This window comes from Physella acuta, unplaced genomic scaffold (genome assembly GCF_028476545.2).
Source record: "Physella acuta isolate Inbredline_101_S28 unplaced genomic scaffold, ASM2847654v3 ptg000284l, whole genome shotgun sequence".
Classification (NCBI taxonomy): Eukaryota; Metazoa; Mollusca; class Gastropoda; family Physidae; genus Physella; species Physella acuta.
This window is the reverse complement of record NW_026731803.1, coordinates 849,036-1,137,393: the sequence shown is the minus strand read 5'-3', so window position 1 is coordinate 1,137,393 and position 288,358 is coordinate 849,036. Positions and strand designations below refer to the sequence as shown.

At 39.0% G+C, this 288,358-nt stretch overlaps 3 protein-coding genes and 1 long non-coding RNA gene across 6 annotated transcripts; 1 reads left to right on the top strand and 3 right to left on the bottom strand.

The window, feature by feature from the left end:
• Positions 1 to 1,828: 1,828 nt before the first annotated feature.
• Positions 1,829 to 3,096, bottom strand: LOC131939592 (uncharacterized). Its single transcript, XM_059297996.1, has 4 exons — positions 3,000 to 3,096; positions 2,514 to 2,690; positions 2,208 to 2,421; positions 1,829 to 2,019 (listed from the first exon to the last, which is right to left on the bottom strand). The coding sequence occupies exons 2-4, from the start codon at positions 2,631 to 2,633 to the stop codon at positions 1,868 to 1,870; spliced, it is 486 nt and encodes a 161-aa protein (XP_059153979.1). The 5' UTR covers positions 2,634 to 2,690; positions 3,000 to 3,096; the 3' UTR covers positions 1,829 to 1,867.
• A 2,127-nt stretch (positions 3,097 to 5,223) lies between these two features.
• On the bottom strand, positions 5,224 to 5,972 carry LOC131939594 (uncharacterized). The gene is made up of 3 exons (XR_009386442.1): positions 5,887 to 5,972; positions 5,580 to 5,698; positions 5,224 to 5,435 (listed from the first exon to the last, which is right to left on the bottom strand). It is a non-coding gene; the product is annotated as an uncharacterized LOC131939594 (long non-coding RNA).
• Positions 5,973 to 29,806: 23,834 nt separating this feature from the next.
• LOC131939608 (glutathionyl-hydroquinone reductase YqjG) lies at positions 29,807 to 45,529 on the top strand. 3 transcript variants are annotated; one of them, XM_059298015.1, is made up of 9 exons: positions 29,807 to 29,864; positions 35,776 to 35,922; positions 39,509 to 39,687; positions 40,041 to 40,113; positions 40,290 to 40,488; positions 41,034 to 41,127; positions 41,984 to 42,100; positions 42,987 to 43,103; positions 43,905 to 45,529. In XM_059298015.1, exons 2-9 carry the CDS (start codon positions 35,796 to 35,798, stop codon positions 43,992 to 43,994), a joined length of 996 nt encoding a protein of 331 aa, XP_059153998.1. In that variant the 5' UTR covers positions 29,807 to 29,864; positions 35,776 to 35,795; the 3' UTR covers positions 43,995 to 45,529. The 3 variants fall into 3 exon arrangements, with proteins under 3 accessions (XP_059153998.1, XP_059153999.1, XP_059154000.1); XM_059298016.1 differs by having other exon boundaries at positions 29,822 to 29,838; XM_059298017.1 differs by having other exon boundaries at positions 29,845 to 29,864; positions 35,780 to 35,922.
• Positions 45,530 to 50,750: 5,221 nt separating this feature from the next.
• Positions 50,751 to 207,493, bottom strand: LOC131939607 (suppressor of lurcher protein 1). Its single transcript, XM_059298014.1, has 15 exons — positions 207,384 to 207,493; positions 123,468 to 123,540; positions 116,913 to 116,993; positions 116,008 to 116,188; positions 106,140 to 106,360; positions 100,952 to 101,165; positions 100,501 to 100,515; positions 96,960 to 97,120; positions 95,883 to 95,963; positions 72,645 to 72,840; positions 56,883 to 57,076; positions 55,938 to 55,976; positions 54,352 to 54,523; positions 53,120 to 53,319; positions 50,751 to 51,952 (listed from the first exon to the last, which is right to left on the bottom strand). The coding sequence occupies exons 2-15, from the start codon at positions 123,538 to 123,540 to the stop codon at positions 51,798 to 51,800; spliced, it is 1,983 nt and encodes a 660-aa protein (XP_059153997.1). The 5' UTR covers positions 207,384 to 207,493; the 3' UTR covers positions 50,751 to 51,797.
• Between the last annotated feature and the right edge of the window lie 80,865 nt (positions 207,494 to 288,358).

Genomic DNA, 288,358 nt, shown 5'->3' with positions numbered 1-288,358 from the left:
TACAATCAAGGCTACCGTAGTCGACCCTCCACTTAACGCCGGGTCGACTTACATATTTTCCAATACAATGTTTTAAAACTGTTGAACCATACATAGAAAGCTCATCCGTCGCCGTCTCCCGCTCACAAACAAACCAGTATTTACAGTAGGCGTACAGACGTGTAGACGTGTAGACGTATAGCCATAGCCATAGCCATAGCCATAGTCATAGTCATAGTCATAGTCATAGTCATAGCCACAGCCGTAGCCATAGACATTGCACATTGGACATTAGGCATTAGGCAATAGGCATTAGGCATTAGGCATTAGGCATTAGGCATTAGGCATTAGGCATTAGGCATTAGGCATTAGGCATTAGGCATTAGACATTAGACATTAGACATTAGACTCAGACACAGACACAGACACAGACACAGACACAGACACAGGCACAGACACAGACACAGACACAGACACAGACGTAGACGTAGACGTAGACGTAGACGTAGACGTAGACGTAGACGTAGACGTAGACGTAGACGTAGACGTAGACGTAGACGTAGACGTAGACGTAGACGTAGACGTAGACGTAGACGTAGACGTAGACGTAGACGTAGACGTAGACGTAGACGTAGACGTAGACGTAGACGTAGACATAGACGTAGACGTAGACATAGACATAGACATAGACATAGACATAGACATAGACATAGACATAGACATAGACATAGACATAGACATAGACATAGACATAGACATAGACATAGACATAGACATAGACATAGACATAGACATAGACATAGACATAGACATAGACATAGACATAGACATAGACATAGACATAGACATAGACATAGACATAGACATAGACATAGACATAGACATAGACATAGACATAGTAGTAACTGAAGCAATGAACATGAAAGAGATTTTTTTTATTAACAAATACTTTATTTTTTAAAAAATGTGTTTCTCCAATTGAATTGAATAGAATGAGATCACATGATGTGGTAAATAACAATTGAGTTAACAATATCAGAATAAATGTATCACAAATGAACAGTCACAAAATATATTATGGGATGAATTACACAACTGTGGAGTTACAACTTCCAGGGATGATTATCATATTGCGAAATTTTAAAAATAAATATTTTATCACAGTTTGCTTATTATACGTAACAAAATAATAAAATCGTTCGGAACTGACTGCTGCGGAGCTCGAGGCTTTCAGGTTGTCGGTCAAGAGCTCCACTGTCTAGAGATGCCGTCATTGTTATAACACTAAAGGTTCAATAAATTAGCTGCTCTTACAATATTGGTATCGAACACCAGTTGTTTAAGATTAAATAAAGTAGAAAACAATAAAAATTCAATATAAGGGAAACAACCAATAGTTCATTCACAAGAAGTTACCAAGCTCCATCCACTCCACAACAAAGTTAGGTAACCCGTATTGCTGTTTTGAAATAAGTTCAAGTGATCACTGGATAGGCAAGAGGTGAGACGGATCACTATCAGCTGACCTTGGCGTCAGAAGTACGCGACATGCACACGACTTCGCGTTTATTCAGAACAATTTAACATCTCCGTTCAGTAATCGTTGGTGTAGCTATCAATTTCCCACCAAGGCGATCGTAAACACAGTTAGAAAATGTTAGCCAGAGTCAGCTCACCCATCAGCTAGACACTTGATGCAAGTGTTTTAGTGTAATTTTGGGATCTAAAATCAAACGATCAGTGGTAAACCTGAGTTAAATCTTTTCTCATTAACACACAACACGTATGTTTATTTACACATATGGAAGATGCTTATGTACTCAGCCTTCGAATTTAAACATCCCCTCCTTCTGGTCCTATATAGTATTCTGCCTATGAAGCTGCTATGTTAAGAAGTAACCCTTGTGCCATGAATGGCCTGCTGACATCTGGCACATTTTGTCATTAGCGGTTGGCAGTTGACACAGTTACACAGACAGTTGCAGGGCAGGTTGATAACCTGTATAGGTCTCTGCAGGCAGGTCAAGCATAGACCTCTCCCTGAAACCAAATGTTACATTAGATGTTACAATGATGAAAGAAACACCGTCGGCTCTATATTGTTGCTAGGCGCTGTACAATTACAAATTTATAAAAATGTAAGAACCAATAAATAAGTTTGCCATAGGATTTAAGAAAATGTCCCTATGTGAAAACACGTTATTTGCTGACTATAAATATAAATTTACCTGTCCATGAATATTCTGATCTGGCAGCGCCGCTGTCTCTGACAGCACTGACTCTCTCATTGACAAAAATGTCACCCTCATTAACAGCACGGCCAGTGTCACTGACAGCAGCACCATTGCCATCCCTGACACGTGCACTGCCATCTGTCACGTCGTACCGCATAGGTGGGCTGACACCAACACGTTGACCTGCATGACGTGTGACGCCCTGGGGCTGTTGGGTCAAGATAAGGCGAGCTTTAGTAGGTGATTCAGTTTTGTTAATTATAATTAACGTAATAATGATTGGACTCGGTGTAGTCATACCTGAAAGCTGGTAGCCATTTCTTCCTGTCTAATTCTCGCGATAGAATTGACTTTTTCTAGATGACTAGACGCGAAATGTCTGAGCATTTCACGTCTGTTTGTCACAGATTCAAGAGGCATATCTCGCTGTAGTAGGAAGCCAGGCAATCTATTGATTCTCAGCTAACACGCGGTAAACTACAATACAATTTGAAAACGGTGTTGCCATAAATAATTATATACATGCACACGTACATAGGTATGGATCAATGGAGATAGTAAAGACCACACACTCACTATGATTAGCATGAATTCTACTTATTAAATTGTTGCTATGGATACCTCAAATTCACTAGCAAACCACTATCAGATGTTCACATAACACGTTTATCCCATTTGCCGGTGTTACAGATACCGATTACCTATCTTTCACACCTAATGGAACACCTAATGAAAATGAAGTCCTACAAAACATATTTTAAAAGTATAAAACTAAGAATCACTCACCAAAGAAGATGGCAATCTGAAGTGACGAAAAGGCAATTTGAAGTCACGGAAACAATTTTTCTTTTAACTAAGAGCGGTCACTAACACGTCCAGCTTGCCAAGACTCCTTTATAGGCTTTGCTAATAAACATTTCCCTTTATATACAACTACAACTTCAGAGTTAGAATTCCCGAAAATGGGTTTTCCCCAGTTATGTTTTATTAAAACTAGTTCATCCTTTAACATTAGATAATAACTAGTTTGAGTGTATAATTGGCTTATAAATAGTTTGGGTGCATAACGTTCTAATAGGAATGTAACTTATAGATCCATGTTGAAAGTTTAAAAAAACTGGAAGTGTTAAACAATTTTTTAGAAAGTGTGTTTTTAATAGATCAAAAAAATATAGTAGGATCGGGAAATTTCGGAAAAAAAAAAACCCCAACAAAGATAGAAGGGAGACAACTAAAATAATAATCTAGTCGTCTTTTCTGCAAGTTATTTCCCTTACACCTGAAGAAGTAAATATGAAAGGACCGTAACTGACTTTCCTCGAGGTTATGAAATCAAATAAGAGTTAAATTTAGAATAAGATCTTGCTTATGAGTGTGGATTAGGATTTTCTATATTTTATATATATTTAAATTAGCATTGATGCCGCTTCAAGGATAACCACAGCTTTAGCCCGATCTGTTTAAAGCGTAAACTTTTATAACCGCACCCATATTTTTTGGACTTCTCTTAGCCTAGGTGAGTGCCGGAAAAAGATGGTTTCTTCTTGTCGAAGTGTTTGTTCAATTAAGCATCTTTAAATTATACCTGATGGATGTGGGCCGGCAATCACAGTTCCCAACTGGACTGGACTATTCTCTGAACCTTAGTATAGGCAAATCATTTGATTGAGTACAGTGGCGTCGCTAGGTCAGGTGTCTCTCACCCGATACGGCACTTCGTGGTTCCCCAAGAAACAATATATATATATATATATATATATATATATATATATATATATATATATATATATATATATATATATATATATATATATATATATATATATATATATATGTTTGTATGTGTGTGTGTGAGTGTGTCGACCTACAGAGGCCTATACTTTAAATATATGCCGCATACACATACATGTACGTGTATAACCTTTAATAACTGCAGACTTAAGAATAGTTAGCTTGTTTACGTCATGGTGTCACCCCTATTTGTAACCCGATTTGTACTTAATAGACCATTCATTTAACTTTCATCAATTATTAATGGAAGTGGCAAAAAGCATTGTTTTTCGGCACATTTTGCCATTTTTTGCCATGGTGTCACCCCTCTAAATGTTGTCACCCGGTGCGGTCTGCACCCCCGCCCCACCCTCGCTACGCCTCTGAGTGTTAGCCTCAAGTTTGCAATACAATATGGTAACACAATAACTTGAGAACCTTTTCAGTTTGCTTTGAGAACAGAAAGTAGTGCCTACTCTACTTCCGGTTTCTCAAAAGTCGATTATTTAAGTAACGTTGATGTAAGTTTGACAAAATTGAACACATAAATATTACATTGTATGCGCTGACGTTTACAAATTTGAATCTATTTTTGTAACTGGAACTGGTATTTCACTCTATGTACGTGGGAACGCTATAACGTGAGTCTTCTGTTTTAATTAGTGAGACGACATTTTATATATAAGTTCTTAGATCTTTACTTTGTGTGCTTTAAATTTTTGATTGACCGCCGATATCCAAAAGTGGTACTTTATTTCTGGTTTCTCGATAGGATCAATTATTTGATATTGCTACCGTACGTATAACTGCAGATATCAACTTTATCAGTTAAATGACTCCTAACAATAGCAAACATCATAATGTACTGTATTCATGGGCAGGGATGGGAACGTTGTGGATGTTGGCCAAGTATTTCGATGCACGTAGCTGGTGAAACTTCTGTCTTAAGAATTTGTTTAGATGCAGGAGATTTAATGCATGAATTACAGGTGAGATAATACGAGAAGGATACTGCAAAGTCCGCCATTCTGTTATGGAATATAAGGACGAACACAACTGTGATGGTAAGGAACATACCTGCGACAAGGAACATTGTGATGTGATAGGGTTATCGTGTTTCTATTTCGATTACTGAAGTCAGTATCGTTTCCTAACAATTAAATACATTTTTTTTAAACAAACACATTTTATAAACAATACGTTTTCATTTTAATTAAATATTTTAGTCAAACCACTCAATACTGATAGCAAACTACATACAGTTATAAACATAGTTATAAAAAACATATAAAAATTTAGCCCAACTATATTCATGTTGACAGGCTACTTATTTAAACAGCCGTACTAAACTTTAAAAAAAATACTTTAGTCTAGCTCTTCATGGACGTTGATGTCTGAGTGCAAAGGATAGGCGAGACTTTTCAGTTCTTTTCTTTCCGGGGGCACAAATATCTGTTTGATACATACAATATGTAACATTCAGATAAAATATATTTTTAGAATATTTTATAACAGATACGTAGTGGAGACCACACACAGTCAAAGACCTTAAAACAAAATGTAGCAAACGTTAAAAGCTGGTCACAGAGACCTTACCCTAAAGTTGATCCCGAGAAGGGGCGGACGTGGTTGCTTTGGAAAGGCATGTCTTGCACCATCTGCACTCATCTCTCGAAATTCAAAATGTGTTTTGTTTAGAAGGTCGCAAGGCGATACTTTAAAAGTAAAAAGATTTGAATTTTTTTAAACATGTACATTCCTATAAATAAGAGTGAATTTCCTAGCTTTAGCTCTGACTAACAGCTACTAGATAGTCACGGAAGACAAGATTTAGATATCAATTATTAATGTACAATTTGTACATATTGAAGGAAGTCCTACATTAAACGTAATAATTACTTACGAAGGATTTCGGCAATATAATGTTACGGAATCAAATTCGAAGAATGGCCACTGGCACGTAGGCTATAGCGTGACAATGCTGTGAAGTTTAGGAATGACATCAGCCGTTGGTTTGTAAAGTCCCGCTGATATTAAACCTATGATAAAATCTAAATCCGTCACACACGTGTTATTAAAATGTTTTCTAGCTCATACCTATATATATAATTCTCTTCTGGGAGACGCTAGAAAACAAGCTGTAAACGCGCTCCCTACCATCCCCACCCCTACATGGTCTTAGTGAGCTGTGGTTCACGCTATGTTTACCTTCGTGGAGTCGGGTTTAGTGACGGCTAATAGGGGCAGATAATTTAGTTTGAAACGATTTTAAACGTTGGGGTGGGGGGGAGGAAGGGGGGGGGGAAGGAAGGGGGGGGGGGGTATGGTCCTTAACGAGCTACTTATAGTGTTTTAAAGAAATATTTTCAGTGTCAGCGTTGGTACTGTCGTATTCACAAATTATGAATTTCTGAAAAGTAGAAAAAACAAGAACTAAATAGCGGCGTATGTTATGCCGCGGGCCGGCTCGTTTTATCTAATGCCCCTTTTTCCGGCTTGACCATATTTTTTGAATGACATTGAGTCACGCTACACTTACCACTTGACGACAGCGGGACAGAGGTGACAAACTGTCTACCCTCGGGTGGCTGTAGGCGACAGCATGGAGTGAGAGGCTTTAAGCCCTGAATCACTATGTCAAAATATGTCGAATTAAAAAAAAAACTACTAGAAGCCAGAACAACCCCGTCTCCTGGAATTATCAATACTTTTGACTACTTAATAGTAGTTTTCACTTCCGTGACCCTCTATCTTTTTTTCCGTGTACAAAGAAAGAATTGTGAACGAAAAATAGAAGGCAGAAAAATATAAATGCCAGCATTGAAATTCACGTATTTTAATTTTTAAAAATGTTGCTATTTCTGCTTCCAGATTGTCTATGTAATTAATTATTTTGTTTCTCTTTACTCAGTGCAGAATTTACGTATAAACTAGGCATGCTATAGCTTAAAGGCTATACTTTCTAGGGCTCATAGTCCAAGTGAGCAACGCCACTACATAATAAAATAAACTGCGATACTATTTTAACAAAGCCGAACATCCGGAACGGGCAAGCTGTTCGCCCAATTTTCCACAGCTTTTTTTGAGGAACCATAGACCATAGCGCTATTATGTTTAAAATCGCTACTAAAAATCGTGTTATCTTTGTATTTATTATGGAATACAATAAGATTAAGATTAACTTTTAATTATTAGTTTAACATTTAATTATGTTATAAATTTCAGTGTTGTCTTCAGAATCGAATGTAGATATAAATGGAGAGTTTGAGCAAATCGCTGCACAAGAAGTAGGTCAAAATGGAGTTTACAATTTGCCACAAACCCAAGGAAAGACAGACAGACAGACAGACAATATAAGCAAAACTAAAACTATAACATATTCATGTACAGACAATTTTTATTTAACCAGTAGCACTAAATCAAAGACAATATTATTTAAAAATACAAAACTCCAGTCAGGTCTATATTTTCTGGGGAAAATGATAATTTAAGCATTCTTCAAAGTTAGACAGTGCAATATTAGATTTAAAGCGCTCTATTATTGGAGATAATAGTAGAGAGGAGGATTCCTCGAAGCTATGCATTACAACCCTCATTTTATCTCCGGTTCGTTTTTTTGTTAGTGTTTTTTAGTAAGACACCGCCCCATATAAACTTCACGGCGCCATATACCAACCACAAACCGGTGGCTCTGTCAAACAAATACTGCACTGTCTGCCAATATGATGCACATCATTTGGCCCAAAAATTGTACATTTTTGTTATGAATGTTAATTACAAAAATAAAATACATGTCGATACACATATTTTAAACGAACAAGCCACATTATACTTTAACTCTTCATCGTATATCACAATTCACTTTATATACAAATCAAACAGCTAGTTGTTAGCAGTTGGGCCTACAGAAAAAAAACATCCTTTTTTTCAATAAATATCACGCTAAATTAAATAGGTTAAAAATAAGGTTAGGATCCAAATACTATCACAGTGAATGTTATTAATTATGAAGCAAAATATACAAACGTACTGTTTTTAATAAATTGTCGGCCTATATTTTTTGTAAAGACCTATTTGATTCTTACAAATGTGTTGCCTTTACAATAAAAATATTTATACAGTTACTTGCAATGCTTAAATTTATAAAACATGAAATTATCTTAATTATAAGTAGGCCTATCGACTCATATATAACGATCAAAACTGCTGGCTGTCTGCTTGTTGTGGACCTGTAGGTACAGTGACATAAAAATATTTAGTAGGTTAAGTAATTTATTTCGTAACGTTGTAAATATGGAAGCAAGAAAAATAATTTCATCAATAGTTTAAGCCGGCCTTAACAGAAAGCTTAAATAAAATCCCCAACTACTCCCAAACTCGCACTAAACATTAAAGTAGCCCATGTAGCTCTTTATCCATAATCTACGGCAAGCTCACCGTCACTAACCCGAGGTGAAATAAACTCACCAGCCTGACCTCGCCTCTGTTGGTGAAAGCCCCCGAGGTCTATGGGGATGTCGTGGACGTTGATGTCTGAGGGCAGTGGGTAGCCCAGGCCATCCGGATCTTTCTGTTCTCCCTGCTCATATATCTGTGTGGTTCAATGCAACAAATGACATTTGAATTTAAACTATTCAAGTTTATATTAGCGGTGTAGAGGAGACCACACGTGAGTAAACATTCTCAAATGACAACAATACAATAATACCAAGATTAACCCATTAGTCACAGTGATTTTACCCTTATGATAATCCCGAGGGCGTTCGGATTTGGTGCTCTGGGAGGTGCATTTTGTTCAACTTCTGCATTCATCTTTTGATACCGATGCTAAATATATAGAGATTGTATATACATGTAGGCTCATTTTGCTAATAATGTGGCAAGGCAGTAGCTTTAAAAAAAAAATTAAAAAACAAATCAGTAAAACTCGGTAAAACATGCTAAATTGACCAGTAGTAAGTGAAGTAATAGGCCTATTTCCCGACGACTAGTAAACATTTCCCGAATGCTAGTAAAAGGTGCAATGGCGCTGGTATTGAACACTACTTTCATGAGCTACTACTACCAATGGCTGGCTAGTAAAAAATGTTCAAGTTTTGCACTACTGCAGCAAATATGGCCAATACCGTTGTACCTTTTACGTTTTAGGCTAGATAGGTCGGCTACACAGACATATTCATGAATTCGTACATGACTTTCCATGGATTACAAAACCTCGCAATTTTATTTAATCATATGCTCTACTACACGTTTTACACCTAAATGAACAAATAGGTTTATAATAGTATTGACTGTAAGATCTGGTTAAATGGTGCGGGGTGAAAATTGCTGTGATCTGTTCTAGTTGTTTATGTATTTCCATTGAAGTACTAAATTAATGACACGTTTTGTGTGTTTTGATAAAAAAGTAATGATCGTAGAGTTCAGTCTCCCCAATCATTTCGTATTTCCTAAGGACCACACATATACGAATCTTCTAACGCTGACTAGGACGTGACTCATCAGTTCTATATTTAGAACAATAATTGTAATGGCTTACCAAGCAAAACAAAACAGTTTCCGTTACTATAAAGAGAAAAATTACGTGAAGTGCTAAATTTATCTTGAAAGCAGAGATATAAGTTTTAAACGACTTACTATCGGTTATTGTACTCCTGAGATAATTTAAAAGAACTACAACTGCTTAGTTAATGTAACTGTCATTTTATATTTTAACAGTAAACTGCGACTAATTTTTTTCGAAATGACAATTTACTAGGCTTATATTTAGATTTTAGATTACAATCATGTAAAAATAATGTAAACCTACGGGATAAGGCACTAATTTAGTAAGGTTCCACTTGAAATTGATTACTATTATGTAGTTCTAGTTAAAGAGGGGCCTACACATTTTGTAAGACTGATGTTTCGGTCTAATTTTTCACTCAGGATGTTGAAAAAATGTGCTGTTTACTAAATCAGTTCGTAAACATATAAATACATTTGGCTGGTCGATAAACAGTTGTTAAACACAAACAATGCTTATGTTATAATAAAAATAATTGTTTAAAGACATTTATCTCTTTAATTTCAACATGGATAAACACACAAAAGTTGTGTAATAATTCTTTGAGGTTGTGTGATATAAAAATACGATTTTATAATGATATATCTAAGATATTTAGCTGTTATTTTCTGTAAATTTATAACAAGTTAACATGTTTATAGCTCTGGATTATTTGCTGAAGTCTTTTTCATTAGCAAAGATATAATGTGGCAAAGTGATCGATTGTTTTTAATTTAGAAAAATCCAAGGTTTTTGTTATAATTTTGTCTATAATTTATGGAGAGTACGAGAACATGAAAGAACAGATACCCACGTGTGTGAGGGATATGTAATCTGTATACAAGATGAACATTACTAGATATAAGCTGAACAATATTAACAGACATTCTTCTTTGCAAGTCAATGAAAGGTAAAATATATAAGGGATGTAATCCGGAATGGTTTCTTTTGCAGAGCAATTTCGCGGTTACCTATTAATGGCAACTACCTCTAGTCTACCTGGGGTATCTAATAATGTGTTAACCGCTTTGAAATCTGCGTAAAACTATTTCAAGATAATCTACAATAAGAATTTGTAAATAGATTTCTTTTAATTGTGTAAAAAAAAACGGTTAGCTAGCTCCTAGATATTTTAAAATCTGACCGTTATTGGTTTGCGCAGTATTCAGCTAAAAATATACATTAAGAATAATATAGTGTAGGCCTACTTTGCGCTGCCTGGTTTTTGGGAATTTATTAAAATTTTTTATTAAACTTAATGGCATTCTTAGTGAACAAAAAAATGTTATTTTGATCATAATGATGGGAATACAATTTTACCTGATGTCGGACCATTTACATCATATGAAGAGTGACTGCTTTAATGTATACATCTCTAAACAAAATAATATACTGATCAAATTTCGGTTTAGAAAATTTACATTTCCCTCAATTATGTTTACGATTAAGTTTGCTTTTGTCTTTTCGATTCTGTTTGCATTTGTGATTGTATTTACGTTTGTGTTTGTGTTTCATTTTGTGTTTCCGTTTGCGTTTGGTTTTGCGTTTGTGTTTGTGTTTCTGTTTTTGTTTGTGTTTAAGTTTCTGTTTGCGTTTAGGTTGATGTTTGCATTTTTGTTGGCGTTACGTTAACGCTCAAATTTGAGTTACGTTTGTGTTTGGTTTTAGTTTTGGTTGGTTGTGGTTAGGGATACGTTTAGAGTTAGGCTTAAGGTTATGTGATTTTCACATCTGTCCATATTTGCTATTAGTCATTTAATTGGAAAAGTAATGTATTTCCTAAACCGGCCAATGCCGGGTATATGCATCTTAATTTACACACAAGTCACAGTCCTTTACGGATAGGTTTTCAACAGAGGCCAGTACACTGCCTGACCGGGAAGGTTAGTGTATATATAATATTATATATATATATATATATATATATATATATATATATATATATAAAATTTATATATATATATATATATATATATATATATATATATATATATATATATATATATATATATATATATATATATATATATATATATATATATATATAGGGGTCGTCCATAAAGGACGTCACACTTGTAGGGGAAGTTGGGGGACGGTGTGTGATGAGGCGGAGGGGGGGGGGGGGGGGTTCAGATGGTGCGACGTCACACTTTTGCATTATAAAAAAGCAATGTTAGAAAACGAATTTTAGACGTTATTTTGCGTTTTAGAAAACTGTTTTAATAAATTGTAATAGGAATTGCTTAAAATACTCTATTTTGACAGAGTTCAGACAAGATTTTGGAAAAATATCAATGTTTAGAAAAAAAAATCAACTGCAATTTCAACTGCAATTTTTGAGGGGGGTTGTAGGCTGAGGTGTGATGTCGTTTTGTCGTTTTAGGGGATGGGTCTGGCTTTTTGTGACGATGTGTGACGGAGAGGAGGGGGGGGGGGGTAAAAATCGTCCAAAAAAGCGTGACGTCATTTATGGATGACCCCATATAATATATATATATATATATATATATATATATATATATATATATATATATATATATATATATATACATATACATATATATATACATAGACACGGACATTTTTTGGTAGTCTTTGTTTCTCGAATATCGATTTGTAAGCGACTTCTAAACATTACAAAATAGCATAAAATGCATTAAGTAAAATAAAAATTACAAACTTGCATTATTTTTACAAACTTTTAGTTGTTAAAAAATTAAATATCTTATTATTAATTTTCAAACTTGATTTTAAAGCAAATTATTTTTCTCGAACTGGGGTATATTTATCCTTATTTTAAATATTAAATATCAATATTATAGTTCTTTCCATCTTTCTAAGCTTTCAATTATACTGAACAGCGTTATTCGTTTTTCGAAACAAAAAAAGGGTAAGTAATAAAGTAATCAGTGTTATCCGAATTTTTAAATAGCAACGTTTTGAAACAAACAGACACTTTTTATGTGTGTGTTTGTGTGTGTTTGTGTGTATCACGTGATTGAAGAGGAAGTGGCTCCTTTGGGCGACTTGTTTCGAGGAATCTATAATAATAGTTTCGCTGTCTGTGTATGTATCTATCTATCTGACAAGAACGCTCTGTCTGACAAGAACGCTCTAGAGAAAACATAAGAAAAAATTCTATCTGACAAGAACGCTCTAGAGAAAACACAAGCAATTTAAAAACTCTCACAGTGAAACGAAAGACGAAGTATGACGTCGACACATTTAGCATAGAGTAGAAAATAATCTCAAACCCAGAGAGTGCTCACAGTTATATGACGTCATTGATTTTCGCGTAAACATTGAATACAAAGGAAATGTTGTCTAATCTAAATGGTTTGCGTGAAGAGTTTCTTGCATACAATTCTTCGGGTAGGGGCGAAGCCCCACCCCACGCGTAAGAACGTCTGAGCCCCCACCCCCCCCCACCCCCCTCCCAAGCTCAAAAGAAATTTCTTCATCGATACTCTATAATAAAATTACCGCCTAATTAATGTGTCTAATCTAAAAAGTGGTTTTCTTGCAATTTCTTTAATGCAATTCTTCGGGTAGTGGCTAAGCGCGACACCAGTGTTTCTTTCAGACTTTTTCCTCCCCGGAGAGGGGTGGGGGTAATTGAAATTTTCGGGGACGGGGGTAGAATTTTCGGGAAGGGGGGCGGACACTGGAAAAAGTATATAATTATATTTCGTTGAATGGGACGGTAGACATGATTTTTTTGAGAGTGGGGGGTGGGGGGTGGCGGGGGTGGGTGGGGGGGGTGTGGGGGGGGGGGGTGTGGGGGGTGGGGGTGGTGGGGGTGGGTGGTGTGTGGAGGTGTGTGTGTGTGGGGGGGGGTGGGGTGGGGTGGTTTCCTCATCGATATTACTCTATAATAAAATTACCACCTAATTAATGTGTCTAATCTAAAAAGTGGTTTTCTCGCAATTTCTTTAATGCAATTCTTCGCGTAGTGGCTAAGCGCGACACCAGTGTTTCTTTCAGACTTTTTCCTCCCCGGAGAGGGGTGGGGGTACTTGAGGTTTTCGGGGGCGGGGGTAGAATTTTCGGGAAGGGGGCGGACACTGGAAAAAGTATATAATTATATTTCGTTGAATGGGACGGTAGACATGTTTTTTTGGGGGGTGGGGGTGGGTGGGTGGGGGTGGGTGGGGGGTGGTGTGTGGGGGGTGGGGGTGGTGTGTGTGGGGGTGGGGGTGGGTGGTGTGTGGGGGGTGGAGGTGTGTGGGGGTGGGGGGTGGGGGTGGTGGGGGTGGGGGGTGGGGGGTACTTGAGGTTTTCGGGGGCGGGGGTAGAATTTTCGGGAAGGGGGCGGACACTGGAAAAAGTATATAATTATATTTCGTTGAATGGGACGGTAGACATGTTTTTTTGGGGGGTGGGGGTGGGTGGGTGGGGGTGGGTGGGGGGTGGTGTGTGGGGGGGTGGGGGTGGTGTGTGTGGGGGTGGGGGTGGGTGGTGTGTGGGGGGTGGAGGTGTGTGGGGGTGGGGGGTGGGGGTGGTGGGGGTGGGGGGTGGGGGTACTTGAGGTTTTCGGGGGCGGGGGTAGAATTTTCGGGAAGGGGGCGGACACTGGAAAAAGTATATAATTATATTTCGTTGAATGGGACGGTAGACATGTTTTTTTGGGGGGTGGGGGTGGGTGGGTGGGGGTGGGGGGTGGTGTGTGGGGGGTGGGGGTGGTGTGTGTGGGGGTGGGGGTGGGTGGTGTGTGGGGGGGTGGAGGTGTGTGGGGGGTGGGGGGTGGGGGTGGTGGGGGTGGGGGGTGGGGGTGGGGGTGTGTGTGGGGGGGGGGTGGGATGGTATTAGTTTAGAGAAAAGAGACAGCACTATCAGCCTAGCGCCCGTTGTACCCTTCCTCAACGGGCCATTTATCTAGTTATCTATAATAATAGTTTCGCTGTCTCTCTATCTATCTATCTATCTATCTATCTATCTGTCTGACAAGAACGCTCTAGAGAAAACACAAGGAATTTAAAAACCTGCACAGTAATTCGAAAAACGAAATATGACGTCGACACATTTAGCGTAGAGTAGAACATAATCTCAAACCAGAGAGTGCACACAGTAATGTAATGACGTCATTGAAACATTGAAAAAAAGGAAATGTTGTCTAATCTAAATGGTTTGCGTGAAGAGTTTCTTGCATAGAATTCTTCGAGTAGGGGCGAAGCCCCACCCCCCGCGTAAGAACGTCTGAGCCCCCCCCCCCCCCCATCCCCAACTCAAAAGAAATTTCCTCATCGATACTCTATAATAAAATTACCGCCTAATTAATGTGTCTAATCTAAAAAGTGGTTTTCTCGCAATTTCTTTAATGCAATTCTTCGCGTAGTAGCTAAGCGCGACACCAGTGTTTCTTTCAGACTTTTTCCTCCCCGGAGAGGGGTGGGGGTACTTGAAATTTTCGGGGGCGGGGGTAGAATTTTCGGGGAGGGGGCGGACACTGGAAAAAGTATATAATTATATTTCGTTGAATGGGACGGTAGACATGTTTTTTTAGAGGGGGGGGGGGGGGGGTGGGGGGGGGGGGGGTAGGGGGGTGAGTGGGGGGGGGGGGGGTTAATTTAGACTTTTTCCTCCCCGGAGAGTGGTGGGGGGTACTTGAAATTTTCGGGGGTGGGGGTAGAATTTTCGGGGAGGGGGCGGACACTGGAAAAAGTATATAATTATATTTCGTTGAATGGGACGGTATACATGTTTTTCGGGGGGTGTGGGGTGATGGGGGGGGGGTGGTGTGGGGGGGGGTGTGGGGGGGTGTGGGGTGGGTGGGGGGTGTGGGGGGGTGGTGGTGTGTGTGGGGGGGGGGCTGGGGTGGTTTTAGTTTAGAGAAAAGAGACAGCACTATCAGCCTAGCGCCCGGTGTATCCTTCCTCAACGGGCCATTTTTCTCGTTAATTATAATATTTTCGATGTAGCAAGATAGGTGTTATGTTATAGTCTATTTATTTAAAGACATAATGATGTAAAACTTTTCAATAGTTGTAGCAATGAAGATTATAAGTTGGGCGATTTACAGCATAGTAAATTTTTTATTTAGATTACTAGGTTCAATATTAACATGTCAGTGTAGATTTTTATCTACAGACTACAGTGATCTATTTACGTCATTTTGTAGTTTTGAGGTAACGGGTTCTTCTTTGGGTTGGTCGATTGAATTTTAAATCTAAAACATTATTATAATACATTAATATGCACTTTAATAATTAAATTTGAACTAAAAACTCGTAGTGTTTCTTGAAAAAACTGCAATGGTTAAAGTTTAATGTCAATGAATTGATTCATATCACTAGAGCTAAAATTAGAAGCACGGAAACTTCTTTCGTTCTTTTTTTAGTTGAGGTGAGGAGAGGGGGATCTTTCAGTCAGATTGATATTGCCACGGTTTCCCAGTAGCCTATTTACACAAAAATGTTAAACTTTATCATTTAATTTAATACATCATTTACTTTGTTAATTTTATGTCATCCACGTAAAGGGTCACCTAATCATTTAAAAATATGTAGAACACTAGAAACTAGGGACGTAGACAGAGGCGTATCCAGGTTTTCGTTGTAGGGGGAGCGAAAAGAGCAAAAAAGGCGCCTAATTTTTAACACGTTCTATATACGTGTATTTTAAATATATATATATATATATATATATATATATATATATATATATATATATATATATATATATATATATATATATATATATATATATATATATATATATATATATATATACTAGCTGTATGTTATTACTTCGCTATGATGTAAAATAAACTGAAAGTAGCACTTTTAAGAAATAAGAAAAAACACACCATGTAGGCCGACAAAACAAAAATTGTATCAATCTGAACAAAAAAAATATACACACACTACAACCAAAAACAATGAACGTAACACAATCTATTTTGTAATTCTTGTAAAAAAATTTCTTACAAAATAATTCCTGGGAAATTATTCAAGACAAGTGAAATAGGGGAAATAATCACTCTCTTAGTATAAATATGTATATATCTACACATTTAATTATAAATTTCAAAACAAATAAATAGTTACTTTAGAATATAATCAAATTGTTTAACACTATTCGTGTTTACAATTTTTTTTGTCTATAATCAAAATTTAATATATCGTCATCATAAATGCTAAAGTATTACAGCATAATGAAAGTTTTTTTAAATCAGAGATTGTATAAAACCACGCTTTTCGTTATTATAGAAAAACTTTCGGAATAACAGTCTACATTTAACTAAATTTCGGTCTTTTAGTTCAGATCATATATTTTTAATTAACTACCGCTTCTTTGTGTTCTTTAAAGATCATTTTTTTAACATAGTGATAGGTATGGGTTAGATCACTGTATTGATCACACACCTTTTTACTGGTAATTACAAAAACAATATTCACAGAGTTTTACGTTTAAAAAGCTAATTTTCTGGCGGCATGGTACTTTGGTACATCATTACGCGTTTTTTTAATTGTACTTAACAGATCAGTTCGGGGGGGGGGGGGGGGGGGTGGGTTCAACTTCATTCACCACTGTCCGGTCACTTTAGGTCAATTATCCAACCCAGTGTATACCTAGGTGTGACATTAATGTTGCTCTACACAATTGTGGTGGTGAAGTGTGTGTGTGTGGGGGGGGGGGGGGGGAAGATAACCAACTCAGAGTGAATATAGCGTCAGTTTTTAGATGACTTTCCTAAACATACATATAGGCCTATACAGTGGCGTAGCGAGGTTGGGTGTTGTAAACGTAGACACTACTAGACTAGTACAATAATGCTTAATTGCTGCATGAAAAGAAAACTTGTGATTTACATAGATGTGCCGACAAAAAATATTTTTTTAACAAATATCGTTGTTTAAATCTTTGAGTTTAAAAAGTTTCCAAAAAGGCGCCACTTTGCTGAAAATGGCCAGAGGGGGAGCGGCCGCTCCCCCTGCTCCCCCCCTGCGTACGCTACTGGACGTAGATCTAAAAGCTATATACTATATATAGCACATTCCTCAAAAGCTGCGATATATATGAACTTCAAATTCAGTGCCTTCAATGCTTTCCATTTGTAAGTTTATAGTTTTAATTGGTTTGCTTTGATAAAATAAATCTGTATGAGGTAACGGCAGTCAAACAAATTTGGAAATATTTAGCAATAACTAACAATAGATAGATCTAGGGCCTAACAGTTTAAAATTTTAATAGTCTAGTGTAACGAAAGCCTTATTAATCATAATTGATATTTATTATTTCATATCTAAAAATATTCCAGGTAGGTCTATTGAGAATTGTTTCTACAAATGAATTTTTTGTCTGATCAATACTTTAATTTTACATTAAAAAACAATTTAAAAGTTAATGAAACCTACTTCAACAAAATCATGTCTCTCCCTGTGTCGGGCATACCTTAATTTAATGTTAGCAAACAAAATTACGTAGGCCTACGTGTGCGCATGTCTGTCTTGCGTATTCGAACATTCTCAACGTGCTGTTAACAACTATACAGGGTATTCCATTGAATTTTCATTCATATGTGATAAGCCTAAGTAGATCAGTCGCGAGGTCGGGTATCACCCGTTGCGGGACCTTATGCAGTAGCGTACGCAGGGGGAGGGGGGGGAGCAGGGCGCCTTTTTGAAAACTTTTTAAACTCAAAGTTTTAAACAATGATATTTGTTAAAACAATATTTTTGTTCGGCACATCTATGTAAATCACAAGATTTCTTTTCATGCAGCAATTAAGCATTATTGTACTAGTCTAGTAGTGTCTACGTTTACAACACGTATTAACAGCTGCAAGGTTTGCCATTCTAAAAATAACCATTATGATGGATTGCAATGTTTAAAAAACCTCTACGGGTAGTACCATTTGGCAAGAGGGGTGTTAAGTTTAAGGCAACTGTATAATGTATTTGCTTACGAATACTTGAATTAGAAAATGTTATACATAAAACTTCACACATAATTACTTTATATATACAGTTTGAATCGTGTGATTAATTTTTTAAAAGTTACAATACAGAAACAAATACAACTGATGTGGCACCTGTATTAAAATTTACTTATGAGCAAACTGCGTAGTGGTGGGGAAATTTTGACAAGGTCAACAACGTCATCACGATGGGCGATAGTGATTACGATTACAAATTATATGAAACCGTTACAACCCCCCCTCCCCCATGGACCCCTCTGTAAAAAAAAATATTGTCATAATACCACTGCTACTTATTTAAATCTATTTCTGTAATATATATTTGTATAATATATATTTGTGTAATATATATGTATGTTAAGAACAGTCATCTAAAAACTGACGCTATGTTCACTCTGAGTTGGTTATCTCCCCCCCCCCCCCCCCCACTCCTCACCACCACAATTGTGTAGAGCGACATTAATGTCACACCTAGGTATACACTGGGTTGGATAGTTGACCTAAAATAACCGGACAGTGGTGAATGAAGTTGAACACCCCCCCCCCCCCCCCCCAACCCACCCCGAACTGATCTGTTAAGTACATGTAGAAAAACGCGTAATGATGTACCAAAGTACCATGCCGCCAGAAAATTAGATTTTTAAACGTAAAACTCTGTCAATATTGTTTTTGCTATTACCAGTAAAAGGTGTGTGATCAATACAGTGATCTAACCCATACCTATCACTATGTTAAAAAATTATCTTTAAACAACACAAAGAAGCAGTAGTTAATTTAAAATATATGATCTGAACTAAAAGACCATTATTAATTTAAATGTAGGCTGTTATTCCGAGTGTTTTTCTATTATATCGAAAAGCGTGATTTTATACCAACTCTGATTTTAAAAACTTTCATTATGCTGTAATATTTTAGCATTTATGATGACGATATATTAAATTTTGAATGTAGACAAAACCATTTTGTAAACACGAATAGTGTTAAACAATTTCATTATATTCTAAAGTAATTATTTATTTGTTTTGACATTTATAATTAAATGTGTAGACATATTTATATGTATATAGATAGTGATTATTTCCCCTATTTCACTTGTCTAAAATAATTTCCCAGGAATTATTATTTTAAATTTATTTTTTTTACAGGAGTTACAAAACAGATTGTGTTGCCTTCATTGTTTTTGGTTGTAGTGTATATATATATATATATATATATATATATATATATATATATATATATATATATATATATATATATATATATATAATTTGTTTAGATTGATAAATTTTTGTTTTGTCGGCCTACATTGTGTGTTTTTTCTTATTTCTTTAGAGTGCTACTTTCAATTTATTTTACATCATAGCGAAGTAATGACATACAGCTAGTAATTATATATATATATATATATATATATATATATATATATATATATATATATATATATATATATGTATATATATATATATATGTATATAATACACGTATATAGAACGTGTTAAAATTCGGCGCCTTTTTTTTGAAAACCTGGATACGCCTCTGACCTTATGATACCATTCTCCCCCCCCCCCCCCAAAATATGTAATCTATCTATCTATCTATCTATCTATCTATCTATCTATCTATCTATCTATCTATCTATCTATCTATCTATCTATCTATCTATCTATCTATCTATCTATCTATCTATCTATCTATCTATCTATCTATCTATCTATCTATCTATCTATCTATCTATCTATCTATCTATCTATCTATCTATCTATCTATCTATCTATCTATCTATCTATCTATCTATCTATCTATCTATCTATCTATCTATCTATCTATCTATCTATCTATCTATCTATCTATCTATCTATCTATCTATCTATCTATCTATCTATCTATCTATCTATCTATCTATCTATCTATCTATCTATCTATCTATCTATCTATCTATCTATCTATCTATCTATCTATCTATCTATCTATCTATCTATCTATCTATCTATCTATCTATCTATCTATCTATCTATCTATCTATCTATCTATCTATCTATCTATCTATCTATCTATCTATCTATCTATCTATCTATCTATCTATCTATCTATCTATCTATCTATCTATCTATCTATCTATCTATCTATCTATCTATCTATCTATCTATCTATCTATCTATCTATCTATCTATCTATCTATCTATCTATCTATCTATCTATCTATCTATCTATCTATCTATCTATCTATCTATCTATCTATCTATCTATCTATCTATCTATCTATCTATCTATCTATCTATCTATCTATCTATCTATCTATCTATCTATCTATCTATCTATCTATCTATCTATCTATCTATCTATCTATCTATCTATCTATCTATCTATCTATCTATCTATCTATCTATCTATCTATCTATCTATCTATCTATCTAATCTAATATTATCGAATGTCTCTCTCTCTCTCTCTCTGTATATATATATATATATATATATATATATATATATATATATATATATATATATATATATATAAAGCAATGTATGTGTGTGTGTCTGTGTATCTGTTTTTTATGCGTTATTACACCTCTCATCACATTGCCGTGAAACTTCGGGAAGTTGTTGTGATTATTTCTGGGGGGCTTCTGCGAAAAAAAAATGCGCACGGGTGAGTGCGATTTTTCACTATATACGGTATATAAAAAATAAAAGTCGGTTGCAGTTTTACACCATTTATCCGATCGATATCAAACTTTGGGGAGCTGATTAGAACGCTCCAGGAAAGGGTTCTGCAAAAAATTCTTTTGTAATTTCGCAAGGGCGGCGCCCCGGGAGGGTTCGATTTTTCTCTATATACGGTATATAAAAAATGAAAAGTCAGACGGTTCGACACCTTTCATCCGTGTGCCACGAAACTTTGGGGAGTTGATGAGAATACTCGCGAGAATGTTTGTGTGAACAAAATAATGAAATTATGATGTGGGTGGCGCCTGCGAGGGTGCAATTTTCGTCAATACACAATTTGGCGTCCAGAGTTCCAGAGCGGCTACGTTAGCACGTGGCATCCGCTAATCGTGCGCCCTGCATAGCGAGTAAGGAGTAATACTATACTCAGCGTTAAAACTTCAAGAGGCGCAACCGTAAGCGCCCCGTAGATTGCACGACCCGAAGCGCTCCGGGCTCCCCTGCAAACACTATGGCGCCTACGCTCAACAGTGCGGTAGACAATGGATAAGATGGGCCGTTACAGTCGCTCACTAAATTGAATCAGGCGTCTCAGCAGGCGCCCTGGTAGGGTGTGATCTGGCTGCAAACAGAAAAATTCAGTTTCGGACCTCAAAGACTCACGCGGGCTGCTGAGGGTCCTGTAAAAATTTTTTTTTCTTAAATCAGGAAAATTAACCAATGTTAGATTATTAACACTGGGTTGTTTGCTTTTGTCCGTAAAAATAAAAAAATTCCAAGCCTACAGTTCTCAAAATAATGAAATATTTCCGTAAAAAAGTATGTTTAGAAGGGCAACTCAAATCAAAATTAAAAGTCACACTTCTAAAAATACTTTAGTAACGCGAGGGAATCCTTTTGTATAGTTTCGTTACTTTGCGAATGATGCAATTAGCATCTATTTTTAAACGATCCAATCAGAGCTTCTAATAATAATAATACACCATTAGTAACGCTATAAAAATTGCATTAGCCACAATGATGTTTATAACACGTCAAATATTCATTTTTCTACGTGTTAAAGAAAAATCCTGTTGATTTGTGTCACTTAAGCGATTGACGCAATCTGCATCATTGTTTCCGGATGCTATTTGGCGGTCTGTGTTATTCTGTGAGCACTTTGGCGCCTATGTTATTTGTAGCCAGGGGCCGTACGTGGCGCCTCTACGTTAGTGTAATCATGGGCTCTCGAGAGCGCCCATCTACGTTTTAGAAAACAAGGTCACGCGTCTAAGAATATAGGATTGGTAACGCATAGATTAAACCTTTCTTATATATTTCGTCGGACTTTCTTCTATTCCCGCGGCAACGCACGGGGACGGGTACGCTATTATATATATATATATATATATATATATATATATATATATATATATATATATATATATATATATATATATATATATATATATATATATATATATATATATATATGCTATATATATATAGGCTAAATATATAGGCTATATATATATATATATATATATATATATATATATATATAAAGCAATGTGTGTGTGTGTGCCTGTTAGTTTATTTGTTTGTCTGTCTTTTATGCATTACTACACCATTCATCACATCGCCGTGAAACTTTAGGAATTTGTTGACAATACTCCTGGGAAGGTTTCTGCGATTAAAAAATTTCAAATTCGCAGGAGGTGCCCCGGCAGGGCGCGATTTGTTTTTTCTTTATATACGGTATATAACAATAAATGAATTTTAAGTTTGAATGTCAGTTTTGTTTAATTAGTACACGTTATTAATGTAAATTTGAACGCTACTAGTCCACGGTTTTAGCGTGTGAACTACGCTTGTAAACAGGGTGTGTTTAGACGTGAAGCTATTTAATTCAGGACATTCTAGGGACTTGAAATATGGATGCACTTAACTATTAGATGCTAGTGTTTACTTATTCTTTAAAATCTATCGAATGGGATCAATGATAGGGTCGTATTACTACAGTTTATCTGGACTATCACGTCAAAATTATGAATCGACAAACTCAAAATGGCCACCAGACAATCCTGGTTACTATGTGGACGAACTCAATTATTTACAGGGAACGAAGGTTAAATACTTATAAAAAAATACTATACATTTTGATCAATTTATTTAAAACAAAAGACACTAAATTTTAAGGACTAATGTGATTAATTTTTTATTTTCTGGTGTGCACTCTGATTCTGATTCCTCTGCTGAATAATGTGAAATGGTCTGCGCCAGTCTCCTTAATAAAATGTACCAGATCATTTTTTAGATGGCGGTGCAATTTATTAAGATTGTACATGTCGTAACATGTTGTGACTTAGTTTTAAATGTTATATTAGTTGTAAGTGTAAGCAGTACTAGTAGTATTTCTCATTATTTATTTATTTTATATGCATATAGTAACAATGAACGACAGTTAAGTTGTCCTAGAGGATGTTGAGAACCACAGTATAGCACCTTCATCATTGGATATCTCAACCATTGTGGCACAAGCAACGAATATTTCATTCAATAGAATTACTATTAAAAATATACTATCAAGTAGGCCTATAAATTACTTTTAACAAAAAGGTCTTTTTTTCCAGGCTTTTTCATGTTTCCAGCTACAGTCATAGGCATAGGACAAATAGTTGGCCTACACAATAGGCTGGTAGTAAATTTAATTATATTTTATTAATCACTAAATAAATTATTTATTCCATAGCTGGAGACAATTATGGTGGCCTATCCAGAACTTTCCTTACAAGGGAAGGGAAGAAGGCCAAGCCCCCCCCCCCCCCCGCAAGTTCCCAAAACATATCACTTACTCTTGATGCTCCACAAGATCAAGGTTGAGGGAAACTAGACATACAAAGATGTGGAGTTGTCGTTTTAAAAACTGTTCCCCCAGCCCCAAAGCAGTTATCAACCCGATAGGTTTGAATGTAGCATCAACTGCTGCATCACTTGTAGGCATCGCGTCTTTATTAGATTAGATTACATTACTCCAGTACGTTTTGATTCTGTTTCTCCTGCACTAGATAACTGTGGCATTTTTTGAAAATAATATTTGAACTCATGTGATTTTTGAAAATAATGAACACATTCTTCCTGTTAATGTTACCAACACAATAGTTTTAGAGTTATTCTATGTCCAAAGCAAAAAAAAAATAAAAAATTAGATTTTTTTTTAATGAAAATAAAAGTGACCAAAACGCATTTTTGTCATTTTCAATTATTTTTTTTTTTACCTTAGAAAGACTCATTTTAGATGACTGAAAAAAATTGGGTATATATATTACAAACTTTGCAGTAACTTTTCTAATTTCTACACTTCTATGTTATTTAGTTTAGAAAATATGGGTTCTCAAAAAGGGCTCTTTTTGAAAATCAGTTTTTTACCAAATTTTACTTTTTTAAAAATCGCATAACTTTTTTATTTATTGAGATATTTTTATAAAATTTGTGGCATAGAGCTTACAATTAAAAGTTCTGCAATCAATAGTTCATTTCTGAGGTAGATTGAAACACTGACAATAGAAACCATGCTGTTTGTATATAGAACTTTATTGGGCCTCAGCCACCATGATGGAAACGGGAACAGGAAGTACGAGACAATAATACAAGGGCATCACTCAAAAACAACATTATAAATATAATACTAATACAAGAAGAGTGAGTTCCCTTGACTTCACAATTCTCAATATATTACATCCCTTTACCCTTAGTAAACACAACACATCTCTCAATAGAACAAATGATAGTATTCCAAAATCACCAATTATATTGTAACATGAACATTACATGATTTAAATCATTTGGTAGATTACATCCTTACAAACAATGCACAATATGTTACAACATAATTAAAATACAAAACAATGATGTCAAAGTCCTTTTGACCTTTAAAATCATAGGTCTAACTTATTTGGGACTTTGATTGTCCTGCTTGACCTTCTCAGTGGCTTTTGATTTGGTGACTCAAGATTCTGACCATCTGGATTCTCTATCTCAGGAGGTCTAGGATCTAAATCATTAATTCCAGAATTTACATTTTCTGACTCTAGACCACTTGGTTCACTCATATCAACAGAACTTGGTTGTGGAACAAACTGAGTTGGTGTGAACTGTTCAGATTTGGTGGGATTGACAGATTCACACTTATTATCTGCACAAGTTATTTTTACCTGGTCTGCGTGTCTACGGACAATAAGTCCATCATTTGTTTTTACTTTATAAGACACAGTTCCTGTACATTGAACAATTTGACCTGGCATCCATTTTTCCCCTTTCCCATAATTTCTCAGATACACATCATCATTTACTCCAAATTCTCTTTCAATGGATGTTTTGTCATGATTTAATGGAACTATTTTTGAATTGGCATCTGAAAGTATTATGCTATTATTCAGATCCTTAACTGACATAGATTTCTTTGATTGATCAATTTTCTCAGATAATCTGATAGTGCTTTTTGGTAACCAAAAATACTGTTTAAAAGTACTATCCTGGACCATATCAATTTGCAACTGTGATCCAGTATTTGAAGTGGGTGTATTAAATGGCAAAAATCTTTTTTTTCTTTTGATGTTACCCTTTTAGTTTCTGTAAGTGCTAATGATGTTAGCAAAGTTGTTTGATGATCACATTCCTTCTTACTAATGTATTCTCTTTAAAAGCATTTGAAATTGCCATATCACCATAATCATTTATTAAGTTACAAATAATTTGTTTAGGCAACTCTGACTGATAATGGACTGCATGTTCTCCATCTTTTAGACTTAATTCCATTTTTCTTTTTTTATATGGCCTTAAATCATCATTCACTGACTCTTCAGGCCAACCATTCTTACAGTACTCATATACTTTTATTAAGCACTCATCTTTTTGTGTTTCTCTCTTAACATCATTCACATTTATATTGGAGTTATCCATGATAGTGAAAAGAACAAATACATTCTCTGGTACATAACTAAGGCTTTGGTTTTTTAAAGGTAAATGACTAAGACTATCTGCACTATTCTCAGATCCAGGTTTGTATTTCAATTCATAATTGTATACGGCTAGTGTGATAGCCCAACTTTGAATCCTTGGTGCGGCATGCTCTGGCAGGGGTTTGTTTTCCCCAAACAAAGCTAGCAATGGTTTATGATCTGTAAAGATGGTGAACTCCCTACCAAATAGAAACTTGTGAAATTTCTTAACACCAAAAATGATGCCTAAGCCTTCCCTATCTAACTGAGAATAATTTTTCTCAGCCTGGTTCAAAGATCTACTGGCAAAAGCAATGGGTCTGTCACCATTTTCATCTATGTGGGATAAGACTGCTCCTACACCATCTGGTGAAGCATCACATGTTAAGATAAGTCTTTTCCCTGGGTCATAGTGAGTTAGTAAGGTGTCAGAAGACAAAGCTTCTTTTGCTGCATTAAAAGCAGCATCTTGTTGTTTACCCCAGTGCCAAGTTGCATTTTTCTGCAGCAGCTTGTACAGTGGTGATAGTTTACCAGACAGATTCCCTATGAACTTCGCATAGTAATTTATCAAGCCCAAAAAAGCTCTTAGTTGTTGGGTATTTTCAGGTTTGGGTGCTTCTTTAATGGCTTTTGTTTTTTCAGGTTGAGGTCTGATGCCTTGCTTGCTTAAAATATAACCAAGAAAACTAATATCTGTCAGCATGAATTGACGTTTATCTTTGTTTATCTTTAAACCCTTTTCACCAACTATTTTCAAGACTTTATCAAGTGTTTTAAGATGTTCAGTGTCATTCTTACCAGTTATGTACACATTGTCAAAGTAAACACAAACATTTGGAATATCCTTAAAAATACTGTCCATGACAGCTTGGAAAATTCCAGGGCTAGATGATATACCAAAACATAGTCTTTCATATTGGTAGAGTCCTTTATGTGTGTTTATTGTCGTATAGACTTTTGAATCTGGATGCAGTTCTAGTTGAGTGTAAGCATGACTAAAGTCTAATGCAGTGAATTTGTCCCCTCCTAGTAATGGTGGTCCATTTCCTTCAACCACAAAAAGAGGAAGTTTAACACTTTGACCATTATAGCTTACATGAACCATACACTCTCCTATCACTGGAACATTGTCACCTGTGTATGTTGTTAGGCACTTGTGACATGGTTGTAGAGGTACTGATCCTCCTGTGACAGCGTCAAAGTCTTTCTTTGCGATGACGGATAGAGATGCTCCAGTGTCAAGTTGGAAGATGATGCTCTTACCGTTGATATAAACTGGTAAATTGATGGGAGCATGACTTATTGATTTCACAGAGAACAGGTTGAAATCCGGCTGCGAATCAGTTTGAGCATTTTCACTGGTAGAGTGGTTCATTGGTTGGGTTAGGTAGTCTTGGTGAGAGTTAACATAGTGCTGCCTTTGGTTGCGGTACTGTCTTGACTGGCTAGATTTAGCAACAGACGAAGACTTTGCAAAGCAGGCCTTGGCAATGTGACCTTGCTTACTGCACTTATAACAAGTTGCTGACTTGAACTTGCATTGATGAGATGCATGGGGACCGTTGCATCGATGACATTTTTGATAATTATTACTAGATTTAGATCTAAGATTTGAACGTGCATGCTGTTTAGCATAAGTTGAAATGCTCTGATGGGGTTGGTGTTTATTGACTAACCTGCTGTCTACTGCATGGATCCCTGAAGGTGCTAGAGATCTCGCCGCCTCAGATGACTGCTGGAATGAAGTTGCAAGTTATATTGCCAATGTGAGATCTGACTCGAGAAGCAACTTTCTTTGAACATCAGGGCTGTTTACACCTGTTATAAACTTTTCACATAGTCTGTCAGACAGCGTGTCTCCGAATTCACAAAATTCACTTAGATGACGTAAAGCAGCAACATATTCTGATATTGATTCGTTTGGTTGACGAGTCCTACCGTCAAATCTGGCTCTACACAGGAACTTTGATGGCGCGGGCGCATGGTGGTCTGTTAGCAGTTTGCTCAGCTCGTTAAAGCTCTTGGTAGCTGGACTAGCTGGTGCGCATAAGTCCTTTAATAGCCTAAATTGTTGAGGCCCTATGACTGTTAACAAAACAGCTGTCTTTTTGGCTTCTATCGTCACCTCGTTAGCTTCAAGGTAAAAGCTTAACCTATCTAGATAATCATGAATGGTTTCATCATTTGAATCAAATTCTTTTATTTGGCCATACAGCGCCATTATCCTAGAAATACTTAGCCAATATGCTCTAGCAAACTTCTTTTTAAGTAAGCAGGTGCTCTTTCTAGTGGATTGATCCCATCCTCGTCGCCAATTGAGGTAGATTGAAACACTGACAATAGAAACCATGCTGTTTGTATATAGAACTTTATTGGGCCTCAGCCACCATGATGGAAACGGGAACAGGAAGTACGAGACAATAATACAAGGGCATCACTCAAAAACACATTATAAATATAATACTAATACAAGAAGAGTGAGTTCCCTTGACTTCACAATTCTTAATATATTACAATTTCAGTTTGGACTACCTATTTAAAATGTGATTATTAAAGTTGCCTATCTGAACTTGGCGGGACACAGGGCTGGTGAAGTAGAGTTCACCTGTTTCTTTATCCTCAGCATATGAAGGGATAATGTGGTCACAGACTTGCTCGGCCGGAATGGTTTTTTTTAACGATAAAAACATGTTGTCTGAAACTTGGCGAGACACTAGGCAGGTGAAATTGAGTTGAGTAGGTCACCTGTGATGTCAGTATATGAAGGGATAGTGTGGTCAGACTTATGCTGAGCCGAAACCGGTGTTTTTAAAAGATAAAAAAAAAACCGTCTTTTTGAGGTCTGGTTATTTTGTGTGACAGACGTGATGTCGTATATGGATGACCCCCGAAACCCACAGTTATCTAACTAGATAACGGGTAGTCTAGTAAAGTACTAATATTCCGAACTTTTATACATATATTGTTTGCCGTTCAATTGTTGCGCAATTATTTTTTTTTCTACGAGATTCTATTCTATTTTTTTAAGTTAAAGTAATTGAAAAGGCATTAAATTCATGACTTTCTCGCTCATGTTTTTTTTAAAAGAAACACGAAAATTTAAGGTTGCGGAAGAATTGCGACAACGATCTAAATCTAGATCTAGATTAGTAAAATACAATAGATCTACTAATGACGTAAGTAGGACTAAATCAGTGTTTCTTCCAGACTTTTTTCTCCGGGGGGGGGGGGGGGGCACTTGAAATTTTCGGGGGGGGGGGGGGGGGCGGGGGCGGTAAACTGTTAAAAGTATATATTTTCTATATAAATTATATAGCCCCCCCCCCCCGAAGAGATGCCTGAAAGAAACTCTGGACTAAATCTTGATCTAGCTAGATCTATTAAAATAAAATTAAAATAGATCTAGATCTAGAAAAGTAGTAAGAAGGACTAGATCTACTATCTAGAACTCTAGACTCTAGAACAATGTTTAGACTGTTTAGACTTAGTAGCAGCAATAATTAGCTCATACACTTAAAATAATTAGAAATACACAATTTTTAGCAAAACAATTTAAAATGCAACTAAAATCAATCTATGCACATTTTAAAATATTAATAATATTATGTGTATAGCGTCAAATTAAATATGGTTTACAGTACTTCCGGTAGTTTTCGGAAAGGCGCGACTGACTCAGCTATACTGTTTTTTTTTACTGCTAGGGCCTATACGATTCCGGAATAATAGTATAATAATAATAATATGGTGAGATTACCTTAATCTAGATCCAGGTAGGGTCTATATTAAATTATTAATAATTATAATATTAATGCATGGTAATCTATCGCTTTAGGTACGTTAACTAAAATCTGCAGAGGATAGATATTAACTAATAGATCTATATTAATTTTTTTATATTTAGAACTAGATCTAGAGGTAATCTATCGTTTTGGGTACGTAAAATCGCCCGCGTCTAGTAATGTGAAAAACAGGTGACTCCTTACATTTTAATAATTATTTCATATTTTGAGGAGGATTTATGTTTTGAAAAATACAAAAATGTTTCCTTGTTTCATTTATGTACCTGTTTTTAAACAATTGAATTAAAACTTTTCAGTAATAAATGAACACCAGCGATGTTTCCAACAGATGCAACCATGCTCATTTACTATACTACTATAGCAGCCATCTTGTTAAATTTTTATTTTTATAGACTTATAGTGCAAGATTCAGGCGGAAGTCACTCGATTTTACAAATGGCTGCTGTTTATATAGCAAATCTTGCTTGCAGACACTAATGTTTAAAGTTAATTTCTGGCCTATATCGATATATTTAGCCATTGATTTAGGTTCATTATTCATTTATCTATAATATTTGACACAAACATATCACAATATACTTCTATTACAGCCTTGACAATGAGGTAACGTTTTCGTACATTAATAGCCACGGGCAATTTTACGTACCCAAAACGATAGATTACCGAACTAGATCTACTACTAATCTAGGCCTAAATTATTAAAAATATTAGGCCCTATAGGTCAAGCAAGGCTATTCCCAGCTGTTTGGGAATAGCCCTAGATCTAATGGAGACAAGCGAGTTGACGAGATTCCTTCCTTAGTGTTGTTGACATGGAATAAAAACGTGCTTTTTAGATTTAGACCGTAAAAAAAAATAAAAACTTAAGCCTAAAATTAATTTAGAAATTTTATATTTTTAGAATAAATGCTATAAAAGTTGCAAATCCAGAGAACTTGAAAATAATTTGTTGAGTTTAAGGCTACATTTCTATTTATTTTCATCAAGCCTAAGTTATAACCGGATGTTTCACTTTCGTAAGACAAATATCGATTGGCTGTACAGTAACTTAGTGATCGATAACTATTTGTTTACAAAACTTTGCAGATCAAGTTTTTAAATAACAATGCAAATTTAAAACCCCATGACCTAGTTTTCTATTTTTAGCTTACAATGTGTACAATAAAATTCATGTTGGCCTATCCAATAGCAAGATGCCATTGTTTATGTCGCCATTACACGTGAAAACCAAATTGTTTTTGCTTTTTTTTTAATTTTTATTTAGTAACCGAAAATATTAAAAACATCAAATACGTCCAATCTTTAGTAAAGTCCGAAAAAAACCAGACAGACAGGATTTTATAACCATATTAATTGTAACTACGCCGTGCAAGATTTTAAAATTAATTTATGCACCTCTCAAATACCTTTGAGACTTTTCTCGCTTGTGTCCATTAGATTCTAATCCCAGCCGACTGTGAATAGCCCCAATACGGCTATTCACAGTCGGCTGTCATTTCATGCTAAATAGGACTGTGAATAATATCTAAATAATAAAAGCATTTTTTGTGACTGTGGAATGAGGTATAGATTAAGAGAGCAGTGCTTTTTTATTTTGTTATATTTTTTATAGTTATTTCGGCTAAATTAGTAAATTAGTAGGCCCTAACTGTTAAAGTTTAGCTTTTTTTTAGGCTCATATTATCAGACATATCTGCTACAGGTTACGTCTACGTAGGTCATAGAGGAATTTTTAAATAAATAATAGGGCCTACTAATAGTAATTAGGGCCTAAGCATGAGTTTAGTTGGTTGTTCACATTGCTATTCGACTATTAATTACCATTAAAATTCACATTATCACATAGAATAAATATCAGGTGAAATAGGATGTCCTTTTTCATCAACTATAATCATAATAATGGACACCAGCGAGACAAGTCTCAAATGTATTTGAGAGGTGCATAAATTAATTTTAAAATCTTGCACGGCGTAGTTACAATTAAAATGGTTATAAAATCCTGTCTTTCTGGTTTTTTTTCGGACTTTACTAAAGATTGGATGTATTTTATGTTTTTAATATTTTCGGTAACTAAATAAAAATTAAAAAAAAAAGCAAAAACAATTTGGTTTTCACATGTAATGGCGACATAAATAATGGCCGCCATAAATTTTATTGTACACATTGTAAGCTAAAAATTGAAAAATAGGTCATGGTGTTTAAATTTGCATAGTTATTTAAAAACTTGATCTGCAAAGTTTTGTAAACAAAATAACTATGATGTGGGGCTGTCAGAAATCGATCACGGAGTTCCTTTACAGCCAATCAATGTTTGTCTAACGAAAGTGAAACATCGGGTTATAACTTAGGCTTGATGAAAATAAATAGAAATGTAGCCTTAAACTCAACAAATTATTTTCAAGTTCTCTGGATCTGCAACTTGTATAGCATTTATTCTAAAAATATTAAATTTCTGAATTAATTTTAGGCTTAAGTTTTTAATAAAATTTTATCATTTAATATTTTTATGGTCCTAAATCTAAAAAAGCACATTTTTATTCCATGTCAACAACATTACGGAAGGAATCTCGTCAACTTGCTGGTGTCCATTCACAGCTACCATCACACTTTTGTGTTTTTTCTCTTAGCAAAAATCTACGGGACAGGTTTTTTTTTTTGCTGATATGCCAACAATTACATCACAAAAAAAAAAAAAAAATTAACAAAAATAACCCTTCCATGAGTAACTCAAGTAACTGGGACAACATATTTTGATAATAAGATTAAGAGTCATAGCAATAAGGCATCTGATAGATTTGAACCAGCATTTGAGCCACTCCCCATGACCACTCAACCACACATCTTCATGCCCAATTGGGTATTTTTAACATTAAGTTTAAAAAAAAACGGTCACGACTGTGAATAGACACTTTGATTATTATAAATAATTAAATAGTAATGTGAAAAAGCTGACTTATTAAATTTAAGGGTGAACTATAGTTTTAGTTTAGGTAATTGTAGTAGATTTAAGTAAAATCGTCAGAGACTAGTATATTTCTATATATATATATTTAGGCCTATATATATATATATATATATATATATATATATATATATTTAGGCCTATATATATATATATATATATATATATAAATATATATATATATATATATATATATATATATATATATATATATATATATATATATATATATATATATATATATATATATATATATATATATATATATATATATATATATATATATATATATATATATATATATATTTAGGCCTATATATATATATATATATATATATATATATATTTAGGCCTATATATATATATATATATATATGTATATATATATATATATATATATATATATATATATATATATATATATATATATATATATATATAATATACATATATATCTATCATAATATATGCAAACAATTTAGTCGGTCAACAGAATATAAACGTGAAAGCTTTGTATGTGTAATGGTTTCTCATGTTATGTTTATTTTATGTTTTTTTTTTGTATTTATAATATTAATTTTAAATACATTTCCTTTTTATACTATGTCATTCTTTAGTATGTATTTTTAAAAAAAAATAATAATTAAGAGAAGTAATTGCTTTTTAATTTGTGTTTAGAGTACAATTCTATTGAAAGGAGCTTATGAGCACCCCTATTTAATTATTTTAAAAAGGGAAATAAGTCATGGAACTGTTTTGAACGTTAGCCTATCTAAATCTTTCACACTACAGCTTATGGTTTAAAACAAATGGAAAAATAATATACAAGAGCGTGTGATGGTGTCTATAGAATAAATAAAAATCCAACCGCAGCTGTAGTACTCTTTTTACAAAAAATCCATCAAGTCAAAATGCAAGAGAATTATTTTTTTAACTATAAAAAATTGATTATGGTCGGCTGTGGGCCCCTAAATGACGTGAGCCCTCCGCATCGCTGGGTCTGGCGGCACTGTAGTTCCACCCCTGTGTTTAAAGTTAATTTCTGGCCTATTAATACAAAGTTTCGCTGTCTGTGTATGTATCTGTGTATCAATCTGACAAGAACGCTATAGAGAAATTACAAGCAAAATAAAAACTTTCAGAGTAATACGGAAACGAAATATGACGTCACATTTAGCATATAGTAAAAATAATCTCAAGCCGGAGAGTGCACACAGTAATATGACGTCATTGATTCTCAAGTAAACATTGAATCAAAAAGCCAATTTTGTCTAATCTTAATAGTGGTTTGCGTGAAGAGTTTCTTTCATAAAATTCTTCGGATAGGGGCGAAGCCCATCCCCCGCGTAAGAACGTCTAAGCCGGCCCCTCCCCCCCCCCAACTCAAAAACAATGTCGTCATCGATACTCTATAATAAAGCCTAATTCATGTGTCTAATCTAAAAAGTGGTTTGCGTGCAGAGTTTCTTTCATTCAATTCTTCGGGTAATGGCTAAGCGCGACACCAGTGTTTCTTTCAGACTTCTTCCTTCCCGGAGGGGGGAACTTTTTCTAATCTAAAAAGTGTTTAGCGTGCACAATTTTTTTCATGCATCTCTTCCGGTAGGGGCGAAGCCCCGCCCAGGTTCTTCCTTCAGTTTGTATGATCTACAAATGCGACCAGCGTTTCTTTCAGACTTTTTCCTCCCCAGCGAGGGGTGGGGGTACTTGAATTTTTTGGGGGGCGGGGGTAGAATTTTTGGGAGGGGGCGGACACTGGAATTCAAAAAGTATATAATTATATTTCATTGAATGGGACGGTAGACATGTTTTGGGGTGTGTGTGGGGGGGGGGGGGGGCGGGGCCCCCTACTCCCAAGTAGAGTTGCCTGAAAGAAACTCTAAATGCAACTTTTGTCATGAATGAGATTAGGTGCATGGTTTAGGGATATGCCTATGACTATATTTTGTTTAAAGTACCGATTCTGGATAAAAATCCGTTTTCAATATCATTTCTCGTTTCCGGTTAAATTAAATTGAGGTGGTGATTTTGTTTTGGTTTTAGTTTAGAGAAAATAGACAGCACTATCAACCTAGCGCCCATTGTATCCTTAACAGGCCATTTTCTTCGTATTGATATATTTAGCCTTTGATTTTGGTTTATTATTTAGTTATCTATAATATTTGACAAAAATATATCACTATGTACTTCTATTAAAGCCTTAACAATGTGGCAACTTTTACGTACCTAAAAGTTGATAGAATACCAATTTAAGTAATTATTTCACATTTTTACATTTTGAAAGTTACAAAAATCACATCAAAAATGTTATAAAATTTTATTCAATGATTCATGTAGGCCATTGTAGGCCTACCTGTTTTTAAACAATTGTATTAAAACTTTACAGTAGGCGAATAAATAAAGATTAGTGACATTTCCATCAGATTCAACCAAGCTCAAGATTTTTTGTTTTTGGTAACATTAATCAAATAAAAAATTCCAGATTCAGGGGTAACCACTTTAATTTACAGTTGGCCCTTGTGTATTTAACTAATGGATCTAGATCTATATAGCAAATCTTGCTCGCAAATACTTCTGTTTAAAGTTAATTTCTGGCCTATATCAGCCTATTGATATATTTAGATGTAAAACCTTAGTTTAGCGTCCTAAATTCGGCCAAAACTAGTAATGTGGGGGAGAGGGGATTGCCTAATGAATATGTCTGTAAATATGAGTATATTTTCGTATATTTAATATTTTAATAAAATATTTTATATAGCTCTAGGCCTAATTGAATAATAGATCACCATCCCCCAATGTAAAGGATGTCTGATGTCAAACTCTTGGGTTTGAGGTGATAAGTACAGATTATCATGGGAAGTTAGGATTAGAAATTGTATTTTTTATTTTTTATATCTTTATTTTGTAATTTATAATAAGAAAGGAAATACAAAACAGTCATGAGCTCAGTGGAAAAATCAGCTGATGTGGCAGATCAACAGGATGTCAAGCAATCCTGGCGCACTAGTGTTGACTCTAAAGGGGCTTTTGTCCGGAAGGAGTCTCAGTTCAGACATTGGATCACTGGTAATCTATTTCTTTCTTTTTGATGTGTGATCCATATATAAATTAATTGGCAGCACACTAAGTAGACATGATTTATAAACATCTGAGAAAATATTTGGGTTGAATTTGGAAAATTGGTCTTCTACTAATTTAACTTAATAATAATTCAGTTTTTGAAAAAAAGGATCATTCAGGATTTTTTAAATCTAAATATTAAGAAAAAAAAACCCAATTATTTTGTTACTAATAGGAATAGGCCAACAAGTACTATAATTTAATAGTTGAATTTGTTTTTTTATTCCTTTAAAATCTATGGAGCCTTTTTTTAGGAGAGCTACTTTAATACTGATTTCAATGGTCAAAACCATTTAGGAATAGTATAAATAGTTTCTGATGAGAGCAGTCTATAATGTTAACTATCCAAAATGTGATTCAGTGAACTTCTGTTTTTACAGTCTGGTATCTTTATTATAAATGTATAGTTGTAGAACTTTTAGATGACAATTTAAATAATTTTAAGCTAGATGTAAAAAATAATAAATGTCCTCAACAAATGCATAAATTACATGAATACATGATTATAAAAAAATTAAAATAATAAACTTGATATTTTATTCTCCCTCCTCTGTATTAAGCTTCAGCTAAAAAAAAATCTCAAGGTGCAATGCTACTCATGTAAATATACATATAATAAAAAGGAAGTCAATATAAACACACACACACATACATATATATATATATATATATATATATATATATATATATATATATATATATATATATATATATATGTTACGGTCAAAGCCCGTGCGCAATGTGCGCATTGGCTGGCTCTCTTGGCCAAAGCCCGAAAAGCTTAGCACTGAGAGAGTATTTCCTACATTAGCTGGCCAATGCGCACACTGGCTGGGACGTGATGGCCAAAGTCCAAAAAGTTTACAATTGACAAAGTAATTCATACATTGGCCAGCCAATGCACGCACTGGCCGGGATGTCTTATCTAGACTAAGTTGTCATCGCGTTTTCATTATTCTGAGTGACAGACATACCAGATGGCTGCCAAAATAAATAATCCAAATCCTAATGAAAGAGAATTTGTGAATCAAGTTATTTCTGAACTAAAGAACATGTGGACTGAACTTAAACTAGTTCACAGAAATCCAAGGCATAGCCAAAGCCAAGGTATAGTAGAACGTGCCAACCAAGATGTTCAAAACATGATGATGACATGGATACAGACAAATCAATCAGCTCATTGGGCTGAGAGTCTCAAATTTATTCAATTTTATGAAAAACTTGACAATAATATGTATAGCTTGTGAAAGATATTGTAGTGCAGCCCATTCTTGTGGATCCTGTGGCAACGATATCCATGCAATTTGCGGAGTAGCCAATGAAGAAGACGAAGGGTATGGAGGGAACATTACTTGCAGATTATGTCACAATAAACAAGAAATCACGGACAACAGGTCAGCATTTCATACTAGCTTACAAACTCAAGGTGCCAAGACGCTAAAAAAATCAGATAAAATTTTTAAACAAACTGAAGTGGGAGATAATGTTCGCATCCGTATACCAGATGTTGACAGAGGTCGCGGTGATCCCCAAAGCGTCATTGTAGTAGCCATGAGCGTCGAGGTGTTCTAAAACAACTGTACGCTAGAAGTGAGTTTTCAATTCTTCACAAAAAACTGCTCTCATTGTCGCCCTTTGGCACTAAGGAAAAATCACTACGAACCATCGCATCTTCACAATCACTGACCGGTGGCCAAGGCTACTTTTGCTGCAATTGCACAAGCTAATGCACAACAAATCGCTGCTAGTGTAAAAATAACAAGCTACTATATAAATCTAAATGCCATAAAAGTTCAACTTGTTGTAACAAGTGATAATATTGATTGAGACTATAGTACAATAATATAATTTGAATTTTTCTTTCATTTACTTTAATTAATAAATAATAAAGACTTAATTTCATGATACTTACGGTATAAAAAAGGCTAAATCTGCTCATGATCTTCTAATTCGAACATTGGCCGGTCGTCCCATACCAGATGATCTTCTAATTAGAATTTTGGCCAGTCCAAAGGCCGAAATCAAGAGCCATTTCAGACTTTGGCCAGTCCGCGGATTGGCCGGCCAAAGGCCAAAATCAAGTTAAGTTTCGGACTTTGACCGGTCAATGGGAGGCAATATTGGCCAATGCGCGCATTGGCCGGCCAATGCATGCTTTGGCCAACTTCTGGCTTTGACCGTAACATATATATATATATATATATATATATATATATATATATATATATATATATATATATATATATATATATATATATATATATAGGCTATGTATACTAGCCATCAATACCAGTGTTTCTTCCAGGCATCTCTTTGGGGGAGTCTACAGCCCCCCACCCCCCAAAAAATGGAAGTTAAATAGAAAATATATACTTTTAACAGTGTTTGCCTCCCCCCCAGAAATTCTGTAACTGTACCCATTACGCCCAACTTATAGGCCTATATATTTTTAATGTTATACTTGTTTTAGAAAAATAATTTATAACATAATTTATAAAATAATTACTAGTCAAAATGCAATGTGCTTTACCATGCCTTGAACAATAATAGTGTCTAAGCAAGGAATTAGCAAAAAATCTGAATCTCACACGTTTAAAATAATGTAGGCTACCAATACCTATTTGAAAAATTAAAACCAAATATATACATTATATGCACACACTGATTATGAGACCTAAATGATTCTGTTGAAAACCCGGCTGTTAAATGATATTTATGTAGTTTTTAAAGTAATTTTTATTAGTTTTGGCACAGTTATTAGTTTTTATAGCATACTTCTTCATAAGTAGATCTATAGATCTAAATCAAATTAGAGTGAAATAGTTTATTTCTTTATATTTTAAAATTGACAGATGTGGGAAGTGAATCTTATTGAAGATAATGTCATTAGTTTTGTGTGTCATTTACGACATTCAATGTTTAATTCTATTTTTATACTACATTCAATGACGCCAATAGTGTTGTGTACTTTCCATAGTTGTGACATGTGACAACGTTTTTCTGTTACTTGTATCTTCTCTAGAGCATTTTTGTCACCACCATTAACACTTTTCTGGTTGCTTAAAATGTTTCTACATATGAATATACCTTTATTTTTTTTCTTCCTTAAATAAAATTTAATAATACATATACTACATCCAACATATTATTTTCAACAAAAGTCTGTATCTTTAAGTTCTCCATATATCGCTGAAGATCCTGATCTCAAAGTCTAGGAAAATATGTATGTTGCAGATAGAGAGAGATAGAGTGCAGAGTTTAAATCACAACATATCATTTAATTACAACAATCAATTGAAAGGGTTTGGAAGCAGGCATTGTGCCAGAAATAGCAATATTAGAAATACGCTACAGTGCAATTTCCACTCCTTAACTAGACATAGTTATAGATAATAAAATGATTCCTGCACAGTAAAGACAAAGCCATTTAGCCAGATGGCATTCAAGGCCACCATATCTAGGCAGAATTGCCTCACCAGAAAGCACCAAGATGAGGTAGCTTCACCAAAATAAAAGCCTTATTAAATTACAGCTGATGGCTCTTCAGGGTTTCAAGCAGAAGCTAATCGTTACCACCTGTATGTATCACTGGCCTGTCCATGGGCACACAGGACACTGATACTGAGAGCACTGAAGGGACTAGAGGATAACATTTCTGTCACTGTGGTTGACTGGCTCCTAGGTCCAAACGGCTGGGCCTTTACTGACAAGGTCAGGTACATTCATGTCTTTGCTTATTTTTTTTTTTTTATTTATTTTACTTCAACATTTTAAAGTAGAATTATAAATATAATATTTGTCATTTCTATCATTCCTAACTACCACACCAGTAGCGCAGCATTACAGTAAAGGTTATTAATGGTTCAGGTTTGATCTGTATCCTTATATTAAATAAATAATACCACAGCTTTAGGGTTTTAAATTAGACTTTGTATGATTTCTTTCAGTAAGGAAAATATTGAAGTTTATCTCAGTAATCAACTTTTTACAAGATGAAATTAAATAAGTTAAATAGTTATTTTCTATTGTTCATTATTTTTTACAACCTACATTATTTGCAACAGAAGCCGAAGTGTAGTTTAGACACTGTGAACAACTGTAATTTTCTGAGAGAGGTGTATGCAAAAAGTGATCCTTGTAAGTTGATTTTCTTTTACTAAAAGTTTTAGGAACATTTGTCCTCAAACACTCAACATATTTGAAAAGATAGATAGAATCATACCCCATCAGCTGCTAAAGTTTGTTTACTTTGATTGTGTAAGTGTTGAGATAGAGCTTTGTTTCTGAAAGGGAAATGTTTGTATTTGCCCCAGCTTACAGTGGTAACATCACTGTGCCGTGTTTGTGGGACAAGTTAACAAACAAGGTAGTGAACAATGAATCAAGTGAAATCATCCGCATGTTGAACTCTGAGTTCCAGGCTTTCTGTAAAACACCGGAACAACTGGAGCTGAACTTGTATCCAGAACACTTGAAGGAGAAGATTGATGGGCTAAATGCTTGGATTTATCCGTAAGTTTTTTTTTTTTATATATTTATTTTCCTCCAATAAATATAATTTAAACTAATAGAATATTTATAGAATATTGACTTTGGTTATGTTAAATGCAAATTATTTAGCATCTGTAAGTCGTTAATTTTCTTTTTTAGCCAAAAAAGTTTTTCTGAAATAATTTATTAGTCTAATTATTAAATATTTTCTACCACATTACACACACAAATAAAAATTTGTTAGAAGTTCTCTACTCTTTCTGAATTCTTCATTCATCTCATTCTCCTTGACCAATCCTAACTTGAGTAAGTAAGAAAAATAAAGGATGTTGGGCACAAAACAGACAACCCTATCCAATGATATGAATAAGTCATAGAAACAGGTGAACTCTACTTCTTTTGCCCCATGGATCACCAGATCTTAAAGGATAACTCATTGAATGAAGATAATGATGTAGGTTTGTACAGGGATTTACTGTGGAATAAACTTAATGTAGAGCTTTTATTATTGTCTGCTGACACATTCTGCCTGCAGCTTTAAGACATTGTCTCTATCTCTGTACCAGGGAAATCAACAATGGGGTCTACAAATGTGGCTTTGCTAAATCACAAGAGGCTTATGATGAAGCAGTGGCTGGACTCTTCATTGCTCTAGATAAGGTGGGATTCCTTTCACATCAGCTGGTGTTTACATGTGTAACCCGCAGTCCCCACCCTACATGACCAGCTCCGCCCCCTACCAGACATGACCAGCTCTGCCCCCTACTAGACATGACCAGCTCTGCCCCCTACTAGACATGACCAGCTCTGCCCCCTACTAGACATGACCAGCTCCGCCCCCTACCAGACCTGACCAGCCCTGCCCCCCCTACTAGACATGACCAGCTCCGCCCCTACCAGACATGACCAGCTGACCAGCTCTATAAACATGTACTAGTTACACTCTGTAAAGGGTATCTTTAGTTTTTAAATCTGTGGACTTCAGTTATTTGGTGCACTATTACTATGATATAACTAAACAAACCTGCTATTTCTACTTAGAAATCTAAAATAAATGAATAATTGTCGTTCATTATCTATGAAACCTTCCTTATACTAAAACAGTGCTTTATCATGATATTTGTTTAATTAATTTAACTACGTTAATAATCATTTAATAAACAAGAATGATTTAACTATTTACAATACAATAAGAACTAATTATTACGTACTTACATCATAAGCTACTTTATTCATTCATGCCCATAACACTTAGGGTAGATCAAGTAGAGCTCTTCTGTTTTAATGACCTCAGAATACTAGGGGATAGTGTGGTCATCACTATGCCAGTTGCCTTAATTTTCTAATATGAATCAGTTACCCATCAGAGCTGGGTGGGCTCAGGGACGTCCGATATAATCAAGCCCGGGTTTCAAACTTCAGATTTTAGGGTTAGTAGGTGCAAGCACTACCTTTAGACCACAAAGTCCTTTATTTTATTTAGAAAAAGACGTAAATTGTTAGTATTATTTTTCAGGTAGAAGACTTGCTGTCCCACACAAGATATTTAACTGGACCAGATTTGACAGAGGCAGACATCAGACTTTTCACAACTTTGATCAGATTTGACACGGTCTACCATACTCACTTCAAGGTTTGATTTTTACATTTCCATCCCTGATGTTTTCAATCGGTCAAAACACGTAAACCACATATGCTTTAATGGTAACCTAATTTATATGTTAAACTTTGAAATTCATTTTTAAAATTTGTATTAAAATCCTCTCTACTAAAATTTTGATTGATATATGGGAGGATAATTTGAAAATGAGTTAGCCTAACCTTGCTATAATTTGTGTCTAAGTTAGCTTAACTTTGCTATGATCTGTGTGTGAGTTTGCCCAACTTAGTGCTGATCTGTGAGTGACTTTGCTATGATCTGTGTGTGAGTGAACCTAACTTTGCTATGATCTAAGTGTGAGTGAACCTAACTTTGCTATGATCTGTGTGTGAGTTAGACTAACCTTGCTATGATCTATGTGTGAGTGAACCTAACTTTGCTATGATCTATGTTTTAGTGAATCTAATCTTGCTATGATCTATGTGTGAGTGAACCTAACCTTGCTATGATCTATGTGTGAGTGAACCTAACCTTGCTATGATCTGTGTGTGAGTGAACCTAACCTTGCTATGATCTGTGAACCTAACTTAGCTATGATCTGTGTGTTAATTTAACTTTGCTATGATGTGTGTGTGAGTTTTCCTAACTTTGCTATGATCTGTGTGTGGGTTAGCCTAACTTTGCTATGATCTATGTGTGAGTGAACCTAACTTAGCTATGATCTGTGAGTGAGTCAGCCTAACTTAGCTATGATCTATGTGTGAGTGAACCTAACTTAGCTATGATCTATGTGTGAGTGAACCTAACCTTGCTATGATCTGTGTGTGAGTGAACCTAACCTTGCTATGATCTGTGTGTGAGTGAACCTAACCTTGCTATGATCTGTGTGTTAATTTAACCTTGCTATGATCTCTACCAGACCAACAAGAAAAGAATTGTGGACTATCCAAACCTGTGGGGTTTTGTCAGGGACATCTACCAGCTGCCTGGGGTCGCCGATACAGTGGACCAAGAACACATCATGAAACATTACTTTGTGAGTTCACATTTTCTCTCTTCTAGCCTTAACTGTGAGGTGTTTAAGTTTGTTACTTAAGTATTCTAATTTTAGGCACATTTACTTTTACCACTACAGGGGAGAACATCTTGAGTGTGTTAACTACATATCAAGTTATTTTTAGCTTTGTCTGTTATAGGGCCTACTTTTGTTTCGCCATTTGAGTTTTTTTTTATTTTTACTCTTTTTAATCCTTGCATAGTACAGTTAATTTGGGTTTATTAATTTGGGTTTGAAATTGAAATATATGTTTTTAGCAATTTTTTTTCTCTTAGGAAATGAAAGTATGCCAGTTTTCTCACTAAATGTATGGATTAGATTATAATTAGAACAAATATCTCCATTTGGTAAATTATTTTATGCACAATGTACCTGTTATTGAGTGACTGCTTAATGTGGTTCTGCTGTATAAAAGAGTTCTGGTTTTATTTTTCACAAGAATTTCAACAAAACTACATCAATAATCAATAATAAATTGAAACAGCTTAAAAATGGCCACTCGAGAGATATCAAGACCTTGGTGTACATTAAAAACTAAAATTTGGCAAAAAAAATAAAGTAAATAGACAAATAATTATCCAAAATTGAAAATGTCATTACTGTACCTGTACGCTTGTGGATTAAACAAAGTCAGCATTGTTTTTGCATTTCAGTATTGCATCCAAACATTAAAACTTTTCATTTAAAAACAATTAATTTTTGTTAAACTTGTATGAATTTTTGTATGCACACCAGTATACATTTAAAATGTCTCCCTAAACTTCCTGTGGCTATTTTCAGGCAAGTCATCTGACCATCAACCCTACTGGTATTGTACCTGTAGGACCTGAGCTAGACTTGATGTCACCCCATCACAGGGAGAAAATGTAGCTGTCAGATAGTTGATGTTCATTCAGCTTAAAGAACCACAATGTGTTATTCGTTATACAATTAATATTCAATTTAATAATTCAGAGTGTAAAAATAGTTATTTAAAAAAAACCACCATTGTTTGAGATATTCATTAGAACTAACAAAAAACAACAACCATGTTGATAGGCATAATTTTTATTGCAAATGTATGGTTTCAGTCTAATTTTTCACTGATTGTTCACTGATTCAAGTTTATACAGCTTATGTATTCGCTTTGAATTTCAATCGAATATCTCACTTATATTGATTTCATAACACTTCAATTGGTTGTGCTAATATTTTACTAGTAAAAATTTAATTTATTGTACTATGTAACCACTAAATATATAATTTTGCACCCCTAGCTATTTTTATATAAAACTGAAAATATTTACCAAGCTTATTTAGGATTTTAACTATATTTATTTTTTTAATGCAAGCCTGTATGATTTAAAATATATTTTGGTCGGTTTTAAAATGAATTTATTGTAATTTTAAAGTAGCAAATATATAAATGGTCATCTCATATCAGTTGTCTCTATCAGAGCTGACCTTTCATGTGTGGTCTCTAGACAAGATCACATTCTTATTTACAAAAACAAATGAGTCTTTTTGAGTCAGCAGCTTTCCGAAAGTTGTCAGGTGCATTATTCAAACTTTAACATCATGTTTTTAAAAAGAATTAATCAGTTTTTTCACATCCTGTTACATCAACTTTTCAAAGTTCTTTCAGGTGGGTTGTTTTTTCAAAGCAAACCAAGTCAGTTATTGACAAGAGCTATTGACAGTTTTTCATTTAAAGATCAGTAATAAACCTGAGTTGATTGTAAACAGCAATAGCTTATAATCTTTTTATTCGGCATTCAATTTAAGGATAATTAGCATAATTAATTAGGATTATAGAGATCAAATTCAACTTGTATGTATATTTGTCTGGTATTTAGTAATGAATTCACTTACCTTTGTGCCTTTTAACTTACACATTTTCAAAATAAAAAGTTGCATTCCAAGGGAGATAATTTAAAAAAAAAATGTATTTAATTTTCTACACCACTGTTCAAACAATAGAGCTCCACAGCAGAGTTGAAGGGTCAAGTACTTCATTGTATGGCATTACTCATCTCAGGTTATTTACATTTTTATAGTGATCCATTTATTTTATACAGGTTAATACCACTTTTTCCTCCTATTATTTCTTATCTCATTACATGTGTATTCAATTGCTGCTATTCTCATCTTAGCATTTATATTCAATCTTTGTTCCAACCTTTCCATTTATACTTAATTCATCAAAGCATTTATAATCAATTTTCTATTCACATGTTTCCTTTTATTATTTTTATACTTAGATTATAGCATTTATATACAATGTCATTCTCATCTTTTTATACACTTTTTATATTTGCTGTCACTTCTTTTCATTAGATCTACAATTTTTATGTAGATGATTTGCTTATTTCAGAATAGCAGTGTTTTTTTTTATGTAATATTTTTGAAAGGCTAATAAATAAATTATGTATCATCATTAAACCTTTTGTTGCATCACTGTTTTTCTAGTCAAGGTAAAAACATAGCAATTATAGCCAGGGCTCGTGCAGATATGATATATAATTATACAAGAACCACTTTACACAATTATAGTAACTGGGAGCATTACTGCATGACTATTAACATAATTCAGGTCTCTGTGGTTTTATAAGCCAACCTAAAAATTGTAAAATTCACTTGTGTTGGTATAAAAAGCAAACAGAAACTAAACGTATACTATTTCTATCCAAGTGTTTTGTTAAGTAGGTTCTGTATGGAGTGCTAGAAGGAAACTGTTGAAAGGTTTTGGTGTTTGGAATGAAGAAACAGTCACCAAATGTGACCTCAGCATATGAAGGGATTGTGTGCCCAGCCACCTTTACTTCCCTAATGTAAGTTAGGTACCCATCAGAGTTGGGTGGACACAGGGATGCGCTTTGACTCTAGCCAGGGATCCGAACTTTCGGGTTAGCAGTTGAGCACTTTATTGTTCAACCATGCTGTCCCATATTGCTAGGTAAAACACTTTAAATACAATTTTTCAACACTCCTAAAAAACATTTAAGAAAATTTTAGCTAAACACAACCGTAAGTTACAATACAAAACCTTAAAAGTGAAAATATTGTAATTTATTCATTAAAAATGAAATCACAATGATAAAATGAACAATGCAATTTAGCTGCTAGCTATGGTAATGATGAGTATAGGAATAGAGAAGAAATAAAATTGTAGAAACAATTTTGAATGAGTCTAGAAAGTATGGGCATGTACATCATTTCATTATCCAATGGGCTGTATCTGGTAATAAATAATTGCATTAGTTGTTGGGTTGTGCAATATTTACAGTCCTACTTGTATTCAAAACAAACTTTTCTAGAACTCAAAAGACCAAAACAAGTAGTTCACATCACTAACAGCTTCTCCTTTTGTTTTTGTTTGGTGATACTAATACATCTTACTGATAGCTCGAATTTATATGGTGACATTGTTACATTTTACAGATAGCTCAAATTTTTATGTGGTGACATTGTTACATGTTGCTGATAGCTTGAGCTCTTCTTCACACATTTTCAAATTTACCCATGGTTTAAATTTGTTAGTCTCATTTACCATCAACTTTGGAATGCATTCAAGCGCTACACAAAACATTACTAGTAGTATTTCTTTTCCTAAATAAACAAATATAAAACTTTACAAATTAATAAAGTTGAAAAATGTATTTCTTAGTTAAAAATTAAAAATTAAACAAGTAAGATCCCATCAAAATATTTAAAATTCCATTACAATATTCAATATCTTATTACAATGTTTAATATCCCATTAAAGTAATTAAGATCCTATTAAATATTTAATAACCTATTAAAATACTTAAAATCCCATTAAAAGATTTAAAATCCAATAAAAATATTCAATAACTTATTGTAATTTTTAATATCCCATTAAGGTCCTATTAAAATATTTAAGATCCTATTGAAATATTTAATAACCTATTAATATATTTAAGATCTTTTTAAAATATTTAACATTTTTTTTTAAAAATGTTGATTTACTTTAGCCTTTAGCCATTTTACGTTCAAACTTTTCTTACTTTTGGATTACCTGCAGTACAATATTTCAAGCAATTTTGGATAAGTTACTAAAATTATGTGTAAATTTACCTCTGGATGCAATGGTTGGGCTAATGATTTTTTAAACCCTGAATATTAATTAATTTAAAAAAAGATCATAAATAAATAAAAAATAAAAATATTAATCAACTTTATACAACTGAGGGGTATTTTTTTTAGTTTGGAGCATAACAAAAACCACATTTCATTTTTACTGATCGGACATGTTCAATAGTTTTGAATGAGGATATAAAAAAAAAAGAATGTATGACATTGCCCAGATCACTAACCTTTATGCAGTTAGATATGCAAACAGTAATTTAAAATAAGCCTTAAATATTTGTAATTAAAAGATGATTTTCTCAAAATAAATGTAAAATACATATTCTATTTGCTTTTTAAAATGTCTAATTACTCATTTTAAAAAACAAAAGCACTCTGTGAAATATTTCTATTCTGTTGTGCTGACACCTGCTTGGTTTAACCACACATGGTACAGGTTACATAAATCACATGATGAATAGCTATGCAGACTGAAGTAGAATACAGTGTCTTTTCCTTTACTAATCTTAACAGATTGATATCATTTTTGTTTTTCCTATGAAGTTTAATGTCTGTTTTAAATGTTAAACATATATATATATGGCACATTATATAGACACCTGATTTAATGGTAAAAGACAGACAACCCTCAGTTAATGGGCTGTCTTCAGGCTGCAGTATCAGCCTGTCTGCTTGCAGTGTGAACAACCTGTCATACTGCAGTAACAACCTGACTGCCTGCATTGTCCTGCTGCAGTAACAACCTGACTGCCTGCAGTAAAAACCTGATTGCCTGCAGTAACAACCTGACTGCCTGCAGTATCCTGCTGCTGTAACAACCTGTCTGCCTGCAGTGTCAGACTGCAGTAACAACCTGACTGCCTGCAGTGTCCTGCTGCAGTAACAACCTGACTGCCTGCAGTGTCCTGCTGCAGTAACAACCTGACTGCCTGCAGTGTCCTGCTGCAGTAACAACCTGACTGCCTGCAGTATCCTGCTGCTGTAAAAACCTGTCTGCCTGCAGTGTCAGACTGCAGTAACAACCTGACTGCCTGCAGTGTCCTGCTGCAGTAACAACCTGACTGCCTGCAGTATCCTGCTGCAGTAACAACCTGACTGCCTGCAGTGTCCTGCTGCAGTAACAACCTGACTGCCTGCAGTATCCTGCTGCTGTAACAACCTGTCTGCCTGCAGTGTCAGACTGCAGTAACAACCTGACTGCCTGCAGTGTCCTGCTGCAGTAACAACCTGACTGCCTGCAGTATCCTGCTGCAGTAACAACCTGACTGCCTGCAGTGTCCTGCTGCAGTAACAACCTGACTGCCTGACTGCCTGCAGTGTCCTGCTGCAGTAACAACCTGACTGCCTGACTGCCTGCAGTGTCCTGCTGCAGTAACAACCTGACTGCCTGCAGTGTCCTGCTGCAGTAACAACCTGACTGCCTGTGTGCCTGCAGTGTCTTGTTGCAGTAACATAGCCTGCATTCCATACTTTAAACAAGACATACAGGTTTGTAAATCTAATCAATGTTTAAACCAGCTATACACTAATAGCCCAATAAGTAGAATATGACAGCTATAAAAAAAACCACAATTGGGTTAATCATACTAAATTTAGTCCCTGGTATCAGCATAGAAACATGTTATACCTGCTCACCCAACAGTAACCCTATAGTGTGATACAACAAAATCAACAGCCTACAGTTACAACTTAAGTCTTACCACATAATGAAGTATCATGTTAAGACACATTTTCAAATTGATAAATATTTAGAGTCAATTTCTGTGAACTGTGTCATATTGCTGCAGCCTGTGTATGTGTGTCTACACACCTGATCTGTGTAGTATGAGAATCAACACACATATGTTGACCCAGCAGCATCACTAACACGATAGGCTACACAGTTATCAAAGGATATCAGATTTACCCAACAACATTCAGAGTTCAATTTCCAATAGACCATCCGCAAAAAATAGTATTAACAAACTTTAAAAATGTGTCGTACCAATTCTTAAATCATCAACCATTCTCTCATGAAAACAATGTAAAATGACATATTGGAAACATGTATAACAGGTATTTTGAAGGGTTATTTTACAAAAATGCCTAATTTAGATTAACGACTTAAGAATTTACAAGCTGAAGGTTTTGATGTATTATTCTTGTAGTTAATGAATAAATAATGGTAGACTCTAAAGGAGACAGATCATAATGTAATCAAATACCTACTCATATATTAAATAATGTTTTAGGCAAATGGTAAAAAATATAAGTGTGCATATGAACGGATTATAATTACATACTATTTGTTCTGATTATATATTTGCACTTTTCTTTTGTAAAACAAAAATTAAATATCATTCATTTTCAGTATTATAAAATTCCACAACATTTTTTTCAACTATTCTCTTAATGATTTTTTTTTAATGTCTCTTTTTGTTTGAAATATTACAGCCTATTAATGAAATTACACATGCCCATTTTATTACCAAAAATACAAAGCAATATTTAAGCATCAAATTTGTTAGTATATTTTTACAGCAATTTCCCTGTAAAATAGTAAAGTTTAAGCTTGAAAAAACAATCTTAACAAATATCATATTTAAAAACTTATTTAGAAATATAAATTTAATAACATGAATGATGAAAATATTTGTTCCAAGCTATTTCGTTTGTCCAGATAATTCAAAATTAATTCTCAAGATATTAGTTACAGTTGACAAATTAAAATGTTTTTTCTTAGTATTGCATATTCTTTAACTATCATAAATTATACATTTACATTTAATGACGCTAAGAGTGCAATGAAATATTTTAGTTATTAAAAAAATGAGCCAGGAACAGAAACTTTTGAATACACTTTGCAATGGCTAAAATCAATTCCTAGTTTTTCTTGATGTAACAATAAGTTAACTGGTGACACAGATACCCAAATATAACACAAAAATTCAGTCTTTTAAATGTTCAGCATTCATTACACGTTTGTATAGAGTGCAGTTTTTATTTTCAAATTCCAATAGGAATTAATGTTTTCATCACAGTGTGTGTGATATTTTTTATTCTACCTTGATACAAATCAACACATTTAAGTAATTCAAATACATATATTGGACAGTAGTGTGGTTAACTTGATTTCACAACTTTAAAGATGATTTTCATGTATATTAAAAGTATCATTTATACATTTAAAATAAAGTGGTTTAAAGGGAAGGAACTGATGGTATTTTGTTTCACTATGGCCTAGCACTCTTGTGAACATAACGGTAGTCATGTGATGGTGGTGGCAGTGGCGTAGCGAGGTTGGGTGTCACCCGGTGCGGCACTTAAGGGTGTCATCCCCCCAGAGGCGTAGCAACCCTTCCCGGGGACAAACTTTCAAAATTTTCGATTTGCACCACCCCTCAAACTTTCGATTTGCCCCCCCCCCCCCCCCCCCCCCTCAAGTTTTTCTCTATATATTTTGCTATTTTTTTGCCTTGGTGTCACCCCCCTAAATGGTGTCATCCGGTGCGGTCCGCCCCCCCCCCCCCCTCGCTACGCCCCTGGGTGGTGGTGATAAACATCTACAGACTGAAGAAAGTAAACAATTTAGGGCTAGTTTTAATCTTTTTCATAGAAAAGCATTTTTACATTGAGTGTGCTATATTAATTTTATACAATTTGATTTAAAGTTATTCAAAGATCCAAATAGTGGATCCCAAACTATCCCTACGTGGACCTGACTAGTGGATCCCAAATTATCCCTACGTGGCCCTGACCTTAGTGGATCCCAAACTATCCCAATGAGGCACTATAGCCTTAGAGTAGCCTACCTTAGGGGTTCAAAAGGAGGCATAAAACTACTTTTACATTTTGTTCCACATCCTTTGTGTCATGATAGCAGTAAAGAAAAAACATTAGAGCTCTTCTCTCTACACAAGCAGCTTCTATATCTATTTAGTTTTAGCTCATAGCTTCTACAACCTACAGGTTGAGAACCTCTGTTCTAGATGAAAAATCTAATACATTTAACATCTACCGGGATTCATCAATCAATTTTTGTTTCAATTTAGAAAACTGCCCAGGCTATTTACAAAATAAAATAAAAAAGATAAAATATTTTAACTCTCAACTTAGCATAGTTTCATTCTTTCAGCTCACTTGCAAGGCTTAAAATCTCTCAATAATAGTAGAACAGCCTGGACAGAGGTCTAAACAAAAGCACAATAAAATAAAATCTTTTGTTCCACAAATCATTTTCAACATGAAACAACAAAGTCTCAGTGTGAAGAACAAGGTTAGTATTTACCAGGGTTTTAGGCGTACATTTATTTACAGTTTCAGTTTGACATACACAAAAAGTTGGGGTAGAATCAATCACCCCAACTTGATTTGAGGACATTTCTTTCGATTCATGTGTGCATCTTCAGAAAAATTATTTAATTAATTAATTTAATAATTAACAAATATCACAATTGCAGTAATTTGTCATTCATTAATACATACTAATAAATAATTTTAGCAGTATAAAAATCGTGATTGCAGGAAAAAAATATTTTTAAAGTGCAGACATTTCTGAACATTCATGATATAAATATCATACTTAAAATTGAGATTAATTAATTACTATAATAATGATATCTGTTGAATCCAACACAACGATAAACAGGCCAGAATGAGGGAGGTAACCGGCATTGTGTGAGAGTAGCCTGCCCTGTCGCTATTGCCAACCGTTCTCTTCTGTTCAGGGTCCGGATTGCCTGGCTCTTCCACTTCTTCAGCTAAAAAATGAAAAAAACAGGGCTTTTTTTTTTTTAAACGCTTAAAAATTATTTTATTAAAAATAAGACTAACAGTCCCACTCCAGTTAAGGTTTGACTGGCTCAAAGAGCGTGCTACGATCACGTTTTTGTTAGTTATTTAGTTGAAGTAGTCCTACTCAGACTCAGAATCTTACGGGGTTCTTGTGGATTAAGATTGTAGAGAATAAAAAGTAAGTCAAATTAGTTTTTTTTTCGTCGTTAACATTTATATTCTACAATTAAACCACAGTCAGACAGGATCGTGAGACGCTAATGGACAGGATTTGGGAACTAAATCTTTAGCAAGCCTGAACATTGGAAGTGGGACGGCTTTTTGGTTTGTATGTGTTTTTGTCGATACCTTAGTCTACTTTTATTTACATATTTAAGTAAAAAAAATGTATGGTATATTAAAATAATATAGGCATATAGTAAATATAGCTACACCTTAGATCGTCACAGAAAGATATTTAAATAACTTTTTTTTCTCAAATATTTTGCGTTACAAAATTATTGTAACTTTTAGCCATCCAATAACATGAGGTGAAAAAAAAATCTGGCAAACTCCTGTTTGCAAAAAAGAAGATATCGATACGAAATAAAGACTGTTATCTTTCTAAATTCCCTTAGATGACTGTAGCCTTGCCAATGGCGTTTTTACATCGATAACCTTTTTTAGCAGTAGACAAATTATAACTCAATACCAGCTCTGATATTTGACAAAGCATTGCAAGGCCACCTCCCCCCACCCCTCGCCCAACCCCACGGGCAATTACAAACCCGTATCTTTGATCTCCGCCTCAGACAATATGACAATCGAAAATAATTGCAGCTTTTATCTTCTTCTCCGGGTCTTGTTGTTTTAAGTATAGAGCTCGCAAGGAAGGGGTTGGATATATTAGACTACGCGACATTTGAACATACAGAAATATATGTGTTAGGATTATGAATTCTTATGCTGTTTAAATTCGTGAAAATTAGTTTAAAATATAAGACTTCTTGCTACGTATTAAAAAAAGCCAAAAAAAAAAAAAAAGAAATTAAATGCCATTCTTTATATTAAACCCAATAAGTTAATTCAAAATACGAGATCTGAGCACATAGGTAAGGAGAAGGTTCAACAAAAAAACAGACGCAGATGCCTACCTTTGAACTGGTAATGGGCGAGGAATCCTGTTGAATCGTATATTTCGTTGGACTTGAAAATGACCCTAAAAAATGGACCATCTGACCAGATTTCTCTAGTATCACCAGAGTTGGTGCCACAGAAACGGGTCATTTTTCGGTCTTCTGACTCGGCAAAATTGGAGAAAGACACGTAGTCACTTTCTGTGCTTTCTTCACATCTGTGGAAAAAAACACTTAATGTGTAAATCTGCTACAAGTAGATATCCGTGTCATGTTGTGTTTGTGTGTGTTGACCTGTGTATATTGTTTTATAGTTTGAAACTACTATATCGGCAAGTTCAACCGTATTAGGTCTACCTTATGTTCGCTTGTGAGTGAATGGGTGCAATTTAACAACTTTTTAAAATTGGAGGTAAAGTTAGGGCCTGACTCAAGTAATGTTTTTATACGAACAGTCCCAGCAATTTTCCCGCTGTTTTATATTTATTTTATTACAATTAGGCCTTTTTTATCAATCTAACGTTATGCTAAAGTTATTTACTGAGTTTTTTTTTTTACATTGTCAACATTGTCCACAAAACGTAGCCCTTGAATCTGTAATGACCTTATAGTACTATTTTGGAAAACGCGCTGTTACGAGATATATAGCTTGGCAATGCTAATTCCTATAACGAGTTTCTTTACGGCATAGAATCTGGTCGCAGACAAACAAGCGCTCCCCACTAAATGACTTGAAATCTTCTTGAAGCCCAGATGTTTATAGCCTATTAAATAGTAAACAGTTTTTCTATTGTGTGTGTAGATCAAAGTAAAGCGGGATGTTGAAAGCCACACTCCATTGTGTTTGAAGAAAGTTGTTTTTTGATCTACAATAAAATACTCAACATAATGTCAGAACTATGAGAATGATACATTTCTTTTTTAAATTGTTGGGTATTCCCATTTCATTTACTTTAATAATTAAGTTACACTTTTAAAAAAAGTGCTTATGAAACAAAATTGAATATTGACTAGTGACATTAGTAATTTTTATTTGTCGTTCGGTTGGTGCATGTTTCTTTTATTATTATACTTATTTATACACGAACAGTTTCAATTTAGTTAAATTAAATTAAAAATCCATTCTATTTTCCACTTGAATTTTCTTCATCGATGAATTGTTCACATCAATACGTATAAATTTCATGAAGATTTTCGTTTCCATCCAATGATCAAATACCCGTGCATGAGCATTAATGTTGTGTACTCACCTAGGGGTCATCCCGTCCACGTCGAACTCCACGAAGACGATGTGCACTCTCTCGTTTCCTCTGCCGTAGAAGAGGTAGTGGCACTCAGTGTTCCGGGGGTAGAGGCCGTTATAGTTGGGTGACATGATCTCCCCGCTCTGCTTGACTGAACTTTGGTAGTTGAAGGAGCAGGCTGAAAGCGAGAAGGTCATTGGTATTGGTAATTGAATGGACAGGCTAGTCTGATGATGTTTGTATGGGTAGTTGATGGAGTAAGCTGGAAGAGAGAAGATAATATGTATTGGTAATTGAATGTGCAGGCTAGTATGAGGACATTTGTATTGGTAGTTGAAGGAGCAGGCTGAAAGCGAGAAGGTCGTATGTTTTGGTAATTGAATGTGCAGGCTAGTATGAGGATTTTTGTATTGGTAGTTGATGAAGTAAGCTGGAAAAGCACTACCGAATAACACACAATCTAGGGGAGATCCCTGCTTTTGAAAAAGGGTTTGCTCGTTTTTCCTTGTGATATAATTGGGTTAGGTATTACATGTTCTATTTTGCCAAAACTATGCTGTATGTTAAACTAAAATAGCCAACAACAGGTAAGACAAAAAGATATACAAATCGCAGTTGCTACAAAGCACAATTTACCATGGAATATTTTATCACAGACGTATCTCATTGTATAAATTATCAAGGAACAAATAATCACAGATCAACGTAAAAGAATTAACACAGCGCATTAAGTTATAGATATTGAAGTTTCATCATGGAGTTGTCCAACAGCTCATGACCCCGACATTAACATAAAAGGTTATTCACCAAGTGCCTTACACCGTCATGGGGATAAATCTGGAACTCCCAGAGGCAGCCTGACACCAGGCGTAACGAATAATTTCTGGAAGGTTCTGTTCATACCAGTACAACAAAGGCTATTTCACATCAAGATGTACAACACCTCTGTATACATCATAGCGTTAGACTAGACCGATTGGGTGACCTCCCCTCTCTTTTCACTGAATCATCGTGGCTTCTGTCGTCATTGTACGATACGATGAGAAACCAACTGAATGCAGACCAGGATGTGGTTATAGAAAAGGTTCAACGGACTCGCTAATGAGTCGGTTAGTTGGGGTAATTATTTCTCAAACTCAGAGGGTCTGAGAGAAACGGAAGCGGTTTTGGTGAGTGAGGCGACACACGACACGCACACCGGGGACGATACAGGGACCGTGGTTAGACGACAAGTCTCACATCGGGTTCACCACGCACGTCTTTGGTTACCTCGACAACGATTGTATATATATATATATATATATATATATATATATATATATATATATATATATATATATATATATATATATATATATATATATATATATACACGTGTGTGTGATTATAGATATATTGGTCACACATAATTGAACTGTATTCTACCAACGGCACTGGGATAAGCTGTATCCCTTAGAGCGTGCTCATACATCGGTATCGTTGCTAAAAATCAATACTTGTAATGGCACCATCTTATTATTATTTTTTTCCTGTTTTTTTTAGTTATACCCCCCCCCCCCCCCCTGCTTCCATAGATTTATAATTGTACTTACTCCCCCTATTATCCTGCTGTCCCTCTAGTATGCCAAAATCTGTAGAAAAAATAGTGGTTACAAAATTTTATAAAGTTTAAAAATTAGTTTTAAATTGATGTGAGCGTACGCTAAAATTCATTATCTACATTGATCTATACTACAATAACATATATGAATTACTAAATTACATGTATTATAAACATCATATTAATATCCCTAAATTCCTATAAATATAACCTCAGTCCTACCCCTCGAACCTTAGTTCTAATTCTAATTCTAATAACTTGTTACTAGCCCTAAAACCCCAACAATAACCCTAAAATCCCAGTCGTAATTGTCAAGCCCAAATCTTAAATCTCAAAACATAACTCTTATAACTTGTCATAGACCCTAAAGCTTTCTGTCCTTCAAGCCTGAACCCTAACCCTCTTAGGCCTAACCTTGACAACATGTCCCTAGCTCTAAAATATCAGTTCTAGGCCTCACACTTCAGCCCTAACCCTAACAACTCGCCCCCCCCCCCCCCACCTTCCACCTTCAGCCTTAACCCTACAACCCCCTCCCCCACCCTCACAGGTAAGACGTACTGCTGACGAAGCTGTACTGTGCCAGAAACACAGTGACAGTCTTCTCCGAGCTGGTGCTCTAACCCTACCAACTCGCCCCCCCCCCCACCCTCAGCCCCCACCCATCCCCACCCCACAGGTAAGACGTACTGCTGACGAAGCTGTACTGTGCCAGAAACACAGTGACAGTCTTCTCCGAGCTGGTGCTCTAACCCTACCAACTCGCCCCCCACCCTCAGCCCCCCTCCCCCCCCCCACCCCCACAGGTAAGACGTACTGCTGACGAAGCTGTACTGTGCCAGAAACACAGTGACAGTCTTCTGCGAGCTGGTGCTCTAACCCTACCAACTCGCCCCCCTCAGCCCTACCCCCCCCCCCCCCCACAGGTAAGACGTACTGCTGACGAAGCTGTACTGTGCCAGAAAGCCAGTGACAGTCTTCTCTGAGCTGGTACTTCTGAACTCCACGATCATGCTGTGTTGGCTGGACATCAACATGGGCGGCAACTTGCGGCCACACCAGGTGTTGAGTTTCTCCTTCTGACCGTTGATCATCACGTACACGGTCACGGCGTCGTCAGAGGTCGTACACCTGTGGGCGACACAATGTCAAGTTTTTAACATTCTATATGGGCAACAAAATGTCAAGTTTTTAACATTCTATGTGGGCAACACAATGTCAAGTTTTTAAAATTCTATGTGGGCAACACAATGTCAAGTTTTAAAATTTCTATGTGGGCAACACAATGTTTTTAACATTCTATATTGTCAAACAGGATATCAAGTTTTAAACCTCTAATCTCGGCAAACACGGCGTAAAATTTTAAAACAATTTGAGGTAGAATATTAAAATACAGGGTTACACTGTAACATAATTTCTAGTTAATCAGATAAAGCACATTTTACGACATGGTCTAGATTAGACAGATATAATATTTGATATGGTATTTTCTCATTTTTTTTCACGAAATTAATAAAAAATAAACCGGGAGTGATCTCCCCTAAACTTTCTCGAATATTCTTATATAAAATAACAGGGGATGGGAACTCGGGCTATAGACATGATGTTTAATCCATTTTAAATACTTAAAGTTTTAAAAATAGAATAAAATCTCGTAGACAAATTAATTGCACACCAAGTGAACGCCAAATAAAAAAGCGCATAATAGTGCGCAATATTATTAGTACTTTTAAAATTTACATTAGTTTTTTGAGAAATCGGAAGTAGCGTAAAGTACTACTTCCAGTCAACGGAAATTACTCAAAATTTAATAGAAGGTAGAGAATTAGATATTTTACTTACATGTGAAATTTCATTTATCTATCTGAAATAGTACTCAAGTTATAGGCTTTTGAAAAATTCAAAGTAGGAAAAGTACCACTTCCGGTTATCGGAAATCGCTCAAAAGTTGATACGGATCTACGATTTTGATAAAATACTTATATATGAAATTTCATCCACCTAGCTGTAACGGTACTCAAGTTATCGTGTTTACACACGGACAGACACACAGACACACACACACACACAGACATACGGACAAGATTGCAAAATTATGTTTTTCCGTATCAGTGAAGTGTAAAACGTCGAGATTTGTAAAAATCTCGATTTTTTTTTGCACGATTACAATACTTTCTCTATACTTCGTATATACGAGAAAGTAATAATGCTTTGGTATAACGCGATCAGTAAGATAACAATGCAGATATGTTACATGAAACGATGTTGATATATATATATATATATATATATATATATATATATATATATATATATATATATATATATATATATATATATGGGTGTGTCTGTCTGTGTTTGTGTTTGTGTGTGCGTGTATTAAAAAAACGTTTTGGTTTATTTCAAACAAAATGTGTCCAGATTCTAGAAACTCCGACTGCAAGTCATTAGCGATCATTTTTCTCCTCCAGCGTGTATTGAAGTGGGAGCCCAGGTACCAGAGAGCAATGTTACTGTGATAAATCGCTCTGGGACAGTCAGACAGACGGGGCACCGGTAAGCTTGCAGAGACTGGAAGTTATAAATAGACTCCATTTAATGGTGTTGCCGTATTTGGCGACGGTGCATCACTTGCAATAGTGTCTAGAGCTTTTAGAAAACTCGTCGACGTTAGCTGAGTTTTCAAAACAACAGCCTGGTGACGGCAGCGCTCTAAAGCATAGTGACGTCAGCGCCATAGTGACGTCAGCGCCCTACAGCCTAGTGACGTCAGTGCCCTACAGCCTAGTGACGTTAGCGTTCGTGCAGCGCCTAAGGGTTATTATGCTACTATAATGAATGAAGTGCAGGAGAAACAAAGGTAAACAAGAACAGTTTACATTCTATTTGAATGTTGTTAACGTTTACACATTTTGATAGTAAAAGTTTGCATTCTATTTGAATTTTGTAAACGCTTACACATTTTGATCGGAACATTTGAATTTTGTAAACGCTTACACATTTTGATCGGAACATTTGAATTTTGTAAACGCTTACACATTTTGATAGGAACATTTGCATTTTGTAAACGCTTACACATTTTGATCGTAACATTTTAAAGTCGAACAGAACCCGCCAATCGTTTGGAATCTTTGGCCAGTCTAGGTCGAAAGTTGTACTCTGGGCAGGGGCGGGCGATCAAGTCATTGAACTATTGAACACGTCATTATCATTGACACTCGGGCGTCAAACTTGACTCAGGGGCGTCAGAGTACCAGGTCTAGGGTCTCTTAATGGCTTGTCTAAATGCAGAGTGGTGTGGGGTGTTGGGGTATAGGGTGGGGGAGGTGGGGGATGTAGGTGATGGGTGTGGGGTGGGTGTGAACATGGTGGGGCTGGTGGGTGAGGTAGAGAGTATGATTAAAATAGGAGGGGTATTTAATTAAAGGGAGAGGGGGAAGAGGATAATAGCAATTGGAAATATGTTGAGCCAGTGATTAGTCTAGAAGAAGAAAAGATCTGCAGGAAGGAGTGGACTATGATTGAACTCACTTACAGAAAAATAATTACACACATTAGAAATTATTGCGTTTTTCATGATCGACAAATGTAAATCGCATGACCAAACATGTTTTCCTAGCATGTAACAAGGAATACAGGCCATTTAGCGAACCAACCCTAGCATTGCGTTGGATGAAGTGATTTAAATAATATAATCTGACTCAAAGCTAGTGCAGGTCTAAGTCACTTGAAACTAGGGATCGACCTGACTGTCTTGAGTTATGCTTACACTTGTGGTTTGATGCTTGTAGTGATGTCTTGTCTTCTCTTGTGTAGTGATGTTTTGGGAAGATGTTTTATCTCTTAACATAAACTAACACTCCCCCCCCCCCCCACCACCTGCTGGCAGGTTTTGTTTAAACCATTTAAGACTACTCTCTTGGGTAAAATGACGAATGCAGTTTTAATTAGCAGGATGACATGTACCTAGAAGTAATTCTGATTTCAAATCAATAACTATTACATAGATATGATTCACACGATGACTCACATCAAAGCTGTTTATACGGGCATGTAAAATAGAAACAGCGAAGCATCAGTTTATTTTTGAACGTGAGGCGTGATGTTTCTAGGGCGAGCTCATCAATTTGTAAACATCAGACTCTTAAAACATGGGCTATAATTTGAGAAGAATTAACATGCAATAAGGTGTAATGACGTCAGTAAACACCAGCCAATCATTTTACGCGTCTCATGCCGGCGAGAGCGGAGACGATTTTTACGACTGCAATTACAGGAAGTGATGGGGAGGGGGAGGGTAGATCGTGATATGGCGGCGCTGTTGTTTACTGCTGTAAAAATAGATTTGCCTCCTGTATGACGTCACGCGATGAGAGCTCAAGTGAAACAAAGTTAAGCCAGGAGTAAAAAGACCCGCCTTTAAAACAAGATAATAGCTCGGCTCAAATAGAGCATGGCGAACTTGGTCCAACAGACAAACAGGACGTCGGTCTCTCTAACTAGATCTAAAATCTATAAATATCATGATTTTTTATTGGTTTTGTTGGTCCGTCTATTCCTGACTCAATATAATTAAACTATTAATGTAGTTCAAATAATTACAATGGTACTATTAAATTAAGTGCACTCAAATGTGATGTAATGAGAGTTTATTTAATTTATTTCATGTATTTTAATTTCCACGAAATTCTTACTTTGGTCACTACCTAGAAAACGTAAATATTTTTTTTATGCCAGAAGTTCGATAGGCTTTTTGGCTACATGTATCCTTACATGTATATATATATATATATATATATATATATATATATATATATATATATATATATATATATATATATATATATATATATATATACATATATATATACGTATATATATATGTATATATATATATATATATATGTATATATATATATATGTATATATATATGTATATATATATATATATATATATGTAACGAGACTATTTGCCTGTAGTGCCAAATGTTAACGAGTCTAACCACTCATTCTACACAACATCGACCACAGTATAGATACTCGAAGATGCAGGTTCACTATTGATCCTTTTATTACATGAATCAAAGAAATGCTTCACAATAATATAATGAATCAAAAGGAATGCTTCACAATAATAGTTTGAATCAACTGACCCCCAACAGTCCTCACTAGTCTTCACATTACTGAATACACATGTCTATCGTCCTGATTAACACAATACGGCTAACCCGTTCAATAACCAACTTGATACTGCCTCACTGACTGACTGATCGAGAGAGAGAGAGAGAGAGCGAGCCATCTCAGCCGTCGCCTTCCTATATATCCCCTTCGTATTCGTAATCGTATTCGGTTCTATCATAGTCATGTTCAATCCGAATATCTCGCCTTCCGATTACTACGCAGTTGTCTCATCAGTCCGATTAATATAACATCTGCACTGTTACGTCAGCCAAGTCGTGTCAAAGTTGACAGCGCTTGTCGTATCCTTCCAAACTACGCCGTGGCTTTATGATCGTTATCAGTTGGCTTATCAGTCCAACACCTGCACTATTGCGTTCTTAACAATAGTGACTAGTAACTAGGCCCACCCTAGTTACATCCACCGCCGCCTTTTTTTGTGTGTTTTCAACCACAAACAACGCTTGGTAGGTGCACTTCTTAAATGTCAATCGCACCATCGTAAAAAACATTTATTGTTCCATTCACTGTCAATGTCGTCACATTCGTAAAAGATTGACAGTTATCCCTATTTCACATATCAAATGTGTCTACATCATATTCCTCAGACACAAGGCAGTTCTAGAATTCACATCCACCTTTTTTCGTTTGGTGCCTTCACCAGTTCACTTTTATGACTTTTTGAACAGTCTGTTCTCATACCAGCGCGACCATGAAAGAATTGATGGTTGCTGACGAAAAATTTCGTATTCTTTCTGTTTCTCAAACTTCTCCGCCGACCACTTATCTGATGGTCTACTGTCTCTCTGCTTCTGGGAGGAACGGGATCCTCTTCGTTGCCGTTATCCTCCACTTGTGTATTGCTGTTGTTCTGTTGATGGTGACATGGTTCCGGGATGGGTATGTGAATTTCCGTTATAGTTTCCGGTTCCCTAATTGTCTTGGGTTTCCTTGTGTGTAACTGCTCTTTTTGACTATGACAATATTTCTTTAATTGAGCAATATTCGCCCACCGATCCGGTTTGGTGTGATTGATGGGTCTTATCTTAAAGGGGCCACCTGCTACTTTAGGCATCTCCACGACTTGCCATATCTCCTGTCCCCAGAGGTCGTGGATTTTGTTTCTGCCTAACGGGTGGCTACGCAGTAATACCCTGTCGTTCAGTTTGAGTGGCGGGTCCTTTGTCTGTACCGGCGGTTCCCTTCGCCGTGCTTCATGTTCTAGTCTTTCCTGTACTACCCTGTACATTTCTCTAATTCGTCTCATATGTTCATTCACATATTCTAGTGCGGTGTATGAGCCAGTCATACTTTCCTTTTTCCCTAGGAACAAGTCAAGAGGGAGTCGAGCCTCCCGTCCGAACAGTAACATGTGTGGCGAAAAGCCGGTTGTGGCATGGGGGGTGCAGTTGTATAGATATACCAACTCTGGGAGAAAATCAGGCCAACGTGTTTTCTGTTCAGGTTCTAGAGTACGCAGCAAATCATGCATGCTGCGGTTGAACCGCTCGCACTGTCCGTTTCCTTTCGGATTAAATGTGGTTGTTCTAGATTTGTTGATCCCGTAGTGGCTGCACAGTTGGTTAATTACTTCTGACTCAAAGGCCCTTCCTTGGTCAGAGTGTAATTGTCTTGGTATGCCATATTTGATGAATCAATGTTCTATTAAGACCTTTGCCACTGTTTTGGCCGTCTGATCTCGTGTGGGCACCGCAACAGTCCATTTGGTGAATACATCAGTCATTACCAACACATGTTCCGTCCCATCCGATGATTGCTCCAACGACGTAAAGTCCATAGCCACAATCTCTAGTGGTTTTGTCGCCAGTAAGTGTCCTGATGGCTGTCTCATTTTAACAACTGGCATTTTCGCATGCTGACACCTCACACAAGCCTCACAATGGCGTTTGACCTCCATCTCCATATTGGGCCAGTAACACCTCCGTCGTAATATTTTGTGCGTCCTGTCCTGACCCTGGTGTCCTGCCCTGTCATGTGCCAACCTTAGCACTTCTTCTCGTAACTGTCCAGGCACCACCACCTGGTGTATTGTCCCATCTATTTGGTCATGAATTCTCCGCATGAGAACACCATCCTTTATACTGAGACGGTCCCACTGACTCAGTAGTTTCTTTGTTTCCCGACCAAACTGTTCTCTTTCCCTTCTTCTTGGGAATTTTTGTTCCTGGACGTGTTTCAACAGCGGCTGTAAGCCACTATCCGTTCTCTGGGCATCTCTTATCTCTTTGTGATTAAGGCAATTAAAATCACTAATGTCCATATGTCCGGGCTCTGTGGATATGTGCTCCACCCCGGTCTGCCCGTTTTGCATCGCTTGCACCCCGTGAGGGATATCTGTTGACGCTCTGACCTCACATATTCCTGTCAGCGTTTCTTCCTCATCGCCCGGTCTCTCGTAAGGATTCCTTGATAAAGCGTCCGCATTGCCATTGGACCGCCCCGGGCGATATTTTATCTCCAGGTCAAAGAGTGCCAATTCTGCTGCCCATCGCTGTTCGATGGATCCCAACTTTGCTGTCTTTAGGTGACTGAGGGGGTTATTGTCAGTGTATACCACACATTTAGCACCTAATAGATAGTCCCTGAATTTTTCAGTCACAGCCCATTTTAATGTCAAAAGTTCTAGTTTCATGGCGCTGTAATTTGTCATGTTCTTCTCTGATTCCTTCAGAGCTCGACTGGCATACGCAATAACCCTGAAACCTTGCTCTTGTTGTTGTGATAGCACAGCTCCCAGACCTTTAGAGCTGGCGTCAATTTCTAGCCGAAATGGTTTGTCAAAGTCCGCGTATCCTAATATCGGCGTCTCTGTCAAAGCCTTTTTCAATAGCTTAAACGAGTTCAGGCATTCCTCAGTCCATAATTCACCTATCAGTTGTGTTTTGCCTTTCTTTTTCTCCTTACTGTGTTTCTTTGTCATTTTGTTTCTTAAGTCATGCAATGGTGCGGCAATTTTTGCAAAACCAGGTACAAATTTTCTATTTTCTTCTTCAGATAACAGACACTCTAAAGATGAACATTTCTCCTGTGCTTTTAATTTGCATGAACTTTCCCTATCCAGTTTCATGGTTAACCTTGAGATCTCATTATTAAGTCTACCAATTTCTTCCTTATCATCATTTTTCTTAGCCAACAAATTGTTCACTTGAAACTTTTCAACATTCAAGTTCATTTCACAGTTCATTTTTTCAATATCTGATAATTTCTCTTCGAGTCTTGTTTGAGACTCTTTCATTGTTTGTCCCATTTTGTTTCTTGAGCCATAACCTCGCCGCTCTGTAGCCTTGACCTGCCTTACAGAGGGCGATCGTTTCACCGGACAGTACCGTGCCATATGTCCGGGTTGTGAGCAGGACAAGCGAATTGGTCGACCGTCAGCCGTCCACCGGAGCGATGGACCGGCAGGTCGCGGCTGTCCAACCTGTCTCTGTTTTGTCCCGTTTTTGCCCTGATTCTCAGCTGTTGACCTGCTTTCTAACCTCTCCAATCGTTGGTCAACCTTATCCAGGTGGGCCAACAGTTGAGCCATCATGGTTTCCATCGTGCCGGTCCCTGTGGGTGGGGATTGTTTCTGTTCCGGCACAGAGACTTTGTCTACCGAACAGTTCGATTGGTCCTCATCCTCGGACCTGCGGATCGCTGAGTTTCTGACCTGAAGGAAGGTCAACTGTGGGTCTTTGTAGACCTCTTCTTTCAAATATCTTCTTGACATAGGGGTCGCCAGCCCCTCGATGAAATGGTCCCTCAGCAGGCGTGCATCCATGTCGGGTATTTTGCCCTTTACCGAATCAAAGGCCCTGTTCATTCGGTGTGAATACTCCATCACACTCTCCGCCATTCTCTGCTTTATACCTACAAACACCGATAGCAGTTGCGATCCCGACCGTCTCTCCCCAAAGGTCTCCATAATTAGATCCAGCACCTTATCTGGATCTGATTGGATGGTTTTATCGTGGCATTTGACCTCTGCCCTAACCGTCTCTCCTATACTGCCCATCAGCAGTCTTAATCTTTCCTCTGGTGACATGTATCTCGAGGCCCAGGCAGCCCTGACCTCTTCACTGAACCTGTTGGTTAAGGTTGGATCACCGTCCCCGTAAAATTTGTTGATGTGGGACTCACTGGGCAGGACCACAATATGGATCGGCTTTTTGTCCAAATTTTGTCCTGGTCCATCTGGAGGCAAAGGGTCATCTTCACCGTTGCCTATCTCTGGGTTATCTTTATCTGACTCAGATTGTTGGGCCAGCAGGAGTTTCTGTCCCTTTCCGATATCTAAAATACCACTCCCGCGTCTGCCACTCACACCAAGGAAAAATGTTGCAGCTATGCAGCAGATAGTGTTGCCCAAAAGGGAGATCATGACACATTTCCAGTGTCCAAGAGTTACATCCCTATCTTGGTTGCCATCTTTGCCCAGTATTTGTCCAACAACCCAGTTGGAGATACCAATGACAATTATCTGGATGCTGGTGGTCAGCCCCATAGCTGTCCCCAGGGTGGCTGGTGCTACAACTAGGGGTATACTGAGCCACATGCTTGCAGCAGCAAAAGAGCATGTGACACCAAGCCAGAATGATAATGAAAGGTGTCTCATCTCTGTTCTTTTCAATTTCCTTGATTCTGATTTCAGTCTTCCCTTTTATTTATTTCCTTCAAATAAAAAAAGACCTTTCTTACCGTGTGTGTATGAAAAATTTTCCTCGTTCCTCAATTTTCACTGTTCCTGAATGTCCGAATTCACACACACACGAGACACAGTTATGAACTAGGTTGACTATGGGTGCCTAAAGCGGCAAGTCTCGTTGAATTCATCCTGTCCGCAGCGCCAAATGTAACGAGACTATTTGCCTGTAGTGCCAAATGTTAACGAGTCTAACCACTCATTCTACACAACATCGACCACAGTATAGATACTCGAAGATGCAGGTTCACTATTGATCCTTTTATTACATGAATCAAAGAAATGCTTCACAATAATATAATGAATCAAAAGGAATGCTTCACAATAATAGTTTGAATCAACTGACCCCCAACAGTCCTCACTAGTCTTCACATTACTGAATACACATGTCTATCGTCCTGATTAACACAATACGGCTAACCCGTTCAATAACCAACTTGATACTGCCTCACTGACTGACTGATCGAGAGAGAGAGAGAGAGAGCGAGCCATCTCAGCCGTCGCCTTCCTATATATCCCCTTCGTATTCGTAATCGTATTCGGTTCTATCATAGTCATGTTCAATCCGAATATCTCGCCTTCCGATTACTACGCAGTTGTCTCATCAGTCCGATTAATATAACATCTGCACTGTTACGTCAGCCAAGTCGTGTCAAAGTTGACAGCGCTTGTCGTATCCTTCCAAACTACGCCGTGGCTTTATGATCGTTATCAGTTGGCTTATCAGTCCAACACCTGCACTATTGCGTTCTTAACAATAGTGACTAGTAACTAGGCCCACCCTAGTTACATATATATATATATATATATATATATATATATATATATATATATATATATATATAAAATTTTAATACATTAAATATTGGATTGTATGTTACAAAATACCTTTGGTCATTATGGTTATCCGACTTTATGCCTTTTTTTCTACAAAACACTATACCAACACATAACAAAATAAAGGCCTATATTATAGATTTTCTTAAAGGTAATTTGAAACATTTATTCCACGAGTTGTTGTTTAATAAACTTGTAAATTTATTTCCCCCGGGTATAAGTCTCGAGTTCGAATCCGGGTTCAAGTTGTAGACCGTCCCTGAGTCCACCCAACTCTGATGGGTACATAACTCAAGTTAGGGAAAGTAAAGGCGGCTGGGCATGGTGCTGACCACACTATCTCTTCATATGCCAAGGTCACAGAAACAAGTGAACTCTACTTCACTTACCCCATAGACCGTTAGGTTTGAAAGGGAACTTTTGTAATGAGTGTAAACATAGCTGACCATATGGTGGACAGACACGGGTCTACAACCTGGCTGTGATTTAAGAGACTATTCGTCCAACCCGGAAACTGTTAAACTTTTAGGACATCCCATCCTTCTAACTGCGTCCGTATTTGTGTAAAGTAAAATTACAGATTCCTCTTTGGACCTAGCGATTCATTGGGCAGATATAGTAGAGTTCATATAGTTTTCGACCTCGGCATAAGAAGGAATGGTGTGCTCATTACTATTAACGTAAGTCACCCATCAGAGTTGGGTGGACTCAGACGCCCTACAGTCAAATTTGTAACTTGCCTTATACTCCCACTTGATCTTAGACTGTTACAAAGACATCTCACCATCACCACGAGTCCAATAAGAAGCAAAGCCTAGACTTGCTTAGATCAATCGTATTCATTAATTAAGTCACATTTTATAAATGTACATAGTTTTAAACTAAGCTTGGGAACGGTACTTCACATTTTATGGTAGGGAAGGAGTAAAAGTTTGCGACATCCAATTTTTGATGTTTGTAGAGGGGGGGGGGAAGAGTGATCAATACTTTTTATAACGACGTGTAAATTTCGGCTATATTTGGACGTGACGTCATCTACACAAGTCCCCTTACAAGTAGCCAATGTCCCACAATAGGAACGTTTGAGAAGTGCACAGAAGGCAAGAAAACAAAGATGGTGCAAAACCTACACAGAAGGCAAGAAAACAAAGATGGTGCAAAACGTTTGAGGAGTACACAGAAGGCAAGAAAACAAAGATGGTGCAAAACCTACACAGAAGGCAAGAAAACAAAGATGGTGCAAAACCTACACAGAAGGCAAGAAAACAAAGATGGTGCAAAACCTACACAGAAGGCAAGAAAACAAAGATGGTGCAAAACCTACACAGAAGGCAAGAAAACAAAGATGGTGCAAAACGTTTGAGGAGTACACAGAAGGCAAGAAAACAAAGATGGTGCAAAACCTACACAGAAGGCAAGAAAACAAAGATGGTGCAAAACCTACACAGAAGGCAAGAAAACAAAGATGGTGCAAAAGGTTTGAGGAGTGCACAGAAGGCAAGAAAACAAAGATGGTGCAAAACGTTTGAGGAGTGCACAGAAGGCAAGAAAACAAAGATGGTGCAAAACCTACACAGAAGGAAAGAAAACAAAGATGGTGCAAAACCTACACAGAAGGAAAGAAAACAAAGATGGTGCAAAACCTACACAGAAGGCAAGAAAACAAAGATGGTGCAAAACCTACACAGAAGGCAAGAAAACAAAGATGGTGCAAAACCTACACAGAAGGCAAGAAAACAAAGATGGTGCAAAACCTACACAGAAGGCAAGAAAACAAAGATGGTGCAAAACCTACACAGAAGGCAAGAAAACAAAGATGGTGCAAAACCTACACAGAAGGCAAGAAAACAAAGATGGTGCAAAACGTTTGACGAGTACACAGAAGGCAAGAAAACAAAGATGGTGCAAAACGTTTGACGAGTACACAGAAGGCAAGAAAACAAAGATGGTGCAAAACGTTTGACGAGTACACAGAAGGCAAGAAAACAAAGATGGTGCAAAACCTACACAGAAGGCAAGAAAACAAAGATGGTGCAAAACCTACACAGAAGGCAAGAAAACAAAGATGGTGCAAAACGTTTGAGGAGTACACAGAAGGAAAGAAAACAAAGATGGTGTAAAACTGTGCGCACAATTCTGTTGTTGTTAACATATAAGCGGCTGTACTTTTCAAAATGATCTCCTCACAGAAAGGCACGGTATTTAGTGCCAGACGGCTGTAATGGTACTTAGTTGCAGACGGCTCCAGTAGGGGCAGATGGCTAGGGCTGATAGTGGCGCCTAACGTGTGGTCGTCGGGACAGATTTTGTTACGTTGGCTGCGTGACTTGACTTTTGATTGTGGGGAGGACAAATAGAGGGGGTTTTACAGTAGAGATCGGGGTATAGGAGGACAAAATAGGGAGTTTTACAGTAGAGATGGGGAGATAGGAGGACAAACATAGGGGGTTTTACAGTTAAGATGGGGGGGGGGAAATAGGAAGACAAATATAAGGGGTTTTACAGTGGAGATGGGGGGATAGGAGGACATTGTGAATGTTAAGAAGAGAAGCGGAAATACAGGCCATATATATATATATATATATATATATATATATATATATATATATATATATATATATATATATATATATATATATGCACGATGTTTGTATACAAGTGCATGTTGCTCAAAGTGGATCATGTTAGGCCGTGTGAGAAAAATTGCCTCCATTATTTCTAGTTTTGGATTCCCACAAATGTAATTTATTTTGAATGCGATCGTTTTTGCAGCGTCCATGTAAGAAACATGCAATCCCAGATCCCGACAAGCATGTGGCTTTAATGCTTGTTTCCTTTAGGATTACAGGTTGACGGCTTGATCTGTTTAGATGGAACACAAATTGATTCGGGTAAAAAAAATATTAGATCATTTCCTCGAAGCAATCTTGACGGTTATTTACATTACTGGAAAAATCCTGGCAAGTCAAGTTTGTGGATTTGCGAACATGACGGGCTGGGGTTGAAGGGTGGGGGTGGGATTTGTCTGTATGAAGCATCCACATTTTTTTCTCTCATGCATCCACATTTTCATTGATGTATCTTTGGTTTTTTTTTGTTTTACATTGATTTACACCGCTGTAAAAATGATGTGTGTGTTTCAGGGTTTTCGGCGTGTTTCCACAGAAATATTCCCATAAATGTACGGCTTTGAGGCATCCTGACAAGAAAATCTGAACTTTGGCAAACTTTGGAGCTGGTTTTGTCAACGTTGTGATACATAAGCTAGGTCTTAGATGCTTTGACCACATGTGCTTTGACCATAGGGGGTTTGAGCATAGGGGTTTTGACCACAAGGGAGCTTTGACCATAGGGGGTTTGTCCACATTTTTTGGGAAATAGAGTAAAGTGCTACATTCAGTCACGGTAAATCACTTAGAGATAAACAAGTAGATAAGATCTGATACCTAAGTATAAAATCTCGTCCACCTACTTAAAATGGTACTCAAATTAACAATACTCAGGTAATTGTGTTCACACGGAAATGGAGTAAAGAGCCATTTCCAGTTATCAAAAATCGTTTACACGTTGAGAGAAACCTATGTATCCTATGCTATATTTATATTTGAAATTTCGTCCACCTAAACCTAAACGATACACTAGTTATTGGCTTTTGAGAAACCGAAAGAAGATTAAGTACTAGACTCTATTTATGATTTTCGGAAATCGTTCAGCAGTAGAGAGAAATCTGCAAATTTTACATGAAGCTTATGTATGAAACTTTGTCAGCTGTCTGAAACGATACTCAAGTTATCATGTTTACGTACACACAGACAGACAGACATAGAACATTGCAAAACTAAGTTTTTCCAACGAAGGAAGGTATGAAAACATGATAGTAATAAGGCCGACAAGCAAAAGTCTAATTATAGAGTTGTTTAACTTGAATGTGTGCAAATAAGAGAATTATCTTCGACCTAAAATATTACGGTCCATCCAAACGAGGCTAGACGCAAGAAAGCTTAGAAAGCTATAAATGTAGTAGCTCTTTGAAAAATATGTAGAGTAATTTCCAGACTAATACATATTCTTTTGTTATTTAATAATGCAAATATTACTGGTTTAATTGAGAGAGGGTTTATAAATTTAGTTTTGGATAGTTTAAAGAATAAACCTACTTAAAAAAAGAGATGCTTATTTAACATTTAAGACCCGATACTAGAGTGATTATGTAAAACAAATAAAATAAAGCTTTGTTTTAAATTTAGGATTATTTTTTGCATATCATTAGAAATAAACATATATAATATATATATATATATATATATATATATATATATATATATATATATATATATATATATATATATATATATATATATATAGATCTATATATATATATATATATATATATATATATATATATATATATATATATATCTGTAAATATACAAATAATTATAAAATTCTGCGTCAATCTTGACCTTCCTTTCCAGACAAAAATATCTACAACTACAGATGCAACATGTCTACAGTTTTCTTCAAGTATAAGTAAACTATGCTAATAAATTTAAATTGCGCTTTATGTTTGATTCAATATAGTTTCCAGACGTGCACAGCGTTCAAGCCACGACGTCGTTTCGTAGTGCAGAATCTTAAAAACTGTAATTAGAACTAATTATTTGAATTTGTATGGCAGAGCGAATATTGAATTCTTAATACTCTGTAATAAACAGCATCAAATACATTCTATTTTGGGATGTTGAAGTGGTCGTAAAAATTGGATTAGCATTTTCAGACAGACGGCAGGATGTCCTAGCAAAAAGATTTGAAACACGACATTGTAGGCGTGTAACATTAGGTAGAAACACGACATTGTAGGCGTGAAACATTAGGTAGAAACACGACATTGTAGGCGTGAAACATTAGGTAGAAACACGACATTGTAGACGTGGAACATGGGGTAGAAACACGACATTGTAGGCGTGGAACCTTTGGTAGAAACACGACATTGTAGGCGTGGAACATGATGTATAACACGACATTGTAGGCGTCGAACATGATGTATAACGCGACATTGTAAGCGTGGAATATGGGGTAGAAACAGCGGATGAAAAACAAAATAATCCAATGAACAGTGATTTCAACATTCGCCTAGTTTGTTCAATATGTGATCTTTAAAATCTGGGATGTTAACTTAAAGACGGGCTGAAATTATTTTTAAAAAAATTTAAGATGCAGTTCGATGTTTTCAGTGTCTCAACGTTTTAACGTCCACGTCTCGCACACTCATCAAATTGTACCTAAAAATATCGACCATCAAGCTAAATGTAATAAACGATAAACAAGTAAAACTCTAAAAGTTACCTCTAAAACTGACCAAGTATTATTCAAAGAGTGACCACCAAGTTATTTTCTAAATTTGTATTTCTCTAAAAACCAACCATCATGTTATGCTTTAACTGTCCATCACGTAGTATTCTAAATTGATAACCAAGTTATATTCTAAACTGAACATCACGTTCTACTCTGAAATCGACCATCACATTCAACTCAAAAACTGACTCCGATGAATCAATACTCACTCTACCACTGACAATAAACAAATACTCACTCTACCACTGACAATAAACAAATACTCCCTCTACCACTGACAATAAACAAATACTCACTCTACCACTGACAATAAACAAATACTCTACCACTGACAATAAACAAATACTCACTCTACCATTGACAATAAACAAATACTCACTCTACCACTGACAATAAATAAATACTAACTGTACCAATAACAATAAACAAATACTCACTCTACCACTGACGACAAACAAATACTCTACCACTGACAATAAACAAATACTCTACCACTGACAATAAACAAATACTCTACCACTGACAATAAACAAATACTCACTCTACCACTGACAATAAATAAATACTAACTGTACCACTAACAATAAACACATACACTACCACTGACAATAAACAAATACTCACTCTACCACTGTGGTGGGATCACCCCGAGGGTACTGTAGATCCATGTGCAGGAATTTGAGCTGGATCCGTTCCCTGCCACTTCCGGTGAAGTTGTACTCACACCGGATGTCCTTGCTGTAGGGCTCGGGGTAGTTGGGACTGGAGATGGTGCCGGACTTGTTGTTACGGCTCTCGTGGTTCTCATTGCATGGTGGATCTGTGGAGGTCAAAAGTTCAAGGTCAAGACAAACGGTCAAGGTCACAGCACACGTTCATGGTCACAATACACATTCAAGGTCGCGACAAACCTTCAAGGGCTCTAGGGTCAAAATTGGTTTACTTACATCAATCTTTCAAGGTCACTAGGATCCAGAGTATTTTACTTACATCAAACTTTCAAGGTCACTAGGATCCAGAGTATTTTACTTACATCAAACTTTCAAGGTCACTGGGGTCCAGAGTATTTTACTTACATCAAACTTTCAAGGTCACTAGGGTCCAGAGTATATTATTTACATCAAACTTTCAAGGTCACTAGGGTCCAGAGTATTTTACTTACATCAAACTTCTAAGGTGAGGATGGTTCTTACTACAGTTACAGCTAAATGAACGTGGACAAATATGTACGAAAGCTCTCACAAAACCAAATGATTCCTTGTCTATACTAATTTATGCTATACGTCTTAAATTAACATACTTTTGAGTTAGTGGCCAGATAATTATTAGCACCAGTTTTGTGGACCGGAATATTATGGAAGGAAACTTTACCATACATGAGCTCACGCATTGCAAAATCTGGGTGGAGTGTAGGACATTAATGAAAATGTCGGACATGTCGGGTATTAAGTATAATGAAAGTGTAGGATATATGTCTAATGTAAGTGTAGGACATTAGGTCTAATATAAGTGTACGACATTAGGTCTAATGCAAGTGTAGGACATTAGGTCTAATGCAAGTGTAGGACATTAATGAAAATGTCGGACATGTCGGGTATTAAGTATAATTAAAGTGTAGGATGTATGTCTCTAAGTGTAGGACATTAGGTCTAATGCAAGTGTAGGACATTAATGAAAATGTCGGACATGTCGGGTATTAAGTATAATTAAAGTGTAGGATGTATGTCTCTAAGTGTAGGACATTAGGTCTAATGCAAGTGTAGGACATTAATGAAAATGTCGGACATGTCGGGTATTAAGTATACTTAAAGTGACGGATATATGTCTAATGTAAGTTTAGGACATTAGGTCTAATATAAGTGTACGACATTAGGTCTAATGCAAGTGTAGGACATTAGGTCTAATGAAAGTGTAGGACATTAGGTCTAATACAAGTGTAGGGCATTAGGTCTAATACAAGTGTAGCACATTAGGTCTAATGAAAGTGTAGGACATTAGGTCTAATGCAAAGTGCATCCAGAAAGCGCATCACGTGTTAGATCAGCCCTCTGGCATAAAGTCAAGCGCCAGGGTTAACTAGAACATTCCATCTCGGCCTCGACAGCCACATTTAGCGCTCGCGGTGTCAATCCAGGCAGAAACTCCATTGTCAGCGTCTAATAAAGCAGAAAATGTTGGCTGTAAGATGGCTGGGCCAGCCTGCAGATTTCAACACCAGTTGATAAAGTTTACCCCACAAGACAGACTTGCCATTTTGGCATGTAGTTGACCCCTCCTTCCCCCCCCCCTCCCCGTTACACAAGGTCCATGGTAGCAGGAAATATGACGGTAAATTCTAGTACAGACAGAAGCTCACAACAATGGCAGAATCTTCGAGATCAGCAGCATTGATGTCTTTGAGGGAAACCTTTAGAGTCAGTAGGGATTATATATATATATATATATATATATATATATATATATATATATATATATATATATATATATATATATATATATATATATATATATATATATAAGGATGACAGCATTACACTCCTACAGCCAAAGAAAAACTCATTCATAATGTTACGTCATCAACTGAAGTAAAACGCATTTATAATTCTGAAAGCTGTATCTTTAAACAATCAATATAATATAAAACTCATACGTATTTCTATATTTTCAGGTATATATCCAATAGTCAATTAAAACTCCTACATATGTTAAAAGATGGAACATGTAAGTCAATATCAATTACTTCTTTAGCTTCATTCAGCTAAATTTTTGTAAAAAAAAAATTTGAGAGAGATCTATGGCTATTCTGATCAGCCCAAATATATTAGTTTTATATTCCTGAAGATTTTTTCTCTTGTTAAGAATAAAATGTCTGCTAGTCTACCGGATGTGAGGAATGCTGGGAAGACCTGGGGCGTATTGAACGTGACGTGAAGTAGCAGATAATCAGCACTTGGCGATAACAGGCTCGATGAAAGAGACGACAAGACCAGAGGAAAAAACTAGAAGACATAACTACACTGAACAACACGCTAAAGAGCTACATTGAACAATCGTTACAGAACTACATTGAGCATCTCATTACAGAACTAGCTTGAACATTTCGTTACAGAACTGCATTGAACGATTCGTTACAGAACTGCATTGAACGATTCGTTACAGAACTATATTGAGCATCTCATTACAGAACTACATTGATCATGTCACTGAACAACACTCAACAGAACGTTAAGCAACAGGACACATAACACGATTTAACTACGCTCAAAAGAGCTACATTGAACAACGTGCCACAGAGCTACAATAGGTAACACGCAATCGAACTACATTGAACAACACGTTACAGATTTACAGTGTAAAGCACGCAGCAGAACGACGATAAAGCTACCATTAATAGCTATACCATCCACATCATGGACCTAACATGAATGAATCGCCAAAAACTGAGTACTATAGAAAAAGTGATTGCGTCCATTGACTTCATACAGGAATGAAGACGATGATAATGAAGAGGTTCAACAAGATGTATGGGACTAGAGTCACAATTTCTACAAACCAAAACTTTGAGATGGATTCATATAGTTTAGCATCGGTTTTTGAAAATTAGTGTTAAAAAGTCCCAACGAAAATTATAAAGTGGAATACAAATTTCAATAATTCAATCAAAATAAATTTAGTAGCCGATTTCTTGAAATAGAGCCCCCTTATTTATCGGTGAGATGTGTGGGTCTGCCACCATCGTGATTCACGAGGTCACAATTTCTGACGTCATGCATGACGTCACGGACGAGGTAAGTGCCAGACGACAAACTGTGATCCGGTCGGTGGGTTCTAAGCATCAAGACTTAATTTTCTCAGCCAGCTTGGCGAGACGTTCATTTCATGTCTGACCGAACAGGCACGACTTCCGGTCCTGGGATCTTTTAAGTCACGGCGGCACTCGACGTATTGATTCCTGACTTAAGGCCCTTTGGTCAGGTCAGTCAGGGCTGGTTAGGGTCAGTATTTTAAAAACTACAGTACTTTAACTTTGGGTGATCAATTTTAGTGTCAGTATTTTAAAAATTACAGTACTTTAACTTTGGGTGATCAATTTTAGGGTCAGTATTTTAAAAACTACAGTACTTTAACTTTGGGTGATCAATATTAGGGTCAGTATTTTAAAGACTACAGTACTTTAACTTTGGGTGATCAATTTTAGGGTCAGTATTTTAAAAACTACAGTACTTTAACTTACATATGGGTGATCAATTTTAGGGTCAGTATTTTAAAAACTACAGTACTTTAACTTACAGATGGGTGATCAATTTTAGGGTCAGTATTTTAGAAACTACAGTACTTTAATTTACAGATGGGTGATCAGTTTTAGGGTCAATACTTTAGAAATTAGAATACTTTAACTTACAGATGGGTGATCAACTTTAATGTCAGTAGGCCTATTTTAGAAACAACATAATTTATATGTACTGATTGGTGTTAAACTATAGGGTCAATAATTTAGGAACTATTAATACTTAAAGTTACCAATCAGTGTTTATTTTTAGGGTCAGTATTTTAGAATCATACAGTGTTTAACTTTCAAGGAATGTAGCCTAAAGCATCACTCTACGGGAATATTGTCGGAAACGCTGCTCACGTTTACGTGATGAAGAGTTAGTGAACCCCATCGCCCCCCCCCCCCAACACACACACAGCACCAGTGGTGGTAATTGACTTTGTGCCGTGGTGGGTATCACCTAGGGGAATTAATGAAATATTAATTAAGTTCGGGTTTAATTAGAGACAGGTTGAGATTACACCTAAGATCATTGAGCGAGAAAGTGGAGCACTTACAGGGAGGGGGGGGGTAAACGGGCTGTGGTGGGGATCAAGAGATTTAACCTGGGGATACTGGCTTATTGTGGGGTCTTGTTAACAGCAGGGGTCACTTGATTGGGGTCAGAAGATTAAACTGTGAGAAGAATTTGTAGTGGGGGGGGGGGGGGGGGGTCTGGATTTGGGGATCTCGCCGCCTAAGTAGGGGTCATGTGATGCGCCTTTTTGATGACGTCATCCTGTTGGAACAAGTGCAAATGCCCTGGTAATTTCTCAGTCTCAACTTCGATGAAGTAAACATGAATAGCGAGTCAAACATGTCAGAAACAAAGTTACATTCTTAACCAAAAACTGCTAGGTAACCAATGGACAGTTTTCAGATTGTCGATTGGTTGCTACATTGAGATCAAGTGCTGTTGACCTCTGCGCCCAAAATTATACGTGTTTTTTTGCACTAAATAAACGGGCGATTAAAAAAATTCTAACCCAATTTTAAAAATAATCGCGCATCCCATCTGAGACTGGCCTTAACCGTTGCCTGGGTATTCTGAAGGATCTGGTACTATTGATATTTTTTTCCAAACGGTCGCTACCAGCTTGAAACAACTCCCCGTTTATTCCCAGATCGTAGGGCTGTGTACCGAACTCACGGTACTGCCGCGACTTTTGACCCCGTTCATCAAACATTACCCCTGTCTTAAAGCTCAGTCTCCTGACCCCAGGCTCCATTCAACCCCCCTCCCCCGAGAGTAACCACTGCACGGTACCCACTGTATGTATTCTTATCACAGCCAGTGTAAAAAAAATTCTAAAATTTTACAAACGTTTTTGGGAACCTTGCCAATCAGCTTTTAGAATAAATTTCATCCTTAGCTTTGCTACCGAAGAAAATTGCAGTTAATTCAAAATTCTCCACCGGATTCCGCTCGACTGCTGAACTATTAAATAATTCCGTTTTATTTCGTGAGACCCCAGGCTCTGCCAGAACAGTCCTGCAGTTAATGAATATTCATTAGTGTGAATTACAAGTTAAAAAACATTTTTATAGATAGCGTATCAAGTTATATATATATAGGATAGAGCAGGATAGGCAGAATATAATTGGTCTTATCAGCAGGGATCACGACCCCTCTCAAATGCCGAGGATTATGGGTAATAGAATATATTTGGTAACGAAAATTCGATCGAATGGGATTTTCCCATAATTGATAGAAGCAAATGTACACGGGCAGAGGAATGGTGGGATGCGGGTGTGGTTTAAACGATATTTACCGTGATAATATGAGATATCCAAGAATTTGATTTTCCGCCAACCTAGTGGTCCATTTCTAGCTTAGGTGTCTGATATTTTAGTGCGTGTTCGATGTTAACCAATTGCTCGGCTATACCACCCTTAAGTCTACCTATAAGGATATGCAGTTTAGTTCCCTTCAGGTGCAAGTGCATTCAGAAATCTCGAGACAAAAAAAAAACGGCATTTATAAAGTTCCGTGATTGTAAGTTTTGATGGTGGAATGTCAAGTTTTAAATAAATACTCCATACATAGCACAGTGTTCATAGAATAGAAGCCCAAAGTAGCTTGATTCAGAAACAAGATGGGAAGGCAAAAATTCCACAATTTTAAAGGGGCGCTATCATCCAGACTAAGGGAGAGAAACACAACAATTCGCCTTGCAAACACTATCAGGCATAGAACTGTCAAAGGTTTTGAGTGTTGATTAAAATTTGATAATTATAAAACAACATGTGATTATTGGCGTATGCAAGTATCAAAATGTTGTGAAAACCAATTTTAAAACATATTCTGTTAATATTTATTACTCTTTTAAAAAAACAAGGGATTTAACTATAAGCCAGTGTAATTTAAACCTGGGGCTTACTTAAAATTCACTGTCCAGACTGTACTTTTTTCACTTCTTAATTTTGTCAGAAGTAAGATCACACAGCACAGATTTTGACGCTTGGCTTGCCTTAAACACACACAGACACTCTCTCCATGGCTCGTCAGACACTCTACCGCCCCCCCCCCCCCTGAGTCCACATCATCCTCAGATATGATAACCCCACATCCCCTCTAACTGTTCCAACGACCCCACTACCCACCAAAACATCAGTTTCGAATATCTATTCATTTACTTATTTATCTATTTTTGTAATTCACTATTGTACAAATGTAAATGAAATCTGTGTGAAACAACAAATTTGTGTGTGTGTGTGTGTATGTGACTACTCTACTTGTTATTCATTTTTCTTTGGTATTTACTATGTTTATTGTACAGAATGGGATGAAATCCATGCAAACTAGCTTTGTTCTCGACTATTCTTCCATACGTTATACTCTTCCACCACTTGTTGGCAAACATGTTACAAACCAGCCTCTTTTCAATTTTTGAACCAACAAGCTTTAAATTCAATGTATCTTTTGTATTCATTTACATATTTCGCTATTTATTTACTATACTCTGTACACCAATGTAACTCTCTTGTAAATATCCACCCAAACGGCGTGGATTGTTACTGTATTTGTTTTAAATTGGAAACTAAAAGTATTTTTAAAAAATTGTCAAAACTGGCTCTTTAAAGAAACTATCTATAATAATAGTTTCGCTGTCTGTGTATGTATCTATCTATCTGACAAGAACGCTCTGTCTGACAAGAACGCTCTAGAGAAAACATAAGGAAAAATTCTATCTGACAAGAATGCTATAGAGAAAACACAAGGAAATTAAAAACATGCATAGTATTTCGAAAAACGAAGTATGACGTCGACACATTTAGCATAGAGTTGAAAATAATCTCAAGGCGGAAAGTGCACACAGTAATATAATGACGTCATTGATTATCGCGTAAACATTGAATAAAAAGGAAATGTTGTCTAATCTAAATGGTTTGCGTGAAGAGATTCTTGCATACAATTCTTCGGGTAGGGGCGAAGCCCCACCCCACGCGTAAGAACGTCTGAGCCCCCCCCCCCCCCTCCCCAACTCAAAAGAAATTTCTTCATCGATACTCTATAATAAAATTACCGCCTAATTAATGTGTCTAATCTAAAAAGTGGTTTTCTTGCAATTTCTTTAATGCAATTCTTCGGGTAGTGGCTAAGCGCGACACCAGTGTTTCTTTCAGACTTTTTCCTCCCCGGAGAGGGGTGGGGGTACTTGAAATTTTCGGGGGCGGGTGTAGAATTTTCGGGGAGGGGGCGGACACTGGAAAAAGTATATAATTATATTTCGTTGAATGGGACGGTAGACATGTTTTTTTTTAGGGGGGATGGGTGGGGGGTGGGGGGGGGGGGGTGTGTGTGGGGGGGGGGGGGCTGGGGTGAGTGGGGGGGGGGGGGTTAATTTAGACTTTTTCCTCCCCGGAGAGGGGTGGGGGTACTTGAAATTTTCGGGGGCGGGTGTAGAATTTTCTGGGAGGGGGCGGACACTGGAAAAAGTATATAATTATATTTCGTTGAATGGGACGGTACACATGTTTTTTGGGGGGGTGGGGGTGGGGGGGGGGGGGTTGGGGGTGGGGGGCGGTGTGTTTTGGGGGGGAGTGGGGGGGGGTGGGGGTGGTGTGTGGGGGGTGGGTTGGTTTTAGTTTAGAGAAAAGATTCAGCACTATCAACCTAGCGCCCGGTGTATCCTTCCTCAACGGGCCATTTTTTTCGTCTATAATAATAGTTTCGCTGTCTGTGTATGTATCTATCTATCTGACAAGAACGCTCTGTCTGACAAGAACGCTCTAGAGAAAACATAAGCAAAAATTCTATCTGACAAGAACGCTCTAGAGAAAACACAAGCAATTTAAAAACTCTCACAGTGAAACGAAAGACGAAGTATGACGTCGACACATTTAGCATAGAGTAGAAAATAATCTCAAACCCAGAGAGTGCTCACAGTTATATGACGTCATTGATTTTCGCGTTAACATTGAATAAAAAGGAAATGTCTAATCTTAATGGTTTGCGTGAAGAGTTTCTTGCATACAGTTCTTCGTGTAGGGGCGAAGCTCCACCCCCCGCGTAAGAACGTCTGAGCCCCCCCCCCCCTCCCCAACTCAAAAGAAATTTCTTCATCGATACTCTATAATAAAATTACCGCCTAATTAATGTGTCTAATCTAAAAAGTGGTTTTCTTGCAATTTCTTTAATGCAATTCTTCGGGTAGTGGCTAAGCGCGACACCAGTGTTTCTTTCAGACTTTTTCCTCCCCGGAGAGGGGTGAAATTTTCGGGGGCGGGGTTAGACACTGGAAAAAATATATAATTATATTTCGTTGAATGGGACGGTAGACATGTTTTTTTTGGGAGTGGGGGGGGGGGGGGGGGGTGGGAGGTGGGGAGTGGGGGGGGGGTGGGGGGGAGGTGTGAGTGGGGGGGGGGTGGGGCGGTGGTTTCCTCATCGATACTCTATAATAAAATTACCGCCTAATTAATGTGTCTAATCTAAAAAGTGGTTTTCTCGCAATTTCTTTAATGCAATTCTTCGCGTAGTGGCTAAGCGCGACACCAGTGTTTCTGTGTTTCTTTCAGACTGTTTCCTCCCCGGAGAGGGGTGGGGGTACTTGAAATTTTCGGGGGCGGGGGTAAAATTTTCGGGGAGGGGGCGGACACTGGAAAAAGTATATAATTATATTTCGTTGAATGGGACGGTAGACATGTTTTTTTGGGGGGTGGGGGTGGGGTGGGGTGGGGTGGGGGTGGGTGGGGGTGGGTGGGTGGGGGTGGGGGGTGGTGTGTGGGGTGGGTGTGGGGTGGGGGGGTGGGGGTGTGTGGGGGGGTGGGTTGGTTTTAGTTTAGAGAAAAGAGACAGCACTATCAACCTAGCGCCCGGTGTATCCTTCCTCAACGGGCCATTTTTCTCGTATATTAAATTTTCGCTGATTATTTAAATACCAAAGACCTCTCCTTGTTTAAAGTTACATATGAACAATTAGTACATGTTCGCATTTATATATATCTCATACATCACAACACATTGATTGGTCTCCATAACAACTTCTTTTGCTCGGATTCCACGGGTCTTCTCTACCGTTCACTAATTTTAATTTAACCCCTTGCAATTGTTACCCATCTGATTTTTATAAAATACTTATTACCTTATCACTTGTATGTAAACTTAGTTGCTGTAAAATTCCTGATTGCTTCTACAGACTAAGACATTCATGTTGTTGTAATTTGTTTTTATTTTTTTTAAAAGTACTAAAAAAATCAACCATTCAAATAAAATAAAAAGTCAGAACAGGCTAGCGATTTTAAGCAGAGCATTAAGTAAAATCATTTCTCCTAAACTTCGTAGCGTGCATGAGCAGTAGTTCCATAGTAGCTTTAATGTATGCAATACACCAATCTAATTCATATTGGAGATAACTTAAAGACCCAACCAATGCTCTTAAAGCAAAGCTAACACATCAAAAATGCTTACCAGCAATCTACGGCACCGATCATCAAATAAATGCTCTGCATATCAGTGACAGTTTTAGCAGTTAACTTAACAAAGAGAGCTCAGATTTTCCCCTGATTGTATTACAAAGCCTATTGCCACTGGACAGGCCGCTAAAGACAAAAGGGCTCCCAGCATTGGTTATGGGACCAGCAAACCTAAGCTATGGTTGGCAGACTGGTTACTAGAAATAATCCTAACAAGCCAAAACTCAACGTAACCAAAAAAAACCAAACATTGCTAAATAAAGATAATCATCAGCCTACTAACCATCAGTTGATATATCACACAGCAAAATTTAGAAAACAACCACATAGAAAAAATCTAGCCAAATCCATCACAAACATTACCCTGAAAAAACAAACATTTATGAGCCTTCAGACAATAGTCTCCAAATATAACTCTTCTAAAATGATATTGTCTTTTACAACAGTCTTCATTGTTAAATAAAAGAATGCAATGCCAAAATATTTTTGATGTATAACTTGTACGTGAATACATTTATGTGATTCTTTTCCAGTTTCCTTTCAAAAACCCTACCAATTATTGGTGTCAAAAATTGTTGATCTTTTTAGTGTTTTGATGGCACTGTTATGTATACATTTATATGCCCGTGTCAATAAATATATTCATTGTAAAAAGAAAATGGCATATTTGGGTGATAATAATACAATTCTAAAGGTTTAAATTTTCATCACAATATGATTCCAATAGCTCAGGCTATAGATAATACTGTTAGCATTGTTACAATTTTCAGACACATCTGTATTTTGGACAACTGTACATTTAAAAGTTAAATATTTAACATTTTTTTGGATCAAATTATATTTAATTATTTTTTTTAATTATGCATAGGCCCTCATCTATATGCTATTTTATATATGTTTGATGATAATCATTATGGTAAAACATGTATAGTTGTATGTATAACCGTTCGTTTATGGCGAATAGTTATGTCAATGTTCTGTTGTCTGCGTGATTCCCCCCCCCCCTTTAAGCATTTGTGTATCGGGTGGTAGCACATGACGACAAGAACGACCCAGGCCTACAACCCCATGAACATGACGTATTCTGCTATCACAAGATTGGAATGTTTAGAGCATGCGACTATGGCACCGTTTTTCGGCTTAGGACAAGACATTTCTGAAACGTCTATTGATTGTGTCATTGTCAGGTCGTACACACTCCAACACTAGAGGCGTATAGGAACATCAGCTTCTGCCCAATTAGTGTACTCAATATGGCACATCTACCCATTGATGTCATTCAATATGGCACATATGCCCATTTACGTCATTCAATTTCAGACCTCTGCCCAAGATGCCATTCGATATCAGACATCTGCCTAGTTATTTTAATCAATATAAGACACCTGCCCTTTGATACCATTCAATATCATACATCTGCCAAATGATGCCATTCAGTATCATACATCTGCCAAATGATGCCATTCAATATCGGATATTTGCCTCTATATTGCATTCAATATCATTCTTATCTACAAAAAATCAACCAATATCGACAGACAGATCGATAATTCATTCATCTGTCAAATCAATCATGAAATATTACATACCTATGACGTACACGTGAGACAAAAAATAAATAAATACGCTTCACACGTTGTGATCAAAGCTAGACTGATCTTAAAATTACCATATTAACAACACCACTGTTAAAGTTACCATATTAACAACACCACTGTTATAGCTAGCACATACATGGCGGCTATACACCATCACCCATGTATAACGCACATATTTTAGCACACTACACGAGCGTGAAGTTTTAAACAACTACTCACTGGCACACTACACGAGCGTGGAGTTTTAAACAACTACTCACTGGCACACTACACGAGCGTGGAGTTTTAAACAACTACTCACTGTTAGCTTTCTCCGCTAGAAGTCTGTTGGTGTGTGCCAGAAACAGGAGCGACATCAGCAGACGACAGACGGTCAGACACGACCACAATTTGCCGTCTGGTGACGATTTTACCGCCCGTAACATTCCGATGCTTGTGTTACTAGTAACAAATCAACAGCTCGACACAACCAAGTTCACCAGCAACTCTTTCTTACTGTTGTGTCCAGAGTTACTGAGTCAGTACCGCAAAATATCCAACAGAAAACACACATGAAACTTTAAATAAACACGCGCTTAGAAAAAACAACTTTTAGATAATAGGAAACACACCAAGTATTCTGTGAACGAAATCACCAACAAATCACTCCAAAAAAGCACTTCAAAACCGACTGATTTAATTTAACACATTTTTTTTTCGTTGTCTGTCGCGAACAAAAAAACAAGTCTTAACCTATTTGCTGTCACATTTTCGCGACAAATCCCTTGTAACCTTCACCTTGACCAGACGAGGAAACAATTCCCCACCTAAGCTAACATATTGTCAATAAAATCCACCCATCTGCGCATCCATCCGTGCTCCCTGTCGCCCGATCGCCAGACAACGCTTCCTCCCCCTGCCAGGGGAGGCCACTACCTCTCTCACATCGGCAGACGAGGAAGAAAAAAATCGCGCTGGGATTTTCGCTACATCTGATATTAACAGGGGCAGAAAAAATCTGTCTCTCTGTAAATGATTGTCTGTCTATTTTATGTCTCTGTATTGTCGTGTCAACAATGGCTATTTTAAAATGTCAACAATGGTTTGAAAGATGCTAAAATTATTTGAACCTGCACGATTCGGTATGTTAACAAATTAGGCATTCTATAGGCAATGCTGTTAACAAATTAGGTTTTCTATAGACGTTTCTGTTAAAAAAATAAAGCTATTTAGAGAAATTTCTGTTTAGAAATAAGGTTTTCTATTGATAGTTTACTAGCACAAAAGACAGATAATTGAGTGTATATACGTGTGGGTGGGTGAGGAGGTTATAATTCTTTTTGAAGCACACAACACACGATGGTGGTGTGTTGATAACAGCTGATGTCTTAATGAAGTAGATATTTCTGACCTGAATTAAAACTCGAACTTGTCAGTATCAATGTAAACAGTGCTGGTTAGATAAGTTAGGGTTTGATGTGAAGAATGGGTTTTGTGTTGTGGTTTGTGATGGGTTGCCACTTTGACATGACGGTGTGTGATGGGTTGCAAATTGGATAGTTGGGTTTGTGAAATGTGGACTGGATGCTATATTTTAGAGAGTGGATTGTTTGTTGTTAGGTTGTTTGATGGAAGGGCAATATAGCATGTTGTCTATTGTGTGGGTTGTGTGATGTGTAGTCTACTATGTGGGTTGTGGTTGTGTGATGTGTTTTCTACTGTGTGATGTGTTGTCTACTGTGTGATGTGTGGTTGTGTGATGTGTGGTTGTGTGATGTGTTGTCTACTGTGTGGGTTGTGGTTGTGTGATGTGTAGTCTACTATGTGGGTTGTGTTATGTGTTTTCTACTGTGTGGGTTGTGGTTGTGTGATGTGTTTTCTACTGTGTGGGTTGTGGTTGTGTTATGTGTTTTCTACTGTGTGGGTTGTGGTTGTGTTATGTGTTTTCTACTGTGTGGGTTGTGGTTGTGTGATGTGTCGTTGTGTGATGTGTTGTCTACTGTGTGATGTGTTTTCTACTGTGTGATGTGTGGTTGTGTGATGTGTCGTTGTGTGATGTGTGGTTGTGTGATGTGTGATTGTGTGATGTGTTGTCTACTGTGTGATGTGTTGTCTACTGTGTGATGTGTGGTTGTGTGATGTGTTTTCTACTGTGTGGGTTGTGGTTGTGTGATGTGTTTTCTACTGTGTGGGTTGTGGTTGTGTGATGTGTTTTCTACTGTGTGATGTGTGGTTGTGTGATGTGTCGTTGTGTGATGTGTTTTCTACTGTGTGATGTGTGGTTGTGTGATGTGTTTTCTACTATGTGGGTTGTGGTTGTGTGATGTGTGGGTTGTGTTGTCTGCTGTGTGATGTGTTGTCTACTGTGTGATGTGTGGTTGTGTGATGTGTGGTTGTGTGATGTGTTGTTGTGTGATGTGTTGTCTACTGTGTGATGTGTGGTTGTGTAATGTGTGGTTGTGTGATGTGTTGTCTACTGTGTGTTGTGTGGTTGTGTGATCTGTTTTCTACTGTCTGATGTGTGGTTGTGTGATGTGTGGTTGTGTGATGTGTTGTCTACTGTGTGATGTGTGGTTGTGTGATGTGTTGTCTACTGTGTGATGTGTGGTTGTCGGATGTGTGGTTGTGTGATGTGTTGTCTACTGTGTGATGTGTGGTTGTGTGATGTGTTTTCTACTGTGTGATGTGTGGTTGTGTGATGTGTGGTTGTGTGATGTGTTGTCTACTGTGTGATGTGTGGTTGTGTGATGTGTTGTCTACTGTGTGATGTGTTGTCTACTGTGTGATGTGTGGTTGTGTGATGTGTGGTTGTGTGATGTGTTGTCTACTGTGTGATGTGTGGTTGTGTGATGTGTGGTTGTGTGATGTGTGGTTGTGTGATGTGTTGTCTACTGTGTGATGTGTTGTCTACTGTGTGATGTGTGGTTGTGTGATGTGTGGTTGTGTGATGTGTGGTTGTGTGATGTGTGGTTGTGTGATGTGTGATTGTGTGATGTGTTGTCTACTGTGTGTTGTGTTGTCTACTGTGTGATGTGTGGTTGTGTGATGTGTGGTTGTGTGATGTGTTGTCTACTGTGTGATGTGTTGTCTACTGTGTGATGTGTGGTTGTGTGATGTGTTGTCTACTGTGTGATGTGTTGTCTACTGTGTGATGTGTGGTTGTGTGATGTGTGGTTGTGTGATGTGTGGTTGTGTGATGTGTGATTGTGTGATGTGTTGTCTACTGTGTGATGTGTTGTCTACTGTGTGATGTGTGGTTGTGTGATGTGTGGTTGTGTGATGTGTGGTTGTGTGATGTGTTGTCTACTGTGTGATGTGTTGTCTACTGTGTGATGTGTGGTTGTGTGATGTGTGGTTGTGTGATGTGTTGTCTACTGTGTGATGTGTGGTTGTGTGATGTGTGGTTGTGTGATGTGTTGTCTACTGTGTGATGTGTTGTCTACTGTGTGATGTGTTGTCTACTGTGTGATGTGTGGTTGTGTGATGTGTAGTTGTGTGATGTGTTGTCTACTGTGTGATGTGTTATCTACTGTGTGATGTGTTGTCTACTGTGTGATGTGTGGTTGTGTGATGTGTTGTCTACTGTGTGATGTGTTGTCTACTGTGTGATGTGTTGTCTACTGTGTGATGTGTGGTTGTGTGATGTGTGGTTGTGTGATGTGTGGTTGTGTGATGTGTTGTCTACTGTGTGATGTGTGGTTGTGTGATGTGTTGTTTACTGTGTGATGTGTGGTTGTGTGATGTGTTGTTTACTGTGTGATGTGTGGTTGTGTGATGTGTTGTTTACTGTGTGATGTGTGGTTGTGTGATGTGTTGTCTACTGTGTGATGTGTTGTCTACTGTGTGATGTGTTGTCTACTGTGTGGGTGATGTCATATCGGGTGTGTTTGTACTGGGGTGTGGGTTGAATGAGGTGTATACTGGGTCGGTCTACCAATGGGCTACAGATGGGCTACCAATGGGCTACATATGGGCTACCGATGAAAGGATTTTCTGAGAGATGACAACGATGAGATAGAAAATCGACGTATAATGACGAGAGTTATCGAATTATGTAGATTTTGGTGAAAGTAACGTAAACACACACATTAGTACCGGGACTAATCGATAGTGATTTGGATCATTCCGACAATTTAGCGGGGGGTTTTAGTCTGCGTAAGTGGAAGTGGTGTGGGCGGATCATTGGAAGGGGAAGAAACATTATGGTTGGTGGTCGATATATACGTATATATATATATATATATATATATATATATATATATATATATATATATATATATCTATAATAATAGTTTCGCTGTCTCTCTATGTATCTATCTATGTATCTATCTGTCTGACAAGAACGCTCTAGAGAAAACACAAGCAATTTAAAAACCTGCACAGTAATTCGAAAAACGAAATATGACGTCGACACATTTAGCACAGAGTAGAAAATAATCTCAAACCCAGAGAGTGCTCACAGTTATATGACGTCATTGATTTTCGCGTTAACATTGAATAAACAGGAAATGTTGTCTAATCTAAATGGTTTGCGTGAAGAGTTTCTTGCATACAATTCTTCGGGTAGGGGCGAAGCCCCACCCCCCGCGTAAGAACGTCTGGTGGGGGTGGGGGGGGGGGTTGAGTGGGGGGGGGGGTGGTTTTAATTTAGACTTTTTCCTCCCCGGAGAGGGGTGGGGGTACTTGAAATTTTCGGGGGCGGGGGTAGAATTTTCGGGGAGGGGGCGGACACTGGAAAAAGTATATAATTATATTTTGTTGAATGGGACGGTAGACGTGCTTATTTTTTTGGGGGGGGGGGGGGGGGGGTGGGTGGGGGGGTGGGTGGGGGGTGGGGGGGGTGGGGGGTTGTGTGGGGGGGGGGTGGGGTGAGTGGGGGGGGTGGTTTTAATTTAGACTTTTTCCTCCCCGGAGAGGGGTGGGGGTACTTGAAATTTTCGGGGGCGGGTGTAGAATTTTCGGGGAGGGGGCGGACACTGGAAAAAGTATATAATTATATTTCGTTGAATGGGACGGTAGACATGTTTTTTTGGGGGGTGGGGGTGGGGTGGGTGGTGGGGTGGGTGTGGGTGGGTGGGGGGTGGTGTGTGGGGTGGGTGTGGGGTGGGGGGGTGGGGGGGTGGGGGGTGTGTGGGGGGGGGGGGTTGGTTTTAGTTTAGAGAAAAGAGACAGCACTATCAACCTAGCGCCCGGTGTATCCTTCCTCAACGGGCCATTTTTCTAGTATATATATATATATATATATATATATATATATATATATATATATATATATATACATATATATATATATATATGCAAGGTGATGTGTAGAGTATTGTAGAAATGTAGGTGAACAAGCTAACCTAAAATAGATGCTGTCAATAATAAAGTCACGCACGATTTGGCCTGCATCAAACTAAAAAAAAAACGTATTAATAGAAACACATCATTAGTGCGCAAATGACGGGAATCAACCTATAATTTAAAACAAGAGCGAATCAATTTGCGCTGAAGTTTTCCGTGCACCGACGCCATGACGCACACAAAGAGTCGAACAGGAGTGAAATAAAATCGATGAGTACTTTAGCTAGAGTCGTCTTGTGCGTGAGTACAGATACGAGATCAATGTCGGTCTCACGCAGGTGTTGATGCACGCGCACTCGTCACTGTGAGACCCTGGTGAGTTAATGTTTGGCGATACACGAGAGAGTATTGGGAAATATTTGTAATCTGTACAAGACACTGTCGTGGGTTCTTTAAAGGCTAGGCCAAGCCGGGTTACGTTGGCGGTGTATATATATAAATATAAATATAAATAAAAAATAAATATATATATTTAAATGTATATATATATATATATATATATATATATATATATATATATATATATATATATATAGCCTATATATATACATATATACAAATATATATATATATATATATAATATATATATATATATATACATATATAATATAGGCCTATATATAATATATATATATATATATATATATATATATATATATATATATATATATATATATATATATATATATATATATATTTATATATATATATATATATACATTAGATAACCAATTTTAAATACAAATTATGCATAGTCGATTCTACTCTGCCTGATCTAATTATACGAATTACCGCACCTTTTTACGCAATACTAAACCAGTGATGTGCAATGCTGTAGCGTTAAAGCCATTATAGCTTTCGAGTTTTACTTTTAAAGCACGAAACAACTTAAACTTCTAATACTTGGGATACCTTGATATTAGGATAACCTTACATTAAAATTAATGTTTTTTTTATTAGGATAAACTTAAATTAAAATTGATGGTTTTGCATAACCATAACCTTAAATTAAAAACTATGGAATAGTATTAGGATAGCCTTACATTAGAATTAATCATTTTGTATTACGATAACCAAACATAAAAATTACGGGTTTTGTATTAGGATAACCTTACATACAACTAACGATGTTTTGTATTATGATATCCTTACATTGAAATTGATGATGTTTTGTATTACGGTAACCTAACATTGAAATGAATGAAATTTTGTATTAGGATAAGCTAACTTTGAAAATAGCGATGGCCCATGACAATGCAGCATTTAAAACCACGGTCTAATGTTAATTTTAAAATACGAAAACATTACTTTTAGTTTGAGTTAGAATCGAAAACACCGTCAAGAAAGACTATTCAGTAAATTGTTAGTAACTTCTAAAATGTTTCACAGCTACCTCCCTTAGATAGAGATTGGAAAAAGTATTTTAAATGTGTGAGTCTATCACAAGTTCTCCATCTTTTTTTCCTCTCTCCCTATACAGTTTATTTCAGCAAACATTTTAAATTTATACACCGTGAAAACCCGCGAGGGCAAGTAATTTTATTTGACAACCATCAGACAGACCAAAACAGCACAGCCTACATAATAGTCACAACTCACTAAAAGGATTTTTGTTTTATTTTTTTTCATACGAGAAACTTTATATCAGAGACGCTATGACCACTCCCCCCCCCCCCCCTCTATCCTACTGAACGTACCCTGAGGCAGTCAGAAAGTCAATTTACAAATCTTGATCTTTTGACTTGGCATTAAGATCGGCAGGAAGCAGTGGACGAGTTATCGACCCCGGAGTTTCCTGTTAAACAGTTGCTGTAAAAACGGCGGGTGAAATTTGGCTCGTGTTTTTCAGTTTTAGAAGCAGTCAGATGCAGGGTTTTGGTGGTATTTGTTTTTGGTGATAGGTTCAGGGTTTTGGTGGTATTTGTTTTTGGTGATAGGTTCAGGGTTTTGGTGGTATTTGTTTTTTTGTGATAGGTTCAGGGTTTTGGTGGTATTTGTTTTTGGTGATAGGTTCAGGGTTTTGGTGGTATTTGTTTTTGGTGATAGGTTCAGGGTTTTGGTGGTATTTGTTTTTGGTGATAGGTTCAGGGTTTTGGTGGTATTTGTTTTGGTGATATGTTCAGGGTTTCGGGCTATAGACTCTGGGTTTCGGAGACAACTTTAGGGTTTAAGGCGATAGGTTAATTAATATTAAAGCTTATATGTATATATGTGTATATATATATATGTACATATATATATATATATATATATATATATATATATATATATATATATATATATATATATATATAGATAGATATATATAGATATAGATATTAGAGAGAGAGAGTGTGTTAAAAGTTTAATAGGATCGAAAAATTGTAATCTTAAAACATTCAAAGTTTTGTAATCTAAAGCGACAGGACCGTAATGCCGCCAATGGCTGTAGCCTAACTTGAGACAGTTCTCATTTTAAAGGTCCATGGGGGCGATAGGTTTACCATTTGATGAGCCGTCAAATCACGAGCTAGGATTTACTCTCCGTACAGCCCCCATCCCAACAAGGAACACAACTTTGGCTACAGTATCCCGGGTACTGGTAGGTCATATTCAACCACGTTAAGTTCAGGCTCTGACCTTTGAACTTTGCATCTTTCTATTTTAGTCTCCGCTAATCGATGAAGCGAATAAAAGATGCATCAGTTCACGTTATGTTAATGGTTGAGTTAGACTTGGGCAAGCAAGCTGAACCATAGGCGAGATATAGAAAGTTGTATAGGTTATGTTGAGAGTGATGAAGAAATATTTTATGTCAGTATTGGGACTTACAGCGTGAGGTCATGTAATGTTTTTGTGGTGACATATTATGATGTTCTGATCTGTTGTAAAGTAGGTGTAGCTATGTACAGGTGCTGTAGGGTCGTGTTATACTCAGTTCGCTAAGCTTAGGTCAACAAAAACAAGCAATCTTGTAACACGAATTGGATGATCTACAATAAAAGAACTATCTATTCGTATCCGAATTACAGAAATACTTACATTTACAACAACAAAAGGGAAAGGTAAATGAGAATAAAAAAGAACCGGGAAATACAATGGACAAACAAGGACAAGAGAAAAACATCCGAAAAACAACAAAACAAGGGTAAGACAACCGAAAAACAACCAGACAAGGGTAAGACAACCGAAATAAAGTTCCCACTAGCTTGCTCCTCCAAAATGTTGGGACATAAAAATTCTGGAGTGCCGTTATCTTGTAAGACAAGTTCCTGTGAATTATGTCCTCGGCTGTTGATTGGATGGGCAACAGAAGAAAGAAAACAAACAACACGTGGGGACAACACCCCCCTCCCACCCCATCACATGGGGAAACTACAGTGTTAACGAACAAGGAGCACATTATGGCAACAAAAAAATTAGAGAAGAAGAGCACTTTCTTTTTTTAGGGTTTCCTGCAGAAATAAAATAAATGCTTATCGAGCGGAAATAATTAAAAATTTTAAACGTGTCCCCCAGATGTGTTTTTTTTTTATAAATTGTCGTCACGGATAGATGTAGGTTGGATTTAATTTGGGATTTGTCTTTATTGTTACATTAATGATTAGATGTAGGTTGGATTTAATTTGGGATTTGTCTTTATTGTTACATTAATGATTAGATGTAGGTTGGATGTAATTTGGGATTTGTCTTTATTGTTACATTAATGATTAGATGTAGGTTGGATTTAATTTGGATTTGTTGTTATTGTTACATTAATGATTAGATATAGTTTGGATTTAATTTGGATTTGTCGTTATTGTTACATTAATGATTAGATGTAGGTTGGATTTAATTTGGGATTGAATTGTTGTATGCCATGTCATATGTATGTTTGGAAACTGTACAGTTAAGATAAATACAAGCACATAGTTAGGTAGGGATGGCAGTGGTACAGTGACATGTTTTGGTTGTATTATGTGTTCTGTGTTTGATTTGTGTAAGTTGTTTTATGTGTTACGTGTTTGTGTTGTGCAGGATGTATTATGTGTTTTGTGTTTGTGTTGTGCAGGTTGTACCATGTGTTATGTGTTTCCGTTGCGCATGTTGTTTTATGTGTTCTGTGTTTGTGTTGTCCTGTGTGTCTCGACTGTCTTGTGTCTGGGATGGTTTCGGTCTTGTGTCAGTTTTGTTACAAATATGATGAAAAAATCGTTTTCTACGTTAAGATTCACAACGTCACTGCTCTGTTAAGTTGGTCTTTATGTGATATTACATGTCTCGTTTTTGTTTTGTTATTGTCTAAGGAAACAAATGACATAAAATATATGAACATACACTGCATTGAATCTTTTACTGATAAAGTATCAAATGAATTGTATTAGAGGTTGTTGGGAGGTGGGGTGGGGTGGGGGGAATGTGACATTTAAACTCTATATAATGTAGCGATTTTTTGTCCTTCATTCATGTCAATATCAACAGAAGAAAGTGTCGTTTTTAAACAAAAAGAATATTTACAACATGTGTCGTTTTGGTATGTGAAGCAAGCATCAGAAGTGAGTGGTCTCAGATCGGGAACTGTTGACTGGGGAACAGATTAAACTTTTTAAAACTGAAGACAGAACACGATGATCAAACCGCTTGGTAGCATGTAAGTACGCCCCCCCCCACCTACCTTACCCTAGCTAAGCCACTGATTGACACGAGATATCACTCTTACCGCATGATTTGTCACGAAAGGTTTGTCTGTAGCTTTATGATCTCTTAAAGGGAAATACTTTACAATATGGAACCTAAATTCATTCGATATATTTGTTAGAGAGAGTATGGAGAATAGGGCAAGGGATAATGCTGGGCACATGATTACAGCGAGAAATACATTCGCTTCATCTAGTTGAGTTAGACAACAAACATCTTAACTATAAGACGATACACATCTTCAAATATCAGGAACTGGTGTGTTGACAAGGGATCAACTTGAAAGAAGATTTTAGAAAGCAAGTACGTTAATCAAGTTTAATTGAACAGCAATTAATTTTTCACGGTGCTTTCCCCTTGTTAGCGAACTACGTGGGGTTTTTCTCATGCCATGTTTTGCTTACATGTTACAGTGTTGTGTTATCTCACTAGTACACAATAACTATCACATGACCAAGGGAGTTAATCATTGACAAACTTAACGTCACTACCCCACACAGATGAAACAACAAGTGACCAATCTAACGTCACTACAACAGAGAAAAAAAAAGACTGAAGAAAGTAGAATCACTACATCAGACCCATAAGAAGACTAGCCGAAGTAACATGACTAAACTCAGACAGGTGATTGACCAACCTTACGTCACTACAAAACATAAAACAATCGGTGCTGCATATTGCATTGCTCAGCTTATGGATAATTGTGTAGGTTTACTTTTATTGTGACGCCAGATTTGTAAATTAAATTTGTTAATATTTTCACTCTATGGTTATCCGCCTTCGGTTAGACGGGAATCGAATGGTCTAGAAAGACGGCAGCAAACAAAATGAAAAAAAAAACACCCAACATTCAACAGAAATAGAAAAAAATTAAATCGCACGCCCTCTTAACAAAGAGCAGCTTAAGAAAGAGAAAACTTTAAAATCCAAACAGACGAAGCCTCTCATAACAATCCCCGCTAAAGCTGTTTAGTGGCTTCTTATCAAAGGAAAACAAACACTGTTTCCTTATTAAAAAATTTTCAATTTTGACAGTACATCACACAAACACAGAGGTCATGAAAATAACGTTATACCAATATCACACAAACACAAAGGTCATGAAAATAAAGTTATACCAATATCACACTAACACAGAGTTTATGAAAATAACGTTATACCAGTAACCATAAGGGGACGCAACACTTGGTTATATGTCGAACTTTCTGATCAATCGATGCCATTTTTGTGATAAAATACTGGACAGTCAAGTAAATTTTTTTAGCTGAGCGAAAGTTTAATTGTTAAACAACTCAGCCTGCTGTGTTTCAAATTCGATGCTTCTTTTGTTTAATGTGGTCTATGTCAACAAATATCAACTGATAAAAGTATCTTTTTCAAATAATAAACTGGAAAGCTTTGCGTAAATATAGACGGTAAAATTGAGGTTCTGTATTTCTATTGGTCAGTGCTAGAATATCTTTTAATTCATGCAATGTCTAAGTAGCGCGGGTTTTGTGTAGGTGTGTAAATGTGTATGTGCGTATGTGTGGTGTGTATGTGCTTTGTGTGCATGCGTATGTGCGTGTATGTGCGTGCGTGAACACATTTTCATTTTATTGTAAGAGAATGCCATTCGTAAATTTTTGTCGAAGTTTGATACAAGTAACAAGCGTAGGACACATTGTTTTCATCTATATAATCCTACGTGAGCTGTGGATCAAATCACGACATACATAACACATATACTACAACCCCATAACGTTAATTGATAGAAAATATGTTAGCTTTAACAACGTAATTTTCTACAGTCAGAATTTTAGTCAACGAATATAAACTTTCCTGCCGTGTGTGTAATTAGTGAGTACATCTGACCAGTAGAAAATAGGCTGACCTACAATTAGTGACGTCATTGCGTGAGAACAGTTATCACAGTTTTTTGTTGTTCAAAAAATTGACTTACTTGAGTGCTTGTTAGGTGTGACATACTGTGAACAATATACTTACTTTACTAGTAAAATTAAAATCTAGACTTTCTTGACTGATTAGAAAATTAAAAATTCAGCACTTACATGAATAGTTTGTAGATTTGTGAAACTTGGGTATTCTTGTACCTGGTGTTCTATTTTGAAATACATATGTAGCTGCAAAACCTGTGAGGAAAATAAACGACACCAACAGTTGATTCTGTAATTAAATTTTATTACATCAACATGCAGCACCATTCCTAACGTGACAGTCCATAGGGCATATGTAGTAGAGTTCACCATGAAGAGATCAGCTGTCTCTCTGACATACAAACCATATATTTCAGTACTATGTCTAGTCGCTTTTATTTTTACCCGATTACAGACCGATGCCCCTGGGGTTGGGTTAAACCCTTGGAAGAAACCCTAACTTTAGTGTTAGTATCCTCAGCCAATCGACGAAGACTTAAAAGTGTTAATATGTTAAATTTTTTTTCAAAACGGCGTGGATAGTAAATGTTGATCTTCGTTTAGACATTTGAAAGAAACATTAAAACCCGAGGTTTAGTGGTGGTGTACAAGACACAGAAAACAATATTTCGATTATCTCGTATATTTTTCTTTTTACAAATACGGGATATGTTGTTGCATTTAAGGACTATAAATCTTGTGATAAATGCTAGAAGATATGTGTAACGAGGGGTCACTGTGGACTGATTATGTCTTATGTAATGAGGGGTCACTGTGGACTGACCATGATGTATGTAATGAGGGGTCACTGTGGACTGATTATGTCTTATGTAATGAGGGGTCACTGTGGACTGATTATGTCTTATGTAATGAGGGGTCACTGTGGACTGATTATGTCTTATGTAATGAGGGGTCACTGTGGACTGATTATGTCTTATGTAATGAGGGGTCACTGTGGACTGATTATGTCTTATGTAATGAGGGGTCACTGTGGACTGATTATGTCTTATGTAATGAGGGGTCACTGTGAACTGATTATGTCTTATGTAATGAGGGGTCACTGTGGACTGATTATGTCTTATGTAATGAGGGGTCACTGTGGACTCACTAAGTCATCTGTAATGAGGGGGCATGTTGGACTGACCTTGACGTATGTAATGAGGGCACGTGGGACTGACCTTGACATATATAACGAGGGCATGTTTGACTGACCTTGCTTCTCGTAATGATCGTCCGACTTGAAGGCCACAACGGCGAGGTTGTTCTGAGAGATGACCTCTTCAGAGTTATGGACGTCACAGTATGTGGCCAAAATGGCCGCTTTCTCGTCCATGCCGTCATACACCGTGATGACGTCAGGGCTGTCTAGACAACTGGGGATAGAGGGAAGCAGGTCAAGCGTTGACACACCTGGGCGATAGGTGACAGAGACGGCATAAGAAACATGACATGTCATTGACTACACATCTGGACAAAAGGCAACAAAGGCAAGTCCGGACATTACACACTTACACAGGTGTGACAGGTACTACACATCTGGACAACAGATGCCACTGACAACACACCTGGGCATTGTGTGACAGGTACTACACACACGGGCGTTGTTTGACAGCAAACACACAACCCGACATCAGATGACGGGGGTAACAACACAACATGGCATATGATGTGGTTATATACGGTATAAACACACCTGATTATAACGTTACTCAACCATTACTTCAACTAGCGAGCTGAGATTGGCATCACAAGAGCAAACACCACATTCTAAACAAACCTTTCTACAAGATTATCTTCCTGTGAGTTATATTCAGATGTTCGGCAGGATAGAGTTCATCATTGTTATCCTAACCAATCACAAGTTATCCTGACCAATGACAAGTTATCCTGACCAATGACAAGTTATCCTAACCAATCACAAGTTATCCTGACCAATGACAAGTTATCCTGACCAATGACAAGTTATCCTGACCAATGACAAGTTATCCTGACCAATCACAAGTTATCCTGACCAATCACAAGTTATTTTGACCAAGGAGTCTGTCAAACTACTTCAATTATAGTCTATGTCTAACACAGAAACAAATCATTTTTTCAAGTGAATAAATTGTGCTCTGATTTTATCTTCAAAAACATAAAGTGCCTAGATGTCGACAAAACATGGAATAAGTAACTCGAGAACTCATGATAGACAAAAAAGCAACATCAGCCAAATGATGTCATAGATCGATACCCATTTAAAGGTAATCATTTTTTGTTTAAATCAAAATCTACCAGAAACCAAATGGCTAAAAAGAAATTCCTTTCACGAAATCAGCAAACGCCACATCAAATAACGATAACTCTGTAGTCACGGGTGTTCTGGGCGAGAATATTTAAGAAATCATTACGTACATTATTATATAACTTCACCAACTTGGTATCTACCATTACTTTAATTAAACTAATCAGAAAATCCACTACAAAATATTTTATCTCTCAACCGTTTTCAGCAGAAAATCTTTATACCGCGAGAGTATATTCAACAAATACCTATGTAATCAAGATTTACTCATCTAGTAGGCCTACTTATTATAAAAACATGATTACAAAGACGTTGAAAGCAGATCACTTCTTTGAATAGGGCGCTAACACAGATACAGATACAGAAAAGAGCAAGCTTAAATACATTACGTTGTTTTTTTAAAAAACAACAACAACAAAAAAACAGGATTATTCCAAGAACGTACACAGTACAAAAATACAAAAAAGTACAAAAATACACGTAAAATTTTGAAAACAATTTAGTCTTCAGAATACAAAATAAAAATATATAATTAAAAACAAACCTCTAAATAAAGGATATAAAACATTTAGAACTACATTTAAAAACGTATGACAAATCCGCTCATGATGATTGCAAATACGAACAAGGATGCTCGTAAAACATGACTTAATAAAGTCAGGTGGTCTGAAAATTTGACTGACAAGATTTATCAGCTCTCAGTCATTGAGTGATGACTGCTGTTAGTGAGTGGACATCAACTGTCTGTCATTGACTGGACATTAAATGTTTGTCATTGACTGGACATCAACTGTCTGTCATTGACTGGACATTAAATGTTTGTCATTGACTGGACATCAACTGTCTGTCATTGACTGGACACTGGGCAAGCAGAAAGCGAGCACCAAAACGCATATGACATACAAACAATCACAAACACACAAGCAGTCAAGATTGTGTTGTATCTTCGCTCTCCACTCATTGTAGACAATTAGAAATTTAAAAATCTGACTTAAATTAAAAAAAAAAAGTATTACAAACACACTCAATGTTTTCGCGACATTTTGATGTGTTCGTAACGAAATCAAAACGTGTTCGCTACAAGTTATCGATACATTCTCTAGATCAATTCAAATTGGAAACCCTAATTTTTAATTCAAACTAATTTTAAACGACCTAAAAGAATATGTCGGCAAACTCGAAAACTGAAAAAAAAAATCCTCATTAGTTTGAACTCTAGTTTAATTGGTACATTTTCTTCCCATAAAAAATATATAACAAATATTGCATTATCTAGCAGAAAATAAACCCATTAACTTAATTTAACACCATTAAATTAATTTACTTGATTAGCAAAATGAAATACTTGCCGGAACATAAATTAACAACTGTTTTTAAAAGCAAGAGTGTACAAAAAATGCCGCAAGTAAATTATATTTAGATAAAAAATATTTTTAAAATAAAGTTTTTGTAATTATGTTTTTTGATGGAATTGTTTCGTATTTTTGTGTCGCCGACAAAATTATTGAATTTTTACAAATTTCATTTGGTTTGAAAGAAAATAACAAATGATCAAAATATGGAGTAAGCGCACGTACAACAGAATAGAATTATCTCAAACAGGAAAAATAGTATAGCGAAACGCAAAATAGCGAGAAGCTGTTAAAAAATGTCATGCACAAATTACAGGTAAGTTATAATGTTAGTTAGGACTGAAAGAAAATTGAAGTTGTTAACCTGTTATTACGTCGTTAATGACACATTCGAAGATCTAAAAATATTCTGCGAACAAACTATCTGAAAGCCTGACAAAAGTTGATTTATTTTGATATAATAATACACCCCCGAGGTAAAAATACAACGCACCAATGGAGGGAATTAATTAATTGAAATTAAATTAACGAAACATTTTTTTAAGCAACGAATAAAATATATTACATTTAAGCCTTGGAAGTGTTAATCCAATCCGTGTTTATCTTTTCGATTTGTTTGTTTTATTTCAAAATATAAACATTCGAATGAAACCATGTTTATAATGCTCTCTTTGAAACCCTGACAAATTTTAATGTTATAGTGCTTAGGTAAAACTAGGTATAACCTGAAAATATTTTCAGTTTTTTTTTTAAGTCAACACAAATTTTTAAAATTTGAAAATGTAATTAATTTACTAAGTTAGTAGCATCTTTTATTAATAATGTTACATTTATTTATTCACGCAATTATCAACGGCTGTTTGAGGGATTTTAATTTTATTTGTTTTTATTTTCGTAATGACTGGGTTTATGGTTGTTTTAGTTAGATAGTGTTAGTGTCAGTTAAAACCGTATGTTATTAGTTAGTAGCAAGGGTTAGGGTAAGTAAATGCTTGATGATTTAGTTAGTAGCTTGGGTTAGGGTTAGTTGAAAACGTATAAAAATGATCGTGGTTTACTTTAGTTAGTAGCTTGGGTTAGGGTTAGTGGAAAACGTATAAAGAGGATCGTGGTTTACCTGTAGTAATGAGAGCTGTAGAGAAGAAAAACAAAACGTCACAAAAATTACCGTCAGGTGAGTGAGTTCAATCAACAAACAGGCGAACGAACACGTGACTCGTAGCAATAAACACTACCCCGGGTACTAAGCTCAATCTAAATCAAGTTATTTTTTTTTCTGGAAACAACATAAAAAAAATTCCATTATAATTCAATATAACGTATGCGAAACACATAGTACGCAAAACAAAACAAAAATAATTGCAAACAAATTTAACGTAACGATCTTTAAATTAATTTGTACTTCTAGCCTAAACGTCAACGAATCGAGTTTTAAATTTAAAATAGTACAAAACATCGGAAAAACGAGAAACATTTGGAGAATCCCAAAGTACCAAGGGACTCAACCCAATAACAAGTATTACGATTTAATCGGGGAGTAGTTTCCCTTGTATTGCAAGTGGACTGACCTTGTATCTATGTGGTGGAGTTGGATGTTGGTGAAGACGATTTTGACGATCTCGCCCTGCTGACCAAAGAACCGGTACCGGCAGGCCGTGTTTGGCCGGTAGTTCTGTGGGTAGAAGGGGGAGAAGAACCGGCCGCTGGTGTGGGAGCTGTTGCTGTGGAAGTCGTAGACACAGCTCCTGTCGTCCACCCTCGTCCCTGTGGTCGTGTAGTTTCCTGCAACAGTAAGATGGGGGTAGGTGAAGGTTAGGTGAAGGTTAGGTGAAGGTTAGGTGAAGGTTAGGTGAAGGTTAGGTGAAGGTTAGGTGAAGGTTGGGTGAAGGTTAGGTGAAGGTTAGGTGAAGGTTAGGTGAAGGTTGGGTGAAGGTTAGGTGAAGGTTAGGTGAAGGTTAGGTGAAGGTTGGGTGAAGGTTAGGTGAAGGTTAGGTGAAGCTAGGGTTAGGTGATGGTAGGGTTGTGATCAGCTGAATCGGAATTATGGCTAGATTAAATCAGAGTTGGGATTAGTTTAACACTGAGTTAGGATTAATTTTGTAGTGAGGATTGGGTAGGGGACTATGGCGTGACGGGCGGGGGGATGCGGCATGGTGACACATCACAACAGTGATTAGACACAATCAGACAGAGGGAACAACACAGCGTCCTCTCTCTTTATAATTACAGAAATATATTTTCTCTAGAAACATTCACAAAATTCATGAGCTAGGCGTTTGAAATCGATTAAAATTTAACGTTTCGGCGTGGTCGGCTTAGTTAAGCTGATGCTGATAAGTCCCGAGTTGAACCCCCGGACAGACGAGTCTTGATAGCTGGGGACAGTAACTCTGCTAGGAGAGGCTCGATTGCTGGGGGTAGCATCCCATCTAGGAGAGACAACTCCATAATCAAACAACTGTTGCCTTGTAATTTGTTCTTAGATGGATAATGGCTACTGATGCAATTCAAGGCTGAAATACATGCTGAAATCTGAGTAAACGGCTCATATGGCGCTTAGCCGGTTCACCAAAAGGTTACGATTGAAGTCCCATGATTACCACATGGGAGTGCCTGAGGGTATGGGTGGAATTTTACAGGTGGCTGACAGTGACAGTGACATTTCACAGGTGAGTGACAGTGCCAGTGACATTTCACAGGTGAGTGACAGTGCCAGTGACATTTCACAGGTGAGTGACAGTGCCAGTGACATTTCACAGGTGAGTGACAGTGCCAGTGACATTTCACAGGTGAGTGACAGTGTCAGTGGCATTTCACAGGTGAGTGACAGTGCCAGTGGCATTTCACAGGTGAGTGACAGTGTCAGTGGCATTTCACAGGTGAGTGACAGTGCCAGTGACATTTCACAGGTGAGTGACAGTGCCAGTGACATTTCACAGGTGAGTGACAGTGCCAGTGACATTTCACAGGTGAGTGACAGTGCCAGTGACATTTCACAGGTGAGTGACAGTGCCAGTGGCATTTCACAGGTGAGTGACAGTGCCCTTACAGTGCCAGTGACATTTCACAGGTGAGTGACAGTGCCAGTGACATTTCACAGGTGAGTGACAGTGTCAGTGGCATTTCACAGGTGAGTGACAGTGCCAGTGACATTTCACAGGTGAGTGACAGTGCCAGTGGCATTTCACAGGTGAGTGACAGTGTCAGTGGCATTTCACAGGTGAGTGACAGTGCCAGTGACATTTCACAGGTGAGTGACAGTGCCAGTGACATTTCACAGGTGAGTGACAGTGCCAGTGACATTTCACAGGTGAGTGACAGTGCCAGTGACATTTCACAGGTGAGTGACAGTGTCAGTGGCATTTCACAGGTGAGTGACAGTGCCAGTGGCATTTCACAGGTGAGTGACAGTGCCAGTGACATTTCACACGTGAGTGACAGTGCCAGTGACATTTCACAGGTGAGTGACAGTGTCAGTGGCATTTCACAGGTGAGTGACAGTGCCAGTGACATTTCACAGGTGAGTGACAGTGCCAGTGGCATTTCACAGGTGAGTGACAGTGCCAGTGACATTTCACAGGTGAGTGACAGTGCCAGTGGCATTTCACAGGTGAGTGACAGTGCCAGTGACATTTCACACGTGAGTGACAGTGCCAGTGGCATTTCACAGGTGAGTGACAGTGCCAGTGACATTTCACAGGTGAGTGACAGTGCTAGAACAGGATGGTCGATGGTGCCGTGACCGGAAACCATTCAAGTGTTTGCATATGACGCCACGATCCTTGGCTCGAAGCGCGCGCAGTGGGGGTGGTTTAGATCTTCCGCACCATTGGAGCGGAAAGTGAAAACAGTCAGATCGATCAAGGCTAGTAGAAAATAAAAGTCCTAGAGACGCCCCTTGTGTTCGCTGTTGGTTGGTTGGTTTAAAGTTTGTACACTTTAGAACGTTGGAGAAAATGTACTTTGAGACAAACCCAGCTTGAGAGTTTGTGTCTAGCGACAGCTGATGTTCGCCTGATGACAAGTACTGTTTGGAGATAGTTGCCCAGCTACTCTGTCTAATTTGAGTAAGAGTTACTCCTCCTGCTGGAACACTAATGCTGTTAACGGTTTTGGCAATTGTGTAGAAAACAGCGAGCAGCCTCCCAGAAGTACCATAGTGAGTACGGCTAATACGCAGGGTGGGGGTGGGGGGGGGGAAGGGTGGTGGGTGGGGAGGGGTGGTTCTGTGAGTACCGCAGACGACCGTTGAGGGGAGGAGAGGAGGATTCCTGCCGGTCGACAACTGTTGGCTGAGTGATTAGGTCATCATTGACGTGTGACGTCAATTTGTCGCACTTTTGTTTCTGGAATTGCCAGGCCAGGTTCTAGACTTTGAGGCCACGAGTTTTATTGAGGTTGATTTTGTTGTTGATGGTTGTCCTCTGGTGGTACATCGAGTGATGGTGCGTCTTGTTGAAATGGTCTGTAAATTCATTGAAACTTAGCAACTGTACCAAGTGCTGGTGCGTCTTGTTGAAATGGTCTGTAAATTCATTGAAACTTAGCAACTGTACCAAGTGCTGGTGCGTCTTGTTGAAATGGTCTGTAAATTCATTGAAACTTAGCAACTGTACCAAGTGCTGGTGCGTCTTGTTGAAATGGTCTGTAAATTCATTGAAACTTAGCAACTGTACCAAGTGCTGGTGCGTCTTGTTGAAATGGTCTGTAAATTCATTGAAACTTAGCAACTGTACCAAGTGCTGGTGCGTCTTGTTGAAATGGTCTGTAAATTCATTGAAACTTAGCAACTGTACCAAGTGCTGGTGCGTCTTGTTGAAATGGTCTGTAAATTCATTGAAACTTAGCAACTGTACCAAGTGCTGGTGCGTCTTGTTGAAATGGTCTGTAAATTCATTGAAACTTAGCAACTGTACCAAGTGCTGGTGCGTCTTGTTGAAATGGTCTGTAAATTCATTGAAACTTAGCAACTGTACCAAGTGCTGGTGCGTCTTGTTGAAATGGTCTGTAAATTCATTGAAACTTAGCAACTGTACCAAGTGCTGGTGCGTCTTGTTGAAATGGTCTGTAAATTCATTGAAACTTAGCAACTGTACCAAGTGCTGGTGCGTCTAATTGAAATGGTCAGTAAACTCATCCAACTTCAACATCTTCAGATTGTAACAAACAAGCATATCACATAGGTATTTGAAAAGTGAATGTGACATCAATAGTATTGGGAATACGTCACTCATCTTGAAAATACGTCACTCATCTTGGAAATACGTCACTCATCTTGAAAATACGTCAATCATCTTGGAAATACGTCACTCATCTTGGAAATACGTCACTCATCTTGAAAATACGTCAATCATTTTGAAAATACGTCAGTAATCTCGAGAGGGGTCGTTGTGTAATAACGTTACAATATACCACTTTTCTGGGATTTTCCAGATTTTCCAGGAATTTGTGAGAATCCACTTGACTTACTTCAAATCGTTTAAACTTTTTCTTTTCAAACTTTCCCCACGGTACTACCGTCCACTTCCCCACCCCAGGCCAAATCGATTGCATTGGAGAAGTTGTCTTGCCATTTCTACAGTACCAGTGTTTTAATAGTACATCAAAACTTTCACACTATCACATCAATTTTTCACACTAATCATATCAATTTTTCACACTAATCATATCAATTTTCCCCCTTACCCCAGGTGACTAGAGAAATGAAATAAAAGCAATTTAGCCACTCCCCGTTAGGCGTACACCAAGGGAGACGGTTTCAGCTTAAAGAAATAAAAAACGATTCTAACCTATTTATCACATCCTTATAATAAGACCAGTTCTATCGGGTCGGCTGTTATAGGACATGATCAGGGGAGGGGACTTGAGGGGTGGGCTGTGAGGGGTGTAGACATTGAGGGGAGGCCATCAGGGGAGTGGAGGGTGGGCTATCAGGGGAGTGAAGGGTGGGCTATCAGGGGAGTGGAGGGTGGGCTATCAGGGGTGTGGAGGGTGGGCTATCAGGGGAGTGGAGGGTGGGCTATCAGTGGAGGGTGGGCTATCAGGGGAGTGGAGGGTGGGCTATCAGGGGTGTGGAGGGTGGGCTATCAGGGGTGTGGAGGGTGGGCTATCAGGGGAGTGGAGGGTGGGCTATCAGTGGAGGGTGGGCTATCAGGGGAGTGGAGGGTGGGCTATCAGGGGTGTGGAGGGTGGGCAATCAGGGGAGGGTGGGCTATATGGGGAGGGTGGGCTATCAGGGGAGTGGAGGGTGGGCTATCAGGGGAGTGGAGGGTGGGCTATCAGGGGAGTGGAGGGTGGGCTATCAGGGGAGTGAGGGTGGGCTATCAGGGGAGTGGAGGGTGGGCAATCAGGGGAGGGTGGGCTATCAGTGGAGGGTGGGCTATCAGGAGAGTGGATATTGTTGCTGGGCTATCAGGGAATTATATATTGAGGGTGGGCGTTTAAATGAGTAGATATTGAGGGTATGCTTTTAGGGGAGTAAATATTGAAGGCTGGCTATTAGGGAAGTAGGCATCAAGGATGGGCTAAGTGGGAGGTCACGAGTGGTCTGTTAGGACAAAATACTAAAGGGTGACGGGACTATCAAGGGAGTAAGAACGCGTACCACATCTAGTGTAAATACAATGAGGTTAAAGTTTACCAGGTTCGAACGGTTGAGTCATTGAATGCTGTTTGGAGATAAGTACCCTAAATACACGATTACCGAAGACAAGTTAACTGACCTACTTTTATGGGACCATAAAAATATCGACCTACTTTTGTCCAGAAACTGGAAATTGCCCTTAAATCCGGTATAATTTCCCGGCCTCCCTAACCGGAAGTCGGAATGGAACTCTAGCACCATGCTCCTGCCGGCACTGTAGACCGTGTTCTGGATGGAGCCGTACCCCCCGCAGAACTCCAGGTCGTGCACGCTGTGTTCGTTCACTTCCGGTCGCTCCAGGTTTTGGTAGATCCGTAAAAAATCGTTGCATCTCCTGGGGAAAACAACGAAACAATTTGTGGTTTTTACATAATGGCAGACAGGTGATGAGTTAATCTATCATATTATGATGTGAAGTCTCCTTTCGCAACATTAATTTAGTTAGATCATGTATGATTGTCACCCATAAGTCCCGAGTTCGGACCCACGCCTGTAAGAGGTTCATTAGCCGGGGGCAAAAACCCAAATAAGAAAAAAAAACACTTCAAAATCAAACAACTGCTACCTGACACATTATTCTGGAAGCAAATCCAGAATGAAAATTAGGTTGAAGTGGAGTCAATAGCCTATATGGCGCTTAACATGTTGGCTAATAATATATAACTCTGTTGAAAGAAATCTAATTCAATACTACAAGCTGGAAGAAGAAACGTAAAGTGATGTTTTTCTAAAGTGGAAAACATTTGTATATTGTATCAAGAATTCAAGATAGGAGGTGATTCTTCTTTTAAAATGCGTCGTTAAAATACAAAAAAAAACAACATATTTTTAATGCCCGAATCTTCAGTTCAATACAACTCAAAAATCACCAGTAAAATCTACAGGTTGTACGTCTCCACAGGGTTTAGACATTTAAACTAACGATGTTCTCAAGGTTTGGGTTCGCCGGCATGTTGATTCAGAAAAGTTCGCCAAAAGCTCCGTTAATCAATGTTCGCCAATAGATGCCTGCTGGCGCAGCCACGCGAAATTATTAGAAGCAGAATGTTCGTTTCTGGGAGGGCAGAGGCAAGGCGAAAAGCAATATAATTCCTCCCATAGCAGGTCCGTAGAGTCAGCCTAGCGAGAAATTGAGTGGGGGCTACATCATATCTACAAGCTTTCAAATCATTGGGAATGTTGTGTATGGCTGTGGGAGGGGTGGTGTTGGATGTAAGAGCCAGGGCTATTACTACAGCGATAAATCAGGAGGAGGGTGTCACTAGATGTAAGGGCCGAGGCCATTACCAGCACTGGGACGGCACCAGAGAGTTGACAGCCTGGACCAAATCATCTCTGACACCTTAAGCGATGGTAAGGGCAGGCGTTAGCAAGTGCTCAATTTGGTTTCATGCTCCAGAAACATCACCGTCGTCTTAAGCTGTAGTAGAGATTCGGACAAGTGCAATGTAGGCACACGCCCAGGCCAACATACGGTCAAGATACCAGGCCAACAAGAACCACAGTCAATGTATGTTACAGCAAATAATCCACGCTAACAGAAACGTTACAGCAAATAATCCACACTAACAGAAACGTTACAGCAAATAATCCGCACTAACAGAAAAGTTACATCGAATAATCTGCACTAACAGAAAAGGTACAGCGAATAATCCGCACTAACAGAAACGTTACAACAAATAATCCACACTAAAAGAAACGTTAAACCAAATAATCCGCACTAACAGAAACGTTACAACAAATAATCCGCACTAAAAGAAACGTTAATGAATATGCTTTACAACAAAATAAGGCAAATCGTACAGGAGCACTACAACTTATCATTTGCGAAAACAAAGATGAGAAAAATATTCATTAATGTTTTAATTAATTAAAAATTGTTAACGACTTAATTATTGATAGAATGGAGTGGTCGAGTGTCAGATATCTGAATAGCCAAGCCAGCGAGTTCCAAGTATGGAGTAAATTTGTGGGGAAAGTCAAAACGGCTGGGCATATACAATCCTCCGTGTATCGTGGTATAAGAACCAGAGAGACTCTACTTTATCTGCACAATGTCTGATTGGATACTTAACGTGTAGAGTTATGTTCATTTTCTTATGGCTGCTGACTTCACGCTATAAACTGTAGCTGATTTACTCTCTGCATAGGTGTCGATTCGATCTAGTGATCAAATGTTTCAATTAATATTTCTGAATTTTTTTATTTCATTTATTTATTTGAAAATTTTCTTTTTCTTTTTAAAATTTATATTTGTTTTTGGGATGGGGGGGGGGGGGGATGTTTTTAATACAAACGGAACGTTACACGAAATTTAAAACGTGAATTTTTCAACTTTGTCTAATCTTGCACGGTGTTGTATGCACATCAGCTGCCGAAGGGGAAATAAATATCTGCCCATCCAGGAATCAAACTATTGATTTTATAACGGTAGCGCTAATATCGAATTCCACAACTTTCTGCGTGGCGGTAGACTTGAAAGAAAACAATCCCCGCTAATTGCGGTGTAATTATAGCCAATCCCAGGCGTAAAAAGTCTGCGGCGAAATTAGTAAACATTGATAGTTTAGAGTAAATGCCGTCCTTAAGATGCTGCGCTCCAGTACTCCCCCGGCGCTAGATCTTACTTTGTCAGGATCACTACACAGGTATTTGGATATTTGTTACATTAGTACACGAGATGACCCCCCCCCCCCCCCACTAGATCTTACTTTCTCAGGATCACTACACCAGGTATGGGGGTATTTGTTACATTAGTACACGAGATGCAACCCCCCCCCCCCCCCGCCACTAGATCTTACTTTGTCAGGATCACTGTCCTAGGTATGGGGGGTATTTGTTACATTAGAACACGAGATGAACCCCTCCCCCCAACTAGATCTTACTTTGTCAGGGTCAATGCACCAGGTATGGGGGTATTTGTTATATTAGAACAAGACGATCTAATGTGAACGTAAATAAAACCTGGTACCATCTTACAGCGGTAGCCTCACATTACGTACAGGGAGACAATTGAAACTGACTGAATTGTTGTCCTAGGAAATAAATTCGCTAAATATAGTAAAATAAAAAAATGAAAATGTAGAAAAAAGCTACAAATATAAAAAAAAACACAGAAAAACTTACAAAAAACATAGGAAAATAATAGTTTGCTGTTGATGTACTAAACCCATCTTGACAATATTTCAACCAAATTAAATACCAACATGTAATTCGCAACTTACAATTCCCAAAATTGAAACAATTTTCCTTGAAAAATTATTTTTATATGTTGTTTCTGTAAATATTACTTTTAATTTTTTTCTGTGGGTCTTAGTGTGATGTTTAAGTAATTCTTTTTCTATTAATTCTATTTGTGTCTATTTCTGTGTATATTAATACAGCGGTCCTTTGATCAGTCCCAACCGGCAAATTGTAATTTATCGATCTACGTTAGTTCTATTGATCTTTAAAATAGTTGTTGTTCGATGATTCGGTATTTGTAAAATGACGCTTTAGTAAGACTGTTTTCTGACACTAACAAAGTAATTCCATTTAGATCGGATATTCAGAGTCGGATTATCTACTGCAGTCAATTTCTCAGCAAATACACAAACATGCACACAAACGCATACGCACACAGACACACGCACACACACACACGCACACACACACACGCACATATATATATATATATATATATATATATATATATATATATATATATATATATATATATATATATATATATATATATACTTATTTTTTTATGGATTTATTTATTTATCTTTCTATTAATTATAGGTTGAGAGGGATGTGGGTCGTCTTTCAAGTAAGTTCAGTCGTCTTATACGCCGGAAATAATATATATACCTATACATTACATTACATTACATTACATTACATTACATTACATTACATTACATTACATTACATTACATTACATTACATTACATTACATTACATTACATTACATTACATTACATTACATTACATTACATTACATTACATTATATATATATATATATATATATATATATATATATATATATATATATATATATATATATATATATATATATATATATATATATATATATATAGCATGGGTTTGGGTGTGTGTGTGTGTTGTGTATATAAAATGTAACGACATACTCTCACTTATCACCGACTGTTCCAGCTATAGTGCCCCTATACTCCAGCAGACAATTAAATGTAAATTAGTCATTAACCGGAGCAGGTAAATAAATCCCCAACGACGTCGTCTGTCTGCCGTGTCGCCTGATGCGTCCATCCTACGGCTGCCTGCCAGACGGATTAACAACGACTTAGGTGAACAAAGGATGGCCATGCGAGCATCGATCCAGTTCAAACAGAATTATGCAAGTCAGCAGATTAGGGGAGACTTTACCTGACGAGTAGGAGGTCGAGTTTCCCCTTCTAAGAATGTTTGTAAGTTTTCAATACCGGCCACAAAAACAAGTGGTACCATTACTTTAAAAAAGCAAAGCATTACCAGTTTATACACGTTTTTAGTAAAAAAAATATCAATAATATACTTTTAAAAAAATCAGGAATATATGCATAAAGTACTTTTACATGTTAACTTATATATATATATATATATATATATATATATATATATATATATATATATATATATATATCAATAATTAGATATAGATAATTTGTATAGATGTATTCCTGAAACAATCTGGCCAGTGTGATAAGGTTATCTCTGCTCCCCATAACAAAAGAACATTCTGTCTGTCTGCGGTTGCGAGGAAGAAATTGCCAATTAGATAAACAACATTTCCAGTTTGATTATTTCCCTTTTACACCGTCCCGAGCAACAGTTCAGTCTGGGGGAAATAAGTTGAGCAAGAAGAAAATGAATTGTTTACAGTAAAACCATCCATTTCTGGGGTCTTTCAATTATCTACCAGCCAAGGAAACAGCGTTGGTCACACCTTTATTGTAGGCATTGTCCAATTACTGCTGGGTACTCAGTCAGCTGACACAGACATCGTATGCTGGAGAGTAGGTCACCATGACCTCATCATTTTTTATTTCGTTGATTTTTTAATGTCTCGTCTTTTTACTGAGCAGTCTGTACGTCGACTTGACAGGCACCACAGTTACAGCTTCCCGTAAACAACCTTCCATTGAATCCACAAGACGCACGAATTTAAAACTCACTAATTAAGATCAATTAAAACTCATCTATCTTTTAAAACCACGTCATGCCACGTCAGCAAATTGCCAGGGACACAAAGGCCACGGGCAATGGGAGAATATTGACGTCACGTGACCGCTTTCTCGTCCCACAGATATAAAAATTGATGTAAACACTAATAATTCAAGCGTGAAGATTTCTAAACCATAACCTCAATGGGTTTAATATTGAAGATGTCAACAAACAGTAATAGCGTCTTGGTTTGAGTAGATTTTTTGCGTCCTTTTGCCGAAGGCGAGACTAGCGAAATACGTTTTTATATTTGAGCTACTAGTAATATCTATTTGGATTATGCACGTGCCCAACACAATTTTTACTCATCTGATCTAATTCGGAAAGTAATTATGCCCAACATAATAACTTACCCGTCGCGCGCTTTGCTATGATCTATTCTAATACACAGTGTGACGCAACATTTTATAACAGCTTCACCAACGCGTTACAAATTGTGCATTTTTAGATGTGTGACCTTGTTTTCTAAAATAAAGTTATTTAAATGGACGTCGCGGGGCGCTCTCGGGATCCACCGATTACACTACAACAGGGGCGTCCGGTGTGTCCACCTGGTTCGGTTTAGTCATCATGTGTTGTGTGTCATCATAGTGTCATCCATAGTGTATGGTGTTCTTTAAAATGAATGTATGTGCTATGGTGTTCAGACAGGAGCCAGGGGCGCACCGGGTCAACCGATCGTCGGGATGCTGGTTGGCGATTTAGTCGTCTATTATAGTGGCCCACTGTATATATTGTGGATGGAACCTTTTGAAACGATCGTAGGTACCATATACATGTATACTATTAACTAAAACATACACATTTTGAATACTTTGTGAAGCAACCTTCAATTAAGCTCCCTTCACATTACCGCCAAGGCCTCCTCTCTCTAATCAGTCTGGAATTGTCTGTGCTTTACGATTTATGCTTCTGAATCAGCCTAATGATTGCCATTTTTAATCAAGCCGGTCTATAACAAAACAAAACTCAGCCGTTAGAGTGAAAGACAAGTGTTTGTATGGCCGTGATGACGTCATGTGGTCAACTCTCTGATTGATTAGTTGTAACCCGTTTTATGTAGGATTTATTTGACGTAACCAGTTTGATGTAGGATTTATTTGACGTAACCAGTTTGATGTAGGATTTATTTGACGTAACCAGTTTGATGTAGGATTTATTTGACGTAACCAGTTTGATGTTGGATTTATTTGACGTAACCAGTTTGATGTTGGATTTATTTGACGTAACCAGTTTGATGTAGGATTTATTTGACGTAACCAGTTTGATGTAGGATTTATTTGACGTAACCAGTTTGATGTAGGATTTATTTGACGTAACCAGTTTGATGCTGGATTTATTTGAGGTAACCAGTTTGATGTAGGATTTATTTGAGGTAACCAGTTTGATGCTGGATTTATTTGACGTAACCAGTTTGATGTAGGATTTATTTGACGTAACCAGTTTGATGCTGGATTTATTTGACGTAACCAGTTTGATGTTGGATTTCTCTGACATGTCCGACAACCAACTGACAATTCGCGGGACATGGTCGATAACTCTGTGACATGACATCCAGCACTGGTCATGGTCGGCTTATGGTGGAGCTGACATCATGGTCGGCTTATGGTGGAGTATAGTGGAGCTGATATCAGTATCACCCACTGCCAATATTTTTACAACGATCGTTTCCCTCCCTCCCCCCCCCCCCCCCACAGACTTAACTTAGAGAGTTGGATAACCTGCACATCGACTTGACAGGCACCACAGTTAATAGCATCCCTTACACAGTTAACAGCTTCCCTTACACAGTTAACAGCTTCCCTTACACAGTTAACAGCTTCCCTTACACAGTTAACAGCTTCCCTTACACAGTTAACAGCTTCCCTTACACAGTTAACAGCTTCCCTTAAACAACCTTCCGTCATGGATTGTGGCACAGGCTTCGTTTTTTTTTCAAGAAAAGAAACATTGAATTTTTATTTAATGTACGACAATTTTACATGCATTTCTAGCTCTTTATGTTTTTTATATATCTGAAAATTGTGTCATTCCCAAAGTAACCAGTACACATAGTTCAGGATGGTGAGATAAAAGGTGAGACATATAATCAGCACAATTTGTGGGTAGTGGAGAGTTAATAGTTGAGACATATGACCAGTATAATATATAGTTTACAAAAGTTATGAAACGAATCAGGATACGTATCGCAAGTACAAATAGTTCATTGCGTTGAGACAAAACAGTGTAGCGGTAAGAGTGGGAGGAATCTGACCGCAGGGCAGCTAGTGGTCTGTCCGTCTACCTCATTTAGTGGGGTTAATCCAAGCCTCTACAGACACGATTAATTGGAAGCTAACATGGATTAGCCTCCCCCTCCCCACATTAGATTGTGGAAACCAGCCAAGTCAACATTATTCCAACCGTTGGCCAAACAAGCGCAAACATTTGTCATCAAGACTCCAACGTTGGCCCTTCAATACAGAGGCTCACAACTACCATCAAACTATAAACTTAGCAATTCAATACAGAGGGCCAATATCTACCATCAAAGTATACCATTGGCCATTTAATACGTAAGGCCAACATCTATCATCAAACTATACCATTGGCCATTCAATACAGAGGCCAACATCTACCATCGACACGGCCAGTAAAACAGCTGACATGTATTTACCTAGCCCACCATATGTTACACAACTGTATCCCACAACCTGTTGTACAACCAGAAACATGAATCGACTAGCCCACTGTATGTTACACCAGAGTAGCCCACACCTGATGTACAACCAGAAACATGAATCGACTAGACCACTGTATGTTACACAACTGATGTACAACAAGAAACATGAATCGACTAGACCACTGTATGTTACACCAGAGTAGCCCACACCTGATGTACAACCAGAAACATGAATCGACTAGACCACTGTATGTTACACAACTGATGTACAACAAGAAACATGAATCGACTAGCCCACTGTATGTTACACCAGAGTAGCCCACACCTGATGTACAACCAGAAACATGAATCGACTAGACCACTGTATGTTACACAACTGATGTACAACAAGAAACATGAATCGACTAGACCACTGTATGTTACACAACTGATGTACAACAGGAAACATGAATCGACTAGACCACTGTATGTTACACAACTGATGTACAACAGGAAACATGAATCGACTAGACCACTGTATGTTACACAACTGATGTACAACAAGAAACATGAATCGACTAGCCCACTGTATGTTACACCAGTGTAGCCGACAACTGATGTACAACAAGAAACATGAATCGACTAGACCACTGTATGTTACACCAGTGTAGCCGACAACTGATGTACAACAAGAAACATGAATCGAGTAGACCACTGTATGTTACACAACCGGCTGTACAACCAGAAACATGGATCGACTAGACCACCGTATGTTACACAACTGATGTACAACAAGAAACATGAATCGACTAGACCACTGCATGTTACACCAGTGTACCTCACAACTGATGTACAACAAGAAACATGAATCGACTAGACCACTGTATGTTACACAACTGATGTACAACAAGAAACATGAATCGACTAGACCACTGCATGTTACACCAGTGTACCTCACAACTGATGTACAACAAGAAACATGAATCGACTAGACCACTGCATGTTACACCAGTGTACCTCACAACTGATGTACAACAAGAAACATTAATCGACTAGACCACTGTATGTTACACAACTGATGTACAACAAGAAACATGAATCGACTAGACCACTGTATGTTACACAACTGATGTACAACAAGAAACATGAATCGACTAGACCACTGTATGTTACACCAGTGTACCTCACAACTGATGTACAACAAGAAACATGAATCGAGTAGACCACTGTATGTTACACAACCGGCTGTACAACCAGAAACATGGATCGACTAGACCACTGTATGTTACACAACTGATGTACAACAAGAAACATGAATCGACTAGACCACTGTATGTTACACAACTGATGTACAACAAGAAACATGAATCGACTAGACCACTGTATGTTACACAACTGATGTACAACAAGAAACATGAATCGAGTAGTCAGGAAACTCCCAGCGGAATGCTCAACATGATGGTACTCATACAACTTTAATGGACCCCGGCCATTTGATCTACTGGCGTTTTTGTAGGTCAAGGTGACATGGTATGGACAATCAAAACTCAAAGCGAGGCCTACATTAAGGTGGGGGGGGGGTGGTGGTGGTGCAGTTTAAACATTCAACAACAACTTCACGAAGATCTTTTTTTGGTCGGGCGAGAGAGCATTTGACTGCTAACACAGAAGTGTCGAGTTTGGAACCACTGGCTAATGAGGCACTTTATCTGGGGACAGCAGCCTTTTGGCCCATTGGATTTAATGGGCCAAAAGGTGCATAAAAATGGCATTACACAAGTGAATTATGTTGGGAAAATCACCTCCAATAATACAATTGAAACGAAAAAGAAGAAGAATGGATGCTGTTTGTCAGTTTGTTGAGATAGTAGCACCACCTTAGGTACATCATCAACATACTCGGGGGTCTAAGGCGGTTAGGTACAACGATTTACTTTGTTCTTTGATTTACTGAAGGTTATGATTTAAAGGGCATTTGATACACTGAAAAGTATGACTTACTGAGGTCTTTGACTGGGGTCTATGACTTACCCACTGGGGTCTATAACTTACTGGGGTCAGTGACTGAGGTCAGTGACTGAGGTCAGTGACTTACTGACAGTCTATTACTTACCCACTGGGGTCTGGCATTTTCAAGTCGAAGGCGATGAACTGTAGCTCGATGAACTCGAACGAGTCCCCGATGAAAGAGTACAAGATGCAGTTGATGTTGGGTGGGTAGAACTCGGGGTGGTTGGGCGATTGGAAGCAACCTTTGCTGAGGCCGTAGCTCTGGTACACCACACAGTCGCAGGCTGGGGAGGGGGAGGAAGTGGTCAGGTGACGTCAGAACAAAATTTCACTTCGTTGTGTCATTTCTTGTCCTAATAAACCTCCATATGTCATTAAAGTTTAATTTGTCAAGCCTCAAGCGTAGGCTGATAAGTAAAATATTTACCTTTTTGAGCGATTTTAAAGTATGAGATTAGTACCCCCACCGGCTACTATTTGTTTAAGCTCTGAGTTTAAACTCAACTGAATGAAAGTAATTTCTCTGCTTTCTTATTACTTAAATTAAACTTTAAAAAATTGTCCAAATCGGGGAAAAAAAATGCTGCATTAATCAAATATTTCCTGTCATGCTACAGCCCACTCCAAGTTTTAATATGACACCGTCGTGTTATTAACGTCAATCATAAGCGAATAGACTTACCTGCATTACATACAAAATACATACATTGATTTTTAAATAATTACTTTTATGGCAGTTCTAAGGATTTAAGAACAAAACGTGCATTTTTGTGAAAAATTCTAAAATCGATGTAAAAGTGGCATTTTTAGATTGATTGATTTCTTCTTTAAGGAAATTGTTAATTTAATCATCTTAAGTTTTTTGTTCAAATTTTAAAGATAGTAAAATTAATTACTGTAATTAAATTTTTCAAATTTCAAGAATTAGGATTAAGTTAATTTTCCTATTAAATCAATTATTCAAGATGCAATTGATAAAAGCTGAAGCTTATTTTTATATCTTGGTACCTCTCGTTAAATGATAAGTACTCTCATAATTTAAACAATTGAATGTTGCATGATAAGGATCGCTAACACAGTGCTGATTGGCTGAGGAATGGACGAGGGGCGGGGTCGAGATAGAGTACATTTAATCATTGAAAAAATGGATAATTTCAATAAAGGTAAATCACAAAAACAAGAATAAAATACGAAACCAATACATATATGTACATAATTATATAAAGAAATAAAGATATATATATATATATATATATATATATATATATATATATATATATATATATATATATATATATATATATATATATATACATACGTTTATATATGTATGCCTACATTTGCACGCCATTAACACATTTTTTAGCATATGAAAAGCCAAATTGAGTTAGACAGATCTAAATATAGCAACACAAACGGACTCGAGACGACGAAAGGATTACACCGAGAATACAAATAGACAGCAATGGCCAACAAATGGACCACAGCAGGCCAGTAACGACCAGACAGGATTACACTGGACAACTGCCCGTCAACTATTTGCAGACTCGATGAGACAGGGCGACATCGCTGCTGGCTTTACGAGGGGCAGACGTAAGATTAATGGACGTATTGACGTAAGATTAATGAGCGTATTGACTTAGGATTAATGGACAGCTACTAGACAGACAATTGTGAAGCTAACAGCCCGATATTAAATGTAACCGTAGGCGGGGGGACATTTTTCTCATTACGGACAGAATTGTGTCTGCGTCTGGTTGTTTCGTCTACAATCCTACCTAATCGTGTGTGTATGTCTGTATGTGTGTGTGTGTGTGTGTCTCGTTTTATATTTTTTTAATAATCATAATTTGTTTCAACATTCTAGTGTCCCAGCCTTATGGCCAACATCATTTTGCCCCAGCCGTATTATAACATTATTGTGTCCCAGCCTCATGGTCAACATCATTCTGTCCCACTATTATGGCCAACATCGTTATGGCCTAGTATTATGGCCGACACCATTGGCTACTAATAACGAATATCATTATGCCCTACTCACCCATCTACTAGATTGTATGACACTACCACAAACGTATGACTTCTCATCTTGTTTACCACAAACCTATGACTTCTCATCTAGTTTACAACAACCGTATGACTTCTCATCTAGTTTACTAATGTCGACAAACGTATGACTTCACATCTAGTTTACCACAAACATATGACTTTACCAATGTTGGACGGTGCTATTCTGTAACTAGGCAACAATAATTTAATTTCTGACTATTTCACCCGGTAAATTTTTAAAATGCAATTTCATTTCCTATCGATCTCAGCCTAATCCCCAGTACCCCCCCCCCCTCCCGACTGTTTACACACATTAAAACCTGAGGTTAAACTGCATTTAATATTAGCATGGTCTCGTCAGCATTGGGGATTTGGCCGAGATTGGCTCGGCCGTATAAAAACAGGAGCTATGAGAGTAGGAGAGTGTTCTATGGAGAGCGGGAGAGTGTTCTATGGATAGCGGGAGAGTGCTGAAAGTGTTTCTGGCACTTCCTGTGCCCACACTCACCACTTGATTAGCGGTCAGTGCCTGTCCGTTACATTATTTATTCCGTCATGTTTGTAGAGGCCTAACAGCGGATTTGCTGCGCTATTATACGTGGTCTCGGCTAGGCTACATCACAGGATTCCAGTCATTGCTGACAATTATCCTGACTTGTAGGTGGCGCTGGGGGCTGGACTTCAAACAGAACAGTAATGACAGCAACACGACAATCACTTCATGAGATGAAACTTTTTTAATTAGTGCCGGGACTTAAGACTCGAACTCGCGAGTGAGTATGAAAGGGCAAACATTCCGGGTTCAATTATTCATTCTAGAGTCTGTGAGTGTAGGGGTTTAGTAGGGGTGATGGAGGGTGGTGAGTTGGTAGGTAGGTAACCAGAAATGTTGAATGGTTGAGTGTGTTAATGTGTGGGTGGACTGTGTCAATGTGTTGGTGTAGTGTGTGTTGGTGTAGTGTGTGTTGGTGGAGTGTGTGTGGGTGATGGAGTGTGTGTGTGGGTGATGGAGTGTGTGAGGGCATACAGGCACTTTAAACGACTGTTTGTGTGGGTGTGTGGACGAGATGGAGTGAGGTGTAGGTTTTTAGCCGTGTTTAATAATTGTTTGTGAGGTTTGAGGTGTGGGTGTGTGAGTGTGTGTGGAAATTATTGGTATACATCCAATTATGGACAGTTTATGTGGGTGTAGTATGCGTGTGTTAGAGTATCCATCGAGCTTAAATAATGTAATGTTTGTGTGATAGTGTGTGAGTGGGGAAGTGGGAGGGTGTGGGGTATCCGTCGAAGTTGAGTGTGTGGGTGAGGTGTTTGTGTGAGTGTGTAGGTCGATGAAAAATGGAGAGTTAAATTCTGCTGTTAGATGGGACATGGGGACGTGACGATTTCAATTTCCTACAAGTGCAGAGGGGGGTGGGTCGGGGGTGGTGAGGAGTTTGGGTAGGGGTGGAGGTTGGGGTGGGGGTGGGGAGGAGTTTGGGTGGGGGTGGATGTTGGGGTGGGGGTGGGGGTGGTGAGGAGTTTATTTCCCAAGTGCTCATCCCAACAATTCTCAGCAGTCGGTTTTTGCTCGTGCTATCAGAAAATTGTAATTGCTTTTCTAGGAGCTACTCGTTTATATATTTACATGTATAGATAGATTGGTACAGATATAGATTAATACACAAACTATAATGGCCGCATTTGTTACACGTAACTGCCTGTTGTGCGAACACTATACCAATAAAGTACCTCACTTTTATTATCTCCCTTGAATTTCAACGGTTATGTCCATAAAAGTCACACAAAAAAACGACAATTATTTTTCAGGGGTTTACTGGTGCAGAAAAAGAATTTTAACATATGGGCTTATCTGCCCATTACCAGATATGTTTGGTTGGGATTATCTGCCATTGACATGGTGGTGTCTTTCAGACCATGACTTTCAAGGCTGATCAGTTCGTGTTTGTCACACATGTCAACGGTCTGGTCACGCTTGTTGACGTCATCCCATCACACATTAGCCTGGTATCCGCTTGTTGACGTCACCCAATCACGCATTAGCCTGGTATCCGCTTGTTGAAGGCCAACAAAAGATCTCAATCTAGAGCAGCACACAATGCATGCAGCATGCAGTGATGGTCGACCAACACGTTTGCTACAGATGCTGTTGATGATCTCGTTATTTTAACAGCCGAATAGAGGGCTGGGCTTGTAAGGTGGTGAATGGAGGTCGGTTGGATCACGTTAACAGCATCTAGATTAAGACTAGAAAACCATCACTAGCATACCATCACTAGACAACCATCACTAGACAACCATCATCAGACAACCATCACTAGACAACCATCATCAGACAACCATCATCAGACAACCATCATCAGACAACCATCACTAGACAACCATCATCAGACAACCATCATCAGACAACCATCACTAGACAAGCATCACTAGACAACCATCACTAGACAACCATCCCTAGACAACCATCACTAGCAAACCATCACGAGACAACCATCACTAGACAACCATCCCTAGACAAGGATGACAAAAGCCCGAATGTGACACAACGTGTAAAAAATGTCTACACACAATGATTAATGTCTTAAGTCAAGCTCAAGAGATTAAAGGTGGTTACACATTGTTTGGTTTTATTCCAACAATCTTTACACTCCAATAATGGCGAGCCAATGATCATCATCGTCCTAAGATGTTTCCATAACAACAAATATTTGATGTTCGAGTTGGTGATGATATGAACCATTAGGTTAGAATCGACTTGAATGGTGTACTTCTGGGGAAGATGGATCGATTTCTTCAACACCTATGTGCCGGCTAGATTAGCATCTTGGTGCCGTTGGCAGGGGAGCCAGTCGTAGAGCACCTTAGTGAACCACCTGTTGGAGTCTTGTGTAGGACGCCAGTCGTAGAGCACCATAGTGAACCACCTGTTGGAGTCTTAGTGTAGTTTAGGGCGCCAGTCGTAGAGCACCATAGTGAACCACCTTTTGGAGTCTTGTGTAGGGCGTCAGTCGTAGAGCACCCTAGTGAACCACCTATTGGAGTTGATGTAGTGTAGGGCGTCAGTCGTAGAGCGCCCTAGTGAACCACCTTTTGGAGTCTTGTGTAGGGCGCCAGTCGTAGAGCACCATGTGAACCAACTATTGGAGTCTTAGTGTAGTGTAGGGCGTTCGTCTCACAAGCACCCTCGGTAAACAATAAGTTAGATTTTTTGTTTAGTGGGGCGTTTGATCGTACAGCACCCTAGCTGAACACTTGTCTGACTCTTGGTGTAGCGTCGGGCGCCGGTAGTATAAGCACCCCCCCGTGAGCCAACTGCTAGACTCTTGGTTTAGTAGGGCGCCGGTCGTACAGCACCCTAGCTTAACACTTGTCTTGGTGTAGCGTTGTGCGCCGGTCGTCCAAGAATCCCCAGTGAGCCAACTGCTAGACTTATGGTTTAGTAAAACTACTGGCGTGCGGCCTCATCAACTCTGAACTAAACATTATTTGCTAGCAGGACAACAATCACAGATAAGTGATTGAGATGCAGACGACAGAATGCATCCGGAGCTCCCTATGAGCAGTAAAAGTTTTCCTCTGTGCGGTCAGCCGTGCGAGAGTAAAAAAAATAATTGTCTATTAGAGAAAAATGGACGGGGCTGACCGCAATCAAGTTATTAAAAATGGAGTTGACGAGATTTCACGAGATTCCCGCCCCGGTTGATGTCTCGTAGATTAACAGAGACAAAAAAAAACCTCTCGGAAATTGCGTTTATCACTCGAAGCATGCTGGGTAGAAATAAAACTCTCCAGAGTAGATAATGAAATTCAATTGATTTAGCGGCTCGCCTTAAATATGTTCGCCCTCGGCAGGGCCTCCGACTGCGGCTCCCAATAAGATGGCATTTACATTTTCAAGTGGAGAAATAGAAACTAGTGGCAAACTTGTGGTGGTGGCAAACTTTTGGTTGTGGTAAACTTGTGGTTGTGGTAAACTTGTGGTTGTGGTAAACTTGTGGTTGTGGTAAACTTGTGATTGTGGTAAACTTGTGGTTTTGGTAAACTTGTGGTAAACGTGTGGTTGTGGTAAACTTGTGGTTGTGGTAAACTTGTGGTTGTGATAAACTTGTGGTTGTGGTAAACTTGTGGTTGTGATAAACTTGTGTTAAACTTGTGGTTGTGGTAAACTTGTGGTTGTGATAAACTTGTGGTTGTGGTAAACTTGTGGTTGTGGTAAACTTGTGTTAAACTTGTGGTTGTGGTAAACTTGTGGTTGTGGTAAACGTGTGGTTGTGGTAAACTTGTGGTTGTGGTAAACTTGTGTTAAACTTGTGGTTGTGGTAAACTTGTGTTAAACTTGTGGTTGTGATAAACTTGTGGTTGTGGTAAACGTGTGGTTGTGGTAAACTTGTGGTTGTGGTAAACTTGTGTTAAACTTGTGGTTGTGGTAAACTTGTGTTAAACTTGTGGTTGTGATAAACTTGTGGTTGTGTTAAACTTGTGGTTGTGATAAACTTGTGGTTGTGGTAAACTTGTGGTTGTGATAAACTTGTGGTTGTGTTAAACTTGTGGTTGTGGTAAACTTGTGGTTGTGGTAAACTTGTATTAAACTTGTGATTGTGGTAAACTTGTGGTTGTGGTAAACTTTTGGTTGTGGTAAACTTTTGGTTGTGGTAAACTTGTGTTAAACTTGTGGTTGTGGTAAACTTGTGGTTGTGGTAAACTTGTGGTTGTGGTAAACTTGTGGTTGTGGTAAACTTGTGTTAAACTTGTGGTTGTGGTAAACTTGTGGTTGTGGTAAACTTGTGGTTGTGGTAAACTTGTGGTTGTGGTAAACTTGTGGTAAACTTGTGGTTGTGGCAAACTTGTGATTGTGGTAAACTTGTGGTTGTGGTAAACTTGTGATTGTGGTAAACTTGTGGTTTTGGTAAACTTGTGGTAAACGTGTGGTTGTGGTAAACTTGTGTTTGTGGTAAGCTTGTGGTTGTGGTAAACTTGGGATACTTATGCTAAACATGGGATATTTTTATAAACTCGGGATACTTGTGGTAAACAAACCACTGTTTTATAGGGAAGACCTCGACGATGTAACAAGAATACAGATCTGTACAAAATCTACGAAAGCAGCTGTTAAAACTGATGATTAATTTTCCATAAAGAAAAAATATGAATATCCTTTAAAAAGGATAATATTTATTTTCCGATAAATAAAAAATATAACCTTTATATTTTCATCCACTAAATCGGAATGCAAAAAAATCCTTTCTGACTAACATGGAAGAAAACAGACAGTGGGTATTGACACCGTACACAACACACATTGACTGGACAGTTGAGGACAAGACAGTTGTGGACAAGACAGATGTGGACAAGACAGTTGTGGACAAGACAGTTGTGGACAAGACAGTTGTGGACAAGACAGTTGTGGACAAGACAGTTGTGGACAAGACAGATGTGGACAAGACAGTTGTGGACAAGACAGTTGTGGACAGGACAAGGTGACGATCCACTGACCGACGTACGTGAACCTACCTGGGTTGATGGGAGTCACGTGATGGTAACTGACTGCTATATATAGGACCAGCAGAGCCGGGCTAACACGCATCTGTGGGGGAGAAATAGAAAATCATTGAAGTGTGAACCCGTGCCCCTAATTCACTCAAACCCCTGCCCGAGTGGACCATCGTGGAGCGGGCTGAGTTATGTAAAGCCTTTAGATCGTCGCCATGGCAACGTCTGTTTAGTTCATACATCAATGACACAGATTTCAGGCTGGGTGTTGTACAGGCGCTAGAACATACGGGAACTGGCGATCGTGGTGCTTAACGTTGTGTGGTGGGGTCAAAAGCTAATGTAGATTTTTTTCAAACATTGAATGTATAGCTAGTTTAGATTTAAACATTGGCTGTATTGCTAGTGTTGGTTTAAAGATTGATTAGATTGCTATTGTATACTTAAAGATTGATTGTATAGCTAGTGTAGATTTATTTTTTTAATGTTATTTTTGATGTCATTAGTCAATACATGTATTCATTCATTAAGCGCAGATTATTGTGGCAGATTTAATACGATTGGGATTGTGATGAAATGGAAGATGGGTAACGACGTGCGTTGTGTTCGGGGAATGCTGAGTAGCAACAAACAAAGAACTGGGATACCAGGATACCACTGAAGAAAAACACTTTATATAAAATGATCAGCAGGAAAAAGACAAACTATTGATATAAATTATGATCTATTGACAAAACAATTGACGCATTGTTGACACTATTGTCAAATGAAACAGTTATAAACTAATTAAATAAAATAATACATCGGTCAGCGGAGATCACCAAATGGTCAGCATCAGATACGACATTTTGCCATCTCTGGGTAAACATTGTTGTTAAAATTCCTGTTAAAATTCCGTGTCTCTTTTTCAATTCTTTCAGCTATTTTAGAAAAATGTTTTAACTCTACAAAATCTGGTTCATCTTAAAAGGATAGTAAATTTGCAAAACAGCTATTTTAAAAAGCACTGAACGTATCCATCTTAGTTGAGACAAAAAAAAAACGCAAATGAGATAACGCAAATTACAAACCACTAAGGTTTAATCAAGGTACAGTTGTGATACTTCTATTATTTCACACAGCATGAATCACCTGACACTCTATGCCAGGTATCATTTTGTCTGGAAGGGTAGGGATGTATGTGTAAGCTGTACATTGTTAGGATATAATATACTGTGTTGTAAATTGTAAGACAATCATATAGAGGGCTATAAATTGTAAGGCTATGATATAGTGTGTTGTAAATTGTAAGGACATTTTGTAGTCATGTGTAAAGGTATGGTTATGCTTGGTGTAATAATAATTTGCTAAGTGCTATCATATTTAATGTTAAGGTGCTGTGTGCTAACTCGTGTACAGGTATGGTAGTAAGTGCTGATATTATGAAAAAGAACAAAGGGGGAGAGAGAGAGAATGATAGAAAGAGAAAAAAAGGGGAGTGGTGGTGGGGGGGGGTATGCGTGTCTCACAATACGATATCATAAATATAAAGAGAAAAGAGAAAGGAGGAGGAACTGAATCATGATAAGACAGAGAAAGAGAGAGAGAGAGAGAGAGAGAGAGAGAGAGAGAGAGAGAGAGAGAGAGAGAGAGAGAGAGAAAGAGGACAGGTGGATGTATTATAAGATGGAGAGAGAGGGATGGAGGCACCACACGAAAGTTATTTTTATTCTAGTTCCGCTTCTCGCTCTATCAACTTCAATCATCGTTAGCCCGAGGTCATTGGGTGCTTTAGTCGACATCAAGTCTAGGCGCTTCCGTTTTTTCCCCTGGTCCAGCAGCATTGAGCCCGTGAGCCCTTTCTTCAAGGTGACGGGTCTGGTCAAGCCGTTAATGGTTAGAGACTAAAACATCCAATTACTAAACTACATCAGTCAAAATGTAGACTAGTCGGAAAAGTTAGTAAAGAAAACACGCAGAGTTTGCTAAAGAAAACACGCATTTTGTCAAAGTTTGCTAAAGAAAACACGCATTTTGTCAAAGTTTGCTAAAGAAAACACGCATTTTGTCAAAGTTTGCTAAAGAAAGTTGCGTGTAGTACTGATCCTGTGTATAGACCTGCCGGGAAATACATGTGCTGAGTTGGGTCGAGACTCCAAAAGACCGCATATGTTGACGTTAACTGTATGGTATTTTATATTCTACCAACATTAACTGTATGGTATGTTATATTCTATCACACATTCTTTTATTCGACTGCTTAGTTTCCTAAGACGATTAGATTCGATGCAACATAGTTAGAGGGGGGTGGGGGGTTGAGGAGCCAGACTTCGGGTATTTTGATTCTCTTTTCTGTCTTTTGTTTTCAGCATTCAGGCGGAGCCACTACTCTTCATGTTTTAAAGCAGCGTACATCTCCTGAAGCCTTTCTCCACGGACAGTTTACTCCCAGAATCGTATGTCCAATAGAGGATATGCTTGCTTGACCATACATCAAAGTTAATTACTCTCCTTCCATGCTTTTCCCTTCAACACTAATCCCATGAACGTGTACCCAACACTGTTGTCAGAAAAATTTGAAAAGTTTGGGTAATTTTGCCGCTCCAAAACATCATTATTTTTACGTGGTCCGTCCAATATACCCCAATATGCGTCTAAAACAGCTCATGTTAAAAGCACTCAGTTATCTCTCATGTGATGCGCACACGTTCCAGCGAAACATAGTGTGAATAAGGTGCAACGTTTTTCTTCTGCAGGTACAGCATTTACCAGTATCTGCAGGATGATATACTTTAGATTTTGTATTTGTCACACCCCCCCCCCCCCCCCAAGAATTCATTTAAACAAAACCACCAGAAGAACGTGATCAAAAGTTGCATCTTTTGAATTGCCATCGACCATGGCGGTGTGATAAGAGGGTGTTTGATTTTTTCTATAAAAAATTTAACGGAAGTGATTGAGCAATTTAAAAACATCCACTTAACGAACGGTAAACAACTTTAAATCCCATAAAATGTTTCTTATTATAATAAAGCAGCTGTTAAAGAACTAAGGTCGTAAAAGTTTTCGTTAAATACCGCCATTAATGGTACACAATTCCTCCAAACACTAACATTTACAAAAATATAGATGCACTTATATATCTTAAATTTGTTGGTAGATTCTGAACTCTCTAGAACCAAGCGTTCAGATAAAATTAGTGGAAAATATAATTATATCGCTCTGATTTAGGCATTGATTGGGTAAATTGTTAATGCAATATTTATAGACACGGTTTAAAGCAAGCAAATTACCATTGAAATTGAAGCAAGTTGAAATAAATATTCAATGCTTCAAATGTCGCGACGTAAACGCCAGACAAATTAGGAAAGCGCAGATTTAAAAGTTTTGAAGGCTAATCTATGTTTAGTTTTTAAAACGTAGAGTACATCGCTTGCGCTAAATAATGGTTGTATGGTGAAGACCATAACGAATGTAGTCAACATTAACCTATGTGGTCAGCACAAAACATGACATCAGTGGTCAGCACAAAACATGACCTCAGTGGTCAGCACAAAACAGGACCATTTATTTAGCTTTGTGTAACGTTGCTCTTTACAAGACAATGAGCTAGATCATCCGATCTTTAGTTTAAAAGTTTTTATTAAAAAGCGTCTTAAAACAAAAAGTTGAACACACCACCCACCTCACACCCTCAACCGATGACACCAATGCACTAGCCAGAAAGAAATATACCCATTTTCATTTCAGCCTAAAAAAATATGGCAAAACACTGCTTCACCCCTTTATGAAACGCTCCTGTAAATCAGCCGAGAATATTTTTTTTATTGCCCATTTATCAAAAGTCATTGTATACACAAGTATTAAATAACGCTGATGCAAGATTCATCTTCTAAAAGGGTATTCGGTCGGTGCCCGCGGCATGGATAGTTTAGCATCGATCCAGTCCTGCAGCCATTGTAAATATGATGCCATGAAATTGACGAGACAGATCTTTAATTTAACGGTATAACAAACCTCCCCCCCCCCCCCCCCCTGAGAGACAGGCGGACGCTGGGGTCAGGCACCAAGACAAAACTCCACAGTTCACATTTTGAGACTTATTGTGGGGAACTAGATGGTAAATAAATCCACATACATCCATTTGTTTTAACAAATGACTTTTCTCTACATATTTCATCCTTACAACTTTTCTCTACATATTTCATCCTTACAACTTTTCTCTACATATTTCATCCTTACAACTTTTCTCTACATATTTCATCCTTACAACTTTTCTCTACATATTTCATCCTAACAACTTTTCTCTACACATTGTAACCATACAACTTCTGACTAGATAATGTTTACACTAAGCCCACCTTCACATTGTTTCATTCAAATCCTCTAATTACATCACTTATGTAAGTTTCTCTTTAGAGTTTGTACATCTATACATATAATTCTCTATATCACCCAACCATGCGGGACACCACGCACGCATGCTGACTCTCTGACCACCCCTGCCACCTGCCTCGTTCTCCAGGTATGCGCAACAGCGTGTACCCACCCACCCCATTTGGACTACTGTGTCTTTCAGGAAGTCTTCACCCGTCACTAAATAGCGGCGTATGTTAGACCGCTGGCCGGCTCGTATAAATAATTTTCCATGTGTTAATTAGCAATCCTCGTCCCTCACACTTTGACACAGACTCGCGATGTATTTGTAATCACTTAAATACTGCGTTCAATATAAACTAATACCGACACCACACTCATAACAGACCCGACCCCCCCCCCCAGGTTAAACCTCTTGTAGACAGGAGACGCCACAAATAGGAACATGCACATACACGATACATGAGGTAATCTCCTCATGCAGACCATACACACACACACACACGTTACACTAACACACTCGCACACACACGCCACACAAACATTTAAAGGCTGACGTAATCCTCTTATGCTGATCACCCCCCCCCCCCCACACACACACCTGTTTGCACACACATACATACTTTACATGCAAGCACTTCCCTTATCCTTTCATGTAAAACATAAACACACATACACACCGGCACGCATACACAAATTCCCCACACGCACACATAATTTACATGTAAGCTCTGACCTAATCCTTTCATGTAAAACATAAACACATACACACACCGGCGCCTCACACTAATTCCCCACACGCACACATAATTTACATGTAAGCTCTGACCTAATCCTTTCATGTAAAACATAAACACATACACACACCGGCGCCTCACACAAATTCCCCACACGCACACATAATTTACATGTAAGCTCTGACCTAATCCTTTCATGTAAAACATATACACATACACACACCGGCGCCTCACACTAATTCCCCACACGCATATACGTAGAGATACAATCCTCTGCTCTAGACCAGACGAACACACCCACAGCCGTATCCCAATCAGCATGATCTATCGCCTGTGTCCAGCAATAATAGATATCAGCAAACATGGAGTCGGTCGCCAGATGCTGGCCCCTGGATGTTTGAATCAGTATTCATTACATTCCTATTGATTAGGTGTGTCCCCACGTGGGCCTAAAAACAGCGATGGGGGAGAGGAAACAAAAACAGTGAGCGCTATTTACAGACCCGCAACACGCAACCCCACAGAGAGCGTTGTAGGTGAGTAGATGACCAGTGTGTCAGACTGGTGAGTAGATGACCAGTCTCAGGTCAGGCAGAAATACTAACTGCCGATAGCTTGACCAATCTTTAGGTAAAGGAAAGATCTAAGGAAATTTAATTTTTGACAAGAAAAACCTCTCCATGTTAATGTTACCGGTAATAGAATGTTTAATTTAGCCCTGCCTGAATTACAGTTATGCTAGCTGTTCTCTCAGATAGATCAAGTTCATCAAACAAGCGCCAAGCATGTTATCTTAAGGTTGTGCTCGATCCTCAAATAAGTATTTATGGTTTATTTCTGAGCGTGTGGACTCTAACAGTCTTTCTGGCATTTATATCCAACAAAATTTAAAATTTTACTTTTTTTTTTTTAAATAATTTTAATTCAAAGCTGGTTAAAATATAAAATAATAATAAATAAATAAAATTCACTTTAAAATTTGTGCGAAATTAAAAATATGCGACCCGTTGAAAGATTTAGTAATTTTCAGCCGTATTTCATTATCGGAAATGGACGTCACATTATTATAAAAAAATTATGAAACTCCTGAAAGTGATCAGACAGAATACCAATGTCTATTTGTAACATTTAAAGGCACAAGATATCAACACAATTATTCTACAAGTCGGGATAAGGTGGACCGACATTCCTCCCTTAAAAGTCAAGCTCTTAAGTACATAATTGCTCCACGGAGTTATGAAAACCAAGCAATCCGATTGGCTGATATTAAACGTAGGATGTTTGGTACCAGTCGTGCTAATATGTCTGGGCCTGTTTTGTCTGGCTCTAATGGGGAGCAATCAATGGAAGCAGCTCTCAGTGTTGTTCTTGCCCCTAGTTAAAGAGTTTCCGCTCTGGTGGATCGATTCAGTGGACGTCATTGATGAGACGCTTGCTTGAAGCAGGTCAAGGGTCAGCCTTGATAAACATCTGATGTCGGTAATGTTTTCTTCATGTTCGGAAACAAAAGATTCTAATCCTTGGCTCTAGCTCAAGTGTTGCGCCGACCATGGGCGTTTTTGTAGACCTGTGGCTAGAGCAAGATGATGTTGTAAATCTGTGGCTAGAGCAAGATGTTTTTGTAAACCTGTGGCTAGAGCAAGATGATGTTTTTGTAAACCTGTGGCTAGAGCAAGATGATGTTTTTGTAAACCTGTGGCTAGAGCAAGATGTTTTTGTAAACCTGTGGCTAGAGCAAGATGATGTTGTAAACCTGTGGCTAGAGCAAGATGATGTTTTTGTAAACCTGTGACTAGAGCAAGATGATGTTTTTGTAAACCTGTGGCTAGAGCAAGATGATGTTTTTGTAAACCTGTGGCTAGAGCAAGATGTTTTTGTAAACCAGTGGCTAGAGCAAGATGATGTTTTTGTAAACCTGTGGCTAGAGCAAGATGATGTTTTTGTAAACCTGTGACTAGAGCACGATGTTTTTGTAAACCTGTGGCTAGAGCAAGATGATGTTTTTGTAAACCTGTGGCTAGAGCAAGATGATGTTGTAAACCTGTGGCTAGAGCAAGATGATGTTTTTGTAAACCTGTGGCTAGAGCAAGATGATGTTTTTGTAAACCTGTGGCTAGAGCAAGATGATGTTGTAAACCTGTGGCTAGAGCAAGATGATGTTTTTGTAAACCTGTGGCTAGAGCAAGATGATGTTTTTGTAAACCTGTGGCTAGAGCAAGATGATGTTTTTGTAAACCTGTGGCTAGAGCAAGATGATGTTTTTGTAAACCTGTGACTAGAGCAAGATGATGTTTTTGTAAACCTGTGGCTAGAGCAAGATGATGTTGTAAACCTGTGGCTAGAGCAAGATGATGTTTTTGTAAACCTGTGGCTAGAGCAAGATGATGTTTTTGTAAACCTGTGGCTAGAGCAAGATGATGTTTTTGTAAACCTGTGGCTAGAGCAAGATGATGTTGTAAACCTGTGGCTAGAGCAAGATGATGTTTTTGTAAACCTGTGGCTAGAGCAAGATGATGTTTTTGTAAACCTGTGGCTAGAGCAAGATGATGTTTTTGTAAACCTGTGGCTAGAGCAAGATGATGTTTTTGTAAACCTTTTACTAGAGCACGATGTTTTTGTAAACCTGTGGCTAGAGCAAGATGATGTTTTTGTAAACCTGTGGCTAGAGCAAGATGATGTTTTTGTAAACCTGTGGCTAGAGCAAGACGATGTTTTTGTAAACCTGTGGCTAGAGCAAGACGATGTTTTTGTAAACCTGTGGCTAGAGCAAGATGATGTTTTTGTAAACCTGTGACTAGAGCAAGATGATGTTTTTGTAAACCTGTGGCTAGAGCAAGACGATGTTTTTGTAAACCTGTGGCTAGAGCAAGACGATGTTTTTGTAAACCTGTGGCTAGAGCAAGACGATGTTTTTGTAAACCTGTGGCTAGAGCAAGATGATGTTTTTGTAAACCTGTGGCTAGAGCAAGATGATGTTTTTGTAAACCTGTGGCTAGAGCAAGATGATGTTGTAAACATTATGCTAGAGCAAGATGATGTTTTTGTAAACCTGTGGCTAGAGCAAGATGATGTTTTTGTAAACCTGTGGCTAGAGCAAGATGATGTTTTTGTAAACCTGTGGCTAGAGCAAGATGATGTTTTTGTAAACCTGTGGCTAGAGCAAGATGATGTTTTTGTAAACCTGTGGCTAGAGCAAGATGATGTTTTTGTAAACCTGTGGCTAGAGCAAGATGATGTTTTTGTAAACCTGTGGCTAGAGCAAGATGATGTTGTAAACCTGTGGCTAGAGCAAGATGATGTTTTTGTAAACCTGTGGCTAGAGCAAGACTTTTTTGTAAACCTGTGGCTAGAGCAAGATGATGTTTTTGTAAACCTGTGGCTAGAGCAAGATGATGTTTTTGTAAACCTGTGGCTAGAGCAAGATGATGTTGTAAACCTGTGACTAGAGCAAGATGTTTTTGTAAACCTGTGGCTAGAGCAAGATGATGTTGTAAACCTGTGGCTAGAGCAAGATGATGTTTTTGTAAACCTGTGGCTAGAGCAAGATGATGTTTTTGTAAACCTGTGGCTAGAGCAAGATGATGTTTTTGTAAACCTGTGGCTAGAGCAAGATGATGTTTTTGTAAACCTGTGGCTAGAGCAAGATGATGTTTTTGTAAACCTGTGGCTAGAGCAAGATGATGTTTTTGTAAACCTGTGGCTAGAGCAAGATGATGTTTTTGTAAACCTGTGGCTAGAGCAAGATGATGTTTTTGTAAACCTTTTACTAGAGCACGATGTTTTTGTAAACCTGTGGCTAGAGCAAGATGATGTTTTTGTAAACCTGTGGCTAGAGCAAGATGATGTTTTTGTAAACCTTTTACTAGAGCACGATGTTTTTGTAAACCTGTGGCTAGAGCAAGATGATGTTTTTGTAAACCTGTGGCTAGAGCAAGATGATGTTTTTGTAAACCTTTTACTAGAGCACGATGTTTTTGTAAACCTGTGGCTAGAGCAAGATGATGTTTTTGTAAACCTGTGGCTAGAGCAAGATGATGTTGTAAACCTGTGGCTAGAGCAAGATGATGTTTTTGTAAACCTGTGGCTAGAGCACGATGTTTTTGTAAACCTGTGGCTAGAGCAAGATGATGTTTTTGTAAACCTGTGGCTAGAGCAAGATGATGTTGTAAACCTGTGGCTAGAGCAAGATGATGTTTTTGTAAACCTGTGGCTAGAGCACGATGTTTTTGTAAACCTGTGGCTAGAGCAAGATGATGTTTTTGTAAACCTGTGGCTAGAGCAAGATGATGTTGTAAACCTGTGGCTAGAGCAAGATGATGTTTTTGTAAACCTGTGGCTAGAGCAAGATGATGTTGTAAACCTGTGGCTAGAGCAAGATGATGTTTTTGTAAACCTGTGGCTAGAGCAAGATGATGTTGTAAACCTGTGGCTAGAGCAAGATGATGTTGTAAACCTGTGGCTAGAGCAAGATGATGTTTTTGTAAACCTGTGGCTAGAGCAAGATGATGTTTTTGTAAACCTGTGGCTAGAGCAAGATGATGTTTTTGTAAACCTGTGGCTAGAGCAAGACGATGTTTTTGTAAACCTGTGGCTAGAGCAAGATGATGTTTTTGTAAACCTGTGGCTAGAGCAAGATGATGTTGTAAACCTGTGGCTAGAGCAAGATGATGTTTTTGTAAACCTGTGGCTAGAGCAAGATGATGTTGTAAACCTGTGGCTAGAGCAAGATGATGTTTTTGTAAACCTGTGGCTAGAGCAAGATGATGTAAACCTGTGGCTAGAGCAAGATGATGTTGTAAACCTGTGGCTAGAGCAAGATGATGTTTTTGTAAACCTGTGGCTAGAGCAAGATGTTTTTGTAAACCTGTGGCTAGAGCAAGATGATGTTGTAAACCTGTGGCTAGAGCAAGATGATGTTTTTGTAAACCTGTGGCTAGAGCAAGATGATGTTTTTGTAAACCTGTGGCTAGAGCAAGATGATGTTGTAAACCTGTGGCTAGAGCAAGATGATGTTTTTGTAAACCTGTGGCTAGAGCAAGATGATGTTTTTGTAAACCTGTGGCTAGAGCAAGATGATGTTGTAAACCTGTGGCTAGAGCAAGATGATGTTTTTGTAAACCTGTGGCTAGAGCAAGATGATGTTTTTGTAAACCTTTTACTAGAGCACGATGTTTTTGTAAACCTGTGGCTAGAGCAAGATGATGTTTTTGTAAACCTGTGGCTAGAGCAAGATGATGTTGTAAACCTGTGGCTAGAGCAAGATGATGTTTTTGTAAACCTGTGGCTAGAGCACGATGTTTTTGTAAACCTGTGGCTAGAGCAAGATGATGTTTTTGTAAACCTGTGGCTAGAGCAAGATGATGTTGTAAACCTGTGGCTAGAGCAAGATGATGTTTTTGTAAACCTGTGGCTAGAGCACGATGTTTTTGTAAACCTGTGGCTAGAGCAAGATGATGTTTTTGTAAACCTGTGGCTAGAGCAAGATGATGTTTTTGTAAACCTGTGGCTAGAGCAAGATGATGTTGTAAACCTGTGGCTAGAGCAAGATGATGTTTTTGTAAACCTGTGGCTAGAGCAAGATGATGTTGTAAACCTGTGGCTAGAGCAAGATGATGTTTTTGTAAACCTGTGGCTAGAGCACGATGTTTTTGTAAACCTGTGGCTAGAGCAAGATGTTTTTGTAAACCAGTGGCTAGAGCAAGATGATGTTGTAAACCTGTGGCTAGAGCAAGATGATGTTTTTGTAAACCTGTGGCTAGAGCAAGATGTTTTTGTAAACCTGTGGCTAGAGCAAGATGATGTTGTAAACCTGTGGCTAGAGCAAGATGATGTTTTTGTAAACCTGTGGCTAGAGCAAGATGATGTTGTAAACCTGTGACTAGAGCAAGATGTTTTTGTAAACCTGTGGCTAGAGCAAGATGTTTTTGTAAACCTGTGACTAGAGCAAGATGATGTTTTTGTAAACCTGTGACTAGAGCAAGATGATGTTTTTGTAAACCTGTGGCTAGAGCAAGATGATGTTTTTGTAAACCTGTGACTAGAGCACGATGTTTTTGAAAACCTGTGGCTAGAGCAAGATGATGTTTTTGTAAACCTGTGGCTAGAGCAAGATGATGTTTTTGTAAACCTGTGGCTAGAGCAAGACGATGTTTTTGTAAACCTGTGGCTAGAGCACGATGTTTTTGTAAACCTGTGGCTAGAGCAAGATGATGTTTTTGTAAACCTGTGACTAGAGCACGATGTTTTTGTAAACCTGTGGCTAGAGCAAGATGATGTTGTTAACCTGTGGCTAGAGCAAGATGATGTTGTAAACCTGTGGCTAGAGCAAGATGATGTTGTTAACCTGTGGCTAGAGCAAGATGTTTTTGTAAACCTGTGGCTAGAGCAAGATGATGTTGTAAACCTGTGGCTAGAGCAAGATGATGTTTTTGTAAACCTGTGGCTAGAGCAAGATGATGTTTTTGTAAACCTGTGGCTAGAGCAAGATGATGTTTTTGTAAACCTGTGGCTAGAGCAAGATGATGTTTTTGTAAACCAGTGGCTAGAGCAAGATGATGATGTAAACCTGTGGCTAGAGCAAGATGATGTTTTTGTAAACCAGTGGCTAGAGCAAGATGATGATGTAAACCTGTGGCTAGAGCAAGATGATGTTTTTGTAAACCTGTGGCTAGAGCAAGATGTTTTTGTAAACCTGTGGCTAGAGCAAGATGATGTTGTAAACCTGTGGCTAGAGCAAGATGATGTTTTTGTAAACCTGTGGCTAGAGCAAGATGATGTTTTTGTAAACCTGTGGCTAGAGCAAGATGATGTTTTTGTAAACCTGTGGCTAGAGCAAGATGATGTTTTTGTAAACCTGTGGCTAGAGCAAGATGATGTTTTTGTAAACCAGTGGCTAGAGCAAGATGATGATGTAAACCTGTGACTAGAGCAAGATGATGTTTTTGTAAACCTGTGGCTAGAGCAAGATGATGATGTAAACCTGTGACTAGAGCAAGATGATGTTTTTGTAAACCTGTGGCTAGAGCAAGATGATGATGTAAACCTGTGGCTAGAGCAAGATGATGTTTTTGTAAACCTGTGGCTAGAGCAAGATGATGTTTTTGTAAACCTGTGGCTAGAGCAAGATGATGTTTTTGTAAACCTGTGACTAGAGCAAGATGATGTTTTTGTAAACCTGTGGCTAGAGCAAGATGATGTTTTTGTAAACCTGTGGCTAGAGCAAGATGATGTTTTTGTAAACCAGTGGCTAGAGCAAGATGATGATGTAAACCTGTGGCTAGAGCAAGATGATGTTTTTGTAAACCTGTGGCTAGAGCAAGATGATGTTTTTGTAAACCTGTGGCTAGAGCAAGATGATGTTGTAAACCTGTGACTAGAGCAAGATGATGTTTTTGTAAACCTGTGGCTAGAGCAAGATGATGTTTTTGTAAACCTGTGGCTAGAGCAAGATGATGTTTTTGTAAACCTGTAGCTAGAGCAAGATGATGTTTTTGTAAACCTGTAGCTAGAGCAAGATGATGTTGTAAACCTGTGGCTAGAGCAAGATGATGTTTTTGTAAACCTGTGGCTAGAGCAAGATGATGTTTTTGTAAACCAGTGGCTAGAGCAAGATGATGTTGTAAACCTGTGACTAGAGCAAGATGATGTTTTTGTAAACCTGTGGCTAGAGCAAGATGATGTTTTTGTAAACCTGTGGCTAGAGCAAGATGATGTTTTTGTAAACCTGTGGCTAGAGCAAGATGATGTTTTTGTAAACCTGTGGCTAGAGCAAGATGATGTTGTAAACCTGTGGCTAGAGCAAAATGATTTTTTTGTAAACCTGTGGCTAGAGCAAGACTTTTTTTTAAACCTGTGGCTAGAGCAAAACTTTTTTTTAAACCTGTGGCTAGAGCAAGACTTTTTTGTAAACCTGTGGCTAGAGGATGATGATGTTTGTGTAAATGTGTAGTTTCTTCAAAGATGTATCAAACAGGGAAAGTTTTGTAAGAGATCCGCCCAGAAATTGCTGCATGTGTAAACCAGTCATTGTTTCATGTGTCAGTGGGCCATCAGTTTTGTTGTTTCATGTGTCAGTGGGCCATCAGTTTTGTTGTTTCATGTGTCAGTGGGCCATCAGTTTTGTTGTTTCATGTGTCAGTGGGCCATCAGTTTTGTTGTTTCATGTGTCAGTGGGCCATCAGTTTTGTTGTTTCATGTGTCAGTGGGCCATCAGTTTTGTTGTTTCATGTGTCAGTGGGCCATCAGTTTTGTTGTTTCATGTGTCAGTGGGCCATCAGTTTTGTTGTTTCATGTGTCAGTGGGCCATCAGTTTTGTTGTTTCATGTGTCAGTGGGCCATCAGTTTTGTTGTTTCATGTGTCAGTGGGCCATCAGTTTTGTTGTTTCATGTGTCAGTGGGCCATCAGTTTTGTTGTTTCATGTGTCAGTGGGCCATCAGTTTTGTTGTTTTATGTGTCAGTGGGCCATCAGTTTTGTTGTTTCATGTGTCAGTGGGCCATCAGTTTTGTTGTTTCATGTGTCAGTGGGCCATCAGTTTTGTTGTTTTATGTGTCAGTGGGCCATCAGTTTTGTTGTTTCATGTGTCAGTGGGCCATCAGTTTTGATGGGGAGCCATCATGTGTGTTGGTCTTTAAATGGTAACTGATAGGTTTCTGAACTAAAGAATCGAGGAGTTAGTTTTTACACTGTTTAATGTGGGTCCGTATTTTGTGCTCTTTTTGTGCTTTATCATGTAGAAAACTAAGATTAAAAACCTAAACGTGAAAACACACTACCTCTATAGCGATATAATAGAAATATTTTAAAAACCTGCCGCGTAGGTAAGACATGGCCATGGCCATAGCAAGTTGAGGCCATGGCCATAGCAAAACATGGCCAAAATCATTTCCTGAAGAAGCTACGTCAACATTGTCTGTGTCTTTGGTAGACAAGTTTTAGCCAGTAATAAATCTCCTGTTTGTTGATGACAAATATGCACCTCGTGCCCGAGTGTCCGGCACTCTATCACGCCAATCTGTCCTTCTATTTGAAAGTAAACATTGGATATGAGGCCAAACCTATCTTTTTCGGGCCTGGTTTAAGTTGTGCTACAGACGTAAAGGAGCTGCATCGAGTATTTGCACCAGATGAGATGCACCTAGTGCAGCTGCACCAATAGCACCAACACCTGAGCGCCTGCACTTAGACATCCGGACATCATTCTTTGACATGGATACTCCATACGTATCGCTTAGACAAGATATCTTGATATAAGACGCAGGATAGACGCATAGGACGTAGACACCCAGAACACATGCAGATCCTAACCATCTAGAATTAATACATCTAGAGTCTAGACATCTAGAATTAAGACATCTAGAACCTAGACACCTACAACTTAAGACACTTTGAGATTGAAATGGACCTCATAATTGTAGAACTTAGACGCTAAAAACCTAGAAGTTGTAAACCTTAACCTTATAGCAATGGGGGTTTACATTTTATACATCAGACACATAGAGCCTAAACACCTTGAAGACTCTTAGATCTTTAGACCTATACTAGACAACGCCAGACCTTTAGACCTATGCTAGACAGCATCAGCGGCTTATACGCCCATATCTTTAGATCTATGTTAAACATCACCTGTGATGTCGAAACCTTAGTTTACCAGACACGGGCTTTCACTTAACAAAACTTGTCCTATACCAGACTTAACTTTTAACTACCACAATTTATGTTTTATACCATAAGAATTTGAGACCCTGTAGGTGTAATCGTGTTTGATGTAGTGAAAATATGAGACCCTTTAGGAGTAATCGAGTTTGATGTCATGAGATTATGAGACCTTTTACGTGTAATTGTGAATGTTTATGCCATCAGAGAAAATGTTACAGAGACTAATGCCCAGCCTGTTTACTTCTATCCATACAAAACACAATTTTACAATCACAAACTGTTTGCTCTGATAAAAAGGATGGCAAAATAAATCAGTGCAGAAAAAAAGCACTTCAGCAATAAATATTGCATAAAAATAACTTTGTACGCGCGAACAATTTTGTCACATTTGAAACTACGAGCGCTAAATTGTATGGGGAAGTGGGAAGTGGGGGATGGGAAATGTGTGTGGGGAAACGATTTATGCTTTGGTGTGGGTGTGTGATGAGAGTTTGTGTGGAATGTGTGTTTTCGAATAAATGCCTAGAGTGTGGTATGTAAAAAATGCTGGAAGCGAATAAGGCTGGGAGGTGGGGAAGTGGAGAGGGTATTGATTTCTTATTCTAGATAAGGGGAGAGAACTGGAAGCGATGGCATGTGAACTAGGCAGAGTAAAAGACGTGTTAAATTTAAGGTGAATTAGAAGCCATTAACACGTTGGGGAGCTATAGAAACGGAGCTGGCTACAACAGCTTCCTCAAGATAATCGTTATTCTGATTTTGTTATCAAGAAATGTGGCCTTTTGATGCGAAAAGTGAGAAGCTATTCTGAGTTTGTTTTTAAGAAATGTGGCCTTTTGGTGCGAAATCTGTGGAGTAAATCTCGCAAGTCCTACAAAAATCAGATAGTGCTTGTAAATACCTTTTTAAAATTGACCTAACATTTAAAAAAAAACAAATACAAGTTGTATTGATCTAAAAGCAACATAACGCATTAAGTTCCGAAAATTACATTTCTAGAATTCATGATAAAAATGTATATGGTTTAAAATTCATTTTTCGATAAACTCGATTATTTTTTTTTCATTTTAAATACAATTTCGAAATATAAATTGTTTGTCGCATTAGTTCCAAAAAAAAAAACCAGAGTAAAAAACGTCTATAATATTACATTAGGATATATTGGACAATCAGATGCTATTGTACCGAGGGAGAATCATCAAATATTTATTTCAATTACATTTCTCTCATGTCAACATTTACACAGAAAGAAATAATTTAAAACTCGTAAATTAATTTCTACCCGTACATGCCATCACCAAATCGACAGTTTCGTTTTTTGAAAAACTTGAGCAATATTAAAACCATTATTGATAAAATAGAAAATGGTTTCAGTCGTTAAAGTTAGAACCAGTCTCCCGTCCATACCCCCCCCCCCCCCCCTCTGTAGCCTCCAGCAAGGGGCGGTTTGATTGATTGCATTAAAGTGGTCCTTGCTGGGACCGAGTCCCCCAACACTGGCACTGACGTCTGCGACGATAGCTTCTCTTTACTCGAGTCTTAATGATAATTTTCACCCTCTATAGCTGGCTCTAAGCATCGGCATCAGAGGTTCTAATCACAGCCACTACAAGACCCGTCTTATAGAGGTTCTCATTATATCAGCTACAGGACCCGTCTTACAAATGTTCTCATTATATCAGCTAAATGACCCGTCTAACAGAGGTTCTCATCATATCAGCTACAGGACCCGTCTTACAAAGGTTCTCATTATATCAGCTAAATGACCCGTCTAACAGAGGTTCTCATCATATCAGCTACAGGACCCGTCTTACAAATGTTCTCATTATATCAGCTAAATGACCCGTCTAACAGAGGTTCTCATCATATCAGCTACAGGACCCGTCTTACAAAGGTTCTCATCATATCAGCTCCATAACCCGTCTAACAGAGGTTCTAATCACAGCCACTACATGACACGTCTACCAGAGGTTCTCAGCATATCAGCTACAAGACCCGTCTTACAAACGTTCTCATTATATCAGCTGCAGGACCCGTCTAACAAAAGTTCTCATCATATCACCTACAAGACCCGTCTAACAGAGGTTTTAATGACAACCAGTACAAGACCCGTGCAAGTCATTATCAGGAAATGGTGAGAAAAGCAGTGAATATAAAAAAATCTTATGACAAAATGTCTAAGTGAAAAATGTACCAGAATTAAATATTTTAGAACAAAATATCTCAAGACAAAATTTCTTAAGACAAAAATATCGTATGACAAATTATCTAATGACAAAAATATCTTAGGAAAAAGTATCTAATGACAGAATATCTTTAAGACAAAATATTTAAGGACAAATATATCGCAGGACAGAATAGCTTTTGAAATTTTATTATCCAGAATTATATCCTGACAAATACTGTTCTCAAAATTAATATTGGTCGTTTAGTCTTGAAATAACGGGAATGCCAAATATTTAATTGATGACTTTAATGCAAGTTGATGTATGTATATTTTGTAGTTGTGAAACAAATCGGATTAGATCAGCCGCATATAATTTAGTTAGCATATAATTTAATATGTCATATAGCAGTGTTGTCTGAGCAACGATTCTTTTATTTCAACAAATGACTTATCTACTAACTCCCAAGTTTATTTCACAAAGCTCCCCTTTTGTCTACGTACAACCTAACTATGGAAAAGTTCTCTGTGAGCTAAGCTGTCCTTGTATTGAGAGCGGTAAGAAATAGAAGGAAAAAACTGGAAACTTGTATGTGGAGATCAGCGAAGGTCAGACAAGCGTTCTTCATGCTCAAATATTTATTACGCGGAGGTTCGAGTTTGAAAAGAATATAATTATATTTTTAATGTTGAGGCGTTTGAAGGGGAGAGGTGTTATAAGACAGGGGTGGGGGGTGAGAGGGTGTGCTGATGAGGAAGGGAGTAACGAAATTAATAAACTTGAGAGGCAGTCCAATTCTCCGAAAAGCTAAGAGATGGCACGTCACTTTAGAGTTGTCCCTGTATTGATTTCACTGGAACTTACCCCCCTCTTCTAAATGACGTGGGGGTGGGGGCGGTGGTGGCAGTTTTCAGCTTGCATATAAGCCCCCGGGAGACCAGGGACGGGTCAAGCTAGACGACCCACCCAACTTTGGCCGTCTGCCACTGAAATCACTTGACGGCAGCAAGAGAGCTGGCACCACGGCTCTCCCTGAAATAATATCTATAAGCGATTTAAAAACTAGAATTACTTTATAAACGTCAGCTCTCTACAGCTCCTAGGGCTGACTTCTCATTCTTCGGGCAGCTGGTGACGTATTCAGGATGGGCTGGTGTCTTTTGGGACACTCACATCGGATGGAAATCTATTGCCTGCTCTATTGTAATGGGCAACACTATGGATCAGGTCTATTGTGATGGGCAACACTATGGATCAGCTCTATTGTCACTAGCTATTGTGGGTAACCGAACGGATGGGTTAGATTTAAAGATGTTTCCTTTCTGTAAAAGTCTACTGTCGCTACTTCCTTTGTGACTAGCAGCAAGGCGGGTAAAGTCTGTCTGAACTTTTCTTTGATTAAAAATCTAGTTGGAAACAGCGTCCGTCATTTGCGTGTTAAATTTAAATCCAGGGGATTATCTACAACTATAGAAGCGGATTGGTACAGTAATGAGATCGTATTGTTTGTCATTGAAGATGGACTTAATATAATCTTAGTTCTGAAACTTGAGGCAACAAACGTGTCTACAACAGAACCTCAGAAACCTGACACTATCGATATATTTACTGCAAGATGAAGAACATTTACAGCGTAGTTGATATGTTTACTGCAAAACGAAACACGACCAAAGCGCTCTCAACATCCCCCGCGTGCATCAGACCCACCCATCACCCGCCCGGCCCCCGTGTGATACATGGCCCCCTTCAAACGAGACGACCACGTACGGATGCTGCCGTAGGTCAACCTATGATGACACGGAACGGTCCGGAGATTGGTGTTCCCTGCAAGCAACGTCGCGCTACACCAGCAGGAAACACTATCATTACTTCCGGACCGCGCATGCGTATTAACGTTGTTGCGACACGCCATAAGGTTCGCAGTTTACCGTCCAGCCCCATCCCTCTACAAGACAGATAAAATATCTGCAGGTCAGCAGATAGACTGAAAATATCTGCAGGAGGTCAACTGATGTTGGCCAGTACCACGTGATTAGAAAGAATCGTCACTAGATGAAGTAGCAAAGTAAAATTATTGTATAACATCATTCTCGAGTAAAAGCTGTTTCATGATGTAATGCAGCAAATTACATGTGGCATTTATATGCCAGACAGAGCACCATTATACGAATAAACACAAAGTACACCAAGAAGTATACCAAAGCGACAACCAAATGTAAACCACAGCAAGACCTACAGTGCCATACCCAACGTATCCCACCACTCAAAGCTTACAACGCCTGTTTCCACCACTCAAAGCTTACAACGCCTGTTCCCACCACTCAAAGCTTACAACGCCTGTTCCCACCACTCAAAGCTTACAACGCTTGTTCCCACCACTCAAAGCTTACAACGCCTGTTCCCACCACTCAAAGCTTACAACGCCTGTTCCCAGAACACCGCTCAGGAGTAAAACATTCTCGGTCGACAAACAGCAATGTGATTGAAACACACCCAACAGCACCCTGATAAACGTTGCACCAACACACAAACAACAGAACCATCATCAAATCTGGCACCAACACACACCCAACAGCACCCTGATTAAATCTGGCACCAACACACACAGCCAACAGCACCCTCATCAAATCTGGCACCAACACACACCCAACAACACCCTGATTAAATCTGGCACCAACACACAGCCAACAGCACCCAGATTAAATCTGGCACTAATTCACGACAGCCACGTGACACGAGTCACGTGCGAGATTGCAGGGGCATGCTATCCGAGTAGTATGGGGTCCCTTGGACGAGCAGTCATTAAGCTGTTATCGCATCTCTTGCAGGTTCCATTACATGAGCGACCGTCAACACAGACAGCCAATCAGACAGGATGTAGCATATGAGACACGGTTTATGTCGCTACAGACAGGAGCATACAGGAAATATGGCGGCCACAGACATGAGCATATGGGGGCCACAGACAGGAGCATATGGCGGCCACAGACAGGAGCATACAGGAAATATGGCGGCCACAGACAGGAGCATATGGCGGCCACAGACAGGAGCATATGGCGGCCACCGACAGGAGCATACAGGAAATATGGCGGCCACAGACAGGAGCATATGGCGGCCACAGACAGGAGCATATGGCGGCCACAGACAGGAGCATATGGCGGCCACAGACAGGAGCATATGGCGGCCACAGACAGGAGCATATGGCGGCCACAGACAGTAGCATATGGCGGCCACAGACAGGAGCATATGGCGGCCACAGACAGGAACATATGGCGGCCACAGACAGAAGCATACAGGAAATATGGCGGCCCCGTAAGGAAATGGGTGGAGAGAAGCAAATAAGCCTCGATGGCATATCGGGAACACAGTAGCATACACAACGATATCAATTAGGTCAGCACAGGTGGGATGCAACATCAGTACCTGTATACTGCAGACAATGAGTAGACACGGGAACATATATATATATATAATATGCCCCCCCCCCGGTCCATGTGCAACACGATTAGCTGCATCTAATTCTGCGCTGCAACCCTAGTCGCCAGTAGTATATTAGGTCACTTTTGGACCGATTTTTTGGCGGAGGAGCGCAGGCGCAGGCGCAAAGGTTATTTAGTAAAATACTCGGCAGCAGGATGTGGGGATGGACAATGACATATAGCAAAATACTCCCAGCCTGGCGCATCGGGATGGTGAGGAGCGAAGGGTGAAGGCGCAAAGACATATAGTAAAATATTACGCCAACTGGTGTTGGCGGAGGAGTGAAGGGTGAGTCACCTTTTGGTGACCTTGTGACGTTATCACTGACCTAGTGACGTAATTTTAATGCGTTTTTTAATGAGTTTTAATGAGTTTTTTAAAATTTTAATTAATTTTTATTAACGAGTTACGTAATTTAATTACTTTGATTGTATTTTTATTTTGTTTATTTTGTTTGTTTAGTTGTTGTTTAATTTAATTACTTTGTTTATATTGTGTAATTTTTATTGACTAGTTACGTAAGCAGGGATGCGGATGGGGAGTAGGTCAGTAATTTTAATTATTTTAATTAGTTTAATTACTATTAACTTATTTTAATTAGTTTAATTATTATTAACAAGTTACGTAATTGGAGTTTAATTTTTTAAATTTTTAAATTTTTTAAATTATTATTTTTTAATTTTAAATTTTATATTTGTTTATTTGTTTACTTGTTGGTTTGTTTATTTGATTGTATGTATGTTTTATAGTAAACGGAGAGTAATGACGGGGGTTGAGGGGAGGGGTGTGCTAGCATGTACTAGAACAGTCTTTGTATAACATCCATTAACCAGACGTTCAACACGTGTTACATAGCGATCCGCGAACCTTTGTTCTTGTCAACCACCGTACAAGGGCCAAGTTAATATTGATCGCACCCACTGACCATCAGTATGATGGTCCACCTAATTAAATTTGGTCATGCATCGCGGATTTATGTGGGTTCGCGAAGCGAACACTGCAGGGGTTATGGTAATTAAGGCGAGCCATTAAGCGCGTCTCCACGTTAACTGTGGTAACAGATGTTACGTATCGATTCACCAGCAAAGTTTTTAATATCGGTCACACCCACTGGACCATCAAGGCTTTATTTTAAGTCCACCTCGTGCACGTTTGTTTACATTTTAAAAGACGTGTCGCGTGTCTTCTCTATTTCATTATGGTACCACACTTAGATGTTTGTTTACTTGTTGTTTAATTTAATTACTTTGTTTATATTGTGTAATTTTTATTGACCTAGTTACGTAATTTTAATGAGTTTTTTAATGAGTTTGAATTTAATTTTGTAATTTTAATTAATTTTTATTAACGAGTTACGTAATTTGATTATTTGTTTGATTTTAAATTGTTTACTTTGTTTGTTTACTTGTTGTTTAATTTAATTACTTTGTTTATATTGTGTAATTTTTTATTGAGTAGTTACGTAACTGGATTTTAATTTTTTAAATTTTATTTTATAATTAGTTTAATTATTTTAATTAGATTATTAGTTTGAAATTCATTTTATTTCTTTGATTTTAATTACTTTGTTTATTTGTTTATTTAATATATTTCTTTTCTTTGATGTATGGTATTTAAAATAAAAGACACTGTTTATTTGAATGTATGTATGTTTTAAATAAAAGACTAACACTATCATGTACTAGAACAGTCTTTGTATAACATCCATTAACCAGCCGTGCGACACCTGTTACTTATCGATCCGCGAAACTTTCCTTTGTTGACACGCGCTGCGCGTTTTTTAATGGGTATTATATTGATCGCAGCCGCTGGGCCATCACACCTAATTAAATTTTGTTATGCATCACCGATTTTTCCCCGCTCGGTTTGACAGGTCATGGTAATTAACGACGTACATTAAGTGCCTTTCCGCGAAGTACGTAGGTCATTATGCAACAGCTGTTGTGCGACAGCTGGTGGTGTAATTAGAGGCGCCTCCCGGGGTTTTTTGCATTACCTTGTTGGTTTTCTTGTTCTATCACGCTACACACACACACACACACACACACACACACACATACACACACACACACACACACTAAAATTAGAACAAAAGTCTTCTTATATTTTATTTGTTTATTAACGTTTTTCCAATTCATCAAAGGCTTTTAAAATTTCATCCTGTAAACTTAATAGGCGCTCAAAGCAGACGCGACTCATACTAACACCAGAATTTGTAGGAAAATTAAGATCGGTCCCATCTATAAGCTCTCTAAGATTTAAAGTGTTTTTGTTCATGAATTGGCTGACAATCGCCAATTTAAATCCGGTGTGATTCATCGTTCGTATTTCAGTCACTTTATTGTTACCTCTGGCCACAAGTATCCAATCTTCATTAGACATCTTGAAATAATCTTTTATAATTAGTTCCAATAATTTGAAGTGTTAAACGTAAGATAATACGATCGTTAATATATTGACGATTCGCTGACGCCGAAAAGGGTTGTAATATAACTTTTAAATTTGCACCGCGAGCTTTCTTCAAAACAAAATAGGCTGCGGGTGGTGGTAAGGTGGTGGTGGTAAGGTGGTGGTGGTAAGGTGGTGGTAAGGTGGTGGTAAGGTGGTGGTAAGGTGGTGGTAAGGTGGTGGTAAATTTGCTTAAGATTATAAACTTCAAGTTTTAAAAATCAACAACGTTATAGTACGTCGTGTCAAATGACACACAGTTTAAAATGTCTACATTTAAATTTCACCAAAATAATGATGTATAAACTAAATATGATATGATGTTAGCATACATATCATTCAATCTAATCATTCTAAAGTACAAATCAATAATTTTTATTGATTAAGGGGCCGTTAAATATGATATGACATTAGCATACATATCATTCAATCTAATCACTCTAAAGTACAAATCATTAATTTTTATTGATTAAGGGGCTGGGTGAGTTATTTTTATTCGGGTGCGCAGGGAAGTTTGGAGTTGGTTGGGACAGATTTTATACACGAGTCGGTGACGTTTTCACCGAGTCAGGGTTCGAGGCTAGTCCATGTATGTTTTAGAATTGTTAGTGGTCCAGTCTATAGTAGGGTCGGGGGAGTTTTGTTAACACAGAGTGATGTTGATACATGCATGTTTTAGAATTGTTGGTAGCCGAGTTCATACTAGTGTCGGTGAAGGTTGGGTTTTAAACTCGCACCATGCATGTTTAGGAGTTGGATGCGGTAGAGTTTACACTAGGGACGGATGTGTTTTGGTTACACCGAGAGTGGTTTCAAAGTTCGTACATGCATCATTGGAATTGTTAGGGGCCGTGTTCATACTAGGGTCGGTGAAGTTTTCACCGAGGTAGGTTACAAAGTTGGTACATGCATGTTTAGGAATTGTTGTTAGCCGAGTTCATACTAGTGTCGGTGCAGGTTGGTTTTGAACTCGGAACATGCATGTTTTGGAATCGGTAGGTGTAGAGTCCATACTAGGGTCGGTGAAGTTTTCACCGAGGCAGGTTACAAAGTTGGTACATGCATGTTTAGGAATTGTTGGTAGCCGAGTTCATACTAGTGTCGGTGAAGGTTGGTTTTGAACTCGGAACATGCATGTTTTGGAATCGGTAGGTGTAAAGTTCATACTAGGGGTCGGTGAAGTTTTCACCGAGGCAGGTTACAAAGATGGTACATGGATGTTTTTGGAAGGGGTTGGTACCCTATTCATACTAGGGTCGGTGAAGTTTTCACCGAGGCAGGTTTCAAAGTTGTTACAGGCATGTTTTGGAACTGATGGGGAAGAGTTTAAACTAGCGTCGGGTGAGTTTGGGTTTCACCGTGGCGTGTTTCAAAGTTGGTACAGGGATGTTTTGGAAGTGATGAGGGAAGAGTTTAAACTAGCGTCGGGGTAGTTTGGGTTTCACAGAGGCGTGTTTCAAAGTAGGTAAGAGGGATGTTTTGGAAGTGTTAGAGGTCGAGTCTATACTAGAGTGGGAAGTATTTTGTTTTCACCGAGGCAGGTTTCAAACGTGGACCATCCTTGTTTCGGAGTTGGTCGGGGTAGAGTTTACACTAGAGTTGGACGGTTTTTGTTTTCAACAAGACAGGTTTCAAAGTTGGTACATGGATGTTTGGTATAGGACTGTTTTGGAATTGTTGGTAACCGAGTTCATACTATGGACGGGGGTGTTTTCAACGAGGCTGGTTTCGAAATTCGGCCATGGATGTTTCGGAGTTGGATGGGAACGTTGTCACTTGTGACATTAGTTGAATACAGATAAATGTTTGTCTGTTACTTTGTCCTTTGTCTGTCCAAGTAATAGTGTGGTTAGACGTACGGTGTGTTTATCTATCGGTTGTTTAGGGATGGGGCGAGGGCGGCGGACAAAGTTGTCGATGTAGGTAGGGTGCATGTGGTATTCATTACGGAGTGGTGTCTACAAGTTACATATCCCAGTCTGTTGGATTAGTGTCTAGGAGTTGTGATATTAGTTGAATAAATATTTGTCTGTAGGATTGTCATACATCCTTTGTCTCTTTAATGGAATAGAATGGGTAGTGTTACGGTCTGTGTATCTAGTGGTTGGTATTGAGGTTAGGTATGGGAGAAGGGGAACGGGGTTGCGGACAAAGGGAAGGGGAAGGGTGAATAGTGATAATCGGAGTATTTTGCTATATGTCATTGTCCATCCCCACATCCTGCTCCCGAGTATTTTACTAAATAACCTTTGCGCCTGCGCCTGCGCTCCTCCGCCAAAAAATCGGTCCAAAAGTGACCTAATATACTACTGGCGACTAGGGTTGCAGCGCAGAATTAGATGCAGCTAATCGTGTTGCACATGGACCGGGGGGGGGGGCATATTATATATATATATATGTTCCCGTGTCTACTCATTGTCTGCAGTATACAGGTACTGATGTTGCATCCCACCTGTGCTGACCTAATTGATATCGTTGTGTATGCTACTGTGTTCCCGATATGCCATCGAGGCTTATTTGCTTCTCTCCACCCATTTCCTTACGGGGCCGCCATATTTCCTGTATGCTTCTGTCTGTGGCCGCCATATGTTCCTGTCTGTGGCCGCCATATGCTCCTGTCTGTGGCCGCCATATGCTACTGTCCAAAAGTGACCTAATATACTACTGTCGCCTGTCAACCGAGATCTCGTTAAAAAAACCAATTCAATGCGCACAATTTTAAAAGTAACACAAGCTTGCGTGTATTTTAAAACGGAGGGTGGGGGTTGGTGTTGGGGTCTGTGTGTGGGTGAGTGTGGGGGTGAACAAATAAAATTACCACTAAACAAACCCATTTCTACCAGAGCCTCACAGAAATAACGTGAGCCTCGTCTCCGTGAATCCCATGTGCGTGTCAACCCCGGTTAACGGCTTTCTTACATTTAATCTCTTCTTAATTACCGAGGTCATGTGATCGAACATTTCGGACGGACGCGGCATAAAGCTTGCTGCATAGAGTCTGCTATCTGCTCTATAGTTTGCTGTCTACACAGAGTCAGCTATCTGCTCTATAGTGAGCTGTTTACAAAGTCAGATATCTGCTCTATAGTGAGCTGTCTACACAGAGTTTGTTGTGTGCTCTATAGTGGTCTGTCTACACAGAGTCTGCTATCTACTCTATAGTGTGCTGTCTACACAGAATCTGCTGTCTGCTCTACACGATGTCAACCTATTTTTTCCCGTGGCTGATGTGTGCCATATGCTGTCCTATACAGGATCATAAATTATAACTTGCATTATTAAACACAATAATTTCATCATTGAAAACATCAGCCGTTTGATATGATATACGAGCCCACCAATTTTCAGCGCATTAATGCCATATGATTACATACTTAGGATTTCCGTAATTAAGCTCATAAGCTAGGTGTTGTGTCAACAGAAATCTAATACTAGCTCTAGGCTATTTGACGGAGTTTAAAGCCACTTGAATGTAGGTCTAAGTATTGATTGAGGGTATACTTTAAGCTAACTCTATATGGGTTTTTGTGGGTATAGGGCGATTGATTTTGAGTAAACGCTGATTGATTGTGTGTATAAGCCAATCATTGTGTGTATAAGCCAATCATTATGTGTATAAGACAGTGTATTCGCCAACTAAAGATGGGTACAGGCACAGACTTAGGTATGGCCTAGATGTGGCCTAGATATGGCCTAGATGTAAAACCGTAGAGAGGTAGATCAGAACGTAAGCACGAGACAAGCACGAGACAAGCGCGAGACTAGCACGACTTAGCTCTCATTAATATGCGCATTTTGATGCCTGAAAGCTCAACACATCTGGTCTGCCCACAACAGTTGCTGACCTATGACCCCCCCCCCCCCCTCAACGATTGATGGCATTGGAACCAGCCCTGGTGAAACTTAATCCTGTAACAAGACATCCTCAAGCACCACTAGAACGGATTTATTCCACTGCGGAATTTTCCATTTCTTCCAACTGGACTAAGACTGGCTTTGGTTTAGACGGCTATATGTGTGATCTTGTTATTTGTAGAGTTTTCAAACTGAGGCCAATTCAACTGGCAATATTTCAGATCTTCCAATTTGATACTCGCTAAAGTCAAATTAAGATTGATATGAGATTGTGGTAAGCGTTTATTTGCTGTTATAGAAATGAATTTTAGATCCTGATTTCTAATGCAAGTGGCACTAAATTTGGTATTTTGTTCTCATTCCGACCATCATATTTTGATAAAACATTTTTAGAAAATTGTGTAAGAAGTAGAGCCTTCTCCGTAAGCTGATTGAAACTTGGGAGGGAGTTATCTTTCTTTTGTCAATCAGTTTATTAGCAAACTTTATGTAGCTTGGGTATGAACTCAGTTATGTAACCCTGGGTGGTCTTGATGGTAAACAGCTGACAATAGTGTCTGGGAGTGTTCACGGTCCGTTGGTTAACGTGTACACATTTTGAGTGGGTGGCAGGTAACAGGTGAGGTGGAGTTCATCAGCTTTGACAAAACACACGCGTCAACAGGCGTGTCTTTGAGTAATTAACTTACATTCACATGTTGTTGTTCTATGTAATGGTACACGATTTAAAATATCGAACGTTGTTCTCAACAGCGTAGTTGGATGTAAAAATATACCTGTATTAAAACTAAAGTAAATGTTACACCTGCAGACGTTATGTGACATGTGGCTGTAAAGTTTCATACTAACGACCTACGTCCTACTGTAGGCGGGTACTTAAGACCAACGTCCTGTCCTATTGAGTTCACGTGTAGGCTAATACTTACTACCAACGTCCTACCGTATGTTATTAATAACGACGCACGTCCTACTACAGACCGGTACTCACGTCTTACGTCCTGCTGAGGTGGAGATGTGCGTCATACTATAGTGGCTCCACGTAAACAAAAACTCAAGATTGTTGGAAAACACATAAAAACAAATCTATGGACTCGACACAGCTGAATACTTTCAGAAAAACAGCCCTACATTAATGGGTACGACAAAATAACAAATTATTATGGCTAGACTAATGAGGCGGTGGTTCATAAACACCGTCCCCAAAAATTGGCAAGTTGTTCCCTTTTTGCTTGAGATCCCCCTAGCTGGCACCACACCCCCTACCCCCTCCCCCCCCCCCACCCCACCACCTGGGATGCCTTCCTCCCTACATGCTGTTAGCTAATAATCAAGTCTGGGAAAATTATTCCCGATAAAAAAATCTAGAAACCCCCAGTGCACAGTGCATTAGATTTTATGATTTCTAGCCAAGAATAGCGTCCCTTTTATCCTGCTTTCGTCCCCTTGGCCAGGAGCGTCTCAGTTATTAACCAAATCCAGCCAAATGGGTGCCCCCATTGCCAGCTTGCTCCATCAAGATAATTAGACATGCAATATTTAAAACGTTGCCTTCAAACAATTAGCATTAAAACAAAGATAAAATCAAAATCTGGAGCATTTGTTTGATACATGAACGAATAATATTTTCGGGAAATGATGAACTATTTTATTAAATCTTAACACATGGGACATCTAATTTCCATAAAGAAACAACATATGTTTTTGATATATAATTGATTTCATACAATGTAAGAAAATGTTTATTTGTTTTTTTTTTGTGTTCAGTTGTTATTTCTTAATTAAGGAAAATAATTAAAGTTAAATTTTAAACTTGTGTTTTTTAATATTCGGTTAAAGAGAGACATGGGAATGGAACAATGTTGCTTGTGTTTTAAACCCGCGAATAATTAATAGTATTGTGTAACACTTTGAATGCTAGCGAGAGAATCGGCCAATTTATATCGTCATCAATCTTAAAACTTAGAGCCTACAGATCAAAGCAACTCATACCTAGGCCAATCCATCTCCCCCACCCCCTCCTTCTCCTTATCCATAGCCAGATTCCAGTTCCTTTCTTAGAAACCAGATTTGTTTTAGCAATACTTGATTGTGTCTGTAAGGTTGACTGTGTTGGTACGTAAGGTGGTTGTTTGACTGTTAAGTTGATTTGTGGCAGTAAAATAATGTGTATGTCTGTAGGTTGGACTGTGTGATTCTAGGATTGACTGAGTAGGTTTGACTGTGTGATTCTAGGATTGACTGAGTAGGTTTAACTGTGTGATTCTAGGATTGACTGAGTAGGTTTGACTGTGTGATTCTAGGATTGACTGAGTAGGTTTAACTGTGTGATTCTAGGATTGACTGAGTAGGTTTAACTGTGTGATTCTAGGATTGACTGAGTAGGTTTAACTGTGTGATTCTAGGATTGACTGAGTAGGTTTGACTGTGTGATTCTAGGATTGACTGAGTAGGTTTGATTGTGTGATTCTAGGATTGACTGAGTAGATTTGATTGTGTGATTCTAGGATTGACTGAGTAGGTTTGACTGTGTGATTCTAGGTTTGTCTGAGTAACTAAATATTTGACTGTGGTTCTAGGATTGACTGAGTAACTAACTGTTTTATTGTTTCTGTAGAGACAGGCTAAAGCTAAAGATTGGACACGCCGGCAACCCTTTGGGGGAAAGTTAATTTGATCAGTCAAGCACTTAACAAAATATATCGCAAGCACAGAAAGATTCTGCACTTGTCTGTGCTGTATGCCTTGCAGTAACTACCTCCAGCATTAGAAGCTGTTTGGTAGACAGTGGACTGTGTCCTGCATTGGTCGATAGTTGACTATACCCAGCAGGGAAACCTGCTTAGCCAGTAGCTAGAGGTAACAGGATTTAGTCCTGTGTTGTAGCTTTGACTGATCTCTAAAGACCGAGAGTCAGGAAATTCCCAGAGACTGACAAAGACCAGAGTGTTGGACGATAACACCAGTCGAGTTGTACATCACAAACTATCAAATACCGCAGACGACATCAACCAAAGCCCAAACCAACAAGTACCGCAGACGACATCAACTGAAGCCCAAACCAACAAGTATCAGAGGCAGACACCAAAAAAAGCCAACGGCCCACATCACTAGACGCTGGACACGGGCTAGAAACAAAATACAATTAGTCGCGTGGCCCAAGTTTGTGTAAGTCAGGTCACGTGATCTGAACTAGGAGGAAACGTTGTTTGTTGTTTCTCGCTCGGTCAGCCTAGTCGGGAGATGATAAATAAAAGATCTGAGACATTGGTGCTCAAAGGAAGCAGTCGAGATCTATTGGTCATCTCGACTTGAACATGCCTCGGGTTTAAAGCAGTCATCTGTTGCTTTGAAATATATATATATATATATATATATATATATATATATATATATATATATATATATATATATATATATATATATATATATATATATATATATATATATAGGTATGTATATATAGCTATATACATATAAATAATGAAAGGACTAATAATAAAAATATATTAGACAAAAATCGCAAAGACTAATTGTTTCAGGACAAAATTTCTCAAGACAAAATATATCAGGTCAAAAGATATAGACAAAATATATCAGACAAAATATATAAGTATATTATGTTATATAAACTGACGTTTTTGAAAACACACTGAACTAAGTATACAAATTACTCAGAAAATTTGAACTAAATCCGTTGTAGGAAATTCCAATCAATCAATACTATCGTCGCCGAAATTTTATTGTGAGTAGATTCTTTTAGAGATTCTTGTAATTGGCGTCATTACGCCCGGGTAATTGGTGTCATTAACCTCGACTAATTGGGGCATGAAACTAGACCCCTCGGTGAACGGATGTGGTTTCGTTGTTTTTTTTAGCCAGATTTTAAAAACCGTTTTTTTATTGTTTCTAGCCGATGGAGCGGGAAAATTGGAAGCAATTAATCCCCCGCTGATGAGGGAATAAATCATGAATTGTTATTCAAGTCGGTTTTTTTTTTTGTAATTATAAGTTAATTAGTTTCGTTATACTTTTAATTATAGTTTTGTAATGAGTTGGCTTTTTAATTGTATCATTTGATATGCTTCAATAAATGCGTTTCAATTTTTACATGATTCGTTGAAATGATTTTAAAAAATACTTGAGCAACACCATAATTGGGCACCTAATGGAAATTTGTCCATTATAATAGAGTAGGTTCATGAAATCGTTAAAATAATATAATTCAGAAGCTAAATATGTGGACGGCGCGTTGTTGGGTCGGTAAAGCTAATGGATGCTGAACTGAAAGTCCTGAGTTTGACCCACGGTCAGATGAAGCTCGATGACCACATCTAGGAGAGACAACTCCAAAATCAAACAACTGCTACCATGTAGTTTGTTGGACACAGTCAATGAAAGCAAATCCAAAGAAACAAAAAATACACAGGCAGGTATCAGAGTCAACGACATATGCGTTGTATAAGTTGACTGATAATACTTCATTGTATTGAAAGGGATCTTGTCCAACCTTACAATCAAAAACGAAGAAGCAAATAGCAATTCCAATATTTTGTATGTGTTAAAATAGCAAGGTCAAGGCAAGAACAGACTTGTGAAGAAAGCTGATTCAGAGAGGGTCAGTGCCAGACATTTTATTTACTGTAGGCGCCTGGTCTGGCACGCCCTGCCCGACCCCAATCTTCCGTGGGCTACAAGCAAGAACGTACCCCCAGACCGATAAACAAAAATTAGCGTCGCGCCCTCAACAGGTTCCCGCATTATTTCACGGACTGCGACAAGGGTAAACACCACTGGCCCGGCCGGTGTTTGGACAGGGGTGGGCAGGGCAGGGTGGGACTCCGGCCAGGAGAGACAATCGATCGCTTTACTTGGACCCTGGAACAATCGCGAGAGGGGGATGTTAAACCAATATTCACGGGCCGGTCCACACCCGTCTCGCAGTGGGTGGGGGAGGGGGGGGGGAATTAATTAAGATACCAATACGTGAAGCCAAATGAATACATTCGTTTGTCTTCAAGCGAGAATCGGCGTGCAATAATGGCATTTCATTTTACAATATGGGCACTGGTTCGTTCAGAGGGTACACAGAATATGGGCACTGGTTCGTTCAGAGGGTACACAGAATATGGGCACTGGTTCGTTCAGTGGGTACACAGAGTATGGGCACTGGTTCGTGGTCGTTTAGTTGGTACACAGAATATGGGCACTGGTTCGTTCAGAGGGTACACAGAATATGGGCACTGGTTCGTGGTTCGTTTAGTGGGTACACAGAATATGGGCACTGGTTCAGAGGGTAAACAGAATATGGGCACTGGTTCGTTTAGTGGGTACACAGAATATGGGCACTGGTTCGTTTAGTGGGTACACAGAATATGGGCACTAGTTCGTTTAGTGGGTAGCCTACACAGAATATGGGCACTAGTTCAGAGGGTACACAGAATATGGGCACTGGTTTGTGGTCGTTTAGTGGGTACACAGAATATGGGCACTAGTTCGTTTAGTGGGTACACAGAATATGGGCACTAGTTCGTTTAGTGGGTACACAGAATACGGGCACTAGTTCAGAGGGTACACAGAATATGGGCACTAGTTCGTTTAGTGGGTACACAGAATATGGGCACTAGTTCAGAGGGTACACAGAATATGGGCACTGGTTCAGTGGGTACACAGAATATGGGCACTGGTTCAGTGGGTACACAGAATATGGGCACTGTTTCAGCGGATACACAACCGATGTACTCTCGCTGTAATTTTGGTATAGGGAAGGCAGACACGGTTTTATGCACGAATACGATTATCAAAAGGCACCACATTCAATCTTTAGTTGGCGTATATACGTATATATATATATATATATATATATATATATATATATATATATATATATATATATATATATATATATATATATATAGTATCATCTACCTCTCCATCCATGGCTCATCAGATGTGAAATGGAGACAACGTCTCGAGCCTATAGTCTAATGAGTGTAGAATAAAGATGATTCAACAACTGCTAGGGCAATTTTACAGTACTAATCATCTTATTAACAACCATCCAGATTTGAATGTTATTAATTTTTTTTTATTTTATTTTATTTTATTTACGGTTGTTTCATCCTAATTTTTCTTATTCCAACTCACGCTGGTGGTTTGTGTTTATTTGAGGGTTCCCTTTTGTCGGGGCACCTTGTTACGCGGCCATCGAAGTTCGGACAGCTCAATTATAAAAAGTCATACACCGAAGATGCACTTCCCTTGTTCATGATTTCAGCACGTCTAATATCTATCACGAACGATCCAACCTCTTCAATTTTTTATTCAACACTTTATCTAAATGGGCTGATACAATACTCCCTTTTGTTTCGTCCGAAGTTTTATTTCATTGTAATAGCAAAAAATGTTTTTTTCTTGACATTTGATTGAGTAGAATGAGAGATACGCTGGGACGGGGGGGGGGGGGGGAGGGGGAGTGTGGGGGCCTCAATCAATTATCTGTGATCTAATAATGTCAGTAGGTGAGGTTATTGTGACATGTCAGTCTAGTGTCAAAAAGTGATATGATCATCACATGTCACTCTGTGATACAACAGTTACCTCTCGGTCTAGAATCTTCTTATGCCTTCTTAGTTCTAGCAGGGATCCCTCCAACACAATTAATTACACGTATCGGCTTGTTATGCGCCATATGACTCCGAGTTCAGCTTGCTTTTTTTTCGGATTTTGTACAAGGCAGTAGTTATTTGATTTTGGATTTGTTTCTCCTAGTAGAGTTACTGTCCCACATAGTCGAGCCTCATCTGCCCGAGTGTTCGAACTCGAAACTTTCGGTTTAGCAACCATGAGGTTTACCGACTCGACCACGTCGACCCCTCTGGAAGCAAAACGCTTCTTAGTTGTCAGATGATTAATTATACGGAATGTTCATAATTAGAATGGTCTAAGGTATTTAATCATCATGGTGTTAGGTATTTAATCAGGGTGATGTAATATATTTAATTATGATCGGGTAATTTCTTGTATAAATTCGCTTTGATCAATCTTCGAGCTATCTTGATGGTCCCGACACCAGGGGGGGGGGGGGGGCGCAACACGACCATTCCGACACCAGATAAAGAATGACTGTAGGTGTAGGGGAGCAACACGACCATGTAACACATCTACTTACTAGTGCAGAACAAGCGGACGGAATGTCGTGTACCGAACTTGAAGGAATGATCTATACTCGAGTACGATGGAGAGGTATGGATGTGTCTTTATGGGCTCTACAATGTGTCAACGGGAATGTTGATGACGATGATGATAAGTCTCATGCAAAAGTTCTTATGTCTGAAAGATTTTGCAGTTATCACTGTGTAATGTTGTGAAAGACTTAATGATGACTACAACTACGATGCGGCGTGGATACAAAACTTCTTTAACATCCAAAGCTACAACAGGCCTACATGTTGACCTGGTAACTTTGGTGAACTACTTTGTTAACCAGCAGACTAGTGCTTGGAGAAACGACCTCCCCCCCTCCCCGCCCTCCCCCCACTACCGAACGAAATGCCAAGTTTGTTAAGACCAGCCCCCCTGTGTATAGTAACAAAAATGGTAGGAAATGGCTCCGTCTGATGTTAATATCCTTCGGATTGTTTTTTCCCTCTCACGGCACGGGTTTATTGACCTGGGGATGGAATGGTCTCAGATTTGCGCAACGTATAAATGTTCGATATCGACGTGAACTGAACCAGAAGCGTCTCATGTCACACATGACTGATTTCGTTGAACGGCGCAATAAATTGTAAATTATTTCCGACGTGATCAAAGGATATGATGTCTTCCTTCATTAAAGATGATGGTTAATACTGGGTCAATGAACTTTGTGTTATGTATTATTTCTAGAGTGATGTTCAGTTTTTTCTCTGTACATGTATATCTCGCGTTATTTCCAACACTATAACGTGTATCTCTCTCTCTCCCTACCTCTCTCTTTAAATATATATATATATATATATATATATATATATATATATATATATATATATATATATATAATATATAATATATAATATAATATATATATATATATATATATATATATATATATATATATATATATATATATACTAGCCGTCCCGGCCAGGCCCTGCTCTGGCTTCTGTGAAAAACCTTCCTGTTAAAGACCATTACCTGTGTGTTTAGTAATCATCATAAACCCGGCATTGCCCACCCAAACCACAACCAACCAAAACCAAAACAACAAAACGCAAACATAACGCTAACACAATTACAAATACAAACGAAAACAAAAACCTAACAACAAACCCAACCACAACCACAAACACCAATACAAACACAAAGAAAAAACAAACAAAAAAGCAAACGAAAACAAAAACCTAACAACAAACCCAACCACAAACACCAATACCAACAAAAAAAAAAAAAAACAACGAAAAAGCAAACGAAAACAAACCAAATTCAAACGCAAAACCAACCAAAAACACAAATACAAACCCAAAAAAAAAAAAACACAAACAAAAACGAAAAAAGAAAGAACAAAAACGAACCAAATCAAAACGCAACCACTAACGCAAACCCACCTAAACACAAAGAAAACACTAACGCGAACATAAACGCCCGGGGCGGAATCACCTGTTTTAGCTTAATGAACGACTATAGTACCCCAACTTATTCACAGTCTTTTGCACTCACTTAAACGAACGCGCCTGTTTCAATTTAATAAACAATTTTAATACTCCAAGCTTATCCGTAAAATACCTACAACATTTGCACTTGATCAATCCCCGCTAATTATGTAATTATTTTTTTTCCCAACACCAAAACAAAGTAATTAAAAAGTAAATTATTTTCACGGAATGCAATGGGTTTATAAAGGGAAGTAATTGTGTTTTTCCTAATTTATCAAAGGGAAGTAAGTGCTATAGGACTAAATAAAGACATAATTAGAATTTTTGTAAAAGATGATATTTTTTTTAAAACTTGTGTTTAATGAACATGCCGACAATTATTACTGTAATTTGAAAAATGAAAATGATTTCCCAACACTTTCAATAGTAATTTTTTAACTCATAAATTTAGACAAATGCGCACGCTAATTTTCTAACTTTTAAATTCGTACACTTCCAACGATATACAAATGCATTACATACAGAACTGAGCTTTATATATTAGATATATATATGTGTGTCTGTTTGTTTTCAGCTGATATCAGATAATCAACATGTGTATGTGCGTCTGTGTGTGTGTGTGAACGAGATGATCTCTATGAGATGGGTTAGCGCCTACCGGCACGATTTAATCTCCTCTTAAACCTGTGCAAATCCCCCTTAGCTCGTGTCATTATTAGCCCGCTATGGTTTTGGAAATATCGATCGTAGACATGCGCCCCAGCTGCATAATTCACATTCAGTGGCCGGGGACCCGGGGAGGTCGCTGGATCGAAGACACAGTTACGACATCGTGGGAAGATGAACTAGATCATCGGGAGGGGGACAGTGCGCTAATGCAACTGGTGCATGCCCCCCCCCCCCCACCTTCACATACACGCATCCAACGTTTTTAAAATGGACATTCTTGAAGCACCACCTACCCATACACATACACTTCTACAACTCACATAAACAAAAGTTACGATATAGATCTTGTCAAGTGTTAAAACACAGCAGGGTTTCTTGAAAGTCTTAAGTCCCCACACACCCACTTACCCACCTACCTACCCACACCGACCTAACCACACCTACCTACCCACACCGACCTAACCACACCTACCTACCCACACCTACCTACCCACACCGACCTAACCACACCTACCTACCCACACCTACCTACCCACACCGACCTAACCACACCTACCTACCCACACCTACCTACCCACACCTGCCTACCCACATCTACCTACCCAACCTACCCACTTACCTACCCACACCTATCCACCTACCAAGCCACCCACCCCAACAACTTTCCATTAAGCCTCTGCCACCCACAAACAGCGCATCACAGTGACAACCTCCACCGGGTCTATGGTCTCAACCGTAACAACGATACCAACCCTAATAGCTTCACACTAATAACACGGTAACCAAACCCCACCCAGACGCTCCAAAGCCCCACCCACCACAGCGAGGCTACACCCACGTATGGCTCCACTCATCCTGACAAACATTAAAAATTTCACAGTGAATACTCCTAAATATTTTGTTTTCTTCCAAATAAATGAAATAATTTTATATGCGTAGCACAATAATTTAATAAATACGCAAATTATCGAACTGTTTTGTCTATTCATTGTTTTTCTCAACGTGTATAGCGGTGATAGGAATTCTAGTAGGCCTCTGGCTCATGTGTTTGTGGTGCTAGTGTTGGTTCCTGTGTTGGTGATTCTAGTAGTAGCTCAATGTGATGTTTGGCTCCATTTGTTAGTGATGTTAATTTTGGCCAATGTGATGTTTGGCTCTGGTGTTGGTGATTCTAGTATGTCTCCTGTGTTGATGATTGCAAGTAGTGGCACAATATGATAGTGATTGGTTTACTAATTAATTATGTGTGGAAAGTTCATCAGTTTATCAATAGATTCATTTGACCGTGACTAGTCACCGATAAATCGATCCTAATGCAGGTTTGGCTCAATTTAATTAAATGCAATGTGAAGCACATCGTTTAATTTGTTTACTGAACAACTATGTCTTTCTCCAGAATGTCTTTTGATAAAAATGTGCTAGTTTACATTTGCTGTTGAAAGGAGATTGCGTAATGAAACGAATGCGATCGTTTCTGTCTATTCCACATTCTATATAAGTTTCGTTATACAAATATATTGCAATGAAACTACTTATGGGGGCAGGAAACGTATATATATATATATATATATATATATATATATATATATATATATATATATATATATATATATATATATATATATATATATATATATATGTATATGTATGTATGTACATATGCTATATGGCGCATGTAAAAGACACATGTATAAAGCACATGTATAAGTCTGTATGGCTCATGTATATGACACATCCAGAGAACACATGTAAAGGACAGATGGATCGGTCATATGTACTGGGTGCATGTATACTTACAGGCTATAGCAATTCCACACTTGTCTGCAATAAAGTTAAAGCAATTAGAACCCACAAGTGCTCGTGGTGGGGGTGGGGGGGGGAGGAGATGTAACAGATCAATGCAGCAATGTAAACACCATAGACGGAAGAAAAAACGAATCATTAAGGAATTAAAAACAAGGATCGAATTGCTTTACATTTTTTTAGTCCCGATCGTTTTTTTCGTGACATTTAAAGAAAAGGCAATAGAAATGGTACCAGAGAATAAATAAACACACATCGTAAGGCAATTAGGGTGTACAACGGTTGTGTTAGAGCAGGGGTCTCCAAACTACGGCCCGTGGGCCGTATGCGGCCCGCGAAGTCCTTTCATCCGGCCCGCGGAGATCTTTTTGTCCAAGGAAAAATCGTTTATTGGTGATGGCTAAGGAACTTTGTCCAGAAAAATAAAAGACATGCCTGAAAGAAACTGGCCCCGAACTGAAATTTGATAGTTAAAGCGGCCCTCGGACTGAAAAGTTTGGAGACCCCTGTGTTAGAGGATGGTTTAGATTTGGTAAAAAAAAAACTTAATGAGGATCAGATGAGGTTTCTAAAGAACAAACTATAGGCTGACTATGTCAGAATGACTTTGATGTGTTCACACGTGTGTACGTGTAGTTTATAAACGTCGTTATAACGTAATGACAAAGGTGTGCGTTTTATGTCCAACTGTTCATGATTTCGGTTACCCTTCAAACAACCTCACAATGACCTAAACATCGGGTTATCACAATATCTACCACCACAAATCCACACTATGTACTCCACCACATACACAGACAACCACCTCCATCACACACCCACACAATATCCACACAAAAAAACAACCTACACTAACAACATCAAACCATTAGTCACACCTCACCCAACATGTGTTCCCACTGTCCACACCAACAAGTACTCACCAGCACAGCCCGCACATCATGACACATGCTCAACTTTCAAACCATAAAACGCAATGAGATCTTCCCGGCAAAAAACTGATTAGATTAGTTGAACTCTCGCCTTATTCAACATAATTACAGGACCTCGCATGCCAATGTTTACGCTTAATTAATCCATTTGTCATAACGATAATTCTAATTGATGGACGAATTAATCTTACTGCAAAAATGTTGAGTCCATGGAAAAACAAAACATTTCACCAAAAGACAATATTTTGATGCTTTATTTCGGACATTGATACTCAATTTTGAAGATCTTGTTTCGGATATCAAAACTTAATTTTGATTTTTAATGTCAGTATAAAATGAATTGCATTCCGCAGATCCAAATCCCTCTCCGCATTAGTCTCAGCCCACATCACAAAACTAGCCTCCACCTAACGACCGACCCCAACCACTTACCCTCTCACTAGACCCAGACATGCAGCCCGACCCCCCCCCCCCACAACCCAGACCCCGACTCCCATACCTGCCAGCTCCTCCCGACTCCCACAACTCCCAGCTCCCTGCCCCCGTGTCCCCGATGAGACAGCCATACGACTTCAGCAGCCGTTTCCAATCTCTCCAGAAGAATCGGTCCCTGGATCTCTACAGTCTGCAGCCCACGACAACCCCAATAAAGGCGTGACTTATGAGCTGCTCCATCTTATACCTTTTAGAACTGATATATTGTCTGACGGTAATATCAGACGCACCCCGCGCCCCGGGTGACCCCCCGACCCCACTCGCTAGACTCCCTCAGCCGGGCTCTTTCACTGGGCGCTGCTAGCTTCACACTTCCGTTCTTTGTTAGAGTCAATCGGTCTTAGAGTTTTGATCAATTTCGACGGGACAGTCTGCTTTTCCTGCTGCAGTTACCATGACAACCGGATTGAAATGAACATTGGCACATTGCAGAGCGGGTCAGCGAGCACACAGCTGGGTCTTATAGTGGGCAAATTTTACGCATGTATGCCCTAAATATTGCCACGTTGGTATGTTGTACAGATGTACACATAAAGGCCATACAGCTGGCCACTTTGGTATAGTGGCCAGATTTACAAAAGAAGGCCCTAAATCTGGCCACATTAGTATATTGCACAAAAGTACACATTTAGTTGCTGTTGCTATATATTTTATAACTTTACAATATAAAATACAAATACATTGCTGTATTTAAAATTGCCGTTCAAGCTACGTGTCACATAATCAGTTAGGAGAGTGCAACTGTCAACTGGACTGACGTGTAGACTAATTGCCATTCATTGATCGCTAATTACCACAAACGTTTGTTTCAAGTGGGCCACAACAACAGTCTGTACGAGGTTCGCCTTTACAAAAACAGATGATGATAGTGTGTATCAAGTGATTGATGGTGTGTATAAAGTGGTGCTCCCATACACAACACTTTACTGCGGTCAATTATTCCATTTCAATTTGAACGACAATCCAGTGCCACTGTTGCTGGCACATTCTATTTGTATCACGTGATCGTCCATTGTTTTGATGTCTGGTCGTTTGGTGCAGTTTTATTCAGACAACTTGGCAAGATCTAAAGCCCTCCCACGTGTTTGAAATGTTCTAGACAACGCCATCTCTCTAAGGATAGTTCCATCAACATCGCCCTACAAAAAACAGGCCTATTTTTGGAAAATATCAAATCAATGCATTTGTGACAAGTGAAAGGATTTTGTCCTTACATATTTGATGTTTAAAATCTGAACGACATTGAAAGATCGCTTGAAATTTGAAGGAGACGCACCGGAAAACATGAACATTTCTGTGACATATTCTTGCGTTAAACATGGGATATTTGCAGGTCATCAGACAAATCTAGCCTCTCTGACAGTGTGCTGTCTCGCAAGTCAGAGCTTCAAAGTTAACACAATTTTACAACCCTTCAAGTTTGGAGCTGTGAGTTGTTTTAACTGGGGTTTTGGCGACACTTGGTCGGTGCCATTGGTAGTCTATTGTTGTGGGTTTTTGAAGTCCGTGGTAAGTCAGCGACTTTCAGGGTCAGAGGTCATGGCTGACTACGTCCGCCATCTTTAGGCTATGAATTTTTACAATGCTGTATTTTTGTAGAGCTAAATGGTCGTCGTGTTTACAGTGGAGTGGAGTGCTGGGTTCGGATCTCTCCAGGCTAAATGACTTTTGTAGAACTATATAGTTTACATGTTGCTACATTTGGCATGGTAAAAATAATTAATGCCCATATCGCTATCTAACCTGTGAAAACGTGTATGATTGTTGATGATGTGGAAAGGTTAGTAAACTTTTGCGCCGGGGAGATTACCGTGGAATAGAAAAATTGCGAATTAAAAAAAAAAAAATAACGAAACTAATAATGTTTGGTTAATGGAGGTTTGGGTAATCGGAGTTAAGGCCGGTGTATCTCAACCACAAAAGACTAAAACCATTTTGTGATATACCGCTACAAACAGTGGTTCCTCGTGGGAGACTAGGTAGACGAATCATTCCAGGAATAAAGCAGACAAATTATCCCAGAATTAAGACAAATAGTCCCAGAATTAAGGAGACAAATTGTATCAGAATTAGGGTAGTAAAATTGTCCCAGAATCAAGACAGACAAATTATCCTAGAATTAGGGTACACAAATAGTCCCAGAATTAAGTCAGACACACTGACCCAGAATAATAGCTGACCAAAGTCCCAGGGGACAAACACTAGCCTATACTTGAAGGTCTATCCCCATAAATACTGACACATATGACAGGACCATTGTGATTGCCGCTTTCTTTACAGCAGGCCGGGTTTCGGTTCCAGCATTCTGCACTTTTTTGTTTCAGAATTCTTTATTTATTTCTTTATTATTATACGTAGTCGACACCCTTCCACCCCACTTCCCCCCCCCCTCCCCACAATTCTATTTACAATGTTTGATTCTATCTCCCTTTTTATTGAACTATTACTCAGCCTCTCCACACACAGTACACAGATTAATCTCCGCCCCCCCCCCCCCCACCCCCACGCAATAATAAACTCCCTTTACGAGATTTTCTCAGCGATATGGGTTTTTTTCCCAATGTCTATTTTTTTTTACGATTTTCTTAGCGAGAGACCCCAACCGCTCCACAATAACAACAATATGCGCACTAATAAAGTTGTCAAACCGCTCCACAAACACAACGATATGCGCACTAATAAAGTTGTCTTCTGTGCCAGCGATGAATGCCACGTCTGGTATAAAATGCCAGACTTTATGTAACGCCCACCTCCCCACACGGCCGCACGGGTGAGTGAAGATGACAGGTACAGCCGGCCTCAACACATCCGGTTGCCAGGATGCGTCAAGTGGTTGCGCAGATCTTCGCCAATCGTTTCCATTTTTTGGAATTGGTGGTCAGCGCTTATCATTAGAAAAAATATTTAATCAGGCGGATGTTTTTATTGCGCCATATTTGTCTACTGCTGCTTGCTCTTAAAACTGTGTCCTATGTTTTATGTTGTTGGGTGTTGCTAGTTCTTAACATTGTGCCTTTGCCTTGGTTGAGCCTCATTTGTTTAGTGTTGCTATTTCCTAACACCATGCCTTTGACAACAGGCTAAAGTTGTATTAATGTCTGATCTATATATAACCAAGTCTGACGTCAGACTGACACACCCCATGTTATCGATTGGGAAGTAGTTAATTGTGAAGTCAACGCTCAAAAGTAAAGGTTAGATTTCACAAGCACCCATTCAGCCAGCATAATATGCAAACATTTCGTTGAAACCAAATTTTTTTGTCCAATGTATTTTTTACTTGTGAAGGATGAAGCGGTATAAAGCTCATCAGGTGGAAATTTAGGACATCTAACCATTGATACAAATAACTACTGATCGTTACATAACGTAGACTCTGGGCTAGCACAATCGAGTTTGTAATTCAAGCTTTTTAGCATTACGCATTGTACAGTTGTTGGCATTAGGCAGTGTTTAATTGTGAACATTTTTTGAACATAGTCAACGAGACAGTCGAGAAGTTGTGGGATGGTCAAGTCAATGTTGTGGTCAACCACACTGTCGCATGATTGAAGTGTGGCCAGTCCACCAGACGACTATCATCATCATCTGACGCTGCCGCAAGTGATGTGGCTGCCTCAACCTACATTAAAGTAAAGTAAAGGTATACAAGCCGATGTTGTGGTCAGTGTGAGAGAGTCGAGTGGTTGTGGGATGGTCAAGCCGGTGTTGTAGTCAGTGAGACATGGTGTGGCTGTCTCAACCTACATTAACGACACACAAGATGATGTTGTGGTCAGTGTGAGATGTGAGTGGATATGGGATGGTCAAGTCGGTGTTGTAGTCAGTGAGACATGATGTGGCTGCCCCTACCTACACTAACGTCACACAAGACGATGACGGCAACGAATCAAAATTTTATTTCACCTCCGAAATCGACCATTGTGGTCATGTCACTGTTTAAACAAGGAACTTGATTGGCTCTTAATACATACAATCACCGTTCCGGTGATGATATTTAACCCCCCCCCCTCCCCCACACACACACACACAATCTCAGCTTCGCAGCTCTCACAAATAAGTAACACGTATCCTCTCGACTTGTAAAGTGAGGCGTATTTTCTTCAGATCCTCCCTGAGAGAACTTAAACCTCCCACAATGGCGGGTTTTAGAGGAAGATGTGGAGCCATGGCTGCAGGCAGAATTAAATTAGTTGTCGGGAATCGGGAAAAGTAATCTTCTGTCCCCGGCATCACGCCTGGGAATGTGGCGCGGGCACGGGCAAAATCCCGCGGAAAACAGAATCTATTTGACCTACAACCTTAAGCTGGACACTCTATCAAACAGAACAAGGAACAGAAATTAGATTTTTTCTCAAGTTCCATTAACGTCTAGGCTCTCAAGCATGTAGCCGACATTGCCTTTTACATACACTTTGTACATTCAAAGGAGAGAATATTCTTTCAAGCTGTAGCTATTTTGTTAGTATTTATGCATTTTGAAGGTAACCTTTGGCAAAGTTGCCCTTAAGTCCAATAAAGTGTATAGTACACACGTTATATTAAATAAGTGATCTAAATATGGAAGTGTATGGTCGGGTGGGTAAACGTAAGATTGCTGTCTCCAATAGTCTCCAGTTCGGACTATTAAAAAAATGAGGCTCGTTAGTTGAAGACATGAAACAATACGGAAGAGACAACTTCGAAATTAAACAATTGCTGCTTTGTTCATTGTTCTTAGATGACAATCGCAGTGCCGGCAAATCCAGATGGAAAACGAGGCTGACGTCGCATACAAAGGGACGTATGGGTCTCCACACATTGTCACGTGATGCTTAGTTGTGGTGGAAGAAATCTCTCCAATATTACAATCACGGAGACGAAGTAGCCAGAAATCCAAACTTTGCGAAAATGTATGTTGAACTGTATTCGTTTAAACAGGCACATACTAAGTCACACTTTGTCAGAGGATATGAGAACTGTGCCCATGTTACAGTAGACGTCGGCCATTACAACCAGACGTCAACAATATAACCGCCATTACAACCACACGCCAATAATATAACCGCCATTACAACCACACGCCAATAATATAACCGCCATTACAACCACACGCCAATAATATAACCGCCATTACAACCACACGCCAATAATATAACCGCCATTACAACCACACGCCAATAATATAACCACCATTACAACTACACCCCAACAGTGTAACCGCCATTACAACCACACTCCAATTATATAACCGCCATCACAACCACAAGCCAACAATATAACCGCCATTATAACCCCACGTCAACAATATAACCGCCATTACAACCACAAGCTAACAATATAACCGCCATTATAACCCCACGCCAACAATATAACCACCATCACAACCCTCAAACCACAATATAACCTCCATTACAACCACACGCCAACAATATAACCGCCATAACTACCACACGCCAACAATATAGCCGCCATCACAACCACACGGCAACAATATAACCACATTACAACCACATACCACACTATAACGGCCATTACAACCACGTGATAGCGCCTCTATGGCAACAGTCTCCACTGGCAAGGATCAATATCCCTACTTCTCCCAGACTTGCCTCTTCAAATTTAATTCATTATCCCATTTTTTAAAAGTGCGCTCTCAAAAAACACGTACATAAATTTGATTGTTTTTTATTCTCTCAAAACAGCGATCTTGGCAAAGAACATTTATTTTCCCTTAAAATAAAAACATAATAAATAATCTAAGTTTTTTTAAGCCGGGGACCGCCTTAAATCAAAGAGGTTTTTTCCAGAATTTGACACTTTAAAAATTCAATGTGATACAGTGACAAACAGCTATTGACGAAAACAAATTCGCGTTAATGAAGTTACGATATCCATTAGTTGTATGGTTGCCGGTGTAGTGTTAGCGATGGTGGACAATTTTAATATCCCTGGTCTACCTCCCACAGCACGGGACTGTTAATATCCAATATTTAAATGTGCTTGAATGTAAACTATACGCCATCAAACAAGTTATAAAATGTGTACACTGTAACTCTCCTCCATGAAATACTTGCCGTGCAGTAAAACGACACACGTACACACTCAAACGCGTACACTATACAGCCAAATGAATAGAATGTCGACTATATAGATGTCCCATAAACAATAATACAAAGCTACATTTATGTCGTTTCTACAACAAATACGAGTTTGGGTGGGCAGAGATTTCCTAGCACAGTAGCAGAGGCTATAAATAATACAGTTTTTAGAGAACAAATTAATGCATTTCTTTACTGGACAAAAGTTTGGATTAAACACTTGTCCAGAATGAGATAATGAACTATGGGGATGATAGGAGAGTTGGATCACTGAGTTCAGGACACTTTATTAGTTGTGGATGATAGGAGACACAGTGGTCAACAAATTTAAGAAACTTCACTAAATAAGATGGTTTTCTATGTAGTCTGAATAAGTGTGAACATAAAAATTATTGCATGGTGAAGATTTTTCAGACTCTTTTGTATACACACACAGACACACGGATATATAATATATATATATATATATATATATATATATATATATATATATATATATATAAAGGTGTGAGTTTGTGTGTGTGTGTGTGTGTGTGTGTGTGTTATGAGCAATTCTACTCAGACTGTTAGCTGGATTGGAATTAACTATCAAATTAGCTAGCCAGTCTTGACGTAGTAGTCTGGAATTAACCACCAAACGAGCTAACCAGTCTAGACTTTGTAGTTTGTATTAGCTCTCATTAACTAAATTTATGGCGGGTAATTGAATAACGACACAATGTGAGAAGGTAGTGTTGGTAAACAAATTCAATTCTAACAGAGGGGAGATTATTCCAGATGTTGTCAAGGGGAGACTGCTCCCGTTTGTATTCAAGGGGAGATTAGTCCTTTGTTTTCAAAGGGTGATTAATCGTGTTGTTATCGAACAGTAGATTTAAATATAAGCCTAACACTAGGTAGCTTGTCAGGACCGTGTCAGTTGCCACTGAATGATAGGGGCCCCTCTGTCGTTTAAATAAATTCATACGCCTTCATTTCTCCGCCTACAACTCCACCAATTGCTCCGCTGTGCAGGCTACTCTACCAAACACCCTCAAATATGCTTCATCCTAAGCTCTACTAATTAATCAACCCAATGCTTCATTTACCACCTCACCCTCTACTCACCCCATACAAAACGCACACAACTAAAACGAACACAACCACAACGCACACAACCAAAACCAGTGTTTCTTCCAGACTTTTTTCTCCGGGGGGGGGGGCGCTTGAAATTTTCGGTGGGGGGGGGGGGGCGGTAGACTTTCTTCGGGGGGGGGGGGGGCGGACACAGTTAAAAGTATATATTTTCTATATAAATTATATAAATTTCATTTCGTTCGGGGGGGGGGGGGGGCGAAGAGATGCCTGGAAGAAACTCTGACTAAAACGCACACAACTAAAACGCACACAACTAAAACGCACACAACTAAAACGCACACAACCAAAACGCACACAACCAAAACGCACACAACTAAAACGCACACAACTAAAACGCACTGAGCTGACCTGTCTATCTCCGGTACACAACACCTAATTCACACAACCGCTACTGACGTCCCTCCCAGCGCGTCAATTACACGACAACATCAAAGAAAACAGGCAGACGGTAGCCTATGTTTAATTCCGGCTGTTAGCTAGAGCGGTCTTCTACCGATCTTCACCGAATGGCGACATCCAATTGATTCTAAGGTCCTCTATCTCCATACAATCAAACCACTTTTTCAGTGCCTTGTGGATACCCCATATGAAAGATTTTTAGTTTTAAACATGCTAATGTTGCAATTTCGCAACGATTCTAAACAGAAAAATGTGAATAAGAAATAATCGACTTTTTCCGAGTTAATTAATATTCATAGATGCAATCTGCGACTTTGGACTTTAATCTTCGGCTAATTAACATTCATAGATATAATCTGAGAATGTGATTGACAATGCCTGCTGATTATGATTTAAGTCATTCTCTGGATTAGACGTCTGCTATAGAAACGACCTCCTTCCGCAGACTTCACGCGAGCCGCTGACGTCTGCTTTGTTGGGGCGTCACAGATTTCATAGCGACCAACTTCCGGTAGATCATTTCCGGTTTTCATATTTTCTCTCCGTTGATCAACCTCTCCGCTTGGTATTTAAACCGGTGCTATTTTATTCTCCGGTTTTTTCACAATACCGGGTCGATCCGAGAAACGAGAATCGATACAGCACGAAGCAACACGATAATAATGGCGATTCGGACACAGCGTTGATTCGAATGACTCGATTTACATTTCTCTTTCTCTCCCTCTGATTCTTCAAGTCGCGATTGGGCCGGGACGAATGTTAACACAACACCAACCAAAAGGGGATGTCCACTCGTCTACCCCCTCACCCCCTCTCCTGTCCTTATTGATACTTGTATTCAGGAATCAATAAACGAGTTTCGTCTCACGACGGCCGCTCGGCAAAGATTCCAGACCCCCCTCCCCTCCCCCCGGCTCATTACTCTGTACCGCTACTACAAAACCTGAGGTAGTATTAAAGAGTTTCAAAGTTGGCAAGACATCATAGCGTGTGGTAGGCTATCGTCTTCATCGATGTTGTCCCATTCAATTTATTTCATAACAAAATTTTTGGAAATATTTAAATAAATGAGTTGAAATAATAAAAATAAAATTCTATTTTCAGTTTTGTTTTGTTTTGTAAAGCAAACAATGGTTTTAAAATTAAAAAAAAAAAACAACACCTTATTAAAAATAAAATCAATATTTTGTTTCGTAACATTAGGGTAATAAAATATTTTCTGTTAATTATTTTTGGCTTTGAATAATGGCGCAAAAGCTGGGACGAGGTTTAATGAGATTAATAGATTTTTGTAATCAGACGGTAATGAGTATCGAACTCACACGATTTTTATGATCCAATGTTCGATACACACGTTGTAAGGGTGAGTACTTGATTATCATCATTAATTATTTGTTGAGTAAACAGACATTTTAAGGGTAAATGTTGGCATGAGAAGTCAACCTATCGTAAACTTATTTGCAGTTGGTGAATTATAAAGTTGGTTTAATTCTGAGTGTTTCCAAATGTATATTATACAACTATTGGTGGATCCATGGAGAAAAATGATAGGCTTATTTTATCAGCTAGATAAGCCTTGGGTGCCCTACATCCACTCATTTTGTTATCTAGATAAGCCTAGGTTGCCCTAAATCAGCATTTGATTCACTAGATCCACCACCCACGGTGCCCTAAATACGCGTCTGGTGCTTTAGATCTGCTTTTGGTGCCCATATCTTGAGCTCAACACTGCCCTTACAATGATCACATGTTAGACGGGAACACCAATCGTCAAACCAGCTTGTGTCGTCTTGTTAACATAGGGAGCCCGGCAATACTTCAGTTTACATTTGATTAACCTATGTGTTTAGCTAGAGACACGGGTTGTGTGTTTAGTTACAATAATGGCGTGTTAGCCTACACATGTGTGTTAGCTTACACAACGGGTGTGTTAGCTTACACATATGCTGTGTGCTAGATTACATATATGCTGTGTGTTAGCTTATAAATATGTGTGCTAGCTTGCACAACTGGTGTGTTAGCTTGCACATATGCTGTGTGCTAGCTTACATATATGCTGAGTGTTAGCTTACACATATGTGTGCTAGCTTGCACAACAGGTGTGTTAGCTTGCACATATGCTGTGTGTTCTTACATACAACACCAGCTGTGTGCGCTGTCCAATGCTCCACACAGAGAGGAGAAAAAGACAAGTGTCTTGAGAAAGTTCGTCCCTCGAGGTTTGAACTAATTGGAGGAAAAACAGAAACATCGATGTACACGATATAGTGAATAGTTTGAGATGTAGTTATTAGGATGGGATACCAGCTGATGTAGTGTAGTTGTTAGGATACCAGCTGATGTAGTGTAGTTGTTGGGATGGGATAATTACTTAAGTAGTGTAGCTTTTAGGATACCAGCTGAAGTAGTGTAGCTATTGAGATACCAGCTGATGTAGTGTAGTTGTTGGGATACCAGCTGATGTAGTGTAGCTGTTGGGATACCAGCTGATGTAGTGTAGTTGTTAGGATACCAGCTGATGTAGTGTAGTTGTTAGGATACCAGCTGATGTAGTGTAGTTGTTAGGATACCAGCTGATGTAGTGTAGTTGTTAGGATACCAGCTGATGTAGTGTAGTTGTTAGGATACCAGCTGATGTAGGTGGGTTGATGTGTATGAAAGGTGTGTGTTCTCAAACGCCCTCACAGCAGTTAGGATGATTTACTTATGATCTAATGAGACAGGTACATCGGAATTTGTAGTCTAGACTGCTTGCAAGTATACGTGTAGCTCTCACTATACATAAGCCACACTAATTACATATATATTACATTGTTCTATGTTGTTATTGATGTCGGACCACGCCGTGGAGGGGGGGGGGGGGGGTGTACACAAATTACAATAAACAGATGTGTTGCTCATTAAAACATTCAATTCATTAGTTTTAATGTGATGTAAAATTTAAAATTTTTTTTTATTAAATTGTAACTTTTGTAGACGTCAAGCTTGTAAAAATGATTGAATGTGGTGGACAGACATCGACGTACCGAACAATAGAACTATCTCGAATATCTGGTCCTGCAAAATTAATCAACGGATTTTGAAACGAATGTGTAGTATAGCGACTTTAAAAGGTTTGTTTTGCGAAAGTAAAAAAACTATATTGATAACAGCAGTATAGCTAGCGGCAAATAGGTTGCATGAAAGTCAGTACAATAATGATCAGCGACTTTTTCAACTAACAGCAAAGAGTAAAATGGACAGCTTATGTGACACGTAGCAGCAAATTTATATAGAGAACAAGTTGGCTGTATATTGTACAACAACTATAAGAGCAGATAGAACCTATAGCAGCTGATAATATAGATGACAGAAATCGGAAAGTAAATCAGTTTCGTGAAAACAAAAACTCCACCGACGACAGACTGAGAAGCTGAATCAAATATAAGAACTGACAGTAAATAGTTGAGCGGTTTAAAAACCACAGGCTACTACACAACGGATAGCCTACAGCGCAACGAAACAAAATAGAACACGAAAAGTTGAAATCATAACTCTCAGCTTACGCTAGTTCCCAAATGATTTATCACAAAACTAAAGCCAGTCTCGGAAACAAGCGAATGTTTTAGGTAAATCTTCTACAAAATATCAGCAATACATATTTAATTCTAAATTTTTTTTCTTATTCGGTCACTGGTAATAAAATTTTCCATTTTGTATTCATAAAAAAAACTGATGAAACGTCTGGGTAAAATAAAATCCGACGTCTTTGAAGACGGCAAATTGAAAACTGGGCTTTGTGGAGCTGGTATTGTGTATCACGTGTTTAAATATTCATTAGGTATTCGAGTTTTTTTCTCAAATTTTCTTATTATTGCGTAATTTTTTTTTTTGTAGATTAAAATAGTACGTCAATGAAAACTTGGCTTGGCTAAAAAAAAAAGCCATTAACATTTTCTGTCCGGCATTTCCTGGACATGGCATTTAGATCATTACTAGCCGTCCCGGCCAGGCCCTGCTCTGGCTTCTGTTTAAAACCTTTCTGTTATAGACCATTACCTGTGTGTTTAGTAATCATCATAAATCCGGCATTTCCCATCCAAACCACAACCAACCAAAACCAAAACAACAAAACGCAAACATAACGCTAACACAATTACAAATACAAACGAAAACAAAAACCTAACAACAAACCCAACCACAACCACAAACAACAATACAAACACAAAGAAAAATCAAACAAAAAAGCAAACGAAAACAAAAACCTAACAACAAACCCAACCACAACCACAAACACCAATACCAACACAAAGAAAAAAACAAACGAAAAAGCAAACGAAAACAAACCAAATCCAAACGCAAAACCAACCACAAACACAAATACAAACCCAAAGAAAAAAAACACAAACAAAGACGAAAAAAGAAAGAACAAAAACGAAACAAATCAAAACGCAACCACTAACGCAAACCCAACCTAAACACAAAGAAAACACTAACGCGAACATAAACGCAAAGTGCTCAAAGTCTAGCCCGGGGCGGAATCGCCTGTTTCAGCTTAATAAACGACTATAGTACCCCAACTTATTCATAGTCTTTTGCACTCACTTAAACGAACGCGCCCGTTTCAATATAATGAACAATTATAATATTGCAAGCTTATCCGTAAAATACCTACAACATTTGCACTTGATCGATCCCCGCTAATTATGTAATTATTTTTTTTCCCAACACCAAAACAAAGTAATAAAAAGTAAATTCTTTTCCACTAATGCAATATTTTTTATAAAGGGAAGTAATAGTGTTTTCCTAATTTATCAAAGGGAAGTAAGTGATAAAGGACTAAATAAAGACATAATTAGAATTATTGTAAAAGATGATATTTTTTTAAAACTTATGTTTAATGAACATGCCGACAATTATCACTTTCAGTTTGAAAAAATGAAAATTATTTCCCAACACTTTCAATATTAATTTTTTAACTCATAAATTTAGACCATGAGGACTTTAATAACCTAACACTTAAATCCATCGAAGTATCCGCGACAAACATTTTACACTTTACATATTACAAGTTACATACAGAATTGAGCTTTATATATTAGATGACAAGGGTGAACAGTTTAAACTAGAAGAATTTTCAGAGCCTTACAGATCCAACTGTAACACTTTACATAGAGCCCGTGTAGAGGGAGATATTAGACAAGTCGAATTCAACACTTGGAGCGGATGTTTATTTTCTTAACTCGGAAACAGCAATGTCTTGATAAAATTAAAATAATACCCACCCCACACCCAATCTCCGCCCCGCCTATCTTCAGTGTTTCTTTCAGACTTTGGGATAAGGGGGAGACGGGGACGGGGACGGACTAAATTGTCCGGGGGTTCACTGGTAAAAGTATAAACATTTTCTAAATAAATTCTATTTCGTTCAGGGATGAGTAGCGGTTGACGTGCATCGAAGAAATGCCTGAAAGAAACGCTGCCTATCTAATATAAAATCTTCCTGATACCTAAAAGAAACTCTGCCTAACATAAAATCTGTCTGACTTGACTTTCTATCAAATGCTGACCGAGACTTTTGACCGCAAGAGAGGTAACTGTTGTGTACATGTTGTGACATGTTTTATATGTTGTACATGTTGTGTACATAAATTATATATTGTCCGTGTTAATGCACATGTCTTTATTGCTCTCGCATGACTTAGCTGTACAGACGGCCCAGATAAAACGATCTAATGTGAGAAACTCGACAAGTTTTGCCCCCCCCCCCCCCCCCCCTGTAAAATGTGTGAATTGACGCTCTTTGCTTGGACCCTTGTGTAAGAAGGTCACCCTTTGCCTATATTTATGGCGCGTCGTTAACTAAATTTATGGACATTAAGCCCAGGCCGGCAATACTCGCTTTTTTCCACCCTGATTGATGGGTTAGGGTTATTGTCAACTATATCAAAGGTCGAAATATCTGAACACATGTGTGGAGATTAGTGCAATATCTGAACACATGTATGAAGATTAGTGAAATATCTGAACAAATGTGTGGAGATTAGTGAAATATCTGAACACATGTGTGGAGATTAGTGAAATATCTGAACACATGTGTGGAGATTAGTGAAATATCTGAACACATGTGTGGAGATTAGTGAAATATCTGAACACATGTGTGGAGATTAGTGAAATATCTGAACACATGTGTGGAGATTAGTGAAATATCTGAACACATGTGTGGAGATTAGTGAAATATCTGAACACATGTGTGGAGATTAGTGAAATATCTGAACACATGTGTGGAGATTAGTGAAATATCTGAACACGTATGTGGAGATTAGTGAAATATCTGAACACATGTGTGGAGATTAGTGAAATATCTGAACACATGTGTGGAGATTAGTGAAATATCTGAACACATGTGTGGAGATTAGTGAAATATCTGAACACATGTGTGGAGATTAGTGAAATATCTGAACACATGTGCGGATATTAGAGGACGGAGCTCTCTAAAAGCGGAAGCGTAACTTGAAGGGAGGCCACTCCCCACATCTACCGCCCTGAAGGGGGGCCAGTCCCCACATCTACCGCCCTGAAGGGGGGCCAGTCCCCACATCTACCGCCCTGAAGGGGGGCCAGTCCCCACATCTACCGCCCTGAAGGGGGGCCAGTCCCCACGTCTACCGCCCTGAAGGGGGGCCAGTCCCCACATCTACCGCCCTGAAGGGGGGGGGGGGCCAGTCCCCACATCTACCGCCCTGAAGGGGGCCAGTCCCACGTCTACCGCCCTGAAGGGGGGCCAGTCCGCACGTCTACCGCCCTGAAGGGGGGGGGGGGCCAGTCCCCACATCTACCGCCCTGAAGGGGGCCAGTCCCCACATCTACCACCCTGAAGGGGGGCCAGTCCCACGTCTACCGCCCTGAAGGGGGGCCAGTCCGCACGTCTACCGCCCTGAAGGGGGGGGGGGCCAGTCCCCACATCTACCGCCCTGAAGGGGGGGGGGCCAGTCCCCACATCTACCGCCCTGAAGGGGGGCCAGTCCCCACATCTACCGCCCTGAAGGGGGGCCAGTCCCCACGTCTACCGCCCTGAAGGGGGGGGGGGGCCAGTCCCCACGTCTACCGCCCTGAAGGGGGGCCTGTCCCCACGTCTACCGCCATGAATGCGCCCGGCCTTTCTCTCGCGTGTTTGCTAGAGTCTGGCTAAATCAGGTAACAGTTCGGGCTCGTAGATCGATAACCGGACTTTGACGACTAATAGAATTCCTGGAGATGTTTTCTATAGGTTTACTTCTTATCTGCAGCACATTTCTAACTCTTGCCTACTTTCTCTCTGCATATATATATATATATATATATATATATATATATATATATATATATATATATATATATATATATATATATATATATATATATATATATATATATATATATATATATATATATATATGGTTCCATGACAAATGATCTCAGGACAAATGATCTCAGACAAAATATCTCAGACAAAATATCTCACGGACAAATGATCTCAGGACAAATGATCTCAGGACAAATGATCTCAAGGACAAAAGATACCAGGACAAAATATATCAGGACAAATGATATCATGGACAAATGATTTCAGACAAAATATCTCAGACGAAATATCTCACAGCAAAATTTTAATAGTCTATTGAATGATTTTAGTTGATCTGAACAATTTTTAATTGACTGTCAATATGGTTTTGTTCACTTTACTACGCATAATAATTGTGAATAAAATGAATTTGTGAAACTTAACAAAGCATCAAAAGATTTATTAAACTTAACCTTTGTTATAGCATTTGATTTGAAAAAGTAAAAATAAAAAGCAAACTTACTCATTTAGCCTGAAAGTTTTGATAAATGATAATGTATAAAAGAAATAAAGTAAAGTTATTTATAAAACATTAATGTTCAAAACACGCGAAATATTTTTCAAAAATGTGAATGGGTCTTCGGGTTTGTAACGTAAAACTATTATTTATTGTATCATCAGCACAAACATAACGCTTACGTTTCTTTGTTGGCAGGTACATCGTTATGATCACACCTTTCCAATACTATGTGATCATCTATTGTGTGAACTCTTGCTCGACATGTTTTAACTTCACATTTCCAAATCTCTTTGTCTGCTGCTCTACTTTTGGCTTTTATATACATAAAATCACAAGAAACTAATGTCCTAAAACCTTTCAGCGAGGTAACAAAATCACCACTAATACTGGTTTGTTTGCATGCACACTACGACAAACTTAGCTCCGCGATGACCACTGTCGTTTAAATAAGCATTTGTCACCTGATCACTAAGGTGTGACCGACGAATAACTATTGACTTTAGAGGCTAGTTGTATTATCCATCGAGGGCGGATGGCTGTCCTTTCAGGCATGTCTCTGCCGTCAAAGCGGGCGGCCACCTTGATACGAAAGTGTGTCTTTTTGCTATTTCATCCCCTTTGATCTAGTTTTGTCCACCTGACATGGTAGGATTGTCTCATTTTTGGCAAGCCCACCTACCCTATCTATCGAAAGAAAAAATTTAATCTTCGCATACTATATTTGTAATCTTAATTTTAAAATGTTAAGTGCAATATGACAAATTTATACGGCAAATATTTCTTTCACTTATTATACAGGCCTGTAAACAATATTAAACATAGTAAATAAAACCATATGACAGTCAATAAAAAAACTGTTCAGATCAACTAAAATCATCCAGTACATTATTAAAATTTTGCTGTGAGATATTTTGTCTGAGATATTTTGTCTGAGATCAATTGTCCATGGTATCATTTGTCATGATATATTTTGTCCTGGTATCTTTTGTCCGTGAGATCATTTGTCCTTGAGATCTTTTGTCCTGAGATCATTTGTCCTGAGATCATTTGTCCGTGAGATATTTTGTCTGAGATATTTTGTCTGAGATCATTTGTCCTGAGATCATTTGTCCTGTCACCATATATATATATATATATATATATATATATATATATATATATATATATATATATATATATATATATATATATATATATATATATATATATATATATATATGTATGTCAGTATATATCAACACTGGCAACAGAAAGAAAAAAGAAAAAGATCATGGTCTGATTGTGTGTATTTTCAGAATTTGTAAGCAGAGGTGGCTGTAAGAGAGGGGTAGCGGGAGCGGGGGTGTGGAGGGTGAGGCGGTTGCATTTTAATCCCCAAATTAAGATTGTATTTTTTTTAAATAATAAAAAGAAAATAAAGTCGTAGGAAAATATTTAAAAAAAAACTGAAATGAAAATCTGATTAAAAATTATATGTTTGCCGTCTCTAAAGCTAAATTAATAGGATTTCCACACATACAATGCTTTTTGTAACGTATCTTTTTCAACTTTTTAATTCAACGTTTTAATTAAGGATTAATGGAAATTGTAAAAAAATGCAATATTGAGGTTTTCAATAAGAGTATTGCAATGTTGTCTTACGTCCCTAATATAGATTTATCTAAGTACATGTCACTGCTAAACGTGTATCAGGTGGCATTTTTTTTTATAATTGACACGCTAAGAGATTTGGTCTACTAGATGATGTGTCATTGTCAACTACATGTCTTGCTTCTATAATCTGAGGCCAGCTCCATTATGACATAAAACACAATACTGAGATTGATCAGGGAAATTTATATATATATATATATATATATATATATATATATATATATATATATATATATATATATATATATAGTCATAACGTTTGATATATAGATACCATAGAGTATTGATGAGTTAGCCATTTGTTTGAATGTGTGTGGATTAAACCGTAAGTCTAAAAACATTCTGTGTAATCTGTCTGTTCTTCAATTGACATGACGAGCAAGCAGTTTGATACCAGAACAAAATCAGTCATTGCTTTATGCGACATTTTGTTTCAAGGTTTTCGTATTTTTAATGCGCTTAAATTTTAACTCTTTATCCCTGCACTTTTATTCAACTTGATGTCACATGACACTTTAAAGCCAAAGTATTTTGAAACGTAATATTTTAATACTGCCGAATTACAGGGGAAATCCTTGTCTATTGAAGAGGGTTTTGTGTATTATGAAGCTACCCCAGGAGAACACAGATTAGTTTTCAATTTCTGACAATAAATCAGCTTAGCCGGTGTAAACGTATTAGTAAAATATGATTACACACTGTGTAAATTCATTTTTAGTATTTTCTTTTATTCAGTCTTAAATTTGGATACAATTCAAATATACAACTAATTAACTGTGATATTATTTGCTTCTAATCATTCGGCCAATTTAAGTATGTATCATTTAATTGTGAGTCATAATCCTTTGATCTACATTTAGCCCAAATGGAATTGTCCCATAATTAAAAAGGATGCTTCAAACTATCCTGATTTCATCGACTCGAGAAAACGACAAACGAAAACTTCAAGTGGGGAGAAATCGATGGGGATTAAAGTGTAATGGGCAGTAACAGGGATCAACAGGGCATTAAAGTATCGATTTTTTAAACCGGAAAAAAAAAACGTCTTGTTAGTAAGTTCAGGACACCTGGCTATTTATAGACGTCATGAATTATGGAGGGATTGTGAGTAGGTGGAGGTTGGCTGAGTGACGTATTTCCTGCAGTCTGTGTTTGTGTCATCAGTTTTTTTAACGGACAAAGATTTATTGCTTTTAAAAGGGTGCGAGGTGTATTAAATAATCGATGTGCTGAAACAGAAATGGATCCGTGGTTGGTTGGTTCAAAGATGCACTTTTTGTCAGCAAAGCAATTAATTATTTCTGTTTCTGGCTCGGTTACTGGACAAACTAGGTGGAACGCATTGGGGCGTGGCAGCTACCCAGGGGATTGTCACGTGGGCTAAAGGTGGACTCACTGGTCATGTGTGACTGCGATAAGAGGTAAGTGACATTTGCAATGTCAAGTACAAAATGTGACATCCAGCAACGTTTTATATGATTGGGATATTTGATGGGAGAGGAAATCACCAAATTATGAGCCCTTACATTTGACCAAAAAACATGACCTCTACCCTTTGATCACAACATGACCTCTACCCTTTGATCACAACATGACCTCTACCATTTGACCACAACATGACCTCTACCATTTGACCACAACATGACCTCTACCATTTGATCACAACATGACCTCTACCATTTGACCACAACATGACCTCTACCATTTGACCACAACATGACCTCTAACATTTGACCACAACGACCTCTAATGTTTACAATAACATGATCACATCATTAATTTGTCTAAGCTCCGTAACAAACCCACTGTCAGACAGAGTAAAGGTCAACGTTCTACTTAACACAACTGTTTAAAATAACAATACCGGACGAGAGTGCTGTAACTAATTTATACACACCGGGGGATATTTCAACTCGAAAAATAAAATCACACATGCCATCGACATTTGCATCCAAACAATTTTTTTTCCCTCGCTTCAGAAATCTGACATTCTGTGTGGAAAAATGGCGCCCAGATTTCTCCTGCATTTAATTTAAATTCAAACAATTTCTGAAATTGTTTTTTTGTTCCCTATTGTGAAAAACAGAAACCAATGTTTTTGTTGTTTTCAGCGTTCAATCCATACAAAACAAGAAACCCTAACGGGACAACATTTGGGGCTAGGAGATACAGGCTTCTTTTATGACTCCGTGTAGGGGAATCGGCTATTGAAAGGACAGGATCCCAGCGATGCTCAAAACGTACAGATTAATTTTGATTAACGTAACATCTACTGCCTGTATTATCATGAGAAATGGGCTTCTCTATTTGGGGCTTTTTTGTGGCTTGTTTTTGTTTAGTTTAATGCTATGTAACATCGCTGGGCAGGCCTTATTGCTGGGCGCAGATCTGCAGACAAAAGAGCAAAGATCTCCCGCAATCCTGGGCTATGATACATAGATTTACAGAGACAGACATCCCGGCAGACTTTTGTGGCAGAGTGATCCATAGATATATGACGAGGGCGGGTCTGAAAGATAGCCAATTCATTGCTTGGTCCTAGATAGCTGAATTTCATTTTCGGCACACTGGGCCCTTTGGTCTTAAGGCTTTAGATTAAATATACGTAACAATTTAACTTCAACTCTACGCCATACTTACACACTTATATCTCCCATCTCTTTCTCTCCCTCTCTAATATATATATATATATATATATATATATATATATATATATATATATATATATATATATATATATATATATATATATATATATATATATATATATATCCAGGAGACGTTATTGACTCCGTGATCTTCTCTGATGTTTGCCCTACCAAGCTGAATGATAAAACGACAACAACACAAATTATGAGGTTGTCAAACGTTTGCGGGGCCGTACAATTAATTTAAATCAACAAGGCGAGGTAGAATTAACACCTAGGTCAAACAAATATCTGCCCGTTTTCTGGGCTTTTTTCTCTACATCTCAGCCCCGACCCCCGTGTGTAACCCCAATCCCCACCCAGCGCCACGGACCCCCATGTGTAACCCCAATCCCCACCCAGCGCCACGGACCCCCATGTGTAACCCCAATCCCCACCCAGCGCCACGGACCCCCATGTGTAACCCCAATCCCCACCCAGCGCCACGGACCCCCGCGTGTAACCCCAATCCCCACCCAGCGCCACGGACCCCCGTGTGTAACCCCAATCCCCACCCAGCGCCACGGACCCCCATAGAGCGGGCCTGACCCCATTGAACCGTGTCAGGTCCTGACACAATCACAAAGGGCGTCAGCCCAGAGTTCCATGCTAGCGCCGGACGTTCTGATACAAATCTTTAGCCTGTCAATCGCCCATTTTTTACAACGTTGACCCTAGCTGAGTGACGTCACGAGAATCCTCTTGAAATAAAATCTCGTTCCGCAGGTTCGAGATTCTACGGGATCTCGCATGTTTATTTATATCCTGGTGAGTACGTATCTGCCATCAACTACGTCAAACACATGCTATTTTTAGTATCACTCATGTAGACGCCTCATCTACCTCACATCACATTTCATGTACCGCGTGTTGTAGAAATGACATTTACAGGCATTAAAATGTAAACTTGAAATTCGTTCACTGATATTTTTCACTGGCTAAAATATTAATTTTCAAGGAAGCTCAGATCATTGATTATGTATAGAGAACATAAAACGGCTTTTCATTTCAACCTTTGGAAAAAAATCGAGTAATAAACACCAATGTGTAAACTTGATACACAAAATGTAATCTTTGCGTTTGTAATTTCAAAATCCTATCTTTAATAATGCTGTATGACTCAGAGCTATATAATAAAAACGAATAACAAGGCCGTTTAGGTTTACGTGACAGTGTATGTATAGCATGCAATTCTAAATGCTACTGTAGAAAAAAAATGGAGATCGTTTGTTACATTAGAACATTTGTCCTAGACTTCAACATCAGAGAGCCTATAACTCTAAATTTTTTGTTACTATAGACCATTCAGTCCTAGACTACCATAGAACACTTAGCCCTAGACTACCATAGACCATTTAGCCCTAGACTACCATAGACCATTTAGCCCTAGACTACCATAGACCATTTAATCCTAGACTACGATACCATAGAACATTTAGTCCTAGACTACCATAGACCATTTAGCCCTAGACTACCATTTACCGTTTAGCCCTAGACTACCATAGAACATTTAGTCCTAGACTAGACCATTTAGTCCTAGACTACCATAGAACATTTAGTCGTAGACAACCATAGACCATTTAGTCATAGACTACCATAGAACATTTAGTCCTAGACTAGACCATTTAGTCCTAGACTACCATAGAACATTTAGTCGTAACAACCATAGACCAGGAGTCGGCAACCTTTTGAAGCGGAAGAGCCAAAAGTTACAATTTTCAAAATTTCCCTGTTTTTAAAGAGCCACTAACATTTTTTTTTATTTCAAATATTTTATTTTTTTATTAAGATTATTAGTATTTGTTTAAGGAGCTGTAGAGCCGCATCTTGATGTCAAAAGAGCCGCATGCGGCACGCGAGCCGCAGGTTGCCGACCCCTGCCATAGACAATTTAGTTCTAGACTACCATAGACCATTCAGTCCTAGACTAGACCATTTAGTCCTAGACTACCAAGGAACATTTAGTTCTAGACTACCATAGAACATTTAGTCCTAAACTAAGCTACCATAAAAAAATTAACCAAATATACATCCGACAGTCGCCCTGGGGTCTCTGTTCATAGCAAACTATCGATTTTTTGAAATCTCCAAACGAGGCTCAAGAAAGACGTAGATGCGACCAGTGTTTTAACTAACACTTAATTGCAATCAGATAGTTTTTTTCTCTCACGTGAAGAACTATCACGTCCCTGTGTTCGCCTAAAGGCTGATGCTGAAGTGGTGAGGTTCGGAATTAACCGAGTCTATCTCTTTACTGAAACAGGCAGTGGCGTTAGAATAAACAGCAATTTAAGTGTACAATAGTTTGAAGATGAAGACTAGATAGCGTAGATATAATTAGTTTATAAAAAAAAATACCAATAGATCTCAAACATGATGTGATTAAAAGAAAGTAGTATCCGAGTTTTAAAATACCAAATACTGCTTATCACTTCTATCAAGACAACGATACGATGGGGCGAGGGAAGGGGAGGGGGGATAACAACGTAGACTTAATTAACTTGTTTAATGCCCGAAATTCAACAGCAGCCGCTGTTACTGTGTGAAGCACCATCGAAAACTCGTGAGTTAGGTCCCCTTAACGTTGCCATTTAACGACTGGGGTGCCCGGGGGGAACACCAAGACCCAGGGACTTAGTGCCAAAGCCGGACAGGAAGTAGCTTTTGTGGGTCAGTAGAGACCTTAGACAGTGCCGGCTTGAGGCGGTTCAAAAAACACACACGACCCAAACTGTGAGGTCTCTAGCACCGCGGCTCGGTGACGTGCTGGAGAGGTCAGAATAATTAGGTCACGAGTGCTACTAGAAGGTTCAGTCGGTGCAGGGTGAAACAGCCGGATCCGGTGGACGGAGATTGTATGGAGGTGAGTGAACCAGAGTTAAACAGCCGGATCCGGTAGATTCATTGTAGAGGAGTGAATGAAATTGGATTAAAATGCCGGATCCTGTAGACGCAGATTGTAGAGGGAAGACTGAACAAGGTGTAACCGACCGCATTTAATATCACATACAGAAAAAGCTGATTGTTTAGTTTCTGCAGAATGGGCCTAAGAGGACTGCTGCAGTTGATACCCTTGATACCCACGAGCTTACACGATTAATTGTACCAATCATTTATTAATTATCCCGTTGATTTTTAGATCATTTTAGTGACACAATAATGACCTTTTACCCCTGACACTAAGAACAGTTGATGTTGGCAACTTATCAGACAAACCTTTCAACAACGTATGTTTTGTTTTTCTCCCAAGCGTTCTTGCTGACCTCACATATAAAAAAAACCATACAGATTAAATCCCTTTCACTGGCTAAACAACACAAAGTTTCTGCTTCAGGCTGTAATTTAATCAAATCACATTCTATTAAAGATCAGCATCCGTTAAAAATATGGACAACTTCATAAACAATTAAAAAGACGTATTAATTAATTTTCTCGGTAAAAAAGACGCCAGCCCTTAAGGTAGAGATAAAAATCGATAGTTTAATACAACGACAGGAAGTCACCACTCCCACCCCTCCCTTTCTGCCTCACGCTCACCAGTGCTAGTCCCCCCCGCCCTCCCAAAGTAACTTAATTATAAAAACAACAGTTTGGCCCACTGAAAAAGGTTATTTATTATTTATTTTGTTGCCGAGGGGGAGTGGTGGCGAAAAATCGAAATGTTTTTGGCAACGGTCAGGCTGAGGGTTAGTGACTACTGGCAGGGGCAGTAACCGTCTCAACCTTTGTGGTAGAGTTGTCCTTCTCCTATCACTTTCTATGTGGTTTGTATTGAGGAGATACGTGTGTACTTGTGTCAATACAGCTAGGTCGACACATACAGATAGATCTAGTAACAGTAAACTGTGCCAAACAGGAGCATAGCATTTGTTAGGAGAAAATAGAAGACCGTAGTTTTGTGTCACAGACTTTTGGTAGGGTGGTCAGTTACTGACGTCAACCATTTGGTCAGTTACTGACGTCAACCATTTGGTCAGTAAATGACGTCAACTTTATGGTCAGTAAATGACGTCAACAATTTGGTCAGTTACTGACGTCAACCATTTGGTCAGTAAATGACGTCAACAATTTGGTCAGTAAATGACGTCAACAATTTGATCAGTAAAGGACGTCAACAATTTGGTCAGTAAATGACGTCAACAATTTGATCAGTAAAGGACGTCAACAATTTGGTCAGTAAATGACGTCAACAATTTGGTCAGTAAATGAGGTCAGCGGATGTTATCGGGTACTTAAATTGTGTTAGAGCCGGCTAGTAAAGGTCTACACATTGGTTAAAACCTGTTTAGATTTTGTTATTGTAATCGTCATCTGTTTTACTCGGACAGACTAGAGGAAGAGGAAGTAGAGTTAATGACGAATTACTCTAGTAACAGACTAGTGGAAGAGAAAGTAGAGTTAATGACGATATACTCTAGTAACAGACTAGAGGAAGAGGAAGTAGAGTTAATGACGATATACTCGTGTAACAGACTAGAGGAAGAGAAAGTAGAGTTAATGACGATATACTCTTGTAACAGACTAGAGGAAGAGGAAGAGGAAGTAGAGTGAATGACGAAAGAAACACCGACCACAATTGTGTGCTAAACATTAAGACAAAATCTGGTCCCAAAGTTTAAAAATATTGAAATAATCGATTTGATTCAACGTTAGCAGCGGTTAGCGTTTATTATAGAAATCAAAGCGACAATTCTACAAAACACAGCAACACATGATAATGTTACCACCCTATCCACCATAATAATCGTAGCATCCAATCCACCATAATAACGTCAGCACCCAATCCCTTATAGTAATAACAGCACCCAATCCCCAACCCCAGGAAAGTAAAACGCCATCAAGTTTTGCCGTCACCAAACCCCAATCATCAGCCAAGTGGGCCACTTTTGTATTGATCAAGTCTGGCGCTGTGACCGTGATCTCACAGAACTGAGGATTGTTTTTAGGGAGCTGGTAATCTATCATTTACAGTTTCACGACTCTACCCACAGGGATGGGGGGGGGGGTGTGTAGGGTTTAATAATCTACCATCAACAATGTAGTACTAGGACACAGGAGGGTGTATGGTTAGTAAAATACCATCATCATTATAGTTGGGAGGTGTAAGGTTTCATATCCAACCCTTACCAATATAGGGTTGGGAGGTGTAAGGTTGCATATCCAACCCTTACCAATATAGGGTTGGGAGGTGTAAGGTTTCATATGCAACTCTTGCCAATAAAAGAAGATGAATTGATGGTGTAAGTTAATTAATTTCCCAAAACAAATGACCTAGCCTATGACGGAACCTAGCTTAACAATTCATTCACAAGAACCGATGGTGTAAAAATATCATCCCAGGGTTATGAAAATAGAGTTTTTAGAGGTAAACTTTCGGCATGTTAGGTTTAAAGAAAGAAAGAACCTAAAAGGTTGGGATTATGATACCAGAATTCAATATTTTTAAGGTATTTAAATACTTTAAAACAAAACCGATAAATACAATAATCCGGTAGTTTTATGTATATATATATATATATATATATATATATATATATATATATATATATATATATATATATATTCCTCGCGTAATAATTAAACGTTATCAAATAATTGTATACAAGATATGACAGAAATCCCAATAAACAACGATTGTTTTGATGTGGTCAAATATGTGATGGAGAGAAGATCAGAATATCATTTGTCATTATTAACCCTCTACTGTTGAGTTGATCAAATAGCTAGGTCAGTTTAATTAACTCTTCAGCCATTAGGTTCAATTTAATTACCCCAACAGCAATCACTAGTTTGTAAACTAATATCCAAACAGGTGACCGTATCAGCGCTAAATTTACAGTTCATCTGACAGTAAACATTCACAAAGTAAAGTAAACATTCACAAAACAGTAAACATGTACATAACTGTAAACATTCACACAACATTCACACAACATTCACACAACAGTAAACATTCACACAACAGTAAACATTCACACAACAGTAAATATTCTCACAAAAGTAAACATTCACACAACAGTAAACATTCACACAACAGTAAATATTCTCACAAAAGTAAACATTCACACAACAGTAAACATTCACACAACATTCACACAACAGTAAATATTCTCACACAAGTAAACATTCACACAACAGTAAACATTCACACAACATTCACACAACTGTAAACATTCACGCGACAGTAAACATTCACACAACAGTAAATATTCACACAGCATTCACACAACTGTAAACATTCACACAACAGTAAACATTCACACAACATTCACACAACTGTAAACATTTACACAACAGTAAACATTCACACAACAGTAAACATTCACACAACTGTAAACATTCACACAACAGTAAACATTCACACAACATTCACACAACTGTAAATATTCACACAACTGTAAACATTCACGCGACAGTAAACATTCACACAACAGTAAACATTCACACAACATTCACACATCTGTAAACATTCACACAACAGTAAACATTCACACAACATTCACACAACTGTAAACATTCACACAACTGTAAAAATTCACGCGACAGTAAACATTCACACAACTGTAAACATTCACACAACAGTAAGTATTCACACAACATTCACACAACTGTAAACATTTACACAACAGTAAACATTCACACAACAGTAAACATTCACACAACTATAAACATTCACACAACAGTAAACATTCACACAACATTTACACAACTGTAAAAATTCACACAACAGTAAACATTCACACAACATTCACACAGCTGTAAACATTCACACAACTGTAAACATTCACGCGACAGTAAACATTCACACAACAGTAAACATTCACACAACATTCACACAACTGTAAACATTCACATAAGAGTAAACATGCACACAACAGTAAACATTCACACAACTGTAAACATTCACACAACAGTAAACATTCACACAACATTCACACAACAGTAAACATTAACACAACAGTAAACATTCACACAACTGTAAACATTCACACAACAGTAAACATTCACACAACATTTACACAACTGTAAACATTCACACAACAGTAAACACGCACACAACTGTAAACATTCACGCGACATTAAACATTCACACAACAGTAAACATTCACACAACAGTAAACATTCACACAACAGTAAACATTCACACAACCGTCCATCTTACAGTAAAATCTCACACAACTACAAAGTACTGAATACTATCCATGTAGACCTTGTAGATTTAACTCAACTTTTATCTTACAGAAAACGTTAATAGATAACACAATATGAGGAGGCAGCCAGCTCACCTTATTAGTTCCCTCGCATTCTATGCTAAGTATTCAATGAAATGGTTGAGGTCAATCCAGGAAAGCAACATATCCTTAATGTCAAGCTGACCTTGTATCCAACACTCAATCCAACGTAATCCAATATCCGATTATCCACGAAACGCTCGTGCGTGCACACATGGTCAGATAATGTCCGGTTCTCATCAACTCACTGTCCGGTCTCTCACGGAAACTCACGGCTAAGTCGACCCATGGTCCGGCCGTGCCGTGAAGCCGGGTGGAGGATAGCCATGTGTTGTGGACCTGTGGGTGTAGGGCCGACCCCGAGTGTAGACTGGAGCCCGGGAGAGCGGGAGATATTGCGTGTGTCGGTACAGCAAGTCTGCTGTAAGCCTGGACATAGGAAGGCACTGTGCACGCGACCCTCCCTCCCTCCCTCCCCACCCCCTCGTCCTCTGGTGGAGCCGCGTCCAATCCTCTCACGGCGTTCGCCGATCGAAGAGGGTACAATTACTTCATAAAAATAAAATTACCCTTTTAGGTTGTTTTTTTTTTTTTAATTCAAGAGGGTACGATTATTTTATGAACATAAAATTACCCTTTTAGGTTATTCTTTTTTTAATCCAAGAGGATACAATTATTTCATGAAAATAAAATTACCCTTTTAGATTGCTATTTCCTAATGCCCGCAAATATCTTCTGAGCAACAAACATAACATTCGTAACTTTTTGTAGCCTTCTTGTACGTTCGTACAAACTTAAAATAAATACATTAAAAAGCAATTCAATTCACAATTGATATACTTTACATTTACTCTTACTGTAATCTAAATTTCATTTTAAATACTTCAAAGAATGTAGGAGATTTCTAAAATAAACAAAATATTTAGCTATCATGTACAAATGTGTTTGTTGAGACAGAAGAGCCCATAACTTGCCTTGAAAAAATGCCCCGTGTAATATTCGTGAAGAGAAGTGATAAATCACATTTTATAAACGTCAATAACTGTTGACCCTGATACAGAAATGGGCAGGAACGGTCCCCCTGCTAGTATTACCCTCAGACACGAGAAACTAATAAAACACCAGTAGATTGACTGGGCTGTGATGGCAGACATTTCAACATTAATACAGACTCGGTCAGAACGGCAGACATTTCAACATTAATACAGACTCGGTCAGAAAGGCAGAGATTTCAACATTAGTACAGACTTTGCTATAATGGCAGACATTTCAACATTAGTACAGACTTTGCTATAATGGCAGACATTTCAACATTAGTACAGACTTTGTCATAACGGCAGACATTTCAACATTAATACAGACTTTGCTGTAACGGCAGACATTTCAACATTAATACAGAACCAGTCAAAACTGCAGACATTTCTACATTAATCTTAGCTTGCTCACAGTGGCACAAATTTCTACAGCAATGTTTAGGTTAGTTTGTGGATATAATATTTTGGAAACGGACATTTATACAAATTTGGATTGTGATTCAATTAGAAAATTTCAATTGTACTAAACTAAATGATATATTGGTAGATCTATAAGCCCACAATTAGAAAACTAATTAAAAATTTCTTTCAAGCTATGCTCGTTAAAAAAATATATTTGTTTCGTGTGAGCTAATTGAAAAAGTTTGATTGCTTTTTTTTAGGAAAGCCCTAATTGTTACGACTTGCAAATTTTATTGATCAGGTCTAGGATTGAGAAATTAATAGCCTTTGCTTGTTTTCCGATTGTTTCAATCATACCCGGCGGGATGAAAAGACAGTTTGCTCCTTTTGTTTCTCCGCATCGATCCCCTCCCCGGGCAAATAGTTCCACCGAAGATCAATGCCCGACCCTAATCTCAGGTTTACGTTCAATCACCGACTGATAACACGGACATGCCCCGGATTTATGAAGTAGCCCTCAGCCGCTCACAGACTTCCCTGAAAACCGCGGACATCTCCGCGCGTCGGAGACGGCCGGAAACGTACATTATATGCCGGACATTCACGCCGGCCGCTGCGCAGCTTTTGTACATGTGGTTGTCATGACAACGGAAGTTGGCGTGGGGATGTCTGGGCTTGCACGTGAAAAAATATTAATTTAAAACCACCGCGTGATGCCAGTGCTGCTAGAAGACAACTACAGAGATTTGCGAAACCCAAAATAGTTCGGAGTCATCTCCCTTGAGACCGATGTCTCTCTCCCTTTAGCTACGGTTCTATAAACCCGTCACACAACACATAATTTGACTTGACAATTAAATTCCTTGTTTAAATCCGTGAAAGCAAAATGAAAAAAAAAATGTTTGATCGATTGTTTGTTTTTCTAGAAGATTCCAAACTACTTTTTTCCGGCCGCTTCTGCAGATGTGATACCCAAAAAAAAAAATAATTTCGGTCGTACCTCTACGTTTATAATTTGTTTTTAAATGACTAGTATTAAAGTCAGATCGCAGCTACGTTTGAACCTAGCTCGGAGCTGCGGAAATTTGAGTTCAAGCCTGCATTTATTGTTGTTACCAAATTATCACACCATGCCGGCAACAACCGGCACTTACAACCGGCACTAACAACCGGCAACGAACAACCGGCACCTTTGTTCTAGTCCTCGTCTGTCATTATTTTATTTTTTCCTTAAATTTGTTTTTACTCGTGGGTGCGTGATAGGGAAGTCTGATCAATAATGAAATCAGTTTTCTGTGCGTGTGCAAAAGTTATTATGAAGTGGTGTAGATGTATCGCGGTGTATGATGCTGGTGGTGTACATTCTGTTTGGGTTGGTGTCATCCACAATCAGATCAAATTTCAAGTTTCTGACTCCGATATAAATACATTGAAGGGTAGCGTGGGGTGGAGGGGGGGGGGGGTGAGTAGAAACATATCCGCTAAGAATAATAAATAATTGCGATAAATATTCCGTCAAAAAGGATTAATTTTTTCAAATATGACAGAGTGTTTGAAGCTAGGAATATGCATGAAGAAAAAAGTCGTCAGGGGCAGATAATTGGTGATTAAGTCCGGCAGGGGAAAGGCTGTTAAATACATTCATTATCGGCCTTCGTATCATGGCATCCGTGTGGTGGCATTAAGCTCTTGCCGGATCACGTGATGTTATGGGGGGGGGGGGGGGGGCTATACATGTCGGCAGGCTGGTGAATCTACACACACAGTCACACTCACACAGTCACACACACACGTAATGGTACGTGGGGGTTCTGTATATGTCGATTGGCGACTTTAAAACTTTGACACACACGGACACATACACAGGTAAAAACATAAACACATATGTACACAGAGACACACACAGACGCACATGTAATGTTTTGTATGTGTTGTTTTCCATGCCGGTTGGTGAATTGACCCACACAAACACGCACACGTACGCACAGAAACGCAAACGCAAGTACACACACACGTACAAGCACGAACACATACACACATAAGTGTGGGTGTTGCAACTCACGTCTGATGGTGACACATAAACACACACACACACACACACACACTCGCGTGCGCATATGTTTGTGACTTTGTATGACAGACAGACACACATACACAGAGAAACATAAATGCACGCTCCGAAAAAAAGAAACAAAAGTTCATTAAGACAGTTATAGTCTTGCAGATATGAATAAAAGAAAATATTTTCTGGTAAAACTCTTTGAGAAATGTTTGACGTCCTGCTTACATGATGTAAGAACCAGAAGTTGGACGTCCTGTTTGTACCAGCCACATGATGTAAGAACCAGAAGTTTGACGTCCTGTTGTGCCAGCCTGCCAGTACAGTCTTAGGACCGTGGTCAAGAAACGAAACGGAGACTACCACGTGAAATTAGTGATGTGAACAGCCCAACAGTGGGTTCAAGGGGGTTAATGGCGGCTGTAAACAGGATTAGGGGGAGTAAATAGGAGAAAATTCGCGTAAAGAGGGGGGGGGGGGTGAACGCTACCAGATGTACGATTCCAACGCGGGGTGGGGTGGGAGATGGACAGAAGTGGACGGTGTGGGAGGTGAAGGGTATTTAGGGGAGATAGGAGGGAGATCTAGGGGAGATACATCCGAGGGTAGCTGTGGGGGGAGAGCTGTGCAAATAATCGATACGGCAACAATTGGAATGACGAGATGGGTAGGAGCGGACTGGGAATAAAAGGGTTAATTGAATTATAATGGTCTGTCCAGGAACATGTGAGTGATGAACTGGGCAGGTTCAAACACTCACACTCACACACACACACACACACTCACACACACACCACACACACACACACATGTACAGTCGATAGAACCGAAAGTTGATGAATTAAAGTAAACAAATGGGTCACGTGATGGGTTTGTGCGTCTCCGACGTGAAAGATTAAAATCTATTGCACTCTACGCTATAGTGCAAAGCGACAGCGTACCAATGGGTAAACTGAATAAGACAAAGTACCAATGGTATACTAAATAAAAGTACCAATGGTATACTAAATAAAAGTGCCAATGGTATACTAAATAAAAGTACCAATGGTATACTAAATAAAAGTACCAATGGTATACTAAATAAAAGTACCAATGGTATACTAAATAAAAGTACCAATTGTATACTAAATAAAAGTACCAATGGTATACTAAATAAAAGTACCAATGGTATACTAAATAAAAGTGCCAATGGTATACTAAATAAAAGTACCAATGGTATACTAAATAAAAGTACCAATGGTATACTAAATAAAAGTACCAATGGTATACTAAATAAAAGTACCAATGGTATACTAAATAAAAGTACCAATGGTATACTAAATAAAAGTACCAATTGTATACTAAATAAAAGTACCAATGGTATACTAAATAAAAGTGCCAATGGTATACTAAATAAAAGTGCCAATGGTATACTAAATAAAAGTACCAATGGTATACTAAATAAAAGTACCAATGGTATACTAAATAAAAGTACCAATGGTATACTAAATAAAAGTACCAATGGTATACTAAATAAAAGTACCAATGGTATACTAAATAAAAGTACCAATGGTATACTAAATAAAAGTACCAATGGTATACTAAATAAAAGTACCAATGGTATACTAAATAAAAGTGCCAATGGTATACTAAATAAAAGTGCCAATGGTATACTAAATAAAAGTACCAATGGTATACTAAATAAAAGTACCAATGGTATACTAAATAAAAGTGCCAATGGTATACTAAATAAAAGTACCAATGGTATACTAAATAAAAGTGCCAATGGTATACTAAATAAAAGTACCAATGGTATACTAAATAAAAGTACCAATGGTATACTAAATAAAAGTACCAATGGTATACTAAATAAAAGTGCCAATGGTATACTAAATAAAAGTACCAATGGTATACTAAATAAAAGTACCAATGGTATACTAAATAAAAGTACCAATGGTATACTAAATAAAAGTACCAATGGTATACTAAATAAAAGTACCAATGGTATACTAAATAAAAGTACCAATGGTATACTAAATAAAAGTACCAATGGTATACTAAATAAAAGTACCAATGGTATACTAAATAAAAGTGCCAATGGTATACTAAATAAAAGTGCCAATGGTATACTAAATAAAAGTACCAATGGTATACTCAATAAAAGTACCAATGGTATACTAAATAAAAGTACCAATGGTATACTAAATAAAAGTACCAATGGTATACTAAATAAAAGTGCCAATGGTATACTAAATAAAAGTACCAATGGTATACTAAATAAAAGTACCAATGGTATACTAAATAAAAGTACCAATGGTATACTAAAAAAAAGTACCAATGGTATACTAAATAAAAGTACCAATGGTATACTAAATAAAAGTACCAATGGTATACTAAATAAAAGTACCAATGGTATACTAAATAAAAGTACCAATGGTATACTAAATAAAAGTGCCAATGGTATACTAAATAAAAGTGCCAATGGTATACTAAATAAAAGTACCAATGGTATACTCAATAAAAGTACCAATGGTATACTAAATAAAAGTACCAATGGTATACTAAATAAAAGTACCAATGGTATACTAAATAAAAGTGCCAATGGTATACTAAATAAAAGTACCAATGGTATACTAAATAAAAGTGCCAATGGTATACTAAATAAAAGTACCAATGGTATACTAAATAAAAGTACCAATGGTATACTAAATAAAAGTGCCAATGGTATACTAAATAAAAGTACCAATGGTATACTAAATAAAAGTGCCAATGGTATACTAAATAAAAATGCCAATGGTATACTAAATAAAAGTACCAATGGTATACTAAATAAAAGTACCAATGGTATACTAAATAAAAGTGCCAATGGTATACTAAATAAAAGTGCCAATGGTATACTAAATAAAAGTACCAATGGTATACTAAATAAAAGTGCCAATGGTATACTAAATAAAAGTGCCAATGGTATACTAAATAAAAGTGCCAATGGTATACTAAATAAAAGTACCAATGGTATACTAAATAAAAGTACCAATGGTATACTAAATAAAAGTGCCAATGGTATACTAAATAAAAGTGCCAATGGTATACTAAATAAAAGTACCAATGGTATACTAAATAAAAGTACCAATGGTATACTAAATAAAAGTGCCAATGGTATACTAAATAAAAGTACCAATGGTATACTAAATAAAAGTACCAATGGTATACTAAATAAAAGTGCCAATGCTACACTAAATAAAAGTACCAATGGTATACTAAATAAAAGTGCCAATGGTATACTAAATAAAAGTACCAATGGTATACTAAATAAAAGTGCCAATGGTATACTAAATAAAAATGCCAATGGTATACTAAATAAAAGTACCAATGGTATACTAAATAAAAGTACCAATGGTATACTAAATAAAAGTGCCAATGGTATACTAAATAAAAGTGCCAATGGTATACTAAATAAAAGTACCAATGGTATACTAAATAAAAGTGCCAATGGTATACTAAATAAAAGTGCCAATGGTATACTAAATAAAAGTGCCAATGGTATACTAAATAAAAGTACCAATGGTATACTAAATAAAAGTACCAATGGTATACTAAATAAAAGTGCCAATGGTATACTAAATAAAAGTGCCAATGGTATACTAAATAAAAGTACCAATGGTATACTAAATAAAAGTACCAATGGTATACTAAATAAAAGTGCCAATGGTATACTAAATAAAAGTACCAATGGTATACTAAATAAAAGTACCAATGGTATACTAAATAAAAGTACCAATGGTATACTAAATAAAAGTACCAATGGTATACTAAATAAAAGTGCCAATGGTATACTAAATAAAAGTGCCAATGGTATACTAAATAAAAGTACCAATGGTATACTCAATAAAAGTACCAATGGTATACTAAATAAAAGTACCAATGGTATACTAAATAAAAGTACCAATGGTATACTAAATAAAAGTGCCAATGGTATACTAAATAAAAGTACCAATGGTATACTAAATAAAAGTGCCAATGGTATACTAAATAAAAGTACCAATGGTATACTAAATAAAAGTACCAATGGTATACTAAATAAAAGTGCCAATGGTATACTAAATAAAAGTACCAATGGTATACTAAATAAAAGTGCCAATGGTATACTAAATAAAAATGCCAATGGTATACTAAATAAAAGTACCAATGGTATACTAAATAAAAGTACCAATGGTATACTAAATAAAAGTGCCAATGGTATACTAAATAAAAGTGCCAATGGTATACTAAATAAAAGTACCAATGGTATACTAAATAAAAGTGCCAATGGTATACTAAATAAAAGTGCCAATGGTATACTAAATAAAAGTGCCAATGGTATACTAAATAAAAGTACCAATGGTATACTAAATAAAAGTACCAATGGTATACTAAATAAAAGTGCCAATGGTATACTAAATAAAAGTGCCAATGGTATACTAAATAAAAGTACCAATGGTATACTAAATAAAAGTACCAATGGTATACTAAATAAAAGTGCCAATGGTATACTAAATAAAAGTACCAATGGTATACTAAATAAAAGTACCAATGGTATACTAAATAAAAGTGCCAATGCTACACTAAATAAAAGTACCAATGGTATACTAAATAAAAGTGCCAATGGTATACTAAATAAAAGTACCAATGGTATACTAAATAAAAGTGCCAATGGTATACTAAATAAAAATGCCAATGGTATACTAAATAAAAGTACCAATGGTATACTAAATAAAAGTACCAATGGTATACTAAATAAAAGTGCCAATGGTATACTAAATAAAAGTGCCAATGGTATACTAAATAAAAGTACCAATGGTATACTAAATAAAAGTGCCAATGGTATACTAAATAAAAGTGCCAATGGTATACTAAATAAAAGTGCCAATGGTATACTAAATAAAAGTACCAATGGTATACTAAATAAAAGTACCAATGGTATACTAAATAAAAGTGCCAATGGTATACTAAATAAAAGTGCCAATGGTATACTAAATAAAAGTACCAATGGTATACTAAATAAAAGTACCAATGGTATACTAAATAAAAGTGCCAATGGTATACTAAATAAAAGTACCAATGGTATACTAAATAAAAGTACCAATGGTATACTAAATAAAAGTACCAATGGTATACTAAATAAAAGTACCAATGGTATACTAAATAAAAGTGCCAATGGTATACTAAATAAAAGTACCAATGGTATACTAAATAAAAGTACCAATGGTATACTAAATAAAAGTGCCAATGGTATACTAAATAAAAGTACCAATGGTATACTAAATAAAAGTACCAATGGTATACTAAATAAAAGTACCAATGGTATACTAAATAAAAGTACCAATGGTATACTAAATAAAAGTACCAATGGTATACTAAATAAAAGTACCAATGGTATACTAAATAAAAGTGCCAATGGTAAATTAAATAAAAGTACCAATGGTAAATTTAATAAAAGTACCAATGGTAAATTAAATAAAAGTACCAATGGTAAACGAAATCAGTCAAAGTACCAATGATTAACTAAATCAGACAAAGTACTAATGGTATACTAAATAAAAGAACCAATGGTATATTAAATAAAAGTACCAATTGTATACTAAATAAAAGTACCAATTGTATACTAAATAAAAGTACCAATGGTATACTAAATAAAAGTACCAATGGTATACTAAATAAAAAGACCAATGGTATACTAAATAAAAGTACCAATCATATACTAAATCAGACAGTGAATCCTAGTAAGGCAGGTATCCCCGATGTCAATACAGCGATTGAAATCAGATTTATCCTTGACAAATTGTTGTACATTGATTGAAATTCTCTGACTGACTCGACATTTTCAACTAGCAGATGACGTGCTTGATCGTGTCTTCGCCATATGCCAGTTGCCAGAGCGGTCCAATCAAGAGATACAAAAAACCACAACTCCCCACATAACTCCCCACACAACTCCCCACACAACTCCCCACACACAACTCCCCACACAACTCTCCACACAACTCCCCACACAACTCCCCACACATAACTCCCCACACAACTCCCCACACATAACTCCCCACACAACTCCCCACACAACTCCCCACACAACTCTCCACACAACTCTCCACACAACTCCCCACACAACTCTCCAAACAACTCCCCACACAACTCCCCACACAACTCCCCACACAACTCCCCACACAACTCCCCACACAACTCCCCACACAACTCCCCACACAACTCCCCACACAACTCCCCACACAGAACTCCTCACACAACTCCCCACACAACTCTCCACACAACTCCCCAAACAACTCCCCAAACAACTCCCCACACAACTCCCCACACAAATCCTCACACAACTCCTCACACAACTCCCCACACAACTCCCCACACAACTCCCCACACACAACTCTCCACATAACTCCCCACACAACTCCCCACACAACTCCCCACACAACTCCTCACACAACTCCCCACACAACTCCCCACACAACTCCCCACACACAACTCTCCACATAACTCCCCACACAACTCCCCACACAACTCCCCACACAACTCCCCACACAACTCCCCACACAACTCCCCACACAACTCCCCAAACAACTCCCCACACAACTCCCCACACAACTCCCCACACAACTCCCCAAACAACTCCCCACACAACTCCCCACACATAACTCCCCACACAACTCCCCACACAACTCCCCACACAACTCCTCACACAACTCCCCACACAACTCCCCACACAACTCCCCACACAACTCCCCACACAACTCTCCACACAACTCCCCACACAACTCCCCACACAAATCCCCACACAGAACTCCCCACACAACTCCCCACACAACTCCCCACACAACTCCTCACACAACTCCCCACACAACTCCCCACACAACTCCCCACACAACTCCCCACACAACTCCTCACACAACTCCCCACACAACTCCCCACACAACTCCCCACACAACTCCCCACACAACTCTCCACACAACTCCCCACACAACTCCCCACACAACTCCCCACACAACTCCCCAAACAACTCCCCACACAACTCCCCACACAACTCCCCACACAACTCCCCACACAACTCCCCACACAGAACTCCCCACACAACTCCCCACACAACTCTCCACACAACTCCCCACACAACTCCTCACACAACTCCCCACACAACTCCCCACACAACTCCCCACACAAATCCCCACACAGAACTCCCCACACAACTCTTCACACAACTCTCCACACAACTCTTCACACAACTCCCCACACAACTCCCCACACAACTCCCCACACAAATCCCCACACAGAACTCCCCACACAACTCCCCACACAACTCTCCACACAACTCTCTATAACCTACCACCAAGTAAATCTCCAAGTTTAAATAAAAAAAAAATATCTCGATTGAATTCGGAAATATTTTTTTACAATCTAAGAGCAGAGAAGTAGAAATAAAAATCGATGGCGAACGGAAGGGGCGTGTCTGTCGACATATGTAACCAGTTGCACGTGCATTAGAAGTTGAAGTTACCCAGGCTATATTTAGACTCACGACAAAATATAATGAACGTTACTAGTGTGGCCTTACAAGTCAAACCACACAATTTTAGACGCAAGTGAATGTTAAATAAGAGTACAGTAAAAATCAATAAACAATTAAGATTTAATGAAATTCATTAAATTAATGTAGAAAAATTACGTTTATTATAATACACTATATTAGTTTAGGATATTAGTGTTGAAATAGAATTATTTAAAAGCTAACGAACATAGCTAGGTTGACTGATTGTTAAAAAGTTACGTTGTTTAAAACAGTTATAATTATATGACTAAGTTTTAATAATAATGTTCATGAAATTAGACCAAATTGACAGGAAGGTCACATCGCACTATTAATTAGCCGCTAATCCCACTTCAATCCTTCAACCATATCACACTATTAATTAGCCGCTAATCCCACTTTGCTCCTGCAACCACTCCACTCAACCACTCCACTCAATAACCCCACACTAGTCCACAAAACTGGAGCCCATTTTCCATTCTAACGGAACACCCTCCGCCCAAATACACGTCTAACTCTAACATTCTCACTAAAATCATTAAAGTCGCAGCCCCCATCTACACCTACCCCAACAATAACACCCCTACCCCCACATCGAACATTCTCACCCCAAACATTCTAACCCCCATCTCCACGTCCACCCCCACCCGAACCCCCACACCTTACCGACGTGCCAGGAGTTGTCTATACAGTATTGTCTAGTTGTCCCCACTTTATGATTGTCTTTTCTCGATTACTTTCGTCTGTCTCTTCTGGTCTCTAGAGTTGTCCCCCGTCATGTGACGTCACTTCCCTCTGGACTTCCCTTATTTTATTACGTCATTTCCTTTTGGAAACTAGATGCGTCCCCCATATCATGTCCTTCCGAAATTTTTAAAAAACTTCAACTTTTTTTATTCATAAAAATCAAGTAATTAAAGTATTGCAGGACAATTTACTCGACAATCAGAATATAATTAATTAGTGTCATCAACCTTTGCGGTGTAAATATTAAAAAAGAGAGCACTTTAAGTTTCTCTAAAAGCTGTTAAAATTTATGTGTATTGAAACGCAAGTAAAAATTGTAAAGAAAAAATGTAAGTGAGATTAGGAAATTTTAAAAAAGAAAAATCGATTTTGAAATTGAGTCATCGATTGGTAATTAGTTTTAGCCACACGTTTTTTGTAATAAAAATTCCGAAGTAATTAAAACAATCCCTTATCGACAACTCATACCTTGGAAAATAATGATCGAACTGCTATTTTTCAATTTTAAATAGTTTGCATTTTAATGACAAATGACGAGTACGGCCATCTGTAGCGACTAAAATATAAATGATGCGATCTCCCCACCATCACACAATGGTTGTTTTCAGTTTAAAATATCATCTTTCAGCTTGAAATGTCGCTAAAATGAGCCCGTGAATCTTTTTGAACAATCATCCACGTCACTATTCCTCAATGAGGCTCGCTGTGCCCGAGTTGAATGGCACCAGATGAGATTCGCCGAGGTTTTTATTGCCAATAAACAGTTTCTGTTTTCTATTATCGCTACCACCGGAAACTTCAAATTTGTTCAAATTCTCCTCCTCCATCTTGATTACTGTTAGCCCCGCCCCACTCCCCCTGACGTAACTTCACCGTAAACCTCTTCCCAGCATCCCCCCTCCCTGCCCTGTCCGTATTCCACGCATTCATTGCTTTGTTAAAAATTCCGAAGGCTCTCTCCCATTTATCGCGTAATAAATTCTCCCCAAAAATAAACGGGATAAAAAAAATCTCCCCGTACTTGTCCGTGTATGCTGGCCACCCCGTCCCCCTCACACTAGAGCCTTCCTGGCAGCCGCCCAACGGTGGCCCGGCCATCTTGGTATCCATGTCATAATTCAGCAGGCCCCATTCAAATATTGGCCCATAGATCTGTCGCCTCTCGCAATGTACAAGCCCGACATGAAGACCAGCGCTCTTCATCTAGTCCGGTAGGTAAGGTCCAGCCGGACTTCTAATTGCATTGGCTCGGCCCGTTGGTGGAGTCCGGGCCATGACGGTTGGGTCAGTCTATAATGGGTGGGTCAGTCTATAATGGTTGGGTCAGTCTATAATGGTTGGGTCAGTCTATAATGGTTGGGTCAGTCTATAACGGTTGGGTCAGTCTATAACGGTTGGGTCAGTCTATAATGGTTGGGTCAGTCTATAATAGTTGGGCCAGTCTATAATAGTTGGGTCAGTCTATAATGGTTGGGTCAGTCTATAATGGTTGGGTCAGTCTATAATAGTTGGGTCAGTCTATAATAGTTGGGTCAGTCTATAATGGTTGGGTCAGTCTATAATGGTTGGGTCAGTCCATTGCTGTTGGGTCAGTCCATTGCTGTTGGGTCGGTCCATTGCTGTTGGGTCGGTCCATTGCAGTTATGCCAGTCCATGACGGTTAGGCCAGTCCATTATAGCTGGACCAGTCCATTCGGACATTGATAGACCTAGATCATTCACCAGCAGGGGTCAAAGCGTGAGTGTAGAGAACTTGTAGTGATCTGTTGTCTTTGTGTGGACACGATCCTCGGTTACCCGGGAGTCACGTGACCCCACTGCAATTTGTGTGCAGCGTTTTTCTCCTAGCCCTGTTGTTACGCCGCGTGGGGGAATTGTGGGTAATTAATGGAAACAATTGCCGAGATCCGCTGGCCGTGTTTTAGCCACCTATCACCCCACCCAGGAACCGAACCCTTGACTGAACAGTTGACCTTCAGATCAATTATTATTTATCAATGGTCTGTTTACACTGGCACCGGCCATGCCAGCGTGTGGTAAATATACAAGACCTAGTTGTTTGGGTTGTATGGCAATCTATTCTATAACAAGACCTAGTTGTTTGGGTTGTATGGCAATCTATTCTATAACAAGACCTAGTTGTTTGGGTTGTATGGCAACCTATTCTATAACAAGCCGGCAGATCGAACACCAGCAGTAAAAAATAGCGGAAGGTAACGTTGTACAAGGGGACAGATAAAAAATGTAAATAATGCCGAATGGGGCTTTAGAGACTTGCCGCGTCGGTTGATAAGTGCCATTATGGTCGTATGCATGCGATGGGCAAGTATACGTACAGCCACATATACATACGAATCGTGTGCGGAAGTTTAGTTAAATTATTGACAGTTGTTTAGGGAATTCGTGGCATTGCCTTACAGAGGGAAAGGCATTCAGTACATCAGGCAAAACTTTCTCCTACAGAAAGCAACGGTTACATAAAAAAACTACTTTAAAAATATTTAGGTCATTTATACGAGTATTCAAGTATATGCAATAAAAAAGGATTTTGTATGATTTATGTATTTATGTACGTTGAATGTTGTTTGCTAGCTAATATTGTAACATATAAGGCTTGTTTTGTATTTCAAAGTCACGATTAAATTTTAGAGCAATTATTCTAGTGGATGTATTGAATAATATTTCTAAAAACTAATATTATTATGAATTGTTGTGTAAATGAGATAACAAATTATATTGTAACTAGACCTAAACAAACGAACTGTTGTCTTTTTTTTCTGGACCTTTTGTCTGGTAAATTGTATGTTATTGACCTAGTTTTTTTTTCTTCTCTTGACGATCAATCTAGCTTTGGCGTTGGCATAGATGTATTTATCTGGCAACTTGTGGCCTGTATTAAGTTTACCGAGGCCACCAACGACGGCCCAAGCTAACGCTATCACCCGGATAATATCAAAGCCTGCTAGTCTACTGTGGCCATCCCATGGGTCTACTGCGATATTGGCCACACGACCATTGTAAATGAACACAACCACAACACGGACACAATTGGTGGTGGTTCAGTTACTGGTGTAGGAGAGTAAGGGACAGCTTTGGGGGGGGGGGGTGAACAAGAATGTGAGAACGTCTGGTTGTAGGGACAGGGAATGAGGAGGAAGGAGGGGGTGTTATTTTTTTTTCTCTAGCAAATTGATTTTTCGTGGCGTTATATGTTCATACAAGTAGATGTGAACAAAACATATTTTACAGTGGATAATCTGGACATTTTGTCTCGATTTATTAATTGTCCATTGAAGTGTATAATTTAGGTTTTAGATTCAATGAAAAAAAATCATTACTTATCAATGTTTGTTAAATATTACATGTATATTATTTAACTCGATGTAAACAATAATTCTATTTTTAGTAAAAAATGATAAAATGTTGGATAGATATTTTACATTTCTAATCTTGTAACCCTTCGCCGTAAGTCATACACTTGTTTGTTTGACAAGAACGTGTAATCAACAAGTAAACAATTCATGATAAACAAAGAAAATCAAAGACTAATATTCTTCAAGCACAATGTTCTATGAACAGCTTAATCCGCCAGTGTTTGTTAGCTGTGGATTAAATTTTATGACTGCAGATGAAATCTTTCTTTACTTGAGCTAAACACTGCAGGATATTACATTCTATCAACATCATTTAAATGGGGATTACATTAAGTTTACATTATACAAACATCATCTCCATCATTGGCGGACATAAAGATTTACAGAGGAACACTCGAAGCCAGAGATTTCATTGGCCCTTGGTTATACACTGGGAGAAGCGAAAAGAAAATGGCAGACACATTTTTGTGTGAGCCAAAATACGGGCTCGCTGGTGTAACGGGGCTCTCAAGAATGATATAACAGGGCTCTCAAGGGTGATATAACAGGGCTCTCAAGGATGATATAACAGGGCTCTCAAGGATGATATAACAGGGCTCTCAAGGGTGATATAACAGGGCTCTAAAGGATGATATAGCAGGGCTCTCAAGGATGATATAACAGGGATCTCAAGGGTGATATAACAGGGCTCTCAAGGGTGATATAACAGGGCTCTCAAGGATGATATAACAGGGCTCTCAAGGATGATATAACAGGGCTCTCAAGGATGATATAACAGGGCTCTCAAGGATGATATAACAGGGCTCTCAATGATGATATAATAGGGCTCTCAAGGATGATATAACAGGGCTCTCTGTGATATCAACGTTGGGCTCTGTGGAACACTTCTCCACACATATGGAACATTCCGTTCCCTGTAGAGAAGTGTGTGTTTGGTTACATGTGTGATGAGTGATGATAGTCACATCGGTGGGAGATGTATTAAACACACACACACAGCGACAACAAAACACCCACACAAAGTGGACGAAAAGCATTCTCTCAGACGAGAATATTCCCACATGTATATTAAAACACATACACGCACACACACACACGCACACACACACACATACGCACACAACAGTAGACATTTAAACTCAGATGGACAAAATACACCAGCAGAAAGGAAGAAACATCCAAATACAATCGACAATTACCGTGTTACAAACGACAAAACACCCACACGACAAAACACCCGAATACACACGACAAAACAACAAATAAAATATGACAAAATACACCCATATAGACGACAAAATACAAATGAATACATACATCAACGGCAAAGTGCCGAAACAAATAAGTTTAACTAGCATTCGGCAAATAAAACGAACGAACCAAATTAAAGTTAACATAACATACTGTTTTTAACATTCCTTTTAAACGAAACGTTTCAGGGCAAAAAACGACATCAAAAGAACAGAAGAAATTGTTGTGAATTCTTTTCTGGCATGCATTGTTTTCACGAGAAAACACCTCCATTCCAGATGTTTTTATATAAGTGTTAAAATATCTGCTTAATGATGCTGAAATAATTCAGCTAGGATCAATCCGGTATTTAAAAATGCCTATAAATTTACAAAGTAAAAATGACAAAGCAATAAAATAACAACGATTACACAAAACAAACTCGCACACAACTCGGCACGTTTTTAAATTGATCTAAATTTCTTCTAACAGAGGGACAGATCGAGAAATTCTAAATTTGTTTTGAGGGAAAGAACGAGAAAGTCTAAATTTGTTTTGAGGGAAAGAACGAGAAAGTCTAAATTTGTTTTGAGGGACAAAACGAGAAAGTCTAAATTTGTTCCGAGGGACAGATAGAGAAAAGCTCTTCAGTAAGTAGATTTATCGGGAATTTCCGCAATCTTTTATGTGTGTGACGGCTGAGAACCGTCTTGTGTGGAGTGTGTGTGTGTGGGGGGGGGGGGGGATCTCAAGCTTACACACGAGTGCTGGCGTGAGGCCCCCCCCCCACATCTTCACGGCTGTTACTCGAGTAAAAGGCCTCACATTGAGGGGTGGGATGGAGACCTTCAAATTTTAGTTCGATCTGTCTCAAGTCGAACACCTTTTTTCAAGAAAAGTTTTTTTTTTAAAAATTGTATTTGATGTGGTCATTAAATTATCTACTGCTATAAACAAGGTTGTACAATTAATTATCTACTATTATTAATAGGGTTCTAGAAACGTCAACCACATACATTTCTAATTCATCAAGAACACCAGTTGCAAGCATTAATTCTCAACGGATCAAAATAATCAGCAATTTGAACATGTGTATCAGGTAATACAAAGTAACAACAAAAAAATTATAATATTCAACTTTTTAAGTATAAACAAAAACGAACTTTGTTTTGTAAAAATTTTTGACAAAAACACACCTAAGAAATGTTCTAGTGTTGACCATTGCAAGGGAAGCAAACAAGTTTTAATCAAACCTAAGAAATGAGATGAGCGTGTATTACTTCCCCTTGTAACACGGCCGGTACTTACCCTCTCGAAGTGCCATAAGCTACAGTGAGCGCTGATTAGAAACAGCAGACGTAGAAGATATGTCGTCACAAAATGTGTTGTCACACGATATGACGTCACGTGAGGACGTAGATCTATGACGTCAGACAATACCAGACCTGCCAGAGACATTGACAACTTAAATTTTAAAAAAAATTATAATTACAAATTAGATAACTTTGAATGATCTTTAGTTTAAGTAATAATAAACGCAGTTTTGAAAACATTGCTATAGAAGCACATTGTTAAATACGTTTAGCAGTTTGTAAAATGAGCTGAGGTTTTTTGATTTTTTTCTAGTTTCTACGATGTGAAGTTATTCAAGGTAGATAACACCGGTTTTCGTGAGACGATGTAGTTAATTACTTGTTACCTCCCTTGATTATTCTAAAGAGCACTTCAAGGCTGTACAAGTATGATGTAATATACCACCGCTTATTTTTACCACATTTTTAGATTCGTATAAAAACGAATCACTTCATTAGCCGACAGCGATGACGCAATTCGTTTTGGCACAGGCAGCCATGTTTTTCTAAGACTTTTTTTTTACCTCCCTTTATACAATTTTCAACCAATTTAGAAACGATCTTTATTAAATTAGGTCCGCTTCAAATATGACGTTTAAAAAATAGACAATTTGTATTGGCAAAATATTGAACGATCAAAAAGCAGGTTGGTGTGAGGGGGTGGGCAGGGAAGGGGAGGAGGGAGGTGACAAATTTCTGAGCTTTCCTCACACAGTCCTCTACTTCACGAATCCATTGTAACACATCTCTAACACATTTGAAACATGTCATAACCGTGTCAACCCCAACAAAATTTGGTACCTCTGTACAGATAACAAATAGATCTAAATGTCAACCGAATGCGAGCGAGTATTTGTACATCCATAATGTTTTTAGATCAAACATACGAAGACTGCCAATGGTATTGTCGATAAATTTTATTCAATTAGACAAATCGACATTTGAATAGTAATTTATTTCAATTACTAGTACCCGTCCTAACCTCCCTTAGCGTTAGTCCACACCTCCCCTAGCACTAGTTCACACCTCATCTAGCACTAGTTGACACCTCACCTAACACGTCCCCACCTCCCCTAGCATAGCGCACACCTCCCTTAGTACAAGTCAACACCTCTGTTAGCACTAGTTCGCACCTCCCCTAGCACTAGTCCACACCTCCCCTAGCACTAGTCAACACCTCCCTTAGCACTAGTCAACACCTCCCCTAGCACTAGTAAACACCTCCCCTAGCACTAGTCCACACCTCCCCTGGTGTAAATTATTCAACTGAGTAAGCTTTACACAAACATCAACAATGACCAGTGGTCACCCAGCCTTACCCAGATATCTCTGGTATCCCGCTTGTATCTGTGCTCAACTAGAGATTAAAAAAAAGTTTTTTTTATAAAACCAACCGAACATAGACAAGCTTTAAAAACCTGACCCTATTGGCGGTTAAAAGTTAAAAACGTAAAACATTCGAAACTTTTCTTGAGTAAATACTAGATTTATCCTTGAACGTAGGAAATAAATCGGACAAGGCAACGTGTATACTCATGTTCTTTCAATAGATGTGATGGTACAATATTAGGGCCTCCACAAATGTTACTTAAGTCGTTGCCCTTTCAAATATTATGGTGCGTGTGATGAGTGTATATGTTTGTGTGTATGAACGTGTTGTTGTTGTTGTTGTTGTGCGATACAAGATATGTCACAGGCGTGTCTGGTTTGTTGCCATTAATAGACAGTTGTGAGCTAAACTGGGGCCACCTGTTCTACATCTAGAGCTATTTTAAAGGCTGGGGGGGGGATGTCCGGGGGAGGTCGCTCAGGGTGGCAGGATAGGGTGCGGGTTCGGGGTAGGGTTGAGTGAGGCTGGCGGTTAGGCTGGGGGTCAGTGTATGGGTCTTGTGGTAGGATTGGGGTCAGGGTTAAGGATGAATGGGGTCTTGCAGGTGGTTTAGCTGAGTCAGGGGGGGGGGGGGGTGAGATTGGGGCTTAAGCTATGAAACATGATGATAGAACCGAGGGAACCATCCAATGCAGGAGTCACGATGGGGAATCAAGTCTATGAGATGGTTTGGTGTGTGTGTGTGGGGGGGGGGGGGATACGACAAGTGCATCTAGCCCAGATCAAACATGGGGGGGGGGGGGGTCAGATGGATCAAACATGGACAGGGTCAGTTGGCTGGAGACAGTCTGGTCAAACACAAGTCTGGCAAGGTAACAAATTGACCAGGTCACGTGATAGAGACCTGACCTTTAAGGTCACATGATAGGAACCTGACTTTTATGTCCACAGACATTTGCAACAGCACATTAAACAAAGAGGCATTTGTGTTGGTTGCATTATCGTAACCATATCACAGGTTCTAACCAGACGTAGATGAGGGATATACAATTAAGGTTTGAGTTGGGTTCTCTGAAGTTATGGGTCGACCTTCACCCCTACAACTTTCAGGCGCCGGTATTCGATTTTTTGCTTTCTACTTCCACAAAGTTATCAAGAAATATAAAATACTTTGTATTGTGTAATGTGTAGATACCTTAAAATTGATTACATAAACTAAAACTATATCGTGCATGTGATAAGCCGAACGAACCGCTACAATAACATCATCAAAAAACGTTCTACCCTTGAGACTAGTTTGTTTGTTGGATGTGTGCGTGGTAGTTGTCATCAGGGAGTTGGGTCCAATGAAGACGGACAGTGATAGCCCTTTCTGACATCAGAGGGTTGGGTTTAATGGAGACGGGCGCCCTTTCTGACATCAGAGGGTTGGGTTCAATGGAGACGGACAGTGATAGCCCTTTCTGACATCAGAGGGTTGGGTTTAATGGAGACGGGCGCCCTTTCTGACATCAGAGGGTTGGGTTCAATGGAGACGGGCGCCCTTTCTTACATCAGAGGGTTGGGTTCAATGGAGACGGACAGTGATAGCCCTTTCTGACATCAGAGGGTTGGGTTTAATGGAGACGGGCGCCCTTTCTGACATCAGAGGGTTGGGTTCAATGGAGACGGACAATGATAGCCCTTTTTTACATCAGGGGGTTGGGTCCAATGGAGACAGTGATAGCCCTTTCTTACATTCTGGGAGTGTCGTGGTAAGGTACATCAATATAGGCTGTCACTTTTAATCATGACGTCATTTCTAAACATGACGTCACTTATGCACATGACGTCATTGTATAAACATGACGTCACTTCAAGACATAATTTCAGTTCAAAACATGACGTCATTTGGTATACATGATGTAACTTCTAAAAATGACATCACTTCTAGACATGGTACCACTTTTAAACATGGCGTCACTTTTAAACATGGTATCACTTTAAACAAGACGTAATTTCTAACTATTGTGTAAACAAATGAGACTTACCCTATGTGTTTTGAAGCCCATGCAGTTTGTGAAAATGCCAAGCTGTCCATTTTAATTCAAACATTCTTCCTACTAGACTATCATGGCTTCTGTCTTTTAAATGGTTCACATGATTAGTTCATACACAAGGTGAAGGTCACGGGTTACATTGACCTTACTCACCAAAGGTCAAAGTCTCACAACATTAAACACAGATCCAATCATGCCTGATTAGCACCAACTATAAAAACAACAGCCAAACAAGAAAACTAGACACATATCACTAATCTGATCACCCCACATCACACCAGGAGCAAGGCAACACAGAAACTCTATCACAACTTAAGTTTGTTATATAAAAAAGGTAGTCACTGATAAAATCCCAAGGAAGTCGTCACCGTTCAAACCAAAGATGTTAGTGCGCATGCGTCAAACAGTGTAGCACAAACTGCTATAAGCTACAGGAATGTTGAAGCTAAACATTTAAGTAAACTTTTGTCCATCTATTTTGTGATGTATGTTCTTTTTGATGGTACATTAAACTACATTTAACATCAGCCACTAATGCAGGTGTAGAAGCGACGAATCAGAGGATAATCTGTACAAGCGAAAGGACGTGCCAATAGTTTCTGTTGCACCTTATTAAAAATGATGAAAATAAAGTGATTGTGACTTGTATAGTGGTGGTGGTGCATACACTAAGAGTGCGAATACGAACTGTTTCCATATCGCAAATTTAATTGGGAACTAGAAACAATGTATTTTCCTTTAATTGTATTCAAATAAACAAAAACAATAATTAAATTTTTTTAAATTTGAAATTAAGATTATATTCAGTATCTGAAGAAAACAATAGTGTATATATATATATATATATATATATATATATATATATATATATATATATATATATATATATATATATATATATATATATATATATATATATATATATATATATATATATATATATATATATATATATATATATACGTGGCATTTTACCACACATTTAAGCAAACAAGCTGGCGAAGAAAATAATTTAAAGCGGGCGCCTTAAAAATTATTAAAGATTCTGACGTAGCCTACAAGAAACAACTAGGATAGAAACAAAAGTTAGCATTAGGTGCATGCAGTTAAAGCAACAACAAACACATTCGGATATGACTAGACAACAACCAAGTGACTAGACCTTCATGCACACTTATACAGCAGCATTAAACACCTACATAAACACAACAGCAGAACTAAACAATGGGTTAGCAGAAAGTTACTACTAAACAAAAGCACACCATAAACTACTGCACCTATACAGGCAGGAACGAGTTGCAGTAGCAGACAGCTCAATTGGTGGAGGGGTGGGGGAGGGCGAGTGAACTCGATACAATTGTAATTAATTCAAGGACAGGTAAATTGGTGGAGGGGTTGGGGAGGGCGAGTGAACTCGGTACAATTGAAAATAATTCAAGGACAGATAACTTGTCAGGCTATAGTAAAGTGTGATACTTTAATTTTTTTTTTGTAATCAGAGTAAAAGATAGCAATTTCCAGATTGCTGTTAGTATCCACCAACATGCTGTCTACATGCAAATATTTACCAAAGTCTCCGCATGTTCAGGCTTCTTATCTGTCTGGCGACGTTCATGGTTCAGCTGGGGAGGTAAGTAAAGGGCATTTGGTCAGACCAGCTGGGTGCTGTTATATCATGTGGGGTTGTACCTGTGGGACAGTTTACCTGCTGGACAGGTTGTAACCTGATTGACAGGTTATTACCTGATGGACAGGTTGTTACCTGATGGACAGGATGTTACGTGATTGACAGGTTGTTATCTGATTGGCAGGATGTTCCTGCTGGACAGGTTTTTACCTGCGAGCTAGATAATTCCGCTGAGCGAATAAAACGATAGCCAACGGCCAGATGTATTCTTAAAACAACGACGTGATTTTTAAAGTACAAAATGTGTTCAGTATGCTACATCATGTCTTACTCTACATTTGTGCCCCATAGTTCACACTAGCAAAAAGCCATCCCCCCCTCCCCATTCCCATACAGATGATCAATTAACATCAAGACTTAGTCACGTGCCTAAGTCACATGACATGGGTCGTGACGTCACTCCATTCAACAAACAAAGCTTCTCACTAATGTTCCAAGTCATACAGCACTGGTCGACACGTCACTTAAGTCAACAAGGAAAGCTTCTCACTAATGTTCTAAGTCACGTGACACTGATCGTGACGTCACGTAAGTCAATAAGGAAAGCTTATCACTAATGTTCTAAGTCACGTGATACGGGTCGTGACGTCACTCGCTAATGTTCCCAATATTTGAACTGTGTGTGATTGTTGCTTGCTCACGTGCTAGATATAAAACCGGAAGTGACAAATTGTGATTGGAAAACCGGAAGTCTTTAGTGCTGGTCGGTTGCCAGCAGCATGGTCCGACCATCTAAAATATTAGTCCGCGGTACTAATGGCCGACTAATTAGTGACTGTTGCCAGATAGGTCGCGCCTCGTATCTGGCCAGTCTTGCTCTGTAGGGAGGTGCCGGTTGGCGTCAAGTCACGTGAGAGTGGGTCTGATAGCTGATTGGGTGAGGTTAGGTTCACATCTATAAATAGTCATGATAAGGTACTTCTGTATGTGGGTTAATTAAATCGCACCTCTGCATAACATACATCCCCTCACACTCAATCCCCACCCTCTGTAACTCACATCAACATTCGTTCATGCCCTCAGTGTATAACACCAAAGTTATGCCCCACCCCCAATATACGCCACGCCTGAAATGTACCATCACTACATCTTCTGCTTAGCAATGCGACTTTTACATCCACGCCCTCACCCCCAGACTCATCAAGCCCCCCACCCTCAAGCCCCCACCCTCTAGCCCCCACCCTCTAGCCCCCACCCTCAAGCCCCCACCCTCTAGCCCCCACCCTCTAGCCCCCACCCTCTAGCCCCCACCCTCTAGCCCCCACCCTCTAGCCCCCACCCTCTAGCCCCCACCCTCTAGCCCCCACCCTCTAGCCCCCACCCTCTAGCCCCCACCCTCAAGCCCCCACCCTCTAGCCCCCACCCTAAAGCCCCCACCCTCTAGCCCCCACCCTCTAGCCCCCACCCTCTAGCCCCCACCCTCTAGCCCCCACCCTCAAGCCCCCACCCTCTAGCCCCCACCCTCTAGCCCCCACCCTCTAGCCCCCACCCTCTAGCCCCCACCCTCTAGCCCCCACCCTAAAGCCCCCACCCTCTAGCCCCCACCCTCTAGCCCCCACCCTCAAGCCCCCACCCTCTAGCCCCCACCCTCTAGCCCCCATCCTCAAGCCCCCACCCTTGACAGTTACTTAACTCTCAACACGCTTTTCTAACAGGATTTACCTAGTGTTTAGCATTGCAAACTAGACCTATCTCACATCACTCAAGATTATAATTTTACCTGATAGAAAACTAGACCTATATAATATCAGTCTAGTTTCATATTTCTTAAGTCACAGTGTGATATAAAACTAGACCTATATCATATCAGTCTAGTTTCATATTTCTTCAGTCACAGTGTGATAGAAAACTAGACGTATATCACATCAGTCTAGTTTTATATTTCTTCAGTCACAGTGTTATAGAAAACTAGACCTATATCACACTACCCAAAACTCGTATTTCATCACAGCTACGCTGCATTCTAATTAAACCGATTTGATGCAATACAAACATGCCCTTGTATACTTTAAGCAAGCTGAAATGCAAATATTCACATAAAAAATTCCTCATCTATAGGGTAAATACATCCAGCTATCTAAATTAATCAATAATTACCCCGGTAATTATTTATCCTACATTCTAATTAGCCGAGTGAACCGGCCCAATAAATTCATCAAAAAATCAAAACTCGATTCCACATTAAATATAAAAAACTTGATCATTGCGCGTCACCTGAATACTTACACATCTAGCGCGCTCAGGGCTTCGTCTGCGCATGTCTCGCTTCTGCTTCCCCGTCACTCTGCTCAAGGGAGGTAATTCTCTTGATTGGGTAACATCTGATATCTGCAGGGCGTAAACAGATAGTATTATTGTTATTATTATCGTTATCGGCGGATTTCAAAACGGGAAAATGAAGACAAAACGGACGTCATGAAAACATAATTTTTAAATGTTTATAGCTGGTAAAGCCAGCCAAACCGTGTGTTTAAACTTTGACAGATTTCTGTTCTTGGGCGTTCTATAGCACTGTCACTTGATTTAGGTAGTAAGTGCTAGCAGTATGTGTTTCATTGAAAGTATGAGATAGATAATGCATATTGGTATTTATAAATTATGTTATGAGGAAAACATTAGATAATATGACATAAATAATTGCAAAATTATGTTTTTCCGTATCAGTGAGATGTAAAACGTCGAGATTTGTAAAAATCTCGATTGTTGTTTTTTTTTGCACGATTACAATACTTTCTCTATACTTCGTATATACGAGAAAGTAAAAATGTAACGTCCTTTAGGAGCCATTGAGCAGATCGCTGAGCTAAGATTCCACACAATTGTACAAATATTTGGGAAAGACCAAATTGGATGAAACTGCAACAAGGTTATTCTGTGAAAGCCGTTCCAGCAAGGCGTCTTACCTCTCCCAGACAGATGGCGGTGGTTACGTGGGCTTACAGCAGTCTGTTGCCCGACACTCACGTTTTCCGCTTGAGCGCCCTACAGCATCCAGCCACTTTATAAACCTTTTTTTTTTAATTTAATGTTTTTTTTTCTTTTTATATATAGCAGCCACCCACCTTATAAGCCTTTTTTTTAAAAAAACCTAATGTTTTTTTTCTTTTTTTCTATAGCAGCCACCCACTTTATAAATATTTTTTAAACTTAATTGTTTTTGTTTCTTTTCTTTTTTTTCGCTTCCTATGGCAGCCGCTCACTTTATAAAACTATTTTTTAAACTTTGTTTTATTTATTTTTGCGTTTTGTTTTCAATAGCAGCCACCCATTTTATATATACAACATTTTTTTAAAATAATTTTCTGTTGTTTCTATTTTTTTCCGTTTTTTTAATTTGTTTTGTTTTCCTTAAAATCTCATCGCAGGCGAAGTTTTTATTTTCTCCCTGCTCCAGATCTACAGCCAACATTAGAACAGCGACCTTTTGTGCACTTGAAACTTGTCCATCTGGAACCTAATTTTGTGGGGTGGTGCCAGGAATTTAGGGCGAGTTTACATCTTTAAATCTAGCCAGACGAGGGGAGGACGTGTCTGACCAATAAAAACTGGCCACGTTAAACACACACAATTTTGTTTATACAACGACCTCAGCCCGGGGGGGGGGGGGGGGGGGGGGGGTTAACACCAGAACACAGGCGGTTATGGATGATCTTATTCTTTTTTAGATTGAACTTTCTCGAAATTTCCACAAAATGATTAACAATTTTTCTAAATTTTCAGAAGCAATGTTTTTTTTTTAAATGTTGTTAAGCTTGAAAATAACGTTGTTTAGCACGAAAGTAAAGAGAATTAATCCAAACTTACGTCCCTTCATTAAAAAAACAAGGGGCATAATGTGCACGTAATTCTAGACATGGGAAATAACGCACATATTAAACACATCCTGTGGTTTGTTCAAACTTATTTATTAATATATTTCCGACTAATGTTAAGCTATTATTACATTGATTGATTAAATATGCAAAACCATTAACTGTATCACAAAATTGCTTTCTAGAGCAAGGCAAAGTTCTATGAATCCGTCCTCATCTCCCATAGCACCAGTCCACACCTTCCCTAACACTAATCGACACCTCCCCTAGCACTAGTCCACACCTCCCCCATCACTAGTCCACTCCCCATCACTAGTCCACTCCCCAACACTAATCCACTCCCAATCACTAGTCCAACCCCCATTACTATTCCACTCCCCATCACTAGTCCACTCCCCATCACTAGCCCACACCTCCCTATCAAGCCAAACTCCTAATCCCCTTGTATAAACGATGCCAATTAAATAAACGCTTAATAAGGGCCATAATAAATTGCTAGATTGTCATAAAACATATTTAAAAAATTATTATCGCCCATATCATATTACGTATCCATAAATTATCTGATATTTTTTAAATGCATATTTATAGATTAGTTTGTTTCCCCTTGTGTATGAGGATTACCTTGTCGTAACCTGAAAAGTGCAGTCATTATTTGGGGAAAATTTTTAAAAATGTTCTTAAAAAAAAACAACTAAAAAGTACAACTGACCAATTTGTGGCTTTTTAAAATCTAATCATAGTAACATTTGCGAGAGTAGTTCTTGTTAAATGTTGTTTAATAAATTTTTACAAGCTTTTATTAAAAGCTTTTATTTAACTCACTTCCTCGACAGTCTGTCTGTCTAGACCGAAACGCCGGAGTAAAAATTCGGAAACTTCTACTTGACCGATACGATTCACACTTGGCACGTGGGTCAAGACATGAAGACAATGCAATCTGAAATTAAATTTGACTTATTTGGATGCCTAATTAATTTTTTATGAATTAAATAAAAATTTGGACCGATTTAGTAGGCATGTCTATCCAACCACACCACACGCGTCATCACGTTCTATAGCTGCGCCATCAGGTTCAATGGCTGCGACATCACGTTCAGTAGGCGCGCAATGGTTTTTAGTCATGTAACTCTATTGTAAATAAAACATGTAAAGTACTGAAAAAAAATTCATAAAAAAAAACGTTTTAATAACAAGTTTTTATGTACTAATGCACTAAAAAGTAGAAAATAAATTATACACTACTATTTAAATTACTATAAAGAAAAGCGTGGGTCTCTTCTCAAATATTAGTAAAGGTATCCAATCGGTACTAAAGTGACCCAAGCTTTTCTTTATATAATTTAAATAGTAGCGTCTAATATTTAGGAAGAGACCCACGCTATTCTTTATAGTTGTTTAAATAGTAGTCTATAATTTATTTTCTACTTTTTAGTGCATTAGTACATAAAAGCTTGTTATTAAAACGTTTTTTATGATTTTTTTTTAGTTGGGTTTTGTAGTGTATTGTTTGAGTTAGGAATGTTGCTGTATTGTTCTAGCTAGTTAATACATTGTATTCTTCTAGGTGTGGTGTACTCATCTATTTAGGTGTTGCTGTGTAATAAGGCTAGTTGATACGTTACTCTTCTGTTTTGGTGCTGTATATAAAACGACCACGGCAAATTGAAAGTGTCTTGGTACTGTAGAGAAAGTCTTTGTATTAGGCAGATATTTCCTGATAGGTACATAGCAGAGTAGGCATATTGATACATCGATACATATATACGTGAATGGTAAACGACCACACGTTTCCTTTCATACAGCCACCTCCCAAAATTTTAGACTTTTTTTTTTATTAAGCCACCTTCCAAAGTTGTAGACGTTTTCTTTCATTTAGCCAGCTCCCAAAATTTTAGATGTTTCCATTCATTAAGCCACCTTCCAAATTTGTAGACGTTTTCTTTCATTAAGCCACCTTCCAAAGTTGTAGACGTTTTCTTTCATTAAGCCACCTCCCAAAATGTTCGGACGTTTTCTTTCATCACATCTCCTCCCTCAATGTGTGATCCCATCAAGTCCAACCCCCCCCCCCCCCTCCCCACAACAAAGCTAAACAACTGTCTAGACAAGATAAAACTGTGTTCAATTATCTGATACGTCATGCTTTTGTCCACGTGAGTAATCTTTGTTCTGACGAGCCGGTGTGAGATATTTAGGAAAACAATTGCTGCTTCTAGAAATTTCACAAGACGGTGTGATATATAGTTATTAAAACAATTGCTGCTTCGACAAACTTCACTGGTCAATTGTTAATTGTAATCAGGGAGCCATGAAAGATGAGTTAAAGGGCAACTCCCTCGCCATGCCCACCCATGCGTAACCACAAACAACGGTGAAAGCTTGACGAAAACCACAGTTACGTTGCCAAGGTTTCAAATACATGGACTGGGAATTAAGAACACATTTTAAATACACCATCAATCTTTAGCGCAATTTCCATTCTGGAGAATTGCGTTTATTAACTCGTCTTTTCTGGGAATGGATGGATTGATGGATGGATGTGTGTCCGCAGCTTTAAGTCGTATCTCCTCCTCAACGAAGCAATATCGAGGACTAGTTTTTGAAAAATCAGGTACTTACACCTTGATAATTACACACTTTTGAATTCATTAGCAGTGAGATGAAAAAATTATACAAACTTTTGTAGGCCTAATTATACACTTCTAGGTATACCAACAAAAATAAAAATAAAATAAATTAAATGACTTATTCTTTGTATGCTTTAGTACAACTGTTAACCAATATATTATGTTAATTAGATTTAATTATAAACTGGTCATTTAATATTATATATATGTAACTAGGGGAAGTTACCAGAGACATAACGCAGTACAGCGCTGTCAACTTTGACACGACTGATGTAATAACGCAGGTGTTGGCTGATAACGATCAGAAAGCCAAGGCGTAGTATCTTGGGAAGCGATACGATAAGAACGCAATACGGTCTGTCAACTTTGATGTGACAGGATGCAGATGGCTTATTAAATCGGACTGTACGACAGAAGCGGCGTAATTAACATTCTGATGCAACGATTAGAATCGATTACGATTACGATTATGATAGAACCGAATACGATTACGAATACGAAGGGGATATATAGGAAGGCGACGGCTGAGCTCGCTCTCTCTCTCGATCAGTCAGTCAGTGAGGCAGTATCAAGTTGTTTATTGAACGGGTTAGCCGTATTGTGTTAAGAAGGACGATAGACATGTGCATTCAGTTATGTGAAGACTAGTGAGGACTGTTGGGGGTCAGTTGATTCAGACTATTATTGTGAAGCATTCCTTTTGATTCATTATATTATTGTGAAGCATTTCTTTGATTCATGTAATAAAAGGATCAATAGCGAACCTGCATCTTCGAGTATCTATACTGTGGTCGATGTTGTGTAGAATGAGTGGTTAGACTCGGTAACATTTGGCGTTGTCGAGCAGAACTCGTTAACATTTGGCACTACAGGCAAATAGTCTCGTTACATTTGGCGCTGCGGACAGGATGAATTCAACTAGACTTGCCGCTTTAGGCACCCATAGTCAACCTTGTTCATAACTGTGTTTCGTGTGTGTGTGAATTCGAACATTCAGGAACAGTGAAAATTGAGGAACGAGGAAAATTTTTCATACACACACGGTAAGAAAGAACTCTTTTTTTTTACTCAAGGAATAAAATGTCTACTCTGGACGAGAAGCAGACCCATATTGTGGTCCTGCCCAGAGAGTCCCACATTAACAAATTTTACGGGGACGGTGATCCAGCTTTAACCAACAGGTTCAGTGAAGAGGTCAAAGCGGCCTGGGCCTCGAGACACATGTCACCAGAGGAAAGATTAAGACTGCTGATGGGCAGTATAGGAGAGACGGTTAGGGCAGAGGTCAAATGCCACGATAAAACCATCCAATCAGATCCAGATAAGGTGCTGGATCTAATTATGGAGACCTTTGGGGAGAGACGGTCGGGATCGCAACTGCTATCGGGGTTCGTAGGCTTAAAGCAGAGAATGGCGGAGAGTGTGATGGAGTATTCACACCGAATGAACAGGGCCTTTGATTCGGTAAAGGGCAAAACACCTGACATTGATGTACGCCTACTGAGGGACCATTTCATCGAGGGGCTAGCAACCCCGATCTTAAGGAGAGAGTTGAAAGAGGAGGTCCACAAAGACCCGCAGTTGACCTTCCTTCAGGTCAGGAACTCAGCGATCCGCAGGTCCGAGGATGAGGACCAATCGAACTGTTCGGTGGACAAAGTCTCTGTGCCGGAACAGAAACAATTCCCACCCACAGGGACCGGCACGGTGGAAACCATGATGGCTCAACTGTTGGCCCACCTGGATAAGGTTGACCAACGATTGGAGAGGTTAGAAAGCAGGTCAACAGCTGAGAATCAGGAAAAGAACGGGACAAAACAGAGACAGGTTGGACGGCCGCGACCCGCCGGTCCATCGCTCCGGTGGACGGCTGACGGTCGACCAATTTGCTTGTCCTGTTCACAACCCGGACATATGGCACGGTACTGTCAGGGAAACGGTCGTCCTCTGTAAGGCAGGGCCAGGCTACAGAGGGGCGAGGTTATGGCCCAAGAAACAAAATGATGGGAGTCTGTCCCGAAATGGTGATTACGATTGGGGACATCGCGGTGAAGGCAATTGTGGATACAGGCTCCCAGGTGACGACAATTACGGAAAATTTTTACACCAAATGGATGAAAGGAAAAGACCATAGGTTGAGGTCTGACACATGCATGCGCCTGACGGCAGCTAATGGACTAACCATTCCATACTGTGGTTATTTTCTGGCGGATGTCGTGGTGGCGGGACATAGGTTGAAGCAGGTTGGGGTGTTCGTTACGAAACACAACCTAGAGACAAATGTGTCAAATATACCTTGCCTGTTGGGCATGAATATTCTTGGCCAGTTGCCAGAATTTCTTACAAATATTGTCGGATCGACCACACCAGGTCGGGGATCCAAGTTGGCCAGGTTTGCCAAGACCAGAGGAAGGATATCAGTCCCGGCAAACACGGTCAAGGCAATCACATTACAAATTGGTGATAGAAGCGTGAATGGTGATGTGATGATAGAACCATGTGGCGCCGCACTGAGGGCAGGCGTCGTGTTACTGCGGACATACACATCAGCGGAGAAGGGACTAGTTAAAGGATTAGTGGCAAATGTTTTGGATGAGGAAATTTTTATACCGCCTAATACTCTGGTAGGAGTACCACAGAACGTCGAGGTACTAAGGTCGGCACAGTGCATCGAACTGAGCAATACCAGCAGTAATGAAGTAACAATTAGGTCGGTCAATGTGACGGCCGAGGTGAAGAAAGAGGATGGCCGATCATATACATTCCCGGAAACTGAGGACCCAAAACTAAATGAATTGCTGAATAAGTACAGGGATATATTTGCCTCGTACGAGGGTGATTTGGGTTACACGGAAGTAATAAAACACCAGATACCCTTACTACAGGACAGGCCTGTGGCGCAACCTTATCGAAGATTACCACCAAGTCACTACTCGGCGGTGAAAGCACACCTGAACGATCTACTAAAAAAGGGAATTATTACAACCAGCACTAGCCCGTATGCGGCACCGATAGTAGTGGTAAAAAAGAAGTCAGGGGAGATAAGACTGTGTTGTGATTACCGGAAATTGAACAATATCACAAGAAGGGATGCATTCCCCTTGCCTCGTATTGATGAATGTCTTGATGCGTTGGGGGGAGCAAGATTTTTTTCTACCTTAGATTTGGCTAGCGGCTACCACCAAGTGGCCATGCACCCCAACGATCAACATAAGACTGCATTTATTTCTCCACTGGGACTGTACGAGTGGACCCGTATGCCGTTTGGTCTAACTAATGCGCCTGCTACATTCCAGCGAGTAATGCAGAGTGCTATGAGTGACTTTCTATTTCAAATAATGTTGGTGTACTTGGATGATATACTAGTTTACTCAAAAACTTGGGAGGACCATCTAAAAAGATTAGAACAAGTGTTTCTCCGTCTTAGGGAGATAGGAGTAAAGCTGAACCCAGACAAATGCGGCTTCGGTCTGAAATCGGTACATTTTTTGGGTTATGTGATTTCGTCGGATGGCATCGCCACTGACCCAGATAAAATTGCAGCTGTTAAAGAATGGAAACAGCCAACAACTATAGTAGAGGTCAGATCATTCTTGGGCTTTGCTTCCTATTATAGAAAATTTGTACCTGGTTTTGCAAAAATTGCCGCACCGTTGCATGACTTGGTAAACAAAATGACAAAGAAACACAGTAAGGAGAAAAAGAAAGGTAAAACACAACTGATAGGTGAATTATGGACTGATGAATGCCTGAACTCGTTTAAGCTCTTGAAAAAGGCTTTGACAGAGACGCCGATATTAGGATACGCGGACTTTGACAAACCATTTCGGCTAGAAATTGACGCCAGCTCTAAAGGTCTGGGAGCTGTGCTATCACAACAACAAAAGCAAGGTTTCAGGGTTATTGCGTATGCCAGTCGAGCTCTGAAGGAATCAGAGAAGAACATGACAAATTACAGCGCCATGAAACTAGAACTTTTGACATTAAAATGGGCTGTGACTGAAAAATTCAGGGACTATCTATTAGGTGCTAAATGTGTGGTATACACTGACAATAACCCCTTGAGTCACCTAAAGACAGCAAAGTTGGGATCCATCGAACAGCGATGGGCAGCAGAATTGGCACTCTTTGACCTGGAGATAAAATATCGCCCGGGGCGGTCCAATGGCAATGCGGACGCTTTATCAAGGAATCCGTACGAGAGACCGGGCGATGAGGAAGAAACGCTGACAGGAATATGTGAGGTCAGAGCGTCAACAGATATCCCTCACGGGGTGCAAGTGATGCAAAACGGACAGACCGGGGTGGAGCACATATCCACAGAGCCCGGACATATGGACATTAGTGATTTTAATTGCCTTAATCACAAAGAGATAAGAGATGCCCAGAGAACGGATAGTGGCTTACAGCCGCTGTTGAAACACGTCCAGGAACAAAAATTCCCAGGAAGAAGGGAAAGAGAACAATTTGGTCGAGAAACAAAGAAAATACTGAGTCAGTGGGACCGTCTCAGTATAAAGGATGGTGTTCTCATGCGGAGAATTCATGACCAAATTGATGGGACAATACACCAGGTGGTGGTGCCTGGACAATTACGAGAAGAAGTGCTAAGGTTGGCACATGACAGGGCAGGACACCAGGGTCAGGACAGGACGCACAAAATATTACGACGGAGGTGTTACTGGCCCAATATGGAAATGGAGGTCAAACGCCATTCTGAGGCTTGTGTGAGGTGTCAGCATGCGAAAATGCCAGTTGTCAAAATGAGACAGCCATCAGGACACCTACTAGCGACAAAACCACTAGAGATTGTGGCTATGGACTTTACGTCGTTGGAGCAATCATCGGATGGGACGGAACATGTGTTGGTAATGACTGATGTATTCACCAAATGGACTGTGGCGGTGCCCACACGAGATCAGACTGCCAAAACAGTGGCAAAGGTCTTAATAGAACATTGGTTCATCAAATATGGCATACCAAGACAATTACACTCTGACCAAGGAAGGGCCTTCGAGTCAGAAGTAATTAACCAACTGTGCAGCCACTACGGGATCAACAAATCTAGAACAACCACATTTAATCCAAAAGGAAACGGACAGTGCGAGCGGTTCAACCGCAGCATGCATGATTTGCTGCGTACTCTAGAACCTGAACAGAAAAAACGTTGGCCTGATTTTCTCCCAGAGTTGGTATATCTATACAACTGCACCCCCCAAGCCACAACCGGCTTTTCGCCACACATGTTGCTGTTCGGACGGGAGGCTCGACTCCCTCTTGACTTGTTCCTAGGAAAAAAGGAGAGTATGACTGGCTCATACACTGCACTGGAATATGTGAATGAACATATGAGACGAATTAGAGAAATGTACAGGGTAGTACAGGAAAGACTAGAACATGAAGCACGGCGAAGGGAACCGCCGGTACAGACAAAGGACCCGCCACTCAAACTGAACGACAGGGTATTACTGCGTAGCCACCCGTTAGGCAGAAACAAAATCCACGACCTCTGGGGACAGGAGATATGGCAAGTCGTGGAGATGCCTAAAGTAGCTGGTGGCCCCTTTAAGATAAGACCCATCGATCACACCAAACCGGATCGGTGGGCGAATATTGCTCAATTAAAGAAATATTGTCATGGTCAAGAAGAGCAGTTACACACAAGGAAACCCAAGACAATTAGGGAACCGGAAACTATAACGGAAATTCACATACCCATCCCGGAACCATGTCACCATCAACAGAACAACAGCGATACACAAGTGGAGGATAACGGCAACGAAGAGGATCCCGTTCCTCCCAGAAGCAGAGAGACAGTAGACCATCAGATAAGTGGTCCGCGGAGAAGTTTGAGAAACAGAAAGAATACGAAATTGTTCGTCAGCAACCATCAATTCTTTCATGGTCGCGCTGGTATGAGAACAGACTGTTCAAAAAGTCATAAAAGTGAACTGGTGAAGGCACCAAACGAAAAAAGGTGGATGTGAATTCTAGAACTGTTTTGTGTCTGAGGAAGATGATGTAGACACATTTGATATGTGAAATAGGGATAACTGTCAATCTTATACGAATGTGACGACATTGACAGTGAGTGGAACAATACATTTTTTTTACGGTGGTGCGATTGACTTTGAAGGATTGCACCTGCCAAGCGTTGTTTGTGGTTGATAACACACAAAAAAAGGCAGGGGTGGATGTAACTAGGGGAAGTTACCAGAGACATAACGCAGTACAGCGCTGTCAACTTTGACACGACTGATGTAATAACGCAGGTGTTGGCTGATAACGATCAGAAAGCCAAGGCGTAGTATCTTGGGAAGCGATACGATAAGAACGCAATACGGTCTGTCAACTTTGATGTGACAGGATGCAGATGGCTTATTAAATCGGACTGTACGACAGAAGCGGCGTAATTAACATTCTGATGCAACGATTAGAATCGATTACGATTACGATTATGATAGAACCGAATACGATTACGAATACGAAGGGGATATATAGGAAGGCGACGGCTGAGCTCGCTCTCTCTCTCGATCAGTCAGTCAGTGAGGCAGTATCAAGTTGTTTATTGAACGGGTTAGCCGTATTGTGTTAAGAAGGACGATAGACATGTGCATTCAGTTATGTGAAGACTAGTGAGGACTGTTGGGGGTCAGTTGATTCAGACTATTATTGTGAAGCATTCCTTTTGATTCATTATATTATTGTGAAGCATTTCTTTGATTCATGTAATAAAAGGATCAATAGCGAACCTGCATCTTCGAGTATCTATACTGTGGTCGATGTTGTGTAGAATGAGTGGTTAGACTCGGTAACATTTGGCGTTGTCGAACAGAACTCGTTAACATTTGGCACTACAGGCAAATAGTCTCGTTACATATATATCCATTATATCCGATGAAATATGTGAGACATATTTAGTGGCTTATATTAATATTTGATTAGAATAACTGCGTCTAATTAGTTGCCTGCTCATCTCCCTGCCAAAGAAGGAATATCATTTTTTATTTATTGATTTGTGGAAAAACAACATTGGAAAATCAAATTATATCAAGAAATAAAATTATTTTGCTGTTATCGGCTTACCATTGATTGGCTGAATTGGAAATCAATTGGTACCTTACAAACAAAGTTACAGATTAGAACACCAATTCATACACACGCGCACACACACACAAACGCACACACACACGTACACACACACACACACACACATCATCAACCAAACCACCAGTCCCGTAAACTCAGTCACCCAAAAACACCGTGACCTAGTTGAAAGACGTCACACCAAAGATCGTAAATTCACCAAGGGGGGGGGGGGGTGTGGGGGGGGGGGGGCGACGGAATAGGAGGTGTTGGCGTCATGAAGTCACTCGTCTGTTGGTGTGTGGAGGGGGAGGGGGGCTGCATCTGTTCTAACAACCCACTAACCTGATAGAATACAAAATTGTATTTTTTTCTCAATATTAGAGCTAAAAATATACCTTAAATTGCATTTTTTTTCATAAGAATTACAAACGATGCCAATATTGCTAAACAATGCGGCCTCTGCAATTAATTTATTCATTCGGAAAATGTTCTTCAGATTATTGTGAAGCTGTGCTGTTATTTTTGTGAGGGTTATGAAAGTTGTGGAGCCCATACAAGACATATGTGCAGCTATAGCCTACAGATTCTAACACACTCCTCAGTAAAACAAAAGTGCTCGTCCATTCATTACCCAGCTCCCGAGCAATGAAGTGATCCCAGCTATACCCAATCTCCCCCATATTACACCAGAACGTGCTCAAAATCTGTTTCCCTCGTGTCTTGAGCCAGCAACCCCCCCTCTCGCCAGCAAATCTCGCACTTTTCTCAGCAATTAAATCATAAATCAGACCCCCTCACCCTACCCTACCCCACACCCACCACCCACAGCCCCCTACCCTGTAGATAGGTTCCTCTGTGGGGAGAAGCCTGGCAGACGACCAAGTCTAGCTGTGTAACAATATTGTCCAAATTAACGCCACGCCACTGACCGAACACCCTGTCGACCTGAATCAGCCACCTCTACATTTTCATTTCCATTCACCTCTACATTTTCATCGTCACTCACCTCTACATTTTCATCGTCACTCACCTCTACATTTTCATCGTCACTCACCTCTACATTTTCATCGTCACTTTACTCTATTTTCATCATCAGTCGCCTCTACACGTTCATCGTCACTCACCTCTACATTGTCATCGTCACTCACCTCTACATTGTCATCGTCACTCACCTCTACATTGTCATCGTCACTCACCTCAACATTTTCATCGTCACTAACCTCTAAATTTTTATCGTAGGTCCCCCCTATCTTCAGTCACCCTACATTGTTATTGTCTCGCACCTCTACTTGTTATCGTCAGTCACCTCCATATTTTCATCGTCATTCACCTTTACAATTTCATCGCCAGTCTCCTTTAAATTTTTATCGTCAGTCATGAAGACAACAGTCTAGGGCCATGTTTCAACTGACCAGTCGACAGAATCACGACTTAATCGAAAAGCCGCGAGTTCGAACCCTCGGGCAGATGAGACACGAGAGCTGGGGAGAGACAACTCCAAAATCAAACAACTGCTGCCTTGTAGATTGTTATACATGGAGATATACTAAATGTATACATGATGAATACAATATGTATCACCAACTAATACAATACAATTGGTATCCCCAACTGACAAAATACAATCGGTATCACGAACTGATAGAAATAAATTGACTTAGGGACAAGTATGAAATGCCTGCAGTCAAACCAAATGAGAAACGGCCAAGAGCATATTGTAGTGCGATATATCAATACATAGAGTTCAATTAGCTTAGCTTAGTTCTCACACCATCAAGTATTACCATCATGAAAATCTGACAACATAACAGTAAAGGTTGATGTCTTTTAATGCTAAAGGATTTCCTTTAATACTGTACACCAATTCGTTACTTAGACTTAGACCCAGACGGGAAAAAATCATTAAATAGATTGCATGATTTTTTGTTTAATGCGCGATGTAGTTACATAAAATTCATATCATTCCGATGACATTCCACTACGAACTAAATTCGATATGACGAAGTGATGGAATATTTTAAAATATATTCAAATACACAAAATTCGTTCATTTTCGGCAATATTCGGCAACTATCGTCAATTTCGGTCATTCGCTGTCTATCCTAATAAACTCGTCAACTTTCATCCAATGTTTAAATGGATGCTGGGAGAAAAATGAAGGATAAAACATATTTTAAAGCTATTTGCAAGGCAATTGTATCACATAAAATTATGTTAGTGTTTCTGTTTTTAGTCTTCTAATAATCTTTTAATCATGATTAAGATTTTGGCTGTTTATATTTATCTAATTTACGGAACGTAATGTGGCGAACATTGTTTTTACTCTGATTAATTACCAGTAGTGCCGTGAACAACGGGTGCTAATTGGGGTGACCTCAACTAATTAACTCTTGTTGCTAGACCCCCCCAGCTCCTCTCTCATCCTACAGACTAATTACAAGACGGTGGTCGGACAGACAACCAACGTCTGCTCCAGTGGTCACGTGATTAGGTCAGACAGCCAACGTCTGCTCCAGTGGTCACGTGAGACAGCCAACGTCTGCTCCAGTGGTCACGTCACGTGATTAGGTCGACAGCCAACGTCTGCTCCAGTGGTCACGTGATTAGGTCAGACAGCCAACGTCTGCTCCAGTGGTCATGTCACGTGATTAGGTCAGACAGCCAACGTCTGCTCCAGTGGTCACGTGATTAGGTCAGGCAGCCAACGTCTGCTCCATTGGTCACGTGATTAGGTCAGACAGCCAACGTCTGCTCCAGTGGTCACGTGAGACAGCCAACGTCTGCTCCAGTGGTCACGTGGTTAGGTCAGACAGCCAACGTCTGCTCCAGTGGTCACGTCAGACAGCCAACGTCTGCTCCAGTGGTCACGTGAGACAGCCAACGTCTGCTCCAGTGGTCACGTGATTAGGTCAGACAGCCAAGGTCTGCTCCACTAATCGCCCGATGACCGCGGGGCAGACGACGAAATCTGTTCCGCCAAGTGACGGCTGTAAAACAGATTGGACCTGATCAGCACGTGCTAACAGGTGAAGTCAAGGTCAAGTGCCAGCTGTCTAATAGCACTCACCCAGACTGCTGACCTCACAGCACCGGCAGACAACATCTGACCAACTGACCATAAGGCTGACTCACGAACTGAAAACAAGACGGACCCACGAACTGACCACAAGACCGACTCACGAACTGACCGCAAGACGGACCCACGAACTGACCGCAGGACCGACTGACCAATTGACCGCAAGACAGACTGACCAACTGACCGCAATACCGACTGACCAATTGACCAACTTACAGACTGACCAACTAACCGCAAGACCGACTCACGAACTGACCGCAAGACCGACTCACGAACTGACCGCAAGACCGACTGACCAACTGACCGCAAGATCGACTGACCAATTGACCAACTCACCGACTGACCAACTGACCGCAAGACCGACTGACCAACTGACCACAAGACCGACTGACCTATTGACCGCAAGAACGACTGACCAATTCACCAATTCACCAACTCACCGACTGACCAACAGTCCAACTTGCTAAACATACCTAGACATAGTGACTAAACCTATCTAGACATAGTGACTAAACCTACCTAGACAGAGTGGTTAAACCTACCTAGCTAAAACCTCTTTTAGAGAGAGTGCGTAATTTTTCGTTGAAATATCTATGAGACAGAAATGTTCCAATAAAAGACAAAGTTACGGTTCTAAAATGTTGTACTCGTATCAGAATCGCCAAACATTGAACTAGGGGCAAGGGTGTAGAACGTTCCTCTGTCGCAGTCGGGTCAAACCGGGGCAGTGGTATTGACGGACACGACACCATCTTGACACCACCCACCCCTCTATCAGCCGTTGATCATAAGGTTTTAGTCATTAGCCATTGGTCTTTTGACATTGATCATTAGCTAATGATAATTAACTATTTATCATGAGCCATTAGTCATTAGCCATTGATCATTAGCAGTTGGTCATTAGCCATTGATTATTAGCAATTGACAATCAACCATTAATCATTAGCCATTGATAAACAGCGATTATTATATTTCAGTATAATAAATGAAAAACACCTAAAAACCGTCTCCTATAATGCTCCCAAATGTACCCTCCAAATACATTCTTGTAACATCGATTCAAACGCACCCTGAGTACTAGTACAGTATTGTCCAAGAACAAGATGAGGGTATCAACCACCCTGAAGGTCTGGCCAGTTCCACGTATTGTTGCAGCTAATTGGGTCAGACAAGACTCACTTTTAACTCACGATCAGTCTTAGAGTGCTCGCTATAGATAAATAAAAAATAGTTCTGTGTGGTTAAATCTAGGTTGGGCGTCGCTTAGTTTTGGTGTGTAGGCCGTTAGGGATTCAATGTGATAGACATCACACATTAATAATAGTTATTTTAGTGGGGATGAACTTGTTTGTCCGGAAAATAGTAATACTAATATTAGTGCAGAAATGTCGTAGTGTGAATAATAAAAACTGTGATAAGACTGTATTGACATGACTTGGTTTATGTTTGACTTGATGTGGTCTGTGGTGTGAATTTCTAATGAATATCTTCTGCTGTACGCGTTCTCATGAACGCTAACCATTTGAACCACGAAAGCCTGTTTCCGGTGTTTTATTTCGAAATGGCATCACGGACTTTATGGACAGAGGTGCAGTAGTATAGCTAGACCCATTGACTGGGCACAGTAGAAGAAGTGTAGTAGAAATGACAAAAACATTGTTTAGTAGTAGCAGTGTAGAATAAATGACAAATACATTGTTTAGTAGTAATAGTGTAGTATAAATGACAATTACATTGTTTAGTAGTAGCAGTGTAGAATAAATGACAAATACATTGTTTATTTAAATAGAGGTCCCAGCCAAATACTAAAATTACATTATCAACAACAGATGGATGTAAAGTACCCACCCATCGATTGTTCCAGAACTCGACCAGGAACTAAAAACTATCTTCCTGAGCTAAAAACACCTTCCTGAGCTAAAAACACCTTCCTGAGTTCTCTCGATGAAATTGCGCGCCATCGTTAACTCATGCGGACCTCCAATAGCTCTCACGAACATTAATTTTTTTCTTAGCTCTCGAGAATTTCCCGCCTTCAAAACTCCACACGTTTTCCGGCTTCAAGGTCACGCTGGTGGTGACCTTGTCACGGGCTCAAGGTCACGTTGGTGACGTCTCTGCCACGCCCAGCACCTTGACGTGAGTAGTTTATTTAACGCCAGTCTGGACTTTGTCAAGGCCAGGCTGACGGCTTTTGTTCAGAGGTCAGCTTTTATACGTTGGTTGGTGCGCGACCTCACAATCTGATTGGTCAATTTCTCACATCATTTATGGATCGGAAAGGCTACCAAATAGAGGAATTTTAGGATTGTGAGCTACCTACTAGATCTAGATATAGAGGTGTTTTAGGATTGTGACCTAGTAGATCTAGATCTAAAGGAGTTTTAGGATTGTGAGCTACCTACTAGATCTAGATCTAAAGGAGTTTTAGGATTGTGAGCTACCTAGTAGATCTAGATCTAGAGGTGTTTTAGGATTGTGAGCTACCTACTAGATCTAGAGGAGTTTTAGGATTGTGAGCTACCTACTAGATCTAGAGGTGTTTTAGGATTGTGAGCTACCTACTAGATCTAGATCTAGAGGTGTTTTAGGATTGTGAGCTACCTACTAGATCTGGATCTTAAGGTGTTTTAGGATTGTGAGCTACCTAGTAGTTCTAGAGGTGTTTTAGAGAATGCTGCAGAACTATCAAATGTTTGTATGTTTTGATAAGGATTCTTTATAGAGGTTATTCATAAGTGTTCTAGTGATGTTCTAGTGATGTTCTGGTGATGTTCTTGTGATGTTCTAGTAATGTTCTAGTGATAATCTGGTGATGTTCTAGTGATGTTCTAGTGATGTTCTAGTGATGTTCTAGTGATGTTCTAGTGATGTTCTAGTGATGTTCTAGTGATGTTCTAGTAATGTTCTAGTGATGTTCTAGTGATGTTCTAGTGATGTTCTAGTGATGTTCTAGTGATGTTCTAGTGATGTTCTAGTGATGTTCTAGTGATGTTCTAGTGATGTTCTGGTGATGTTCTTGTGATGTTCTAGTAATGTTCTAGTGATAATCCGGTGATGTTCTAGTGATGTTCTAGTGATGTTCTAGTGATGTTCTAGTGATGTTCTAGTGATGTTCTAGTGATGTACTGGTGTTGTTCTATTTATGTTCTTGTGATGTTCAAGTGATTTTCTAGTGATGTACTGGTGTTGTTCTAGTTATGTTCTTGTGATGTTCTGATGACGATTAGGTGATGTTCTCTGATATTTTAGAGTTGATCTAGTTATGCTCTAGTGAGTTTCTATTTGTACTCTGATAATGAAATTCATCTAATATGGCCATCTCACATGTTAAACAACCGAGTGAACCACCCATATAACCCCCCCCCCCCTCTGAACCACCTATGTGAACCACTCATGTGAACCACCATGTGAACCACTTATGCATATCTGCGGATCGCGCTCAAGGCATTCTTGAAAGTAAAAAAAAGCAAGTACGTCATGTGATGAATTAATTATTTTAAAATAATTAGCAATTAAACACGATACTTGAAATAAAAAATGTGCTAATGTTTAAAGAAAAAGTTTGATGTGTGAGACAAGTTTTTGTCACAAAACAGAAAGTTTTTCAATCTCTGTGAAGTGGTAGGTAGGTCACATGAGTGTGTGTAGTGCATTGATACAGTGTGTAGTACAGCCATACAGTGTGTAGCACATCGATACAGTGTGTAGCACATCGATAAAGTGTGTAGTACAGCCATACAGTGTGTAGTACAGCCATACAGTGTGTAGTACAGCCATACAGTGTGTAGTACAGCCATACAGTGTGTAGCACATCGATACAGTGTGTAGCACATCGATACAGTGTGTAGTACAGCCATACAGTGTGTAGTACAGCCATACAGTGTGTAGTACAGCCATACAGTGTGTAGTACAGCCATACAGTGTGTAGTACAGCCATACAGTGTGTAGTACAGCCATACAGTGTGTAGTATAGCCATACAGTGTGTAGTACAGCCATACAGTGTGTAGCACATCGATACAGTGTGTAGCACATCGATACAGTGTGTAGCCCATCGATACAGTGTGTAGCACAGCGATACAGTGTGTAGCACATCGATACAGTGTGTAGCACATCGATACAGTGTGTAGCACATCGATACAGTGTGTAGCACATCGATACAGTGTGTAGCACAGCGATACAGCGGGCATCTCACTACTTTGGCTACATGGTCTCAGTTTCACTACATGTTCTCACTAATTTCACCACATGTTCTCACTTATTTCACTACCCACGTTGTGTTCAGCTGTTGTAGTTTAAGATGATGTTGGTTGCCTTGAGGGTCCCAAGGGTTTAAAAAAGAATCAAGAATTTACAACATTTTTCTGATTTTATGCTTAGAAGATCAAATATTTATCAACAAATCTATTCAGCAGATGTTTTATTTTTTATAAGCACTATGTTTAAATTATAAGACAATTGTTGAAGGTCGTAAAATTAAAAACCAAAAGCATTCAATAATCAATAGAACTTCTATTATTGAAGAAATAACATCGAAAATGAAAGTATAAATGTATACAGTTGTATTTTGTCGTGTTGATCCTGTGTACTTAGTACCAATCTTTGCAGACTTTACTTGAACACGTTCGAGACAGCGTTAACATCTCTGCCTGTACTATCTTACTATCCCTCACTGTCTTTCCCCAAATTCGATTATTGATCTTTGCTTTTCGCAGTTCCTCTTCCCCCCCCCCCCCCTCCGCTCACCCAGACAGAAGGTTTGGTGGCGGAAACAGGGTGGACAAGTCGAAAAAATCACAAGAATTTTTTTCTTGTGGAGTAGGGTCACGTGACTGTGTTGACCTCTCCGGCCTCGCCAATGATGTCTAATTTTTGTCGGCTTCTAGGGCGTTCGTGCTGCAGCTGGTGGGCATCTGGTCAATCGTCCAGCCGGCTCAACCGGCTAGCTGGACGGACAATCATTCAGCCGGCTCAATCGGCTAGCTGGTTCCATACACATCCAGCCGGCTCAACCGGCTAGCTGGTCGGACAATCATTCAGCCGTCTCAACCGGCTGGCTGGTCCCATACACATCCAGCCGGCTCAACCGGCTAGCTGGTCCCATACACATCCAGCCGGCTCAACCGGCTAGCTGGTCCCACACACATCCAGCCTGTTCAACCCGATAGCTGGTCGGACAATCATCCAGCCGGCTCAACCGGTTAGCCAGAAGGATAAATATTCAGCCGGCCTACCTGTATGATATTCGTCCAACCGGTTCAACTGTCTAGGATGATTAAGACCCTGCCGGCTTAGCTTAAGGTTAATTTTCTATCAGGCTGAAAGGGCTCAAGAATCTCCATCACTTTGATGTGTGGCAGAAGCATTTAAACGTAGTTGAGAAAATTGTAAACTGTGTCAATAACAGATGTGAACATTTTTATACAGCTAGAATCAGATAATCAACTGCGCTTAACTGGAGTCAGACAATCAGCTAATCCCAGCTAGAGTCAGAGTCACACAATCAAATGTCTCCAGCTTTAGTCAGACAATCAAATGTCCCCAGCTAGACTCAAACAACAAACTGTCCATTTAGAGTCAGAGTCAGAAAATCAAATGTTCAAGTAGCGTCAGAGTCAGACAATTAAATGTCCAACTAGAGTCAGAGTCAGACAACCAAATGTCCAACTAGAGTCAGAGTCAGACAATCAAATGTCCAACTAGCGTCAGAGTCAGACAATCAAATGTCCAACTAGAGTCAGAGTCATACAATCAAATGTCCAACTAGCGTCAGAGTCAAACAATCAAATGTCCAACTAGAGTCAGAGTCAGACAATCAAATGTCCAACTAGCGTCAGAGTCAGACAATCAAATGTCCAACTAGAGTCAGAGTCATACAATCAAATGTCCAACTAGAGTCAGAGTCATACAATCAAATGTCCAACTAGCGTCAGAGTCAAACAATCAAATGTCCAACTAGAGTCAGAGTCAGACAATCAAATGTACCCAACTAGAGTCCGAATCGCTCCCCGTCCAGCAAACTACCCAAGGATAACACAGCAAACATTCAAACAAGGGACAGTACCGCTACTGGGTCTGTGGCCCCCAATGGCAAATAAATGCCCTTGGCCTGGCCTGGATTTGTTTGGCCAATTGGCCAGCTTTGATGGCCGAGCAAGGTTAACTACTAGATCAAATAAATGTCTGAGCAAGATGGTGATATACATGGGCAATTATCAGAGGGACAAGTCATCTATTCACTCTCTGCTTCACTCGCTCGCTTTTGTAGGCAGAGGAAGATGTCTGGTATTCATACATTGTTAGGTCATACTTATCATTTCTCTCTCTCTCTCTCTCTCTCTCTCTCTCTCTCACACACACACACACACACACACATACATACATACATACATACATACATACATACATACATACATACATGTGAATTTTTTAAATATATATTAAGAAGATGTGTTCCACCCCTATATGTACGCAGTGAAGATCTTTATATTTTGCAAGATGAGAAAGTTGAACTTATTGTATCTAAGAATAACAAAATATCAGAGGAAAATCCCTTCCCGTAGAGTGATTGTAGTATGTAGCCTGAATTACTGAGATTTAGGATGTATCTGATTGACTTTGAGACTCCAAAACTACCAGCTGTAGCAGGTACTGCAAAGGCTTCAAGTTGTAGCCGGTCCTCCGATGACCACAGCTATAGCCGGTACGCCGCTAACCATAGGATTAGCCGGTAGGACGAAGACCCCAGCTGTAGCCGGGATGATGGTGACCATAGCTGTAGCCGGGATGCTGGTGACCATAGCTGTAGCCGGTACCACTGAGACAACAGCTATAGCAGGTATCCCGGTAAAAAGTAAAGTAAAGTTCCCTTTTCAAACCTGACGGTCTATAGGGCAAGTGAAGTAGAGTGCACCTGTTTCTGTGACCTCGGCATATGAAGAGATAGTGTGATGAGCAATATGCCCATCCGCCTTTACTTTACCTAACGTGAGCTAGGTACCCATCAGAGTTGGGTGGACTCAGGGACGGTCCACTGACTTGAACACGGATTCGAACTCGAGACTTACGGGTTAGCAGTACAGCTCTCTACACTAGACCACTCCGTCCCCTGGTACCCGGTAATCATAGTTATATCCGGTACGACGAAGACCACAGCTGTAGCCGGTACTAAGGAGACCCCAGCTGTAGCCGGTACGACTGAGACCCCAGCTGTAGCTGGTACGACTAAGACCCCAGCTGTAGCCGGTACGACTGAGACCCCAGTTGTAGCCGGTACGACTGAGGCCCCAGCTGTAGCCGGTACGACTGAGACCCCAGCTGTAGCCGGTACGACTGAGACCCCAGCCATAGCCGGTTCACCCTTCATCAGTTCTCTTCACCTATTTCCAAGTTTGATTTATTGAGCGCTTGCCGGCCGAAGACGTGGCCGGCAAACATGATCGGTGGGACCCAGCAGTGCAAAGATCGACTCGTTTCATTTTTTTTTTTCTTCGCTACTCATCTGCACCCCATCGGGAATTCCCGATTTAGACGCCAGTGGTTGCTCGCGTGATGCCAGTACGCCGGGTGACGTCGGCGGCGTGTGTAGGACCCAATCTACATCATAGCCGTGTCTTATTTACCCCCCCCCCCCCATACACACACACACACACTCCCAGGCTTGTTTTGTTACCATCAACCCCCCCCCCCCCACACACACACACACACAAAACACACACTCCACGATGGCAGCTCCCACGGTGATGGCGACGCCTGAAGAATCACCTTGTTTACACAAATACGATTTCAACACTGGAAAAATAAATGTTTATATTCCCCCCCTCCCCCACCCAAACACACACACACACTCACAATTCGCACCTTAGGCCGATGGTATTGAGCGGACAGGAAACGGACAAAGAGCTGGACATTCTGGTTGTCCATTCAGAGCCGGTGGCCGCCGGACACAGCACACCCCGAGGCGAGGATTGCTGGGTAACGATTTTCGTGGCGCGGCTATTGCGTGCGAACTGAGCAGGGCACGTGCGCAAGATTGTCAGAGCGGATGTTTTTTTGTGTCCACGTGACTCCCGTCGTCTGTACTGAGGGCTTTTTTTTTGCGATCCTGCTTTTTGTCATATTTATCTTTTCATCTAAGAAATGAATGCGATTAATGAGAACTAATTGATTCTTTCCTGGGTATGGGGGCCAGTTGTATTAGTACGAGATACACACTATATATATATATATATATATATATATATATATATGTATATATATATATATATATATATATATATATATATATATATATATATATATATATATATATATATATATATATATATATATATATATATATATATCGGGTTGTATCTTACATATATATATATAACTAATTGGCATTACCCACATGAAACTGGAAAAAAAATCAGTTAGAAACTAAAGTTACCCAACCCCATCGAACTTACGACTCCACTGATGTGCCAGCTTAAGTATTTCATGCCGATAAGGTGGAGGGATCCACAGCTGGTTTTTACCCAACCATGGTTCGGCCGGTGAGGCAATCACTGGTATAGCGCGACGAAAGAAGAGGCCGTTCTCGGCGAAATATTCTCCATCGTCAGATGATAGAGATTTTTCGACCGCTGCTTTGAGTTCCGCGTCGACTTGTTGAGCTTTAATGATGTCTTCCTGAGATATCCTCAGGGGTAAGCCCAGACTTGTATTTTCTGGAAGCATAGACTCCAGTTTGGGAGTCGAATTTCTTGACGATGACGGCGGGTGTGGTTCAGACGTTGTCTCAGCCAATTGCTTGGTCTGGCTTCTTGTCACCGCACATGCAGGATACAGTTCATAATCATTATCTGGAACTGTTGACGAAGGGTCTGAAACCGTACAGGGGTATACTTTGCTTCCCGCAAGGTCATTCCCTAGAAGTAGGTGTACTCCTGGGACTGGAATACTATCTATCACACCTAAAATGACCTCACCTTCGACGAGATGATGTTTCAGGGCAAACTTGTGTAGAGGGACGACAGTAGATTTTGTCCCCACTCCCTGGATAATGGAAATCCTTCCGGTGTTCGTCTCTGGTGTAATGTCCATTGAACTTTTCAAAAGGAGTGATTGTGACGCTCCTGTGTCTCTTAGAACGGTGATATTCTTCTGAGACAACGGATCACCTGGTTTGCTAATGATGGCTTCGGCAATAAAAGATGAAAAGTCAACTTTTCTCGATCCCTCGAGATCGGTAGACTCGGAAGAAACTGGATGGTGGCGAGAACAGTCAAAATGTGACTGCACATAATGTGTGGAGACTTGACTACCTTCTTGCGGACACTTAGGGTTAGAGTCCTTTAGAATTCTAGAGTTCATAGTTGAACTGGCTGCTTGAGGGGATAGAGCATAGTGCGCGGAAGTACGCACCACCTCTCTGTTATTCTGAAGACGTTTGTAACAGTCCTTGACATGGTGACCAGGCCTTTTGCAGAACTGGCATACTGCTCGACGATTGAGAGTTGATCTTGGTTTCTCTCTGGACTGTGATGCCTTCAAATGTTGGCCAACAGGATGATTGCTGCCAAAAAGGGGAAGCACGGGGTTGAGGCGGTTACCTGACACTGGTGGTTTCTTATGCACCAACATATATGTGTCAGCCGACTCAGCAGCCTTCTGGATGTCAGTTATCTTGTTATCCAGAATGTGTAGTCGTATCTCTTCAGGCAGGGACGATAGGAATTCTTCCCTTAGGATAAGTGACCTGAGTTTCTCAAACTCAGAAACTTCCTCAGAGTGTAGCCACCTTGAGAATATTTTCTCCTTTTCAAAGAGAAATTCCACATATGATTGTGTGGGTAACTTGCGGAGTGTTCGGAATTTTGTCCGATAGGCCTCGGGCGTCAGTGCGTAGGCCTTTAAAATGGCAGTCTTAACCAAACTATAGTTATTTTGAACGTCGTGAGAGAGTGCCTGGTATGTTTTTGCAGCTTTCCCAGTAAGGACAGAGCTCAATAAAGCAGTAATGGAAGTTTCGGGCCATTCACATGTCTTCGCTAAACTCTCAAACGAGTTAAAGAAAACGACCAAATCTGTTTCATCAAATTTAGGAACTAATTTCCCAAATTTGGCAATCACTTGCCCTACCGACAACTTTTTTGGATCTACCAGAGAAGTAACATCACTAACTTGACCAAACTCTAATTCCAACCTCCTCTTATCTAAAGCAATTTTAGCCTCTATCTCCTGTTTCTCTAAAGCAACTTTCTCCTTCTCTAGAGCAATTTTAGTTTCAAACTCCTTTTCTTTTAAAGCCTTCTCTAAAGCAACTTTCTCCTTCTCTAAAGCAATTCTAGCTTCTAATTCTACCTTCTCTAGAGTTTTCTCCTCGCGGAGTAACACATCCGCCAACAAACTTTCATCAAATACTCCTTCATTAATGAAATGAACAACAATTTTATCTCTCAACACCTCTGACTTCTGCGTAACAGAATAATCCAATTTCAATTCCTTAACTACACTAACCAAAACTTTTCTACTCAACTTCTCGACCTCTTCAAAAGTAGGATTAGCCAAAAAAGACTCCATAACACTAACTTTCAAATCACAACAAGCCTAGGTCCTTTAAATTAATACACAGCGTTGGGCCGTGTACTTGACCTCTAAATGTAGGACGTGACACGTCTGCTTATTTGACCTAGATACTCTAGCCTGAGCGCGCGTTGTAAGAACACTGCGCTACTGGATATAAAAACAACTAAATCCAACTAACCTTAGTATTCAACTGATATAACCAACAACTGGAACGACAGATTAAATCTCGGCGAGCTCCCACTTTGTAACGTTAACCTATCTATCAGCCAAATAGAAGGAGAACGTCCCCGGATTCTTTTTTCGGGGTCATATGCAAATGCCTTACGGCCTAAGTGGATGAACACTTAACACAACGACCCACTAGGGCTCGAATTTAATGTCTAGGGAAGCTAGTGATACTATTGTAATTAACACTCATCCAATCTACATACGACCTTTTAATCAGCGAACACAGTTGTGGCAGAACACAAAGATGAACTAGATAAAATATTTAATGTATAAAATATCAAAAACCCAACTTACACAATGTAGGAAAAAACACTATCACAGATTTCTACACTGTCTAAAAAACAGCCACAGGCCACACAACACTGCTGTAGTTTCTAGAATTACTTAGCGACAAGTAATATTAAACTAGAAGACTAAATCAACTTAAGAAAGCAAGGCACACACAGGTCTTAAGTACTCTCACGTTCAAATGGTCAGAGTCTATAGCCGGACAATATGGACGGCTGCCTGACCAAGGAAAAACTGCCTCGTAGACTGCCAGGTCAAGATAAACTGCCTCGTGTTGCGAGTGTGCAGTGCAATTAAAGACTCTGTGACAGGGGAGGTTATCCTCAACTCATGTCGCCATTGGTTGGGATAATCATCTGATCAGAATCATTCAATCAGATTTTAATGGAAAATTTCTATGTCTCACCCACCTTAATAAGTCAGTGGAAAAACCCCAGGTGTTACACCATCATTCCATATAAGGAATTATACAATGTTAAAATAAAAATGACTCGACCTAAGTAGGTCACATCCCCTCCCTTTTTGGAAGTGACAGATAGGTTCCACAAAAACATACATAGGGAACCAATCTGGCAATGAAATAACAAAAATGTTTTACAAATGTAGGCAATCAAAATCATAATACCAGATGAAAATATCCCTGAACATAAAAGGGAAGTAACTCCAACTTTTACAATTGGTGAAAGGGGAGTAACCCTTCAAAAAGTAATTATACATCAAAATCCCTCAAAAAAGGGTATTACAATATTTCCATGTGGATATTAAAAGTGGTAAACCCGCCAGGGTAAGACCTTTATTTCAATGACTAGCTACAATATCAATGGAGCCATATGAGACATATTATTATAAAAGATTACATATAATCAAAAACCACCTTTAATTAAGGTTCACCTGAAAATAAACAAAATATTCAACAGGATTGGAATTTTGAAAAATTCTAACTCACACCACTCATTTTCATATGAGTGACACTCAAACAAAACCTGTTTATGGTCCTAATGAACCACAAAGCGTGTCACATGATCAATGTGTGTAACAAGATTTTACATCCTTGACAAACAATCAGCCACAACATTATCACTACCCTTAATGTGTGAAATTTCCAGATTAAAATTTTGGAAATATAAGCACCATCTCAATATTCTTTGATTTGTCTGTCCTAACTTAGAGGTAAATTTCAGGGGATCATGGTCAGAAAACACTCTGACTGGATTGGTTGAAGAAGAGACATAGACTTCAAAATGTTGTAATGATAAAACCAAAGCTAAAGCTTCTTTTTCAATAGTAGAATAATTCTTTTGGTTCTCATTTAACTTCCTGGAAAAAAAGGCAATGGGATGGTCAATTCCCATGTTGTCTTCTTGAAATAGGACTGAGCCAATGGCTAAGTTGCTAGCATCAATGGCAAGTTTAAAGGGCTTGCTAAAATTTGGTGCAGCCATAACAGGAGCATTTGATAAAAATGACTTAATGGTTAAAAAAGCTTCTTGACATTTATTGGACCATTCAAATTCAACACCCTTTTTCAATAATGCAGTTAGAGGTTCAGAAATAGCTGAAAAGTTTTGACAGAACCGCCTATAGTAACCAGCCATCCCAAGGAACTTTTTGATCTCTTTACAATCTTTGGGAGGTGGTAACCTTACAATAGCATCTACTTTAGCTTCAATGGGCCGAACTTGGTTCGTTCCCACTTGATAACCCAAATAGGTAATTGAAGCTTTACAGAAATCACTTTTATGTAAGTTTACAGTAAAATTAACTTCAGACAATTTTCTAAAAAGGTTAGTCAATTGAACAATATGTTCTTCAAAAGTATTAGAAAATACAACTATATCATCTATGTAGGCCTCACATTGGTCTATGTCAGCAATGACAGAGTTAATGACTCTCTGGAAAGTTTGACCAGCATTTCGCATACCAAAGGGCATACGTTTGTATCTATAAAAACCATTAGGGGTTACAAAAGCAGATATTTCTTTTGCACGGTCAGATAATGGGATTTGCCAGTATCCTGAAAGTAAATCAATTTTGGAAATTATCTTAGCCTGACCAACTTTATCAATAACGTCCTCTATCCGAGGTAAGGGATAGGAATCAGCTTTGGTGAGCGCATTCACCTTCCTAAAGTCGGTCACAAACCTGAAAGATCCACCGTCTTTCGGGACTAGGAGACATGGGGAACTCCAGTTGCTGAAACTGGGCTCAATGATATCATTCTTGAGCATATAATCAATTTCATCTTTTATCAAAGCAGCTTTTTCCGGGTTAACTCTATAGGGGTGTTGTTTAATGGGTTTTGCGTCACCAACGTCTACATCATGAGGTGGAACCTTCGCTTCTCTGGGGACATCCCCAAAAATAGAGGGAAATGTCTCAAATAATTGAGACAATCTATGGCTTTCCTCTGTGGACAAATGCATAAGGTGGACATTCAAATTATCTAAAAAGGAAGAATTTACCAATTTTGGGGGTTTCAATTTATCATGTATCACATCATCAGAAACATTTGAACATACAGGTAAAGTAATTTTAGCTGTGGAATAAAAATTGTTACAATTATCATAATACTTTTTCAGTGAGTTGACATGATACACTGTCTGTTTCTTTCTTCTGTCGGGCGTATTGACAACATAGTTCAAATCACTTAATTTTGAATGCACAGTAAAGGGTCCACAATATCTCAAGGATAACGCATTGTTCAGATTAGGCACTAGCACAAGAACTTTGTCGCCTGGATTGAATGTTCGTTTACAAGAACTCTTATCATACAGTTCTTTCATTCTAACTTGGGCCTTTCTTAAGTTCTTGTGAGCCATTTCGCACACGGCTTTCAGTCGAACGTGAAAATCGTCGAAGTTTTCCACTGGATGATCACTGGTACCTGTCCAACGTTCGTGTATCAGCTTCAGGGGACCACGGACAGAATGTCCAAACACAAGTTGAAAAGGCGAGTAGCCTAAAGAGTCTTGGACACAGTCCCTCGCGGCGAAAATAATCCAAGGAACAGACTCATCCCATTGGGTGTTACTGTTAGCGAATGTCCTTAGCATGGTTTTGAGGGTTTGGTGGAACCTCTCAAGTACGCCTTGAGACTGAGGGTGGTAGGCTGAGCTGGTGATGTGGGTAACGCCTAGCTTGGCTAGCGCTTCCTGAAAATGGTGACTGGTGAAGTTGCTGCCTTGATCTGTTTGCACGATTCTAGGTAATCCAAAGGTAGTGAAGAACCGGGTCATGGCTCTGACTACAGTCTTTGCCTTAATGTTCCCTAAGGGAATCGCCTCGGGAAAACGGGTACTTGAACACATAAAGGTAAGTAGGTACTCGTTGCCCGCCTTGGTTTTAGGCAAGGGACCTACACAGTCCATGACGATTTTAGAAAAAGGTTCTTCTAATACAGGAATCGGACTCAAAGGGGCCTTAGGAATTGTCTGGTTTGGCTTTCCGGCCAACTGACAGTTCGTGCAACTTCTACAGTAACGCGACACATCTTTTCTCATTTTGGGCCAAAAGAACAGTTCTTTGATCTTCGCCGTCGTTTTAGTGACACCTGGGTGCGCTGACATTGGATGGTCATGTGCCAGCTTAAGTATTTCATGCCGATAAGGTGGAGGGATCCACAGCTGGTTTTTACCCAACCATGGTTCGGCCGGTGAGGCAATCACTGGTATAGCGCGACGAAAGAAGAGGCCGTTCTCGGCGAAATATTCTCCATCGTCAGATGATAGAGATTTTTCGACCGCTGCTTTGAGTTCCGCGTCGACTTGTTGAGCTTTAATGATGTCTTCCTGAGATATCCTCAGGGGTAAGCCCAGACTTGTATTTTCTGGAAGCATAGACTCCAGTTTGGGAGTCGAATTTCTTGACGATGACGGCGGGTGTGGTTCAGACGTTGTCTCAGCCAATTGCTTGGTCTGGCTTCTTGTCACCGCACATGCAGGATACAGTTCATAATCATTATCTGGAACTGTTGACGAAGGGTCTGAAACCGTACAGGGGTATACTTTGCTTCCCGCAAGGTCATTCCCTAGAAGTAGGTGTACTCCTGGGACTGGAATACTATCTATCACACCTAAAATGACCTCACCTTCGACGAGATGATGTTTCAGGGCAAACTTGTGTAGAGGGACGACAGTAGATTTTGTCCCCACTCCCTGGATAATGGAAATCCTTCCGGTGTTCGTCTCTGGTGTAATGTCCATTGAACTTTTCAAAAGGAGTGATTGTGACGCTCCTGTGTCTCTTAGAACGGTGATATTCTTCTGAGACAACGGATCACCTGGTTTGCTAATGATGGCTTCGGCAATAAAAGATGAAAAGTCAACTTTTCTCGATCCCTCGAGATCGGTAGACTCGGAAGAAACTGGATGGTGGCGAGAACAGTCAAAATGTGACTGCACATAATGTGTGGAGACTTGACTACCTTCTTGCGGACACTTAGGGTTAGAGTCCTTTAGAATTCTAGAGTTCATAGTTGAACTGGCTGCTTGAGGGGATAGAGCATAGTGCGCGGAAGTACGCACCACCTCTCTGTTATTCTGAAGACGTTTGTAACAGTCCTTGACATGGTGACCAGGCCTTTTGCAGAACTGGCATACTGCTCGACGATTGAGAGTTGATCTTGGTTTCTCTCTGGACTGTGATGCCTTCAAATGTTGGCCAACAGGATGATTGCTGCCAAAAAGGGGAAGCACGGGGTTGAGGCGGTTACCTGACACTGGTGGTTTCTTATGCACCAACATATATGTGTCAGCCGACTCAGCAGCCTTCTGGATGTCAGTTATCTTGTTATCCAGAATGTGTAGTCGTATCTCTTCAGGCAGGGACGATAGGAATTCTTCCCTTAGGATAAGTGACCTGAGTTTCTCAAACTCAGAAACTTCCTCAGAGTGTAGCCACCTTGAGAATATTTTCTCCTTTTCAAAGAGAAATTCCACATATGATTGTGTGGGTAACTTGCGGAGTGTTCGGAATTTTGTCCGATAGGCCTCGGGCGTCAGTGCGTAGGCCTTTAAAATGGCAGTCTTAACCAAACTATAGTTATTTTGAACGTCGTGAGAGAGTGCCTGGTATGTTTTTGCAGCTTTCCCAGTAAGGACAGAGCTCAATAAAGCAGTAATGGAAGTTTCGGGCCATTCACATGTCTTCGCTAAACTCTCAAACGAGTTAAAGAAAACGACCAAATCTGTTTCATCAAATTTAGGAACTAATTTCCCAAATTTGGCAATCACTTGCCCTACCGACAACTTTTTTGGATCTACCAGAGAAGTAACATCACTAACTTGACCAAACTCTAATTCCAACCTCCTCTTATCTAAAGCAATTTTAGCCTCTATCTCCTGTTTCTCTAAAGCAACTTTCTCCTTCTCTAGAGCAATTTTAGTTTCAAACTCCTTTTCTTTTAAAGCCTTCTCTAAAGCAACTTTCTCCTTCTCTAAAGCAATTCTAGCTTCTAATTCTACCTTCTCTAGAGTTTTCTCCTCGCGGAGTAACACATCCGCCAACAAACTTTCATCAAATACTCCTTCATTAATGAAATGAACAACAATTTTATCTCTCAACACCTCTGACTTCTGCGTAACAGAATAATCCAATTTCAATTCCTTAACTACACTAACCAAAACTTTTCTACTCAACTTCTCGACCTCTTCAAAAGTAGGATTAGCCAAAAAAGACTCCATAACACTAACTTTCAAATCACAACAAGCCTAGGTCCTTTAAATTAATACACAGCGTTGGGCCGTGTACTTGACCTCTAAATGTAGGACGTGACACGTCTGCTTATTTGACCTAGATACTCTAGCCTGAGCGCGCGTTGTAAGAACACTGCGCTACTGGATATAAAAACAACTAAATCCAACTAACCTTAGTATTCAACTGATATAACCAACAACTGGAACGACAGATTAAATCTCGGCGAGCTCCCACTTTGTAACGTTAACCTATCTATCAGCCAAATAGAAGGAGAACGTCCCCGGATTCTTTTTTCGGGGTCATATGCAAATGCCTTACGGCCTAAGTGGATGAACACTTAACACAACGACCCACTAGGGCTCGAATTTAATGTCTAGGGAAGCTAGTGATACTATTGTAATTAACACTCATCCAATCTACATACGACCTTTTAATCAGCGAACACAGTTGTGGCAGAACACAAAGATGAACTAGATAAAATATTTAATGTATAAAATATCAAAAACCCAACTTACACAATGTAGGAAAAAACACTATCACAGATTTCTACACTGTCTAAAAAACAGCCACAGGCCACACAACACTGCTGTAGTTTCTAGAATTACTTAGCGACAAGTAATATTAAACTAGAAGACTAAATCAACTTAAGAAAGCAAGGCACACACAGGTCTTAAGTACTCTCACGTTCAAATGGTCAGAGTCTATAGCCGGACAATATGGACGGCTGCCTGACCAAGGAAAAACTGCCTCGTAGACTGCCAGGTCAAGATAAACTGCCTCGTGTTGCGAGTGTGCAGTGCAATTAAAGACTCTGTGACAGGGGAGGTTATCCTCAACTCATGTCGCCATTGGTTGGGATAATCATCTGATCAGAATCATTCAATCAGATTTTAATGGAAAATTTCTATGTCTCACCCACCTTAATAAGTCAGTGGAAAAACCCCAGGTGTTACACCATCATTCCATATAAGGAATTATACAATGTTAAAATAAAAATGACTCGACCTAAGTAGGTCACAACACAAAACTGACGGTTAATTAACATACACACACATATACATACACAAACATATATACATAATTATATAAACACACACATACACAAACACACACACACACACACACACACACACATATATATATATATATATATATATATATATATATATATATATATATATATATCCTTATAAATAGGCCTACATATATGTGTGTGAGTGTGTGTGTTTGTGTGTGTGTGTGTGTGTCATCCATTTATGTCTTTCTAATTTCCTCTGTCGGAATAGGGTAGATACAACCGTCAGATTTGAACATTAACAAGGACCCCCCAGGGGAGACAACTATACACATTAGCAAGGGCATCCTTACAGGGATATAACTACATATTAAACAAAGACACCCCTAAAGGGCGCTAACTGTATCCACAGCTATTGGATAAACGGGTTGTATATTCTCGGCATGTGGGGGTTGTCAGGGGAAGGAGAAGGGGCAGTTATTCGTTGTCTCATCGCACAGACACACAGACACATACACATACATATACACAGACACAGAGTTTCTCCAGCCCCCCCCCCCCCCCCCCCGAACGAAATGAAATTTATATAATTTATATAGAAAATATATACTTTTAACAGTGTCCGCCCCCCCCCCCCCCCGAAGAAAGTCTACCGCCCCCCCCCCCCGAAAATTTCAAGTGCCCCCCCCCCCCCCCGGAGAAAAAAGTCTGGAAGAAACACTGCACAGACACACAAAGACAGACACACACATAGACAGACACATACACAGACAAACACACACAAAGACAGACACACACACAGACACGTACATAGACATAGACGCAGACACACAAAGACACAGACACAGACAGACACACAAAGACAGACACAGACATAGACAGACACACACACAGACAGACACACACAGACATAGACACAGACAGACATACAAAGACCCACACACAAACAGACAACACAGACAGACACAGACATATACAAACACATACGAACACACATATATACAGATATACACAGACAGTCTCAGAACATAACATTGAAAGATATTTTAAACCAGTCGAAGCCATAGTTAGCAGATGTATGAACCTAAAATGTTAACATTAATCAGGTTCTTTAAGTTTTATTAGGTTTTGTTTAAAAAGGAAAATGATTAGCTAACATGCACTCTACAAGTTGGTTAAAAAATAAATATTTTATTGCGACACTATTACAGATGTCGAGGTTAGATAACCAAAAGTGTATTGATATATATGGTATAAGAAAATAAACGACAGTGTCTAGAGTCTAGAGAGATGTAGAGCAACTGTTTAAAACTGTTTAAAACCTGAGATTGAACATTGATCCACGGATTCTCCCACTGTCATTAATTTGTCTCCGTGTTGCACAAGTTACGTCCAATATTGGTGTCAGTGTAGGTTCGCTATCCCATAATTTACATCCATCTCAATAACCTGACACACACACACACTGAGTAAAATTACGAGTGAGCTAACATTACTAAATTAATTAAATTAATGTACTCCAGCAATTGATTAATAATTTACAACTGATATAATCGATTGAAAACTATATCGAGATTAGATACAAGTTAAATTGTTTAGAAAAACATAAACAGCGTTTATAAATTTTAAAAAAAAACTGAAAGTAAATTTAAACTGTGTCGAGGTTCATCAATTCGATGTGAAAGCTGAGTTAAATGGTTTCTAATGATGACTCAGGGAATGATAAGGGAATGAACCCGTCGATTGCGTGTGAAATAATCACTAGCCTAGGGCGTTTAGCTTTTGGTCGATTGAACGTGCGGTTTATCTGGCCACTGATACGTGCCCTGTCGTCCAGCCTACAATTTAATGCCGGTTTTAATCTGCAAAATTTAATTGCCAGATTGGGATGTAAGTAAAATAGGCTGTGGGCAGTGTAGGCACGAACAAAACAAGATGGGGGGGGGGGGGGGGGAGAACGGCGGATGGTGGGTGGAGACGGTGGATGGTGGACTGAGAGGGTGGATGGTGGGTGGTGACGGAGGATGGTGGGCTGAGACGGTGGATGGTGGGCTGAGACGGTGGATGGTGGGCTGAGAGGGTGGATGGTGGACTGAGAGGGTGGATGGTGGGCTGCGACGGTGGATGGTGGGCTGAGACGGTGGATGGTGGACTGAGAGGGTGGATGGTGGGCTGAGACGGTGGATGGTGGGCTGAGAGGGTGGATGGTGGGGTGAGACGGGGGATGGTGGGCTGAGAGGGTGGATGGTGGGCTGAGAGGGTGGATGGTGGGTGGAGACGGTGGATGGCGGGTGGAGACGGTGGATGGTGGGCTGAGAGGGTGGATGGTGGGCTGAGAGGGTGGATGGTGGGTGGAGACGGTGGATGGCGGGTGGAGACGGTGGATGGCGGGTGGAGACGGTGGATGGTGAGTGGAGACGGTGGATGGCGGGTGGAGATGGTGGATGGTGGGCTAAAACATTAGTTGGTGGACTTAAGCAATGTGCAGTGGATTGAATATGTGAATGGTAGATTTAGGCGGTGGCTGGTGCATTGAGATGGATGGACTGTGTTATACATCTTTGTTTGTAGTTTTCTATACGCATGTGCCAAAATAAGATACATACATTTTGTGTGTAAATGTTTAACAATGAAAGTGTTTTAGAATGATGAAGAGAAATACTATTATATCTAAAAATATGAATGTAAAAATACCATGAATACAGATAGAAAAACAATGTCTCAGTCTTCCCATGGGATCCCCATACATAGGCTCCAACGATAAAACCACGCTAGACAAATAACAAACGTTTGGAAATTAAATTGAGAGGAGCTGCCAGACTTAGCCGTTTTTCTGAAAGTTAGGCGAGAAAACTACATTACAGAATACACTCTTTCATCATGCCCTCGCTGTTATTGTTCTGTTTCATAACGTTGTCGGTAGGAAACGTTCAGAAAATAACCCCACAACATTGCTGTATATTTCCCCACAACATTGCTGTATATTTCCCCACAACTTTGCTGTATATTTCCCCACAACATTGCTGTATATTTCCCCACAACATTGCTGTATATTTCCCCACAACTTTGCTGTATATTTCCTCAGAACATTGCTGTATATTTCCTCAGAACATTGCTGTATATTTTCTCAGAACATTGCTGTATATTTCCTCAGAACATTGCTGTATATTTATTATTGTCTATCTGTCGAGAGATAGACCTGTCGAGTGGGGTTTGGCTTGATCTTACTCCTTCAAACCTCCCGGGACCTCTTACATTAAAATTAACAAAATTGTCCCGGCCCAAACTCATTTACAATGTAATATCACTCGACAATGCCTGTGAGAATCGTATCTTTCGTGTAGAACTATCTCTTGCACAGTTGTATTCAGCGTATACTAAATCGTTCTGGCGTTTTACTGAATGACGAAGCCGCAATGATTGAAAACATAGTCCCAATGTACCAAAGGCTGAAAGGTTTAGACGAGTAAGCGAAATTGAGGTCCGTCTTTAGAGTAAAAGTATGGCAGCATGAGATTATGGTTCTGGCTTTCACACCTATACAAAACAGCTCTTACGTCATTCATATATATAGAAAACCCTAAGAATTACGCTGGCTAGTTACGTTAGTTGTTTTTTTTTTTCAGAAAAAAAGAAATTTACACAACGTGATTCGCTCTGTGATTTTTTTTTTCTGTAGATAAAAAACAATTGTACATCTGTGTTATATGTGGCTTTTGTGGCTTTTACTAATGTTTATTCGTCTGAGGGCAAAAGAAAACAAAAATAATTTCCCTTAACACAAAAGGCTTTACAAACTGATAGAAGCATTCAGCAAACTCATGTATGGTCAGACAAACGACCATGTCTGTAGTGTCACCAAATTATGCCGGACTTGTCTTACCAATTGTAAACGACGTGTTTAATGTCACCTCCATCAAATGACAGTTCTAGTGTCACCACATTTGGAAAGCGTAGTTAGTGTCACTCAATAGTTGTAGGTGTCACTGCATTAGACCACCGACATGAAACAGCTTGTGTCACTACGTCTGACAAGGATTGCTATTGGTGTCACATTCAATCAGTGTAGCTGGTGTTACCACCTTCAAGTGGTGTAGTGTCACACCCTTCAAACAGAGTAGTGTCACCATCTTCAAACGGCGTAGTGCCACCATCTTCAAAAGGCTTAGTGTCACTTCCTTTAAACAGCGTGTGTCACTATTTTCAAACGGCGCAGATAGTGTCACCATCTTACAACAAAATGACTCGCATCTGTGCCCACACGAAGAACTGGCTGGAACTATCAGGGCCGGAGTTGGTCAGGTGATTGGGCAACGGTAACCCGCTCACACTAATGTTCTGTTGTCATGGTAAACCGCTCACACTAATGTTCTGTTGTCATGGTAACCCGCTCACACTAACATTCTGTTGTCATGATAATCAAACGGTCAACCGCTCACACTAATGTTCTGTTGTCATGATAACCCGCTCACACTGATGTTCTGTTGTCATGATAACCCGCTCACACTAATGTTCTGTTGTCATGATAACCCGCTCACACTAATGTTCTGTTGTCATGATAAATAACCAAACGGTAATCCGCTCACACTAATGTTCTGTTGTCATGATAATCAAACGGTCAACCGCTCACACTAATGTTCTGTTGTCATGATAATAAAACGGTCAACCGCTCAGACTAATGTTCTGTTGTCATGATAAATAATCAAACGGTCACCGCTCACACTAATGTTCTGTTGTCATGATAATAAAACGGTCAACCGCTCAGACTAATGTTCTGTTGTCATGATAAATAACCAAACGGTAATCCGCTCACACTAATGTTCTGTTGTCATGATAATCAAACGGTCAACCGCTCACACTAATGTTCTGTTGTCATGATAATAAAACGGTCAACCGCTCAGACTAATGTTCTGTTGTCATGATAAATAACCAAACGGTCAACCGCTCACACTAATGTTCTGTTGTCATGATAATAAAACGGTCAACCGCTCAGACTAATGTTCTGTTGTCATGATAAATAATCAAACGGTCACCGCTCACACTAATGTTCTGTTTTCATGATAAATAATCAAACGGTAACCCTCTCACACTAATGTTCTGTTGACATGATAAATAATCAAACGGTCATCCGCTCACACTAATGTTCTGTTGTCATGATAATCAAACGGTCAACCGCTCACACTAATGTTCTGTTGTCATGATAAATAATCAAACGATTTACTCGGGGTGGGGGTGGTAAAAAGTTGTATAGATTTACTGACAAGGGGAAGAGAGATGGGCTGCCACTTTATAAGGTTAAAAGCATCATAAAATGTCTAATTAAAACATCGCGTAATGTTTATAATATCTTGAATAAAGATTAAAATGTTTGGAATCCAGTAAAAAATTAAATTTTTTGACAAATTGTGAAACGTAATTTGAGCGATAAAAATCTTGACATTGATTTATTCTTCATATTCTTAATGAAACGACTCGATGAATTAATAAGTAGAGTAAGTGCTTTAAACAGTTTTTTTAAAATCATTTATTCCATTCGTTTTTTTACAGCTTCTCTCTGGGTCGGTTGTAATCTGGTTAGTGGAATATTCTGGCAAACATTGTTTTGGGAGCTTGGGTAGTGGGAATATCTTGGCCAATTTATTTTCAGGGACGTGGTGGTTGAAATAATTTGGTGGGTTTTGTTTCTAGTTTACAAGATTAAATTATCTAGGCCAGTTCCAGGGCGTAAAGGTGGAGATATTTAGGTCATTTTTTCCCAAGGATATGGAGTTTAAAATATTGAGGATAAGGACATAAAGGTTGAAATATATTTAGACCAGTCTTGTTTCAAGGTCATAACTGTTGCAATTTAGGCCACTTCTAGTTTATATTTGTTGAAACGATTGGAAGGTCGATTTCGTTACTTGAAAGAAGGTTGTGAAATATATCAGTACAAGGATCACATTGGCAAGCCCCCCCCCCCCCACCCCTGCTCTTCTTTTTTAAGTATTCAGCACCCCTAGTCACAACTGTGTTGTGTATTTAAAAGAACTGAATCCTTCTTTTAAAGAAGCACAGATCCTGATCGACAGAACTTCTCAATATCGAAAGATTGTACACTTTGCAGGTTTGACTTGGTTTCCAAGTCTACATCTCGCCGACTGACTTTATGCCAAATTTAATTATTTTTTTTGTCGACATCTTTTAGTTGATGTTGTGACGCGCATTTTGTAACCTGGGTATTTTCTGACATAGTTGAAAAATAATATTTTCTATTAATTTGCTTATTTTTTTAAATCCTAAAGTGGGCAAACTTTACTTTTAATTTAATTCGGGAAAAAAATAATTAGAAAAAATAATCTTATCATGTGCAACCACCGAGAAGAAAAATACCAAGTCACAAAGTAGTTATACGAAACGCCATATTAAACGACCATTTCATTACATAACTGTATATATATATATATATATATATATATATATATATATATATATATATATATATATATATATATATATATAAAGAGAGAGAGGGAGAGAGAGTATTATTGTGTTTGTATTAGTGATAAATCGACCACAAAAACCAAATTGAACATTGCAGATTTCTGAACTTACATGTTGCTGGCCTACGAGCTAGATGTAATTTCAGTAATTTACCAATCAAAACAGAGTTGCGTCTTGTGTTTTTAAAGCTATAAAAATTCTGTCAAAGGATGGAGGCGAATGACTGTCCCCCTCCACACACCCACACAAACCTCTGCGGGTGGTATAGGTGGGTGTGGGGGGGATCCTTGAACAATTATACATAGCACTGGGTGAGAGAGAGAGAAATAGATTAAGACCTAACAAAAAAGAAAGAGCCGGTTGAATGATGTGAATTCCAGGGCATTCATCCACTCTGACAATCAAAGCCCAGACAAGCTGGATTATTACTGGGAAGAAAATGTGGATAATTTGTCCATGTGGATATAAAAATGTGAATTTAGAAAAATGGATTCTGCTCTGGCGTTCGTTTAATGTTGAGAAACAAAAGAATAATTACAATAGCCGGGTAATGATTAAAGCTGACGGAAAAAGACGAAATTTGATCAATTCTCCGGGCACAAGTTCTGTGGTTCAAGTTGGGTGGATCAGATAGCAGGAATACTCGTAAATTATTTCGTATTTGTGCTTGTAAAATTTTACTTTTCAACTGCTGTCTGCAACCTTACGGCAAAGAAAATGTTTAAATTTTGTGAAGTGGTTTTTGCTAGGCAAGTAAGCTGTTTAAGAATGTAGCAATTTCTCTTTTGTAAAGTAAGTTTTAAATTATGTTCACTTTTTGTTAAGTATAGACTAATTCTGATTTTAAACTCAAATAGAATGTGTGAATATAATGTGTTTCTCTGCATTGATCTAATCGCTTAATGCAAACAGGCTTTGTGTATGTAATGTACTTCTTTGAACGGTACAGGGGAAGATAACAGTTAGATATCGTTATATCTAGGTAGGCTGTATCAATCTATTAACGTCCAATCACATTTAAATCTTAATTTTTTTTAGTATAAAGCTATATGTTATTGAAAGTATTTTAACTATGATTGTTAATTATACACACACAGGGATATATATATATATATATATATATATATATATATATATATATATATATATATATATATATATATATATATATATATATATGTATAAGAAATAACGACGTTTCAACTATCAAGAGCTAACGACGTTTCAACGCTATTTTGTTGAATTCCTGCAATAACATTTGTGGCTGTTCATGTGGCCCCAGTTGACGATCCTGGGAGGTCTTGTTGGCATGGGATGACCAAGAGCAACTGATCCCAGGGGCCATCTTCAGGTCTCTATAGCATCCCCTACCCTCTAATCTCTGGCAAACGTTTCTAATGAGCTCATACGGTCTCCCCTCGGGGAAAATAAGAGCTAGAAAAATAAACAACCCTCTACCTTTCCAAGCCGTAACCATGGACGCCAAATAACCATCCCATGTTTTCCTTTCTTCGCCCGAATCACTACTTCCGGTATTCACAAAATCACAAAATAATCTCTGGTGGTCGGGTAGGGTTAATTCGGCAAAACATGCTTGGAACCCCGGCAGTGCATTCAATCTCCTTTCTGTGAGGTATTTTCTTCTTTCTTGGGTTTTTTTTTCTTCTTTCGGAAATTATCTATTTATATCTCTACTCAAATTCCATCCCCCCCCCCAATGTTGATCCACCCCCAACCCCCACCCCCAATGTTGACCCACCCCCACCTCCACCCCCACCCCCAATGTTGACCCACCCCCACTACCTCCCCATCTACTCTCTACTTCCTCTGTCCTGTCTTTCAGGCCATTGATTCCATTCACCAGAGCCAGACCGAGGAACGCGTCCTGTGAACGGGGTGAAATTGTGTTTATTTTTGTTTTCTTCCTGGGGAATCCCGGGATCGACTGTTTGAGAAGCGCTGATGCCTCCCCGAACCTCCCCGACCCTACCCCAGCATGCCCTACCCTACCAGATTATTCCAGTCCAGACCCTACCCGACCATACCCGACCCTACCTCACCTCAGGATTCCCGAACCTACCCGACTATACCCGACCACACATGACCCTACTCCAGCATGCCCTACCCTAACCGATTATTCCAGTCCCGACTCTACCCGACTATACCCGACCATACAAGATCAGACCCTACCCAACCCTACCAGAACCTACCACAACATTCCCGACCCTCCCCGAACCTCCCGATCACACATGACCATAACCAACCCTCTCGCAACCTCCCAGACAGTACCCAACCGTGTCAGACCCGACTAGACCCGACCCACCTATACCCGAACCGACCCTCCCCAACCGAGTCCGACCCGACCCTATACCTGAACTGAGCCTCCCTGGCTATGCCCGACCATTTCCGACCCTCCCCAACCAAACCCAACCATTCACAGGGCAAATGTTAACTTCTATTGCCGATGTACAAAGCGCAATCGAAAATTTTAATCATAAAAATCTGTTAGACATTGATCCAAACGACCAAATAAAATGACGTTATACATCAGTTGCAATTTTTTTCAACTTGGGGAGCACCAAAGGTTAATGTGTACCACATTTCATAATTTCAGCTCAAATTCTGACTGAGATCAAACGTAGAACCGGCTGGCACAGCTGACGTTTTTGTTTTTGTGGAACTTGTGCACTACGGTGTGAGAACTGTTTGTATTTTATCACACACGGATTTCAGACCAAACCAACGGATGTCACATTCCACTAACTGGCAATAAACAAATATCACTTGCATTTCACCAATGACCACACCCCGTCAACTTTCACATTACTAACCTATCTCATTTCACTTTTTAAAAAGTTTTAATTTAAGTAAGAATAAAACTCTAAAGGTAATGATTAGTTCTGATAATCATTAGGACTTAGGTTTCTTGAAATTACCATACATTTTTAGATTTTACCATAAAATTGAGGATTTCTCCATAAATTTGAGGATTTCCCCATGAATTTGAGGATTTCCCCATAAATTTGAGAATTGTAATCCGTTTAACATCGAACAAATAACGCTGATTGATGAACTCAATCACGACTGGAGAAATCGATCGGTACTTTAAAACGTCTAGGCTAAGGACTCGTTTTAGGTATGTAAGTGTATGTGTGGTGTGTGTGTGTGTGAGAACAGGGGGAGGGGGTGAACACGACTTCTAGATTATTCCTTAAGATGACGTGACGTAACCTGTTTAACGTGACAAAGCCCGAATAACCTTTTCATGCACACCGTAATGATCCGAGTATCACTCTCCATGTTTTAGTGGTCGCCTTCCCAGCAGGCCCTGCACTTCCGGTTCTGTCCCCCCCCCCCCCCGCGGGGTAGGGACCCTGGGTGTGAGCTACCACAGAGAGAATGTATGGGGGAAAAATGGGACAGCACTCTAGTGTGTGAGTGCCGGAGCTGGTCTAAGCTAGAGATACGAGAAAATAAAAACATTAGATCGCCAGATGCCTCGCTATTAGTCCGTCACATAGACGGCCACATTTCTAGACGGCCACATTCCTCAGTTTAGACGGCCACATTTCTAGACGGCCACATTTCTAGACGGCCACATTCCTAGACGGCCACATTCCTAGACGGCCACATTCCTAGACGGCCACATTCCTCAGTTTAGACGGCCACATTTCTAGACGGCCACATTCCTAGACGGCCACATTCCTAGACGGCCACATTCCTAGACGGCCACATTCCTAGACGGCCACATTCCTAGACGGCCACATTCATAGACGGCCACATTCATAGACGGCCACATTCATAGACGGCCACATTCCTAGACGGCCACATTCCTAGACGGCCACATTCCTAGACGGCCACATTCCTCAGTTTAGACGGCCACATTCCTAGACGGCCACATTCCTCAGTTTAGACGGCCACATTTCTAGACGGCCACATTCCTAGACGGCCACATTCCTAGACGGCCACATTCCTAGACGGCCACATTCCTAGACGGCCACATTCCTAGACGGCAACATTCCTCAGTTCAGACGGCCACATTCCTAGACGGCCACATTCCTATCGGCAACATTCCCAGACGGCCACATTCCGGACATGTCTGCCCATCCATTATATCACAGGGTAGCCTAACATTTGTCTGCCCAACCATTATATCACAGGGTAGCCTAACATTTTTCTGCCCACCATTATATCAGAGGGTAGCCTACCATTTGTCTGCCCACCATTATATCACAGGGTAGCCTAACATTTGTCTGTATCTTGATGCCTGGGTGGCAGAGATAAAGCAGAAACCCCGCAAGACGCTGAGAAAACAAGACCTCGACACCCTAACACAATCACTTTCTCTCTCGCTGATCCTATCGACAACACAGACATAACAAAAAATAAATAAAACTTTTTTTTTTCCTCAAATTTTAGAAATCTAATCTCTATCTTCTAAACTGTTTACGAGATTAAAATAATGAACAAAGATCAAATCATTTTTTTGTTGGCGGTAGTAAAGTAGACGCGTAATTTAATTAAATTCATCAAAGGGAGACGAGCGATCAGAGAGGCCGAGACATTAGCGGAGAGTTGTCGTTAATGATTCACCTGTTGTCGTCAATCAAGGGCCATAACTCCAGTGTAAACTTGCCTCTGTTGTTTCAAGATCTCATCCTGGGTTCAACGTTACGGGAGGTGAAACTCGCACTTTCATCATCTGGAACTTGTATGAGACGTGAGTGTACGAGCTACACGCATATACAAAATCGGGATTTGAATCAAACAAAATGTGTACAGAGTCTGCATTTGTATGAAACCTGTTGGCATCATGTCGGTATTGGTGTAAAACGTGTTTACGTTCGGCACTTGTTTACACATCTGAGGTACATGCTAGGAATAGGGTTGCCAGATACCTTTTCCGAAAATACTGGACACCTTTCCATCCTTCACTTCTCAGGTATGCCGCAAAGCAGAAGAAGGGGGGTAAAACATATACTTGTCCAGTATTTATATTTATTTTTTCCTGGACAGTCTGCTCAAATACTGGACTGTCCAGTTCAAAACTGGACACCTGGCAACCCTAGCTAGGAAACTAGTATGAAAGTTTTAAAAATGTATTCTAGTGCAAAGACACAAGTCACTAACAGTGACCAAACGCCATATCACTAGGTACAAAAACCTCAAAAGCTAGTGATAAGTTAGTTTAACTTAACAAATCATGTGAATTTATCACATGAACCTTCGAGACATCCACCTCCCCCCCCCCCCCCCCCACCACCCTTCCTGTTAGTTGCTGTCATGCAGGAACTCAACTGTGATTTTTTAAAAAATATAGCGTAACGGAACAAAACGAAATAAAGCCTTTTTTTTTGTTTTTTCAAAAACAAAAAATTCTAAATAGTAACACTACTTAAGTTATAGCTTGTTCAAACTTTACATCAGTCCAAAATTCCCATATTCAAAATACCTCGCAATACATATGATTGCCATAGTCTCCTTAATACGACTCAATCCATCTTGCAAGACTTCGTATAATGTAACAAAAACAAACATGTTTTTTAACAAGGCACACATCATTTGAAACTATCAACTGCCTAACAAGACATTCAAACAAACCGGGAGTGATCTCCCCTAAACTTTCTCGAATATTCTTATTTAACTTGGAATATAGACACGATTTTTAATTACTTAAACTTTTAAAAATAGAATAGAATCTCATAGAAAAAAGAATATTATTAGTACTTTATAAATTTACATGAGTTTTTTGAAATTTCATTTATCTATCTGAAATAGTGCTCAAGTTATAGGCTTTTGAAAAATTCAAAGAAGAAAAAGGACCACTTCCGGTTATCGGAAATCGCTCAAACGTTGATCAGGATCTACGATTTTGATAAAATACTTATAAATGAAATTTCATCAACCTAGCTGTAACGGTACTCAAGTTATTGAGTTTACACACAGACAGACACACAGACAGACCCTGATCAACTTTTGAGCGATTTCCGATAACCGGAAGTGGTACTTTTTCTACTTTGAATATTTCAAAAGCCTATAAGTTGCGTACTATTTTAGATAGATGCATGAAATTTCACATGTAAGTAAAAGATCTAATTCTCTACCTTCTGTCAAATTTTGAGTAATTTTCGTTGAGCTGAAGTACTAATTTTACTGCTTAACTAGACATTCAAAAAACGACATTTTATTTATCAAAACACCAACCATTTGAAACAATCAACTGCTTAACTAGACATTAAAAAAACGACATTTTTTAAACAAAACACCAACCATTTGAAACTATCAACTGCTTAACTAGACATTCAAAAAAACTGTTGACGCAGCAGCCCTGAGCAATGTACGCCAAATCAATTGGGGGCGTAGCCGGAAATACGACACTTCCTCATTGTTTCCGGCGACAGGTCTCGAACATGGATAAAAACCTGAGGCAAAAAGTTCACGACCCCTTCACACGAATTACGATGACATCACAGGAAGCGACCCCACGACCCCTTCACACGAATTACGATGACATCACAGGAAGCGACCCCACGACCCCTTCACACGAATTACGATGACATCACAGGACATGACCCCACCACCCCTTCACACGAATAACGATGACATCACAGGAAACGACCCCACGACCTCTTCACACGAATTACGATGACATCACAGGAAGCGACCCAACGACCCCTTCACACGAATAACGATGACATCACAGGAAGCGACCCCACCACCCCTTCACACGAATAACGATGACATCACAGGAAGCGACCCCACGACCCCTTCACACGAATTACGCTGACATCACAGGAAGCAACTCCACCACCCCTTCACACGAATAACGATGACATCACAGGAAGCGACCCCACGACCCCTTTACACGAATAACGATGACATCACAGGACATGACCCCACGACCCCTTCAAACGAATAACGATGACATCACAGGAAGCGACCCCACCACCCCTTTACACGAATAACGATGACATCACAGGAAGCGACCCCACGACCCCTTTACACGAATACCGATGACATCACAGGAAGCGACCCCACGACCCCTTTACACGAATAACGATGACATCACAGGACATGACCCCACGACCCCTTCACACGAATTACGATGACATCATGTGACCTACTTAGGTCTGGTAATGTTTATTTTTACATTTGTTACCTTACCATATATGGTCTGTGGTATAATCACTGGTTTTTTCCACTGTCTTAAGAAAGTCTTAGACTCAGTATTTTTCCATCATGAGATGATTGGTTGATGCGGACCAGGTGATACCCCAACCAATAGCCTTATGATTTGAAGGTGACCTTCCATGTTGCCTAAGTCTATAAATAGACCGCGCACAGGTCTCTCGAGGCAGTTCTTTGACCAGACGTCTATGAGAGAGAATAAGCCCTGTGTGTCGCTGTGTAGTACTAAGTTGTTTAAGTAGCATATTCTTATATTACTTGTGGTTAAGTAATACTATATGCTTATAGCAGTGATGTGTATACTGTGGTGATTTTTCTGAAGTGTTAAAAGCTGTGATAGTGTATCATATTATCTTTTCCCACGAATTTAATTGTAAGTTGGGTTTTGTTCATTCTGTAAATCTATTTTATCCTGTATAAATCTAGTGTTCTGCCACGACTTTGTACACTCATTAAAAGTTATATGCAGATTAAATGTATTGTTGGCATCAGTAGTTTCTCTAGTGTTTCCCCTAGACATCAAGTACGAGTCCTAGTGAACTATTGTGTTAGCTTTCTTTTATTTAGGCTTGTCGCCATCTGTGTATAATCATTTAAACGAATTCGGGAGCGTTCGCCAACGATGACATCACAGGAAGCGACCCCACCACCCCTTTACACGAATAACGATGACATCACAGGAAGCGACCCCACGACCCCTTTACACGAATACCGATGACATCACAGGAAGCGACCCCACCACCCCTTTACACGAATAACGATGACATCACAGGAAGCGACCCCACGACCCCTTTACACGAATACTGATGACATCACAGGAAGCGACCCCACGACCCCTTCACACGAATAACGATGACATCACAGAAAGCGACCTCACGACCCCTTTACACGAATAACGATGACATCACAGGACATGACCCCACGACCTCTTCACACGAATTACGATGACATCACAGGAAACGACCCAACGACCCCTTCACACGAATAACGATGACATCACAGGAAACGTCCCACGACCCCTTCACACGAATAACGATAACATCATAGAAAACGACCCCACGACCCCTTCAAACAAAAAACATTTAACTTTTAAGACCACTACACCGTAACTCGAATATTACGATGACATCACAAGACACTACCTCACGAACCTCTTAGACAAACAACTATGACAAGTTTTTCGTATCTTCCAATATTCTCGATCTCAAAACCCAAAAATTGAGGACAAGTTCTTCATACGAATTACAACACGCGATCATCAGGTGATCTAAAGTTCTTTGTCGACCGATGGTCACCATTATGCTGTAGCGGAGGTGTAGATGAGGTGTAGCTGAGGTGTAGATGAGGTGTAGATGAGGTGTAGCTGAGGTGTAGATGATGTGTAGCTGAGGTGTAGATGAGGTGTAGGTGAGGTGTACCTGATTTGTAGTTTTGTTCTTTTGCACTTCTGGTTGCTGTGGTTGTGTCTTGGTGGCTGTCATGCAGCTGTGCTATTTTGTGGTTTAGTGGTGATGTCGGTGGTGTGCCACCCCCACCGATCCCCACACCCCACCAACCCCTGCCACACCCCCACCCAACCACCCCTCCCACACCGACCCCTATTAACCCCACCCACCCCACACCCCACCGACCCCTGCCACCTCCCATCCACCCCACCCCCACCGACCCTTACCCACCCCCACACCACACCGATCTGCCACACCCCACCGACCCCCACACCACACCGACCCCTGCCACATATCCACTGACCCAGCCGACCCCCACCCACCCACACTGACCCCTACCACACCCCCACCGACCCCTACCACACCCCACACACATCCCCACTGATCCCTACCCCACCCCACCGACCCCTACCACCCCCACCCACCCACACTGACCCCTACCACACCCCCACCGACCCCTACCACACCCCACACACACCCCCACTGACCCCTACCACACCCCACCGACTCATACCACACCCCACCCACACCCCCACTGACCCCTACCACACCCCAACTGACCCCTACCACACCCCCACCCTCCCCTGCCTCAGCCAGACGTTGATTTAAATCTACTTATTCCTTTATGGGCGTCCAGTGAGATAACAGCGCGGTAGTTTCAGCGTAACCGGACTCCGGTTTCAGGCTTTAACCGGAGACCGGCGTCTCGCCCAGCTAATCTCTGATTGTTCCACTTTTAGAGTTTCCGGGAAGACAACCAATTCGGAGATAAGTTCGTGACCTTGAACCTGACCGCTGACTAGCACGACAGCCACAGACGTTGTGTTTAAATAATTGATGGTGATGTCAATGTTTAGTGGTCGATGTTTGATGGCCAATGTTTAGTGGCCGATGTTTGATGGTTATTGTTTGATGGTCGATGTTTGATGGTCAATGTTTGATGGTCGATGTTTGATGGTCACTGTTTAATGGTCAATGTTTGATGGTCAATGTTTGATGGTCAATGTTTGATGGTCAATGTTTAGTGGCCGATGTTTGATGGTCAATGTTTGATGGTCGATGTTTGATGGTCATTGTTTGATGGTCAATGTTTGATGGTCGATGTTTAATGGTCAATGTTTGATGGTCATTGTTTGATGGTCATTGTTTGATGGTCAATGTTTGATCGTCATTGTTTGATGGTCAAAGTTTGATGGTCATTGTTTGATGGTCGATGTTTGATGGTCATTGTTTAATGGTCAAAATTGATGGTCACTGTCTAATGGTCGATGTTTGGTGGTCAATGTTTTGAGAATCGTTGTTTAGTGGTTAATGTTTAGTGGTTAATGTTTAGTGGTTAATGTTTAGTGGTTAATGTTTAGTGGTTAATGTTTAGTGGTTAATGTTCGGTGGTTAATGTGGCCCCATTGTTACTGGTCAGTATTTGACAGACAGCGTATGATAATTAATGTAGATCTCTGATATTTATAGCTCCGCTTATAGATGTCTAGAAGTTATACCACATTAAAAAAAAAAGTATGACATGGTCACGTGGTAGGGACAGCAGCATCGTGAACTGGTCAAGCTTTGTTGCTTTGTTTCCTCATTCTATGTTTAGTATCCTGAGCGTTGTTGCTTTGTTACACCAGGGTAACCCCCCCCCCCGGACTGCTGCCACTCGAGTACATTGGCACCACTCGATGAGGTGGGGTGGAGCAGGGTGGAGGTAGAGAGGGGGTGTAAGGGAAGGGTGTAAGGAAACCATTCTCACGACACGCTTACGTAATCGAATTGTCTCCGAGACGTCTCATCAAACAACGATTTCAATCTGAGCCGGCACCGGCAATCTGAGCCGGAACCGGTCAATATTGGGCCGAGACCAAGAGGTGGACTCTGACACCATGGTACACATCGTGTGTACATGTACGGCTACTGTTACACACGAGGATTGTACACAATTGTACAGATTATTTACATATGAATGATGAACACAAAAGCACGGCTACTTTGTCCATGTACACAAGACTCTGTACACAGTTAGACAGACTGTACAAACAAGACTCTGTACACAGATAGACAGACAGTACAAACAATGCTCTGTACACAGTTAGACAGACTGTACAAACAAAAAGACGAAGTACTACAAACACGGCCTAGAGGCAGATAGTCATTTCTGTTTTCTTAACGTCGTCGACTTTTTTTTTTCGTCATTATCTTTGTGGTACGTCCAAAACATGGACTGTATCGATACCAAGTTATGTCTACATGACGGTTAGACTGGATATTTGCTAACTCGATACCAGACTTTTGTAAGTCAGCTCCACGCTGCCTAGAGAAGAAAGATCTGAGTTAATATGGTCAGTCACGTGACTTACCCAGTGAAATGTAACTACTAAAATAGCCTTGACCCCTGTCAGAAACACGGCCACATACAGATGCTAGTCTTAAATGTTCAATTAGAGGCTAGAAAATGATGAACTATCTTATGGGTCAGAAACACTGGACGATGCATTGCAAGACTTCTTTTCTTGCCATGTATTATAGGTGTAAGGCATGAGAGAATAATCATTAGAAAAATATATGGACTGACAGAACGGACCGACAGAATGGACCGATTGAACGGACCGACAGAATTGACCGACAGAATTGACCGACAGAATTGACCGACGGAATGGACCGAAAGCTGTACATGTAGGAAAAAGACAACATCAGAGGGAAGGAGTCGGTGTAGCTGGTCATGTCCTCTGTAGGCTGTAGTGTCGGATTGATTGAAGGATGGCGTGGGACCAGGGGTTCCCAACCCCGTGCCCGCGGGCGCCATGGCGCCCGCCGAACGATTCGTATGTACCCGCCTCTCACTATTCGACAGAGTCAGAATTTTTTTCATAAACATTATTGAAAGGTTGAAGGGGATGGAAATCGAAAGTTTGAAGGGGGGTGCAAATCGGGAAGGGTCGCAACGCCTCTGGAAGGAGTTTGTCGATTTAAAATAGGTGGTGCCCGCCACCCTACCGATATTTTAGAATGTGCTCTAGAGTAAAAAAAGGTAGGGAACCCCTGGTCTAGTCTAAGGTTGTTAGTTCCATTAGAACGAACCCTGTTGTCTAGACTAGGTTTGTTAGTTCAATTAGCCCGAACCCTGTTGTTTAGACTAGGGTTATTAGTTCCATTAGAACGAACCCTGCTGTCTAGACTAGGGTTGTTAGTTCCATTAGAACGAACCCTGTTGTCTAGAATAGGGTTATTAGTTCCATTAGAACGAACCCTGTTGTCTAGACTAGGGTTATTAGTTCAATTAGAACGAACCCTGTTGTCTAGAATAAGGTTGTTTGTTCCATTAGAACGAACCCTGTTGTCTAGACTAGGGTTATTAGTTCCATTAGAACGAACCCTGTTGTCTAGACTAGGGTTGTTAGTTCCATTAGAACGAAGCCTGTTGTCTATACTAGGGTTGTTAGTTCCATTAGAACGAACCCTGTTGTCTAGACTAGAGTTGTTAGTTCTATTAGAACCCTGTTGTTTAGACTAGGGTTGTTAGTTCCATTAGAACGAACCCTGTTGTCTAGACTAGAGTTGTTAGTTCTATTAGAACCCTGTTGTCTAGACTAGGGTTGTTAGTTCCATTAGAACGAACCCTGTTGTCTAGACTAGGGTCGAACGGTCGACCGGCGACTAATGCCGTCTACCCCCGCAGACTGCGTGTCATAATTCAAGATTCCCACGAGGCACATATTGGGGACGGGACGTAAGTCACGTGAAAAAAAATGTAATTTACACAAAAAAACAACCAGTAGTTTACACAGAACAAAAATTAGCAAGCATAAAAAACCAGAAGCCATCTTTTAACGAAACACAGCCGAGAAAGCCAGGATTTTTTTTCTCACTATATGTCTGCAGCATTAAATGGGTAGATGGATAGGTGGCAGCATGCTACTCAGTGGAGCTAACTCGCAATTTCCTGCGTCAACAGAGCGCATTTGTAGTAGCGTGGTGCAAGCTTCACACAATTCACACAGGCCGATCTCACACGCAATACAGTCATCAATGTACCGTCCTCCCAACTCTCTCACAAACATCCCCACACACTCACACACACACACCAGCAGCCAGACCGTTACCTCTAGTCTACCTAACCCCGTACAGTCGACGAGACGGAGCCTGCACCTCCAGACGTCACGAGCTTCCAGCGAGTAGCGCCAGCGCCAGACCTGCACAAGACATTAAATATTTCCTTATCGCAATCAGCTCGCTGGTGCGTGCCGATGCCAATAAAAATACCGCCTTCTGAAATGGTCGGGAAAAACTTAATGAAATTGCTTCTTACAAACTCTGGCACTCCCTCATGTACGCCTCTAAAGCTGATTTACCACGACAACCACTGGGGAGTTAATTGACCTGTAAATCGGGGTACAATTACGGCGGTTTAAAATGTGTTGGTCACGTGTTCCACAATGCTGATGACGTCAGCACTGTGGTAATATAACACTACAATAATAAAAATAGATTCAAATATTTTAAATATTATTTTATTTAATTTTATTTTTATATTCGTACTGTCATATTTGAGTATGAGGTCTTAATTTTGCCCAATTATAAATGATTGAATTACAAGAACATTTTTTGGTACTAGCCGCATATGTTTGCTTGAATTCTTTAAGTGATCAAGTCACACTTTTCATTCTCTGATGTTACAGAGAGGAATTTGTACAAAACTTAATCATCTAGTATGAAGACATTTTTGTAAACTAGTATTGCTTGATTATTCAAACCTATGAGTAAATAAAATTCCAAATTTTAATTAAATTACACGTTGACATACAACATATTTAAAATGTCAAATTACACATCGTCAGAAAAAATTATTCAAATGTTAAATTACGTTGGCATACAACATTTAAAAAGTTAAATTACAGAAAAATATTTACCGTGTATCTGCTATAAGAAATTTCGAATGTCTCCCTACCGACTTGTCTGTCGTATTACGATCATTAAAACAATCCTATCTCCTGTAATTCGCCTCTAGTCCCCCACCCACACACACACACTACCAGCCCCTCACACCTCCCTAGACCACACTACCTGAAGTGGGGGTGCCATCATAAGACTCACCCATGCGGACTAGAGAGGAGACGATTCACAAGGAAAACACTCAAACTTCAAAGATTAATTAAATTCACTCTCTCACCCCACCTCCCCCACCATCAGCGCCGCGCGTGTATGACGTAACGAGGCGTGGCCCCAATATCTTCATTACCCGCCCGATTACATCACAACAAGATGCTTCAGCGATCCTCCCCTTCAAGGCCGGGGTAGCGAGAAATTTCCTGAACATTTTCCCAATCACTCAAAACGATACCGTGTTGTATTCATTGAAAATAATCGATACACAACCAAATGGCATGGGGCAAATTATAGACAGTTTAGAGATTAGAAAGGTGTTTTATCAAGGTGTTTTATTTCGCTTGTTATATTACATCAAATGATTTCATTTAAAAATCTAATCCTGATTTTAAATTAGGCAGACCAAGCGTGTGCAATTATTTACCATTCCACTTTTTACAGATAAAAAGAAATATAAATCTCAAGTGTTCTATTGTTGGTGTAAGCCGGTTAATTTTTTGAACCGGCACTTGAAATCACTAGTCCAGATACAGAAGAAGGAACATCAGTTTTAATAAGATCAGACATCCACACAAAAATAAAACTAAAAAAAAAACGAAACAAAAAACATGTATCGGCATGAAGAAATGTAACGACAGATGAGGAAAGCTTGAAGCGAAAGGAGAAACGAAGTCGTGTAAAAACATGTCGCGGCCAAAACGAAACAATTTTCATTTAGAGGTGAGAAGATTGAGTTCTTGTGAGTGTCAGACAGGGATGCACGTGGTTGCTACCTCAGGGTTGCCAGACAGAGCATGTAGGTGGTTGCTTCATCTGGGTTGCCAGACATGGATGTACATGGTTTCTGGCTAAGGGTTGAAAGACAGAGCATAACATGGTTGCCAGCACTTGGATGCTTGTTCAGGGTTATAGAGCAGGTAGATCTAGTATATAAACATCAAGGACAATCAAGCTGATTGGCCGTAGTTTTTTATAAGCTTTTCTGCTTGTCTGAATGGGCGAGGGGTTGTAGTAGAATTTTGTAACTTAATTTTTTTACACAGTCATAACGCAGCAATTGTTTAATATATATATATATATATATATATATATATATATATATATATATATATATATATATATATATATATATATATATATATATATATATATATATATATGTTGGCTGATAGCCAAAGCTAGAGAAGCAGTTATATAATACGGTGACAAAAACCAATGTTGATGACTTAAACTAGAACAAGTAATTTTATCAGATAAATTTCAGAAATTTCAACACACTGGAAGAGGTCGTTGATCTCAGTTATAATAAAAGTTTACAAACTTTGCAGGTTTAGCTAACACTGGGGCTTTAAACAAGAAACAGGTTTTCAATATCTCGTGTCTTTAACGTGCGTGACTTTAAATAACATTTAAATTGTGTTGTTAGCGTGTATGGCGTGCTGTTATTGTCTAACATACAGCCATAAACAAGACGTCACATGCCGTTACTTCAACTTTTTGTTTTCTGAAGATGATTGCATGCCTTAAAAACAAGCAATTTGCTTGATATTTTTCTCACTGAGCGAGTAATTTACTTTCAAACTTACGCCCTCGCCACATTTCTATTCGGCGATACATCCATAACAGATCAATTAAGACTGCTGCGTTTTTAATAACCCCCTTACTTAATTGGACTAATTGGGGTGTCCGCCGTGTTGGCCAGACCTGAAGTGACAATTAGAGAAATAGCCGAGCGGTAAGCGGGACTCCATCGGTCGCACTCCGCCTGCAAGTTTCCGATCAGTCGTGAAGTTAGCAGCCAGTTAACCGTAACGCTGGGGATGACGGCCTCAAACGGTTCTTCAGGAAACAGTTAAAGGAAACCATCCACGAGATTGGTGGGGCAGATTACATCAACACCCGCACTACCTCACAGACATTCTTCTCACCTCCCTCATCACAGGGCCGGGGTTCAGCCGAGTTAGTAGCACCTTGTACCTGCGAATTGCTACTTTCGTTGGCGTTTATTGTTCTGTTTTTGTCAGTTTCCGTCTAAAGTTCGGGGTTTTCGCCACCCACGCTTCTTGTGTTTACTTCATTAAGATAATTAACCAGACGTGGCCCGTTACATACAGCGGCCACCCAGAGGTGGGGTTAGGACTGCAAAAACGGGCCAACAATGGTAGGTACATATCTACAACAACGGGCCAACAATGGTAGGTACATATCTACAACAACGGGCCAACATATGGTGGTACATTTTTACAACAACGGGCCCACAAATGTTGGTACATTTCTACAACAACAGGCCAACAATTGTTGGTACATATCTACAACAGGCTCACAAATGTTGGTAAGAGTCTACAACAACAGGCCTACAAATGTTGATACTTATCTACAACAACGGGCCAACAAGGTAAGTACAAATCCTCTATAGTCACATAAAGCTTCAATCAATGTGATTCAAAACAAAACTGATATTATTATATTGCATTGAACGAACCTAATCGAGTTCTAGACTCACGATCATTTGCTTCAATCGGTGCCAGACTCGTGATGGGCTCAGACAGAAAGGTTTTAGTGACGTACACACTTTAGTTTGTTCTTGCCATGGTTGGAGAAATAGGTGAACTCTACTTTATCTGCATTACAGAGTACCGTGCCTGACTGGTCACTTTACTTATTGACTTGGTTCACTCCAAACTGTGTTGGTTCGAGACTTTCAGTGGATTCGTTCCCCAGACCTTTACATCGCATCAGAACAGATTTCAATCCACATCCTGAACAGATTGTGGTCGATGTTCTTGGGTCAGTAAAGCTCATGGTTGCTAAGCCGAAAAGTGCCGAGTTCTACGCCCGGGCAGTGGAGGCTCGATAGTTGAGGACAGCAACCTATCTAGGAGACACAACTCCAAACTCAAACAACAGCTGTCCTGTAGTTTGTTCTGGGCTGTACAAAGGCTATAGAAGCAAATCCAAAAAGAAAGCAGCATGAATTCTGAGGCACCGGTCTATATAGCTAGTGTATACCAATGTGACACACAATACTTATGTGTTGGAGGGAATACAGTCAAACATTAAAATAACAAAGAACAAGAAGAAGAGTAGAATATGCCCAAAAGATTTCGGACCATCAATAAGGAATTTTTGCACCAAGACGGCCAGTGATGCAGGAAAAAAAACAATCTGGCTTAATTAATGTTTTCCATTATAAAATTACCATTTTTTGGACATCACTCTGTAAAAGTACAGAATAACTTTTTAAAATACTCAACTCTTTATCATAGAGATTACATTCAACTTGACATTGTACGAATGAAGTACACCCCATGTGGATATTAACAAAAAAATCAAACTTCTATGGTGATTGTTATAGAAAAAAATTACAATTTGTTTGATATCTCTGCGTATATCAGCCTGTATTTATAAGGGTGAATCTTTTGTCTAGATTTATATCATTATGTGTGAAATTTTTTTCAGAAGAAAGCATTGAATATCATGTCATTTATGTGATTTGTGTTTATCACCATGTCATATCTGTGATTTCAATAAGCTTAACCGAGTTTGAGCTTTCTGATTGGACGTTGATCTCACGTGATTATGATGTCATAACACGTCGCGCGCCGTGTCAAGGCTACTGTGATATTCCGATCTTCATTTGATGAGCGATTCATGTCCGGCCCGGACTAAAAATTCATCATAATTGTCGTGTTGGGCTTCCATAACTGGGCCTGCTGATTTCCCGTGCGAATAATATGACGACATGCAATAAATTTGGGCTTATATTCAACATTTTTTATCCAACTTTTTTTTTTCTAGTTGCGGAGGTTTCAAGTCTAGTGAGATTGCTCAGGCTAGCCTGATTAGATTTAGATGGTGAAAAATGAGTTGCAATCTGTAGACCAATGATTCTATCTGTAGACGGGAGATTATATCTGTAGACCAGTGATGTTATCTGTAGACTAATTATGTTATCTGTACACCAAAGATTCTATTTCTAGACGAATGATGATATCTGTTGATCAGAGATGTTATCTGTAGACCAAGAATGTTATCGGTTGATTATACCTGTAGGCTGTAGTGTAAATGTTATCTGTAGACTCCAGAGGTTACCTGTAGACCAAGGGTGTTATCTGAAGACCAGAGATACCATCTGGTATCTGGAGATGCTATATGTAAACTTGATGTTTGATCTGTAGGTGAAGATTTCCTTATCAGTAGACCAGAGATGTTATATGTAGATTGAAATTAGTGCTATCTGTTCTCTGAGCTTTCTGTCTATGAACATTTTGTGAATTTTCTTTCATCTATGAGCTATGAAATTACGGTAAATTTTTTAATGACATCCATCGTTGTCCACTCGTTAGATGTCATCACTCATCGTATCTTTGTTAGATGTCATCATTCATCGTACCTTTGTTAGATGTCATCATTCATCGTACCTTTGTTAGATGTCATCACTCATCGTACCTTTGTTGGATGTCATCAATCATTGAAAACTAGTTAGATGGCATTCATTGTCATACCTTTTTTGAATGGCATTCATTATTGTACCCTAATTGGATGTACGCTTACTCAAACAGAACTACAAAACTTTAATAAATCAAACTTGAAGAACCAACAAACTCACTTCTAAAAGAAAAACTGTACATTCAGCTTGTCAATATCTTCAAGTTTCCTGTATTATTCAACAAGAGTAAAATCTTTAAAAATCAGACTATATCCTTTACCAGACGTAGCCAAATCTTCAAACCAAATCTTTAAAAATCAGACTGTATCCTTTACCAGACGAAGCCAAATCTTCAAACCAAATCCTATTATCGATAGTGAGACACAAGCCCTGATTTAAGTTGATGCGCTGGCCGCCAAATTGATCTTTAAAGAATCCGTTTCAGGCAAGGTAACCATTATCTGTCTCTGTGATTTGTATTTATTTATTGTCAGCATTCAAGATTCGTACTGTTGTCAGGCGTTGCAGATAAATTGTAAGAGTTTGTTTCAGTGTTTGGTCAAATATAGATTTAATCCTTTCTAAAGTTGAATCGGGTTGTGTAGAGTTCAGAATGGGGTTAAAGAAAATAGAAAATCATAGAAAAACGTATTTGCGTAAGTCGGAATTATCATTATTGCATGTAACAATCATACTCACATACGCAGTTAACATACAAAAGCTACGTATGCATTGAATATGATAAGCATATGGTACTATAAATACTAATCATTGAGCGAATAGTCTAGAGATAAACAGTAGTTTTTTTTTTAAAGTACCACGAGTACAAGCGAACTTTCACACGCTGGGTGGAACTATGATGTTTTAGCGTAGAATTGTAATAAAAGTTACATTTAAAGCCAGCGTACTTTCACACGCTGGGTGGAAACTTTGTTCCGTTTTATCAAAACACCATAAGTACCAGCGTACCTCTACAAAAGTTTATGCGATCTTTAATCTTTTTTAAGTGGCTTAATTAATTACATTTCTGTACTTTAACAAATCTATTAAGCTTTGAAGAGAATAAATCGATTGGCGCAAACTAGGGCAATTCAATTTAAGTTTCAAATAACTATTTTAAAAAGCGTGAATACGTTCATCATAGTAGGCTACCTCCATAGCCCCTCCCCCCCCCCCCCCACCAACATCACACGTTCCTTAATCCCCCTATCCGTTAATGCAAACACAGTATTCCCCCCACCCTCCCCCACCCCCGCACGTGACCACGCGCCTCTGTTTACCTCCCCAAATCAAAGCTGCCGCCCCAAATCGCCCCGGTATTTCCTGGCTTTCTGTCTTAGAGTAATTAATTTAATGACAAGAAAAATCGTGGAGCCTATCAATGCGGACCGCCCCACCAGAGACCCCTAGAGTAAAAAAAAATGTCCGAGAGTTGCCTCTCCTGTCACAGCCAGTGGCCTGCCCTGGTTCCATTCAAATGACTAAAAACTCAATTAAAATCAAGCGGACGGCCACTGAGTCGGTTTAATTCCTTTGATAGCTGTTGACCTCAGAATGACCTTCAGGGAGGAGAACGACCTCCATAATGTGATTTCAGTGAGAATGGTGTAGAGGGGAGAGATAAGAAAGTGATTGGTTTGAGATCAACGCAGTGTTTCTTCAAGACATTTTTCTCCGGAGGGGGGATGGGGCGCTTTATATTTTTGGGTGGGGGGTCGGACTAAATTTTCCGGGGTGGGGGGGGGGGCGGACATTGGTAAAAGTATACGTTTTCTATATAAATTCCATTTCGTTCAGTGTAGGGAGCGTTAGACTTTCTTCGGGGGGGGGGGGGGGTGCTCCGCAGAAAGGGGTTAACGTTTTATGCTTCTGCCATCACGTACCACTAGAAGAAATGGCTGGAGTTTTCTGACGATTTACGCGGAAGTAGAGTTCACGTGGTTCGTGTATTTAGTAACCGACTGTTGTATGCTTTCCAGAATGTTTCAGTGTAACAAGATGTTCAAACGTTAACATCTTACTAGAATGACTAAACTGTCAAAAGAAAAAGCTACAAGAATAATGTATAAAAGTTAAGTTATAATATAGTTTTTTTTACTGAATATTTTTAATTTTTGTTAAAATAATAACGATGATATTTATTACTGAATATCCTGTACAACTGTTTCAGACTGCATTAGCTTCTACCACACGATTGGTGTAGTCTACACAAAGTTTTACTGTACAAAGCTACAGCAACTGAATGCCGGATTTCGGGTAATTCGTATGCATTAAGGTCCTATTGATTTCTGAGGGGAACTCGATTTCCGACGGTCCAAAAACAGAAGTCTATATATATTCCAGATCTTTGTGGGTCAGTTTCCTGGGATTTATCTGGTCAGAGAAGTCAGGCAATATCTGAGGTCTGTATACAGAGAGAAACGTGCAGGTAGGTGCAGGCTTCGTATCGTGTCTTGGGTACCTGACCTGCATATGGGCAGGTAGGAACAGGCTTCGTGTGGTGTCTTTGGTGGCTTACCTTCATATGGGCAGGTTGGAACACGTGACCTGTTGTGTCACATGGGCAGGTGGAATGGTGTTATCCCTTGTCAGGTGATTGGCTATTGTTATTGTACTTTAGACCACAGAATGAAACTCAACAGTTTGGGGATGTCAAAAGATTCACATCAATAAATGTATGTAGAATCTTATTTCATACTGATGATGAATGCGCTCTGAATATTATTAAAGGTCGGCGTCATGCAGTAAACACATTACAGCCTCTATCTCATGTATGAGTTTGAACAATTAAAACACGTGAATCCCTGCCTTCTACCAGCCCAAGAGTGAGTAGTTATGAGGAAAGTCCTCACGCTGGCATTGTTTTCTAGAATCTTCTTGTTCGTTTGTGTTAGCTTATGCTATTGTGAGATCTATTAACTGATACATCACTAATATATACTGCAAGGTGCCATGAAAAATGAAATACATCACACAAAACAGTCAGAATGCCACAAATTAGAAGACAAAGCACGGGTAAATGACCGCCAAGACAAGCAAGTCTGCAATATGCATTAGCTAAATGAATATTTATTCGGAAGACATTAATCATCAGGCATAATTTTCGTGAACTGCTTGAAACGTTGGGATTTTTGTGTAAGTTTAGCCGTTAATGACGGAAGGTTGGCAGTGAGTTGTTTCTCTCATTTTTAGCTCGTTATTTAAGTACAGCAACACGTATAAGCTATCGGAGTGTTCGTTCTTTAAACACAGCAACACACATTCACTGAGTGTTCGTTCTTTAAACACAGCAACATACGGTCCCTGAGTGTTCATTCTTTAAACACAGCAACATACGGTCCCTGAGTGTTCATTCTTTAAACACATCAACATACGGTCCGTGAATGTTCGTTCTTTAAACACAGCAACATACGGTCCGTGAGTGTTCGTTCTTTAAACACAGCAACATACGGTCCGTGAGTGTTCTTTCTTTAAACACAGCAATACACATTCGCTGAGTGTTCGTTCTTTAAACACAGCAATACACGGTCCCTGAGTGTTTGTTCTCTAAACACAGCAATACACATTTGCTGAGTGTTCGTTCTTTAAACACAGCAACATACGGTCCCTGAGTGTTCATTCTTTAAACACAGCAACATACGGTCCCTGAGTGTTCATTCTTTAAACACATCAACATACGGTCCGTGAATGTTCGTTCTTTAAACACAGCAATACACGGTCCCTGAGTGTTTGTTCTCTAAACACAGCAATACACATTTGCTGAGTGTTCGTTCTTTAAACACAGCAACACCCGGGTCGCTATCCGAAGATAGATGTGTGTGTTTAGTTTTACAGATAGCTTTTATTTATTTATTGTTCAGGACAGAAGATAGCTAACAATAATCTGAAATGTATTAACAAACCGATGTTATCAATGTCTACACAGCCATGTTGTGAATGTTAACAATCCTATAGTGTGAATGTTAACAAAACTACTTTGTGGTTGTTAGCAAAACTAGTTTGTGATTGTTAGCAAAACTATGTTTTGAATGTTAACAAAACGGATTTTATCAATGCTTGAGTAGCCAGGCTCTGAATGTTAACAAAACTATGTTGTGAATGTTAACAAAGGTCTGCTGTGAGGGATGACAAACGTATATTGTCAATGTAAGAAAACCCAATGTTTTAAATGTTAACAAACCCAATGTTTTAAATGTTAACAAATCCAATGTTTTAAATGTTAACAAACCCAATGTTTTGAATGTTAACAAACCCAATGTTTTAAATGTTAACAAACCCAATGTTTTAAATGTTAACAAACCCAATGTTTTGAATGTTAACAAATCCAATGTTTTAAATGTTAACAAACCCAATGTTTTGAATGTTAACAAATCCAATGTTTTAAATGTTAACAACCCCAATGTTTTAAATGTTAACAAATCCAATGTTTTAAATGTTAACAAATCCAATGTTTTAAATGTTAACAAATCCAATGTTTTAAATGTTAACAAATCCAATGTTTTAAATGTTAACAAACCCAATATTTTGAATGTTAACAAATCCAATGTTTTAAATGTTAACAAACTAATGTTTTTAATGTTAACAAACCCAATGTTTTGAACGTTAACAAACTAATGTTTTTAATGTTAACAAACCCAATGTTTTGAATGTTAACAAACCCAATGTTTTAAATGTTAACAAACCCCATGTTTTGAGTGTTAACAAACATAGCCTGTGAAACTTATCAAAACTAGTCTGTGAATGCCAATAAACCCAAATCAGTTCATCTGTTTTGTAAATATCGAAGCCACCCCTGAAAAAAAAATCACTTTTTGCGTGAAACTGGAATCGACAAGATAAAAATTGGACGAGTTAGCCGAAGCTCCGGCTTTAAAGTTTGTGTTTCAACTCGGTTCACACTAGAATTGATAGTTTTCTGGTGATGTGAGGTCTTTGTCAGATGTCCTTAAAGGTAGTCAATGGCGAGTGGAGGGAAGTTAGAGCTAATTACAACGTTAATGTGCCGGGGACTGTGCCGGTAAACCGGCCGCGAGTGTACGGTTAACCCGCGAGGTAGGCACCGCTAGCGAGGGTTGGGTGCCCCCCCCCCTCCCATTCCGTCAGGGAGATTTCACGTGAGGGGTGCAAACGGTTAGTGCTCATTGTTTGTTCGAAGATCGTTAGAGCGTCCATTGCACATGTGCAGGAGGCATCAGCCATGTAAAAACGCAAAAGACGACGTTCGAACCATCTGCACACAGTTTATCTGTAGCCGGCTGAGATTATTCTCGGAAGTGACGTCACGGTCAGAGAGCTTATCATTAGCTTGCTTGGATTATCCACTGAAGTGACGTCACAAGCTAAGTTTATATATAGCAGGCTTAGATTATACACGGAAGTGATGTCATGATCTAAGATAATCTGTAGCTATCCTTTATTATTTACGGAAGTGACGTCACAATCTATAACCGGCTTAGATTATCCACGGAAGTGCATCTAGAGCTGTGTAAGAAATCTTCATTAAACAAATTTAGAATTTCAAAAGTTGGCTAAACCAGTAATTCTGCTTGTAAGGAGGCAGAAAATCTCAGACTTTGTGTTAATCTGAGCAGGAAGTTATTTATAACATGATGGAAATCTTCAACTTTCAGCTTCAATTTTCGTTCCAGTTTTTTCTCCCCGTGATAACAAAAACGGAGAACACCGTGAGATAATCAAGCAGGAATTTTTCAAACATTTCCATACCTGCTGCGCTACGAGTATCAAAGCGGCCTGCTTGTAGCATACGACAGGTGCCTGTATGCTTGTAGCATACGACAGGTGCCTGTGTCGACTAAAATTAGCGGTTTTTACATTTGATATAACCTTCTTTGATGTAGCGTTACTGTAGCCAACGAATTCTGCATCGTTTTTTCTCTTCAATATTCGCTAACTAGCTCTTTCAAATAATATCCTGGCAAAGATTTCTCTCCCCCATAGGCCGGACATAAGATCCGCTGCCGAAAAAAAAATCTTTTCTTTTTTATTCCAGCTAGAAATGCAGGGATTATTATAAGCTTAAATGTTTTGATGTATAGGAGACTGGGTCAGATTGGGAGTTTGACATTCAGAGAGAGGAAGTGTGTTGCAATATTTAGGGAGTAGGCTACTAATCCTGAGCAAAGTGTGTCCCAATATATAGGGAGTAGGTATATCCTCCTGAGTAAAGTGTGTCCCAATATATAGGGAGTTGATACCTCCTCCTAAAGGCTAACTAGGGCAGACAAATAAAGACGTATTTGGTGCTAGATCACACATTAGGATCTATATCATTGGATCATGTGAAAAAAAGTAGTAAGCAGATATCCAATTTGTAAATGGCACCATTGCCATTCATAAAGACAACAATTCGGAGTTGTACTGTACTTTTTTCTCGGGAATCGATTAATCGTTGTTGAGTTTTACAGTAGGTCGTTTTTGACAACTTACAGCTAATTAATTTTGACATTTTACAATTAATTATTTTGGACATTTTACAGTTAATTATTGTGGACATTTTACAATTAATTATTTTGGACATTTTACAGTTAATTATTTCGGACATTTTGACGTTAATCTCTTCTTTATGGATTTCTGAATAAAACTGCCATATCTTTGATTATTTCCTTTTTACACTTCGTAAATCAAATAGAGGCCATCACGGATTCTCACTTTGTTGACAAACAAAACACTCCAGTTTTTCATATTCAGCATCGCTTACAGTAATGTGCAAAAGTGGCTTAAATGTGCTGAATGAAATATTGCTGTATAAAACATCCCGGTATATACGATGTGCCTTTAATTCCCTACCTCTTGAAGTTTTCACCAGCAAGCTGACCATCGATACACAACACAGCCAAGCTGATGCGAGTAATTATAAAATTAAATTATTTGAAACGGAAATGTGCAGCGCTTAGCTGGCGAGCTGTTTACGTCACCATTTATTCTCTACAACCAGGAATTTCTCCTGCCGCAAAACTTCCGTTCTATGAAGACAAAAAATTCGTGCCGTTGAACATTTTCGATTATTCACTTGAAATACGTTCCACATGAACCGAGTGGGGGTTGGGGGGTGGGGCAGACCCCGAGCTTTAAAAAACTATGCAATTAAAGATGTTTTGAGCAAATAAAAACTGGACATCTTGAAAATGTAATTCCATTCGTTTTCATCTTTGGGCTGTCTGCTCTGACGTCATTCCAATCAAAAGTGATTCACTACTCCATATAAAGTGCAAAAGTTTTACTCAAAAACTACTCAAAAATGTGTCATTTTATTTTTATAAATACTGGACACAACATAACACGTGAATGTATCTTTAAATAGAGATTAGATGACGCTATCAAGGTCAAGGTCTTATTTTAATAAAATAATATTTCAACCGCTGTCATAGAAATTATTTTTTTTTTAAACCTTGAAAATGAAAACATCATATGTGAGATTGAAAGTATTCAACAACGACTTATTTATTGAAGTGTCGTGGATAAACTTACGATGGAGTGTAGTTTAGACTTTTGTTGTGAAACTATGTCAGTTATTAGAAACTTATTATATTTGTCGCGAGTGTGATAGTGCATCGATTTTAAAAATACAAATGTTATTAGTATAAAAATATCGATATCATTAGATATTCAACATTACGAACAGTTTGAAAACTGATATACTCATAGCAGGAGATGTTTAAAATATGAACGAATTTTTCAAGGCGAATTCAAGATGAAAATTAAATAATTAAACACTTATAATTAAAAGTAATTGAACCAAACTGTTAGAGGGAAGTTATGTAAATATTTAAATATATTTAAATTGTGTTTAGTTTATATGAAGAAACAGGTCTAAATACACAAAATATTAAGACAAGTGTGTTTAGATTATATGAAGAAAGAGGTCTAAATACAACATGTTATTAATTATACATATGTAGCCTACATGTGTGCTTAACCTAGAACGGGAATCCTAACCGCACGTGACTTACCGTGATTAGTCAAAAGGTTAATGGCTACTAGATCAGGTTATCAGGATAAACCGATTACTAGATGGACGCAGTATTTTATGAGGATCACAGGTACCCGTATCTGGGGAGGTGAGGGGTACCCGTATCTGGGGAGGTGAGGGGTACCCTTATCTGGGGAGGTGAGGGGTACCCTTATCTGGGGAGGTGAGGGGTACCCGTATCTGGGGAGGTGGGGGGTACCCGTATCCGGGAAGGTGAGGGGTACCCGTATCTGGGGAGGTGAGGGGTACCCGTATCTGGGGAGGTGAGGGGTACCCGTATCTGGGGAGGTAAGGGGTACCCGTATCTGGGGAGGTGAGGGGTACCCGTATCTGGGGAGGTGAGGGGTACCCGTATCTAGGGAGATGCCAGAGAGAGGTACCCGTATTTGGGGAGGTGAGGCGTACGCCTATCTGGGAAGGTGAGGGGTACCCGTGTCTGAGGAGGTAAGAGGTACTCGTTTGAGGGGTGGTGACTAGTAACCTTATCTGGGAAGGAGACATCGAGAGATACCGTATCTGGAGAGGCGGCAGAGAGAATATCGATATCTGAGGAGATGCCAGAAAAGGAGGGAGGCTGCGGTCTGATATTCTAAGCTGTGCCTTCCAACGGGCCCGCAGATCTATAGTTTAGGTATAAGCGCTTGCGACATTCTAAATCACGCCTCGGAATTGTTCAATATTTGCAGGCCAATTTCGACAAATCCGAGAAAAAAAAATTCGTTTTCTCTTTTCGCTCTTCCTGAGTCCGAGACGTTCAATCAACCTACCCAATCATATTTTAAGAGCAATATGTAATCTGAAAGGCCTTTAATATCAGCCTTTATCGATCCCGTTTGACCCCTGCTTTCAATGAAACCCAGTTACCCTGACCCCTGAGCAATCGGCGAGTCCCGGGACTTGTCCAATTTTTTGACGATTGTTCAGCGTCCATTTGGTACCTTAAACATCGGGGCGGGTCGATGCTAGCGAATATTTAAAATCGATACCAACTGGTGTTAAGTTTGAAGGGAAGATCATGGGTGGACATGTTGGGTAAATATTCAAATTTCGTCAATAACTCGGCCTATGTTCGTCAATATATCGGCCTGTGTTCGTCAATATATCGGCCTGTGTTCGTCAATATTAGCTCACTCCTCGCGTGAGTTATTTACTGAGGATTTAGAGAATTACCCAGCCAGGGTTAATTTATTAACGCAAGTGTACGCTTGAGGACAATAGGGTGGGGCTGTGGGGCTGTCATATAGGGTTGGTCACGTGATTCGATCTTTTTGTGTGATCACGTGATTCGATCTGTCTGTGTGTTTGTGTGGTTCAAGTATTATATGTGATTGTGTGCTTCGAATATTATGTGGTATGATGTGGTTCGATCTGTCTATGATTTGTGTTTAACTCTACACCAATTCTCTGGAAATTTTAACATTCGAAATCAAACTAAACAAGGTTTTGTTATTACAATGACTCGATGATACAGTGAGATTCGAACCCAACTCAGCTGTAGGCCAACAGTCCTCTGACTAAAGTACACGTCTCTACACGAGGGCAGCCAGAATACCAGGTATCTTTAACACCTGTGTTCACACCTGTGTTCTCACCGCCCACGGGTCAGTTTATAGGTGATGTAGAGTCCAGATGTTTCTTGACCTCCGCATACAAAGGGATAATGTGGTCAGATCAGCCGACCATACTTTCCATTACATGAGTTAGTGAACCATCAGAGCTGGGTGGACTCATGAGCTTTCCACTGCCTGGAACCCGGTTTTGAACTCGAGACTTCGGGGTTAGCAGTCTAGCGCTCTACCGCTAGGCCACGCCTTCCAATTCTTAAGGCAATGTTTGACAGTAGCCGTCACTGAAGTAGTCACTAAGACAATACAACTAGTCTAAGACATAAGACTTGCATCTGTTGATTCCAGAACGGTGCGATATATGAGAGGCTTAAGAATGTTGTGTCTGAAGTTCTATGTGTAGTGGTACATTTAGTGGTCATAACCTGGTCCATCGGCTACTCAACTACTGATGACGTGGCTCACAAGTTAGGACCAGACCCAAGACCGACTCAAACAACAATCTGATGACGTGGCTCACAAGTCAGGACCAGACCCAACACCGACTCAAACAACAATCTGATGACGTGGCTCACAAGTTAGGACCAGACCCAACACCAACTCAAACAACAATCTGATGACGTGGCTCACAAGTCAGGACCAGACCCAACACCGACTCAAACAACAATCTGATGACGTGGCTCACAAGTCAGGACCAGACCCAAGACCGACTCAAACAACAATCTGATGACGTGGCTCACAAGTCAGGACCAGACCCAACACCGACTCAAACAACAATCTGATGACGTGGCTCACAAGTCAGGACCAGACCCAACACCGACTCAAACAACAATCTGCGCGTGTGGGTGAGTTATAAAATATAAAATTCCCCATCAGCTCCCATCTGGGAGCGATTACAACAAAATAACTGACGTTCCCCGCACATGAGCGTAAAAACAAGACATAAATTTACACGACTGCACTTAATTTTTGCCCAGTTAAGAAATCAAATTGGAGTTTTTAGTAAAAGAAGTTTCAAGTGGTAAATATTAAACGGTAATTTGATTTTATAATTTTTACCTAGCTGATACACTAAAACGTTGTTTTTTTTAATATTTTATACCTTTTCTGTCATCACAGAGAAGATGCACGCTTCGTCTGTTCTGTAGTTATTAACTGGAGGTTTGGTAAACATTCCACAATTTCATTATTAAGGATTTGTTTGAGAAAGAACAAGCAATTTACGATCAAAAGACTATAAGAACTACAAGTTATTACTCTTAAAGATATCCGTTTTAAAAGAACACTCTCATTAAAATAATAATTCATAATAATTCGAAGTAAATTTTCAGAATTCACGTGCTATTTTAATCAATAATACGTGCACTCTATTCTGCTAGTTAAATTAATGGAGGTTCTAATTATAGCTGTGTGTGCTTCTTCCAGCCAATGAGAATCTAAGCTAGCCTGGCGTTGTGACGTAGGACGAGAACGGAAGCGGATGTTTGAGTGTTGATGTTTAGCAGCAACTGCTGCTTGTTGCCAGTTTGTTGGGGAGGAAACGACAGCCATCTTTGAAATAAAGACTGACTAGGAGCCCGCATCATGAAATAGATAGTCCTGTGTTGAACACTTGAAAACTGTTGCCATTTTCTTTCGCTCGAGAAACGTGAGCCGCGGTACATGTACTCTGTAAGCAGCTCAAGGAAAGACAAACGGGAGAGATTAAGGTAAAAATAGCGGCCGTTGTTTGTTGCCTGGGCTGATCGCTTGCAGACCTGGGGCTGGAATTAAACGCTTAGACACGGGGTAGGAGGCGAGTGTCAAAGATGGCATTTGGAGGAGGAAGGGGTGATAGCGATACTAGAGAGGATTGTGGGCAGGGCGGGAGGGAGGGGAGTATATTGATTATGATGTAGGGGTAGCACTTTTGTGTGAGGTGGTCGGTGTCTTCAGGGGTAGCACGATGTATGGGGTGGGGGTGTCTCTATGGGTAGCACAATGTATTGGGTGTGAGGTGTCTTCAGGGGTAGCACGAAGCATTTGTTGGTGTGTAAGGGGTAGCACGATGTATTTGTTGGTGTGTGAGGGGTAGCAAGATGTATGAGGTGGTGTGTAAGGTGTAGCAAGATGTATGGGGTGGTGTGTAAGGTGTAGCAAGATGTATGGGGTGGTGTGTAAGGTGTAGCAAGATGTATGGGGTGGTGTGTAAGGTGTAGCAAGATGTATGGGGTGGTGTGTAAGGGGTAGCACGATGTATGGGGTGGTGTGTAAGGGGTAGCACGATGTATGGGGTGGTGTGTAAGGGGTAGCACGATGTATGGGGTGGTGTGTAAGGGGTAGCACGATGTATGGGGTGGTGTGTAAGGGGTAGCACGATGTATGGGGTGGTGTGTAAGGGGTAGCACGATGTATGGGGTGGTGTGTAAGGGGTAGCACGATGTATGGGGTGGTGTGTAAGGGGTAGCACGATCTATGGGGTCGTGTGCAAGAGTAGCACGATGTATGGGTGATGAGTGCCGCCAGACGCTGTCCCAAGTTGTTACAGGCGGGTTTAAGTCTTAAGGTTACATTAATGTGTGACAGACACTTGAGTGTAGGGATGAAGCCCGGGGAGAGGGGGGAGGGATTAATACACGATGAGTGGCGGCCTTGTGAGAGTCGAGTTTCTAGACGTGGTAACATCCGGGTCAACACGTGAGCAAGTGTGAGGTAACGCAGGCACGGGGGTCAGGTGGTCAGGGGTCAGGGGGTCAGGGGTCAGGATTAGCAAGTGTGAGGTAACGCAGGCACGGGGGTCAGGGGTCAGGTGGTCAGGATGAGAGACTTTGATGTTGTCAGCTGTGCTGGACAAGAATGTGCAATACTGAGTTAAGGATTAGAGTTGGTCTAATATGTCCACATACATCGTGCTACCCCTTACACACCACACCCCATACATCGTGCATCCCCCTAGAGACACCTCCACCCCATACATCTGTCCTATCATACATTGACAGTCATACCTTCACATGATTATATATATATATATATATATATATATATATATATATATATATATATATATATATATATATATATATATATATATATATATATATATTCATGCGTGTGTTTAAGTGTGTGATTGTGCAATAAAAAATCCGTCATTGTATAAACGTAAAATCGCCAAATAGAAGGCCGAAAAAGTGTACACTACGTTTAAATCTCGTTACATAATTCAGCGAGAAAGACCTACTCTGTTATTTCAACTTTCAATCAAGATAAGGGGTATGAAAATATAGAGCAACAGATAACCTAACTCTAAACATAAGGCCAAAGTTTGGCCTTGACCTTAATCTCCTGCACAATCACAAATGTCAAACTGATCTGACGCATGTTTCGAACAAAATTCATCAAGCACATCGCTAATTACAAATGTCAAACCGATCTGAAGCATGTTTCAAACCAAATTCATCTAGCACATCGCTAATTACAAATGACAAAACCGATCTGAAGCATGTTTCAAACCAAATTCATCTAGCACATCGCTAATTACAAATGTCAACCCGATCTGAAGCATGTTTCAAACCAAATTCATCTAGCACATCGCTAATTACAAATGTCAAACCGATCTGAAGCATGTTTCAAACCAAATTCATCTAGCACATCGCTAATTACAAATGACAAAACCGATCTGAAGCATGTTTCAAACCAAATTCATCTAGCACATCGCTAATTACAAATGTCAAACCGATCTGAAGCATGTTTCAAACAAAATTCATCTAGCACATCGCTAATTACAAATGTCAAACCGGTCTGAAGCATGTTTCAAACAAAATTCATCTAGCACATCGCTAATTACAATCAACTACTCCTGGAGACCGGGTAATCGTTATCATTAATTACATGCACAACCCCCAGCCACGATTCGCCATCAGTCGTCCCCGATTGAATGCAACATTACGAAACGACATCAACATTTTTTGTAGCGGCATATCGGGATCAGCGTGGCCGACCGCAGCTATTAGGTTTAATGTTCAATTTATGCTCGAGGGTGTCCGGTCCGGGGGGATGGGGGGGGGGGGACGGGCAATTATTTTAAAAACATTCGACGATTGTTATCTTTGCACCCTCGTGGGCTATACAGTACAATATGTTGGCGATGTCTTTGTTCTCTTTTACATTAAAACACAAAGTTGTGTACTTTTTAAGAGATTTTTATCAGCTTGTGTTTTAGTATCAAGCAACATACATGATGATATTTCTATTTTAGCCATGCAATTGGGATTGTATGCATATGTTTAGGGTCTGTGTTTATAAAACAAATATGCATATGTTTAGGGTCTGTGTTTATAAAACAAATATGCATATGTTTTGGGTCTGTGTTTATAAAACAAATATGCATATGTTTTGGGTCTGTGTTTATAAAACAAAAAGTTAAATTCCCTTTTCGAACCTGACGATAAATGGGGCAAGTGACATTTAACCTGTTTCTGTGACCTCCGCTTATAAAAGGTTAGTGTGGTCAACAGATCTCACGACTAATGATCTCACGGACAAATTATCTCAGGGCAAATGATTTTACGGACAAATATCTCACGGACAAATGATTTTACGGACAAACTATCTCAGGACAAATGATCTCAGACAAAATATCCCCGACAAATGATCTCAGGGCAAATGATTTTACGGACAAACTATCTCAGGACAAATGATCTCAAACAAAATATCCCCGACAAATGATCTCACGAACAAAATATATCATGACAAAATATATCATGACAAATGATATCGAGGAGAAAAAATATCTTCATGTATGGGATATTTTGTCTGAGATCATTTATCCTAAGATCATTTGTCATTGAGTCGGTCAGCAATATGCCCAGTCGCCTTTACTTTTCCCTTACGTGAGTTAGGTACCGTCAGACTCAGGGACGTTCTATATACACAAGCCCGGAATGCGAACTCAAAACTTTCGGGTAGGCAGTCAGGTGCTCTACAGCTTGACCACGCCTCCCATATATCAAGACTATGACACTTAAATCACAGATACATAACTCTACTAGCCCTGACCTATAACCCCTGGTTTGGATTGAAATGAAAAAGCGAAACGTTCTATTTTTTTCTGACATGATCATTTTCCGCATTCGTCTTAACGCGCCACATTACGGAAACAGGGAACACAAAACAAACACGTTTACCTTCCCCTGCTGGTACAGACGCACCATTCTACTCAGCCTTTCTCTATTTACCTACAAATTATCAATTCATCCCCCGTCACCCAATGCAGCATCTGGACAAAAAACGAAAGGAAGACGCCAGAGAAGACGCTCGCTCTCTCAAAGTTAAGTAGCGTAGAATTCCATACAACAAGACTAGGTTTAAAAAAGCCTATTTATAAAGCACATAGTGTTCATCATAAAAAACATGTCATAGCGCTATCGTAGGTGTACTGGAACATTGGTTTAACCTGTGGATTGAAATGCTATAGTAGGTGTACTGGAATATTGGCTTAACCTGTGGATTGTAGCACTCTCCTAAATGTACTGGAATATTGGCTGAACCTGTGGATTGTAGCACTATCCTAAATGTACTGGAATATTTGCTTAACCTGTGGATTGTAGCACTATCGTTGGTGTATTGGAGTATTGGTTTAACCTGTGGATTGTAGCCCTATCGTTGGTATACTAGAATACTGGCTTAACCTGTGGATTGTAGCACTCTCCTAAATGTACTGGAATATTTGCTTAACCTGTGGATTGTAGCACTATCGTTGGTGTATTGGAGTATTGGTTTAACCTGTGGATTGTAGCACTATCGTTGGTGTACTGGAATATTGGTTTAACCTGTGGATTGTAGCACTATCCTAAATGTACTAGAATATTGGTTTAACCTGTGGATTGTAGCACTCTCCTAAATGTACTGGAATATTGGTTTAACCTGTGGATTGTAGCACTCTCCTAAATGTACTGGAATATTGGTTTAACCTGTGGATTGTAGCACTATCGTTGGTGTATTGGAGTATTGGTTTAACCTGTGGATTGTAGAGTGGGTCACGAGACCCAAGCAGTGGCGGAACTAGAAAAAATGGGCCACCCCGAAAAAAAAATGTTTAGGCCCCCCCCCCCCAATATAACGATATGTGTATATATATATATATATATATATATATATATATATATATATATATATATATATATATATATATATATATATATATATATATATATATAAACGCAATACGAACATATGATACTCCTTTCTGGCCTGATTGGGTTTTGAAAAAATAAATTCAATTAAATCTAATCACAACATGTCATGTGTATGAGTGCATTGGTCTGTTTTAAAAATCTCTGTTTTTATTTATGTTTAATACTTCTAATCATTAAGTCGGTCAAAAGTATATCAATCATGAAGCTTTGTATAAGTAATGGTGTCTCGTGTTATGTTTATTTTTATGTTTTTTTTGTATTTATATTATTAATTTTAAATACGTTTCATTTTTATACTATACCATTCTTTAGTACTTATTTTTTTAAATAATAATTAAGACCAGTAATTGCTGTTTAATTTGATTATTACAAATCTATTAAAAAGAGCTTTTGAGCAACCCTATTTGACTATTTGAAACAGGGAAATAATTTATGGAAGTGGTTTGAGCGTTTACCTATCTTTCACACTACAGCTAATTTGTATATTTTTTTAAAAAATTTTACGTAACGGCATATCTTAGCTACTATATAACATCACTACTGTATTAGATCTGTTATCTGTTTGTTATTTACAGAACCACTATCAAGGTGCCAGTGACGAAACTAATATATATATATATATATATATATATATATATATATATATATATATATATATATATATATATATATATATATATATAACACGGTATCATTCGTGTATTTATTTGAGACGTTTGTCTTGTTTTCTAGAACAGTGGTTATTAAACGTAAACAATGTCGGCACTTTATTTCTTGGATATTAGTTGCTGGAGCGTTAGTTTGTCTACACTACCACCGATACGAGCCAGCTTAGTTGTTAGTTGTTGAGGCGCTATCTATTCGCTTCTTGTAAGGCTAAGAGCGGGAGGGGAGGTCTGAGAAAGGAACTTAAAAGGGACAACAAAGCACCGATGTGCTTTTATCCATCAGTACCGAATTTGGGATGGTCTCAAAAAGCCGCCTTAATATCTAGCGGCCTCTCGCGCAATTGATGTTTTTTTCAAAAGAATTTTGCCGACAACAGCGTGTTTGATTGTAGGAAAAAGAATATACAAGAGCGTGGGATGGTGTCTATA

Coding starts and splice junctions, on each gene's coding strand:
- LOC131939592 (XM_059297996.1), bottom strand. CDS start 2,633: ATGCCTCTTGAATCTGTGACAAACAGACGTGAAATGCTCAGACATTTC. Junction 2,422..2,513: donor AAATGGCTACCAGCTTTCAG/GTATGACTACAC, acceptor TTGACCCAACAG/CCCCAGGGCGTCACACGTCA. Junction 2,020..2,207: donor ATCAGAATATTCATGGACAG/GTAAATTTATAT, acceptor ATTTGGTTTCAG/GGAGAGGTCTATGCTTGACC.
- LOC131939608 (XM_059298015.1), top strand. CDS start 35,796: ATGAGCTCAGTGGAAAAATCAGCTGATGTGGCAGATCAACAGGATGTC. Junction 39,688..40,040: donor GCTGGGCCTTTACTGACAAG/GTCAGGTACATT, acceptor TATTTGCAACAG/AAGCCGAAGTGTAGTTTAGA. Junction 41,128..41,983: donor TCTTCATTGCTCTAGATAAG/GTGGGATTCCTT, acceptor ATTATTTTTCAG/GTAGAAGACTTGCTGTCCCA.
- LOC131939607 (XM_059298014.1), bottom strand. CDS start 123,540: ATGCGTGTTAGCCCGGCTCTGCTGGTCCTATATATAGCAGTCAGTTAC. Junction 116,189..116,912: donor TACTTATCATTTAACGAGAG/GTACCAAGATAT, acceptor CCCCCTCCCCAG/CCTGCGACTGTGTGGTGTAC. Junction 55,977..56,882: donor ACAGTACAGCTTCGTCAGCA/GTACGTCTTACC, acceptor TTTTTTCTACAG/ATTTTGGCATACTAGAGGGA.